Below are 254,695 nucleotides of genomic sequence, written 5' to 3' on the forward strand. Positions count from 1 at the left end.
GAGAATAGTGACATAGCAATGACGGAGAGGCTGGAACCACAAGCCATTCCAGTCCCCGGAAATACTAATGCAGCAACCAACATTTCTTCAATGGCTACTATTTTCCAGGCATTGTGCCGGGGATGTGATAATGACTAAGGCACTGTCCTGTCTTCCAGGAGGTCACACTTTAGAGGAGAGATAGATGGTCAGTGCTATTGCAGCTGTGATGGCACTCAGAAATCAGCATATCTTGTCCCTTTTGAGGCCAAAGGGACGACATCTTTGAGAATTTGCTGTTTGAAGTGGTTGCCTTGGCAGGCAAAGCATTGTCCTTCCCTGGGTGTAGGCAAGTAGGAGCCAAATGGCTTTCCTGCTAGGATACTTTCGATCCCCCAGATGCAGTTTAAACAAAGTGTCCTCTGAAACTCTCCATGTCTCTAAATACCATACTTCTGTAAGCTCAGTAAGGACTGGATAAAAACATGTTTTGCATTAACACATTCATTTTTCTCCTTTCTTTTCAAAACTGCTCTCTTACGCAAGAGCTATTTCATCCAAAAGGAAACAAAAACATCATTAGGAAAAACACATGCCTAAATATATTCATTAATAATGACGAAAGAATAATTTTAAAAGAAAATAGAACCAAAAATTAATCATCCAGTCTACACACACAGTGCCAAGCAATCAGTTTGCTCTCTTCACCAAATTACCTGAACTCACAGGTTATTTAAATATCATATCTCAACCGAAAATTGGCACACAACATTATATTTGAAAAGACTCAAAGTTGGTGGGATTTTAGGGCCTTTGGAATACTTAAAAATAATCTAACGACTGAAATAATTCACAAATGCAAAGCCTAGAAGAGAAATTTTCCTTCAGCACACCACTTGCATATTTTTAAATTTCCCTATGCTTGTTCACATCTCCAAAGAATTCTGGCCCAATTGATACCTTTTAATAGGAGACTGTGGCACTTCTGAAGCGAGGTTATACAAATATATACTCAGCTCTTTGATGAGGACTTGTTATCATCACTTAAGAAAAATACATAATACATAATTCTTTTATGAGAAACCAAAGCATTGCCTTTTAGGTGATCACTTATAGCAAGGTTCCCTTGCTACCCATTGAAAGGGCAACTTGTAAAACTCAATAGTGCCCCACTGTGGAACTTTGGGACAACTGACATCTGATCAGGGTTTTGCTATTTTCCTTTCTGCTTTGTTTTGTTTTGCTTTTTGTAAGGGTTTCTCTTTACAAGAGAAACTTTCTCTAGTTTAGAGACTATAACCAAATTTCTTTAGGAGTTGACAAAAGCAAAGAACCAATCATATTCATGTGCATTAATATATGTATTATAAATGAATTAATATTTCTTAGAAACAAAATACCCTTCATATTTTCTAATTTGTATACTTCAATGTCTAATCCAAAGAATAAAGAGAAAATAAAAGCTACTTATCCAAAGTGTTGTCTTATTCTTCCACACACGAAGCCCCAAAAGTAAGGACGTTTAAATCGTAAAAAGAACCTTAGAAACATCACAGAAAATCCTCTTCCCTTAAAGGAAAGAGACAAAAATGGGCATAAAATATAATGGTACCCTATTTCCATGGTTCATCTCATAATTAAACCCATTAAATTTTAAGACAACTGTGTATACAATTCACACACTTATTTTTTTCTTCCTACTATGGAATGTGTCTTGCTCAGGTCTAAAAGGGAGCAAAGTTTTTGGTCTGGGCTTGAAGCCTGTGCATGATTCCTCAAACCCCACTGATAAAAAGCACCTCACCTGCAATGATATATCTGGTTGTTGCAATGACTCTAATTAACATTTTCTTCTGCATATTAAAGCTAGAACTTCCTTGACTATTCCCCCTCTCATTATCCTGATATTTGGGGACAGTCCTTCTGGCTTTCCTGGGTTCTCGGTTTTTCGGATGGATCATCTCCAGGACCTTAAACACTCTCTCACAAGACATCATTTCCCAGCTTCTCACTCCTCTCATTGCCATCTGGGGGACAACTGTTGTGGAGGACACCACCTCCAAACTTGAACTGCAACTCAAAAGTAAAATCATCTGAAAGAACAAAAACAAGACTATCCAGCCAGATGAGTTTCTAAAGCAATGAACAAGTCTTCCAAAAAATATTGAGTTTCTGTTAAAATATGTTACACTATCTTGAAGTAGTACAAGTTAGCAGAAACCTAGAGCAGAAAATTCCAAAAGTAGTGGTAGTCTTGTCACAATAATAAAAATATATTTTTTACAAATCGGGAATGAAATGCACTAACTCCTTTAAAAAAATAAATAATGATGGTTAAAAGCAGGATGTGCTATGATATCTGAAGAAGGTGCAACATTTTTAAATACTAAAGAGAAAAGGAAAGCATAGATGGAGCCAGTAAAAAGTTGAGTGGAGCTACAAAGAATTGCAGATATATTGGTGGGTGTTCACAAACCCAAACTGCCAGGCAATTAATGAAATAAATGACAATGGTTCAAAGAAGCTGATAAAAATAGGAGGACCTTACAACACAGGGAATATAGCCAGTATTTTATAATAACTATAAATGGAGTATAACCTTTAAAAATTGTGAATCACTATATGGTACACCTGTAACTTACATGATATCAACTATACTTCAATTTAAAAAATAAAAGAGGGACTTCCCTGGTGGCACAGTGGTTAAGAATCCACCTGCCAGTGCAGGGGACACAGGTTCAAACCCTGGTCCAGGAAGATCCCACATGCCGTGGAGCAACTAAGGCCGTGTGCCACAACTACTGAGCCTGCGCTCTAGAGCCCGCGAGCCACAACTACTGAGCCCACGTGCCACAACTACTGAAGCCCACTCACCTAGAGCCCGTGCTCCACAACAAGAGAAGCCACCGCAATGAGAAGCCCGCTCACTGCAACAAAGAGTAGCCCCTGCTCGCCACAACTAGAGAAAGCCTGCACGCAGCAACGAAGACCCAACACAGCCAAAAATAAATAAATAAATTTATTTATTTATTTTAAAAAAGATAACATTCCTTCAAAAAAATAAAATAAAAAAAAAAATAGGAGAACCTACAACTACAAATAATCGGGTAATCATAAAATGCTTCTGAACCTGGTGACTCTGGCTAAGACTTTTTAAAAAAATTCCCTACCTTGGGCTCCTCTTGAACTCAGTACAATTTGGACCCCAAATCTATATGAGTTACAGGTCCATGATTACAAATTTTCAAAATAAACTTATTTTTCCTACCCAGAGACTATCTGAAATGACAGAGTTCCATGCTACTTCTGCTGCTGAGTGGGATTTTGCCCTAATCCACGTCCTTCTTGAGATTTAGTCCTTCAAGGCGTCTGGCTTTACACTGGGCAGTACATTTAGTAGACCCTAGCTCTTATCTCCTGCCCATATGAATGTTAAAACCTAAATCCCTACATCACTAAACCTAACAATCCCTCCCCAACCCTTTCTCCCCAGTCCTGCTGTGGCACCAGCTCACCTGTTTACCATTCTGGTTTTCATTTTCCTTTTTTTTTTTCTGGCCCCTGGAGATTTCTCATACTTTCTGCATGAATTATATACATATATTTCTCATAAGTATACTTGTAAATCATTTAAAATAAATGCATAATTATTACATGGATGTATGGCAATTTATTTACCTACCTATTGAAGTGTTTGATTTTTCACAATTAGAAATAACACTTGGGTAAATACCCATGTACCTAAACTTTTGTGGAAATATGTATTTATTTCCTTGGGATAGATTTCTAGTAGTGGATTGCTGAATCAAACAGTAAGCCCATTTTGAAGGCTTTCTCTTCTTCCATAGATAGCACTTTAGTACTTTACTTATGATATTTACTTAATTCTTCCTCTTTTATACTTATTGATGGACTTAATTTGTATTCTCCATCAGATGTCAAGCCTGATGGTCAGTAAGTCCATAATATTCCACTAGTTTGAACATAAATACCTTGAAAGTACTTACTAAAAGTCTGTTAGCTTGAATTAAACGAAAATTCGTAATTTTAATGGTTCAGAATCAATAGTAACGAACTTGTCCTTGGGTTTCCTTGAGAGACAGCTTCAGCATAGAAAACAGCCTCTCAACACAGGTCCTGCCTACCCAGGTTTTGTGCTACATCTTCAGAGACAGGAGAGGATGGAAGATGGGGGGATAATGAATGAATGTGTGGTGGCAAGAGAGACAGGAAAAATGGCTAAAAAGTACATGAAAAGATGCTCAGCTTCATTAGTCATTACAGAAATGCCAATCAAAATGACAATGAGGCATCACTTCATACCCACTAGGATGGCTACAATCAAAAGACAGACAGTAACAAGTGGTAAGGATGTGGAGAAATTGGAACTCTCATGCCTCACTGGTGGAAATGTAAAATAGTGGAATCACTTTGGAAAATAGTTTGGCAGTTCCTCAAAATTTTAAACAGAGCTACCACATGACCTAGCAATTTGATTCCTGGGTATCTATCCCAAAGAAATGAAAACATCTGTCCACACAAAAACTTGTACATGAATGTTCATAGCAGCATTATTCAAATGCATAATAGCCAAAAAGTGAAAACAGCCCAAACAATATTCCATAATGGAATATTATTTAACCATAAAAGGAATGAAGCACTGATACATGCCACACATGAATGAACCTCGTAAATGTTAGGCCTAGTGAAAGAAGTCAGCCATATGTTATATACAAAAGACCATATGTTATATGATTCCATTTGTATGAAATGCCCAGAAGAGGCAAATCCATAGAGACCAAAAGTAGACAAATGGTTGCCAGGGGCTGGGGGGAGGACAGAATGGGAGTGACTACTAACTGGTACTGGGGTTTCTTTGGGGGATGATAAAAATGTTGTAAACTTAGATTATGGTGATGTTTGCACAACTCTGTAAAAACCACTGAATTGTACACTTTAAATGAACAGATTTTATGGTATGTAAATTATATCTCAATAAAGCTGTGTAAAAAAAAAGGAGCGAAAGGAAAAGAGATCTAAACTCCAACTTACTTGCCTCACCCTTCTTGTAAGACTCCCGCGTTCCAGTAATTACCATTCTTAGGCACAGCTATTTCTCTCATGGGCTCAATGATAGAATGACACCTTCCACCAGATGACCAGAGCTTATAAAGAGTTCAGTGCACCCTAACTTTTCTCCTCACCTCTTTCTTCTTCTTCTTCTCTTTTTGTCACTGCTGTTGACTTCAGCATTGATTTACCCATTCTCCATCTTACTCATTACCCTATTTTCTGGTTGTGCACTATTTGCTCTAAGGAGGAATTTATTACATGTGCCCCTTAGACTTTCATTGTTTAATAACCTCTTTCTTTATGCCACCTGCCTCTTTGCAAAAGTCTTTGAGAGCAAGGAGAGGGAGGTTGTTAATTTTATATAATGTATTAACGTGCCTTTGCACAGAGCTCACAGATCCTGGCTGTAAAATACAAAACCTAAATGATAAACTGACGTGACCAGTTGCTTTGGAGACAACAAAACACATATTGTACGATCTTCAGAAACACCCTCTTCTTCCTTTCTTCACCCCCAAACACCTCTGCAACTGGGAAATAGGCATAATGAAGACATTTTCCAGAATATGGCATAAAAACCAGGGTTTTAAAAAAAGGTACATCAGCCCCTTCTCCCCAAGATTAACTTCCACAATGCTATCCTTCCCTGCTTCTCCTTCCAGAACCTTCTAGCAACCTCACAGTGATTCATAATTACAGTTCTTCTAAACTTTGTAGTTTCTATGTATGGGCACTTCTGCAGGAATTTCCAGAGTATTAGCTAGACATCTGGGCAGATGTGGTGGGGGGCAAGGAGAATCTCTCCTTTGCTCTGGAGGGTAGAATGGCAGTTGTACGTGGTGAATGAAGGGAGACTTCACTAAAGAAATAAGTCCTCTAGACAAGAGGACTGAATTAGGGGTTAGGCCAATTGTGCAAAGACACAAAGAGTAAATAGCAACCTGAATTCTGCAGAGACTGGGAAGCTTGATGCAGAAAGCTCATTTTTTTAATTCTTACCAACCTATTCTTAGAGGTGCTAAAAATTCATCTGGCATGAGAACTAAATAGACCAGTTTACTTTTTTTTTCTCAGTAAGCTCTCACATAGCTCTCTCTTCTATTTTTATGATTTTATGCACGTGCTTTGATATTTTTCTACTTCTTTTCTCCATTTTTTCTCAATAGCCTACTCTGAACCACGAAATGTAATGATGGGAAACATACATTCATTCAAGATAGCATAAGAAGCGGTTTACATTTTTGCTTCATTTTGCCCAAAGGGTAGTTATTTTTCCTTTTAAGGTGTTTCCAACTACAAAATTAGGGAAGGAAGGAGGGCGGGCAGGCCACACACAGAGAATCTGCACTCCGGTTGACTTGAGCTCACTTTTAAATTTAGAGCCAGGAAGCTTGAAACTAAAACAAACTGCAGTGCATTTGGCTATGTGTGGTAGGAAATGAGCTTTCTCATGCTGAAATCATAAAATAATTTACCATAAGAAATGTTTTTTAATGATGTGTGCTAGTCTTTTCAGATCATAAATTTTATATTTTTTTGTCTCAAGTCAGATCTTAATTTGCTAACCAGTCAGGATAGTCACTGTTGTGGTCAAGGGGAAGAGACCACACTGCAAATCTACCACCCTCTTTGACAGTGGCCTCAGGAATCTAGTGCTTGGGGTTAGAGACCCTCATGTGCAGAAGAAAGGTTATTGGAATATGGGTGAAGGGAGAAGCATGGGAATCAATGGATCACCTAGGAAGAGAGTAAAATAGAGAAAAGGGACCGGGACTGAGCCCTGGGGACACCAACAAATAGAGGTGAAGCAAAGGAGGAGATGCCAGCAAAGGAAATGGAGGAGGAGTAGTCAGTGAGATGGGAGAAAACCAGAGAGGGTGCCGTCATGCTGTCTGGGTAGCCACAAGAAAAGAAGGTTTCAAGAAAGAGAACGTGTCAAATGCACTGAGAGGTCAAGTAAGAGGTCAAGAGGAAAGTGGTCCTTGCACTTGACTTTGTGGAGGTAACGGGTGACCTTGGCAGGAGCAGTTTCAGGAGTAGTGAGGACCAAATCCCATTAGAAAAGGTGAGAGAGAGAATAAGAAAGTGGGGACTGCGAATATGAACAACTTTCAAGAAGTTTGCAGGTGAAGGGAAGCAAAAATTTGAGGCAGTAACTAGATGGAAATATAGAGTCATGGGAGAAAGTTTTTTTGGTCTGTTTTTCAAGACGAAAGATTTTAGAGCATGTTAGAATGCTGATAAGAATGTTCCAGAAGAGAAGGAGAAATTGCTATTTGCAAGGCAAAGAAGGGATGGTACAGGGGCACAGAGAATTTCTGAAACAGAAAGGAAAGGTGAGGCTATACACGCAGATTATTTTGTAGACTTGGTTGTGTAAAGATGAGAGTATTCCTGTTGAATTGGTTCTTATCTTCTATGGAAAATGTGAGGCAAAATCAACAGGGGATAGTGGAGGCTGTGGGGGAGGGATTGACATGGACGGTGAGAAGACAGAGGGGCAAATGTGAGCAGTCTTTTGAAGAGTGAGAGAGCAAACACAAGAGGGCAGAATGAAGCAATAGGTGGTGTTGACTGCCTGTGAGATTTATGGCCATGAATTTAATAGGACACAAGTCAGAATGTTATGTGTTCTTCCCAGGCAGTCTTCAGCAGCTCAGGAGCAGGTGAGGATGAGGTGGGTAGTTGAGGTTAGCCATGGTTGGAATTCAGCCAGATGATTATGATGGAGGAAGAGTCAAGGAGTTTAGGATGCATGACCATAGAACCCTAAGGACAGAAATGCAGACATGAGGGCGGTGGGAAATGAAAAAAAGGTAGGGTCATTGAGATTGAAAATCTCAGTGATTCTTTAAAAATTGTTGGAGCAGAGGTACTAAAGCAGGTAAGATGGAAGGATAGGAAAAGTAATGAAATTGAATGAAATTGAAGTTGATGTTTTGGAAATCGCACAGAGAATGGTGAGATTAAGTTCAAGAATGACCTTGGAAATGGATTTCTGAGGGTTTTGTGATTTCACCCTAAATTTTTCCTTTCCCTGTCTTGCCTTAGGGCCATCGTACCTGGTTCCTTCTGGTCATTCAGGTCTCAGCTCAAATGACTAAATTAGCCCCTGCAAACCCTATGACCCCTGCCACTGTCCACCACATCATCTTTCTATTTTCATTCATCCTCTCAAGATACACATTACAGTATTTGTTTATTTGTTTCTTGTCTAAACCTCTGATGAAAATATAAACTCAACAAGGAGAGAAACGGTGCCTTTTTAGTTTGCCACGGTATTCTCAGCATCTAGGACAGTGTCTGGTACATAGCAGATACTCAATAAATACTTGTTGTATGAATGAATAAAAGGTCAAGTGAGAATTCAGCAGAAAATGTGCTGTATCTCCAACACCAAATCCTGAAAATCATGCTTAAAACGTTATCCCTTCAGATTAGAGCTTCTGTCTCTGTTAAAATGCAACTGCCATGTGATACCCCAAAAGTGACCCAACATCATCTACTCATGCAGTACTTCAGCTGAGAATGAATAACCTGAATCTAATCAGGCAGAGGAAAAATCAGGCAGATACAAAATGAGGAATTTTCTATTAAAATAAAAATGAAGGGGCTTCCCTGGTGGCGCAGGGGTTGAGAATCTGCCTGCCAATTCAGGGGACACGGGTTCGAGCCCTGGTCTGGGAAGATCCCACATACCGCAGAGCAACTGGGCCCGTGAGCCACAATTGCTGAGCCTGCGCATCTGGAGCCTGTGCTCCGCAACGAGAGGCTGCGATAATGAGAGGCCCACGTACCGCGATGAAGAGTGGCCCCCACTTGCTGCAACTAGAGAAAGCCCTCGCACAGAAACGAAGACCAACACAGACATAAATAAATAAATAATAAATAAATTTTTAAAAAATTTAGGAAAAAAAAAAAAAAAATGAAGACGGGGGAGTTCCCTGGTGGTCCAGTGGGTGGGACTCCATGCTACCAAGGCGGGGGGCATGGGTTTGATCCCTGGTTGGGGAGCTGGATCCCACATGCATGCCGCAGCTGGGAGGTCCGCATGCCGCAACTAAGAGCCTGCATGCTGCAACTAAGAGCCCACATGCCACATTGGGGATCCTGCATGCCACAACTGAGACCCAGAGCAGCCAAAATAAATAAATAAATTAATTAATTAATTAAAAAATATTTAAAAAAATAAATATATCAAGTCAGATCAAATAAAAATGAAGAGGGACTGTATTCTTCAAAAATGTTAACGTCATAAAAGACAAAGAAAGACTGTGAAAATGTTCCAAATTAATGAAGGCTAAAGAGACATGATGATTAAATGCAGTACCTGACCCTAGACTGAAACCTGCATTGAAGGGGAGTAAAATGCTTTAAAGGACATTATATATGGAGAGTAAATTAGATTAAAATATTGTGTCAATGTAAACTTACCAAGTTGATAACTGTAATGTGGTTATGGAAGAAAATATCCCTACTCCTAGGAAATACACACTAAAGTACTTAGGGATAAAGGACCATGATGTGTATATAACTTACCCTCAAATAGTACAGAAAAAATTCCATGTAAACAGATATGGTTACAGCTATATAGATACAGATGGCACAAATGACAAAGCAAATGGGATAAATGTTAACAATAGGTAAATTTAGATAAAAGGGGGCATATGGATGTTTGTACTACATTTATTTCTGCAACTATTTGTAAGTTTGATATTATTTCAAATAAAAAAGTTAATTAAAAATTAGAACATTGGGCTTCCCTGGTGGCGCAGTGGTTGAGAATCTGCCTGCCAATGCAGGGGACACGGGTTCGAGCCCTGGTCTGGGAGGATCCCACATGCCACGGAGCAACTAGGCCCGTGAGCCACAATTGCTGAGCCTGCGCGTCTGGAGCCTGTGCTCCACAACAAGAGAGGCTGCGATAGTGAGAGGCCCGTGCACCACGATGAAGAGTGGCCCCCGCTTGCTACAACTAGAGAAAGCCCTCGCACAGAAACAAAGACCCAACACAGCCATAAATAAAATAAATAAATAAAAATTAAAAAAAAATAAAAATAAAAAAATAAACAGGAGCTGTTGTTTAAAAAAAAAAAAGTTAGAACATTGGACTTCCCTGGTGGCACAGTGGTTAAGAATCCACCTGCCAATGCTGGCGACACAGGTTCTAGCCCTGGTCTGGGAAGATACCACATGCCACGGAGCAACTAAGCCCATGCACCACAACTACTGAGCCTGCACTCTAGAGCCCACAAGCCATAACTACTGAGCCCGTGTGCCACAACTATTGAAGCCCGCACACCTAAAGCCCATGCTCCACAGCAAGGGAAGCCACTGCAATGAGAAGCCCGTGCACCTCAACGAATAGTAGCCCCCACTTGCCACAACTGGAGAGAGCCCACGTATAGCAACGAAGACCCAAGGCAGCCAAAAATAAATTAATTAATTAATAAAAAAAATTAGAACATCTGGGAATGGCTTAATAGCATAATTATAGTATTTGAAAACAGAAGGGTCTTTAGAGATCAAATAATCTGAATCTTCCCTTATATAGATAAGAACAAGGCCAGAAGAGTGTCATGCATTTTTAGCAGGAACAGAAACAGAGTAGAGATCAACTTAAGTTTGTAACATTAGACATACACCTACCCTACAACCTAGCAATTCCACTCCTGTATATTTACTAGCACAAATTAAAAATCTATGTCCACAAAACACTTGTGTAACAGTGTTCATAGCAGCGTTAAATCCTTGTATATTCATATAACAGAATGATAAAGATTGAAGTATAAATATATATCACAACATAGATGAATCTCCAAAACACTGGGGAGTGATCCCTCTTTCTCTATTTGTAAGAGTTTGTGTAATACTGGTATTATTTCTTTCTAAACAGTTTTACAGAATTCACCAGTGAAAACATCTGTGCCTGGAGTTTACTTTGTGGAAAGTTTTTTTTCTGTTTGTTTTTTGTTTGTTTTCTTTTTTTTTATTGTAGTCCAAACACTGTAGATGATACATTTTAAAAACTCTGGATTCTGTTATCTTCCTCTAAAAGCATTACCTTTTAAAAGAATAGATACAAACTGACTCACTTTGCCATATACCTGAAACTAACACTACACTGTTAATCAACTATACTCCAATATAAAATAAGAGGTTTAAAAAAATAAAAATGAAAGCACTGAGATTGGTTCAAGATGGCAGAGTAGAAGGACATGCTCTCACTCCCTCTTGCAAGAACACCAGAATCACAATTAACTGCTGAACAATCATCGACAAGAAGACACAGGAACTCACCAAAAAAGATACCCCACATCCAAAGACAAAGGAGAAGCCACAATGAGATGGTAGGAGGGGCACAATCACAATAAAATCAAATCCCATACCTGCTGGGTGGGTGACTCACAAACTGGAGAACACTTATACCACAGAAGTCCACCCACTGGAGTGAAGGTTCTGAGCCCCACGTCAGGCTTCCCAATCTGGGGGTCCGGCAACGGGAGGAGGAATTCCTAGAGAATCAGACTTTGAAGGCTAGCAGGATTTAATTGCAGGACTTCGACAGGACTGGGGGAAACAGAGACTCCATTCTTGGAGGGCACACACAAAGTAGTGTGCTCAATGGGACCCAGGGGAAGGAACAGTGACCCCATAGGAGACTGAACCAGACCTACCTGCTAGTGTTGGAGGGTCTCCTTCAGAGGCGGGGGGTGGCTGTGTGTCACCGTGAGGACAAGGACACTGGCAGTAGAAGTTCTGGGAAGTACTCCTTGGCGTGAGCCCTCCCAGAGTCTGCCATTAGCCCCAGCAAACAGCCCGGGTAGGCTCCAGTGTTGGGTCGCCTCAGGCCAAACAACCAACAGGGAGGAAACCCAGCCCCACCCATCAGCAGACAAGTGGATTAAAGTTTTACTGAGCTCTACCCACCAGCAGTCCCTCCCATCAGGAAACATACACAAGCCTCTGAGACAGCCTCATCCACCAGAGGGCAGACAGCAGAAGCAAGAAGAACTACTGTCCTGCAGCCTGTGGAACAAAAACCACATTCACAGAAAGATAGACAAGATGAAAAGACAGAGGGCTATGTACCAGATGAAGGAAGAACATAAAACCCCAGAAAAACAACTAAATGAAGTGGACATAGGCAACCTTCCAGAAAAAGAATTCAGAATAATGATAGTGAAGATGATCCAGGACCTCAGAAAAAGAATGGAGGCACAGATCGAGAAGATGCAAGAAATGTTTAACAAAGATCTAGAAGAATTAAAGAACAAACAAACAGAGATGAACAATACAATAACTGAAATGAAAACTACACTAGAAGGAATCAATAGCAGAATAACTGAGGCAGAAGAACGGATAAGTGACCTGGAAGATAGAATGGTGGAATTCACTGCTGCGGAACAGAATGAAGAAAAAAGAATGAAAAGAAATGAAGACAGCCTAAGAGACCTCTGGAACAACATTAAGTGCAACAACATTCACATTATAGGGGTCCCAGAAGGAGAAGAGAGACAGAAAGGACCAGAGAAAATATTTGAAGAGATTATAGTCGAAAACTTCCCTAACATGGGAAAGGAAATAGCCACCCAAGTCCAGGAAGCACAGCGAGACCCATACAGGATAAACCCAAGGAGAAACACGCCAAGACACATGGTAATCAAACTGGCAAAAATTAAAGACAAAGAAAAATTATTGAAAGCAGCAAGGGAAAAATGACAAATAACATACAAGGGAACTCCCATAAGGTTAACAGCTGATTTCTCAGCAGAAACTCTACAAGCCAGAAGGGAGTGGAATGATATACTTAAAGTGATGAAAGGGAAGAACCTACAACCAAGATTACTCTACCCAGCAAGGATCTCATTCAGATTCAATGGAGAAATCAAAAGCTTTACAGACAAGCAAAAGCTAAGAGAATTCAGCACCACCAAACCACCTCTACAACAAATACTAAAGGAACTTCTCTAAGTGGGAAACAAAAGAGAAGAAAAGGACCTACCAAAACAAACCCAAAACAATTAAGAAAATGGTAATGGGAACATACATATCAATAATTACCTTAAACGTGAATGGATTAAATGCTCCAACCAAAAGACACAGGCTTGCTTAATGAATACAAAAATAAGACCCATCAATATGCTGTCTACAAGAGATCCACTTCAGACCTAGGGACACATTCAGACTGAAAGTGAGGGGATGGAGAAAGATATTCCATGCAAATGGAAATCAAAAGAAAGCTGGAGTAGCAATACTCACATCAGATAAAATAGACTTTAAAATAAAGAATGTTACAAGAGACAAGGAAGGACACTACATAATGATCAACGGATCAATCCAAGAAGAAGATATAATAATTATAAATATATATGCACCCAACATAGGAGTACCTCAATACATAAGGCAACTGCTAACAGCTATAAAAGAGGAAATCGACAGTAACACAATAATAGTGGGGGACTTTAACACCTCACTTAACACAAAAGGACAGATCATCCAAACAGAAAATTAGCAAGGAAACACAAGCTTTAAATGACACAATAGACCAGATAGATTTAATTGATATTTATAGGACATTCCATCCCAAAACAGCAGATTACACTTTCTTCTCAAGTGCACATGGAACATTCTCCAGGATAGAACACATCCTGGGTAACAAATCAAGCCTTGGTAAATTTAATAAAACTGAAATCATATCAAGCATCTTTTCTGACCACAATGCTATGAGATTAGAAATCAATTACAGGGAAAAATACATAAAAAACACAAACACATGGAGGCTAAACAATACGTTACTAAGTAACCAAGAGATCACTGAAGAAATCAATTACAGGGAAAAATACGTAAAAAACACAAACACATGGAGGCTAAACAATACGTTACTAAGTAACCAAGAGATCACTGAAGAAATCAAAGAAGAAATAAAAAAATACCTAGAGACAAATGACAATGAAAACACGACGATCCAAAACCTATGGGATGCAGCAAAAGCAGCTCTAAGAGGGGACTTTATAGCTATACAAGCTTACCTCAAGAAACAAGAAAAATCGCAAATAAACAATCTAACGTTACACCTAAAGGAACTAGAGAAAGAAGAACAAACAAAACCCAAAGTTAGCAGAAGGAAAGAAATCATAAGGATCAGAGTAGAAATAAATGAAATAGAAACAAAGAAAACAATAGCAAAGATCCATAAAACTAAAAGCTGGTTCTTTGAGAAGATAAACAAAATTGATAAACCATTAGCCAGACTCATCAAGAGAAAGAGGGAGAGGACTCAAATCAATAAAATTAGAAATGAAAAAGGAGAAGTTACAACAGACACCACAGAAATACAAAGCATCCTAAGAGACTACTACAAGCAACTCTATGCCAATAAAATGGACAACCTGGAAGAAATGGACAAATTCTTAGAAAGGTATAACCTTCCAAGACTGAAACAGGAAGAAATAGGAAATATGAACAGACCAATCCCAAGTAATGAAATTGAAACTGTGATTAAAAATCTTCCAACAAACAAAAGTTCAGGACCAGATGGCTTCACAGGTGAATTCTATCAGACATTTAGAGAAGAGCTAACACCTATCCTTCTCAAACTCTTCCAAAAATTTGCAGAGGAAGGAACACTCCCAAACTCATTCTATGAGGCCACCATCACCCTGATACCAAAACCAGACAAAGATACTACAAAAAAAGAAAATTACAGACCAATACCACTGATGAATATACATGCAAAAATCCTCAACAAAATACTAGCAAACAGAATCCAACAACACACTAAAAGGATCATACACCATGATCAAGTGGGATTTATCCCAGGGATGCAAGGATTCTTCAATATGTGCAAAGCAATCAATGTGATATACCATATTAACAAATTGAAGAATAAAAACCATATGATCATCTCAATAGATGCAGAAAAAGCTTTTGACAAAATTCAACATCCATTTATGATAAAAACTCTCCAGAAAGTGGGCATAGAGGGAACCTACCTCAACATAATAAAGGCCATATACGACAAACCCACAGCAAACATTATTCTCAATGGTGAAAAACTGAAAGCATTTCCTCTAAGATCAGGAACGAGACAAGGATGTCCACTCTCACCACTATTATTCAACATAGTTTTGGAAGTCCTAGCCACGGCAATCAGAGAAGAAAAAGAAATAAAAGGAATACAAATTGGAAAAGAAGAAGTAAATCTGTCACTGTTTGCAGATGACATGATACTATACATAGAGAATCCTAAAGATGCCACCAGAAAACTACTAGAGCTAATCAATGAATTTGGTAAAGTTGCAGGATACAAAATTAATGCACAGAAATCTCTTGTATTCTTATACACTAATGATGAAAAATCTGAAAGAGAAATTAAGGAAACACTCCCATATACCACTGCAACAAAAAGAATAAAATACCTAGGAATAAACCCACCTAGGGAGACAAAAGACCTGTATGCAGAAAACTATAAGACACTGTTGAAAGAAATTAAAGATGATACCAACAGATGGAGAGATATACCATGTTCTTGGATTGGAAGAATCAATATTGTGAAAATGACTATACTACCCAAAGCAATCTACAGATTCAATGCAATCCCTATCACATTACCAATGGCATTTTTTACAGAACTAGAACAAAAAGTCTTAAAATTTGTATGGAGACACAAAAGACCCCGAATAGCCAAAGCAGTCTTGAGGGAAAAAAACGGAGCTGGAGGAATCAGACTCCCTGACTTCAGACTATACTACAAAGCTACAGTAATGAAGACAATATGGTACTGGCACAAAAACAGAAATGTAGATCAATGGAACAGGACAGAAAGCCCAGAGATAAACCCACGCACCTATGGTCAACTAATCTATGACAAAGGAGGCAAGGATATACAATGGAGAAAAGACAGCCTCTTCAATAAGTGGTGCTGGGCAAACTGGACAGCTACATGTAAAAGAATGAAATTAGAACACTCCCTAACACCATACACAAAAATAAACTCAAAATGGATTCAAGACCTAAATGTAAGACCGGACACTATAAAACTCTTACAGGAAAACATAGGAAGAACACTCTTTGACATAAATCACAGCAAAATCTTTTTGATCCACCTCCTAGAGTAATGGAAATAAAAACAAAAATAAACAAATGGGACCTAATGAAACTTAAAAGCTTTTGCAAAGCAAAGGAAACTACAAACAAGACAAAAAGACAACCCTCAGAATGGGAAAAAATATTTGCAAATGAATCAACGGACAAAGGATTAATCTCCAAAATATATAAACAGCTCATGCAGCTCAATATTAAAAAAACAAACAACCCAATCCAAAAATGGGCAGAAGACCTAAATAGACATTTCTTCAAAGAAGACATACAGATGGCCAAGCAGCACATGAAAAGCTGCTTAACATCACTAATTATTAGAGAAATGCAAATCAAAACTACAATGAGGTATCACGTCATACCAGTTAGAATCAGCATCATCAGAAAATCTACAAACAACAAATGCTGGAGAGGGTGTGGAGAAAAGGGAACCCTCTCGCACTGTTGGTGGGAATGTAAATTGATGCAGCCACTATGGAGAACAGTATGGAGGTTCCTTAAAAAACTAAAAATAGAATTACCATATGACCCAGCAATCCCACTATTGGGCATATACCCAGAGAAAACCATAATTCAAAAAGACACATGCACCCCAATGTTCATTGCTGTGCTATTTACAATAGCCAGGTCATGGAAGCAACCTAAATGCCCATCGACAGACCAATGGATAAAGAAGTTGTGGTACATATATACAATGGAATATTACTCAGCCACGAAAAAGAACAAAATTGGGTCATTTGTAGAAACGTGGATGGACCTAGAGACTGTCATACAGAGTGAAGTAAGTCAGAAAGAGAGAAACAAATATCGTATATTAACGCATATATGTGGAACCTAGAAAAATGGTACAGATGAACTGGTTTGCACGGCAGAAATTGAGACACAGATGTAGTGAACAAATGTATGGACACCAAGGGGGGAAAGCAGCGGGGGGTGGGGGTAGTGGTGGGATGAATTGGGAGATTGGGATTGACATGTATACACTGATATGTATAAAATGAATGACTAATAACCTGCTCTAAAAAAAAATAAATAAAATTCAAAACTAACAAACAAACCAACAAAAATAAAATAAAATAAAAGCATTACTTTTCTTCTAGCAGTTAAATTATGAATGGATCACCTATCTGTTGAAAGCCTGGTTTAGGCTTTGTTTGGGTCATCTATACAGGTTTTTGGGGTTTTTTGGGGTTTTTTAAAATAAATTTATTTATTTTATTTATTTATTTTTGGCTGCATTGGGTGTTCCTTGCTGTGAGCGGGCTTTCTCTAGTTGCAGTGAGCAGGGGCTACTCTTCGTTGTGGTGCACAGGCTTCTCGTTGTGGTGCGCGGGCTTCTCACTGCGGTGGCTTCTCTTGTTGCGAAGCACGGGCCCTAGGCGCGTGGGCTTCAGTAGTTGTGGCTTGCGGGCTCTAGAGCGCAGGCTCAGTAGTTGTGGTGCACGGGCTTAGTTGCTCCGCGGCATGTGGGATCTTCCTGGACCAGGGCTCGAACCCAGGTCCCCTGCATTGGCAGGTGGATTCCCAACCACTGCGCCACCAGGGAAGCCTATCTATACAGGTTTTGCCATTAATCTTAGGGTGGGTTTCTTAATCCTCGGATGTGGCCTTTACTCCTAAGGCTTAGCCCTTCCATGAATTCAATGGACAGCCTGAGGTATTTACCAAGCCCATCTAACTTAGCAGGACATGAACTCCAAATTCCTGTTCCCCTGGCAGTGAGCATCTGCAGAAGTCTCTGGTCAACTTTTTCAGCCTTTCAGATGATGTTTTTCTTTGGGATGTCTTGGAAGTCTCATCATGCATGCACAGTTCCATACCTGCCAATAATTTGAGGGGAGTTTTCATGTACAATAGATTTCGGGTTCCCCACCCTATGACTCTCTTTTATACTACTTCTCTTTTCAATATCCAGCTGCTCCGGCATTCCCAGACTCCACCTTTGACTTCTCAGCTCCATAAGACAGCCACCTCCAGCCTGAGTTCTGTCCCCCAGGGGTTGCACAGACTGGGGAATACTCTTAGGACAAAAGCCAGATAAATGTGGCTCTCATGCAGTGTGGTTTTCTTTCAAAGGACATATCCCTCCACTGTCTCCCATATCTGGGTCACTCGCCAGTGCCTCCAAAGAGTAAATTAAAAAAAAAAAAACCAGACTTTAAAATTTAGAACAGTCTTAGGTTAACAATAAAATGGAGCAGAAAGTACAGAATGTTCCCATATACTTCCTACCCTCTCCACTCACACAGCCTCTCTCACTATCAACATCCTGCACCAGAGTGGTACAATTACTACAACTGATGACTCTACGTGGACACATTGTTATCACCAGTTTACATTAGCAGTCCACTCTTGGTGTTGAATAGTCTATGGGTTTTAACAAATATACAATGACATGTATCCACCACCATAGTATCATACAGAGTAGTTTCACGGCCCTAGAATTCTTCTGTGCTCTGCCTATTAATTCCCCTTCTCCCCCAACTCCTAGCAACCAATGATCTTTTTACTGTCTTCATAGTTTTGCCTTTTCCAGAATGTCATATGGTTGCACTCCTATAGTATGTAGCCTTTGCTGATTAGTTTCTTTCACTTAGTAATACGCATTTAAGTTTCCTCCACATCTTTTCATGGCTTGATAGCTCACTTATTTTTAGTGCTGGGTAATATTCCATTGTCTGGATGTACCACATTTTATTCATCCATTCACCTACTGTAGGACATCCTGGTTGCTTCCAAGTTTTGGAATTATGAATCAAGCTTCCATAAAGATGTGTGTGCATATTTTTGTGTGGATATAAGCTGTCAACTAGCTTGGGTAAATACTAGAGTGTGATTGCTGGATCGTATCGTAAGAGTATGTTTAATTTTGTAAGAAAGCTGCCAAACTGTCTTCTAAGGTGGCTGTACCATTTTTCATTCCCACCAGCAATGTATGCGAGTTCCTGTTGTTCTACATCCTCCCCAGCATTTGTTGTCAGTGTTTCGGATTTTAGACATTCTAACAGGTGTGTAGAAGTAGCTCATTGTTGCTTTATTGTGCAATTCCCTTATGACATATGATGTGGAACATCTTTTCATATGTTTATTTCACATCTGTATATCTTGCTTGGTAAAGTTTCTGTTCAGGTCTTTTCCTCATTTTTTAATTAGGTTGTTCATTTCCTTATTGCTAAGTTTTAAGTATTCTTTGTATATCTTGCACAATGGTGCTTTATCAATTATTTCTTCTGCAAATATTTTCTCCCAGTCTGTACCTTGTCTTCTCATTTTCCTGACAGTGTCTTTTGAGAGCAGGAGTTTCTAATTTTAATGAAGTTCAGTGCATCAATTATTTTTTCATGAGTTGTGCCTTGGTGTTGTAATTTAAAAGTCATTGCAATTCCCAAAATCATCTAGAATTCTCCTATGTTATCTTCCAGGAGTTTATTAGTTTTGCATTTTACATTTAGATAGATGGTCCTTTTCAAGTTAGTTTTTGTGAAGGTTGTAAAGTCTGTCTAGATTCATTTTTTTTGCATGTGGATGTCCAATTTTTCCAGCACCGTTTGTTGAAAAGCCTATCTTTTCTCCACTGTATTTCCTTTGCTCCTTTGTCAAAGATCAGTTGACTGTCTTTATGTGGGTCTGATTATGGTTTCTCTATTCTATTCCATTGATATATTTGTCTATTATTTTGCCAATACCACATTGTCTTTTTTTTTAACTTTTTATTTTATATTGGAGTATAGCCAATTAACAATGTTGTGGTAGTTTCAGGCGCACAGCAAAGTGACTCAGCCATACATAGACACGTATCCATTCTCCCCCAGACTCCCTTCCCATCCAGGCTGCCACATAACATTGAGCAGAGTTCCTTGTGCTACACAGTAGGTCCTTGTTGGTTATCCTTTTTACATATAGTAATAGATACCACACTGTCTTGATTACTGTAGCTTAATAATCTTGAAGTCAGGTAGTGTCAGTCCTCTGACTTTGTTCTTCTCCTTCCATACTGTGTGGGCTATTATGGATCTTTTGCCTCCCCAGATAAACTTTAGTATCAGTTTGTTAATATCTACAAAATAATTTGCTGGGATTTTGACTGGGACAGAGTAATTTTTGAGAGTTTATCATTGTAATCAGTAGGAATGCTAGTCCAAAACAAGTATCAAAGTCTTGCCCAGCACTGACTGATTTTGCTAGAAAAGTCTAAATGTCCGGACCCTGTTTTCAGTACTCTTAAAATCCAGTTGGAAAGAAATGGTTAACACAGGAAACAACCAGAGAACAAAAAGGGCAATGTATGACTTAATATTACTGGGGTAATAAAACCAATCAATGCATTAAGAGTTCAGAGAAGAAAAGGATTCAATCAAATATATTTTCATATATGAACATCCAGGTTCTGTGCATCACCCAAACTTTCCTTGAGAATTCTGTTTGGCATAGCGTATGTGCAAGGCCACGTTTTTGAGTGTGACTGCTATTTCTCAGGTACCAGAGGTCTAGGATTCTGAGATGGCCTAATGGTACCTTGTCAGGCAATAAGGATCTTATAATGTACATGAAGGCTTGCCCTTGGCCAGGACACTGGAAACCAAGTTCTTAATAGAAATTCATTATTCTTCTTTCTGCTTACGAGCATTCAACTTCCACAGATCCACCCTGGATTGCCCTGGGGAGTGAGGTTGACAGATATCTGTAGTGCTTTACTAATCAGAATTTGAATTCTAAGAGTCCAACTAGCTAATTCAAGTAATATTCCAACAAGAGAAGGAGAAAGGCGGAGAGGGAAAGAGAAAAAATATTTGGGTAGCTTAGCCATCTTGACTTTCACTAACCTTTAATGTTTGAGAACACGGCTTCACTTAGATCTCTTATGTGCTGCAGCACATAAAGGCTGTGATCTGCCTTTGAGCATTACATACCTTGTGAACCTGTTTGCCAAGTCAATTAACTTTTACAATTCCATCTCCAATTGAGAATTGCAAAAGGACCTTCTCATACTGTTGCTATGAATTAAAGAGAGCAAGAACTCCTCAAAACTGAAATCTTTTTAAAATCCTCAAAACTATCAAACACAAACCATGGGATGAACTGCAATAATCAGAACAACATATAGACTGCTGATCAATTCAGTGAGAGCCAACCACGCACTTCCTAAAAAGAAGGACTTCTATTTGGCTTCTTGGATTTAGTGTGTGGCAACAGAGCCCTCTGATACCTCCATGTATTGATCATGACTTCAGTTACTACAAGAATTTCACCATCAAAATTCATTGCGTACAGGTGAAAGGCACTTTGCACAATGAAATTCAAAAGCAGATTCTTTCTACAAACCAGCTATTTACTGAGATCCTTGAGCTACTGGGGTCAGAATGAAACAGAGTGGTCAGCAATTGCCTAGTGAATTTTTGATAAATAAATTAAGCTATTCCCAGGAAATAAAATTTCTATTCTTTTTAATAGCATCTTTGCTTCTTTTTTTCCTAGAATAGTCTGATATTTAGTAACCCTGTTATTACCCATGTGCTCAGACAAAAATATTCACATTGTTTATGAATTTATAAGCTACTAATAGGAATATTTAAAATATTATGCTTCTTTCTATCTCCAAGCATTTATTTATTTAACAAACATTTATCAATTTCTGCCTGTCTTCCAGGCTCTGTATCAGGCCCTGAGGATAAAGTGGGAAGCAAAACTTAGCTCCTGGATTTAAGTTCACAGATATTCACAAATAATTATAGCAAGTGATACATACCCTAACAGAGTTGCCTTCAAGGTCCTATGGAAACTCAAGGAGGAGATGACATATAAATAGAGAAGGATGAGCAGGCGTGTGCTGGGCAGAGTCTACAAGGAAGGACATTCCTGGCAGAGAAGCTGTACCTGCAAAGACAGAAAGGGGTCACTCCACACAGAACAAACAGAGTAGGTGGTCTCCTCTGGCTGTGCCCACGGTACAGAAGGAGAGGGCTGGGACAGAAGCTGGGTAGTCAGTGGAAGCACCCTAGAACTGGTACACCATGCTCGGGAGTTTAGACCTCCTCCTGCAAGGAGCGGGGAGCCACCGAAAGACGTGAAGCAGGACATAATCATATTTGTGCTTACATATTCCTCTGGAAACAGCATAGAGAATGGACTGGAGGGGATAAGACTGGAAGCATAGGAACAAGTTAGGAATTTATACAATTGTCCATTCAAGAAAGGATGAGCACAATGTAATATTGTTTAGCCATTGAAAAGAATTAAAGTACTGTACATGCTACAACAGGAATGAACCTCAAAACACTATGCTAAGTGACAGGAGCCAATCACAAAAGGCCACATATTGTATAATTCCACTCATATGAAGTATCCAGAATTGGCAAAACTATAGAGATATAAAGTAGCTTCGTGGTTGCCAAAGGCTAGGAGGAGGGATTGGGAGAATGGTTAAGGGGTACTCTTTGTGGGGTGATGAAAATGTTCTAGAACTGATTGTGGTCATAGATGCACAACTCTGTGACTATACTAAAAGCCACTAAATTGTACACTTTAAAAGGGTGAATTTTATGATATGTGAATTACATCTCAATAAAAATATTTTTTCTAGAAAAACAATGAAGTGGGAATGAGAGTAGTGACAATTCTCTGATTCTTACTGGCTGAGCTGGGTGGATAGGGCCACCACAAATCAGGACAGGGAATTCAGAAGGATGACAAGCTCCTTTGTGGACATTTTGGTTTGTAATGCCTGTGAAGTGTCAAGATGGTAATGAACAATGGCCAGGGGAACTTATAAGAGTCCAGGCGGAAAGATTTGAAATATTCAGCACATACTTTGTACTAGTGTCTACGGAGGGCACGTGTGGTGAAAAGAGGCCAGGGCTAGACCACTAAGGAATGTCATGTTTGAGGAACAGACAGAAGAGGTGCTTTCAAAGGAGAGTGAGAAGAAGCTACCAGAGCGCAAAGAGGTAAATAAATAGCCTAACACCTGCTGAGCCCAGTCATGTCACTAACTCAGTGTTTCAAAATACTTGGGAGCATCTCCAAACATGATTTTGTTTAAACAGGCAATCTGGTGGTCAACTGCGCCCATTCTGGAATCTGTAAGAGTGCCATTGCCCTGTGACTCAGCCCACTAGCTGGACACCGACCACCGGCTTCTGCACTGTCCTGAAAGCTAGCCTACCTGCCTTTGCTCACCTGTCACAGGATTGGGAACATGCCGTTTTCATTTTCCCCGTCCTGCTAATGAAGTGATTATGTTCAGCTTTCATCATAATTAGCATTCATTTAGTTCAAGTGCTTTGTAATTAATCCTTCATGCTAATTAATCTTGTTATACATTAATACATCACAAAACATGCGAAAGCAAAACACTTTTCTTACTTGCAAATTAAATTAAGCTTCTTCACCCTAAAAGCAGAGTGGAAGGAAACGTAACTAGACAAATCGGACCACAGAAAACCTCCATTTGCTGAAAAACTGCTCTGGTCTGCATTAAATTTTGCATTCAGAAAATTGGAAAAATAAGCTCAGCCAAACCATACCTTGTCCCATTTTTCTCAGTTAGCAGAACATCCCTTCTCAACTAGCTTATGATTTAAAAAAATAAAGAGATTTTTCAAGACTCATTTTTATTCTTTATTCAAATTTTAAATGTGGAGTTATCAGCAAATGCTGCCAAGGTAGGTGTTGCAGATTATGTTCTTTATTATTACCTTCCAAGCAATAAACAGGCCTTACTTCTGTAAATCCTGCTTTATGATTTTATACAATCTCTTTCACGTACTTTTTCTGTTTTGATCCTCACAGCAACCTGGGGTGGAGACAGCACGGTCAGAAGAGAGGCTGTTTGGGTTTAAACTCTGATTCTGTTTCCCTAGCTATGTGGCCCTGGGCATGTCACTCTCTTGCTTTCTCATTTCTAAAATGATTGCTACTCATTGGGGTTGCTTGAAGATTAAATGAATTCATATATGCAAAATGCTTAGAACTGTGCCTGGTATAGAGTAAATGCTCAATAAATATTACCGTTGACATTTGAGCAACGTGGGGAAGGGGGATGGGTTAGGGACAATGGCTACCCTCCCACCCCTGTAGTCAAAAATCTGCAAATTACTTTTGACTTCAAAAAACTCTTAACTGCTAATAGTCTTTTGCTGACCAGAAGCCTTCTGAAAACATAAAACAGTTGATTAACACATATTTTGTATGTTATATGTATATCTACATATATTTTATGCATTCATGACATACCTTTTTCTTAGTTTTTCGATATTTCTAGGCTATAAGGTTCGTCTGTAAGTTTTTTCAAATTGCCACAAATCCCAAAAAGGTTTTTTCTATATATTTATTGAAAAAAATCCGCATATAAGTGGACTCACGCAATTCACACCTGTGTTGTTCAAGAGTCTGCTGTATTAATATTGTAGTCACCATTCTTATCAATGTTTCCTGAGACCAGAGGCATAGAAAGATAAAGCTATTCAAATAACACATAGCAGGACTCCTGTCCCTACCTATCAGGATTTCAGATGCTTTTCCCTCGGCCACTGGGCCAGTAACAACTGGGGCTTTGGGGCACAACACAGTACCTTAGTGAATACCCCCAGAGGACTCTGGGTGGTGCTGAACCAAGGGGGCCTCCAGGATCAGAGTGCTGGAAAGGCCCCAACCGCATGCCTACCCCGTGAGAGCCAGGCTCTTGGCTGGCTAACCTCCAGCTCAGGGATGCAGCATAAACCTTGCTAATTATTTGTCCATCCAGATGAGAGTCACCTAACACACATTTCCAAATGGTAATCTGCCATCTTTTTCTACATTAAGACCCAAACATTATGACAAGCATGTTGGTCTGTGTGACCAGGGTTTGTGCAGGCATTCTTGGTGTCCCTTGCATAAGGGACCCAGGCCCTTTGTCTGTATCTCTTAAATGGCACTCTGAGCCCTTTATGCATGTGGCAGGAATCTGGTTTATCCCCAGGTGCATCACCTTGCCTTGCTTCCCATCAAGGCCTGGCTTCCATTTGTTTCCATTCATATGGATTTAGGAGCCAGCACAGTAGGATGCCATAGGAAAGCTCTAAAATCTATTCTGTACTTCTCCACAGCAGTTATAAATATTAAGAAAGGGATCTGATTCCTGAATCCTCTGATCTTAACCAGAACAAGCCATATGATAATTATCATTAATAATAACAATTTGTATAGCAATTTGCAGATTACAGGGTTTGTTTTTTTATAATCTACTTTACCTCATTTGATACTCAAAATGGTCAGGGAAATTACATTCCTCATTTTACAAATAAAGAATCTGAATGTTCAAGTGCCTAGTTTGAGGCTAAAGAGCCAAAAGACATGAATAAGTTTTCCTGATACAAATCTGATGTTATTTCTACAAAAACTTGTTACCTCTTTCTAAGTATGAAAGATATTCTGGGTATGAATTTTCCATTTGTTATGTCATCTTTTTTCCTTTTTAAAGATTTATTTTTTAAAATGAAATAATTTCAGATTTACAAAAATGTTGCAAAAATAGTACAATGAATTATGCATACAGTCAGTCTTCTCTATCCACGGGTTCCTCATCCACAGATTCAACCAACTGCAGATGGAAAATATTTGGGGAAAAAATTGCAGAAAGTTCCAAAAAGCAAAACTTGACATTGCTGAGCACCAGCAACTATTTACATATTAGCCATTAAAAGTAATCTAGAGATGCTTTAGTATACGGAGGATGTGCATAGGTTATATGCAAATACTACACCATTGTATATAAGGGACTTGAGCATTCACAGATTTGGGCATCTGCAGGGATTCCTAGAATCAATCCCCCATGGATACGGAGGGATGACAGTACTCTTCAGCCAGCTTCCCCAAATACTAACATTTCACATAACTACAATACAATCATCAAAATCAGAAAATTAGCATTGATACAACATCATTATCTAATATTTAGACTTCATTTAAATTTCACCAATTTTCCTATTAACATATCTGATCTAAGATCAAATCTAAAATCACATGTTGCATCAATTGTTGTATCTCCTTAGTCTTCTTTAATCAATAACAGTTCTTCAGTCTTTGTCTTTGATGATCTTGGCACTTTGGAAAAGTACTGGGTGGGCCAAAAAGTGCCTTCAGTTTTTAAGTAAAAATAAACGACACATTTTTCATTTTCATCAAGAACTTTACTGAACAATGTATTCACCGTTTTGTTCCACTACCTTCTGCCATTTTTCAGGCAGCTTCGTAATTCCATCTTCCCAAAGCTTTTTATCTTTTTGAGCAAAGAATTGTTCCAGGTGCCTTTTACAGTCTTCCAGGGAATTGAAATTTCTTCCATTAAGAGAATTTTGTAAAGACCGAAATAAATGGAAATCCGAAGGTGCAATGAATATAGCGGATGAATCAGAACTTCCAAGCCAAGCTGTAACAGTTTTTGCCTGGTCATCAAAGAAACATGGGGTCTTGCGTTATCCTGATGGAATATTATGTGTTTTCTGTTGACTAATTCTGGATGCTTTTCGTCAAGTGCCGCTTTCAGTTGGTCTAGTTGGGAGCAGTACTTGTTGGAATTAATCGCTTGGTTTTCCAGAGGAGCTCATGATAGAAGACTCCCTTCCAATCCCACCATATACACAACATCACCTTCTTTGGATGAAGACCAGCCTTCGGTGTGGTTGGTGGTGGTTCATTTTGCTTGCCCCACGATCTCTTCCTTTCCACAGTGTTGTACAGTATCCACTTTTCATCGCCCGTCACAATTTGTTTTAAAAATGGAATGTTTTCATTACATTTTTCAGTAGAGAATCGCGTGCAGAAATATGGTCAAGAAGGTTTTTTTCATTTAACTTACGTGGAACCCAAACACAAAGTGATTCACATAACCAAGCTGGTGCAAATGATTTTCATGGCTTGATGTGGATATTTTGAGTATGTTGGCTATCTCCCACATGGTATAACATTGATTGTTCTCAATTACTGTTTTGATTTGATCTCTATCAACTTCAACTGGTCTACTCGACCGTGGAGCATCGTCTAGCGGAAAATCTCCAGCACGAAACTTCACAAACCACTTTTGACACATTCCATCAGTCACAGCACCTTCTCCATACACTGCACAAATCTTTTTATGCATTTCAGTTGCATTTTTACCTTTCTTGAAATAATAAAGCATAATATGCCGAAAATGTTGCTTTTTTTCTTCCATCTTCAATATTAAATGGCTACACAGAAATTCACCAATTTTGATGAGTCTTGTTTTAAATGCACACTGATATGACAGCTGTCACATAACAGTCTAACAAAACTGTTTCGAATGAAGTTAAAGACAACTAAGTGCTACTAGAGCCATCTTACAGAAAAAAACCAAACGAACTTTTGGCCAACCCAACACTAGCCAGTTCATTTGTAGACTGTTCCTCTATTTGGGTTTGTGTGATGAGTCCTCATAATTAAAGTCAGCTATGCATTTTTGGAAAGAATGCCACAGAAGTGATGTTGTGTTCTTCCCAGTACATCATATTAGGAGGCACAAGATGTCAATTTGTCTAATTACTGATAATGTAAACTGTGATCACAAGGTTAAGTGGTATCTTCCAGGTTTCTCCACTGTAAAGATATTTTCCCCTATTTAATTAATAAATATCTTCTGGGGAGATACTTTGAGACTACATAAGTATTCTGTTTCTCATCTTCTTTTCACCCACTACTTATTTGCTGAACAGTAATTTTCTATTTCCATCATTCTTTCTTCATTCATTAGTTGGAATTCTTTTCTAAAGAAAAATGGTTCCTCTCCCCCATTTATTTATTTATGTACAAACCCAAATATGTTTCCTTTATTATACGTGTTTAATTCATTAATATCATTACTTGATTTGTTGTTCAAATTGCCCAGATTTGGCCATTGAGAGCTTCTTCAAGTTGGCTCCTGTATTCTTTTGACATGTTACCATCGTTTTTCTCACTAGCTCCAAAATGGGCCAGGTACATCTTGTATTTTCCCATCCCCAGCCCTAAAATCAGGTGCTTTCTGAGTGTATCTGATTTTGTTTATTGAAGAATGATATTTAGAAACAAAGCTTTTGTTCTATATGTGCTCATTTGTCATGGGGCTTCATTGCCTCTAGGCATTCTCAGCAAGCAAAGCTAAGACACACACACAGACACCCCTATATAAATTTCTATGTTGGTAAATAGATAGTGTTACTCTTTATTTACTAATTCTTTTACTTTTAATAGATTTCTCTTGTTGAATTGCATTGGCTAACATCTCTAGAACAATACTGAATAGTAGTAGAGATAGTAGGTATCCTTGCTGAGTTTCTGATCTTAGTGGAAATGCCTCTAGAGTTTCCCCTTTAAGTAAGATGATGGATTTTAGGACTAAGGTATATATATCATGTTAAAGTATCCATCAGTTCTTATTTTCTTGAACATTTTTATCAGCAAGAAGAAATCCGAATCCAGGCAGAAGGTATGGAAGAAAGACACAATGGCAAACATGGACGCTGATAAAATATGCCAGTGTATTAACTATAAAAATCTTCACACCTCTCTTCATCTACCCTTGCCATAGCCTTTCTATTGTCAGAGTCTCATTCCCTGCCCCTGGACTTTGGGGTTAGTCACTGTTTTGGCCAATGAAATGGCTAAAAAGAAATGACAGTGTGCCAGTTCTAAGACTAAATCTTAACAGCCCTCACATATTTTCTATTGCCCACTTATGACTTTGCCATTGCCATGAGAAGAAGCTCTTCCCCTGTACAGCTGTTGCCCTGCAGCATGGGCACCCGAATAAATACATATAGAACAGAGGTTCCCTAGTCAAACACAGATCTATAATGAGAAGCAGATCTGTACAGCACAGCACAACACAGCTTAGATCAGCAGAGCCCCAGCTAACGAGTGTTCAGTGAACCAATCCTTTATTTTAGATTCCATTTGCTTACTTGTCATAAAAGGGAGATATAACGCCTATAATCTCTTGCCAACCATTTTGAGCCCTTGTTTTGAATAGGGTACTTTTGTATTTTGCTAATCTGCCAGACCAGCAGCCTTTTTTAATGCTAGGATCTACGTTATAGCCTCCAGTTCCCAATACTATTCTTTAGGTCTTTGAATCTCTTTTATGCTATTGCAATCACAGTGATTTATCTGCATTTATTTTTTGTCAGTTTGGCCTAGAATATTGTGGGTGTTGTCCAATATTTGATACAGTGGTTCCAGCTCATTTCTTTCAGGGAGGCATTTGGGAGTAGTAATCTTCCTAACATCATTTTTTTTAAATAGCCTGAGGAAGAATATGAATTCTATTGGTTCACTATCTCCTGTGCACCATTAAGTTTACCTTTTGAATCATAATCAATAACTCCTATCTAATCTCTAATCAATTTTCCCTCTGATTTATTCTTAAGAACTCTTCTTTCTAGTTTTGGAGGCTTTTACATTCTTTGGCAAAATCTCTTTTGACTTCCTATAGTCTACCATTTGTAGGTTATTCATGCTCCCAGTTTGGCTCCTTCAATTTTTTGAAAAACATGTTTTCCTTGTAATAACCTCTTTGCTTCTGGCAGATAGGGATAACATAAATTTAACAAGAGTTAATTATGTTAGCAAATTTTCCATTCACACCTACACTACGCAAAACATGTGTACTAAGCAGTGATATTCAACGGTGTCCAGGAAACTGAAATAACATCTGGTTGCAATAAGCTTCTACCAAAGTGCAGGGAGATAAAGTCCCCAAACTGCTGTAAATGAGTTCAAGGCAAATCATATTTCTATGAAAAATTGATGTAGCATCAAACATGATATAGCCTTAGACATTTCAGTGAGCTTGTGTTATGAAAAGTGTAACTCTTGTGTTTTATACCTGCATGCAGTAAAAGTATCAGAAGTGTCTGAAAAGGCTATCTCATTACCTGGACTCTTAAATTGCCATCCTGCATTTTTAAAAGTCACATAAAATAATGGATTTGTGATATGAAGAATGCATTGATATCTCTGAGTTTTATCTCTGGAGTGAAAAAAAAAAAATGAGGCAGTATTTTAAAGAGTCATCAAGTTCAGTGTTTATGACAATAATAAAAACTTTCAATAGAGAATATTCTAAAAGAGATTTGAGTTTTTATACTGGATACAGTACAAGACTGAGACACTAAGTTTATGTAGTGACAAATAGTCATTGAGGAAAGAACTGATGCTTTCAAGCAACCATAAGTGATTTACAAGCAAACAGAATCTCAAGTAGTAATGCAGGAAAAACTGAACACCACAATTTCTGTTCTCAACTGGAAATAATCTAGAAGTTCAGTTAATGCCAAGCAGCAAGCTCAAGGACACTTACCAGGAAGCTGTGATCTTGTTTTAGTTAAAGAATCTCAAAGATTTCACTGAAGCTACCAACTTGACTATTTTGTAAGTATTGTTTTGCTGCCAGGCTTGGGAGCGGAGTGTTGAGTCAGTTCTCAGCATCATCATCACTGGTCCACACAAGGCTCCAGGACTTTTGCTTTTATGTTTTTTATTCCATTTTATCCCAATTCTCCACTCCCATTCCCTTTCCCCACAGGCAAGCATTCTAATGTATTTGTAATCATTCATTTAGTTAATACTTATTGTATGTATGCCTATTATGGGTCAGTTCAAAGGGATAGGAATACATCAGTGACCAAAACAGAATTAAAAAAAGAAAAAAATTAACTGCCTTCTGGGAACCTACCTTCCAGTGAGGGATGCACAATGAAAAATTAAGTAGTAAATATTATTAAAGGATAAAAAATACTATGGGGAAAATAAAACAAAGAAGAGGAAGTAGAAATGCTGGGAAGTAGGGCTATTTTAAACAGGTTGGCCAAGCAAGGCCTTACTCAGGAGGTGACATTTGAATAAAGATGTGAAGAAGGTGAGCATGTGAGCCATGCAGATATGCAAGAGAAGCCCTTGGGAACAGCCAGTACAAGTCTCCAAAGTACCAAGGGTCTGGTAAGTATATATTCACTTATATACATACTCACATGCTCCTGCAAAATGTATATTGTTGTTTTAGGTGTATATATGTTAATTTTCATAATTCCATTTGTAATAGTCTGGGTTCTCCAGAGAAATAGAACGAATAGGAGGTATACACAGAGAGAGAAATAAAGATATAGATATAGATATATAGATATAGATATACAATAAGAGATTGGCTAAGGTGATTTTTGAAGGCTGAGAAGTCCAAGATCCGCAGTCAGCAAACTCAAGACCCTGGAGAGCTGACGATATAGTTCAGTCCAAGTCCAAGTCCAAAGGTAGGAGAAGACCAATGTCCCAACTTGAAGACAGAGGCTGAGAGAAAGAATTCTTTCTTACTCAGCCTTTTATTCTAGTCAGGCCTTCAATGAATTGAATGAGGCCCACCCACATTGGAGAGGGCACTCTACTTTACTCAGTCTTCTGATTCAAATGCTAATCTCATCCAGAAGCACCCTCACAGACACACCCAGAAATAATGTTTAACCTAATATCTGGGCACCCAGTCAAGTTGACACATAAAATTAACCATCCCAGTATTGTATTGGTTTTCTCATCCTGTTTCTTACTTTTACTCAGAATAACGTTTTCAAGATCAATAGTTGTGGTAGGCAGAATGCTAATATGGCCCCCACAATCTTTGCCCCTGGTGCATGATGATGTTATGTTACATGGCAAAGCAATATTGTGGATATAATTATAGTTACTAATCAGTTGACATTAAGATAAGAAGATTATCCCAGTGGGCCTAACCTAATCACATGAGCCCTTTAAAAGCAGCTGTCTCTGGCTTCTTGCAAAAGAGGAAGTCAGAGAAAAAACCCAAGCATGAAAACGATTCAACACACCATGACTTGTTTAAGGATGAAAGCAGCCATGTGATGGGGAGTGGGGTGACCTCTAGGGGTTAAGAGCAGCCCCTGGCTGACAGCCAGCAAGAAAACAGCAACCTCAGTCCTACAACTGCAAGAAACTGAGTTCTGCCAACAACCTGATTTGGTGGATTCTCTCCCAGAGCTTCTAGATAAGAACCCAGTCCCACCGACACTTTGATTTCAGCCTTGTGAGACCCTGAGCAGAGAACTCAGTCACACCATGCCTGAATTTCTAACCTACAGAACTACAAGATAATAAATGGGTGCTGTTTTAAGAAACTAAATTTGTGGTAATTTATTACATAGCAATAGAAAATGAATACAGTAGTGTTGCTGTACATTTTATTTATTTAAAAAACACATGCAGTAGTGTTTTTTGTTTCACATGAGGCAAGATTCCAAGAACTTTACAAGTATTAATTCCTTTAATTGTCATAACTCAGTGATACCAGTTTTATTATTTTTTCCCATTTTTACAGAAGAAGAAACTAAGAAACAGAGAAGTTAGGTTACTTGCCAAATGGCAGGTGCCAAAACCAACAGTCAAACCTAGGTGATCTGGTGTGGGATGATTGTTCAAACCCTGCATCTGGTTCTTTTCTTCTAGCTGCTGCATAATATTTCATACTGTGCATCTCCCACACTTAACTCTTAATTTTCTAGGGATGGATTTCTCATGGCCCTGCACAAGAAGCTCACCAAAGGCTATCCCACAAGGAGTTTCATAGGTCCTAGGGTACACATGTAATGTGACTAAGTACTTCTGCATGGTTCTCTAGAATAACCCCATTTGTCCACACCACCAGCAGCCCATCAGGGCCACCATATGTCTGCCATGGGCATTTTCCAGCTTTGCAATTCCAGCCAATCTGATGAAAAGTGATATTTCAAATGGGTGGAAGATCTAAATAGACATTTCTCCAAAGAAGACATACAGATGGCCAAAAAGCACATGAAAAGATGCTCAACATCACTAATTATCAGAGAAATGCAAATCAAAACTACAATGAGGTATCACCTCACACCGGTCATAACGGCCATCATCAAAAAATCTACAAACAATAAATGCTGGAGAGTGTGTGGAGAAAAGGGAACCCTCCTACACTGTTGGTGGAAATGTAAATTGGTACAGCCACTACAGAGAACAATATGGAGATTCCTTAAAAAACTAAAAATAGAACAACCATATGATCCAACAATCCCACTCCTGGGCATATATCCAAAGAAAACCATAATTTGAAAAGATACATGCACCCCAATGTTCATTGCAGCACTATTTACAATAGCCAGGACATGGAAGCAACCTAAATGTCCACTGACAGAGGAATGGATAAAGAAGATATGGTAGATATATACAGTGGAATATTACTCAGCCATAAAAAAGAATGAAATAATGCCATTTGCAGCAACATGGATGGACCTAGAGATTGTCATACTGAGTGAAGGTAAGTCAGACAGAGAAAGACAAATATTATATGATATCGCTTATATATGGAATCTAAGAAAATGGTACAGGGACTTCCCTGGTGGCGCAGTGGCTAGGACTCCATGCTCCCAATGCAGGGGGCCCCGGTTTGATCCCTGGCCAGGGAACTAGATCCCACATGCATACTGCAACTAAGAGTTCGCATGTCACAACTAATGAACCCACACGCAGCAACCAAGACCCGGCATAACCAAGTAAATAAATAAATATTAAAAAAAAATAATAAAAAGAATTTTTTAATTAAAAAATGGTACAGATGAACTTATTCACAAAACAGAAATAGAGTCACAGACGTAAAAAACAAACTTATGGTCACCAGAGGGGAAGGGGAGGGGAGGGATAAATTGGGAGATTGGGATTGACATATACACACTACTATGTACAGATAACTAATAAGGACCTACCGTACAGCACAGGGAACTCTACTCACTACTCTATAATGGCCTATATGGGAAAAGAATCTAAGAAAGAGTGGATATATGTATATATATAACTGATTCACTTTGCTGTACATCTGAACACATTGTAAATCAACTATACTCCAATAAAAATTATTTTTTTAATATAAATAAATAATTAAAAATAAATTAAAAATTGAAATTAAAAAAAGTGAGAGAACTGAATTTCAAGGAAATTAAAAGAATTTCCTGAGCTCTTAGAGATATTTTTAAATTAATTAATTAAAATTGTTTAATCAATGTAAAAAAAGTGATATTTCACTGCTATTTTAAAGGAGAATTTCTCTCTCTCTCTCTCTCAATATTATTTTTTATTGTGGTAAATATGTATGACAAAAATTTTGCCATTTTAACCATTTTTCAGCTAATTAATTCATTAGCATTAGTTACATCCATAGTGGTGTGCAACCATAATTACGTATTTCGAAAACTTTTCATCACCACAAACATCACTGCTTTTCGATTTGCATTTCGCTTTGAGCATCTCTTCATATGCTTTCAGTACGTTTATATTTGATTCTGCCTTATTCACCATAAGAAAACAAATTAAACTAACGAAAGAAAAGAAGCTCTAAACCCTAACACAGCACATTGCCTCAGAGTCAGACAGCCTTGAATTTGAACACCAGTTCTTGCCTTTCCAGCTGGCTGACCCTGGGAAAGTCACTTAATCTCTTTGAGCCTCAGTTCTCTTATCTGTAGTACAGAAGTAATAGTACTGACCCCTCTAGGTTCTTCTAAGTATTAAATGAGTTGATATATGTAGAAGGCTTATCACCATTCCCAGCATAAGTATTTCATAAATGGCAATTAGCATTATTATTATTAACATTAATAGTAATATTATTAATTATGTTTGGGCTGCCATTTCATCCAAACCTTCCCAGACTCAAAGGGTGAGACAGGCCATCCTCCATGTGGCAGTATCATCCTTACCACCAATGGACCTAGGCTCAGGACTTTTTGGAGGAAGAAACAGGATTGAGAAATTATTTAAATGCAGAACCAAGTGGAGGGAAAAAGCTTCAAACCATAATCTTAAATAAGGAGCAATCCCCAGGCTGCTATGCTAGTAAGGAAGATTTTCCTCCTCGGGCTGGGCTGTGTGAGTGCACAGTCCCCAGCAGGCAGTGGACCGACTCTGTGCTCCCTCCCACCCTGCTGAAGAGAAGGAGCTGTCATACTGATAAACATTTGAATCTCAAGGAGTGCCAGATGTACTTTTTTATGGTCTGTTTTTAAGATGCTGTGATATGCTAATGTATGTTTTGGGTCTGAATCCCTTCAATTTAATTGATGACACTAATATGTAAGTAAACAAAATCCGGTAGGTTTCACTTATTATGTGAGCTATCCATCATTTGTGTTTTTGAAACATGAGTCAGGTTTTACTTCCCACTGTCATTATCTTGTGTCCTGTTCCCAGCAGCATAGACTACAGTCATTTCATTAAACTTGCCAAAATGTAGAAAGGACCGAAGCAAATTAAACCAAAAAATAGCCTTAACATGTAGGAAAATTATTTTTACTCCAAAAATGAGAGTCCAGTAGAATCAGGTCAGTAATGTTTGCACAGTTTTCTTTCTTTATGCAGTTTAATCCAGCTGTTCGCTAACATTTGAAAAAGAAAATTTAATTGCCCTGCTTAAGTCAATTTTAAAGTATACTTAAAATTTTCTGTTTTATCTAGGTGCTTCTCTGCTACTTTTTAGAATTTCTAATTGTAGAATTTGCTTGCTGAAAAGGTGTGCTTTGGGCTAGAAAAGAATATTTAGAAATCCTTAACTGCCCCCCCGCCAAAAAAAAAAAAAAAGTGGGCGTGGAAATTTGAAAGAGTACCGCCTAATTCAGCACTAAAACCAGTGTAAGCAGTGTGTGTGTGTGTGTGTATGAGTGTGTGTGTGTGTGTGTGCATGTGTGTGTGTGGTGTAAAATGTGCTTTTCAAAGTGCTGAGAGGTTGATGGGAATGTTTGATTAGCTCCTCTCAGAAGAGAAAAGGTGCTTGGACCTCTTCTTATTTCTTCTTTAGAATAATTTGGATGGGATCTGTGATGCAGAAAAGCTTAAGGAAAAAAGGATATCCATTCTCTGTGGTGGAAAAATTTTGAAAAAAAATTGCTTTCTTCAAACAAGGTATGTCTGATGAATTGCTAAGCTAAGTAGATAGTTTGATTTCCATTCCTTGTTATGAAAACACGAAAAGGTATCTATCATTAAGAAACTAGAATACATCCCTTGACCAAGTAATCAGTCTGTACAAATTTCAGTTTCAGGAGAAGTGAGATGGGAGTGGGTGGTAGCTGACATCCTTGAAAACAACTAATATACATATATCAACTATAAATAAATTGTGCTGAGATAAGATTAGAATAAGACTTTCACTGTATCTTTTAAACCAACTTAATTATGGTTAAAATAAGCTGAAAAGTATAATGCTTGTGCAGAGCTTTAAAGGACGTTTAAGTCTTGCCCTTTTTTATACTTTACTTCCTACGTGGAATACAGTAGCAACAGAATGAATTGCTTATAACAATGTATGAGAAAAGGATATGGGCATGTTAATGCTAAATTAAAAGAGAAATTATTTAATGTAGATCTATACTTCTCTCTATTCAGACAGATCTCGGAGGAATGTGGCTAGATGTGCAATTCTGTATCTTGTTTACCCTGGATGTGTTTTCTTAGGTTGAATGCTTCTTAAACTGATAAGCCCAAGAAAGGGCTGGCATTGTTAAGTCACTACTGTAGCCCAACTTTGCACAGGGAAACAGGATACGAAATCTCTTTTAAGAACGACTTGTGTTAAACCAGTATAAATGTGAAATAAATGCCTCAAGCTCAGGTTAAACAGAGAGGATAAGATTGAATAATTAGACTCGATGGTTTGCTCTGAACAACCTACCGCATCTTTGCCATCCCCAAATCGAGAGGGGAATTCAAGATTTTCTTTGGGTTTATTGTAAATATAAAACCAGGCATTCTTGGCCATGGTGGTTATTCAAAAATGTGAGCACTAAGAAAATAGCATTTTGCCATTACGTTGTGTTACAATAAATTTGGAAATTTTGGTGGTAACGTTCTGAGGTTGTTTTTCCGTTGGTCTCTTGAAAGATGAAAATAGCCTGCAGCAAGGCAAGATCAAATACTATTTGTTTGTGTATTTGCTCTGCTGTGTGTGTGAACTGCAAGCTACGCCGCCCATAGGAGAGCTGGAAGTGCCTCTCCTTTTTTTTTTTTTCCTGTCTTTTATTTATTGAATTAAAATACCCTCTTTTGTAAAAGGCTTTAGACAAAGAATTGCAAGACTACAAGGGCTGCATTTTTAATTGCAATATGCTGGTTTCCCAGACTAAGCTTCATTTAAATATATCTTACACCTCACCACTGAAAGGAAATACGTTAGGAACTTTGGAAATGCTTAATATCTATTCTGACATAGCGTTTACTTTATGAATAGCATTCAGAAGATCTAATTATCTTTTTTGCCAAGTTGCTGATCACACGAAGAATAGTTTCTTTCAGAGAAAATACGCTGGGTTTGAGAATGGTTTATGAATAGCATCAGGAGAACAAAAATGCTTGTGCTGTTCCCATCTGCAATTCCTGTAAGACATACTGTATACAGGAAAGCAGTGCAGTTCAGTGCCATGTCCCAAGCCAGGAACCCTAAATTTCAGTCACAGCTCTGCCACTACCTAGTTGTGTTACCTTGGAAAAGTTGTGTAACAGTTTTTGACTTTTGTTTCCCCATCTGAAAAATAGAAATAGCAATGCCTGCATACACCCCCCTCCCAGGATGGTCATGAGGTACAATATCGATTCTCAGTTTTAAAAGGGTTTTGAAATGTGAAAAGTTCTTAAAAAAAAAAAAAAAAAAAAAAGACCGCATGGGAAGGAATCATTGGTTGTAAAATAAATGTTTCGTGGCCTCCAGGATGTTCCCATGACACATGCCCACGTGTGCGACTTGTCCTCTCCTTGCTAGTTTGGAGGCATGAGCCAGGTATCAAGAGCAGCGGGTGCAGAGCACACGGCCCTGTCACTGGGAGGGCATTCTAGCTGTGTGACCTTGGGGAGGTTACTCAATGTTCTCTGTGTCTCCATTTCCTCACAAATGAAATGAAGAAGCTGGACAAAATAGTCTCTAAGTTTCCCTCCTAATCCTACGGTTCTATGCACTGGAACATCTTCAGTGTTAAGACACGGCCAGGCCAATTTCACTGTTGAGACTCTCCGTATACTACAAAATCAAAACAGGGTTATGGAACCTATGGTATATTTAAAATGTTTATGTCTACCTAACTAAAGACTTAGTAACATAATTTTATGTTAATGAAATATAATTATGTGTGTATACATATATATGTGTGCATGTACATTTACATATATCTATCCATAGTGTACTGAGGACAGTTTGGTTCAAGTTGTATGACAGACTTCTTTTAGTTCTCTGGTATATTTCTAGGACAGTATAACCTCATGTCAAATATCTAAATTTAAGGCAAGGCCAAGTGGCCCTCCTATGCTTATGGATCCTATGGGGGCTTGTCAGGCAGGAGGCTCTGCCACTTCTTAGATGTGTTAACTTTGGCAAATTTTGTAAACCCTCTGGGCCTCAGTTTTCTCATCTGTAAAAAGGGTCTATTATTAGTGGTTACCTTATAGAGTTGTGGCAAAAAGCTTCAACTTGTACCTGGTACAACTGTCAGTACCAAACGTTAGCAAGTAATTTTTTAACGTATGGGACTGGAATGAAGAACTCAGATCAGCTGTGAAACAAATCATTTGCAATCTTCTTCAAACTTTTAAACATTAACTCTTTGGATGTAGTAAACAAATAGATATTTGGAACTATGTGATATTAATATAATTATTAGAAATTTGTTGCCATCTCTTCATCCAGAGGATCTGAACTAATCAATATTTCAGCAAATATTAAAGCCAAGAGAGGCATCTTCTGTAATGTCTGTATTTTGAGAAACCCTAAAGGTCCCCCTCTGGTTGCCTGAACATGCGTCTCCCTGTGGTTTGCAGAAGGTGGTGAAATTCCTTGCACCCTGAACACACATACAGTGAGAGAGAGAAGTGCAAAGGGAGTCTGCTAGTTTTCACAGACATGAAAGTTCCCTGTGCAAGCGGCAGTGAGCAGCTTCTGCTCGTGCAGAGAACGGGGCGAGAAAGAAGCGACAGACCAGGGCCAATCTAGGCTGCCACAGAAATGGCTTTCTGGTAGTGCCAGTTCTTAAATTTTCATTAAGGCCCAGGAGTGCACACAGATAGCCAGGGCCTGACTCCTACACTGGCCTGCACCACTGGGCTCCCCTGCAACTAGCCTCTCCAGCTGCGCACCTGCACCCCAACTCCCCTCGCCAGACTCCACTGCTGTGCACAGCCCAAGATGAGACCCTGCAGTGACAGGAGTGCCCGCTGACAGCCAGGGGCCCCGCAGCTGCTAATGTGCCCTAAGGTGGCCCCAGCCCTTGCTGCTGACCCTGGCCCTCGCCCCTACATGTGTGTCTGCAAGTGGCCCTGCCACTGGACACGCACCTGCAGTTGATCCCGCAGCCCAGTGCATGCACACCCCCAGCTCCGGCCACCAGTACTGCCTGCCCTGGTCCCTAGCCACTGGAGGTGCCACTGAGAACCCCAACAGCCCTTGCAGCCACTATGGATCCCCCGCTGCACTCTCCAGGGAGCACAATGCTGCTGACGCTGTGGCCTGAGCTGTCAAGCTATCACATCCCCTTGGACCTGGAGGCAACACAAGCCCCATACGTGGGGCCCTGGCCCACTCGACCCGGGTCACAATACGCTCCAGTGTGCCCCCTCCCACAGGCAAAGGCCTTTCCTTACAGAAGTCAGTCCATGAAGTCTGAAACAGGTGACTGCTTCTTCAAATGCACTGACATCCACACAAGGCTACGGGCATCATGAAGAATCAGAGAAACACGCTGCCACCAAAGAAACACAGTAAACCTCCAGTAACTGACCCCAAAGAAATGCAGATACATGAACTGCCTGACAAAGAATTCAAAATAATTCTCCTAAAGATGCTCAGAGAGCTATAAGAAAATACAGATAAATAATTTAACCAAATCAGGAAAACAAAAGAAGTTCAATGAAGAGATAGAAAACATTAATAAAGAGCCAAATGGAGGGCTTCCCTGGTGGCGCAGTGGTTGAGAATCCGCCTGCCAGTGCAGGGAACACGGGTTCGATCCCTGGTCCGGGAAGATCCCACATGCTGCGGAGCAACTAAGCCCGTGCGCCACAACTACTGAGCCTGTGCTCTAGAGCCCGTGAGCCACAATTACTGAGCCCACATGCTGCAACTACTGAAGCCCACGCGCCTAGAGTCCGTGCTCTGCAGCAAGAGAAGCCACCGCAATGAGAAGCCCGCGCACTGCAATGAAGAGTAGCCCCCGCTTGCCACAACTAGAGAAAGCCCACGCGCAGCAACGAAGACCCAACACAGCCTAAACAAATAAATAAATTTTAAAATGTGGTCATAATGTAGTTTAAAAAAAAAAAAAACCAAATGGAAATTTTAATTAAAAAAAATACACACACAATTTTTTTTTATATAAATTTATTTATGTATTTATTTATTTTTGGCTGTGTTGGTTCTTCACTGCTGCACGCGGGCTTTCTCTAGTTGCAGCGAGCAGGGGCTACTCTTTGTTGCAGTGAGCGGGCTTCTCATGGCAGTGGCTTGTCTTTGTTGCGGAGCACGGGCTCTAGGCGCCCAGGCTTCAGTAGTTGTAGCACGCGGGCTCAGCAGTTGTGGCTAACGGGCTCTAGAGCACAGGCTCAGTAGTTGTGGTGCATGGGCTTAGTTGCTCCGCGGCATGTGGGATCTTCCCGGACCAGGGCTCAAACCCGTGTCCCCTGCATTGGCAGGCGGATTCTTAACCACTGCGCCACCAGGGAAGCCCACACAAACAAACTTAAGTCAGTCTGAGATCATCTAGGTGAATTCCTGTTTACAGACCAGGAGGTGAAGGGCCAAAATCGCATTCACAATAGAGCAAAGACTATTTCAGTTTTGTTGATTGCATTTTCCTATGGTTACCACGAAACAAACAGTTGTGGATACTGGATTCAGAGTTTGTTTTTAACCAACTAGAAAACTTTTCCACTCCAACAGACTGCAAACCTTAAAGAAATCCCGAGAGACCGCCTATCGGAAATGCTCGGGGCTGCCTGGGAAGTGCAAGGAACAGGCACCAGCCGATGCTCTGAGTTGAGACCCATAAAATCGGCACATCGTGTGGCAACCTGCAAAAGGCAAATCTCTCACAAGGCAGATGTGACTGGAATCCACTGCCGCATTCCTCTAGTGCTTATACCCTGAGGGAGAAAGGTGAACTAAGATGACAGATGCCAGAATCCTTCCTGAGTCAAAATCACAGGCCAGGGTCTTGAAACAAAACAAAACAAAACAAAAATTCATTTGGTTTAGATTCAGCTTAGAGAATATTTTGTCGTTTGTGTTTGATTCTGGACTTATAATTAAAAACAAATATTTAGGCCCATTTCTGCTTCATTATCACTTCACAAGATGCTTTTTTCAATTCTTTTTAAGAATGCTAGACATCATTCCTTAGCCATCCGATTGAGTCAAGTGTCCCACAATCATCTACAAGATTCCATGAGAATGGGCCAAAGATCCCTAAAAATCTCTGAGCAGAGAAGGCAGGAACAAAACTACAGAACTGCTTCCTTTCTGGGGCCCTAGGAGAATTTAGCCCAGTGATAGTCATAAAGCCATGTGGTTCCTTCACCAAGAATCCTAAAATCAAGCCACGGCTAATCCTGGCAGAATCTTACTGAAAGAGATTCAACTGGTGGCTTTACCTCTGCCAAGTCCTAAAGTCTAAATGGGCCATGTTTTGCAAGAGGATGGTTATGAGAACGATGATGATGATAGTAACCATGATTAACCACCACCCCAAAAACAACAATAATAAATACTGCCAACACTTACAGAGTTAGTCTTATGTGCTAGGCACTATTCTAAGCCCTTTTTCACATATTAACTCATTTAATCCTAACAGCTACCATAGGAGATGGGTGGGTATTGGTGATTCCCATTATACAGATGAGAAAACTGAGACACTGAGAAGTAAGTTATCCAAGGTCACACAGCCAGTAAGTGATGGAGCTCAACTTCAAACCCAAGCAGTCTAGCTTCAGAGCGCATATTCTTAACCTGCCAGGCAACAATTACACATGGTCCTGGTTTTTCTATCACTGCATCAAATGAATCTTTGCCATCCCTAAAAATACTGTTTTCAAGCCAAGTCAAATTTCTAAGATATTCATTCCTCCTTGTAAGTATAGACTCCCCGGGAATACTGATGGAAGCGCGTGGAGGCATGGAAGCCACAGAAGGCTGTTAGTAAGAGAGGGTTTTTATTTCTGTCATTCTTGAGTAACTTCCTGACTTCAGAATCACTTTGCAGATGTGTTGGGAAGACCTGACTCTCAGGGGGAAGGCCAAGGAGCAGACTTCATTGTCAAGTTCTTTGAGTAGCCAGTCCCCAAAAGGTATCCTTTATCTTCATTCTAGGGTTAAACTGGCAACAAGTCACAGAAAGAATTGTACTTCCTTATGACTCAGACTACTTCAGAAAATCACTTTCCCTGATAAAGCCCTCTGCATTGACAAGACTCTAGTAAAAATTGCTCAAATTCTTTCCCTCAGTGAGAGAAAGGCTAAAGTTTGTGCGGACATGTGGTAAAGATTCATAAAAATCACCCTTCGGGCTCCAGTGAGAAGGAATTATGTCTGCATTTTTTCTTCTCAGAAACAAAAAGAAAAAGAAAATCTATTCCTTTGGGGAAACCCAATGTATAGTTTCCAAGAGATCAGTACACTGACATCTCAATGAGAAGTGAATTCCCTCCTCTGGGCTCCTTTGTATCCCAGACAGAGAAAACATGCTTTTGATATAAAGGTACACGTCAACTTGCCCGGACTGGATTCACTTTTATAACATAGTGAGTAGATCTGTACTCTGAACAGTAAAAGGGGTCTGGGGAAGCAGAGATAGACAATGATAGCAAAACAAATATTCATTGGGCCACAGCCATGTGCCATCCACAATTCCATGTGCTTCGGAAGAACAGTGAACAAGATAGTCTCCATTCTCCTAGAGCTGCCAATCTGGGACCACACAATAAACAAATACATATAAGAGGTCTAGGTCTGGTGGTGATATGGGCTATGAAAAACTTAAGAAAGTAGGATAAGGAGGCTGGACAGAGGGGTGATGATTTGCATTGTGTGGTTAGATAAATGTCTGATAAAGGGACATTTAAACCTAGAGAAAGGTGAAGGAAGCCAGGGAGCAACCTATGTGGATAACAGGGGAAAAGCAAATGCAAAGGCCCTGAGGTTGGACCATGCTTGGCAGCAGGCTGAGTGAGGAAGACAGGAGGTGAGACCCAGGGTGTCCTTTGGAAAGCAGACACAGAGGGCGCCATCCTAACGCTCCCGGATTTTCCCCAGATGCCCCCAGTGCCCACTCACACACTACCTGTGGGCAGTTCCTGCTTCTGCCCTGGATGAAATCTGAGTAGGTCCCTTAATATTGCAGATCACGCTCGGAGTTTTTTAAAAGAGCATGCTCATATTACAGCCCCAAACAATCTCAGTTCAGTCATTAATGTGGAGGTAATACTTAGGTAATACTTAAAAACTTGAAAATGGCATTCCCAGTTTCATCCCTCACCCCCAGGCTTGTTTTCTGCAATGGAAGGGGCATGAGTTCATTCTCCTTCTCTGCTTTCGCACCTTTATCACCCTTCCCCTTGGCTGCTAATGGTAGTTTCTTCATGTCCAGAGTTGAAGAGTGTGCAGAGAGGAAAGACAAAGGTGACAGAGGTCCTTACTGGTTGGTACTGTTCTGAGCTGGCATCCAGGTTCCCTGGGCTTGGCAGGCATGTACAGCTGTTTCTTGTCCCCATGGAAGCACTTCCATGGGTTCTTCAGAGATGCCCCTGACTTTGCTGGGGACCCCTCAACTGCAGGTCCCAGATGTCATTACATATGAATCTGCTGTGGCTGGGGGCTTACAATTCCATCCTCAACCCCTGAGCAGCTGGCAATCGACCTCCAGTGGCTTTCTGCTGCCATCTCCTGAGCTCTCCTTGCACCCGGCTTGGGCAGGACCTAACGCAACCTCAGGCTGACTCTCACACAGCTAGTCTTGTTTGTCACGAGCTATTCCCTCTCCTGTCCTAATCAGGAGTCAGACACCAGTGCACAATGCCCTCAAGCCCAAGGGATGCAACTACTCAGTCTTTTCAACTGGGGTCACCAGGCATCCAAGTTGGACTTCCAAAGGAAGTAACCAAGAACCAGGATCCCCAGCCATCTGCATTCCTCCAGACAACATAAGTGGTGGTAGAAGCCGAGAGGGTACTTGGAGATCAGAAGGCAGAGTTTCTTTAGGAAAAGTTGTTGGCATTTTCCCTCCTCCTCTCCCTCCCCAGACGCAGAAGGGGGGCCGGTGGTCTCCCCACTCCCACCCACTTCAGGCAATGGTGAGAGGAGCCTCAAGGAGACCACTTCAGAACATGGAAGTAGTTAGCTCTTAGTCTCAGCTGAAACTAAGACAAAGGATCATCCCATTTTAACATCCCATTACAAAGCCAATTACAATACTCTCAAATGTTTATTTAGATGGGAGTGTTATGTCTGGTTAAACTTAAAAATATGGCTGGTGCCTCACTTTACCCTAAATAACATTTGTGAGAGAGAGAAAGCCGTGTGTGAGTTCAGGCCCAAATATGACTCTTAAACAAAAAAATCTCTTAATCTTTATAGCTAAGACAATTTTATCACACAAAGTATGTATTTCACGGTGTACATCTAAACTATCGTCAACAGAGTATTTCAAAAAGCCTAGGATAGATGCATCAAGACAAAAACGAAGGTGAAACCATCTTTAGAGTAGTAAAACGGGGTAGTGAGTGGGGTTAAATGTTTGAGGCCTGGAATGGCATTCTGGTTCTGCTACATGTTCATGCCATAACTTACTTATAGCTTACTGAAGTTGGACAGCTTCCTAAAGTTCTCTGAGCCTCAATTTCGTACCCTGAAAAATGGGCACGACAGTACTTACCTGATAGGATCACCATGATAAATAAGATCACAACATGCGCAGTGTGTAGCATATGGTGAGCATTCAACAAACGGTATTATTATAGGACTCTAAACTTCTAAAACTTCCCATGAAGAGGAACAAAGGACCAATCCCATCTCATGTAACAGGCCACTAGACAGCTCTGCCACAACTGTCAGGAGGGCTCAAAGGCTCCAGAAGAGCCGGAAAGGTCCGAGAGGGCCTCTGGAGCAGGAGGCTACACGGCTCCCTTTGGAAAGCTGGGTCTCCTGCTTCTAAATGCCTCTCTTTCTGCTGGTCCCCTCTAATTTCTGGGACTTAATGCTCCACAGCCCTCAACAGCTCAGCGACGGTCACTGCCCTCCTTGACCCCCTCCGCTCTCCCCAAGCCTCTGGTTGCTGGGATTCAGGAATGCACTCTGACCCGCAGCCCCACGCCTGCCTCACAGCAGCACAAGGAGACCTAAAACCCTGTCATCTGAGACGAACCCACTCTTTACCCAGAGGCAGACAGGAAGACACTATGGATCCTGCAGACACACCCTCATCTTCCTTCCTACCTCAGCTGGAAGGCTGTGCCAGATTCGAAAATGTTTTTCTGGGCCTCAAAATTGAAGACAGACCAAAAAGCACACAGTGTTCGGGACAGTCAAGGCTCTGGGGACCGCAGTTGGACTGAACCAAATAGCCAGCTCCAGATCACAGTGGACGGCCCCTTGGCAACCACAAACCTCAAAGCCCAAGGGAGAAAACTCACTGGGAGGAGGGAGGGCTAATCCACAGTGTCAAACACATTAGGTAAAGAAGCTTCTGATGAGAGAAACGTATCTTCCAAAGCTTCCAGGAGAATCTTTGAAACCGAGAACAGGGTCCAGAGTAATTAAGAGGAGCAGCCATTGTCCTCCTCATCTTTTCCTGAGATCCTCTGCCCTTCCCCCAGATCTACTGCCCTTCGTGCCCCACTTCCATTACAGAGGATAAATAACTCTTGGAAGGAGTTCTTTAGAGCTCATCTGGGGGCATGTCTGCAAACTAGTGTTTTTTCCCACTGTCAATGTAAGATCTAAACTACCACTTCAGAAACGTAATTACTGTTTGCAGTCTCACTAGAAATCACTATTGGTTGAAGCCTTTGTGGATGTGGGGTAAGCATTACCATATGTCAGATTCTTAACGAGGTACAAAATGATGGTCTGAAACACATGCACCAGAAAAGGCTTTCTCTTTTTGGTTTTGTGACATGTAGAAACATGCCACTTGGATCAATGAATCTAATGGCATGGGCATGTATCAGTCATCGAACACATGCATAAGCTCTTTTTAATCCACCCAACTGCCCAGGAGTGAGTATCTTTGCTTTAGGATGTGCCCTGAGTGATGCAGGGATCAAAAATGAGCCTGGAGATAGGGAACCTTAGTAGTACACACTTTAGTCACCAAAAGCAAGTACTTATAATATTTATGGTAAATTCCTAGATTGGAACATCAACAAGCATAAGATTCTGATACATACACCGAAAAATAAACACCCTCCTAAATCAGAGTTTCTCAACCCTGGCACTACTAGCACATTGGGCTGGATAATTCTTCATTGTGGGGGGCTGTCCTGTGTGCTGTGGGATGTTTAGCAGCATCCCTGGCTCTACCCACTAGATGCCAATAGCATCCCCTGCTCCAAGTTGTAACAACCAAAAATGTCTTCAAATATTGACGAATCTTTCCTGAGGGGTTAAAATCAGCCCTGGTTGTGAAGTGTGGTCATAAGTATATCGTGAAGTCCACAGGGACTTTCTGACAGCGTGATTCCAAGGTCTCCCTCTCTCGTTTTTCCTCCCAGAGCATCCCAGGCATGCAGGCTGTGTTCTTCTTTCTCAGTGGCTACCACAGTTCTTGGGATTCTTTGATACGCTTCTACCTAGAGCCTGGCTCCAGAGTTGGATAAGGCCTCTCTGGAGACCCCTGCTTCGAGGCTACCAAAAGACAAGCACACATGGCCTTTTCATTTTACGTGCCTTCATTTCCCTCCCAATCATTTCAGGGAAATAGGACGTAATTAAACAACAAACATGAAAAGCGTTTTGATCAAAGCCTCAAGGAACAGCAACCAATTCAAACTGGCTGGAGTAACAGGGCCCGAAAAACCTCTTACTCTGTTATGCACCAGAGACTGAGTCCAGCTGGGCCTCCTTCAGACTGGAAATGGGACCTGGGATGTGGCCAGGAAATAAGCATCTCCTCTCCCTGATTCTCCCAGGGCCACTTGCTTTCTCTTCTCCATCTCTCCCTACCTTCAGCTTGGCTCCCAGTTTTCAAGGTCCTAACTGCAAAATCCCAAGAAAGATCTTGATTGGCCTAGGATTTTTTGTTTTTTGTTTTTTTTTCCAGATCATAGGCTTTTGACCAGCTGAGTCTCTTAATTTCAGCGATTGTTATTTCTGCATCTGACTATAATATCTGAACCGCTTACTTCAGGGGTCTTGTGAGATTAAAGCATAGATGTAACCAGTCTTTTAAAAGTGAAAGACACTATACAAATGAGTGGAATTTTAATTTTATAATAATATTATATAATAAATTGTGGTATAGCTCAGAATTTACAGTAACAGTCACGTGAGCAACTTGATATAGTAAAAAGAGCACAAGATTAAAATAGAGAAGATCTGAGCCATGAGACCTTAGGCAAGTCACTTCACTGCTCTGAGTTACAGGAATAATAATGTCTATCTACTGCCTCAAGAGGATCTTAGGTGGTCTGGATGAGAGAACTGTTGAGAAAACACTCTGCAGATTCTGATATAAACTTATAACATTACAGTCTTCCCTAGTTGAATTCACTGTATGGACAGGCACGGTGAGTTAGACAGCAGTCAGGAATAATCTTTCAGCGGCAAGCCCAAATGAAAGGGAAATTTTATCTCACAGAATAGGTGGTCCAGAGGTAGGCCCAGCCTCTAGGCACAAGACAATCAGAGATCCAGCTCCATTTCTCTGATTCATCTGGCTGCCTTCCTCCTTTATGTGCTGGCTTTTTCCTCAGCCTAACTTGCCCCATGGTCACAACATGGCTGCCAGCATACCTGGAACAACCTGCTCCCTTGTTCATTTCCAACAAGAGAGGCGACCTCACCCTGAAAAACATACGATTAAAGTTTTTCCTTCCTGTCTGTCTGATACATCTTGGGACACAGCCCACCCTTGAATAGTCATGATCAACTGGAGAGAGCCCTGTGATGATGGGCTCAAGCCTGCGGCCCTGAAGCAATCAGCAGCAAGGGGGACTATATATATATATATGTGTATAAAAAACCATTCTTGGCATAGACTTGGAACTGGGATCCTCCCCAGGAGCTGGGGATGGACCAGCTTCCTTTGAGCCCTCTGGCTACATTTATTCCATTTACCAAGTTGGGTTGTGTTATAAAGAAGGAAGCAGGGAAGCAGGTGCTCTGCTTAGGCAACCAAGAGTGTTCGGTCCAGATGCCTTGACTCAGGGAACATCTTCAAGGAGCCTGGTGCATCCTTAGGAGCCAACATATTGAGAAAAGGCAAAGATTTCCCCTGCCTTTCTTGCCTGTTTGGCTTGCACTTTTCTTTTGGCGTTTCTTTGAGATAAAAGAAGGAAAGAAGTGGAAAAAGAAGGGAAATAAGAAAGAAAAACTACTGTCCTCTCTGGCTCACTCTCTCTCTCTCCTTCACAGAATCCTGGGGATTGTAATAGTGACCACTGATGTCATGGCAACAGGAAATGCAGTGTTATGGGCTGAGCCCAGAGGAATATGATCTGTATAAAGTTTTTTTTTTTTTCAGTGACTATGAACTTCTTTTAAAAATTTTTTTTAACATCTTTATTGGAGTATAATTGCTTTACAATGGTGTGTTAGTTTCTGCTGTATCAAAAAGTGAATCAGCTATATGTATACATATATCCCCATATCCACTCCCTCTTCTATCTCTCTCCCACCCTCCCTATCCCACCCCTCTAGGTGGTCACAAAGCACCGAGCTGATTTCCCTGTGCTATGTGGCTGCTTCCCATTAGCTATCTATTTTACATTTGGTAGTGTATATATGTACATGCCACTCTCTCACTTCATCCCAGCTTACCCTTCCCCCTCCCCGTGTCCTCAAGTCCATTCTCTACATCTGCGTCTTTACTCCTGTCCTGCAATTAGGTTCTTCAGAACCTTTCTTTTTTCTTTGATGCCATATATATGTGTTAGCATACGGCATTTGTTTTTCTCTTTCTGACTTGCTTCACCCTGTATGACAGACTCTAGGTCCATCCAGCTCACTACAAATAATTCAATTTCGTTTCTTTTTATGGCTGAGTAATATTCCATTGTATGTATATGCCACATCTTCTTTATCCATTCATCTGTCGATGGACACTTAGGCTGCTTCCATGTCCTGGCTATTGTAAATACAGCTGCAGTGAACACTGTGGTACACGACTCTTTTCGAACTATGGTTTTCTCCGGGTATATGCCCAGTAGTGGGATTGCTAGGTGATATGGTAGTTCTATTTTTAGTTTTTTAAGGAACCTCCATACTGTTCTCCATAGTAGCTGTATCAATTTACATTCCCACCAACAGTGCAAGAGGGTTTCCTTTTCTCCACACCCTCTCCAGCATTTATTGTTTGTAGACTTCTTGATGATGGCCATTCTGACTGGTGTGAGGTGATACCTCATTGTAGTTTTGATTTGTATTTCTCTAATGATTAGTGATGTTGAGCATCCTTTCATGTGTTTGTTGGAAATCTGTATATCTTCTTTGGAGAAATGTCTATTTACGTCTTCTGCCCATTTTTGGATTGGGTTGTTTGTTTTTTTGATATTGAGCTGCATGAGCTGCGTGTATATTTTGGAGATTAATCCTTTGTCAGTTGCTTCGTTTGCAGATATTTTCTCCCATCTGAGGGTTGTCTTTTTGTCTTGTTTATGGTTTCCTTTGCTGTGCAAAAGCTTTTAAGTTTCATTAGGTCCCATTTGTTTATTTGTGTTTTTATTTCCATTTCTCTAGGAGGTGGGTCAAAAAGGATCTTGCTGTGATTTATGCCATAGAGTGTTCTGCCTATGTTTTCCTCTAAGAGTTTGATAGTGTCTGGCCTTACATTTAGGTCTTTAATCCATTTTGAGTTTATTTTTGTGTATGGTGTTAGGGAGTGTTCTAATTTCATTCTTTTACATGTAGCTGTCCAGTTTGCCCAGCACCACTTACTGAAGGGGCTGTCTTTTCTCCATTGTATATCCTTGCCTCCTTCGTCATAGATTAGTTGACCATAGGTGCGTGGGCTTATCTCTGGGCTTTCTATCCTGTTCCATTGATCTATATTTCTGTTTTTGTGCCAGTACCATACTGTCTTGATTACTATAGCTTTGTAGTAGAGTCTGAAGTCCAGGAGCCTGATTCCTCCAGCTCCATTTTTCTTTCTCAAGATTGCTTTGGCTATTCGGGGTCTTTTGTGTTTCCATACAAATTGTGAAATTTTTTGTTCTAGTTCTGTGAAAAATGCCAGTGGTAGTTTGATAGGGATTGCACTGAATCTGTAGATTGCTTTGGGTAGTATAGTCATTTTCACAATGTTGATTCTTCCACTCCAAGAACATGGTCTATCTCTCCATCTGTTTGTATCATCTTTAATTTCTTTCATCAGTGTCTTATAGTTTTCTGCATACAGGTCTTTTGTCTCCTTAGGTAGGTTTATTCCTAGGTATTTTATTCTTTTTGTTGCAATGGTAAATGGGAGTGTTTCCTTAATTTCTCTTTCAGATTTTTCATCATTAGTGTACAGGAATGCAAGTGATTTCTCTACATTAATTTTGTATCCTGCTACTTTACCAAATTCATTGATTAGCTCTAGTAGTTTTCTGGTAGCATCTTTAGGATTCTCTATGTATAGCATCATGTCATCTGCAAACAGTGACAGTTTTACTTCTTCTTTTCCGATTTGGATTCCTTTTTTTTCTTTTTCTTCTCTGATTGCTGTGGCTAAAACTTCCAAAACTATGTTGAATAATAGTGGTGAGAGTGGGAAACCTTGTCTTGTTCCTGATCGTAGTGGAAATGGTTTCAGTTTTTCACCATTGAGGATGATGTTGGTTGTGGGTTTGTCATATATGGCCTTTATTATGTTGAGGTAAGTTCCCTCTGTGCCTATTTTCTGGAGGGTTTTTATCATAAATGGGTGTTGAATTTTGTCAAAAGCTTTTTCTCACCTATTGAGATGATCATATGGTTTTTCTCCTTCAATTTGTTAATATGGTTTATCACACTGATTGATTTGCGTATATTGAAGAATCCTTGCATTCCTGGGATAAACCCCACTTGATCAGGGTGTATGATTCTTTTAATGTGCTGTTGGATTCTGTTTGCTAGTATTTTGTTGAGGCTTTTGCATCTATGTTCATCAGTGATATTGGCCTGTAGTTTTCTTTCTTTGTGACATCTTTGTCTGGTTTTGGTATCAGGGTGATGGTGGCTTCGTAGAATGAGTTTGGGAGTGTTCCTCCCTCTGCTATATTTTGGAAGAGTTTGAGAAGGATAGGTGTTACCTCTTTTCTAAATGTTTGATAGAACTCACCTGTGAAGCCATCTGTTCCTGGGCTTTTGTTTGTTGGAAGATTTTTAATCACAGTTTCAATTTCAGTGCTTGTGATTGGTTTATATTTTCTATTTCTTCCTGGTTCAGTCTCAGAAGGTTGTACTTTTCTAAGAATTTGTCCATTTCTTCCAGGTTATCCATTTTATTGGCATATAGCTGCTTGTAGTAATCTCTCATGATCCTTTGTATTTCTGCAGTTCCAGTTGTTACTTCTCCTTTTTCATTTCTAATTCTACTGATTTGAGTCTTTTCCATTTTTTCCTTTATGAGTCTGGCTAATGGTTTATCAATTTTGTTTATCTTCTCAAGGAACTAGTTTTTAGTTTTATTGATCTTTGCTATCATTTTCTTCATTTCTTTTTCATTTATTTCTGATCTGATCTTTATGATTTCTTTCCTTCTGCTAACTTTGGGGGGTTTTTTTGTTCTTCTTTCTCTAATTGCTTTAGGTGTAAGGTTAGGTTGTGTATTTGAGATGTTCTTGTTTCTTGAGGTAGGATTGTATTGCTATAAACTTCCCTCTTAGAACTGCTTTTGCTGCATCCCATAGGTTTTGGGTCATCGTGTTTTCATTGCCATTTGTTTCTAGGTATTTTTTGATTTCCTCTTTGATTTCTTCAGTGATCTCTTGGTTATTAAGTAGTGTATTGTTTAGCCTCCATGTGTTTGTATTTTTTACAGTTTTTTTCCTGTAATTGATATCTAGTCTCATAGCATTGTGGTTGGAAAAGATACTTGATACGATTTCAATTTTCTAAAATTTACCAAGGCTTGATTTGTGACCCAAGATACGATCTATCCTGGAGAATGTTCAATGAGCACTTGAGAAGAAAGTGTATTCTGTTGTTTTTGGATGGAATGTCCTATAAATATCAATTAAGTCCATCTTGTTTAATGTGTCATTTAAAGCTTGTGTTTCCTTATTTATTTTTGTTTTGGATGATCTGTCCATTGGTGAAAGTGGGGTGTTAAAGTCCCCTACTATTATTGTGTTACTGTTGATTTCCCCTTGTATGGCTGTTAGCATTTGCCTTATGTATTAAGGTGCTCCTATGCTGGGTACATAAAGATTTGCAATTGTTATATCTTCTTCTTGGATTGATCCCTTGATCATTATGTAGTGTCCTTCTTTGTCTCTTGTAATAGTCTTTATTTTAAAGTCTATTTTGTCTGATATGAGAATTGCCACTACAGCTTCCTTTTGATTTCCATTTGCATGGAATATCTTTTTCCATCCCCTCACTTTCAGTCTGTATGTGTCCCTAGGTCTGAAGTGGGTCTCTTGTAGACAGCATATATACGGGTCTTGTTTTTGTATCCATTCAGCCAGTCTATGTCTGTTGGTTGGAAGATTTAATCCATTTACATTTAAGTTAATTATCAATATGTATGCTCCTATTACCATTTTCTTAACTGTTTGGGTTTGTTTTTGTAGGTCTTTTCCTTCCCTTGTGTTTCCTGCCTAGAGAAGTTCCTTCGGCATTTGTTGTAAAGCTGGTTTGGTGGTGCTGAATTCTCTTAGCTTTTGCTTATCTGTAAAGGTTTTAATTTCTCCATCGAATCTGAAGGAGATTCTTGCTGGGTAGAGTAATCTTGGTTGTAGGTTTTTCCCTTTCATCACTTTAAATATGTCCTGCCACGCCCTTCTGGACTGCAGAGTTTCTGCTGAAAGATCAGCTGTTAACTGTATGGGGATTCCCTTGTATGTTATTTGTTGCTTTTCCCTTGCTGCTTCTAATATTTTCTTTGTATTTAATTTCTGATAGTTTGATTAATATGTGTCTTGGCGTGTTTCTCCTTGGATTTATCCTGTATGGGACTCTGTGCTTCCTGGACTTGACTATTTCCTTTCCCATATTAGGGAAGTTTTCAACTATAATCTCTTCAAATATTTTCTCCATCCCTTTCTTTTTCTCTTCTTCTTCTGAAACCCCTATAATTCGAATGTTGGTGCGTTTAATGTTGTCCCAGAGGTCTCTGAGACTGTCCTCAATTCTTTTCATTCTATTTTCTTTATTCTGCTATGTGGTAGTTATTTCCACTATTTTACCTTCCAGGTCACTTATCCGTTCTTTGCCTCAGTTATTCTGCTATTGATTCCTTCTAGAGAATTTTTAATTTCGTTTATTTTGTTGTTCATCACTGTTTGTTTGCTCTTTAGTTCTTCAAGGTCCTTGTTAAACGTTTCTTGTAATTTCTCGATTCTGTTTCCAAGATTCTGGATCATCTTTACTATCATTACTCTGAATTTTTTTTCAGGTAGACTGCCTATTTCGTCTTCATTTGTTTGGTCTGGTGGGTGTTTACTTTGCTTCTTCATCTGCTGCGTGTTTCTCTGTCTTCGCATTTTGCTTAACTTACTGTGTTTAGGGTCTTATCCTCACAGGCTGCAGGTTCATAGTTCCCGTTGTTTTTGTGTCTGCCCCCAGTGGGTGAGGTTGGTTCAATGGGTTGTGTAGGCTTCCTGGTGGAGGGGACTGGTGCCTGTGTTCTGGTGCATGAGGCTGGATCTTGTCTTTCTGGTGGGCAGGGCTGCGTCTGGTGGTGTGTTTTGGCGTGTCTGTGAACTTACTATGATTTTAGGCAAGGCTGGGCATGTTATAATTTAACGTTCTAGAAACCTTGTTTCCCCATCTTTATCTGTTTCTCCATACCTCCTTTTTTATTCTCTGTGGCTTCCTTAGGCTTCTAAAAATGCGTCAAGCATCCACTGCATAGAAGTCTGATTTTCTCCTGTTGTAATTCACTTTCCAGTCCTTGCAGATTGGCTCTATTAGGTCACTCTTCTGACGTTCAGCAAGGCTGCTCACCACTCCAGTTGGCAGCTCCTGATCTGCATAAAGTTTTATATGCAGACTGAGACCACCACCACATTGTAAAGGCCCCTCTTAGTGCCAGCCTTCCTTTTTCCATCCTCACCAGATCAACCCACATCCACTGACAAGCGGCTGAGGCTTTATATCTGGCAGAGATGGAGAAAGCAAGGCTGCAGATATGGCCTCTCCCCATTCAGAGATGTCTGTCCTGACGGGACTTATGGCATTTTGGAAATATAGCACAAGCCTGTCATAACTATTACATGCTTCCAAATGAACACTGGCTCTTTCTGCCTTGTGGACAAAGGGTACTGTTAGGTGCTCCCCCACGTAGCACCATAGATCAGACAAACACCAGTGTTACATAAATCCTACACATCCACTAGGGCAGATTTTCTCCAAGTGAGTGGCTCATGTAAGCCTCTAGGAGGCTTATTAAAAATGATGAATGCAAAAATAATTTTTAAGTCTTCCATGTCTCCCTATTATCTAAAGGATTAATTCCACATTCTTTAGGCATGGCATTGAAGGCTGACATGGCCCCTTCTTTCCTCTCTAACAGTCTGATTACTCTCCCAGCCTGGCCCAGCAGCTCCCAGTTCCTGAAGCTCCTCCATCTCTTACGTCCTGTCCTTCCCTCACCACTCACTGTTTTCCAATCTCCAGTTAAACTAATTCAAGTCTCTTCCAATCCTCATGCCCCAGGCCTATTTAATCATCTACCCTTTTTGCTATCACCATATCCTCAATAGCAGAGGTTCTCAATTCTGGCTGCACAGTGGAGTCACCTGGGGCACTTTAAAACAATAGTGATTTCAACTCAGACCAATTAAATCAGAATGTAGACAAGGGAAGTACACTTGTTTATTATGAAACATCTATGGCAAGTAGTGAAATGAAATACCAGATCTCTGCACTCATAATGCCTGGTTTGAATTCAAGCTCCTCTTCCTTCCAGGTTTGCAAACCTTGGGCAAAGTATTTAACCTCTGTGTGCTTCCAATTCCTTACTTTTCAAATTAAGGCAAAAAATAGCCCCCACTTCATCAGGTTATTGTGAAGATCGAGTTAATACATTACTGACACTTAGTATGTGCTCCATTAATGCTAGCTATGATAAGTGCACATCAGTTTCTTTCTAGAAGACTTAAAGCAACTTGATGATAGGACCTGCACCTTCTTCCTCTCTGCCAAGCATAGTGTGCACACACAAAATTTTTTTGAATGATTAAAGGCATGCATGAATGAAGATGAATTCTGACTTTAGAAGATCAGGGAGATTTAAATAGAAGTGGCCCCTGAGCAAACCTTGAAAGATGGATATGCTTGTGAGAGGCAGATGAGGGGCGGTAACATATTCCAAATAGAACAGTAATAAGAACATGAGCCAAAACCCTGATGTGCAGGGTGTAGACAAAGGACCAAAATCCCAGGGTGTGCTAAGGTCAAAGCAGAGGATTACAGAAGAGAATTGCAGCAAGATGGTTTGAAAAGTAAGTTGGGACATTTCATGAAAAGTTCACTAAGGAATTTGGGCTTTATTCTACAGAGAATGAATGGACTGTGAAGAAGAATTCTGAGGGGGTGAATGCATAGTCAGACCTGTGCTTTAGGAAGCTGATCCTTTCCAACTGAAGGGAAGGATGACCTGGAGCAAGAAAAGCAACGAGCAAGGAGAGAGTCAGGAGATTACTGTAGCTTCTCATTTGATATCAACACTGTCTGTATATGTTAAGTCTTCCCAAGAGATCATTTTATTAATTTCTGATTTATTAACATAGGTGCAAAGGGTAAAGATTTAAACAGAACAAAACTGTAAAACTCACTCTTTTCCCTGATCACCACTTACCCAGTTCTCTTTCCCTGAAGCAACCACTGTTGTTGAAACAAAAAAGATTATAAGAGAGTACTATGAATAACTGTACACCAACAAATTGGATAATCTAGATGAAATGGACAAATTCCTAAAAACACAAAACCTACCAAGACTAAATTATGAAGGAATAGAAAATCTGAATAGATCTATAACTAGTAAGGAGAATGAATCAATAATCAAAAATCTTACAACAAAGAAAAGCCCTGGACCTGATGACTTCACTGGTGAGTTCTACCAAATGTTTAAAGAAGAACTAACACCAATCCTTCTCAAACAGTTCCTAAAAATTGAAAATGAGGGGACACTTTTTAAGTTATCCTATGAGGCCAGCACTACCTGGATACCAAACCAAAGACACTACAAGAAAAGAAAACTACAGTTTCCCATATCAATACAATATCCCTATAAACACTGATGCAAAATATCCTCAACAAAATATTAGCAAACTAAATTCACCAGATTATTAAAATAATTATCCACCATGACCAAATGGGATTTGTTCCTGTAATACAAGGATGGTTAAACATACAAAAATCAATTAATGTAATACACCATGTTAACAGAATGAAGGGAGAAAATAACACATGATTACCTCAATTGATGCAGAAAAAGCATCTGACAAAATTCAACACCATTTCATGATAAAAATGCTCAACAGACTAGGAATAGAAGAAAACAACCTCTATATAATAAAAGACACTTATGAAAAACCCACAGAAAATGTCATATTCAATGGTGAAAACCTGAAAGCTTTCTCTCTAAGATCAGGAGCAAGGCAAGGATGCCTGCTTTCACTACTTCTATTCAACATAGTACTGGAAGTTCTAGCCAAAGCAATTAGACAAGAAAAAGAAATAAAAGTCATCCAAACTGGAAAGGAAGAAATAAAATTATCTCTGTTTGCAGATAATATAATCTTGTATGTACAAAATCCTAAAGATTCCACAACAAAATTGTTAGAATTAATAAATGAATTCAAAGTAGTTGGATACAAAATCAACACACAAAAGTCAGTTGCACACAAAAATCACTGTTGCACTAACAATGAACAATCTGAAAAATAAGTTAAGAAAAAAATTCCATTTGCAATAGTAACAAAAAGAATAAAATACTTAGGAATTAACTTAACCAAGGAGGTAAAAGACTTGTACAATGAAAACTATAGAACATTACTGAAAGAAACTAAAGAAGGCATAAATAGGTAGAAACATACCCCATGTTCATAGATTGGAAGACTTAGTATTGCTAAGATATCAATACTACCCAAAGCAATCTACAGATTCAATGCAATATCAAAATCCCAATGACATTTTTTGCAGAAATAGAAAAAAACATACAAAAATTTATATGGCATCTCAAAGGACCCCAAACAGCTAAAACAATCTTGCAAAAGAAGAGAAGAGCTGGAGGATTCATAGTTTCTGATCTAAAAATCTTATTACAAAGCTATAATAATCAAAACAGTGTGGTACTAGCATAGACACAGACATATACACCAATGGAACAGAAGAGAGAGCCCCAAAATTAGCCCTCACATATACGGTCAAATGATTTTTTTGCCAAGATCATTCAATGGGGAAAAGTCAGTCTCTTCAACAAACGGTGCCAGGAAAAGGGGATATCTACATGGAGAAAGAAAGAAGTTGGACCCTTACCTAATACCATATACAAAATTAACTCAAGTGGATCAAAGATCTAAATGTAAGACCTAAAACTGTAAAACTCTTAAAAGAAAACATAGGACAAAAGCTTCATAACATTGAATTTGGCAATGATTTCTTGACTATGACACCCAAAGGCATAAACAACAAAAGAAAAAACAAACAAATTGGACTTAATGAAAATTTTATAATTTTGTGTACCAAAGGATACTATCAACAGTGTAAAAAGGCAACCCAGAGAACGGGAAGAAATATTTGTAAATCATATATCTGATAAGGGATTAATATCCAGAATATATAGAAAACTTCTAAAATTCAACAACAATCAAAAAACAATCTGATTAAAAATTGGGCAAAGGACATGAATAGACATTTCTCCAAAGAAGATATAAAGATGGCCAAAAAGTACATGAAAAGATGCTCAACATCACTAATCATTAGGGAAATGCAAATCAAAACTACAATAATATGCCACCTCATACCCATTACTACTATCAAATGAAACAGAAAATAACAAGTGTTGGGGAGGATATAGAAACATTGGAACTTTTGTGCACTGTTAGTGGGAATGTAAAGTTGTACAGCTACTCTGGAAAACAGTATGGAGGTTCCACAAAAAATTAAAAATACAATTACCATATGATCTAGTAATTCCACTTCTTGATACATACACAAAAGAATTGAAAGCAGGGTCTCAAAGAAATATTTTTATAGCCATGTACATTGCAGCATTATTCACAATAACTAAAACACAAAAGCAACCCATGTGCCCATTAGCAGATAAATGGATGAGGAAAATGTGGTATATACATACAATGGAATATTATTCAGCCTGAAAAAGGAAAGAAATTCTGACATACAATAAAATATGGATGAACCTTAAGAACATTATGCTATTTGAAATAGGCCAGTCACAAAAAGAAAATACTGTATGATTCCATTTGTATGACATACTTAGAGAAGTCAAAATCATAGAGACAGAAAGTGGAATGGTGGTTGCCAGGGGCTGGGGAAAGGGGAGAATGGGGAGTTATTGTTTAATGGGCATAGAGTTTCAATTTTACAAGACAAAAAGAGTTCTTAATGCATGGCTAATGGTGATGATGGCACATTATGGATGTATTTAATACTGCTGAATTGTATACTTTAAAATAGTTAAGATAGCAAATTTTATGTTTTTGTATTTTACCATAATTTTAAACATCAGAGAAAAAACACTGTGAAGAACCATAAAAATATAAAGCAGCATTATCATGTATTACCGATAAATAATCAGCTCTTTTCTAATTCCAGGCAACAAGAGATCTAATTAAATTGGCTGGCTACTCTAGTTACATTATGTATATTTTTATTTCACAATCAGCCTTCATTTGCCTCACCAGAACTTCATATTCAGGACTGTTTATATTACATCTCACAGCACAATTCATACATTTATGAATCAGTAACATGTTCTTTTGGAAACCCTTATTGTTCTGTTTTTGTTAGAACCCTGGTGAGCACATGAGATGTTAAGGTTCCAACATTACTGTGCACCCTACAGCTCCTTGACATTGAACTGCCTGCAGAAACTGCTTAACAGTGCTGGTGGTCATTCTTATCCCCAGTTTCTGGAATGGCTGAGAGAGGGTTTGAATTTTTTTCACACATTTCAAAAATCACATTTACATTTTAAACGTATAAGTAAATGAACCAAGCAAGGAGAGAAATTCAAGTGGTAAGAAAGAAGCCTCAAACATTCTGATTCCAAGAGACCAGAGTGATTCTGGTCGAGTTCCATTACTGATGAGTCAGCACTTGGGGGATATCTCCTCTGGGGTTAGCATGCTTCCTGGAATCCTGCTGTTTTTTAATCCATTCATCCCTTTGTGCAAAGGTCGGGTCTGTGGTGTCTTCTAAAGTTGTAAGACAGATCTGAGAGCCCTTCTCTCCGATATTCTATCTTCCCTTTTGGTTTGTATGCTGACTAACAATAATGCTTATTGAAGGGGCTTCCCTGGTGGCGCAGTGGTTGGGAATCTGCCTGCCAATGCAGGGGACACGGGTTCGAGCCCTGGTCTGGGAGGATCCCACGTGCCGCGGAGCGGCTGGGCCCGTGAGCCACAATTACTGAGCCTGCGCATCTGGAGCCTGTGCTCCGCAACAAGAGAGACCGCGATAGTGAAAGGCCCGCGCACCGCAATGAAGAGTGGCCCCCACTTGCCACAACTAGAGAAAGCCCTCGCACAGAAACGAAGACCCAACACAGCCATAAATAAATAAATAAATACTTTAAAAAAATAATAATAATGCTTATTGAAATATAATCCACATACCATAAAATACACCTTTGAAAGTATACAATTCAGTAGAATTAGCGTATTCACAGATTGTCTTCCCTTTGTTTTGTTTCCTTTTTTTATTTCCTAGGGAAAGGAAAGAGCCCTAACTACTCACTAATGGATTAAGTATATTTTTTGAGCACATAAAAAATCAAATAAAAACCCCTGCCTTCATGGAGCTTGCATTCCAGTAGAGAACACAAACAATAAACAAATACAATTAGCAAAGTATAGAGTATGTCAGAGGTGGTAAGTGACGGGAAGAAAAGATAGTGGGGAAAGGATAGGGTGTACAGTTGATGGTGGGTGGGAGAGGGCTTACAATTTTAAATTGGGTGAAAATCTTAAGAGAAGATAACGTTTAGCAAAGACTTGAAAGAAATGAGGGAGTAAATCATGTTTGATCTGGGGGAAGGGCATCCAGGTAGAGTTAACAGTAACTGCAGAGACCCTCAGGGGAGAGGTGTGCCTGGAGCTTAATAAGTGAGAAGGCGAATGGAGGGAAGAGAGGTCAGAGGGGCCAATGGTGGCCAAATCTATTGGGTTCCTGAGCCACTTGCCAAGATTTTGGCTTTTATTCTGAGTAAGTAGAGAACCACAGAAGTTTTGATCTGAGGAATGCCATGAACTGACTTACTTTGAGCAGGATCACGCTGGCTGGCTGTGTGGACTTTGGATTGTAGGAGAAGGAGGAAACAACCTAGTTAGGAGACTAATTGCTTTAATCCAGGTGAAAGAGGGTATGACCTGGACCAGGTGGCAATGGTAAAGATGATGCGAAGTGGTCAGATTCTGGATATATTATGAATGTAGAGCCAACAGGCTTCGCTGATGGAAAAGATGTGGGGTACGAGAGAAAGAGAAATCTATGATGACTCACAGACAAAATGTCCAATGCTATATGGTAACAGCCAACTAGCGGAGCTAGTAAGGTGGGTCGGGTAGGGTAGCTTGATATACTGCATTTATCCCAACAGGAGAATTAAATTTTTAGGCCTGAAAACATGTGAGTTGATCTGCAGCTCCTCTAATTAATATAAGACAAAAAAATGATGTGTCATCACACTATTTCCAAAATATGACCCAGCTAATTAAGTATCAAATTGCCAATCATATATGTGACTATTTGTATTTTGAAGATAAAGACAGTTATTTGCCTTTTACTTAGCTAGTGGTCAACTACCTTAATTGGGAAATTTAACACATTGCAACTGTTGCTGGAAATTAACAAAGTGATCGGTTCTGTCTGGGGTTACTCTTGCTGCCTAATTCAATTGTTTGTAATAAAGCCTTTCATCTACCAGTTTTATTTAAGTTGACTGCATCAAGTGCTTGTATTACTACCTCAACCATAATCTAATCATTGCTTTTTGTTAATAAACTCTGCACAGCACTGTATCTACATATTAAATATAAGCTTGCTCTAGACCTAGCTAGTACCAGATTGTTTATCTCTTTCCAAATCTCCATGCAGTGAGTCACTTTGGTGACTTCAACTTCAGCCACAGTGGGAGGATTTATGCCACAGAAATTGACAAATGGGCTAAATCGGGGCTTTTTTTCAGACAGCAGTTTTCCTAGCACACCCGTGGACAGAGCAGAGGGTAGGGTTATGAATGCCAGCTAAAGACTAAAAGCCACACAGCTGTGGCATGGGTGGAGCAGATGTAGTGGGAGTCATCTGCCCCAGAGAGGCAGAGTGCTTTATCACTGACATTGTTTAGAATTGCTAGTTTATAAGGATAATAAAGAGCAGACCAACTTTAAGTCTCTAAATTCTCTACAGACAATGTTACTCCGTATCGCCTAAGCCCAGGGCAGATCCTTCCCACCTACTCCCACCTCCATTCTAATCCTACTCACTCCCTGGTCACCGTGGGTATGACATTTTACCTTTCTAAGCCGTAGTTTCCTTGTCTTTTCAATGGGGATATGTTCAATTAATGATGGTATGAATAAACCTTCTAGGGTTTCCCCGCAGCCTTAAGAGGGAACCCCTTATGGATCAACAGCATCATATATATATATATATATATATATATATATATATATATATCTTTATTGGGGTATAATTGCTTTACAATGTTGTGTTCGTTTCTGTTGTACAACAAAGTGAATCAGCTATAAGTACACATATATCCCCATATCCCCTCCCTCTTGAGCCTCCCTCCCATCCTCCCTATCCCACCCCTCTAGGTCATCACAAAGCATCAAGTTGATCTCCCTGTGCTATGGAGCAGCTTCCCACTAGCCATCCATTTTACATTTGATAGTGTACATATGTCAATGCTACTCTCTCACTTCGTCCCAGTTTCCTCTTCTCCCCCATGTCCTCAAGTCCGTACTCTACGTCTGCGTCTTTATTCCTGCCCTGCCACTAGGCTCATCAGTACCGTTTTTTTAGATTCCATATGTGTGCGTTTGCATACGGTATTTTTCTCTTTCTGATTTACTTCACTGTGTATGATAGATTCTAGGTCCATCCATCTCATTACAAATAACTCAATTTCATTCCTTTTTATGGCTGAGTAATATTCCATTGTATACATGGGCCACATCTTCTTTATCCATTCATCTGTCGATGGACATTTAGATTGCTTCCATGTCCTGGCAATTGTAAATAGTGCTGCAATGAACATTGTGGTACATGTATCTTTTTGAATTATGGTTTTCTCTGGGTATATGCCCAAGAGTGGGATTGCTGGGTCATATGGCAGTTCTATTTTTAGTTTTTTAAGGAACCTCCATACTGTTCTCCATAGTGGCTGTGTCAATTTACATTCCCACCAACAGTGCAAGAGGGTTTCCTTTTCTCCACACCCTCTCCAGCATTTATTGTTTGTAGATTTTTTGATGATGGCCATTCTGACAGGTGTGAGGTGATACCTCATTGTGGTTTTGATTTGCATTTCTCTAATGATTAGTGATGTGGAGCATCTTTTCATGTACTTCTTGGCCATCTGTATGTCTTCTTTGGAGAAATGTCTATTTACGTCTTCTGCCCACTTTTGGATTGGGTTGTTTGTTTTTTTGATACTGAGATGCATGAGCTGCTTGTATATTTTGGAGATTAATCCTCTGTCAGTTGCTTCATTTGCAAATATTTTCTCCCATTCTGAGGGTTGTCTTTTCGTCTTGTTTATGGTTTCCTTTGCTGTGCAAAAGCTTTTAAGTTTCATTAGGTTCCATTTGTTTATTTTTGGTTTTATTTCCATCTCTCTAGGAGGTGGGTCAAAAAAATCTTGCTTCAATAGCATCCTTGTATCCACTCTGCTTTCCAACCTCTGAGCCTCTGTCGATGCTGTTCCCCCCGACTTGGAGCCACTTCATCTCCTATTTTCATCTTTCAGAGTTAACCCAATTGCTGCCACCTCCAAGAGGCTTCCTCTTATTCCCACAGCTGACATAATCTCTCCCTCCTCTAAATTCCCTAACCTCTTGGGGACTCTCTGACACTATCCCAGACCTATTGGATTAGAATCTACATTTTAACAAGATCCCCAGGTGATTCATATGCACATTAAGATTTGGAAGCCTTGCTTTAAACCACTGGTTCTTAAACTTGGCTGCAGATTGGAATTACCTGTGGAGTTTCGAAAACGCTTGATGCCTAGACCCCACCTACAAGAGATTCTGATTCAATTGGTCTGAGATGCATCCTGGGCATCAGGGCCTTTTAAAACTCCCAGATGATTCTAATATGCAGCAAAGTTTGAGAACCACTGGTCCATAAACTCCCCTTAATCTCCCTTTGGGGGCCTGCACACTCTCTAATGTTATGGTTATTTCTGTCCAGGTATGTTTTCTCACTTCTATTGAACTATAAATCTTTTAAGAGCAAGAACTATCTTTTAATTCAATTTTAATCACCTCATCCCTAGACATACAATAAGAGTTTAATAAATATTTATTGAGTGAACTGTTTTTGTAATCTAAAACAATTTGTAGGACTTCCCTGGTGGCGCAGTGGTTAAGAATCCGCCTGCCAATGCAGGCGACACGGGTTCGAGCCCTGGTCCAGGAAGATCCCACATGCCACGGAGCAACTAAGCCCGTGTGCCACAACTACTGAGCCCACTCACCATAATTACTGAAGCTCACGCGCCTAGAGCCTGTGCTCCGCAGCAAGAGAAGCCACCGCAATGAGAAGCCCGCACACCACAACGAAGAGTAGCCCCCGCTCACCGCAACTAGACAAAGCCCGCGCACAGCAACAAAGACCCAATGCAGCCAAAAATAAAATAAATAAATTTATTAAAAACAAACAAACAAACAAAAAAACCCCCCACAATGTGTAATCTAAAAATGTTCTCTAAATACTGTAAATGTGGCTTTTGTCCTAATTTGAAGACTGGTTGAACATATTCTGGAAATTGTGGAATTATTTCCTCTTTAGTCTAAGACCAAATCTCTGAAGAAGAGGAGGCTGGTGGCTAGAACAGGTTTTCTGAGAAGAGCCTCTCTGGGTACCAGCGCGGCTGGCCACTGCCATCTCCATGAGTTGTTTACAGAAAGCCGCAGCTTGAAATCCTAAGACTCCAGAGGGCAATGCAAAATGAGGCAGCCCCTCCCTACACTCTGTGCATCCAATTCAGAACTTTTGGCTGAAATATAATGATGTTATTGTTTCTTCCTCTCTAGGGTGCCATTTTGATATTTACGGGGATTGTTGTCCTCACCATGAAGGCATCTGTTATTGAAATGTTCCTTGGTAAGTACTTTTATATGTGTATCTGGATACGCTTTTAACATCCTCCTAATGTCCAAAGAATCTTGCCAACAAAAGATTTAAACCAAGACAGAGCATATAAACAGTTCCGTGTATCTTTTTATGATAAACATTTTGGAGAAATATTTAACTGAGAATGTTAAATGTAGATCAAATTCAGAATGTATGTCTATATATATTTTATATAAAGCAAACATATGTATACATATGTATGTCTACATATCATATATTAAGCACACATATATACACACATATTTGTGTGTGTGTATTATTCAGCAACTAGCAAATATTTCAGATAAAGCATATTTACAGATTCTGAATTTAGAGAACTTATTTCTTAATTTCTCAAAAAAAAAAATTCTTATCACTGACATGGCCTTACTTGTACCATTGGCAACTCATACTTTTAGAGATGAAACCCTTTAAACTTATATTATCAACAAAGAACACAATTCGGGGTAGGCCCTTAAGGAGCAGCAGGTCAACCAGACTAAAGAAAAGTGCTGATGGGTTTAGCCCTAAGCCCAAGGGTAATCTTTGGTTAATCTTGACCCCACTGTGCTGTGGCCACTCTGTTTCAGGCAGAGTGATCCTGTGGGTCACTGTGAAACTATTGCCACGGAAGGGTACAAAGGCTTTTGAGATAGTCAATATTAGCTTGCTAGAGCTGCCATAACAAAATACCACAAACTGGGTGGGTTAGAACAACAAAATTTTATTCTGTCACAATTCTAGAGGCTACAAGTCCAAAATCAAGGTGTCAGCAGGGCTGGTTCCTTCAAAGGGCTGAGAGTGAACTCTGTTCCATGCCTCTCTCCTAGCTTCTGGTGGTTTGCTAGCAATCTATTTCAATCCTTGGCATCACCCCAATCTATGCCTTCACCTTAACATGGCGTTCTCCCTCTGTGTTTGTCTGTGTCTATATCCAAACTGCCCCTTTTTTATAACACCAGTCATGGATTAGGGGCCCAACCTACTCCAGTAGGATGACCTCATCCTAACTAATTAAGTTAGTTAAATTTAACTAATTACATCTACAACCACTCTATTTCCAATTAAGGTCACCTTCAGAGGTATTGGGGGCTAGGACTTCAACACGAAGTCCAACAGAAGTCCTATGAATTTAGGGAGGGGGGCACACAATTTAACCCATAATATAGTCAGAATGTGCAAGGTCTGTGCAGAGGGAATCTACAGTGGCAGAACTGAGGACTGGAAGAGAAAGAGGTGACACAGCTGGGAAGGCAAGGGGCTCAGCATGATGGAAGGAGACTGGGCTGGGAGTCAGAGGGAAGATAAGGCTCTGGTCCTGACTCCACCACCAACTTGCTAAGGAATATTCTCGTTGAGAGCACAGGGTCCTTCATTTCCACCTTGCCCTTCTGAGAGGCTATCTCCCCACAACCCCATACTAACCTATAGGTTAGTAGGGGTGAACACAGGGTGGGATGACAGTGGGGCAGGGGTTAGGAATAGGAAGGATTTAGCTACTGTAAAACAAACAAAACAAAACACAAAAACCCTGAGGCTGGTTCACACTCTGCCATGTCCCCCACATCATGGAACCAAGAAGAACCCTGACTGTCCTTGCTTGTCTTGCCCCTCTCAGCCTGCCCTTCTGCAAAACCGTTTTCCCCTCAGGGCTGCTCATTCACAAAGCAAGAAAGCAAAGTAGAAAAGGGAGACTCCTATCGCAGATTCTCTTATGTCCTTATATGCCCCTCCCTGGAATCTCTCTTATTCATCTGCTTGTCTCCATCCCAGGGTCATTTCCCTTAAGTCCCCCGAAACCCTCTTCAGTACGGTGACAGCCTCCCTGCCCCAAATCCTTACCCCTCTAACTCATTCTCTACCACACCCCAATTAATCTCCCTAAAGCCCATATCTGATCCCACTCTCCTGATTTAACACTCAGTGTTTTCCCTTTGTCTTTATGACAGAGCCCACATCTCTCAAAGCGCCTTGCTTGCTGGTGAGGCCTCTCTCATATGGCTCTTGCCGTCCTCTCCTGCTCTCCTCCCTACCACAGAGCCCAGCCTGGCTTCCAGGGACGTGGGAAGTGCTGACCTTCTCATTCCCCTGAAGGTGGGGTCATTTCTCCCTTCCAGGTCTTTGACTATGCTGTTCCCTGTCCTGGAATGTTCTTCCTCTCACCCCCACACCCCCTACTGGCCCTCCAGGAAGCTTCCTCTGCCCTCCATTTGATCAGACCCTCTTCCTATGGGCTTCCCTGGTGCCCTGTATTGATTCTAGTCATGACTGCATGGCATTCACCTCGTCATGAGGCTGCCTCCCCTGCCACTGTACGATACTGACAGCAGGGGCTGTGTCTTGCTCACTGTTGCATTTTCAGCTCTCAGCACATCTCACAGGCACTCAAGAAATATTGGTAAATAAATTATTCTTGTCAGGGATGTTGGATTTTTCAGGTTTCAGAGTCTGATTCTGCACCCAATTCCTATGTGTGAATTTTTTCCCCACACCAAGTGATTCCTCAACACCAGCTGGGTTTCCTACAACTCAGCTCAATTCTGACACCATTCTACCCGGAGATAGCATCAGATCCTGCAGGTAAGGGCTCACACAAGACTGCCCCCCGCCCCCCAACACACACACACTTCAGATGCCGATTGCAAGTCAGGTTGTCACCTGTGCTTCTGACTGACTGGCTATAAAGCAGAGGTTTCCATGACCCCCTCCTTATGTTTGATTAATTTTCTCAAGCAGCTCACAGAACCCAGGAAACCAGTTTACTCACTAGATTACCAGTTTATTACAAAGGATATTAAAGGATACAAATCAACAGCCAGATAAAGAGATACATAGGGCGAGGTCCTGAACAAAGGAGTTTCTGTCCCCGTGGAATTTGGGCCCAGCATGGTGGCACATGGACGAGCTCTCATTCCTCAACCTGGAAGCTCTCTGAACCCTCTCCTTTTGGATTTTTATGGAGGCTTCATTACATAGGCATGATTGATTAACTCACTGGCCATTGGTGATTGATTCAACCTCCAGCCCCTCTCTCCTCTTGGGAAATCAGGCGATGGGACTGAAAATTCCAACTCTCTATTCACGGTTGGTTTCCCTGGCAACCAGCTCCCTCATCTTTAGGGGATTTTCAAAAGCCACCTCATTAACATAAACTCAGTTGTGATTGAAAGGGGCTTATTATGAAAAACAAGACACCCATTTCACCTTTATGGCTCTGATTTCAGGAACTGACGACAAGAAATCAAATATGATAACAGACATGTGGACACAGGGGGCGAAGGGGAAGGTGGGACGAATTGGGAGATTAGGTTTGACATAAATACACTACCATGTGTAAAATAGAGAGCTAGTGGGAACCTGCTGTATAGCACAGAGAGCTCAGCTCGGTGCTCTGTGATGACCTAGATGGGTGGGATGGGGGGTGAGGTCCAAGAGGGAGGGGATATAGTTATACATAGAGCTGATTCACTTCATTGTACAGAAGAAAGTAACGCAACATTGTAAAGCAATTTTACTCCAGTAAAAAATATATATATTATAACAAAAGATGCTCCCATTGCTCTCATCACTCAGGACATTCCAAGGGTTTTGGGAGCTGTTAGGCAGGAACTGTGGCTGGAACACCAAAATATATATTTATCATACATCATAATATCACAGAGAACCATCCAAAGATCCCCCAAAAGCCCTCTAAATTAATGTTAATTAAGTGTTTAATCGGTATATATCAGAGCTAGCATGGTCACTCTAAATATGTTTAAATTTATGCTGTAGCAGAGCTGTATGCCGCCCACTGTCATCGGAGCACCACATGTAATCAATGACTGCGCTATGGGGAGAAAGTAGCATAAAAAGCCTAAGGCTGCACCAGCAAACCTGCATTCTGCTTCCAACTTCTGCCCCCTCCCCCTCCAAAGCCGCTTTAGTTGAGATGTCAACCTTGACCTTGGTTTCTTTTCTACAAAATAAAAAGATGACCTCCAAAGCTCCTCCCAGCTTCAATATTCTATGATCTGAAGCATAATTTGTGATTTATGTGATTATAGAGAATAAGTTATCCTGTCTCTGCAATGAAGCTCTGATATATTTCATGCTAGATGTTTCACTAAGTAAGTAGGTCGAAAGCAAAGCATAGGGGAAATTTGAGCTGATTTTAAATCATCTGCTTTATAAATCAGTTTTCAGGAAGGCATTGTGGACACTGTTAAAGAGAACCAGAGCTGGACAGTATTTAAAGCAGTAAAAACAGATTTTAATCAGGAACCATTGCAATAGGGGAAAGGAGACCTCAGTATTGTACTGGGCTCAATTCCGAATATAACAAGGAAAAGTGGGGATTTATAGCCAAGGAGCGGCTTGCAGGGGTCAGGGGATGGAAATTACTAAGAGGAGATTTCACGGGAATCAGGGGATTCTTGCTAAACTGACCAGACAGGATTCTTGCTAAAGGCAGACCAGGGTGATCAGATATCAAGGGTGGAGGATTCTCTCTAAACAAGATTCTTGCTAAAACTAAGTGATGCGGGCCCAACAAGGACAGACACAGAAGCCCAAGGTCAAAGCCTAGTTGAGAAGAGGGCTTAGAGGAGCCTGACTAAAGTTTGGTGAAGGAAAGTCCCTGTCAACACCACCCGAGTTAGTATCTTGAGTGGCACTAAGGGATCACACAAGAAGTTTATGGGCTAGAATGAAGCATTCCTATAAAAGTTCTAGACACGTAATAAGTATTCAGTAAGTACTTACTGATTTGATAATTGGTTAAACGTTCTGGCACTTCATGTCTTTTCTTGAAAATAAATGGATTCTGATTATGACTTAATACTGACAGGAAAAGTGAAACACAAGTGCCTATTAACCATGCCAATGATTTTAGAAAGCACTTTTCATTATTATAAGTCTATCTGATTTCGATATGACCAAATTAAATAACAGTTGTCTTTTTCTAATTCGAAAAGAAACATTCTACATAAAACATAGAATATTTATGTGTAAGAACTTTACTATGAAACGGGAAAAATACATAAAATATAAAATAGGAATTATAATTCTATCATTTTTAAAATTTTGGTATATTTGTTCCAGGTATTTCTCTCTGAGTATATTCTAATTTTGTCAGAATCATGCTTAAGGTTAGAGCTGAGAACTTCCCAGGTCATTTAATCTTCTGCTAAAATAATTTGTAATAAATGCTTAGTATTCCCCTACTGTTGGGACATTTCCAAGATTTCATTATTTCTGATTGCTATTAGGAATAATGCTGTAATGAACACCTTTTATTATACATAAATCCTTGTCTATGTCTCTGATTATAACTTGGGATATATTACTAGGTATATATTTTCTAGGACAAAGAATATAAATGTTTTTTAAGGCTACTGAAATGTATTACCAAATGGCTTTGCAGAATGACTCCACCTGCTTAGAATTTACCAACAATGTACTGGACTGCCCTAATCCCAAATCCATGCCAGGATTAAGTATAATCTTGTGTTCAATATTCAGTACACACTATGAGAAAATATCCTGTCATTTTGCTTTAGCCTGCATTTTTTATCATTAATGAGACTGAACATTGTTTCAAGCTAACTCATTTGTATTTTCTCTATAAATTATGTGGATGATAATTTACTTAAATTGAATTTTAAAACAATTGCACCTCAGCTATCTTAATCACACTGATGGCCACATTAGAGAGAAAGAGAGCAGAGGAAAATTTTTATTTGAAAAAATAAATTCAATATTTAATTTGTTTTGAAATTTCAAACACGACTAGCGAAAGGTGAGAACTTTTCATGTTACTCAAAGCTGGAACATTGAATTTTTAAAAATTGAGAAGTGTTGCTGCAGAGTTGGTAAATCATGGTTGCCTTGGAACTTCAGACTCTAGCCTTGATTTCCTCAAGGACTCTAGACTCTAATGGCCTCAGCTGTGGCCAGATAACTAACTACTCCCATGGAAGGGCTTTCAGACCTGTGTTCTGCTTTGTACTTTGAAGTGAGCATCTGTCATCCATCTCGGTGCTCTGCCAGGCTTCCTACGAACAGGAACACAAGACTGATTTTTCTCTCACCCAAATTCCACACGCAAGTCACCATTTCCAAGGTAGCAAGAGAGGTCTTGCAGATGAGGAATGACTTGCTTCAGGGCACAAGCACATTTGCAGCCTTACTGACCAGCCCTCCCCTTGAGGAGTGGCTTCTGGGGAGCTTTAATTAACAAGCATCTAAGCTGAGGGGAGGGCCTCTGTGTACCATTGAAAATAATGACTTTATTAACCACTGCTTAAAACTGAACCCAGCTCTGCATGTTTTCAGCCTGGAGGGTCCTGGGCGAGAAAATGCGAGTGATGGGGTGGTCTTAACTGAAATATTTATAGTCCTAATGATACCAAGACTTATAAACCACGTGCCATGGGTACACAGCCCCAGAAAGACAGTATTTGGTTTTCCACCAAGAACTGATACCCTAATTTACTACTATTTCACTTACTCCCTCTGCTTTACGCGCATAATTTTTTCTATATATTTATTTCGTACTTGTTTTTTTAAAAATATTCTAGTTATTTATTTTTGTGTATAAAATGAAGATGCGGTCTTTAGACAGAGTTAAATGACACAGAGCCTACTATAAAAATCAGACCTCCAGGACATTCACACCCTACGCAAACCCCAGAAGTAAATAACACCTAAAAAATGTCTGCCTTCATTCTATTTGGCTAGACGTTTGGTTTTCACTCAGTTCTCTTTCATGGCTCTGTTCTTGCAGGACACGGTATGTCAACTGCCCAGGCCTCAGCTAGTGCTAATAGTCAAAATGGGATAATTCAGGAGCTACATCATTGGCACAGCTCAGCTAGTTAATCATAAGATAAATAAAAAATTTTCTTAACAAACACTTGGTGACATTGCCACTTTTTCCTTCAAAGACAGTTGCCAATTCAAGAATGCCTAAGTCCTGATTTATGCTTTAATCAAGCATCTGTGTTCTGTTAAAAACCAAAACAAAAACACATAAAGTAGGAAGTAAAATACTATTTTAATTATTCTACTGCCTCATGTTCACCTCCAGAATTCCAACTCCATCCAGAAAGTGGGTTTCTCAAAAAAGTAGCTAAAATGGAGGTAAGTTAGAGCAGTATCATCTTTGGGTGGGTAAGGCAGAAGAAGGCCTGGAAAAGAAGGAAGAAGAATAGAGACTGACTAGCCTTTTGAAAGGAAAAACATGCTTTTCTGTTTATAGGTAGAATTAGTCTAGGTACAGAGAAGTGAGCATTTTCAGACATTATTAAAAAATTGCTATGAGAAATGTTCACAATATATATCAAAAATTTAAGTGGGCATATCTTTCAGACAGGAAACCCTATTTGGAATTTTATTTTAAGGCAATAATAAGGAATCCATGCAAAGATAAAGCTATTTATATTAAATCAGGAGTTAGCTAAATTATGGTATGTCCATGAATTGCAATATTTTGTAGGCAGTTAAAATTATTATGAGAGGAACACTAAATGACAAGAAAAAATGTTTCTATATATCCTTAAGTAGAAATAAGTTTATGACACATTGTAAACAGTATAAGCATCATCAAATGTTTGTTTCAAAGTACAATACATACATATATATAGAAAAAGCCTGAAAATATTATACTTTTTGCTTTCATCCGTTATTTTCTGTAGTACTGTTTTTGTGTGTTTTTTTACTGTCCTACAAGTAACATGTATTATTTTGGTAATAAGAAAAATTCGGTCAATGTTATATTTTAAAAACACAAGCCTCGGGCTTCCCTGGTGGCACAGTGGTTGAGAATCTGCCTGCCGATGCGGGGGACATGGGTTCGAGCCCTGGTCTGGGAAGATCCCACATGCCGCGGAGCAACTAGGCCCGTGAGCCACAATTACTGAGCCTGCGCGTCTGGAGCCTGTGCTCCGCAACAAGAGGCCGCGATAGTGAGAGGCCCGCGCACCGCGATGAAGAGTGGCCCCCGGTCACCGCAACTAGAGAAAGCCCTCGCACAGAAACAAAGACCCAACACAGCCAAAAATAAATAAATAAATAAATAATTTTTTAAAAAAAAGAACCAAAAAACACAAGGCTCACACTAGCAACACGACTTTAAACTTAAAGGGATAAAGCGTTCCCCTTTCTTCCCCTATTGTTTTGCTTCCTGAAAAGCCGTATCCAGGTTCTGCTCGTTTCTGAGAAGGAAGCTCACCTACCTGCAGTTGGCCTCTGGGGGGGCGCAGCACCAACTGGGGCTGGAAGGACCACCAAGGACAGTCAGGTCGCACCATACCTTGTGAGGAGTCTCTCTCATCTCCCCAGTGCCCCTCCTCCTTGACTTCCTTTCCAAAGAGTCCTCCTCTGAGGCTTTGTACGGACGCCGCTCATCAGGCCCTCCCCGTCTCTCCCGCACGCACACGCGCGCACTTCAAGTGCACACGCGCGCATGCGTATGCGGTTCTCTGGGCATTTGGAAACTGGGCATTTGGAAACTCAGTGTGGAACGGAGCAGAGAGAACAGGAAGGGCCTGGGTGTTCATCCTACCTCTATAATTTATTCCTGGGACCAAGCAAATCAGTGGGCTTCGCCAGACCCACGTTCCTGCCTTTGGAAAGTGGAGATGGTGGAGCTGGTGTGGTGAAATTTAAAGACGGCAAAACACAGGACAGGGGCTTCCCTGGTGGCGCAGTGGTTAAGAATCCTCCTGCCAATTCAGGGGACACGGGTTCGAGCCCTGGTCCGGGAAGATCCCACATGCCACGGAGCAGCTAAGCCTGTGCGCCACAACTACTGAGCCCACGCTCTAGAGCCGGCGAGCCACAACTACGGAAGCCCACGCGCCTAGAGCCCGTGCTCCGCAACAAGAGAAGCCACCGCAATGAGAAGCCTGTGCACCGCCGCGAAGAGTAGCCCCCGCTCGCCGCAACTAGAGAAGGCCCGCGCAGCAATGAGGATCCAATGCACACAAAAATAAATAAATAATTAAAAAAAAACAAAAACAAAAACACAGGACAGATATCCAAGAGGTATTTTTAAAAGGCCCTTTCAGCAGAGGCTAAGAAAAGCACAAAGTATACATCTTATTTCCCCAACCATAAAATAAGGGAAAATTAGTTCTACTAACGAGAATACTTTAACATATGCTTGAAGCAAACATAAAGGTCAAAAGAGAGAAAGCATTTAAGTGAAATAATATTGATTCGATTTTTTGCATTTTCTTCATGTAGTTTTGCTGGTGACTGGAATACACTCAAATAAAGAAATGACAAAGAAGATTAAAAGGCCCAAATTCAGTAAGTAAAGTTGCAGTTCCTCACTGGTACAAGACTTGTGTCTCCCATGTGGAGGACTGTTCCACTTGTTTCAGATAATTTGGAAAGTTTGGGGTTTTTCTGTTTTGGGTTTTTTTGTGTGTGTCTTATCTCAATAGTTTGCACTCAGACTAATTAGTAATGATTCTTATTTGTCATCTACTTCATTCCAAAAAGCATTTGAAATAAGAGTTCTTATTTTAGGGTAGATACGTGGTTCTTCTATATTAGAAAAATTCAAAATGCACATACAAAGAACAGGCAACACTATGTCTTTATGCCTAAGCTGGAGTAGGTATTTTTCTGCCATTCTGTCTCAATTCCCCATACCAGAAAATTCAGTCTGGCTAATGCAAAAGTCCAGCAAACCTGCCCACCTTCCAGCGTGCCCTGGAATCAATGGGTAATCTCACAGAAAAGTTTCACACCCAATCAGTGGAAAGAGGAATAATTAATTTCATTTTTGGGTGATAGTTAAGGTTAGATGACAGAAAAGCCAAAATAACAGTTGCTTAGATAAGACTGAAGTTTCTTTCTCTCTCCTGTAAACATAGCCTGGGCTTTTATAGGAGCTTCACAATCTTCAGGGACGCAGACTCCTTCTATCTTGTCATTCTGCTTTTCTCAATGTGGCTCTCAACTCATTGTCCAGAATGGCTACCCCAGCTCCATCCATCATGTCCACATTCCAGTCAGTAGGAAGGGATGAAGAAAGGCACATACTTACTCCCTTTAAAGACAAGTCCAGGAGGTCAAATACACCACTTCTACTTAAATACCATTGGCCAGAATTCAGGGAGAATGGGAAATGTCTTGATTTCAAGCATCTGCATGCCTAGCTAAAAGTAAGGAGTACTATTATTAGGAAAGAAGAGAGAATGGATATTGGGAAAGAACTAGCAGGACAGGACATAAATGGAAAATCTCACACTCAAATCTTGTGAGCACACTGAGCTATCTGTATGTAAATTTGTAGACTTGATGGATGCTTGAATTAAGGTATATTTATGAAGGACCATAAGAAAAAGACTTTAGGTATATTCAGTGCTCTGTGCTGTCTACAAAAGAAACTTCTGTACAGGCATTAGATTTAGGTGCCTTAAATCAGCAACATTAAAATTTTGAAATAAAAGAAGAGATTTGTTTCACGCAGCATTTTTTTTCTTCTGTTCCTTTAAGCCCTTTGTGCAGGACTTCCTGTTGAAATGAGACCAAAAGGGCAGCCATCCACAGCCTCCTAGTCTGAAATACTAAAAAGGAATCAGTTGTTTATTTATTCCTGTCAGGAAGGAGAGCCAAGAGAATCAGGCCAGGGGCAGATGTGTGTTCAAAACAGTGATTGGGTTAATATGGAGACAAATGCACACCCAAGTATGAATTCCTTTGGGCTGTTTCCGGTATCTTCATTAACTCCTCTACAAAAATCATAAAAGGTTCCATGATTACCATGACAACAGTATTCAGTGACTATGAAAGTCTGTGCTAAACGACCCAAGGGCAAACCTCTTTGAGAGATCTCAAATGGATTCAACTTCTGATATGCTAAATTCTAACCTTATTCTCAAAATCTCCCTAGTGATACAGCACTTTTGAATCAATGTATGCATGAGGCCTTTTCTCTAATTAGAAACTCTGTCATGGTCATTAAATAAGGGGGGAAAATATAAAATGAAAGTAATAGGATATTCCCAAACTATGGCGATACCTGATTCTTTACCTCAGGAGTATTCCCAAATTGTAATCTATACCTTGAGGCCAAAGTAATTTTCATTTTTTCTGTTCAACCTTGTCAATCTGCCACTGGGGCAGGTGACTGATAGCAAGGGAGGCACATCGTTCATTCACTTGACAAGTATTTATTGGGTGCCGGCCAAGTACCAGGTATGGTTAGACACCCAGATACAACAGCAATTGAGACTCAGACTGTGCCCTCACAGAGCTCAAAATCTAGAGAGGAAGAAAGACAAGTCACCAGGCAATTATGGTATCTTATGTAAGTGCTAGGACTCGGGAGCTAAAGGTACTCCAAGAATATGGAGAAAAAAGCTATGTAACCGGGAGGACTTCCTGGAGGAAGTGACACACCTACACTGATATCTGAAGGCCTAATAGGGATTGACCAGGCAAAGATGAGGGGAAAAGAGTGTTACAAGCAGAAAGAAAAAGCATGCCTAAGCCCTGAAGAAGAAAAAGAGCTAAAAAGTAGTTCCATATGACTGAGGTATAGAGTGGGAGGCGCATGTGTTGAGATAAGAGATGGAGGGGTAAGCAGGCACCAGATTGTGAAGAGCTTTGTTACTGTGTCTAGGAATCTGCAGTTCATCAATGAGGGCAATGGGGAATATCTCAGTGCAGATTATTTAGGTGCAGTTAGCAGGAATCCAAGGCCAATTTGCTTAAGTAGAAAAGGAGATTTTGGCAGTACATGAGGTAGCTCACATGACATGAGGTGTCTCGCAGAACCCAAGGTGGGGAGGGCAGCTCGCACTCACTGGGACTGTACCCCAGGTGGAAAGATCTCAAGAATTGGTGCCTCTGCTTCTCTCTGCATGTCTGCCTCACTATCCACCCCCCAACCCCCTGGTTCATGCAGACCATGTCTCTCAGCCCTGATCCCAAATTCCTGGGAGAGAAACTCTAACTGCATCAGCCTAGGCTGGGAGGGTGGTTTTCAGAGAAGAGTAGGATGGTTAGGGTTGTGTTAGGGAAGTAAAACAATCCTGACAACAAAACCCAACAAAAATCCCACCAACAAAACCCAACAAAAATCCCTTTGTCCCAGCATATGAAGAGAGAAGAGAGAGTACACAATATATTAGTGAGTAAGCATTACAGATAGACATTCATATACAGGTAGGATGAAAGTATCTACCAAGTCTGGACAGAATTTCACACAAACTTATACAGTGAAGTAGAAGACAGAACAATTACAACTTCTCTTAACTCCTGGAAAGATAAATACACGGACCTCCTGAGTGTCTTTTGTATACCTGGAGACCCCTAAACTCCTTCTGGAGGTGAGTATCAATATTTGTGGACCCAAGGATCAGAATTCTGGAGACCTTGCACTCTGCAGGTGATTCCGATGCCTGGTAAAATTTGAGAACCGCTGGACTAGACGTACCCAAGATCAGGGATGCTTACAGATGTGAATGTGAAATCATGGGTTCTCTTCAGTGCCCTCTGCCTCTTTCCTAGCCAGCCCTCAGTTTTCACCAGTGTTTATTCAGGACTAAAAGTCTTCACCACCCAGAGGACTGAAGGTAAAATAACAAGGAGGAGGTAGTTTGAGAGATTTGCCCAGAGGACAGTTTACTGACACCTACTACACACGTAGCACTACTTTCGGCTCTTGAGGATCTAGTGACCAGACACGGTACCATGAGTTGGCAGAGCCAGATTTGAAACTTAGGTCTCTGTGAGGCTCAACACCAGATGCTTTTCCAGTGCCTTGTGGCAAGTTAGCCATTTAGGAATTAAGTATCCATTGCCTAGAGGCAGATGAGGTGTTAAGATAATCAAGGGCTGACTGAATAGGAAGTAAAGTAGAAGAAATGCGGGAAAATAGAAAAAAGAGTAAATGCATGAGCTTCGTCCTTTGGCTTGGCCTGAGACCTTATGCCACACTAGTGCATCTATTCTGTCTACGCATACGGTTACTGTTACTTTAGGTAATTGTCACTTTCTCTCCTCCCTACTTCCTCTGCTTTCTCATTTCTTTTTCTTCTCATCTCCTTTTCCTTCTTTCTATTTCTTTGGTCTACCCATGGCCCCCAGGAGCCCTTATGGACCTTGGTTAGCTCCACTGGAGGCCCTTTGGGCCAAAAAGGTAGTACATGTTGAAAATAATTTCGCACGCGGCTTTTACAAAAGGAAAAGCAAAGATGAAAAAAAAAATAAAAATGGGACTAGTTCTTACGGCTCTACTCCTCCCACCCATACATGACCATTCATTCCAAGCTAGTATTTTGTTCTCACGTACACAGTTGTATTGGGTACAGTTTTATTCTGTCACTTGGCTTACCACAGCATCTTATTTTCTAAATCAAATCAAGTCTGACTCCAGACTTCCAATTGCCTAGGGCTGAGATATTAAAATTCCATCATTACAAGGGCTTCCTCCCTCCCAGCTCCAGGCATTGGAAGCCTTAGGCAATTTACTACATTCAGAGAGAGCCCCTGCATTGCTCAGTGTCAAAGCACATGTTATTCCTAGAAGTTGAGTAGCTCCATTGTTTCATGAATGGTGGGATCTTGGCAAATGTGGGGAAGCCCTATGCCGAAGGTTCTACCCAGAGGGGCACCACACCAGGTACTGTTCCAAAGTGATGTTCATCCAAGGCAGCTGCTAGGGAACAGGGGCATTTCCCTTACTGGGACCTACCTGCCCACTCCCACCTTCCCAGTCTTGGAAGGTCATTTTCTCTCCATCACTCTTTGGGCTGACCAAGCCCAATCCCCTCAAACAAGGAGGCTTCCGAGCAACTAATTCCCAGAACCTTGAGGGAGAGTTGCCAGGCAACCCCTGCCCTCTCTCTTGCAACCTTGAGCTCCAGAGATAGGAGAACACAAAAGTCTGACTACCTTCTTAGAATAGTAAGGGGAAAAATACAAGAAGAATAAGCATAAGTTAATGTCTTAGTAAATTAACCTGCTGTATGGTGCAGGGTAAAGTTTACCATACTGTACAGAATGAGAGTTTTACCAGGTTTCTTTACAGAGGTGACTTTTTCAAGGCTCTCATTTCCCAGCTATGTTTTGGAGCCATAGATCCGACCTTACCCACAGGTACCTCACTAGTATATTTAGTCAGCTTAAACCTACTCAAGCAGTTTCTAACAAATGACCAAAATGTGGTTGCATTTTTCTTGACTGTTGAAGGCTACAAATAATGGTTGAAGGGTTTAGGTGTGTTCATAAAACACTTCTCCTAAGGCAGTCAAGATACCTTATAGATTTTTAAGGATTAACTTCATTTATGTTAGATTCCACATTTGAAAAAGGCCTACTCTTCAACTCATGAACCTTTTAGCCCATACTGTAATAAACACATCATATGTTTCTCCATAAATTATGTCCACCAACAACTCTAGAACGATCCCTGTTTGGCAGAGTGTTTGTGCTAGAGAGAGAAAAGCTTGTGAGTTGTAAAATCTCCTCAGTAGCTTTTCTACATGTAAGCAAGCCCCAGAAGAGCTCCAGAAGCAATGGCCTTAGCCTAAAGTGGGGTCAGATGAGATAGTGTTACACAGGTGAGAGCTGTGATGATTAACTCCAACAATTTATTGCCTGTCCATCCTGCAAAGTCTCTGACTTCAGTGAGCACCCCATCTTGTATAAGGTAAAATAAAATTATGCAAAGGAAAGCCTTCCTGGACCCAACACCAATTGCCAACACACAAAAAACCAGTTTAGATGGCTCCTGTGTATGCTACACTTCCTCTGCTGTCTATTTACTGCACATTATTATAAGAGCTTTTTTATACAGTCTGTCTTCTCAACTAGACCAAATAATTCGTGCTCATTAGGTATTTATTGGACGAAATACAACAATAAAACAAAACACTGTAAAATAAAGCAAAATGTGGTAAATGCTACAAAAGAATAACAAGGGGTCTACAATAGGATTCATACTAGTTTCTTGAAGGAGTATTTAAGGTAGAATATGAAAAATAAGTGGAATTGCAGAGGTAGGTGGAAGGGCTTTCGAGGTGCACTAAGCCCAGATGTCGTGGGGAAGATGGGGTCAGGAAACAGTGAGGGGCGTACTGGGTTTAAGCGTTGGGGAGTCGTGGGAGATGCAGCTGGAAGGTGGGTTAAGACTAGGCAATGCCAGTCTGAGAAGCTTTGTTTTTTGCCATTCTTTAGAGGGTGGGAACCACTGAAAGTGTTCTGAGCAGGAAATCGACTTGATGAAGACAACAGTCAGCGAGATAAACAACAGCAAGATATTCCCCACAGGCAGTGAAGCCATGTTCTGAAATATTTCCATTACATTGGAGTCTGTTGAAATAGTCTTAACTTGGGGTGAAATGTATAACCTTTAATTCACATAGTTCCCTCCAATAAGTTAACCTTAATACCATGTAAGGCATGGAAAGATTTTTGTAATCAACCTGGAAAGGGTGGATAATTCCCAGAGGTACTGCCTCAGCAGGAAGAGGTAATTGTTCTGGGACTTGGTTATTGAGTCCATTGGACACTGTTGAAGACATACAGCTCTGTGATTGTAGGATTTGGGTATAGCAAGCGCACAGCTTCTTCAATGGGCTCGCATGTCGTTAGCTATAGCAACTTGTAAGGAACCCCCAATGTTTGCTTGCTCCTTAGACACTTGGTACCAATACCAGTGTGTTCTCCACACAGACTGATGTGTGTGCCGTTTCTCACACCATGAAGAAGGAAGGGGATTAACTCTCTAGCCCTCCTTCTGGTGTGTGGGTGAGAAGGGAGGTGGACTCTCTCTGTGTTGTAGATTTTCAGTTGAATAAGCTCTGCCATGGCAGTTCTCAGAAATAACAGGCAAAGAATGCAAGGAAAATTGCACTAGAAGAGTTGCCTTGCAGGTGTTTGGGATACATGCACAGATGTATACAGACACACACACAAATGCACACACACACACAAACACCCAGACAACCTATTTACAAGACATACAACCTATTTACCCACCCAGACAGACAACCTATTTACAAGACATATCCTATATTTACCCACTAGTGGTTGTCAGTGATCTTCAAGTTCAGAAAAGCCTCGTAGGATTAGAGTAGGGAAGCAACCATTTAACTCCTTTTCTTCAGTAATGGGAGAAGCAACCAGGTGGAGCTGGCAAAGTTCTGTGTCTGGAGCCAGAGGGTATGAGTTCAGGGCCTGGCTCTGCCACTTTGCTGGTACCTGAGCTTGAACAAATAAACTTATCTCTCTGCAAAATGAGGACAATATGCCTCTCAGGGTTTTGCAAGAGTCAAGTGAAAAAGTGTGTATTACATCCTTTCTAAATTAAAAGTAGGTTACTTTTAGGGACTTCCCTGGCGGTCCAGTGGTTAAGACTCCGAGCTTCTACTGCAGGGGGTGAGGGTTCGATCCCTGGTCGGGGAACCAGGGGACTATTCTAACAGAGTTGATTGTTTCAGGCAACGTCACCTTCCTTTGGAGGATGACAGCAGTCTGTCAGGTGGATTACCTCACTGGTGCTGACCAGGAAATTCCAAATGGACTTGTTAAGATTACATTCCTGGGAAAGAATGAAACTGCATTTAGGTTAGGCATTGTCTCGGTTTGGTGACGTGAGCTTTGCACAAATGACTCTATGTTGGGTCTGTTGTCTCTCTTTTGACATTACTAACTGGGATTCTTTCTGAGGTGATGAAGATGTGGAATTAGATAATGATGGTTGCACAAACTTGTGAATATACTATAAGTCACTGATTGTACGCTTAAAAGGACCAATTTTATGGTATGTGAATGGTATCCCAACTTTTAAAAATGGAATTTTCCAAAAAGAAAAAGAAAGGAAATTTCTTCTGAAAATAATATTGTGCAGTTCTGAAAAGAGTTCTAGCAAAAACAACTGATGACACCTTGGTCACAGTGGGACTATTAATTCACCCAGTGCCCATGTGATGTGACCCCTGCTGACTCCCCAGACCTCATCACGGACCTCCCCCCAGCCCACTCACTGTGCTCCAGGCACACTGGCCTCCTTTATGTTCTTCAAACCACCAAGCCCTTTCCCACATCAAGGTTTTTGCCCTGGTTCTTCTTTCTGCCTGGAAGGTCCTCCTAGACCTTTGCTGGCTGGTAACTTCTCATCATCCAAGTAACCATGGTAGGAGAGTAAATAGAGAGGAATACAGGGACCAGATCCTTTAGGGCCTTGTGGACCATATTAAGGAGCTTGGACATTAGGGCAGCAGGAAACCAATGAGGGGTTTTAAGCAGGAGAATGATGAAATGTGATTACATTTTTTAAGTATCACATTGGCTGTTCAATGGAGAAAGGGCTGAGGCAAAGGGTGAGCAATATGGAAGGAAGAGGACAAGCTAGGAGGCTATTGTGTCAATAGTCCAGACAGGAAATATCAGTGAACTGGACCAAGGCGAAAGCAGAGAGAAATTGCAGATTTGGAAATAAAACTAGCAGGACTTGCTAATGGATGGGTTCCATTTATCCCTTCATTCATCCAGCAGACATTCTGTTGATCAGCAATGAACAAAACACACAAAAATCCCTGCCCCCATGGAGTGTATAGTCTAGTAGATGAAAGAAAATGTAACAAACTGGGACCTTGAAAAAGTAGTAGCATTTGAACAGCTGAAAGGAAAAAGGGTTCCAGGTGTAAGGAATGATACAAGCCAAGTTTGCAAGATAACATGCATTTGAAAAGTACCAGGGGCAGTATTGGCAAGCCCAGAAGTTCCATGGAGGGGACTGTGGAAAGGCCTTAAAGATTCTGGAATTTTTCCTCAAGGCAGCAGAAAGATATTGATAGCTTTTGACCAAAGATTCAACGTGGTCATCTAGCAATCACACTCCTGGGCATATAGCTGGACAAAACTATAATTCAAAAAGATAAATGCACCCCTGTGTTCATAGCAGCACTATTTACAATAGCCAAGACATGGAAACAATCTAAATGTCCATCAACAGATGAATGGTTAAAGAAGATGTGGTGTGTGTGTGTGTGTGTGTGTGTGTGTGTGTGTGTATATATATATATATATATATATATATATATATATAAAATGGAATACTACTCAGCCATTAAATAAAAAGAGTGAAATAATGCCATTTGCAGCAGCATGGGACCTAGAGATTATCATACTAAGTGAAGTAAGTCAGAAAGAGAAAGACAGATACCATATGATATCACTTATATGTGGAATCTAAACTATGACACAAATGAACTTATCAATGAAACAGAAACAGACTCACAGACATAGAGAACAGTTTCGTGGTTGCCAAGGGGGAGGGTGGGTGGGGGAGGGAAGGACTGGGAGTTTGGGATTAGCAGATGCAAACTATTATGTATAGAATGGATAAACAACAAGGTCCTACTGTATAGCACAGGGAACTATATTCAATATCCTGTGATAGACCATAATTGAAAAGAAGATGAAAAAGAATATATATATGTATAACTGAAGCACTGTGCTGTACAGCGGAAATTAACACAACACTGTAAATCAACTATAATATAATAAAATAAATTTTTAAAAAAGACTCAACATAGTCAAAGACTTTTTAAGAAAAATGGAAAAGAGGGACTTCCCTGGTGGTCCAGTGGTTAAGAATCTGCCTTCCAATGCAGGGGACATGGGTTCAATCCCTGGTCGGGGAACTAAGATCCCACATACCGTGGGGCAACTAAGCCCACGCGCTGCAATGAAGAGCCCGCAGGCCGCAACTAAGACCCGACGCAGCCAAATAAATAAATAAATATTTTTTAAAAAAGAAAAAAAATAAAAATGGAAAAGAATGCTTTGCAAAAGAATTTGCTACCAAAGAAGAATTAACATGATCTGGTCACTGGTGTCAGGAGAAGGAAGCATTCATCTTCAAATTTTATTTGATGATCATTTTATTTCATTAAATTAACATTGTTGCATAGTTTTCTTAAAAATAGAATTTTACTCTAGTTGAATATCACAGTAGAGCAAAATTAAGTTTCATATCAAAACTGTTTATGCATAAGTGCTTTTATGTTATAATAATTCTTTCTCATTAACAGCCAAGAGGCAAGCTTACAATGGCCGCCTCTGATTGATGAAGAAATTTGTTTTCCTGAAGCAATGTGGCTTGCCTTGAAAGCCCCATTCACTGAAAAGATGAATGGAAAATAAGAAGCAGATTATACAGTTTGATTTGGCCTCTACATCATTGGCTTATTGTATAGGACATCACCCAATAATCACTCTGTTATTAGGTCAGGCAGAAGAACCAACTTAGAGCAGAAACATTTGCAGCTGTGCCTCTAAGATTCCAATGTTGCATGAAGATAGTGGCTCAAACAGTACCAGTTTTGCCCAGGAACACTCTGAGATCAGTACAGCAGACACATGACCTCAGTGAGCAGCATCTAAAGGTTATCCTTTCACTCTAACCATCCGGGTTGCAAATAGTTCTCTTTTCCCTGTGTCTGGTGCCAAGGGCCTCTGGGAAGGAATCCTTGGCAGATTCTGAGATGCTCTAATGTGAGCTCTGTCGAGAAAATCACAACGGCCATGAGAAGGCAAGGTAACCTTGAGGAATCATATGAGGGGGAAGCAGAGCAGATGGCTGAGGAATAGGTCTCTGTGCAGTTTCCACTCAAGCAGTTCTGGGCTGCCCCAGGATCTCTGTGACTGTCGCCCAGGGTTCTCTCATTTCCACCAACAAAACTCCACTCAGGAAGGAATGGAAGAGGCTTTCTTCTTGCTTTCTCCAAATGTTCCTGGGAGTAAATCTTCTTATGACTTCTAAGTTCTCCCCCAAGGTTAATAGTGGGGATGCACCATTCCCCGTCCCCTGAGTCTTATTTGCCACATCAGTGTCTACCTGCTCCCTTCAAACCTGAGATGGACACTTCTTGAGCTGCCTTAGTTTTGACCTGTCCTCTGAAGGAAGTCTTATTTCTGCACTTTTGAGATGAAACCCAAAGAGAGATGAAAATGAACCTAGAGACCTTCAAGATGGCAGAGGATTAAGACGTGGAGATCACCCTCCTCGCCACAAATACATCAGAAATACATCTACATGTGGAACAACTCCTACAGAACACCTACTGAATGCTGGCAGAAGACCTCAGACTTCCCAAAAGGCAAGAAACTCCCCATGTACCTGGGAAGGGTAAAAGAAAAAAGAAAAAACAGAGACAAAAGAATAAGGATGGGACCTGCACCTCTGGGAGGGAGCTGTGAAGGAGAAAATGTTTCCACACACTAGGAAACACCTTCACCAGCGGAGATGGGGGTTGGGCGGGGGGAAAGCTTTGGAGCCATGGAGGAGAGCACAGCAACAGGGGTGCAGAGGGCAAAGTGGAGAGATTCCCACACAGAGGATCGGTGCCAACCAGCACTCACCAGCCCGAGAGGCTTGTCTGCTCACCTGCCGGGGCAGGTGGGAGCTGGGAGCTGAGGCTCGGGCTTTGGAGGTCAGACCCCAGGGAGAGGACGGGGGTTGGCTGCGTGAACACAGCCTGAAGGGGGCTAGTGCGCCACAGCTAGCTGGGAGGGAGTCCGGGGAAAAGTCTGGAACTGCCTAAGAGGCAATAGACCACTGTTTCGGGGTGCATGAGGAGAGGGGATCCAGAGCACTGCCTAAATGAGCTCCAGAGACGGGCACGAGCTGTGGCTATCAGCACAGACACCAGAGACGGGCATGAAATGCTAAGGCTGCTGCTGCAGCCATCAAGAAGCCTGTGTGCAAGCACAGGTCACTATCCACACCTCCCCTCCTGGGAGCCTGTGCAGCCCGCCACTGCCAGGGTCCCGAGATCCAGGGACAACTTCCCCGGGAGAACACACGGCGCGCCTCAGGCTGTTGCAACGTCATGCCGGCCCCTGCCACCTGCAGGCTCACCACACATTCCATACCCCTCCCTCCCCCGTGGCCTGAGTGAGCCAGAGCCGCCTAATCAGCCGCTCCTTTAACCCCATCCTGTCTCAGAGAAGAACAGATGCCCTCAGGCGACCTACACACAGAGGTGGGGCCAAATCCAAAGCTGAACCCCGGGAGCTGTGCGAATAAAGAAGAGAAAGGGAAATCTCTCCCAGCAGCCTCAGGAGCAGCAGATTAAACCTCACAGTCAACTTGATGTACCTGCATCTGTGGAATACCTGATAGAAAACGGATCATCCCAAAATTGAGGTGGTGGATTTTGGGAGCAACTGTAGACTTGGGGTTTGCTTTCTGCATCTAATTTGTTTCTGGTTTTATGTTTATCTTAGTTTAGTATTTAGAGTTTATTATCATTGGTAGATCTGTCTGTTGATTTGGTTGCTCTCTCCTTTTTTTTTTTTTATATATACATTTCTTTTTCCTTTTTCTCTTTTTGTGAGTGTGTATGTGTATGCTTCTTTGTGTGATTTTGTCTGTATAGCTTTGCTTTTACCATTTGTCGTAGAGTTCTGTCTGTCCATTTTTTGTTTGTTTGTTTTTTATTACTTTTTAATTTTTAATAATTTTTTATTTTAGTAACTTTATTTTATCTTTTCTTCCTTCCTTCCTTCTTTCTTTCTTTCTTTCTTTCTTTCTCCCTTTTCTTCTGAGCCATGTGGCTGACAGGGTCTTGGTGCTCTGGCTGGGTATCAGGCTGGTGCCTCTGAGGTGGGAGAGCTGAGTTCAGGACACTGGTCCACCAGAGACCTCCTGGCTTCACATAATATCAAACAGCGAAAGCTTTCCCAGAGATCTCCATCTCAACGCTAAGACCCAGCTCCACTCAACAACCAGCAAGCTACAGTGCTGGACACCCTATGCCAAACAACTAGCAAGACAGGAACACAACTCCACCCAGTAGCAGAGTGGCTGGCTAAAATCATAATAAGGTCACAGACACCCCAAAACACACCACCAGACGCAGCCCTGCCCACCAGAAAGACAAGATCCAGCCTCATGCACCAGAACACAGGCACCAGTCCTCTCCACCAGGAAGCCTACACAACTCACTGAACCAACCTTACCCACTGGGGGCAGACACCAAAAACAACGGGAACTACGAACCTGCAGCCTGCAAAAAGGAGACCCCAAACACAGTAAGTTAAGCAAAATGAGAAGACACAGAAACACACAGCAGATGAAGGAGCAAGGTAAAAACCCACCAGACCAAACAAATGAAGAGGAAATAGGCAGTCTAACTGAAAAAGAATTCAGAGTAATGATAGTAAACGTGATCCAAAATCTTGGAAATAGAATGGAGAAAATACAAGAAACATTTAACAAGGACCTAGAAGAACTAAAGAGCAAACAAACAATGATGAACAAGACAATAAATGAAATGAAAAATTCTGTAGAAGGAATCAATAGCAGAATAACTGAGGCAAAGAACGGATAAGTGACCTGGAAGATAAAATAGTGGAAATAACTACTGCAGAGCAGAATTTTAAAAAAAGAATGAAAAGAATGGAGGACAGTCTCAGAGACCTCTGGGACAACATTAAATGCACCAACATGCAAATTATAGGGGTCTCAGAAGAAGAAGAGAAAAAGAAAGGGACTGAGAAAATATTTGAAGAGATTAGAGTTGAAAACTTCCCTAATATGAGAAAGGAAATAGTCAATCAAGTTCAGGAAGCACAGAGAGTCCCATGCAGGATAAATCCAAGGAGAAACACGCCAAGACACATATTAATCAAACTATCAAAAATTAAATACAAAGAAAAAATATTAAAAGCAGCAAGGGAAAAGCAACAAATAACATACAAGGGAATCCCCATACAGTTAACAGCTGATCTTTCTGCAAGCCAGAAGGGAGTGGCAGGACATATTTAAAGTGATGAAAGGGAAAAACCTACAACCAAGATTACTCTACCCAGCAAGGATCTCATTCAGATCTGACAGAGAAATTAAAACCTTTACAGATAAGCAAAAGCTAAGAGAATTCAGCACCACCAAACCAGCTTTACAACAAATGCTATAGGAACTTCTCTAGGCAGGAAACACAAGAGAAGGAAAAGACCTACAATAACAAACACGAAACAATTGAGAAAATGGTAATAGGAACATACATATCGATAACTACCTTAAATGTAAATGGATTAAATGATCCAACCAAAAGACATAGACTGGCTGAATGGATACAAAAACAAGACCCATATATATGCTGTCTACAAGAGACCCACTTCAGACCTAGGGACACATACAGACTGAAAGTGAGGGGATGGAAAAAGATATTCCATGCAAATGGAAATCAAAAGGAAGCTGTAGTGGCAATTCTCATATCAGACAAAACAGACTTTAAAGACTATTACAAGAGACAAAGAAGGACGCTACATAATGATCAAGGGATCAATCCAAGAAGAAGATATAACAATTGTAAATCTTTATGCACCCAACATAGGAGCACCTCAATACAAAAGGCAAATGCTAACAGCCATAAAAGGGGAAATCGACAGTAACACAATAATAGTAGGGGACTTTAACACCCCACTTTCACCAATGGACAGATCATCCAAAACAAAAATAAATAAGGAAACACAAGCTTTAAATGATACATTAAACAAGATAGACTTAATTGATATTTATAAGACATTCCATCCAAAACTACAGAATACACTTTCTTCTCAAGTGCTCATGGAACATTCTCCAGGATAGATCATATCTTGGGTCACAAATCAAGCCTTGGAAAATTTAAGAACATTGAAATCGTATCAAGTATCTTTTCCAAACACAATGCTATGAGACTAGATAGCAATTACAGGAAAAAATCTGTAGAAAATACAAACAGATGGAGTCTAAACAATACATTACTAAATAACCAAGAGATCACTGAAGAAATCAAAGAGGAAATTTAAAAATACCTAGAAACAAATGACAATGAATACACAATGACCCAAAACCTATTGGATGCAGCAAAAGCAGTTCTAAGAGGGAAGTTTATAGCAATACAATCCTACCTCAAGAAACAAGAAACACCTCAAATAAACAACCTAACCTTACACCTAAAGCTATTAGAGAAAGAAGAACAAAAAAACCCCAAAGTTAGCAGAAGGAAAGCAATCATAAAGATCAGATCAGAAATAAATGAAAAAGAAATGAAGGAAACAATAGCAAAGATCAATAAAACTAAAAGCTGGTTCTTTGAGAAGATAAACAAAATTGATAAACCATTAGCCAGACTCATCAAGAAAAAAAGGGAGACGACTCAAATCAATAGAATTAGAAATGAAAAAGGAGAAGTAACAACTGTCACTGAAGAAATACAAAGGCTCATGAGAGATTTCTACAAGCATCTTTATGCCAATAAAAAGGACAACCTGGAAGAAATGGACAAATTCTTAGAAAAGCACAACCTTCTGAGACTGAACCAGGAAGAAATAGAAAATATAAACAGACCAATCACAAGCACTGAAATTGAGACTGTGATTAAAAATCTTGCAACAAACAAAAGTCCAGGACCAGATGGCTTCATAGGCGAATACTATCAAACATTTAGAGAGGAGCTAACACCTATCCTTCTCAAACTCTTCCAAAATATAACAAAGGGAGGAATACTCCCAAACTCATTCTACGAGGCCACGATCACCCTGATACCAAAACCAGACAAAGATGTCACAAAAAAAAGAAAACTACAGACCCATATCACTGATGAACATAGATGCAAAAATCCTCAACAAAAGATTATCAAACAGAATCCAATAGCACATTAAAGGGATACACCATGATCAAGTGGGGTTTATCTCAGGAATGCAAGGATTCTTCAATATACACAAATCAATCAATATGATAAACCATATTAACAAACAGAAGGAGAAAAACCATATGATCATCTCAATAGATGCAGAAAAAGCTTTTGACAAAATTCAACACCCATTTATGATAAAAACCCTCCAGAAAGTAGGCATAGAGGGAACCTACCTCAATATAATAAAGGTCATATATGACAAACCCACAGCCAACATCGTTCTCAATGGTGAAAAACTGAAACCATTTCCTCCAAGATCAGGAACAAGACAAGGTTGTCCACTCTCACCACTATTATTCAACATAGTTTTGGAAGTTTTAGCCCCAGCAATCAGAGAAGAAAAAGAGATAAAAGGAATCCAAATCAGAAAAGAAGAAGTAAAGCTGTCACTGTTTGCAGATGACATGATACTATACATAGAAAATCCTAAAGATGCTACCAGAAAACTACTAGAGCTAATCAATGAATTTGGTAAAGTAGCAGGATACAAAATTAATGCACAGAAATCTCTTGCATTCCTATACACTAATGATGAAAAATCTGAAAGAGAAATTAAGGAAACACTCGCATTTACCATTGCAACAAAAAGAATAAGCTACCTAGGAAAAAACCAACCTAAGGAGACAAAAGACCTGTATGCAGAAAACTATAAGACACTGATGAAAGAAACTAAAGATGATACAAACAGATGGAGAGATAGACCATGTTCTTGGATTGGAAGAATCAACATTGTGAAAATGACTATACTACCCAAAGCAATCTACAGATTCAGTGTAATCTCTATCAAACTACCAATGGCATTTTTCACAGAACTAGAACAAAAAGTTTCACAATTTGTATGGAAACACAAAAGACCCCAAATAGCCAAAGCAATCTTGAGAAAGAAACACGGAGCTGGAGGAATCAGGCTCCCAGACTTCAGACTCTACTACAAAGCTACAGTAATCAAGACAGTATGGTACTGGCACAAAAACAGAAATATAGATCAATGGAACAGGATAGAAAGCCCAGAGATAAACCCACGCACATATAGTCAACTTACCTTTGATAAAGGAGGCAAGAATATACAATGGAGAAAAGACAGCCTCTTCAATAAGTGGTGCTGGGCAAACTGGACAGCTACATGTAAAAGAATGAAATTAGAACACTCCTTACCACCATACATAAAAATAAACTCAAAATGGATTAAAGACCTAAATGTAAGGCCAGACACTATCAAACTCTTAGAGGAAAACATAGGCAGAACACTCTATGACATAAATCACAGCAAGATCCTTTTTGACCCACCTCCTAGAGAAATGGAAATAAAAACACAAATAAACAAATGGGACCTAATGAAACTTCAAAGCTTTTGCACAGCAAAGGAAACCATAAACAAGACCAAAAGACAACCCTCAGAATAGGAGAAAATATTTACAAACGAAGCAACTGACAAAGGATTAATCTCCAAAATATACAAGGAGCTCATGCAGCTCAATATCAAAAAACCAAACAACCCAATCCAAAAATGGGCGGAAGACCTAAATAGACATTTCTCCAAAGAAGATATACAGATTTCCAACAAACACATGAAAGGATGCTCAACATCACTAATCATTAGAGAAATGCAAATCAAAACTACAATGAGGTATCACCTTATACTGGTCAGAATGGTCATCATCAAGAAGTCTACAAACAATAAATGCTGGAGAGGGTGTGGAGAAAAGGAAACCCTCTTACACTGTTGGTGGGAATGTAAATTGATACAGCCGCTATGGAGAACAGTATGCAGGTTCCTTAAAAAACTGAAAATAGAACTAGCATACTACCCAGCAATCCCACTACTGGGCATATACCCTGAGAAAACCATAACTCAAAAAGTGTCATGTACCACAATGTTCATTGCAGCTCTATTTACAATAGCCAGGACATGGAATCAACCTAAGTGTCCATCGACAGGTGAATGGATAAAGAAGATGTGGCACATATATACAATGGAATATTACTCAGCCATAAAAAGAAATGAAATTGAGTTATTTGTAGTGAGGTGGATGGACCTAGAGTCTGTCATACAGAGTAAGTGAGAAAGAGAAAAACAAATACTGTATGCTAACACATATATATAGCATCTAAAAAAAAAATGGTTCTGAAGAAACTAAGGGCAGGACAGGAATAAAGACACAGACGTAGAGAGTGGACTTGTGGACACGGGGAGGGGGAAGGGTAAGCTGGGACGAAGTAAGAGAGTGGCAAGGACATATATACACTACCAAATGTAAAATAGATGGCCAGTGGGAAGCAGCCGCATAAGCACAGGGAGATCAGCTCGGTGCTCTGTGACCACCTAGAGGGGTGGGATAGGGAGGGTGGGAGGGAGATGCAAGAGGGAGGAGATACGGGGATACATGTATAGGTATAGCTGATTCATTTGTTATAAAGCAGAAACTAACACACCATTGTGGAGCAATTATACTCCAATAAAGATGTTAAAAAAAAAAAATAGAGAAAGAAAATGAACCTATACGACAGAAGAGAAAGAGAGAGAAAAGGAAGACCTAAGCTGTAAGATGGAATAGTTCAAATGTATTCAGAGTAAATGCAAAGATAAATCATTTCATTTCGGCTTTAAGTGGATGGATGGAAGATTCCTGGAAGGTTATAAGAAAACAGACTACTTCACAAATAACTGAGAAAATACTGTAAAAGAATAAATCGTGGTTTCCATATACTCAAAGAAGAGCAGCCAAAAAAGATGCAGATGCTGCTTCTTGCCAGCTGGATTTAGACATTACACTTTCCAATGATTTTGGCAATTACTCTGAAATTGTAATTAGCTCACTCTCTCCAGCTGAATTTTCTGTACAAATTGAACAAATATTTGACCTTTAGCCAACTTTGTCATTGTACCCTGTTCTTCCAAAGTGCATGAGCATATGTGCTTGATATCATTTTACAGCCCCCCACCCCGTGGGATGAGCTAATTCACCAAGTTTTCTAATCCAGCTGGGTGCAGATAAAGCAGCAGATCTTATTTAAGGGCTTGCCCAGGCCTTTGTAAAAACAAGACAAAGCAAAAAGAAAAACAAAAAACAAATTCCCCCTACAGGAAGGGGCGGGGTGGGGAGGGGTGGGAATTGATTAGCCGGAGGCAAAATATTCCCATGTGACACTTTTCCCCTTGTCTTTTTAAACCAACTATTTCATGGAAAATTCTACCGCATCTGCACCTTTCTTGCAATAGGTTTGATCATTGTATGACACTCATGCAATAAGCTTCTAGATAGAGCTAGTTTACAACTCCAGAAGAGTTGGGTTGGCCTACCAGGAGATCCAAACCCTCAGGGTGACAAAGTCACATCCAAATTGAATCCCAGGTCACAGAGCTCGTCACTTCCTATTTCATGTAACTAAGAGCCGAGAAGGAATGCTTCCATTTTCTTTACATCTAAGGGAGGAGATGCATTCGGGAGTGGGGCAGTGATCTGTGGAAGGGAGGAGAGCTGAAAGCATTTAGTTACACCCAGTGATCCAAAAATTAACTAATTTAAGGAGAGACTACACAGGCATCTTCAGTCCCAAAATTGGCATTTTAGAACAATAATCCAAGACTCAAAATAGTCAATGCAGCCTTGAGTATCAGGGTTTAAAAGAATGAAAGATAAAAAGAAAATAACTTTGGAGAGGAAGCAGCCTGTGGTGGGAAGAACGAAACCACAAAACCATTTTAAGCGCAGTGCTTCCCTCCTTAATGTGGACCACAAATTGTTTTAGCCTGTGATCACACTCAGCCCCCGGGCTCCCAGGAGAAAGACTTCCATGCTGGCCCAGCCCTGCGTGGCCAAGATTGCCTGGGAGGGGTGTTAGGAAAAGAGCAGGAGTTCTAACTTTAGTTCTCTCTCCAGTCTAAATGAAATGCAACTCTGCTCCATTCAGATACATAAGGGTTAAAAAAAAAAAAAAGTGCATTTTGGATACAGCTGGAAGCTATTAACAACTCTGAGACCATCTCAGTAACCCAGTTAGAGGATGGGTGGCCTGGCAGAGATCCTGAATCCATGTTTGTAATCACAGACTCTTACCACTGGGCGGGGCTTTCTTTCTACCTCCCACCCAGTGGAGACATCCCCTCTTCAACTGTTCAGTCCCTGCTTGCATACTTCCAGCCCCTTCCTTCAAGGGCAACTTCATTTACTAGAAAGTTCTTTTTGGCAAAAAATGCCTCCATAGAAAATCTCCCCCTTAGTTCTAGCTCAGTCCTCTGATGTCATAGCACACGACAGTCCTACGTGTGAAGACAGCTATATTTGCCTCCAAATGCTCGCCTTCTTATGGCCAATCACCCCATCTCTGCCAGGCAGCCCTCCCATCTGGTGGTTTCCAGATCCCTCCTGAGCCTGCTTACACTTTGAATAGTGCTTATGTTTCAGAGTCCCTTCTAGAGGATCTATTCCTAGCTCCCGGACATCAATATAGGATCCTCTAGGAGACCTTTTCATTCAGGAGTTTTTGAGGGAAATTTTTTTCAGGGAAGATGCAGCCACACCCCCTTTTAGGTACTGCCACTAGAGCATCTACACTGTCTCATCCCTAAGCAAGCTTCAGGCTCCAGCAGCCTTGCCTAGTGAATACTGCTAGCCTGTCAATGGCATCACCAAGCCGGAGAGGAGGGAGGACAGAATGAATGAGCTTCCCCTGGATGCCTAGCAGGGCAGTCCCCAGCTTTCCACCGAGTGTGGAGGCAGATGAGGAAAGATTACTCCCATCTTGACCCTGGAGCTAGCACCCAGCCTCTAGGACCGAGACAAAAGATCACTTTCATTATCTATCTCCCCTGTCCAAACACCTTCCATCGAGTCCCACCTCCCGCACAGAACACAAGCACTCAAGCCTCCTTCACCTGGCGCAGCCCTGCCCATCCCCATGCTCTCCGCAGGCTCCAGCCCGGGGCCTCTGCTGCAGCAGCCCACCTTGTCCCGGCTGGTCCCGACGCAAGGCCCATGCTCTCTCGCTTGCCCTTTCCGAATACCTTTCTTCCTCCTGCGAGGTTTTCTGAGAGTTTCCTCTTTTCCTGGGCTAGCTCCAGAGCATCTGAAAAACCAGTATTCTCTAATCGCGGACTCAGGCTGACATTTCTGACCACTGGAGGCAGGTCTTTTCCCAGCGTTCTCTTCTTCAATTAATTAATTTTTCGAATAAGCACAGGAATGAGCCTCTTGTTCTTGCTCTCAGCAGGTTAAGTGCAGTGGATGGTGATTGCTCTTTTGGTCTGAGGAGTGTCCTAATTACCTCTTTGCTTTCGTTATACGGAGGGGATCCAGGGTCAGCCCAGGCTCTGGCTTTTAGAGATTAAGTAAATGAATAGTTATGACCTAACAGTCACCCCATATATAAGCTGATACCACAAGGTGTAATCTTGACCTCATTTTGCATTCCCAGCTGTGCCTCAGATCAACTGTGATGTGAGAGCTGGAAAGATAATCAATCCCGAGTTCATTGTGAAATGTCCAGCAGGATGCCAAGACCCCAGGTACCACGTTTATGGCACTGACGTCTATGCATCCTACTCCAGCGTGTGTGGCGCTGCGGTTCACAGGTGGGTAGCGCTGAGCTTCTTAAGCACGAGCAATCAGGGTGTGGGCAGGGAGCCCCCGGTGCAGGGTTGCCTGATTAGCAAGCAAGAACAAACTTAATGGAGCATCCTGTATTTTATCTGGCAGCCCTATCCCACGGGATGACCCAGAATCTGTGCATGGTCCTGGATCTCCTTTCAGATCTCTCTGGAAAGAAGGACTGACTTCTCTTTACACCTTAATGGGTGGGGGTGGGAGGGAGAATCCTACTCTTTTGTGTTCATAATGAGGAAACCAAAGTTCTTGATGATGTAAAGCATTTTTATTTTTACCTGTATGCGCTGAGCAAGGAGATAATAGGGACATGACTAAGGAAGGCCCAGAAGTTTAGAGAAGAAATGTCACAGCTCCAGTTGATGACCTGGAGACAAATAGGAACAGGAAAAGTGAGAAGGAGGGTGACAGGGGGTCCTGCCTGGTCAGCCATTGATGGGGGGATCCGGGAAGGAGGACAGGAGGCATGACATGCTTTGGACCACGTCACTGCCTAAATGAGGAAAGGCAATAGCGACCTTCACAGAAGCCTCACACCTCTTTTGCTTAGGCTTGGAGCCAAAACCCAGGGAAATGCATGTTTGCTTAATATCTTTGATAATGGGTTTGTGTCAAGCACTCCACCTGTGTTATCTAATTTGGCCCTCACCATTCCCCTGTGCAGTATCTACCACCGTTGTTGTCGACCTCTTAAAGGTGAAGAGAGGTTGAATAGCCTTTCTAAAGCCACACCATTAAAAAGTATCCGAGTGGGGATTGGAACCCAAGTCCAGCCCCCCCACTTCTATTCACCAGCCAGCACTATTTTGAGATGTGGCTCAAAGTCAGTGGTTGGCTGCTGGATACTGATGAAGTTTCTCAATTATTCAGGCTTCCGGTATCTTTTTCCTTTTCTTTACTTGCATGCCAGTCACTTGATTGTTCAGTTGTATCTCCGCCAGAGAGAGGGGAGACATAAAATTCATTCCTTTTCAAGGTGTCTAGTCAGTAGCCTCTCTGAAATTTTGGGAAGAAGTAAAAAAAAAAAAATCTATGCCTAAAATAAGATTTAAGACTTACTAATAGACTTTGTCAGCCATACTCTTTTCCCCATCAGCCAAAGAGATGAACAGCTACCTGATTTTTCAATGGGAGTGGGAATACAAAAGCTCTACTAAGGATATATAGAGGAACGTTAAAGAACAAAACACCAAATGCTGTTCCTTAACTCCAAACTGTGGAGTAAAAATATTTTGTTTTCACTCTGAAATCAATTTTGTGCACCAAGTCGATATGCAGATCTACACATGAACATGTGCATGCCTCCACACAATCACTTGTACGCATATGCATGCCTCCCACATGTGCTAGAACACACATGTGCGTGCTCACACACACCCTGACACACACATGTGCATGCCAATACAGCTCCGCCAACACCATTAGCACGCTCCTGTCTGTGTCCGTGTAGACACTGACATATGTTACAGAGGCCGAGCCCGTCTTAAGGCTGCCTGTATTTTTCTAACTGTGGTCCGAGATGGTTGGCACTTGCTTCGTCTGGCATTTGCTGGCTCTCTCTTGCCTTTCCTTGGTCCTGTGAGGTACAGAGCCACACAAGTTAATGTGAGCTCACCAAAATGTCATCATAATGACAGTAACCCCTTACACTGAGATCCTCTCCTTCTAGCATCATCTCAGCCCTATGAGGCTGCTGTTAGCATCCCCAGTTGTTAGAAGAGGAAGGGAGGCATAGGGAAGTTAATTAAGTTGCTAGTTAGTTGCACATCCAGGACTAGAACTTGTGTCCACTGACTTCCAGCCCTGAGCCCAGGGGATACATTTACATAAGAACCGAGAGGACGTGAGGACGTGATGGGGCGGTCAGAGTTGGGAAAGGTTTTTATGATGAACAGACACACCTCTAGAGAGAAAATAAGAAGGGCATTGACAAGGACCAGGACTCAGCAATCCCAGCATTTGGGTTGGACCATAGGAACTATCTGGCAAGAATATAGATGAGGGGAGAGGGACAGAGGAGAAGAGTTTGACTGTTTCAAGAAACAAGATTCACTGCTGGAGCAACGGAATGCCTTGTGGCTTCCTGGACCAGTGACTGATACTGTAGGAAACTGTTTGGAAAGAAGGAGTCACTATCCATAAGGAGGATGTATAGAGGTCTTAAGGGAAAACAGATAGGAATTTTGGATAATACCTGTTCCGTTTTTCATAAACAGAAGGAGTCTGTTTTTAGAAGGCAGGATTTAAGACAGAAAATAGAGTGGAAAATGTGTGAAGGACCTCCCATCACTGTCCTGCCAGAGTCCCCTGCAGTCAGAACTGGGAAACTGGAGAGAGCACACTTTGGTTTCGAAATTCAGATTTAGCTTAAAGGATATAAATTTCATACAAAGTATGACAATCAGATGCCTTATTATGAGTGATCCCCTTGATTCTTTGAAACCAAAGGGATAATGAACATATTTGAGGCATCATATTTTGCCTCAGTCTTATCCTGAACTAATTTCTGTGTTTAAAGTGGGACCAAGGCCTGGAGAGAGGGGAGAGTTCTCTGAGATGGGACAACGAAGAGGCCATCTCCATGCAGAGCATGGATTTCTGACCAGACGCCCACCTTGAGAATGGCAGCCATTCAAAACCTGGCCTCGTTGTGGGCAGTCCCTTTTCTCCAAGCCACGAAGCTGACCCTCAGATTATCCCAGTGCCCTGGTACCAGGGTCAGGGAGGAGGTGAACCTCAAAGCCATGTTCAGCATCATGCAGTGTGTCTGAGGAATGCAAAGGAGTGGAACTGGTTTTGTTCTTTGAGAGACTATATATGAAGTGCCTCCACCTCAATGAGGGTACACATCAGGTCTCATTTATATAAATTCTCCAAACTACCATGGCTCTGAGCCCCCATCTGCTTCATAAGTACAACCACAGCTTTTCAGGCTCTCTCCCTCCTCTGGTATCTCCTGTGGTGAACAAGCGTCCGGGGCATTCCTCCCCTGGGATTTCTGTCGCCTCCTGGAGTTGATAGACCACTGACTGCCCCAGGATCTGCCCTCCTCTAGGACAATGTGTGGGAACATGCACGGGCTCCAGTGAAGTCCATTCACAAGGCATCACTCTCTTCTGCAAAAGGAAAATCTCATGAGAAGACAAGAGTTCTGTTTCCGTGCCTTTCCCAGAGTCTGGGTTTTGGGTCTTATATCACTGTCACAAGGGATCTCAGCCTCCCCGTCCAGCCTGAGAACCCCCCGGGCCCACCCCATTCCCTTTAAACAGCCTGAGCAAAGGGAAGCTCAGCCCCTCTTTCCACTCTGAGTGGCAGCTACAGCGCTTCTGACTTTTAAACAAGAATGAGTGCACGAACATTTCCTCAATACAATGGAGTATAAATCCAGGGGCAGAATAATTTCTCCAGGGGGGAAGTAAAAAGATAAGAGCTATTTCTGTTTCCCTCACTTATCAGTTAGGGACCATGGGATAATCGGGGTAATTTTTTTAAAAATAATCTGAATTTTCAGCCTATGACAGTGGTGTGGTGGTAAAGGTTCACCAACCAGCCCTCCTAAATGGAGGGCTGGGGAGTGCTGATTTACCAACATCTGCGGCATAAATACTCCCACTGTGGCTGATTTCAAACTACCATTGTGAAATGAACCGGCACAATCCTGAAGCCTAATAACTGGCTTTCCCAAGCCAGCATGAGTGGTGTCCGCACACCGACAGGCCTTCTAATGCAGAAGCAAAACCACTGTCTTCCCATAAGAAAATTTCTAATCTAGTTAGGAGACAAAGTTAACTCAAGGAATTTTTAGGAAGTAGCACAAGACCAAATAAAATCAGAGTCTCCATGGAAAGACAAGATTCGAAGGCATTGTTAGGAAGGGGCATAGCAAAGTCATGGAGAAGGAGGTGTTGGAGAGAAGGCACAGGTTCTCCAGAGCAAAGAACAGCATGAACAGAGCCACAGGAGTGGGAATCAAGTGGGCCGTCAGGAGAGAAGAGGCCGGCCTGGCTGCAGCTGGGAGAAGTGAGGGGCCCTGACTGAGAGCTGCCTGGAGAAGGGCAGGCAGGGTTGCAAAGACATGATGGAGGCATGAGGACTTGGTGTTGGGAGATGCCCATGGCTTTTGAACCCTGAGAGGCAACTGTGACCAAGTGGGGCAAACCCAGGATTCCAGGTCATTTAGACCTGGGTTCAAATCCCTACCTTGCAATTTAGAAGCTACAAAATCTGGAGTGAGTCCCTCGAGCTGTCTAAGCCTGTCTCTGTGAAGTGGGAATAACAGCATTCCCTCTGCTCCACAGCCAGTAGGTTTGCTAGGAGAACTCAGTGAGATCCATTAGTGGGGATGATTCTAAAGCAATTAAGGGCTTTACATGTCAAGTATTATTATCACTTTCTTTCCAAGTTGTTGGGAAGTTGAGTGTTGAAAGTTGTTGACTCACCATGAAGGTGGGAGGGCAGGAAATGGCAACGCTCATTCCTGTAGGGAAGGAAGGGTGTTGATGGGAACAAATCTAAGAACTTTTTTAGCTCCCCTGTGCTGTAGATTACAGATACCCAAGGGAGCCATGTTAGGCTCTGGGGCAAGGAAATGACATACTGGAGCCCCTGCTTCAATGGAGGCAAAGAGTTAGATATGTCAGTTACTATCACATCAGGATCTAAAACCTTCAAAATCCTAGAAATTAAAGAAACAATTTCCAGCCTTTGGGGACTCTTTTAAATGAGTTTAATTTAGCTACACACCTTCGTTCCCTAGCCCAAAATAAAAGGAATAATTTGCTTTTAAAAATGTACCAGCTTGGGGCTTCCCTGGTGGCGCAGTGGTTGAGAGTCTGCCTGCCAATGCAGGGGACGCGGGTTCGAGCCCTGGTCTGGGAAGATCCCACATGCCGCGGAGCGACTAGGCCCGTGAGCCACAACTACTGAGCCTGAGCGTCTGGAGCCTGTGCTCCGCAACAAGAGAGGCCACGATAGTGAGAGGCCCGCGCACCGCGATGAAGAGTGGCCCCCGCTTGCCGAAACTGGAGAAAGCCCTCGCACAGACACGAAGACCCAACACAGCCAAAAATAAATAAAAATAAATAATAATTAAAAAAAAAAATCAGGGGGCTTCCCTGTTGGCGCAGTGGTTGAGAATCTGCCTGCCGATGCGGGGGACGCGGGTTCGAGCCCTGGTCTGGGAAGATTCCCACATGCCGCGGAGCAACTGGGCCCGTGAGCCACAACTGCTGAGCCTGCGCGTCTGGAGCCGGTGCTCCACAGCAAGAGAGGCCGCGGCGGTGAGTGGCCTGCGCACCGCGATGAAGAGTGGCCCCCACTCGCCGCGACTAGAGAAAGCCCTCGCACAGAAACGAAGACCCAAGACAGCCAAAAATTAATTAATTAATTAATTAATAAAATGCCGACCAATCTGTTAAAAAAAAAACAAAAATTAAAAAAAAAAAAATCAATGGAAAAAAAAAATGTACCAGCTTTTGAAATAGTTGGAGTCGTTCTGTGATGTCACAAAACCAAATTGGAAATTGTCAGGAAACAGGTTTTACTTCAGGGAGAACTAGTAGGAATTAAGAAACCAAAGAAAAGAAATTTGAGGCATGGTCAGGTCCTGTAATACGAAAGAGAAGGACATCGAACATGGGAAGTCAGATGCCAGGCCACGTGATGGAAGGGGGTTGGGCTGCAGGTCAAGGTGAAGGTTTTCTTACTCTCCCTGCTTTCCTATCTCTAAATAAAGATGGTGGCTGAACATCTCTGATGAACATAGATGCAAAAATACTCAACAAAATACTAGCAAACCAAATCCAACAATACATTAAAAGGATCATCCACGGGGCTTCTCTGGTGGCGCAGTGGTTGAGAATCTGCTTGCCAATGCAGGGGACACGGGTTCGAGCCCTGGTCCGGGAAGATCCCACATGCCACAGAGCAACTAGGCCCGTGAGCCACAACTACTGAGCCTGCGCGTCTGGAGCCTGTGCTCCGCAACAAGAGAGGCCGCGATAGTGAGAGGCCTGTGCACCGCGATGAAGAGTGGCCCCCGCTCGCCGCAACTGGAGAAAGCCCTCACACAGAAACGAAGACCCAGCACAGCCATAAATAAAAATAAATAAATAAATAAAATTAAAAAAAAAAAAAGGATCATCCACCATGATCAAGTGGGATTTATCCCAGGGATGCAAGAATTCTTCAATATCTGTAAATCAATCAGTGTGATACACCATATTAACATACTGAAGAATAAAACCATATGATCATCTCAATAGATGCATAAAAAGCTTTTGACAAAATTCAGCACCCATTTATGATAAAAATTCTCCAGAAAGTGGGCAGAGAGGGAACTTACCTCAACATAATAAAGGCCATATATGACAAACCCACACCTAATATCATTCTCAATGGTGAAAAGCTGAAGGCATTCCCTCTAAGATCAGGAACAAGACAAGGATGTTCACTCTCACCAGTTTTATTCAACATAGTTCTGGGAGTCCTAGCCATGGCAGTCAGAGAAGAAAAAGAAATGAAAGGAATCCAAGTTGGAAAGGAAGAAGTAAAACTGTCACTCTTTGCAGATAACATGATACTATACATAGAAAATCCTAAAGATGCTACTAGAAAACTACTAGAGCTCATCAATGAATTTGGTAAAATTGCAGGATACAAAATTAATACACAGAAATCTCTTGCTTTCCTATACACTAATCAGGAAAGATCAGAAAGAGAAATTAAGGAAACAATCCCATTTACCATGGCATCAAAAAGAATACCTAGGAATAAACCTACCTAAGGAGGCAAAAGGCCTGTACTCTGAAAACTATAAGACACTGATGAAAGAAATCGAAAATGACACGAATAGATGGGAAGATATACCATGTTCTTGGATTGGAAGAATCAATATTGTCAAAATGACTAGACCACCAAGACAATCTACAGATTCAGTGCAATCCCTATCAAATTACCAATGGCATTTTTTACAGAACTAGAACAAAAATTTTTAAAATTTGTATGGAAACACAAAAGACCCCAAATAGCCAAAGCAATCTTAAGAAGGAGAATGTTCATTGCAGCACTATTTACAATAGCCAAGACATGGAAGCAACCTAAATGTCCATCAACAGAGGGGTGGATAAAGAAGATGTGGTACACGTATACAATGGAATATTACTCAGCCATAAAAAAGAATGAAATAATGCCATTTGCAGCAACATGGATGGACCTAGAGATTATCATACTAAGTGAACTAAGTCAGACAAAGACAAATATCATATGATATCACCCATATGTGGAATCTAATTTTTTAAAAATGATATAAATGAACTTATTTATAAAACAGAAACAGACTCACAGATTTTGAAAGCAAACTTATGGTTACCAAAGGGGAGAGGGATAAATTAAGAGCTTGGGATTAACATATACACACTACTATATATAAATTAGATAACCAACAAGGACCCACTGTATAGCACAGGGAACTCTACTCAATATTCTGTAATAACCTATATAGGGAAAGAATCTGAAAAAGAATGAATATATGTATATGTGTAAATGAATCACTATGCTGTACACCTGAAACTAACACAACACTGTAAATAAACTATACTCCAATAAATTTTTTTAAATGTATAACATGTAGAACAAGAAAAAAAATAAAGATGGTGGCTGGTTTCAGAGTCTGTTATATGTCAAACAGTATTTTTCTGTTCTTTCTTCAAAAAAAATTTTTTTTTTCTCTTCACAGTGGTGTGCTCGATAACTCAGGAGGGAAAATACTTGTTCGGAAAGTTGCTGGACAGTCTGGCTATAAAGGGAGTTACTCCAATGGTGTCCAGTCGTTATCCCTTCCACGATGGAGAGAATCCTTTGTCGTCTCAGGTATGCCCACACCCTGGAGAAACGCTGCCCTACAACTGGCACTTCGGTTAAGTGACCTCACGGGATGAAATGTGCTCTTTTCAGTGTGCCATTAGTTTTAGTTTATGGCCCACCTCATTTCATAAAAATCTGAAGCATTAGTTCTTCTGATAGTTAAGATCATGAAACAATGAATTATAATTACAGTGATAAATCACTACAAAGTCTGGAAATATTAAAAGGCTCCAATTACTCATTTTAAACACACAGCAGCTATCAGTAAGTCCAATCAAACTTTTAATTAAGTGAATTACATTTAATAACTGGATTTTTGAACTACTCCTTTAGTTATGTCAAATGTGCCTCATATCTGGAAGCTTATTCCTTGAGAATTCTGGTAAATGGATAGATAGGGACAGGTTTTTAGAACACTGAGCTACAATTTTATTTGAGATTTCTTTTTTTTAATTGATTGTTTCACTGTTTAGTCCATTCTCACTATCTGGCTCCACAGGATTTTATAGACAATCATTTTCACTCTTTTTTTTTTTTTTTCCCTCTTCCAAAGAGGTAATATCAATGAACTCGTGGCTGTGTTATTTCACAGTAAAAAGATAACCAAGGTCTTTGTACTATCATCATGACCTGCCTGCTCCCCTCTTTTTACTTTTGTGAATTTCCCCAACCTAACTTTTTATTTTGAAAACTTTTAAATTTACAGAAAAATTAAAAGAATAGTACAATGAATACCATATTCTCTTCACCCAGATTCACCAATTGTTAATATTTTGCTATACTTGCTTTATCTATCTATTTATATTTCGTTTGAACTGTGTGAAAATAAGCTGTGGGCATGATGACACTTTATCCCTTAATACTTCAGCACACGTATGGTAAGAGCTAAAACATTTTCCTAAATAACCACAATACCACATCTAAAAAATTAACATTGATACAATATTAATAAATATTAATAAATAAGAAATAATAAGAAAAAGTTCTTATTCAGTTGTATCCAACTATCCCCCAAATATTCTTCACAGTAATTTCTTCTTCTTTTTTGGGGGGGGGATCTACAATCCAATCAAAAATCATCCATTGTATTTAGTTGTCATGTCTATTTAGTCTCCTTTAATCTAGAACTGTCTACCACCACACTTCCTTTTTTGGTCATAAGTAGTGATGACATTTTTGAAGTCCCAGCCAGTCATCTAGTACTATGTCCCACAGTCTGGACCACAAACAGGTCCAGCTATTTCCTCATGGTTGGATTCAGGTTAAATATTTTGTCAAGGATAATACATAGGTGGTATCATAGCATATCCATTGTGTAGTATCACAAATGGCCATATCAGGAGACACATAATGTCATTTTGTCCATTTGTCACTGATGCTAAATTTGATTACTTGGATACTTTACCGTATCTCTTCATGGTAAAGATGCTTTGTAATTAATAGCAACCTGTAGGGTGATACTTCAAAACAGCATGAATATCTTGTTCCCTCCAAAATTTCACCCAATGACTTTAACATCTATCGATGATCCTTGCTGTAGCAAGAATTACATCAGAAATTGCAAAATTATATTTGTTCTAATTCTGTCATTTCTTCCACATTTATTAGCTAGTGTTATTACACAAGGAAGACGGCTTTCCCGCCTCTCTCCACAACAATTTTTTCAAGTACCACTATGGACTCACAGATTGTTTTTTTAAAGTACAATGTGTTATAGTCTATTATCATCATTATTCTTCCTGTTGCTCAAAATTTCCAGGTTTGGCCAGTGGGAGCCCTTCCAGCTTTTGACATGCCTCATTAGCGTTTGAGCACAACACAACATTCTATCCTCACCTTATACTTACCCTACACTGGACCTTGAATCTCCCATCTTCTCCAAGGAGGCACTGCAGGATTTTAAACTACATTCTAGCAAACCTTTCTGGCATCCCCACAAAATCAGGAGCCATGTGACTCTCCTGAGAAAGAACTACCTACAGAAGACCAGCTAAAGCAAGGAAAAGAGAAATGTCTCATAATATATCAGGCCTTCCAATCTGGGTGGGTTTTTTGCACCTTTAGACACCCCATGTCCCAACCTCTACTATCCATTGATCAGAGTTTTAATAGGACTGCTATCAGACCTTTTAAGATTCTTCTCTATTTAAGCAATCCCTGTTTCCTCTTACCTGTGGAATTCTGCACACATAGGGTTCAAATTACACTGGTTTCTATGTCAAATAATGGGAGGTTATCAACCATAGTACCGCAAGCTTTGCCCTGTAACAAAACATCTAGAACTGGGGCCATATAAAAATGCTACGGTCTAGAATACAAATTTGCCAATCATAGACGTATAATCTCCACCTTGGTGTTTACCAAGTAGCTCCTGGCGAAATAAGAGGGTTTCAATCTTTGTTGCCTAGCCTGCAGTCCAAGAATCCCAGCAGAGGTTTACAAGGAAAATTAATTCCATGAGAGTAGAGATGTTTTGGATTTTTTAAATGAAAGTCAATCTGCTGTGATTATTCCCTATAAATCTCAACTTCCATGTCCTCTCATTCAACCTAGTGACATTTAACCAGAAACACTTTCTGCCAATGATAATAAACACATGTGCTTCTGCAATGGCTAGGGGTCTCCAATGAATGAGTTAGGAGAGTGCAATGCCGGCTACAGGTCTCAGCTGGCGGTGGCCAGGGCAGGCTCTCCATTGTCCGGAGGCTTCTGGCCAACAAGTTTTGCTGGATCGTGTCAGAGTCCTTCTCTGAAGCCTCTGATGCCTCCATGACTTTTCTCCAGGCTTTTATTTCCACTTTTCACATGTTGCTATGCGTCTTTAATTAATTCACTTTGGCGGGCTGGGAGGGGGCAGGAGAGGGGGACGTGTGTTTTTGTTCAGCACAATCTTTCCACAGTTCAGGGATGGGAAAGGTCCAGCAAGGACCTCCTAATGCTGCCCGTTTGTCCTCTCATCCACATTGCAGAAAACTGAGCTCAGGCTCCTTTTCCTTCTGAATAGAAACAGAGAGAACCATAGGATTTTAGATGCGAGAAGAATAGGAAACTGAGGGTGCCGGTGTCTCTGCGGCGCTCGCTGTGGATAAAGTGAGGCCCACAGCCAAGGCGCCCTCCTTGGGTCTGAAATAACCTCACTCACTGTTCACCTGGAGCAGGGCTGGCCCAGGGCGAGGACGTGCAGGTGCCCAGCCCTGCCCCCAGGTGGCTTTTGTGAGATGAGGTAACTCCCATGAGCCCCAACATTTGCCTCTTCCCCACCTTGAGTGACATGTATAGGTAATACCAGAATAACTTCTTTGCATCTCTGCGGTGACACATAGTTCCAAAACTTCTTCACTGTTTTTTTTTACCTTTAGCTCCCTACAACTTTGTGTGGTAAGTTGGTCCACATCATTATCCATATTTTCTGAATTAAAAAACAAAAAAAACAAAAAAACCCAGAGTCTCAGAGATCGAGGCAGTTAATGAATGGTAAAACAGAAAGGGAAACCTAGATTTTCTTGCTCGCAATCCCAAGCCCCTCCTGAGACCCTGTTATTCTGTCTGCCTCATGACTCTTGCAGCCCCTTGTGCCAGGAGGACCTTTGGCGAAATCGGGCACTAGAGTGTGTTCCACCTCTCACCTCCCATTTGACACTCCTCACCTCTCCTCCCCTAGCCCATCCTATAAAAATATTCCCTCAGGTTGAGAGTTTAAAATGCTTTCATTATCAGGTGTAAATATCGCAAAACAGGTGAGACCCCTCCCAAGGGCATTTAAATTTTAACAGAGACCTAAGCACTAAGATAATTCCTCTGTTATTCTTATTGAGCATCTACTACATCCCAGACACTGCTCCAGGCCCTGGGGATTTACCAGCCACCAAGTGAGACAAATCACCTGCCTCAGGGGGGCGTCTACATTCTAGTGACACTTTCCATTTCGTGTGGAATGAAGCTCCTTGCTGGAATTTCAAGCCACACTCCCTGGCAGAGGAGGACTGCAGACTGCAGGCTTCTCAGGCATGTTCAGTCACACCAGGCTTGTGGCTTGCCTCCCCAGCCCTGATCGTTTGTCTTCTTTATGCCTCCGTGGTTTCCCTGATACACATTAGCATTCCTTCTCCTCGCCTGGTATCTAAACTTTCACTCCCTGCGTGGACAACAAATGGTCATTTTCAAGGCCGATCTCTATTTACCTACTTTCAAGTTTCTCTAGTGCCGTGGAATTCAGATGCGTTCCACGGGGTCTGTGGAAGTGAGAGGTTTGCTGTTCACGTATAGCCAGCCGATGGCCAGAGCTCTCAGCATCCAAGAAAAGAACGTGGGGAAGGTTTTTCCATTCATCTACTGACCTCATTCAACATTCAGAAAGTCCCGTGTATGAAAACTTCACTTCCAGTTCACATCTTCATGGGCAAAATAAGGGTTGCTCATGTTAATTCTGATGGAGGTTTTATTGCCTCCTTTAAAACATTAATAAACATTAATAAAACATAGGTGATACAGGAAAACAGAATGCCACTTGACTTTCTCATTGTAATCAACAATTCAGCAAGAGAGAGGGGTGTGGAGACTGACTGATTTCATTGAACTCAAGAGAAACAAATCAGCAGGAGGGAGTCAACAGAATGCAACCATCTAAAACCTCTAGCTCTAGAAATAAATCGTTGTGGTTTTTTTCCTTTTTTTTTTTTTTTTTTGCAGAAGGTAAACCCCAAAAGGGTGTAACCTACCCATCATTTCTTACATATTCATCATCTAAAAGCCCAGCTGCCAAAGCAGGCAAGTGTCCACATGTGATTTCATTTAAATCTTCTGATTTTGTAAACAGACAATATTGTGTTTTAGGAGATAGGATAAAAATGAGCAACTTAACCGGTCAAGCTCCACTGACTCCGGTAATATTTTAACAGATGCCAGGAACATGGGCACAGAAATCAATGTGCTGAAGAGTGAGGCTTTATTTTTTGCTTTGCAATTCTGAGATTATCTCTGAGTTTGTGTCATTTTCATTCAGAATGACTGTTGCCCTGAATTCGACTGTATAGTTACTTTAGAAGATGACATGACATTCTATGTGGAAATGTTCCCTGGCAGCTGAAAGGGAAAAGACTGTCTCTACTTATGTATGAGATGGAGGGAAGCAAAGAGGATGATGTGGCTTATGTGATAGCAGCAAGCAGCTCATCTCAACAACCCAGGCCAAAAATACAGTCTGTGAGGTTGTGCCGACCCAGCTTCCTGTGAACCACCAAGGGGGTACAGTAAAACTCAGGCCAGGAATATACCTTCTAGGTTTCTGTGTGAAAGCAAGAACTATACTATGCATTATTGTCTTTTCTTGGGGTAGGTATGCTTTGATTTCTCACACAAAGAGAAGCTGTGAGTTTTTTTTATGGTGGGATTTAACACTACTTCCAGAAAGTTGAAGAGCTAGCTGATTTTGTTCATGTACTTAAGGTGAATATGGTTTAAGAATAGGCAATAAAAGCTAGCATTTACTGAGCTTTCACTGTGTGCCAGGCACTGTTCCAAGAGTTTTATCTGATTATTGTATTTATTCACCCCAACAATACCATAGGTATGTACTGTTCTTAGCCCTAATTTACAGTTTGAGGAAAATACAGCACCACAGAAGTTTAGTAACTTGCCCTTTGCCACACAGCAAGTAAGTAGCAGAGCTTAGAATCAGATCCGGACAATCCGGCTTCAGAAACCCCTCTTTACACCATTATCCTATGTTTTCTTATGCTAATTTCAGTGTATATAAAGAATCCTGATTTGAGGTACCTTAGCATTCAAATAGGGAATGTTTTTCATTTTTCCACCCCAGTTCCTCTCCAACTATATCTTTAATGACTTCTTAATTATTCCAGTAATCTAGACCTGTTTTTGTTTGTTTGTTTTATTGCAAGGAACCACCTGTTCCGTAACCCCGCCCACAAGCTGGCAGCGGGTGGTGGTGCCCTGTGGACCATTTCTGAGATGTCACCTGTCCTCTTCTGGTGTGGGCCGGGGGAGAGGACTAGGGGACAGAGGTCTCCTTAAGTGGCTGGCCAGTTGGTGGAGGGAGAGTGTCCCTGGCCTCTCTGTTGTCTCGTCCAAGCTCTCAGTGATTTCTCAGCAGGTTTTGTGTGTGGGTATCTGGAGCCAGGGGCAGTGCTCCACTGTATCCTGGCCCCGTCTCTTTCTCTGAGTTAGGGGCCCCATCCATTGGCAGCAGCTCCTTCACACAGAGTCATGGGAGTGGCTGGGGTTCTCCTCTTCCCTTTTGGGTCCTGAGGAGAACTAGGATGGGATGAGGTTGGTCGCCTTTCTTGTCCCATCTCACCTCACCTTTGGCCTCCTGAGCCCCTCCAGCAGCACCCCTCCCCCACTTCAGGAACAGACCCCATGTTCAAGGAAGCCCTCCAGCTTCAGGGACCACATGCCAAGCACTCCCTGTTTTTCCCGTGAGAGGGGGAATACTTCTCGACTCCCAGAATACACCCCCAGACTTCCTCTTTGAGCTCCGCTCCTGCAGTGCGCCAGGTGGGCCTGTCGGTGCTGCAGCTCAGAAAGGCCAGCGGGAAACGAGGGCCTGTCCCTGCCCCCCCTACCCCGCAGGCCCCGTGGTCTTGATGAGAGGTTCTTTTGAAGCCCCTTCGTCTGGCTTGGGGAGGACAAAGCATGAAGGAAGGAAGGGAATATCCTCCTACCCTGAACACTGCTCTCCCCCAGAGGTGGCCTTGGACACTTCCCCCTCTTCTGGTCCTGTCCCTCTGCTGACGAGCCTGGGTCAGGTGGGGTTGGTGATGGTTGCAGGTTCTGCTGGGACAGCCCCACCCATAGGAAGTTGAGTGGCACCTCTCCTCATGCAGAAAGGGGGACTGGGGCCCTCTGACTTTAGTCGTAGCCAGAATCTGGACAACAGGAAGAGTCCTGCACAACCTCCTGTGACTGTAGCCATCAATCAGCAAGTGCTTTCTCTGTGTCAGACACCTGTCCTACACAGTGACCCTGAGGCAGGGTGCCGGGTCACCCCCGTTTCAGATAAGGTTCAGCCCCTGCCCAAGGGCCCCGCTCCGACAGGCCCCTACAGCACTCAAACTCTGATCGCATCCCCTCGAAGCAGGTCAAGTTGAAGGGAGATGGGGTGGAGGGGAGAGAAAACAACTACAGCCAAATGACGACTTAGATGATAAAATCCATTGGTTTCTACGTCCTCCATAGCAGAGATCGTTTTCAAAACTTCTCTATCTGCCCCAGGCACCGTGGTCCAGCTTAGCACTGCCCACCCCAGCAGGCCTGACTCACTGACGGCCAGGAGGAGTGTGGAGGAGCCGGGGCGCCTTCTCACACGTTGCTGCCACGTACTTTATTTTTATTTTATTTATTTTATTTTATTTTATATTTTTTGGCCACGCCACTCGGCTTGTGGGATCTTAGTTCCCCGACCAGGGATTGAACCCGGGCCCTCAGCAGTGAATGCGCAGAGTCCTAACCACCGGACTGCCAGGGAATTCCCATGCTGCTACGTACATTTAAAATTGGCAAAACATCAGGCATTGCTACTGTCAGGCATTGCTACTGTCATCTGTCCCCTCTACCAAAACATCTCCACCTTCGATGACACCATCACCATGTATCACTATCAGCCTCCTATCACAAGATTATTCATGGTTGTCAGAGCCTGAAAAATTAAGTTCATTCATTCACTCACTCATTCAATAACCATGTAGTGAGCACCTGCTCTGTGGCAGACTCTGAGCTCAGCTATAAGGATTCCAACATAAAAGGGATACTGGGGTCTCATCCAGCTTCAAGATTAGAGGAACCTCTCTTTCAAGTGATAGTCCCACCATGGAGTGAGTTTCACCAATTCAAATAAAAACTTCCAACGAGAACCGTAAAAGGGTGGCTTCCTTTGTTGCCACTCTTCCTTCAGTGATAAAATTCCTTTAGAAATGGAAGGAAGCAGAAGAAATGAAGATGTGAGGGCCAGCAGCTGCTCGGGTCCCAGCATGTCCCTGCAAGACGCTTCCTGATCTCTCCAAGAATGTGAGTGAACAGGTAAATCAGGTTAGGACGACCCCCCAAAGCATAACAACCCTCTTTCATGGGAAATTATCTCACTCACAAAATAGGATGCATCTTGCTTTGCCGTGAGCAGCTCCTGCTGAGAAAACACATTCCTGAGATTTAAACGCTGTTCCCAAGGCAGTTAGCAACCATTAAACAGGCAGCTGGTATTTGGCTGGAGTCTCAAACTACTCTGAGCTCAATAAAAACAGGTAAGTGTCGGTTTGTAGAAGTTCCCCCAAAACTGAGAAGGCACATTGCCGGCACCGCAACAAGAGAAGGGAAAGTAAATCTTTACTCTTGCTGAGCAAGAGTGTCAGGAAAACCCCCTCCTGACTCCCCTTGGTCATCCCTTGCCCTGGAAGAAAATCAAGCCCAAGTTTATTGTAATAAGTTTGACTGTTCAGGGACCTTCTGCCCTCACTGCCAACACCCTCCAAGGCCACCCCTTCACCCTGTCTTGGGAGTAAGATTACTTCCACCAGAACTCTGGAGACCTCAGGCCACCCTCTGAGGGGAACCCCATTCAGGAATCTTGAAGTGACTCATGACTTCTACTTTGTTCCCCTTTTGTGGGAGAAAGTGTGGAACTTGGCATCAAACAAATGTGGGTCCAAATCCTGGCTCCACTACCTGCTGTCCATGTGACCTGAGACTCGTTTCTTGACCTCTTGGAGAATCTGTCCCTTGTCTTAAAAATGGGAATAGTTGGATCACTTTCAGGACTGTGATTAATATCATATCTGAATGCTTCTGTAAAAGAGGTGCATAGTAGATGCTCAGTGAATATTAAGTTTCCTGCCCTCATGTAGAACCCTGAGGCATGTTATAAGTTCTCATGGGAAGAGCCAAATCCTTCCTGTCGCTCTGACCCCAAGGTGTTGCTGCTAAACTGGTTTCAATTTCCTTCAGTCACCTCACATTTGACACCTACTGAAAGCACTGTTTTCCACTGGGAGAGAGGGAGGCATATCATGATGATGTCAGCAGCTGTCATTTATCGAAGGCCTACCATGTGCCAAGCACTGTGTGGCCCCCTTACAGACATGACCTCTACCTGTGACAACAGTCCCCCAAGTAGGTCTGACCGTCCCCATTTTCCAGCAAAGGGAGCCAGGTTCAGAAAGCTGAAGAAAGCCTAGTGGCCAGGCTGGTGAGGGCTGGAGCCAAGACTCCAGCCTGGCACTGGCTATGGTTCTCAAATCAGATTTCCAAGGCCCAGCCCAGATCAGTGAATCAGAATCTCTGTGAATAGGGCCCTGGATCACCTCCACTGTGATCCTAAGGATGACCAGGTGTAGGAAGCTGGGAGGCCCTCCTGGTGCTGTTGAGAAGGTGGTTGTCTGGAGCTGTCCTTGACCTTGTCCAAAGAGTAATACGTTAAGAGTCTAAGGGAAGTTTTGAAATGTTTCCCCATGAAAATCGTTGAAAAAAGACCAAACTTCCATGTATCTGAGGTTGTACGAAGAAACTATTCTGGTGATTTTATTTCAAATTGCTCAAAAAGAACCTGGTCCCGTGAAGAATTCACTTTGGGTCACATCAGGCATTATGCTCAGCAAGGAACTGGAAGCATTGGGGTAGAGTATCTTCTCTATTTCCCTCTTAAAGACAGTTATATTCTGTGAAGGAGAGCAGGCAAAAACAACTAGGTCTTCTGTGGAAGATAGTGGAAGACCAGGGATTTGGCTCTGTTGGTTGAATTTATGATGTGCTTGAAAACATCTGTGTTCTAAGCAAGTAACATAAATGGCTGCCCTCAGGATATTTAATCTGCTCTCTAGCAAATCAATACCAGCAAAGGCAAACTAGGGGGGGTTCAGAAACCTCAGAATTAGCCAATGGTGTGAGAAAAAGATAATCCAGATCCTCCATAGCCAATGAGTTTAAAGTGGCAAAAATATTGACTATTTCCAAGTAGAAGTTTTATTTTTAATTTAATTAATTGAGGTTCAATTAATACCTTGCAAGTAAAATGTACTGTCAGTTTATTTATATATTTCTCTCCAAGTTAGTAATTATACCCTATTTCATAAAATATACAAGTGATTCTATTAAATGGCTTTTCCCTGTATGAACCTGGGCCTGCGTCTCCCTAAAGAGGCATTACTGCCTGGTAGCATTTACCAGAGGGTATAACAGAAGAGTACTTTAGAGAAATTAGAAACTTCCCTAGGACTTGTTATGAAAGCTCAATTCCTTTAGAGTAATGGAAATGTCATAAATCACACTAGTTTTGCCCAAGGATGGCGTGAAGACTGGCTGAACCCCTGAAGCCGCTGCCAGCTCTTTAGCAATCTGTCTGGCACAGTCTCCAGGTGGCTTTAAAGGCAACCAACTGTTAGCAAACATCAGGGTAAATGAGGGATCCACTTCCTGCCTTGCCGGGCTAATGCCTGCAAGAGCAGACAGGATGGCCGAACTCCAACCCAATCCCAGGGCGCTGTGTGCTGACCTGCTCTCCCACAGGAGGTAATAGCGTCAGGGTGGGGAAATGAGCAGGTGCCAGTGCTGAGCAGTGGGTCCAAACACCCGACGCCACCTCACAGCTGTCTGCATGGCTGGACAGGGCTGTGGTCTGACACTGCCCAGCATGCTGTACAATGTCAAAGAGGAGGTTGGGTGGTTCCCATGAAGAGTGCAGCTCCTTCTATCTCAGATGCTATCCCCCCTTGACCTGCTGTTCTGTGACCAAAGACGCTTCATCCCTAAGCAGAGTTAAGGCTAGAGCTGGGATGCTCTCATAGGCTGAAAAACGACCCCTGAAAACATATCCATGTCCTAATCCCTGGAACCTGTGAATGTTTTCTTATACGGCAAAAAAGGGGGAGTGGGGAGGAAGGCAGGGGGGCTTTGCTGGTGTGATTAAGTTAAGGATCTTTAGATGGGGAGGTTATCCAGGATTGTCTGGGGGCAGGGTTGTGGAGGAGACTAAATGCAATCACATGTATCCTTAAAAGAGGGAAGCAGAGGGAGATTTGACACACACAGAGGAGAAGGCCACATGGAGATGGAGCAGAGGGAGAATTGAAGATGCTGGCCTTGAAGACTGCAGGGGTGGGGCCACAAGCCAAGGAATGCCAGCAGCCACCAGGAAATGGAAGAGACAGGGAGCAGATCCTACCTTAGAGCCTCTGGAGGGAGCTCAGTCCAGTGACACTGATTTCCAACTTTTTCAGCCTCCAGAACTGTGAGAGAATAAATTTCTGTTGTTTTAAGCCACTGAGCACGTGGTAATTTGTTAACATCCCCAGGAAACTAATAGAGATGCACAGGTGTAGAAGTTGGCATACCTGCCATGGGTCCAGCAGACACAAGTGGCTGGTGGCTGTTGTTCCGTCCCAGGACTGCGGTGCCGTTCACTTTGGGGACCATGTTTTGTCTCCTTCTGGCGCAGACCCACGGTTCTCAATACAACGCCAAGGCCCAGTGGGCCCCTTGTCCCCATGCCCTCAACCTAACAAATTCAGACTCGTTTAAAATTACCGAAACAATCTAAATCATCACACGTGGATGAAGAGCACAATTCAGAAGAATCATCTAGATGGTCCTTACCATCTAATTAGTTCCGATACCCCATTTTATAGATGAGGAAACTGGGGTCCAGAGGAGTCAGTCGGCTAGTCATGAACCAAATCTAAACTAGCACATCTAAGACACATTGTCTAAAATAGTGAAAGCCCTGAAAGTACGCCCTATCCCCAGGCCAACACTAACTGAAACAGCAAAAAAAAAAACACGTTCATGAACCATTGCTTCTGGTGTATGGAAAATTAATTTGACAGTTAATCATGTTCAGCCTTGTCTATGTTAATGTTGTTTTGAGCTGTCTTTTAAGTATTTTGTTATTTCATCTTTGGTTTGTTTATTGGCTTATTCCTACATCCAGATTGTACATTCCTCCACAGCAGCTAGCACAGGACTTTGCTCATAGCTAGTGTTCAAGAAATGTTTATTTCTGCCCTGAAGAGCCTACCAGCTGTTTCGTAAGACCCAGTGTAATTCCACTTTCTTACAGGTGAGACCACAAAAGCCTATCAGAGCCCATCAGCTCCCGGGACAACCGCACAGCCAGTCCCCCTGATGCAAGTACTGGGGACCACCGCAGCTGAAGGTACCCACACCACCTTGTCAAAACCACCCCCATCTGCAGGCTCTACCACCAGCAGCCTCAGACCACAGCCCGTGGGCCAAAGAAGCCAGGAGCTGGGTCAGTAGGTAGACTGTGTGTTGCCATGTGCTAGAAGAGTGGAAGACTGGGGTTTTTAGAGTTAGTAGCTCTGTCTGAATGCCTGTGTATGAGCCCATCTCCCACCTTTTAAGCTGAGCGAGGGGAGAGCGCTGGAGACCTGGGCCAGGGGTGTGTGTCATGCCCTCCCAGATTCAAGGGGTAAACCTGAGCCCAGTAATAATTCAGGGCCAAGCTAAAAGCTAAGCAAACTATGTAGAAGGGACTTAATATAGATTTGAAAATAGGACTGCTGTTAATCGTACTTGGGAAGGTAGGATATTACGTGAAACTTTCTCATTGCAAAATCCCCATTTCTCCAAAAGCTCAGTTGAAGGGATAATAGATTTCTATGTAAACACTGTTGGGTTTTGTTTTGTTTTAAGGGACAAACTGAATACTCCTGGAAGTCTTCAAATATTAGAAGCAAACAAAACAAAAAGAATCCCTTTAGGAAAAGCCAGATAGCTCAAGTTTTTATTCCTTTTCTGATTGCTTTTTGTCTGCCCACTTGTATCCATTTCTTAAATCATGTTTTAGGTTTTACCAAAGTCCAGTTTATGGAATTAATCTCAGTATTACATCAAATACGACCTTAGGAGCCCATTTGATAATCCAAACACCCGTTTTACACAGGCTTCTACACCAGGCTTCCTGGGCAATGAGCACCTATCCCAGCTCTAAAGGTCTTCTGGCAAGAGGGCGGGAAATTCCACAGCGGGAGCGTCCCTGTTGTCTCAGCTACTTTTTCCAAATATTTCCCACCTGGTGCCACTTTTTCGTCCTAGGAGGAAGTGCCCAGGACTCGTTCTTTCAGCCTCACCTCCAGCTTCCTAACATCAGTGCCTTGCAGCACAACCCCTTCCCCGCCTTCCATGTCAGAGTCCAGCTCTCTAGTCATCTTTCTATTCAACAAATCCAAACACTTTCAATGTGCTAGACATTCTTCTAAGCACCTGACAAATATTAACCTACTAAATCCTCAGAACAACCTTAGAAAGTAGATACATTACTTCTAGTTTGACTAATTCATCGTGCTGAGGAGGAAACCAAGGAGTAGGTCAGTGAGGCAACTGGTCCCCAGCCACACAGCTGGGAAGCTGCAGAGCCACGATTCACGCCCAGCAGCCTGCTCTCCGTGAATCCCCTTGCAGGAGGCATCCCTGCCATAAACGAACACCCGAGGCACTAACGATGCAGCACAGAATCAGGGGCCTGACCTGCCTTGACATCAGTGGGGTGACAAGATTCGAGGGTCTTAGACACAGCCAGTTCCCGCTGTGATCGGTTAGCACCAGTAACAGAACTCACAGTCTGTTCTCTGCCTGCGCCAGGCACCCTGTATGCATGACTCATGGAAGAAGCTATAATATAAAGTCCCCAAATAAAAATACCATACAAATGATTTCTGAAAGATATTAGACACTCCCCCACCATCTTGGTTCTTTCAAAGACTTTTGAGTAGCTGAGTGAGTGGGTGTCTCCTTAGAGGATGTCAGTTTTTACATAACACATATAATTAAGCCCGGGGCATATTTATTTGGCTACACCAGGAGCTTGGAAATCCTGTTGCAAGTTGGGCCTGTGCTTATGGAAAACCTCAGGCAACTTGAAGCAGTGGCCCCCAGCCTGGCAAAGCTTCCTTATTCCTGGCCTGGGGACAGGAGCTTTGGGCAGCAGCCTCGCAGCCCATCAGTGTTCGCTCTTCATCCTGGTCCAGCACCCACGTCCATGCTGCCCCACAGACTGCTAGACAAATATTCAGGGCAAGCGCTCCGTGCAGCCTGTGCCCTAATTGCTAAGAAAGGAGCCAAAGTCGGGGGCGGGGGGGAGGAAGGAAGAGAAGACTTTTTAAAATGTGTATGGCCTACTCAAAGGATTTTCTGTAGGAATGAAGAAGAGTGAAGATCGGTGTTCGAATGCCTATGTTTTTTTTTAAAATAACAGCCTTATTGAGATACTCTTCACCTACCATACAATTCACCCATTTAAAGTGCACAGTTCAATGGTTTTCAGTATACTCACAGGGTTGTGCGACCATCACCACAGTCAGTTCTAGAACATTTTCATCACCCCAAAAAGAATCCCCACACCCACTGATGGTCACCGTGTCCCCCTAAGCCTTCTCTCCCCCAGCCCTGGATAACCACCAGTCTACTTTCATGAATGCCTGTCCTAGTGCTTGGCTACAGATATTCGCTGTGATATTTTAGCCCAACCATATTAAATAATATTTAATATATAAATAACTACTTTATTTCTTCAAATAGCTGAAAATATTCTGTTAATTATGAGAGCAACTCTTCTGCTGATGGACAAGCAAGTTGTTGTTGATGCATTTATGAAGTGGTTTTTTCCTTTCATATACGTGACTATAGTCAAAAGATTCTAGAAGTGATTGTAGATGGGGCGTGCAAGCAAAACCTGATTCATTTATTCATTCAAAACCATTTCTTGAGTGCCCACTGTGTGTCAGGCACCATTTTAGGGTCTTGGGCTACGTCGGTGAACACATCCCACCAAGATCCCTGCAGCAGGACACCTGAGAAGTGTGAGCTGGAACAGGAGCAGCCTGCATTTGGGGGTCTATGAGTCGTCTTTGCTCTACGATGAGGTAAAGATGCCCTTTCAGACAGCACACAGGAACTTGGAGGGAGTCCAGGAAAGAATAGAAACTTTGTAGCAGGAAAAGCAAGGGGCTCCCCCAGCCCTAGCCCACGAAGAGGAGCCGATGTAGGTGGCAGGACTCCAAGGAAGACGGGGCTGGACACCAAGGCCACTTCATGGCCCCCTAACTGCCCCACGGATGTGCAAACCCAACAAGGCAGAGAGGAGCACGGGACAAGTCAAGGCTGGGGCTCGGGGAGCCAAGAGCCACAGTGACAGAGACCACCCACAGGGCAGAAGCGAGGCTGTTCACGGGAGAGCCTGCCAAGGACTACCTCGGCACCCAGCGGAGCCAGGAGGTCGCAGGGCTGCATCCCGGGACCAGAGGGGGCAGCCTGGAGAATGAGGTCCATAGTTACGCTGAGCAAAGAGTTCTGGAAAAGATGGAGAATGCCTCAGGCCCAGCTGCAGGGCCTGCTGAATCTACCACGGGCTTGGAAGGTGGAATGTGGCTTCACCTGGCATTGTTTTCCTGGTCTGGTTCGTCTCAAGAAGTGCCATGGTTGCCTCCGCTGATCTAACATATCATCAGAATGTCCACCTTGAAGGGTAAACCAGGGAGGGGAGCAGAGCGCTACCTAGTGGCAAGGCATGGTGATGCACCTTTCTACTCCATGCCACCCCCTGACCAAGGGCAGCTAAGGAGGAGGAAGTGGTGAAACCTGGGACAGGAAGGAACCAGCATCTACAACTGCCCATCCCTTCCACGTGCAATTTCCCTTCTCACCAACATGTATCTCATCTCTGAATGTTTATCTTCCTTAAGGTGTCAGGAGAAGGTTTTTCTTAAAATCCAGTCTTACAAAATAGTAAGACAAATATTCCAAAAGAAAAATGGGTGAAGGCCATGACCAGGCAGGCCACGGAAGAACTAACAATGGCCAATAAATACAACAGAAAGCATTCAACTTCACCAGGAGTCAAATAAATGCAAAGTAAACAATAAGATGTCATTTTTCACCAATTAACATTGGAAATTGGTAAAACACAGTTTGGGCCCAAGTATGGAGAAATGACTCAGCATTTGCACTTACAGGAATATATCCTAAGGTAATTATCAGCCAAAGTCAAAAGAAGCCTGGACACAGATGTTGTTCATGATAGAAAAATAGACGGAGACGGTTTAATCGTCCATTGTCAGAACAGTTAAAGAAATTACTATACAGCTATTAAAATATGTGCACTTACTGACAGAAGATTGGTCTGTGACAGGTTGTTAAGTCAAAGAAGCAGGCTACAAAGCAGGATGGGTACCAATCTCATGTTTTATAATTATGTTTTTGCACATGAGAACATGTGCATAGAAAAAGGGATAGAACACTATATACCAAAATTGTAAACCAGCCACTGCTGTATAGAGGGATTGCAGATGATTCCTTACTACCCATAGTTTATATTTTGACAGTCAGCATGTGTTCGCTTTATAATTAGAAAACAGAGCTATTTTGAGTTTGTGTCCAAATAATTGGAATGAAGACAAAGGGAATGAAAAGTTATGGCAGATAGATTTGATTCTAAGAAAAACTGATATTTTCCCATGACCTCTTATCTCTTCCCTTCCATGAAACTTGGTTCTTTCCCTCAGCTGCTTTTTATGTGGTCCCCTTTCCCCAAAAATGGACTTTGCATCTCTCTCTACAGAATCTCCCATCTCCCTCCTCCCTTTTAAAGCCTTGCTTCAGAAAAATTGCCCAGTGAATAATGGATGTGGAAGTGTATTTGATTCTCCCACAGAGTAATTAAGGATAACCCATTGTGTGCCCTTAAAAATGACTGAAAGCTAATGCTATTTGCATCAGTACCATGTTAATGCAGTTTAAGCAAATTGCTAAATGTTAAGTGACATTTCTATTGAAGAATTACTTTAACCACCTCAGGAGTGGCACAGCTGAATTATTGTAAGAATAATGAAGTATAAAGAAATATGGCACTTTAGTAAAAAAGATGCTTACTTTGACAGTTGTGAAGTACAAGGGTTACTGTTACCTGGAATTTTCAGTTAGTGTTTTGAGTTAAATCCTTTTTTTTTTTTTTTTTTCCATTTCAATGCCTCCTCCAGGGCAGGTTCAGACCACCCAAGGACAAACTTTACCTTGGTTCTGACCTTGGTAATGTCTTGCTAGGATGGATCAAGAAAAGAATGAGAACAGTTAGATTAAAATTCATGCTCTGACCAGTCAAATGTTATTACAGATTTCTGGTCCACCACCACCTACACTAACAGCCAAAATAGCCCCTGAACTAATCCAGGTAGGAACCTGAACTAATCCAGGTAAGAACCTGAACTCACCTTTCTAGCTACTGACGAAAGTTAAGCTTGTTTACATGGGGTTTGTCTTTCCAAATCCTCGTCATTGGACTCAGATTTGGACAGAAAGCATTAAACCAGATATGCCAACAAAAGATACTGCTCAAGGGCCCAACTTGTAAGGAAAGTAAGGAAGCCGTTAAATAAGCAAAGCTTTCACAATCGCCATTCCCCAGACGCAATTTTGTGGAGGTTGTGATAGAAATTCCTAAGGATTCAGTAACTAGGCTCTTACAAACCTGAAAAGGGATACTCTCTCGGGTTTATACTTGAGGAACAAGGGTCAAAGAAAGAGAGAAATTTTTATCATTTCCCAGGAAAGGGCAGAGCCAATTTTGCCTGAGTAGTTCTGTGTGGGGAATAGAAATACATTCTCTCTCCAGGAGTTCTCCTATGAATTATGACACTCCCTTGGCTTCCCTTTCTTTACTTCTGTGTGCATCTCTTCAAGGTTTGCCCCAAGAACTGGGAATGCAGAGAGAAGAAACAAGTTCTCTTTTCTGAGACGCTGTTGAGGCCTGCAGAGATGAGAAAGAAAAATCTCACCCGGTTAGATGCTTTCCACAAACTCTGCTTGGGGCCTGGGCCATGAGTTGACAGACTTGAGAGACAATTTCCTTTGTAGCCTCGGGGCACTAGGAACAGAAGAGTCCAGGTCTTTCTCTTGCTGGGGGATACCTGTCTGTCCTCCACAAGTTCAAAGAGTCCTAGAGACTGTAGGTTCTGTTTTGCTTTGATTCCAGATGGGAGTAGGGGCTCCACCAGGTCCCCTGGACAAGGCTAAGAGCTTCTGTGGCGTCACAATTGCACCTCTGGCAACGTACATGCTGCTGTTCAGGACAAAGGGCTTAAGGATCAGATCGCTGGGCAGGCCAAGGACTCCAAGGCCATTTTAGACCCTAACAGGCCCGTGGGACAGTTCAGGCAGCCAAGCCCGGGGCACTGCTGCCTCTAGTGCCCTTGGCCAGGATCTGTGCCTCCTCTGCAACCCCCAAAAGTAGAGCCAACCACAGAAAGCTCGGCTGACTTCCAAGGCACTTTCATCAGGGGGCAAAATAAGAGAAAGCAGACTGCTGGTTGCATGTAAATCAACTGACCCTGTGTAATCCCCCCGGGTATCCAAGGGCAGGATTCTCCGGAGCTGCTTTCCAGAAACCTGGTGAGGCTGCCCGCTGCTTGCCGTCCCTGCTCTGCCGCACTTAACAAACACCTTCTCCCCGCACCTGCTGGCCTCTGCCGCTCACCTCCAGGTCATGCCAAGTTGTTTTAACTCTAGTAAGCATCTCTTTGCTCTGTCCGTTCTCAGTGCGTCGAGAGTACGTCTCTGCCAGTTCAGACACCCAAGGGCTGTCAGGGGTTTGGGTCGGCTGGAGAGGCACCCCCCCGTGCCATCCCAGGACCCGCCTCCGGGACATAGAGCAAAGACCCAGACACACGTCGCCAATCAGACTTGGCTTGGGGGATGATGGCAACAAGGCGCTTACTTGACCTCCAGCTCGTGTTTTTTCCTGCCCAGCAACCCAAGGCTGTTTTGAGCATTTGATCCCACTCCCTTTTTATAACCCTTCATAACCTTCCCCCTGGGTCTGTAGCTCTGAGCCTCCCTTTCTCTCCACGCTCCAGTAACTAATGAAAGCTCTATCTCGTTGACCGCACAGATGCTCCCAGCTCCTTTCTCAGCCTCAAATCCTACCCCTTTCTGCGGCTCCTCCCCTCCACTGTCACCCCTGCAGCTTTGCTTTGAGCGCCTCAGACCCTCCCGCGGACCCCCGCGTGCCCCTGCCTTGGGGCCCCTCCTCCCCCAAGGCACACAGGCCTGGACAGTGGCGAAGCCCCACGCTTGCTCCCGCAGGCGGGCAAGCACCCGCAGGCGGGGTCTTAGCTACCCTTCGACCGGCTCTCACTTCCCACATAATCATGCATTTCAGACAAGTCACCCAATTCCTCAGCTAGAAAATCAGCAGATCGTAGAATTGGAAAGAATTGTATAAAGTGCCTCTGATCTAACTTCCCACCAAACCAATGCATTCCTTATGGCATGACAGAGACCTTTGCCCTGTGTAGGATAACTTCCCAGTCCCATTGTTAGGCATACGATCTAGAACTTAAGCCCGCTGCTCCTAATTTTTCTAAACTAGTACTTCTCAAAGTGTGGTCCGGGGACCTGCTTTCAGGCCTTCTGTGAGGCCCTCACTTCTCTGCGTACATAACTGTGTGAGGCCAGATTTTCTTCATACCCTTCAACAAAAACGAGATTTCACCACAGATTGACTGAAGGAACTGACATCAGATTCTAGCTGCCTTCTATTACGTCAGACACTGAAGAAATGTGCCACTCTTCTCATTGAAGGCTTTTGTCTCAGAAAACACTTATTTTTCATAAAAAATGTTAGAATAGATAGGTCTATTGTTATTTTTAAGTGAATAAATAGTGAAGTAGATGGATAGTTAATACTCTGTTTCAGATGAGAGGATGCACAGTTTTAATTTCTAACATGAGAAAAATCAGTAGACGTAGCCAATACAAACAGAGGCTCTTTGGGGGTCTTCAATATTTTTTTTTTTTAATAGCTAATTTTATTTATTTATTTATTTATTTATTTATTTATTTATTTATTTATTTATGGCTGTGTTGGGTCTTTGTTTCTGTGCGAGGGCTTTCTCTAGTTGTGGCAAGTGGGGGCCACTCTTCATCGCGATGCGCGGGCCTCTCACTATCGTGGCCTCTCTTGTTGCGGAGCACAGGCTCCAGACGTGCAGGCTCAGCAACTGTGGCTCACGGGCCTAGTCGCTCCGCGGCATGTGGGATCTTCCCAGACCAGGGCTTGAACCCAAGTCCCCTGCGTTGGCAGGCAGATTCTCAACCACTGCGCCACCAGGGAAGCCCTTCAATATTTTTAAGAGCATAAATTAGCGAGCCTTTCAGATATATGAAAGTAGCCTTCATGTCCTCCGTTATGTCTCATCTTTTCTGGGATAAATTCCTCTCATCCCTCCAGCAGGTCCTTATGTGACTCGGCATCACACCCTCGAGCTAAACCACAGTCCGTCAGTGAGTGAGAGCAGGGCACTCAGAGCAGGACACGATGCCTCAAGGGCTGTGCCCGGGAATTGCCTCTCGCCCTAAACACGCCGGTTCCATGAAAACATCCCAAGTTCCCTGTGGGGGGGAGGTTCTCTCTCATCATCAGTTCATCTCCTACTGAACTGGCAATCACACAAGTTCCCAGGGTTTTTTCTCAGGTATTTCTACAGAAGCAGGTCACCCGAATCCTGTAGTCTTCCTGAATCTTAATTCTGTCATTGAATATATTAACAATCCTTCCAACTTCTCTGTCATCCACCGAATTGATTAACATGCCACCTGTCTCCTTTCCAGTCACTGATAAAATTACATCACATGGGACGGAATCTCATGAGCCCCATTAAATACCCCATCTGTGTTTAGGGCAAACCATTAACAGACCCAGACAGCTATGTATGGACCTAATGATGTTGTCGTCAGCCTCAATATTTCATCCTCTCTTCCACGGGACACCGAACTTATGACCCCGAGTGATTCCTGCTTCCTCCTCCCACTATGCTTTCTGCCCACAGGTGTAACTGGACACGTCCCCAATTTAAGCCACCGCTTCCACTGCAGGGGTACTGTTCTTTAATTTTAAAAAAAATGTACTGAGCGTACTATATGTCAGACACTGTGCTGTTAGAACTACAAAGATGACTCAGATATTTTCAGAATCTAGAATTCTGGGGCCTCCTCCAGCCCCCATAGGCAGACCCCCGCCCCTCCTACCGGGACCCTCTGACACAGGACTGGAGTGACTGAAGCTAAACAACTCGGGGACTTTTCCTTGGAACCATCCTGTTGCTGCCTGGCTTCACAGTACCATGAGCTCTGTTTGATCAGATAAGCTTCACTGGCCTGGAAACCTAACGGTGGAGTTGATGTTGTTTCCATGAGAAGAGGCTGCCAAACAAATATTCCACACGGAGCTTTGGAGGGAACCCACCTGTAAACCCGGGACTGCTGACGCATCGCCGGCGTGACGGCCCCTGCCCAGGACCTCTGACTGTCCTCGGCCTTCTCTGACAGCCCTTGTGCGTCGGGCTGCAGGCACGAGGCTCCTCTGGCACAGCTGCAGCTGCTCTCCGAGTGCCCCCATCTCACTGCAGCCAGAGAAAGTTCTCCAAGAGAAGTGTGCAGCCCTCGGGGCACGAAGCCAGGCCCCGGAAGGGGGGTGTGCAGAGTCCCCTGCCTCCAGAGGCTGCTGCCTCTCAGATGACCACCTCCTCCTAAAAACTGCAACGGGAGTCACCGGCGAGAAGCCGGGGGGCTAAAGGGTCACCTGTGCTTCTGCCCCATAAAATTTGAGAGCCCTAAGGGCCTCCCTTAGGGGGCTCCCGCTTGGGTCCCGGGCTGGTGACTTCCAGATGTGCAGAGAACAGAAGGAGCTGTAACCAGTGCAAAGGTCGTCACGGATCTTAAAACAGGAATGTTCTGGGCCCTCACGCTTCGTGTGCGTTACAGGTGTAGTTCCAGGCGTAGCTTTTCCGTGGCCTCACCCAGTACCCTGAGATGCGGAAGCGACCATGACGCCTCCCGTGTGATACACAGGTGGTGATTACATGCAGGTGGAGCCTGCCTGCCTGGGCTTAACGTTCTGTTCTGCCACTCCCTGTGCGTCGGTTTCCTCACCTGTAAAGTGGGATCATAGCTGTACCTGACCCACAGGGTTATTGTGACTTAATGTTCAGAAGGAGCTTGGTCAGTGCATGTTCAAAATCAATACCTCTCGTAGACGCTGACTGTATCTCTAAGGTGACCGAGCCAGGATTATCACAAAAATAATTAGCTGTTTTTTTACGAGCACATTTTACACTTTTCAGAGTGATTTTATATACATTTACCTTCATGTGAGGCAGGGCAGGAGAAGTCCCTACGAGCTCGGCTTTACGCAGGAGAAAACTGGAGATCAGAGAAGGTAGGCGAGCCCCCCAGATCCCCAGCTAGTGTTTTGGTAGACTCAGGATGGGTCATCTGACTTCTGTTCTCCCCACACCACGCCCTCAGACCTCAACACCAGAGCACAAATGTTCTCACAAATCTACTTCTCATTACTACCAAATCCCAAAATACCAAGTCTGAGCTGTCCAAATATTTTTTCAGCCTTTGGCTTTTGGATGAAAGCGATTTGGTTCAAACTTGTCCCAAACAAATGAAAGTGGCATGGACAGAAGGACAGGCCTCCAGGACAGGAGTAAGAGGCTTGAAAATCCCTCATGTCAGAGAACTGTTTATCTCCTGCCAAAGTAATAGAGCCTCCAGCATTCTAATCCTTCCTCACACCCAAGGGTGCTGAAAGCCTTGGGCAAAAACTGAGACGTCACCAGCACCTTTTTTTAAGGAAAAGGGCAAAGCGCATATTTTTACCAGTAGGTGGCGATAGAGTAATGAGGCTAAAGAAGCTGAATGTTTAAACATATACATCATAAATATTTTGAACTTGGAGATCATCCCACCCAAACTGCTAATGTTACTCAAAAAGGAATTGAGGTTCATCGAGGGCATGTGACTTGCTCAAGGTCCTACACCTGGTTAATGGCTGAGCCAAATTAAACTCAGTTCTCACCATTAACCCAGAACCTGCAAGAACACAAGACTATCTTTCAAAATAGCCTGGCATCTTTTAATCATGCAAAAGAAAATACCACTTCATTTGAGTGTGTTAATAATTGCAGTGTGCTGGAAAGCTGATGGCCTTTAAGAAATGAAACAGTTGGTTATGCTCTTGAGAGCTAAAGGCAAGGGGAGAGGGGAGGGAATGAGAGAGGGGGAGAAACAGCCATCAGGGTGTCCTTACAAGGCTTCCTAATATGTTTGTGCTGCCTCTGAGCCCCTCCCAGCCATAATTCTCCAAAAGAGATCAGGGACTATTGGGTAAGAATCTCCCCTTTCCGACCACCGCTGCCACTTCATCAGCACTGGTTTGTGGTGAAGGGCATTAAACAGATGGGATGCCAGGTGCCACTTTGCTCTATTCTGCTTGAGGCACACCATGAGAAGCAGAGCCTCGGGAAATGAGTGGACTGCCTGCTCCCTGAAGGGACCAGATTTGTTCTGTGTGGTTCTAAGGAAAGAAACACAAACAGATGGGTAAGGCAAATGTACCCAGAATGATGCTGGGCATATTTTGGGTGCTTATTGAGTGTGACGGGTAGATGGGTGGATGGAAGGATGGATGGGTGGATAAAGATTTCATATTGATACAATGAAAAGTTTTCTCAAAGTCTCAATAGTCCAAGAAGAAATGCACTACTTTGGTTGCAAATGTAATGAGTTCCCTGTCTCTGGAGGTATCCAAGCACCAGCCAGCCACTCGCTTAGGCAGAGACGTTATTGAAGCAGGTTAGGAGGTTGGTTCAAATTGAATGAGCTTTTAGGTCCCCTTGAATTCCAGGATTCCTATTATTCCATGACTCTTGGTGCACAGGGAAAGGAAGAAAAGAGTAAAGATGTTTTCGTCTTTGGCTTTAAGAGCTTTAAATGAGAAAATCCCAGATTTCAGGTTGCTTCATCCCAAAGTCTGGTCTCATGCTTTTTTACTGAACTTTCTGCCACAGTTAGAAAACATTATCATCCTGGCAGTTCACTTGAGAGCTTCTGCTGGTTTCATCTAAGTAATGAGTTTGTTTCTTTTTAATTTTGAAAATCAGGGGAACCTGAATTGTGGAAACCTGGATCGGTGCTTCTAGATGCAGGTAATTATACAGCCCATCCTCCTGGCCGTGACTAGATCAAGATTCGTACAGCAGGTGGCACAGAGACTAAGCTCGGCTAGAGAAGGCTTTCCAACAGTGTCACCTCCGACATTAGGATCTGGTGACCATGCGAAGGGCCCACTGAAACTCCTACAGGGAGGCCTGGGTAAGGGGCAAGACTGGATCACTAAGGGGGAAGGAAATGTGAAGACAAAAAAGCAGAAGGGAGTGAGTTCCAGGCCCCCAAAATGGGTTAGACCCTCACTCCGTCTGGGAGCACACTTTGACTTCCTTCTGTTTCTTCTTCCTTCTTTGCAAATGGGATTCAGGTTTTCCCTTCACATGAATGAATGTTGTTCCCTGTTTACTGCGTTAAGTGTTTGAAACTCCAACAGCAAATGCAGCCTTCTGACTCTTGGTTCAAGGGCAGATTTTGCTGGTGGGTGGGTGGGGGGGAGACAGAGGAGAGGACTCGGGCCTCTGGACATGTATTTCTTCCCCTCCCGGAGCTCCTGGCTGAGAAATGTCATTCGTGAATTTTTTTAATGATGTGAGGAAGTGGGATGAGCAAGCTGACCTTTAATGGGAAGATGAAATCATGTGCTTTGCAAACTGGAAAAACTAACAAGCCAGGAGAAAGCTCACCACAGCCAGGAGCGAGCAGAGCCCTTAGCACCTCCCTCCACTGGGGAAGACTCTCAGTGGCGCTACCCAGCATCCCAGAAATGGGGAGACTCACTTCTGGTTGGTGCTGCAAGTTTCACTCTGCCCAAGAAACTCATTGGCCTTACCAAGCCTAAAAAGACTCGTATTTATTGTCTTTATTTCCTTATATGATGTATTTGTGAACTTGGCTCCCAGGTAAACAGCTCTGAAGAAGACCCTTGAGGCTGAAATTCAACTCACATACAACCCTTCTCAAAGCCCTAAACCCTTTTGCATCTGTACTCTGGTCTCAGACTGCTGGAGGGGAAGGGAAGCATTATAGACCCTCTTATTTGTTTGAGTTGCTTGTATCTCATCTCTTCCCCTCCTGTCTACACCCAACCCCCATTAGACTGTCCTCAGTCTCACTCATCTTTGTTCATCAACTCAGTCACTGAATGTTGACTGAGGACCACACGAAAGGTTCACGTGATGAGTGAGACACGTGCCCTGACCTCAAGATTTTCAGAATTTTACAGAGGGATAATTTACACCGGCAAAGTGCTTAATGCTTTCAGATAAGGAGACTATGGCTGTCTCCTAACGGGCAGTAGGGGATAAATCTCAAGTCTCCTGACTTCAAATGCCTGTAAGCACCCAGGGGAGTACTGTGTCTCTAGTAGGCTGTCGGTAAGTATTCATTCATTCTTCTCTCTTAAGATGGGGGTGTTATGGAGAAGAGCACACTTAGTAAGCCAAGCCCCCTGAGCTGAGTGTGAATATCCATTTTGTCCCCATCCCTGGGGTGAGGCCAGATGCTTCCTGTTCTTGTAAGTCACCAAAAGTTTTACTGCTCTTTCCAGGATTTGTTCCAAAAAAAGAATTAAGCACACAGTCTTTGGAGCCAGTATCCCAGGGAGATCCAAGTAAGTTAATTGACAACTAGAAACCCATAGTGGCTTTGACATCTGATCTGCTCTCTCTCCCCTCTCTGCACTCACTCCCACCCTAACCTGCCTCTCTCCTACCCTGGATCTATTTATTTCCTCTCTTCTGTCACTTTGTTCTAAGGGGAAAGGGAAGCTTTGGAAGGATTTACACTATCTATGTGCAAGAGGATCAGATGTTTAAAACATCGCTATGGCAACAGGGTGGGGTGGAGTGGGGCGACAAGGCGGATGAAAGGAGGAGACTCGCTTGCCAGCGAGGACAGTGGTCCAGTGGAGATGATGGTACACAGAGCTCAGAGAGGGAAGCATAAATGGAGAGAAATGGGCAAATTCAAGAGATAGAGAAGGAAGAATCCAGAGGGTTAGAGGTAGAAGTGCAAGAGAAGGAGCCATTAAAGATGATTCGGACAACTAGGGCAAATGGTGCTGCCATGAGGACCACTGGGGACCGAGCACATTGGGGCAGCAGAGTGTTTACATCTATCATCTTCTGTAAGACGTTTGGTCTAGCAGGGAGTTAACTACCCAGATCTGACATTCTGAAAGGACAGCCCAGCCAGAAATTTAGAGTTGGAAGATGATGAGCCATAGTTCAAAGCCAAAGCTGTCAGAACGGAAAATGTGACCTAGCGAGACAGGATAGAGTAAGAAGAAACAGACGACTTAAACCTGAAGACCTTTAAGACTAACTCGGTGGAAGAGAAGCCACCTGAGGATACCAGAAAGAAGGGACCAGAGAAAAAGAGGAAAACCAGGAGGGAGCTGTGTGTTGCAAGCCAAGGAGAGCACCTGCAAATTCTCCCAGAAAGTTACGACAAGTCAGCCACCAATGGGCTGTGAGTCTCAACTCACCTCTGGGTGAGAATCACCTGAAGACTAACTTTTTTGGGGGTTTTTTTTTTGGCATGGACCATTTTTAAAGTCTTGATTGAATTTGTTGCAATACTGCTACTGTTTTATGTTTTGGTCTTTTGGCCGCAAGGCATGTGGGATCTTAGCTCCCCGACCAGGGATCAAACCCACAACCCCTGGCATTGGAAAGCGAAGTCTTAACCACTGGACCACCAGGGAAGTCCCACCTGAAGACATTTTTTAAAATGAAAGATACCAATTCCTGCCTCATACCTACTGAATCAGTCTCTCCCTAGCTCTTGCTACTCAAAGTGTGGTCTGAGGACCAGCAGAATTGGCGTCACCTGGGAGCTTGTTAGAACTGCAGAATCTCAGACTCCCCCCCAGATCTACTGAATCATGCAATTCCTTTGCATGCTAGCCCTTGAAAAGCACCGCCTGGAGTGATTCCCAGGCATCTTTATTTATTGAAGCTGCATAAGCAACTCTGATACTTATCCAGGGTTAAGAAACACTGGCCTAATATACTGGCCAACAAAAAGCATTAATCTATAAAATTGTATCACGTTGAAGAAAACCAAAGCAATTAAGAAAATTGGTAGATTGATTACTGTAGACCCCCTGTCTTACCTTTTCTTCCTCCTGCTGCAACCTCAGTGACCGTAATAAATTGCTCATGCTGGACATTTCATAACCCAGTTCTGTCCTTTTCGTATTGATGTTGTCATCTTCACATCAGCATATTTTCATCTCTGTATGAGGAAGCCACTGGGGTCTCAGTGAGCACATGCCCTGAGCGGGAGCCACTGTCAGTAAAACATTCCTGGGAAGGAGGAGCAAAGGTGATCCCAACATCAGCCATCAGGCTAATGAGTGAAGAGAGCAAAGGAAACAGAGAAACACCTCACCTCCTTAAAACCTATGAAATCAACACATCAATCTTGAACACAGTTCAAGATGTAAGAAATAAGGAGAGGGACTTCCCTGGCACAATGGTTAAGAATCCACCTGCCAATGCAGGGGACACGGGTTCGAGCCCTGGTCTGGGAAGATCCCACAGGACGTGGAGCAACTAAGCCCGTGCGCCACAACTACCGAGCCCGTGAGCCACAACTACTGAAGCCCGTGCGCCTAGAGCCCGTGCTCCACAACAAGAGAAGCCACCGCAATGAGAAGCCACACACCACAACAAGGAGTAGCCCCTGCTCGCCACAACTGGAGAAAGCCCACGAGCAGCAACGAAAACACAACGCAGCCAAAAATTGAACTATAATCTGCTGACATCTGAAGGAAAACCTCTCTTCAGGGGTGCTTCTCAAACTTTAATGTGCATAGGAATCACCTGGGGATCTTGCTAAACTGAGATCTGATTCTATAGGTTGGGGTGGAGCCTGGGAGTCCATCCACATGTCCAGCATAGGTGCCAGTGGGCGGCAAGCCCTAAAGAGCACCACTGCCACCTGCTGGCGGCAATTCACATCGCAAGCCCAGACCTAGGAAAGAGGGTTGGCCCTGTTTGGGGAACATGCCAAGCCACAGAGCAGTTCTGCTTCTCTTTTGCTTTATCCCAGGCTTTAGTGGCATCTCTAAACTCCGCTTCTTGATTTTATTTGCTTCTTCCAATCTTCATCTCGAGGGTCATGCTTGAGCATAGACAGTTTGGGGGCAGCAAAGGACAGGGTAAGCCAGCTGAACAGGAAGAGTCCGCAGGCCCTGACCATCCAGGCACACAGGGTCTAAAAGCTTGCGAGGTCCCTAGTGAGCCGAGGCACTGATTCCAGATGCAGCGGAGTCAGCCAGGCCCAGAGAGGCCCCTGTCATCACCTACTTCTCCTCTGGTTTTGATTGCCATGCACCACAGCAACAGAATAAAGCATGTTCTCAGAACTTTTCCCCTTAACCTGCCAATTCTGTAGTGTCACTCTTTACTAAATATTTCTCATCAATTCTGCTTAAAACTGTATCAACTCATGTTCATATCTTGCTTTCATTAAAAAAAAAAAATATATATATATATATATATATATCCCTCCTTGCCATGGAGCTTCTCCTTTTGGGGAATGGGAGGACCCCAGTCCCATGGAAGCAACACAATGCAGAGAACAGAAGTTGAGAGCAGCCTCATGGGCGATCGTGTGGCAGCTTAGAGATCCAGGCTGGTCTGGACAGCTGCACCCTTCCCACACAGGGCAGAGCTGGCCCCCATGTCCTCCTGGACACTCCAGTCCAGAAATTTCTAATTTTACTGTCTCTCTCCTTTTCGCCCACGGAACTCTGCTTTGAAATATTTTTGTCTCCCAAATTGCAGTTATTAAAGAACTCATTCCTCATTTTTTGTTAATCAAGAGACTATATACCTCCCAATAAGAAACTTCTAATCAGCACTGAATAATCAGTTTTATCATCCTGAGATGATATAATTTCAGTCGAGAGCAAAGAAGACACCAACTTGGACTTCCCTGGTGGCACAGTGGTTAAGAATCCGCCTGCCAATGCAGGGGACACGGGTTCGAGCCCTGGTCCGGGAAGATCCCACATGCCGCGGAGCAACTAAGCCCGTGCGCCACAGCTACTAAGCCTGCGCTCTAGAGCCCGCGAGCCACAACTACTGAGCCCATGTGCCACAACTACTGAAGCCCGCGCACCTAGAGCCCGTGCTCCAGAACAAGAGAAGCCACTGCAATAGGAAGCCCGCGCACGGCAACGAAGAGTAGCCCCCGCTCACCGCAACTAGAGAAAGCCCGCGCGCAGCAACGAAGACTCAACGCGGCCAAAAATACATAAATAAATAAAAAAGACACCGACTTCTACTTGCTTACGTGGCTTTCCATCAATTCCTTTCAGCGTTTGAAAGTTTGAACCAGCTTGCAGCCCCACCATCCCCCCACCTTCATCCTAACCTTCATCTACTTGCAGAGGTCCCGAGATCCTAACCAGAGCTGTCCTAGTCTTTGTTACAACTAAGAGAAGGGGCAAAAATCTAAGGCAGCTACAAATAAGAACAGGTATCTGTCGAGACAGGTGGATAATTTCTAGGGTTGCCCCACCCAGGGAAGTTAAGGATAAGATAAGTATCCATTTCTCAATCTACACTTCCTGCCCTCCCCTCTGCACTGGTCCTGCCGATTCTTCCCACCTTTAAAGAGAGCCAACACACAATTCTAAAAAGTTAGGATGAGAGTAAAAGACCATAAGCTCCAGGGACTCAGTCTGGGTGAATGCCCACATCTGGGGGTCTGCACTTATATGGTCTGAACTAGGAGACCATTCTGAGGGCCTTCTTAGACTTGACTGGGAGGTCCCTGCTTCTGTAGTCTGTAACTGTGGCTGATACAGAGAATTCTACAACAGTCATGGAAATAAGTACCAGCCCAGTGTCCAGGACCTTGGTACCCGGTGAAAATCAGTTACGGATATAAATAAATAAGTATACCTTGCATCTTGCTACTTATTTTTTTTAAACTTTCTTTTCGTTGGCATCCCAGGGGGCTCTGGTGGAGGAAGAGGGGAGTGAGCAGTGAAAGAGAAGCAGAATAACAGAGTCCCTTTCCATTCCTTAGGCTGCAAAGTTGACTTGTCATTTTTAATTGATGGGAGCGCGAGCATTGGCAAACGTCGATTCCGAATCCAGAAGCAGTTCCTGGCCGACGTTGCCCAAGCTCTTGACATTGGCCCTGCAGGTCCACTGATGGGTGTTGTTCAGTACGGGTAAGTGCTGCTCTGAATTCAGAAACCAAGGGATGTCCCACGCTTAATTTTGTGCCAGAAAAAAATACCTGACACATCCTAGAGCATAGCAGACTCATTCTCTTCCCTGATACAAATGTAAATGAAAGAAACGGAAGCAATCCAGATGCCGCTGAAGAAATCTGAGGCTTCCAGAAGGAGGGACAAGTTAATCCACACTTGAAACTAAATGGCATTTGCACTCCTGACTGGTAGAGAGAATATTTGTTTGGGAATTAAGAGAGCTGAGTTCAAGTTTTTGCTCAGCCAATAACAAGCGGCGTGGCCTTGGGCTAGACCTTCACCTCTCTCACGGTCAGTTTCCTCATCAAGGTTGGCCCCCTTTCAACCCTGACTATTAGAGTATTTGTTTGAGGGGCTCCTGTGCTCCACCTATAGGTGGGATGCCCAGAAAACATGGTGCTCTAGGTTGAACTTTCTCCTTTCTCTGGACAAACTTAGGCCTCTACACAGGTACTGGGAAAGCTCACCCGGCAATGGGGAGGACTGGGGTGGGGGGGGGGAGGGATGGCCACCAGCACTCACCCAGGTGACTGTCCCCAGTCCATTTTACTAGTCTACGTAGGGTAGAAATTGAGGGCGCATACTAACATCCAATCTCAACTTTTCTCTCGTTGGGGATAATAAGTCAATCTTATTTCAGATGTAATAGATTTCTCGCTAAAGCAGATATACAGATATCAACTGAAAATAAATAGGCAATCAAAGGCGTAAACAAGCACAAATCTCAAATAACAGGTGGGCTTTTGATCAAGAGCCATTAAGGGCAGGATAACTGTCTCACTTTCCACAAAGGATCTCGGGCACAACCCGCCCCTCCTTCTCCCAGATCTGCAGCTTAGCCTCGGCCTTGGACACTACCCTAGGCCTTGGTACCTCTTGCTCAGAAGCCACAGTCTGAAAAGTAAAAAACACACGCCTGACAACATCTGCGGCCGTCTCCGATCCCTTCAAATGTTTCCCGGGAACATCCCAGAACAGCATTTTAACCGAGGTTGTTGTGTCACAGACATTAGAATATTTAGTTTTGAGATGTCCAAAGAAATAAAATGCTTTATTTTCATAAGAACCTATAATGTTTGTATTTTTAGAATTAAATTCCAATAACATATTTAGCACTATCTTCTATTTCTGTGAAGGAAAATAGCTAAGTGGCACTTGTATATAGTCAGAGTCAAATATATGAAAATAACCAATTGCTACACATGTTAATTCTCAATGTCAGATGTTCTGGGGGATTTTAACTTGAAATAGGAAAATACGTGGTTTTGGTCATTGTTTTCTTGTTTTCAAGACGTCAACCTATTTTCATTCCTGTGTTACTTTTTAAAGTTAGCAGATGAATAGCAGGCTTCTCTGGGGAGGAAATGTAAGCGTTTTAGTGCCAGATGTTCCCGGTCAGTTTTATTGGGGGGTTCAAAGCTTGGTATGTCATCTTGCATTAAAAATAGCTGCTTTAAAAGCTGTGTATACCAAGGTTTATAGGAGAATATGAAAATAAGGTGATAAATATGTCAAGGAAAAGAAAAATGGCAGGAGCATTGTGTTGTGTGCTGATGGGAACATGGATTAAAGAACAAATGTAGCAGGGAAGGAAAAAATCAATAAAGACTCCTTCCCCTCAAAAAGACATTTTCTTTCACGTGTTCCTAATGTCATCACCATTTACAGGGAACAGTTTACCTCCATGCTTTCCAATGTCACTTTCTAAAAATGCCTTCCCTATTCATCTTTTTTTCCGTCCAGGGTTCTTATTAATTTAAAGCCCTTAACGGAAATGTGTCTGTTTTCCTTTACTTTATGCTCATACAAACCAATCAATCATCTTCACCCTCCTTCGGCCACGGGGTGGAGTGGAAAGCACAATGAACTGGTGACAGGACGTCTTGAATTCTAGCCTTAGCTCTGCTGTGTGACCCTAAGCAAGTCACTTAACCTCTCCATGTAAGAGCTGCCATCTCTAAAGTACAGGCCAGTCAGACCAGATGATTTATTAGGGCTCTGCCAGCCCTGATGTTCTGTAATTCAGTGACTGGCTCTGTACTCAGAAGACATCCAATCAGTGAATGTTGAGTGAACATGCTGGGTGAGCATCCTCTCCCTTCCAGCCTCAGGTTCTGATTAGGTGGGTGAATGATCAGCAATGAAATGATGGCTGCACAGAGGTTATACATCCGTCAGTGGAACGTGGGGAACAAAATCAGTTGGAGAGAGGCATTAGGAAGGTGTGATGAGGCTGAAGGGGAAATCCACACACCCAGCTGAAATTGCTTTTATTTCAGCCACCTGGGTGGCTCCCATCCGTCCTTTCTTCAGCAAATGGTCTTAGTGCGAGAGAGGGCAGGGGGTGGGGAAGGAAAGTGTATGGGGGCAGGGGTCGATGCGGACATGGGGCCAGTGTTTCTGGAAAAGGGCTTTCCAGTGCTTGGCTGGCTGGGAGACTGATTCCTCTACTGGTACTTTGGGTTCTCACCGGATTCTAGTGCCCAGTTCACAACCACAGGGAATCAGCCCTGCTCTCTCAGAATCACAGAGCAATGGGGCCTTAGAAAGCTCCTGGTTCCACCTCCTCGTGTTACAATGAGGAAACAAGGCTCTAAAAGAAATGACCACCTTGGCAAGAATGAGCACTCAAGGTGAGACTGGGGTTGGAAGGGAGCTGGCCAAGGTTGGAGGACTCCCGAGCTCAGAATTTCTCCTGCTCTCAGGCCTCTCCCCTCTGTCACTGCTGCCATGGGTCCACATGGGAGACTTCCCCCAGAAGATTCCTTCCCTTGGTTTTCCTTAGAGCTGAGGCAGAACTTAGACTTTTAAATTTGGAATTTAGAAGACTCATACTATTAACAGGAAACAGAAGGCAAATAAGAAATAAAAATACGAGAAGGCTAAAAATGACCTGATGTACAAAATGCTCGTTCTGTATCCTGATCCGTAAGCATCCTACACAAAGATATTTTGGATGCAGGAAACAGAAAACCAACCCAGGCAGGCAGGTGAAGGGAGAATGATGTCACAGGACTGGCAAGTCTTGGTCATCCCCTCCCTCCTCCTTTCCCTGCATCTCTTTGTCTCTCTGCTTGTCCACTCCGTTCTCTCCTCAGTGGCCCAGCATCATCCCCTGCCAGGCTCGTGGTTTGTGCTCCTCTGTAACTTCCCCCTTGCACTGGCTGGGCTCCTAATTCTGGTCCGGACCAGGGGGAGCTCCTCAGCCCCCGTGGTGCCAGCATGCTCCCTCTCCCACATCCCCCCCGCCGCACCCGCAGAGGCTCGGAGCCCAGGCCCGCGTTAACCTTTCAGCAACCACAGCGTTCCTTCCACAGTCATCACGCACCTCCAGTAAGAGACGCAGCGTATGACACAGACGCAGAGAGGTTGAGTGACTTCCCTAAGAACACACAGCTAAATGCATGACCACTGGGGAGAGGAGAGATGTTAAATCTTGGGTTAATCCCTAAAATGTCGAACCAAATTGACTTCAAGATTTTGCTCCTCTGCCAAGAAAGCTCCTGATAATGGAGGCTTTCCACCAAACTGAGGACAGAGACACTGCTGAAGACAAGGCCAAGGCTCAAGACCCCATCTTGCACACATGTTCTAATTTACAGTTAAACAGCCAACATGCTCGTGATTGCGCTTATGACCAACAGGAACATTAAGAGGCCAGATGAAAGAATGGCCAGAGCAAGTCGCTGTTAGGTGAAGTCTAGCAAACAGAATAAGGAAGACAAGCAGCTCACATTTTAGCTGCCACCTGGATCCACAGGGGCTAAATGCCCTCTGGACCTTCCGTAGGATTTTGTTTTTGTCCCTGATTTCAGTATAAATGGAACAGAATTGCACAGGTTCTTTTGAACTTTGTAATCAACCCCAGGATACCAACATTGGAAAACAGCTGTAGAATAAAGCAAAATATCGGTTTCTCTTCATTTCAAAGTGAAATACGTTTTTCTTTGCTCATGGTTCTCTGACAGGCACCCCGTGTTTTGGCTCTGAGGTGGGCTGCATCTCCTTACTATTTTACTTCACAGCCCACCCAACTCAGCCCTGACTGCGCACCCTCAGCTGAGCCTCCCTTCCTGCCCCCAAAAGCAGGAAGGATGCCCAGAGGCTCCCGTGGATCAGCTGAGCCACTGAGTGTGGGGCAACCAGAGGAGGGAGGAGAAACGAGGTGTCGGGTCTGGTGTGATGGGCAGAATAATGGCCGCAAAGCTGCCCACGTCTGGAACCCCTGGATGTGTGACCTCACAGAGCAGGAGGGGCTTTGTGGATGTGGTTAAAGTCAAGGACCCTGAGACGGGGAGATTGTCCTGGATTACCCAGTGTCCCAGTCTAATCAGCTGAGTCCTTAAAAGCAGAGAACCTTTCCCAGCTATTATCAGTTGGAGGGAGATGTGACTACGGACGATTAGTCAGAAAGGTGCGACAGCTTTCTTTGAAGCTGGAGGAAAGGGGCCCTGACCAAGAAATGCAGGCTGAAAAAGCCAAGGCAATGACTCTCTCGAGAGCCTTCAGAAAGGAGCAGAGCCCTGCCAGGGAGACCCAATTCGGGCTTCTGACCTCCAGAGCTGTAAACTGATAAGTGTGTTGTTGAAGTCCCTAAGTTTACAACTGAGATAGGCAACTAATACACCTGGCAAGGAGGACCATTCTGTCACATTTCCTTGAGTCTGCAGCAAAGGAAGGGATGGGAGGGGCTGGGGCATGCGCCCTGGCTGGAGGGGGCCTGGGAGTTGCAAGTCTCAGCACCTCAGGACTTCAGAGCAGGAAGGGAGTGCCCAGCCCCGACTTCACATTGTGATCACCAGGGGAGCTTTTAGAGTTGCTGATGCCTGGGCCCCATCCCAGCCCTATTAAACCAGAATCCTGCAAATACCCAGAAGCTGGTCTTTTATCTATAATTCCAATCTGTAGCCAAGGTGAGAATCACCAACTCCCCGAGAGGGCAAGGGACAGCTCGGCTTCCCAGGTGAGAGGGCAGCACCCGGTCGAGCTCAGGTCTCTCCAACTCCTGCCCCATCCTCTCCTCATGCCCTCAGCCTACACTGCCTTTATAGGAACTAACAGGATCCGGAACAGCCGCCTGACTGCCTGAGAGGGCTCTCCAGGGCCTAATGACACTTGCAAAGATCCCCCTGCCACTTCTCTCTCAAGGCAGGTGAACCCTTGAGCCACAGGCCTCGGGAACACAGTCTCAAGGCTGAGTAAGCTGGGAATACAGCTCACACAAGAATCTTATGCTTTTCCTGTTCCCCACCACGTGGTTCTCCCAGAGGGACAAAGGAAATGAGGACACTGCCCTCGACTTGCACCACTTCTACTCAACGGTTCCCCTCGACCCCCCATCGCACATCGCTGGGGCTTATCCCGGTGCCCCCCACCCATGCTGAGATCATTCTCCCTAGACCCCCTGGACCATTCTGCTAGAGAAGCAGGTGGCCACCCCCATGCACATTAGAACCACTTGGAGAGCATCTGAAAATCCCAATGCCCAGACCCAACCTCAGATCGATTAAATCAGAATTTCTGAGTGTGGGACCCAAGCATCATTCATTTTTAAAACTCCCCAGGTGATTCCGTTGCACAACCAGAATGTGAAGGCACAAATATTCCCACGGGGCTGTGCTCTCATCTGGTGAACGCTGTGTCCCGGGCCCCTCCTGTCTCCCCGCCAGGTTGCCACCCTAGGGCTATAGGAGCTCCATCCTCCTCCCTCCTCTCAGCCTTTCTTATGCCTGCTCCACATTTCTTATTTATTCTTCTCCCTTCCTCTTATCACTGGCAGCCCCGCTGCTGATTTTCTTGATTCTTACAGCATCCTCTAAGACATTGCCACTCAAAATGTGATCCACGGCCTCACCTGGGAGGCTGTTAGAAAGGCAGAACCTCGGATCTCGCACCCAACCTACAGAGTTAGAATCTACATTTTAGGGACTTCACTTGTGGCGCAGTGGTTAAGAATCTACCTGCCAGTGCAGGGGACACAGGTTCGGTCCCTGGTCTGGGAAGATCCCACATGCTGTGGAGCAATTAAGCCCATGCGCCACAACTACTGAGCCTGAGCTCTAGAGCCTGCGAGCCGCAACCACTGAACCCGCCTGCTGCAACTACTGAAGCCCGCGCACCTAGAGCCCGTGCTCCACAACAAGAGAAGCCACCGCAGTGAGAAGCCCGTGCACCGCAATGAAGAGTAGCCCCCGCTCGCCGCAACTAGAGAAAGCCCATGCGCAGCAAGGAAGACCCAACGCAGCCAAAAATAAATTAAAAAAAAAAAAAAAAAGAATCTACATTTTAACAAAATCCCCAGGTGACCGGGCCAAACGGCTAAGTTTGGGAAGCACCAAACACTGTGTCTGTTGCCAAGACATTCCGTGTCGCTGGACTTACCTAGCCCAGCGACGTGGTAACAGACAGCAAGCCGGACAGCCCCCTGGCTCCAGAGTAATTCTTAGATCAGCAGATTACTCATCCACATTTCCTCCAGCAGGAAGACGCTTGCAGATTCATTTTCTATTTTTTGGTGGAGGGGTGGAATTATTGTTGCTAATTACCAAAAAAAACCCCTACTCCTCTAAAAACAAAAATTGATTATAAGACTCTGCTCCATGTCTCTGATCCTAGGAAATGTGAGAAAGGCCAGTGTCCTTTCAAAAGGGGCTAGTTGTGCTAATTCCCTCAGCAGGTCGGCCTGGACCCCATGCTCAGTCCTTTGTAGGGAAGGGCAGAATCATTTTCACTCCGAGCGGGTAATACCCTCAAGGGACAAGTCTGCCACCCGACCTGCAGCCAGCAGCATGTCCTTAGGCAACCAGGGTCACCCTAGAACACTCTCCTGAGTTCACAGGCATGGTTCATCTCAATGACTAAGTCCATAAATCATCACACTTTAGCATTAATTAAAAGGCTAAGGATAGTCATGTTATTTTATTTTAACCTTAAGGTGATGATATCTTGTTGTAGGAAACAGTTTCAAAAGGTTCTTGTTATAGGGAATATGGTTAGTTAATATGTCTCTACTGGCATAAAAATTCATTTGAGAGGCTCACTCCATGTGACTCAAAGCGTTATGGGGTAAACCAATAGACTCTGGGACTTCAACCAAATGGGAACCTTAGGACTGAAAGGGCCGCAGAAGTCCTCTAAAATCCAGGGCTTCCCAAACTGTCCCAAGGATGAGATTCATCTGGATCCCTTATTTTAAAAAATCCCTACCCCCAGCCCAGACCTACTGAATTGAGTTTCTGCTGGGAGGAGACCTGGTAACCTGTGTAGTTTAACAGGGTGCCTCAGGTGAGACTTGTCATCAGGGAGGCCTGGAGACACAGATGCTCTGTCCAGTTCCCTGCCCCCAGGCCCCAGCCTTCCTAGGAATCACCTGTGCCCATCTCTAACAGGCATTCTTTCTTCTCACACACTTGCAGGATAGTCCTTTCCTATTGCATGAATTATCCCTTTCTATGCATAGTCAAATGCTGGCTCCCTATCATTTCTCTTCATTAGTCTTAGCTCTTTTTCCAAACATAGAACAATTTGATATTTTCTCCTTGAGCTGTAAATCTTTATTTTCTTCTCTTATTTTCAAAGGAAATCTTTGATATCACCGAGGGAAAAAATGTGTTTTCCTTTAATGAGATCTAATAAAATTACAAATTAAAAGGTTGCTTACATTAAAATATAGTGGCACTTTGAACTTTTAAAATAATCTTCATCTCTGAAAAAGGCACCAGGCTAGGGTTCTCCTTTTATTTAAAAAAATCCCTACCCCTAGCCTGGTGCCTTTTAAATAAAAGGCCACCAGCCCATATATCCTAAAAAAGGATACATACACCCATGTGCTCTGGTACTGAGAGCTGCCACAGTCTGCAAGTTAAAGACTTACCATTCATTCCTATAATTTAATTACATTACATTTTAACAAAGATTTATTGACTGTTTACCACGGTCTAAGCACTATGCCATTTGCAGGGGATACTAATGTAAAATTCATCTAAGTGGTTTGATTACATTTGCCTGTAAGTCCCTTGGTGGATGAGCTCTGCGGCTTTACTCCTAATCATAATTTTAGCAACTGGAAAGAGTTTCAGAGGTCCTCTGATCCAACCTTTCAATTCATTAAAAATAAATAACTGTGATAGAGATTCTGTTCTTCGGGACTTCACCAGCTAGTAAGGGAGGCGATATCTTTAAAAGAAATAACATTAAATAAAATGAAAAGCATCTATTCATTGGGTATATGAATAGCTCATCTGTCTGCTTCTGAAGATAGATTCATCTACCGCTATGATGTAATAGGGGAAGAGAGTGGAGTGTGGAGCTCAGAGGGGAGTATTCAGCTCTACCCGGGATGATCTAAGAGAGGAGAGGACATCTGAGCTTCCTCCTTCCCTCCCTTCCTTCCTTCCTTCCTTTCCATAATTCTCTATTACCCCCTGTATGCTAAGCACCAGGGATAGGAGATACTGGGACATAGCACCTGTTCACAAGTAGGTTACAGTCAGTCTTCATGATTTACAGACCCCATATCTGCAAATTCACCTACTCCCTCAAATGTACTTGTATCTCCAAAATCAATACTTATGGCACTTTCACAGTTGTGCGGACATGCACAGAGAGGGTATGAAATACACAACATTCCCAGCTGAGGTTCAACAAGGCGATGCTCTGCCTTCTAGTTTCAGCTCGTACTGTAAACAAGTGTCCTTTTCACAGTCTATTTAGCACGTCATTTTTCTGCCACTCATTGGTGATTTCACTATTTTTAATGGCCCCAAGTGTAGTGTTGAAGTGCGATCTAGTGTTCTGAGCACAAGAAGGCTGTGATGTGCTTATGGAGAAACTGCAAGTGTTAGATAAAATTCCTTCAGGCAACTTATTGTGCTGTTGGTCATGAGTTCAATAATAACGAATTGATGACTTGGTATATTCAGCAAAAAAGAGAGGAAATTTGTTGATCTGTGTGTAATCAACAGATTTGATCTGCTCCAGAAAGTGCTAAAGTACCTAATATCTATAATGCATGATGAAGCTATGGAAAAGATGGAAAAGTGGCTGAAGTTAGGAATTCATGAAATGATGACTGATTTTTTTTTTTTAAGCACAGTGGATAGCACTGTGAGACTGAAAGCCAAAAAATTTACAGTAGCACTACCCAGGGTCAAGAAAATGTTAAACCCTTCTCAGCTAGTGTTTCATTATACGGAAAATTTGCATATAATTATTTGTAAGAAACTTATATATTAAATTGGGTACCTTGAAACAGAAACATACGTAAAACAAGTTTATATACTTACTGATCTATTGATGAAAATGTGACCAGAGGCCCACAGGAACATAACCCCATATTTTCCCTAGGAGCAATGGCTCAGAACTTGCTAATTTGATGTTTGCAGCAACTTTATAAAACATAACTATTGCAGATAACAAGATTTGACAGTACATGTAGTATCAAGAGGTGATCCCTCACTCTACAAAGTGATCGACATTCAGACAGCCTCATGAGCAGGGGAACACTATGGATGTGACTAGGTGACTAGCTTCCACATTTAAATACTTTTTCTGTAAACACTTTTGAAAGAAAATTTTATATTTTTGCTTTTGAAATTATTTGTCTATGAGCAACGCTTAATTTACGATCAGCTATGATTTCTTCACAATCGTCAGACACACTCAGGAAATCTTTCAAAGTGAGAAAATCTAGCCTCAAAATCATTTTCAAATGTAAGTAGAGTTAAAAATTTTCCAGTTAATGGGGCATATATAACATTATGTTTGGTAGACAATTACGTAGTTGTTATTGTCAATATCAATTTCACAATTTTCTATTTTATAGCTAATAATACTTTTGTTGTTTTAACTCATTCTTTTTTTTTTTCCAGTCCCTGAAAAGTTCATATTCCTTGGTTACCAAGGGTAGATCCAGACTTTGGGGACTCTGAAGCTTATGTAGCCTGGGGACTCTTTTAAGAAAAAGAACACAAAATTACAAATACAAAATTAGGTCCCTTGGAAGAAGTATCATTAGCATCCAATTATTATTATCATTATAATCCACCTCTGATAGGCACTTAGCACCTTTGGATAAAACATCCCCTGCAGAGGCCACTGTGGTGCAGGAAGACCAGGTAGGAAGCTATAGCCATAGTTCAGGAAAGAGAAGATCATAGTCCAAACTTGAGGATGGAAAGGATGAGAGAGACACAAGAAATATTTAAGAGGTTGGTCTGACAGGAATGCATATTGCTGGGATGACTTGATGAGTCAGAAGAGGGACTAGGGGCTTCCCTGGTGGCGCAGTGGTTGGGAGTCCGCCTGCCAATGCAGGGGACACGGGTTTGAGCCCTAGTCCGGGAAGATCCCACATGCCATGGAGCAACTAAGCCCGTGCACCACAACTACTGAGCCTGCGCTCTGGAGCCTGCGAGCCACAACTACAGAAGCCCTCGTGCCACAACTACTGAAGCCCGCATGCCTAGAGCCCGTGCTCCGCAACAAGAGAAGCCACCGCAATGAGAAGCCCTCGCACCGCAACGAAGAGCAGCCCCCCCGCTCACCGCAACTAGAGAAAGACCGTGCGCAACAACGAAGACCCAACGCAGCCAAAAATAAAGATAAATGAATTTATAAAAAAAAAAAAAAAAAGAAGAGGGACTACAGAAGGGGATGTCGGTGGTTTGATGGAGCAGATATGGAAGATAATTGACTTCAGTTTTGGAAATACCAAAGCCAAGGAGCCTGTGGACCACACCCAGGGACCACAGATGTATGGAAGTATTCCAGATGTATGGAAGCCTTTTTATTTATTCTGAGGTTCAAGAGAGAGGACCGACCAGTGTGCACAAAACAGCTGCTGGCATATGAATGGTCGGTGAACCCCAGGTGGCTGAAGTTGATGAGATCCCCCAGGGCTGTGCATAAATTAAGAAGGGATGCATGAGGGAGATAGAACTGCCGGGAACACCAGCATTTAGAGGTAGAGATGCACAGAAGAGGAAAGAAGAAATGTATGTCTCTTTGATACTGTTAATGGAGTGCCTGCAGGTACCACATACTGTGCGAGGTGTCGTGAGCTAGAGGAAGCAGTCAGGCACAGAGGTTGTCAGCTGGGGTCGGGGCCCAGGGAGACAGGTAGCTGGAGCTTGGAGGGTGGGCACAATTGGGGTTTCCCAGATGAGGGAACCGATGAGCAAAGGCACAGGGCTAGAAAACCAGGAAATAGTGAGTAGCTCATTCTAAGTAGAATATAGGTGAGAGTGACAGAGAGAACAGTATGAGCCTGCTAGGTTGGAATCAAGTTACGGATGGGCTTTGAAAGCCAAAATATGAAGTTTAACAATAGGAGTCTCGGATGATTTTGAGCCAAGTTTTACAGTCAGAGCTGAATATGAGGAAGGGTTCTCTAGCAGACAGGCATATACCCAGCATTACAGAGACTGACATAGAGACTCATAATAGAACCAGCAAGAAGTAAGGGGGCCTGAACTCAGAGGGTTGCACAGAAACACAGAGGAGGGGATAAAAGCAAGTGCTCCAGATAGAGGAACTTAGGAGACGTGCCTGACAGGTCCCATGGGTCCTATGACTGAGCAAGTAAAGATGGGGTCCAGGTTTTGAGCCTAGATGGCCGGGGGGCAAGTACAGCAGTTACTGAAATTGATCTGTGAGAATAGAAACCGGAAAGCCCTGGAGCCCCAAGGGAAAGAAGACTAACCGTGAAAGCACTGGAGTTCCTTCGCTGTGATTCCCCCTCCCTGGGCCCTGAGCAGTGGGGTGTGTTAAAGCAGCCTCGGTTCGGTTCGCAGCCTTCGCATGTGGCTTGATGGTGAGGTCAAGCTCAGCCAGAATGCGCACATTTCTCTGTTCTGCACTTTGCTTTATTGTTGTTGTTCGTTTGTGTTTAATCCTAAACTAGAACTTGGTTTTCACCTGGTGGCTTTTCATCTGGTTGGAGTTTTCCCCAACACCCACCCTAGTTGAGCTTGTCTTAAACTTTCCTTGTCTTCGCTGATGGTAGTTGGTCCTCCCAGTTTCACATCACCTCTCGCTTAGAGAAGCGGACTTCTGGGCAGTTTGCTTTGGTTTTGCCTAAGAACCAGCCTGTGTCCCTCATATTCACGAATGAGATGGAGGACTGAGGGGCATCCTTCCAGCCTCTTTCAGAACTCTTCTCCGACATAGATCACCTTGTGATAGCTAGGAGGGTCGGATAATAGGGTCGGAGCAGGGGAGGGGAGGGAGGCAGAGGATGTCTCCTCTCGGGTCCTGGGGAACTGGCTTCCTGGCGACTGTACTGCCAGGTTCCCCAAAGGAATGGCTGAGAATCCACTGTAGGGCCCGGGAATTTCCACCTGAAACTGCCGAAGCCTGCTTCTTCCTGGATCTACTCCAGGTGTTTATGGAAAGACTGCTTTTAAAGGTCTCCTTCTCCCTCTCCTGGAAGACTTAGTAATCTGCAGCCAGGACCAGCTACGTAATTTGCAGTTCCACATTTTCAAAAAGTATTAAGAATTTCAAGACAGCAGCATCAGAGCATTGAAGCAAGTGCAGGCTCTTTTGGAGTCTGGGGCTCCGTGTGACCTTAGAGGTCACACCTGCACGAAGCGCTGCCAGTGGCTGAGTGTCAGTGCTTCGAGAGATGTGATTTCACTGTGCATCCCCACTTCATCCTGAGTGTGACCACTCACGTCCACCCCACGGAGCCCTCGTCCCTCCAGACACACCTTCCACCTGGTCATGAAAGGTATTCTACATCCCCTGCTCAGCTGCTCCCAAGCCTGTTACCCAAGGAGACTCTGCTCTAGAGAAGGGTTCTCATTCTGTTTCTCCACTTAATTCACTCCAACTCCTCTCCAGCTAACCTTTTTCAGGCATCAGTAAAATAGATGTTGACCTTCCGGGTAAGATTTGAATATTCTCACCCAGTCCCAGGAGCCACAGAGTGAGAAAGATGAAGGGATGTCTTCTCCTTGACATGGCTGTTAAGATGCAGTTCCAGTGCTGGGGTAACCCAGGGATGGCTATCAGCTGAGACCCTCTTCCTGGAAAGGAGGGTCTGGAGCAGCCTGGGGACATCCTGACATTTGCAAAATCCCACTGGACAGCAGTCCTGCTCTTTAACAACATAAACGTCGTGATCTTGATTTTTATCTAGATGAGGAAACTGAGGCCCAGAGAAGTTAGATGACTTCTCAAGGTCACACAGCTAGGAAACAGCATAGTCAAAACTAGAACCCACACCTTCGGAGCCCTGAAACAGCCCGATTTTCTCTACACACACTGCGGAGGACCCAGTCCTCCCATCACTTCTGTCCACAGTGGGGCATTTTATAAACACCAGCTTAAGGCTTTGAAGCAGCTTCCATTCTGTTCATATCTAAAACAATCAGCTCTGATTTCTGCTTTCCTCAAAGTGTAATAACTTTCCAGCTAATTTTTATTTCTTGTTCTGAATCTTCAGAGACAACCCTGTTACCCAGTTTAATCTCAAGACTCACATGAATTCCCAGGATCTGAAGACAGCCATAGAGAAAATTACCCAGAGAGGAGGGCTTTCTAATGTAGGTATGTGATCCAGATGCCGATCTTCTTGCTACCACGTTTCTCTTTCTGTGTGGTCGTCTGCTAACATGCTAGAAAGAAAAAGGAAAAAATCAAAATAATCCATCAAGAAATGACTCACATAATATCTGTATCTTTCCTCAAGTATTATCATGGATTCAGGGGGCAAAAATCATTACCACACACATGCTGGAGAGTTCTAGCACGCCTGGTTCCTCAGTATGGCAGCTTTCTTCAGGACAAGTAGAACTGCAATCATGACTATCCCGACTGTTCTCCGAGTCATCAAATATTTTTCATTATATTTTGTAAAAACTTTTTTTTTTTAAATAAAAATAAGTAAAATTTGTAACCAGTTCCATTCAGGAAGCTCCACAGTGCCCCTTGGGAGTCTTTTTCTAATCAGCTCCTGTTATAGTAATAACTGTGCAAAAAGAGACATGGTCTTTGTTTCAGGCTGAGTCTCTATCTGATCCTTGGTGGTGGTGATGGGTTGGGGTGGCAGTGGGGTACCAGAATTCCAAGGTCAAGATCTAGTCCTCAATGGGGCAGATCCAGAAACTCCATTTTATCAGTTCCCCAGAGGTGACCAGGCATTAGGAAACAGGTTCACACTAACCAAGCTCAAAAGCCACCAATGAGCCCATGCCAGTGTACTAATTTATAAATGGTAGTCTGGTTTTGGGGGCACTGGGAAGGCTGTCCACTTCTTGGGGAACCTGTCTGTACCATCGCAATCCAGGGAAATGGAGAAGTGAGCCACAGTTGCTTGACATAGAGCGCACACAGGGAATAGAACTATCTTTGAAGGATCATCTTCAAAATTACAGTAAACCTGATTAATTATTTCCCTCTCCACCTCAGTGTTTGTCTCTGTAGACCAGCATATAAGTATCTGGCAAATGAAGAGCCTTTGATCTCTGAACAAGTCTAAATACACACTGGCCAAGTCACTGCTATCCAAGACACCAAATCAGTAGTACCTCATCAGGAACATGATAGAATTTATGTCTGATTTGTTTTCAACTTAATACTTAGATCAGTGAAATTCCAGTAATGTATCATGGAGTAAAACTTTAAAACTTTAAAACTTCAGGGGCTTCCCTGGTGGTGCAGTGGTTAAGAATCCGCCTGCCAATGCAGGGGACACGGGTTCGAGCCCTGGTCCCGGAAGATCCCACATGCTGTGAAGCAACTAAGCCTGTGCACCATAACTACTGAGCCTGCGCTCTAGAGCCCTCGAGCCACAACTGCTGAGCCTGTGTGCTACAACTACTGAAGCCCACGCGCCTAGAGCCCGTGCTCCGCAACAAGAGAAGCCACTGCAATGAGAAGCCGGCGCACTGCAATGAGAAACCCCCACTCGCCGCAACTAGAGAAAGCCCACGCACAGCAACGAAGACCCAACACAGCCAAAAATAAATAAAATTTAAAAATTTTAAAAAGAATTGTTTAAAAAATAAAAACTTTAAAACTTCAGAAGACATTCTGTTTCTTTGATGGGATTAATAAAATCAGCATACCTTCTTTCAGTGGGTAACATGTTCTATCTCTGCCCTGTATTGATCTGGGTTTGGGTTTAGAGAACTGAACCCATTCCAGCTGGTTTAAGCAGAAAGGGATTTATTTCAGGGTATTAAATGGTTTTGAGAATTACTGAAGAAATGGACTCTAGGCTGAGCTTTCGGAGATGGCTTCCAAAGGCTTCCTGCAGAACCAGGACTTCCAAGGAGCTGTACCTCTTCCAAGATCAGGAAATTGCTTTCTCAATTCTGCCACCACAGCCTCTTTAGGAATCTGCTTCAGCCAGGAAGCCACCATGATCAGGAAGTTTCTGCTATAGCTGCCAGCTCCAAAACCATGCCTTGCCTGCTCCATTCACAGCCACAAAGCGAATGCTCTGCACCCTACGTTCTCAACACCAGGGAAGCTGGTGACCCAAACATAGGTGCCTCTGCTAACACTTCCCTGGAGAAGTCAAACACTCTACAGACTTGTCAGCAGAAACAGCAGAATCAAATCTCGTGTGTGCATCATTTCATGAAACTAAAACAAATCCAGAACTAGCTGCAAGGAAGTCTCAACAATGTAGTTTTCAGATTTCCAGCCTCTGCTTTCAAGACATGCTGGAAGGTGAATGGAATATGTATTGAGCACAAATTGACCATGACCTCCAAATTTAAGATTGGTGAGGTCGAGGTGATCTTCTGATGGCTCCCTGTGCTCTGTCTACAGGCAGTTAACATTAAACCAGGGTGGGGGACTGCTGGGTGCCTTGGGCCTTGAGGGAAATCAGCCCTGGCTGTGAAAGCAGTTCTCAGCAGCCAATGTTTCCCTTAGCGACTGTGTTCTATGCAGCCAGCTCACATGGGTTCTCCGAAACATTTCTCCAGCAACTGAGTATGTAACCATTTGACAGGTAAGATTATACTAGCCAGTGGAGCCAGGATGCTGGCCAAAACCAAAGAAGCATTGAGTGTAATGTCATTAACCCTAATGTCTTAAGAAGGTAGCTCTTAACTTTTATTTTGATTGAGGACCCCTTTGAAAGCTATGGCCCTTGTACGCAAATAAATACTTATATACACAAAATACTGTGTATAAATTCAGGGGATTTGTGGGTACTCACCCCCAGTGCCCCAGGGGTTCACAGAGCCCGGGTTAAGAGCCCTACCTTACTATATGCAGCTATGCTGACCCTAGGGTGACCAGTCATCCCAGTTTGCCCAGGGGCATATGGGGCTTCCAGTGCTAAAACTGGGAAAGTCCCGGAAAACTGGGACAGTTGATCACCCTCCTTGATTCCAAAAAATTTCATGAGACCCTAGACAGTGTGAAGTATATGCTTGAGAAAGCCATGCTGGGAGACTGTGCTATCCCTCTCAACCTTTGCTCTCAGCTGAGGCAGGTTGTCGTCATGGAAACCAAGGCCCAGAGGCCCCGAGTGACCCACCCAGGCCCACATGGCCGGTAGGCGGCATAGATAGGCTAGAACACCTCTCTTAGTTCTTAGTGGGTGCAGCGTGTCCCGAGCCAGCCAGACCTGTGCCCCTGCTGGAACTGGGCACAAGATTCCACTGAACCCAGAATATAGCCTTCCTCACCCAGCGGCTGCTGGAGCACCGGGCTCACCCCAAGTTGCCGCAGCCCAAGGAGAGGCTCCCGTCACTTCAGCTCCCCCCACCCCACACTCTGGGAAATGGCGCAGGGGCTTAGTGAGGTTGGCTCCAGCACCCAGGCAAAGAACGGACACTTTTGTTCCTATGAAAGTTTCTCTCACCTGCTTGCTGGTCTTTAAAACTTTTATTATTTTTTGAATTTAATTTTTAAAATTGAAGTACAGTTGATTTACAATATTAAGTTAGTTTCAGGTGTACAGCAAAGTGATTCAGTTATATATTTTTTCAAATTACTTTCCATTATAGGTTATTACAAGATATTGAATATTGTTCCCTGTGTTTTACAGTAAATCCTTATCATTTTATGAATAATAGTTAGCATCTGTTAATCCCATACTCTTAATTTATCCCTCCCCCCATTCCCTTTCCTCTTTGGTAACCATAAGTTTGTTTTCTATGTCTGTGAATCTGTTTGTTTTGTATATAGATTCATTTGTATTATTTTTTAGATTACACATGTGATATCATATAATATTTGTCTTTGTCTAACTTCACTTGGTACGATAATCTCTGGGTCCATCCAGGTTGCTGCAAATGGTGTAAAACTTTAAAAAAAAAAATAAGAGAATTAGAAGTTAAAGGCTTAAAATGAAACAGGAGGGAAACGGCTAGTGGTGATGGCTCCACAATATTGTGAGTGCATTTAATACCACTGAACTGTACACCTAAAACTAGTTAATGTGATTCAAAAAGAAAACAAGCCAACAAGGGAGGGAATGAGTATTTTTCTGTATCTCTTTATGCTGCTATGATCAGTTCCATGATCACTCCAAGCACGAGTTTTCTTTTTCTTCCAGGCCGGGCCATCTCCTTTGTGACTCAGAACTTCTTTTCCAAATCTAATGGAAACAGAGGCGGTGCTCCCAACGTGGCCGTGGTGATGGTGGACGGCTGGCCCACGGACAAGGTGGAGGAGGCATCAAGGTTTGCAAGAGAGTCAGGAATCAACATTTTCTTCATCACCATGGAAGGTGCCTCTGAAAATGAGAAGCAGTACGTGCTAGAGCCCAATTTTGCAAACAAGGTATGTAAGTGGGAGACCCACCCAACGTCAGAATTCCCTGTACTTTGCAAAGCTGTAACAGAGACACATCCAGGCTGTGTCTCTTTTTCCTTCAAATGGATGTTAAGCTCATTTCTAGGCAGGAGGGCCTCCAATGAGAGACTAGTAAGTCTGGAACCTGGAGTTATCCTCTCAAAGCAACCCCCTGCCCCATGACCACCACCATGCACCTGATGAACTGAGGCCAAGCATCAGCACCTTGGGAGGAGCAGGGTCCCCAAGGTCTCACAGTAGAGGCTCCCCTGAGCTCCTCCTATAGCCCCAGGGGACCTCAACTGGGCAGCCCAGCAAGCCTTCACACGAGCATGCACACGGGCACACATGCACTGCAAGTTAACTAATCTGATAAACAAGAAAAAGGTATTGAATCAAGTCAGGGAGATCAGGATTTCAAACTCAGCTGCCCCTCAGTTCTGCGGAAATGCCTGGCAGGAGATGGGAGCAGAACAGTTGGGGATCCAGGCCCTCACACCCATCCCCCCAAAGCAGCCCATTTTTTGTATATTTTGTACAGTGGGACCCCACATAAACCTTCCTCCAAAGACAGGACCCCAGGTTTAAAATGGAAAGGAAGAGGATAGGAGGGAGGGGTGGGGGGGATGCCCGCCAGCTTTAGTGTTCTGTGTCTCCAGATCTACTAGGGCTCAGCTCCCTGCACGAATCCTGCACTTCATTGTCCTTGAAATTCTCGTCTCCCTTAACCCCTAGGACACAGTGTGGCTCTTATTTCATTTGCCTCTCCTCTTTTCCGTCTTGTACCCTAAGTGTAGACTTCCTCAGGGCTCAGTTCTTGGCCCTCTCCTCTGCTCTCACTAGGTTTTCTCCCTCCAGAACCTCTCCCAGGGCCACAGCTTCAGCCTTCGCTCACAGGCAATGACACACTCATATGTCTCCCTCCCTGGTCTCTCCGGAGCTCAATAGCCATTTGTTTCCAGCTGATTGACTAGTCTCCACCCGACGTCCCCAGGAACCTTAAACGTTACATGCAAAATGCCAAGTGCATCATCTTTCCCACCCAAATTCTTTCCTCCTCTGGACTGTACATTACGGGCCCCACAGCTGTCCCAGACACCCAGAGTCACCCCAGGACACCCTGTCAGCTCCCATGTCACGTATCTCATATCTGTCCACTGTTTCCCATGCCCAATGCCACCTCCCCAGTTCAAGCTACTACTTTACATCTATTATTTCTCCCTCCTGGGTCTCTCCAGTTTAGATTTCACAATGAAGCTCATGTTTATGAAGAGTTTTTCCAGTCCTGTGGGGTGCTTGCTTCAAATCCTTCATTATCCCCTATTATTCCCAAGGTCTTCTGGAGTGTGGTCCTAACCCAGCTTCCCAGCGCATCTTCCTAGCTCCAGCCACCTGGTGTCCTGCTGTGACTTACTCAGGCTGCCTGGTGGGGAATCCCTCCTCTCCATCCGTTGGCTACAACTCAGCTCAGCCTCAACACCCATCTCATATGCCACCTAAGCCATGGAAAGTTTTATGAACCCCATTAGGTTTTTACAAATCAATTAAAGTATATTTCCTAGGACATTTTAAAGTCATTTCTTGTCTTAAAATAATGTTTTAATTATACACCTTCGATCATAGCCATCAGGTCTGTGATTCTCTGTGACACACGCACACCCACCCCGCCCCCCAGAGAGGCAGCGGCAAGGGGGAAACGGTCACTTCCAGGAGCACACCGACCAGCTTGCTCAATGTTTATTTGCAGTTGCCTTGAGTTTTTTTCTGGAACAAACTTGGGCACAAGTCAATATTAAGTTGCCTGGAGGCAGGGTTGTCCAGAGGACAGAGCTTGGGTTCTACGAGCAGACAGATTTGTGTTCCTGCCTCAAGGATTCAAGGGATGTCACTTCACAGCTGGTCCTCAGTTTGTTCCTCCATGACAAGGGGGTTATAATTCCACCCTGTAGGGTTAAGGTGGGGGGTTAGTGAGATAATCTAAGAACATCTAGCGTGGTGCCTGACACATGTGTGGAACCCCCTTCCTGCTGGATGCAGGGCTGCTCTGGAAACAATTCTTTAGCTATGTCTCATGCGTGCCTTTTGTTTTCCCAATCAGAACAAAAGCTTTCTTTAATCTCTCCCGGGCTGATGCCCACCAATGCCAACTTCATGGCTGGCTGCCAGTACAAACGAACAGAGGGGCCTGAAGAGGCATAAATATGAAGCTGAAACCAGTGATTCCCCTCTCCCTGTGGATTTGCTTGACTGATGGCTCTCCACAAAAGCAGAGACCTGGCTGAGGGCGTGGGAGTGAGTCCAGGGATAACTTGACAGGTGTCTGCCCCGGTGAGCACCTGACTGGGTGAACCGAGATGGAGAGAGAGCATTAGGAGGCCTGGTGCAGAAAACAAGCACCTGCCAGCTCCTTCACCCGCCCTGGGGGTCAGGGGTCGTGGCCAGGCCCCTGACCTGGCGGATGGCCTCCCCCTGTCTTTCAGGCTGTGTGCAGAACGAACGGCTTCTACTCGCTCAATGTGCAGAACTGGTTCAGCCTCCACAAGACCGTGCAGCCCCTGGTGAAGCGGGTCTGTGACACCGACCGACTGGCCTGCAGCAAGACCTGCTTAAACTCGGCCGACATTGGCTTCATCATCGACGGCTCCAGCAGCGTAGGGACGGGCAACTTCCGCACGGTCCTCCAGTTTGTGGCCAACCTCAGCAAAGAGTTTGAGATTTCCGACACGGACACGCGGATCGGGGCCGTGCAGTACACCTACGAGCAGCGGCTGGAGTTTGGGTTCGACGTGCACAGCACCAAGCCTGACGTCCTCAACGCCATCAAGAGAGTGGGGTACTGGAGTGGTGGGACCAGCACGGGGGCTGCCATCAACTACGCCCTGGAGCAGCTCTTCAAGAAGTCCAAGCCCAACAAGAGGAAATTAATGATCCTCATCACTGACGGGAGGTCCTATGACGATGTCCGAATACCGGCCATGGTCGCCCATCACAAGGGTGAGTGAGCTGGTCTTGCTGACCAATCTGGGGCTGAGCATCCCTCTGGGGCTTGGTGGGCCAGTGGGACAAGGAAGGGACTGTCTCTCTATGCACTGGTTTTGCCTATCACCTAATAAACTGTTCAAAACTGTAGGGAGAGTGTTAGGGGTGCAGTTCAACACTGCAGGCCCCACTGGGCAGCAGAGAAGGGTCAGGCAGGGGCCACCACGGTGGTTTCCACAGTGTCACAGCAAACCAAGGCCTGTGGGTGACTGCGGATGTTAACCCTCTCCTTAACGTCCCACACTGAGGCAGGGCACACCAACATGCGACACATTAAAGAGGAAGTTGACTCATGGCTTTCATCTCCATTGAAGACCACAAAATTGTGTTAGAAATTTGAAGAAAATGGATGTTTTAAAAGAAAAGTGCTATTTTTGTAAGCAACTGCTAACCAGATATTGGAGGTTTGGGGGAGACCTCAAAGAAATTTTCATTCAAGATATTTAAAGAGATATTTCCGTATGAAAATTTGGAAGAGGGCAACAGAAAGTTTACAACCATGAAAAGTGAGCAAAATATTTTTGTAAATATTTAGAAAATCGGTCATATTTAATGCTTTTTGACAGAATCTATGTATAATCAGTTTTGAAAGTGCCATAAAATACCAGGAAAATACAAACAACCTGGAGAAAACCCCAAGTGATAGTAATAATAGTAATAAGAAAAGTAAACGAGTGTCTGCCTACATTAAACTTGGGTTCAGATGCAAGATTTTCCATATTCTTTAAAGCTGCTTTTAATCCTTCTTGAAACAAGGAGGGGTGTAAAAATAAACAAGCCTTTAGGAACCAGCAGTTCTGGCTTCTGGAAACCAAAGTAACCAGACACCAGGTTCAGATGGTCTTCCCAGTGATTTGCCCTGTGGGGAGCACTCATAATGGTAGGATGGCAGGTGGCCCACATGCCAGCCTTCACAGGGCTCCTTGGGCTCATGTCAGCAGAGGGAAGATGGTTTACGGCTCAGAAGCAACCTGCCCAAAGTTCCAAAGTGAGTGGGAGGAGGCAAGTGGGGCAGCTCTCGACAAGCCCAGGGCTCTCCTGCTTTTTCCAAACGTCTGGTCCCACTCATGTTCAGCTCCACTCACTCATTTTCCTAGATGCCCCTCCTTTGCACCTCACCCAGAGGGTAGCCTTGGCCTACTTGTCAGGAGAAGTGAAGACCGAGGGAGATGTCCTGGGCACTATCAGGGCTGTTATGTTCTGGGCAGCTTTAAAGAACAAGGACCGGGCTTCCCTGGTGGTGCAGTGGTTGAGAATCCGCCTGCCAATGCAGGGGACACGGGTTCGAGCCCTGGTCTGGGAAGATCCCACATGCCGCGAGCGACTAGGCCCGTGAGCCACAACTACTGAGCCTGCGCGTCTGGAGCCTGTGCTCCACACCAAGAGAGGCCACGATAGTGAGAGGCCCGCGCACCGTGATGAAGAGTGGCCCCCGCTTGCCACAACTAGAGAAAGCCCTAGCACAGAAACGAAGACCCAACATAGCAATCAATCAATCAATAAATCTTAAAAAAAAAAAAAAGTACCAAAATATAAAAGGTTTAAAAAAAAAAACAACAAGGACCAATAGATGCAAGTGACATGGAAGCAATGAGCACTGTGGGAGTGTCCAAGCCAACACTTGGGAGTGTCCAAGCCGAGGCTGGGTTGCCAGTAGAAATCTCTAGTACTGCTTATGCTGTCTTTATTGGGGGGCAGTCCTTCCATCTTTGAGCAGAAACGAGGGCTTAGTCAGTCTAAGCCCCATTCTGCAGCCAAGCTGTTCCTGCAGCCACCTGGCAGGGGTCTAAAGCCCAACGCTGGCTTTTCCCAATGTGGACAGTGTTCAGAGAAAAGACACTGGAGAGGTAAGAGAAGGAACTGGCAGCTTAACTTCAGCTCAACGAGCTACAATAGAAGAACAGCTTAGGGACTTCCCTGACAGTCCAGTGGTTAGGACTCCGAGCTTCCACTGCAGGGGGCACGGGTTGGATACCTGGTCTGGGAACCAAGATCCCTCATGCCGCGTGGCACGGCCAAATAAAAAGGCCAGCTTAGACCAGAACCATGTGAGGTGTGGATGGCTCTCCAGTCAGCAGGACAGGGCACCCGGAAGATGCTGGAGAGCACGATGTGGGCCCTGTGAGTGGCTGGCGGGGGAGAGGAGCCTGGGCGGAAACCCTCACCCAGGCTCTGCCCCCCCGTCTCATGGCCAGCCTGGAAGGGGCGTGGGAATAGGTCACGCTCCTGCTCACCAGGCAAGAACCACACACCAGGCAGTCTGTTTCCCCACTGAGAACAGATACCTGCCCTCCGAACTCCTCTCCTCCCTGCTCCATGCTACAGTCCAAACCCTTTAATCCTACTCTACTCGCTCACATTTGCATCTAGACCAGCTCAAGTCCCTCTCTTCCTAAAAAGGGAAATAGTTCTCTTTGACCCCATGTTCTAGCTCCAGGTACCACCTGCCTCCTCTTTATAGCCACCCTTCTGGAAAGAATCAGCTATATGTGCTGCCCCACATCTTCATTTCTTTTTCACTCTCAACTCACAGCAATTCACTTGGTTCTTTGGCATCTACTCTCCTGCCGCTGCTCCCTTCAAGCTACCAATATCTCGTTTTTGTTTCTTCTGAATCCAAAGAGCGCTTTTCCCTTTCATCTTCCATGACCTCCTGCATCAGTCAACACTGCCCGCCACTTCCTTATCGGTAAGCACTTACTTTTCTGTGGTGATGGAGCAGATGCTGGGTCACAGCTCTCCAGGTCCTTGTGCAAGGAGGGTTCCCGCACCGGGAATGAGGTTGGAGCCTATGGCTTATAAAGTCACCCTCAAGCCTAAAGTAATTCAATGCCACCGTTTTTTTGCCTAGGTTTGCAGCAGTTTATTCGTAAGACAGACAGGAGAACCAGCCTCAAATCTACCACCCCAAGGGCAAGGAGCTCGGGGTATTTATAGGATAACAAGTAAAGGAGCAGGGCGGTCTGAGGCGTGGGGAGTGTGATTAGAAAAAGGTGTGGAAGTGTTGCTCTGTGCAGGCGTAACCAAGCTACAGGCCTCTGCACTTGTTCTAAAGGTCACCAAGCGGGCACTCGCGCATGCCCCGTTGGAGGGTCAGTGGTCCTATCCTGTCTTAACCAGCTCAGCTGAGCTAGACGCAGCTGACTCTAAGGTCAGCTCACAGCTGACTCCAAGTTTCTGGAGTACAACTTGGACAAACATCTTACTGTTTAGGCTACGTGCCACTTGGAGGACAGGCAAGTCTTAAAACGACCTTGATTAGTGAAGGTAGGTGAAATGGATTTGACTACCCATAGTTTCATTTTCATTTAAAAGATCTCGAACCGACTTTCGATGCATATAAGGCTCTCTGAATTTTGTGTGCCTCTACACGCAGAGCAAGTGTGTGCCATGTGGTGCAATCTGCACGGCACCAAAGTTTCACTTGTCCAAATGTCATCCCCATGCTGCTCCTGGACATGAAATTCTTATCATGCATTTACTCCATTTTCCTGTTTTTTCTCTCCAAAAGATTGTAAACTCCTATGAGATAGCAACTATACCAACTTTATTGCTGCTGGCATACAGCAGATGTTCATGCTTTGGGCACATTTCTGATTTTGGACTCGGTTGCCTTCAAGCACAATGGCCAACAGAGCAGCAGGAAGGAAAGGATTCATTTCAGGACTTTCCCTTGGGGACATTTGCTTCATCTATGCTTTGTCCCCACAGGAGTGATCACCTACGCCATAGGCGTGGCATGGGCTGCACAGGACGAGCTGGAAGTCATCGCCACTCACCCTGCCAGGGACCACGCCTTCTTTGTGGACGAGTTCGACAACCTCTACAAAGCGGTTCCCAAGGTCATCCAGAACATTTGTACAGAGTTCAACTCACAGCCTCGGAACTAAATTCAGAGCAGGCAAAGCACCAGCAAATGCCGCTTTCCCGACTGGCTCTGGGACAACCCCCAACGCTTTATGGGACACACGTGGGGCAGCAAGGCACTTAGGGCTCGGAAACCGCATGTTATTTTTCTTTGCCAGTGTGGTTTTTCATACTTCGAAACACAGAGTTAGAAAGGTGATCATAAATTTGTAGAATGAGCCAAAATGATACATTGTTTTGGGAATGCTGAGGATTTTACATTTTGAGAATTGTTTTCAAAATAAAAATTGAGAATAGAACACAGCACTTACGAAGGCTTAACTAGAGCTTTTGTGAGATTTGTAACATTTTTATTCCCCATTAGAATTCTGTAACTCTCCACAAGTTTCATTTTTGTCATGACAATATAGGCGTTGCTTAATTAAATGTTTGAAAGGATTTCATGCAGTCACTCTGACTGTGTCATGGGTAGTGTTCACAGGGTTTGTGGCAGGGCCACCTCTCTGCTCTACTCATACCCCAGAGCACCTGCCGTGCACTCTCTCCTGGCCCAAGGTGACAGCGCACCCACGGGGGTGCAGAGACAAGGTGACAGCAGCACGGCTGCTCCTGATTTACCTCCCTGGTCTCTATTATCAGAATCACTGTGTTCCCGCAGTATATGGAGCAGTTGGGGAATGGCCCTGGAGGACCACACTGACCTGGCTTTAAAAGTGGTGCATCAAGCTGGTTCAGCCGCTCTCAGCCCGAGCTGCACATTAGAATCACTTGAGAGTAAAATGCTTGTTCCCAGGCCCCACCCTAATCCAGTGAAAGCTGAGTCTCTGGGAAGGGAGCCTGAGCATCGGCAGGTGGTACTGATGATCTGCTGCCAGGATTGAGAACTACTGAGCTGCCTCGGAGGGGTCAGTGTTAGAGCTGTTTCCTGGGAGAGCCCCTGTTGATGCCTGTTGTTCTGAGTCCCATTTAGTTTAGCATTTGTCTTGCATATTTCATTTGTTAACTAGATACTGTTATTACTAGTTGCATTAAAATAAACTGGCATGGGTTTGGTTGAACTCCACTTTTTTACTTCTGGCTTCTACCGAGGACTCATTTATTAGGATGTGAAATTACATACGCCATAGGGAAACATTCAGAAGAATCCTAAATAGAGATGACTAACTTGACAAGTTATATCCTGTAAAAATGTGTGCTGGAGAATGCTACTCTGAATGGAGGCCAAAAGACAGTTCCTGTGTCAATACTTGGGACAAAATATTTACATAAGAAATTTTGAATTGAAAATAGCATCCATTTAGCAGAATTTGCATAGAACTTACCAATTCTCAATACCTGAGGAGTTACTGTCAGTTAAAAATGTTGTGGTCTACAGAGAAAGGTGTCAGCAATTTCAAATTTATTAACCATAGGTTTTATTTCGAAAGCAATTGCAAACAGATTTGTTCAAAACCTTCAAAATACGAAAACTAGCTTCAAAAAGGAAATTATTAAAGATACCAGTGACACATTATTAGTGACAGATTTAGCTAGGAAACTAATTAAAGAACATAAGTACCAGGAACAATTATTCTGCCTATGATTTTGAATGTGCAGATAATTGATATAAAGTTTTTTTTCAATGTACACAAGTTAATTTTTTGAAGAAAAATTTTATTTTGGAAAATAATTTTGGAATATAATTATTTTACAGGGGCCTTAATATAAAAACCAATTTGTCATCAATAAGTAAATATTTCCAAAAATAACATAATTTTAATTATTTTGGTATTCTCTTTCATTCATTGTCCCAGTTTGGAAAATAAATTATATGGTCACCCTAGTTATAGGTATCATAATTTTGAAGATAAATGAAACCTCTTCAAACGTGCCCATTGTCGACATGTTGTCAACACGTATTTGAGTACATGCTGTGTGGACCATCAGAGGTGAAGTGCTCCGAGCTTGAGGTCCTCAGAGGCTACGGTGTCGTCAGAATTGTCCGTGTGGATGTTCAAGTCGCCAGAGATGGTGACAGGAGTCAGGATGGAGAGAGAAGCAGTGAGCCAAGCTCATGGATGCTCAGCGGAGGACAGAGGTGACTAGGAGGTTGGGAGAGGATGGCAGTGACAGGGCTGGAGGGCCGAGGCCAGATTCAAGGGAGCTAGGAGCAGACCCATCCCGACTCCAGGCCTGAAACACGTGTGGTGAGAGCGCACAAAGAGCCTCCACGCGGGGTGTTGAGGAAGACAACCAGGCTTCAGGTAAGAGCGGGCAAGAAGGGCTTGGGCCTCTGGGGCCTCAAGCGGGAAGGCTGCAGTGCAGGTGGGGCTGGGTGAGGTCCACGGAGCAGGGTGGAGACAAGGGTCCTGGTGGTGATGGGTGTCGTGGGAGGCTTGCATATAAATGCCAATTTGCTCAACCTAAACTGTGCCCAGCACTGCTGGGCCAACACTGAAATCTTAACACCAGAAACAGAACTTTGGAGACAATCTACATCAACTCTTCAATGGCAAAAAAAAAAAAAAAAAAAGGAAACCCAGGCCTTAAGAAGTTTGTGCTGATGCGAAGGGATAAAACTAGAATTCAGATCTCCTGTCTTCCAATGTCCTGACTCATCTGACTGCCTTCTGGGCATCCCACAAACACACACCTGCTTCTGCACACTCGGGGGCTCTGGTCCAGCCTTTGTGGAGCTCTCTGGGTCCTGCAGACTCGGAGCCAATCTCCTAAGGCAACTCTATCTTTCATTCTGTGGTCTCAGCAGGAAACCTCTTCCGTGCCCTTTCTCCTCCAAGTCAACCAAAACAAGCAGACGAGGAGCATCGGACCAGCTTCTCTGGATGCAAGTGATGTCTAAACTCCGCTCATCTTAATTGGCCCATCTCTTGAGAGTTAAGGCTCTTTGAAAGAGGTTTCTTGGCTATAAGCTTTGCAACAAGGCTCTACTAAAAATTTTCAGCCAAACTGACCATGTTCAGATATTTCTTGTTTCTCTGGGCTCTTTAAACACTTTGAACAAGACAAAACCTCCCTGAAGCAAGTTTTCCAGCAGCAGTCTCAGGGGGACCAACATGGGTTTATAAAGAAGACAATGCTTCTGTGACCAAGGATTTTCCAGCCTGAAAGAGGAATTTCCAAAATATAATGTTATCTTCTAGTCACCATCCTAACAGAAGTGCTCCCCTTGGGTTACCAATATATAAATGTAGTAAGTAGGAAATATGCTTGAATGCATGAATTCAATTACTTCGGAAAGAGATATTTATTCAACTAATGGCTTTGAGGAATTCACAGTCCAGTGAGAAACCATGCACAAATGAACAATTAAAATCATATAATTAGTATCATGGGGTTATGCACAGAGTGCATGACTGGCGATTGCAAACAACCTCATGAGAGAAATAATCATGAAGTGCCTAACAATTAGTGAGTGTTTGCTGCATGCTGGGCACTGTTCTAAGGGCTTCGCATGTATTAACTCACTTAACCCTATGACTTATTGCAAGAAGTACTGTTATTATTCTCATTTTACAGATCATGCACCAGAGGCATGAAGATGTCAAGTAACCTGCCCAAGGTCATAGGACTAGGAGAGGCAGATCTGGGAATTAAACCCAGGCAACCTGACTCCAGGGTCTATATACTTAACGACTTTGCTTCTTATGATGGTGGCACACGAAATAACCAAAGTGGCTGCATAGGGGGTTCTCTAGTAAGCTTGGCAATTTAAAATGTATGTATAATTCTGCTAAGCGTATCTCAGGGTCTATTAAATGTACAAAGTGGGAGTCTGTTAAACATCCAATGTAAACTTTACTTCCCCCCATCATTCCTCCTGCTTCTTTGGACAGCCACCTGCCCTCACTTAAGCTGGGTGATTTTAATCTACAGCCCATAGTCCTTGTAGCTCCCTGAACACATTAGGCTCCCCATCCTCTTGTTAAACTCCTAATCATCCCTCAAGTCTCAGTCCAAATGCCACCTCCTCTTTGGAGCCTTCCCTGACTTGCTCAGATAGACTTAGGCTCCCTGGATGCACAATCCTGACCCACCTATTTTCCAGTGATGTCCTTAGCCCCTTCCCATTAGGGGACACAACACACACACATCACCAAGGACATGGAATGCAGGGAATGAGAACTCTGAATCTAAGTAACCTGACAGTTCCAACCCCTAATACAATGGCACTGGTAGAAAGGGAGGCAGAGATATTTCAGGAAGAGAGAAACAGGATATGACGGCAAGAAAGAGAGAGGATCTAATTCCACGCGGACTGCACCACTCTTTCGAACCCTTCTGAGGTTCATTACTGTCTGCTACAAACACTGCTTTTCTAGGGCCAGAACCCTCTTCAGGTACCTACCCATAGGGAAACTGTTCCTCACCTTACGCTCTCATTTTTCCTGCAGAAATGAAAATCCTACTTCTGTTTACCTTCCTGAGTTTCATTCAACAAACATGTTTTAACTTCCTATTATGTGCCAGGCATTGTGACAGGTGCTGGGGTACAAAGATAAATAAGACCTGGTACCTGCCCAAGATGCTTAGGGAGGCAAGGAGGCTTGTGACACTGTGACACACAATGACAGCATGCAACTTAAGGCTGAGACAGGGGTGTCAGGAAAAGAAGCTGGAGGGAGAGGCAGTGGCCAGGCCATGGAAGGCTGTGTCATTTAAAGTTCTCTCAGTTGCAAGTAACAGAAACTCTCCTCACAGTAACTCAAGCAAAGGGGGAATTTTTGGAAGGAACCTGGGGAAACTCATGAACTCCAAGGTCAGGGAGATGGCAGAGTCTCAGAAAGGAGAGGAAGGACAAGAGCAGGACAGGAGGACCAGGTAACTCTCTCACTCTCCTCTCCTCCAGGATGAGCTTCATCTGGAAATTGTTGCACCACCCTGCAGACAGGGAACAGAGGGGAACTTCCCACCCATTAAGGACTGACCTCTCCGTGCAGCCTCCTTCAGCAGGGCTATCCAGCAAACCAAGCTGATGTGGCTGATTGGGGATGAGCAATCACATCATTCTATCTGATCACCTTGCACTTAAAAACCTTGTGAGGTTCCTTGAAGCATCAAATTGTCTTGAATGCTGACAAACGGATGTCCACAAGTTCCCGAATTTGGAAAACCAAATGCAGGCTGAATAATAGAGTCTTCTGGCACGGCAGTCTCCCTGTTTTGCTTAGAAGCTTTATCCAAGAAAACCAGTAACTGTCAAAGACTCCTTTTCACTTCTCTTGGCCTCAATGGCTACAAGATATTACTTGTTTATAGGCCATTAGCCATTGAAAACTGTTCAGACCATCAGGGAGGAAGAAGTGCTGCCTCTGGGATCCACCTCTGCTTTTAGTATGGAGACCTAATTGAGGAGAAAAGTACTGTTTAAATAACCATCTACATGGAAAACAAATAAGGTTGAAAGATCACCATTTCAATGCAGGCTTTGCTTTCTTCTTTTCTTTCTTTCTTGTTTTTTGTTTTTTTGTTTTTTAAATGTCCTATAATTGAAAAATACTGAGCTCAACTTCATCCCTGCCATCCCTCTTACACAAACTGGGCCCACAGGCAATAAGCTGCCCAAGTAAGCAAACACTATACTGGGCTTGGCAGCTGCGACTTTCTTATAAAAAATACAATTTCAGCTGAATAGCTCCTTTCTGAGACTCCTCTAGTTTCACACTTGGTTGAGGTGAGCAGGGTGTATTCAGATTAATGGCAAACTGGAATCTGAGTTCTCAACAAAGAGCCTTTACATGACTGCCCAGGACACAGAAACTGTGAGGCTCTGGAAGCCATAGAAACTGTGCAAACACCAAAACAAGACCCCAAATCAATTGAATTGTTGTTGGTCTGACATCCCCAAGGCATCTGTAAACCTGTACCCTGATATTATGATATCGATTTTTTTTTCAATTATCCTAATACTCTACAAGTTCTCCTTGAAATTAGAGTAAAAGGGAGTTTCTTTCCAATCTCAGCAGGGGGATTGTGTGGCATTTTAAAGCCAAAGAGGGAACAGGGACAAGTCGAAGGTTACAAACTGCTGTGGTTATGACTAAGACATGCACCAAGCAAAATAAACGAGCAGACGAAGTTTTCTAAATGGCAAAGTGGTGGTGTAATTTAGTTTCCTCCTAAGAGAATACCGTCATTGAACTGGGGGACAACGACAGTGTGGAAACTCCAGGGGATCTTTCCAGCTCCTCTGACCTAAATGCAAGGCCTGGAACACCCACATGCTTCTACCTACAAAGAGGAGGCATTCTCTTGAAGTGGAAAACCAACCCTTTCATCCCAGAGTCACTCTAATCCTGGCCAGTTAGCAAAGATCTCTGAAGACAAATACCAGTCGAACCGGCAGCCTCAGTGGGGAGTCGCCCACATGCGTGGCAGCCAAGAGGGTCCTGGCAAGGCTTGTTCACGAGCGGATCTGGGGCATCCCTCACGGACCCCCACAAAATACTTGGTCCTGCAGTATGTCAGTGAGGACCAGCCAACACCACTGAGTAGTTGTCGTTCACATGACTTTGTTTGCACCCAGGCTGGGGGTGCCTAGGGATATTCTGGTGACGAGGGTAAAATCAATCTGAGACATCAGTTATGCAGTCCCAATGTTCCATGAATGGTGCTAGCATATCACTGAAAACACACAAAACTCTATTTTCTACTCTGCAGCATCAAATCCAAGATCTTGGGAGGCTGGACTGTTACCTGAAGTTCTAAGTTGCCTCTTGCCTTCCGTGTCCCTTTTCCTGTTTTCCTGATCATGACGTAGGAGTTACTCACCAGCTCAGGCAGTATTAGTCCATCTGCGGACAGGCCCTTAAACACAGAATAAGTGGCAGATACTATATATCCATCTGGAGAAGGAAGGGGGAGAAGGAAGGAGGGAGGAGGAGAAGGAAGGAGTCCCAGTGTGGAGCCTCCCTCAACCTTTTTATTTTGAAGAGAAGGTATTTGGTAAATGAACTGTTTTGACTTTCAAGGGACTCTGGACATTTACAAAAACTAAGCATTTTAGAAACAAGTGGCTCTAAGAAATTTCCTCTGACCAAACTCTAATTATATCTGGGGATAATTTCCTTGGGTGAAAGGAAGTTCAGGACTGTCAGGCATACCCTCCAACTGCAGACTCGACGGTAAAAACCTTTTTCATATCCACTCCCTTCCGTGGAACGTGATGGGGTGGCCGCCTTAGGAAAATGGCTCTGCCGTGGCACCCTGGCAACCTTGCACACCTCCACATAGGTCGCGTGGGCCAGGCTCGGCTGCAGGCTACCTCTCGTCTTGTTGCAGTGGCCTGAGATCATCATCCCAGGAACGTGGCAAGGTGGGTAGTTTGTGAGGAGCTATCACAGCCACTTTGTCGGCCTCTCCATCTCGTAGGAGGCGTTCACAGAACATTCCTTTCAGCTGGGGACCTTCTACCTGGCCGCTCCTTAGGGTACAGCTGCAGCCTATAAAGTGAATTCACTGCCTTCTAGAATTGGTGCCCTGTCCCCACTCATGTTGCCTGTCATCTGGCCCCTTTCGCTTTTGTGTTGTCCTCGGCACAAGGGGGCTGACTGTGGAGTAAACTGACCTCATCCACTTGGGTCCTTGTGTCTGACCTGCCAAACCTACTGCAGCGTGGCACCCACCTGGCCATGGCAGTGATCCCTGTGGCACAGGGACTGCCTGGCCACTTGACAGCAGCTGTTTTTTTCCAGATGCCCTAGGAAGCCCTCCCTACCACAACACTGCCCCCCAAAAGGTTTCTGGGTGCCCCTGATCCTGCACATCCACAACAATGCCGAGTCCTACCCCAGTCACCTACCCCGGCTACAAATGATCTGCCAGTGATTGGGAAACTTTTTCTTACTAAGGAGCAAAGTGCAAACAAAGAGTTCCCTCTTCAGATCTATGAATGTTTGCAACTACACTGCCTTCACCACACCTGGAGTGGTGCCCTGGCAGCCTTTGGGCTGGGATGGTGCTTAGGTGTTGCCTGGGTAGATCAGGTAGGAGACACTGCCTGAAGAACCATATGCAGAAAGATTCTGAGGCCACGGTCCTTAAAGAAAGCTATACTAAAATCGATTCTCAATGTGTGTCATGGGAGAGGGATGGGGCAGTGTCGGCTCCCAGTTGGTGTTCACCCCTCTCCATGGTTTAAGGAGCAAGGCTGCATCTCGACAAAGCATACTTGGGGAACTAAAAGGGAGCTTTCTTAGCTTTTCCTCCTGAATAGGGCTTTGCCTATAAATTCTCTTAAATAAATCTATTTTCTGGAAAAAACTGGGAATGGAGAAAATTAGTTTTACTTTAGTTTGACTCCTTTTCTAAGGAGGTTTCTAAATAAATCACCTGGAAACATTCAGATTATGCAGCTTCCTAAAAACAAGAGGTCTTTGTAATGTGTTGCTTTTGGTTACCAGGTCCAGAATTCTCCACAGTGAAGTTTCTCCCTGCGGGCCAGGAGCTGTTAGCAGCTGCCTAAGGTTTGCAGGGGGTGAGGATGAGGAGGAAGGGAGGGGAGAAACTGCTTCCCGAGGGGCTTTCACGAGCCTGGCACTGTCTCTGAGGGATTTAATTGGGATAGTAGATGTGAAGGCACCATTTTTACAAGGAAAAATAGAGACTCAGAGATTTTACTTGTCCCAGAGTCACACATCTGATAAGTGGCAGGTTAAATCCAAGTTTTTCTTGGGAAAAAAAAAAAAAAAGATTTAAGTAAATACAGTATGATTTTAGTAAATGCAATAAAACTATGCAGCAGTAATTTTGGGAAAACAACAATCATTTAAGGTTTGCTCCTCATAGAAGAAAACAGAAAGCCAATAAGCTAAAAAAAGCCATGGAACAAAGTAAAGTGAAGCTATGGGTTAAAAAAGCAATCAAAGTGCAAATGAGAATATAGTGTGTTACCTTTCATATAAGGAAAGAAGGGTAGGGGAAAAAAAAAAGAAAACTCTTTGAAGGGGACGTCCCTGGTGGTCCAGTGTTTAAGACTCCACGCTCCCAATGCCGGGGGCCCAGGTTCAGTCCCTGGTCAGGGAATTAGGTCCCACATGCACGCCACAACTAATAAAAATATACCCCACACCGCAGCGAAGATCCCGTGTGCTGCAACGAAGACCTGGTGCAGCCAAATAAATAAATACTAAAAAAAAAACAACAAAAAACTCTATGGAGCAGAGTCCATGACTTACTCGTCTTTGTATGTCTGGTGTATTCTCCAGTGACAATTTTGATCATCTGCTTGATGATGCTGTTTTTAGAGGTTAAATGATCAAATAATGGTTTCATTGAAAAACATTACTTCATTGGCTTGGGATAGTCATCATGACCTTAGATTCCTGAACTATACTGCCTTTATTGAATATCTGATTTATTTTATATAAAGGTTCCTCATACATTTTCTTCAAATGTCAGGATTAAGAGAATAGACATATTTGCTCTTGAATGTTTATCCTATTCTTCACTGATGATCAATTTAGAATGTGTCTGTTCAAGCAAGAATAAACATAGCAAATGATCTCTTTCTCCCCCCACCAAAAAGAAATTAAAAAATAAATAAAGGGAGGCTCTGAAGAAGGTTCAAATTCATAAATTCTGAATAACAGGGGATGAAGATGAAAGAAGGATGTCTAAAGTATGAAGCTGGAAGTATAGAATTAGTTAAAGAAATACTGTTTTAGAACTTTCAAATACAGTATATATGTAAACTTCTTAAATGACTAGGTCCGAACAACTTTCCTGGAAAAACAAAGAAATCTTGTGCTTTTTCCTCACTGAAGAACACATTGGGTCTTACTTGATTTTGGAAACTGATTAACTCCCAGCATGTAGGAAAACAGGTATTTCTTGTTACCCAGAGACCTCTCTTCTCATTTTTCCTGGGTGTGAGGTGGTGTTGCAAGCCCCCTCCTTGATCTATTTGGGCAGGAGTTTGTCTGGAGAACCTGCCAGAGTAGCTTTCCTTTTGTCTTCTCAAGAAAATCAGCTGTTTCCATTGGTTTTCTCTTATACATTTTATTGATTTCTGTTCTTATTTTTATCATTCCCTTTGTTCTGCTTACTTTGGGTTCACTTTATTCTTCTTTGTCTAGTTTCTTACGGTGAAAGCCGAGATCATCAAATTGAGAGGTTTCTTCTTTTCCCATATAGGAGGTTAGTGCTATATAAATTTCCCTCTAAGCACTCTTTAGTTGCATCCCACACATTTTGGTATGGTTTCATTTTCATTCAGTTCAAAATACTTTCCCCCCAATATTTTAAAATAGACTTTATTTTTTTAGAGGAGTTGTAGGTTCACAACAAAACTGAACAGAAAGTACAGAGATTTCCTATACACTCCCAGTCCCCTGCTCCACCCACACAGATGTCCCCACCAACATCCCCCACCAGAGTGGTACATTTATTACAATAAATTTATTACATTAACACATCATTATCACCCAAAGCTCACAGTTTACATGAGGGTTCACCCTTGGTGGTCTACATTCTGTGGGTTTTGACAAATGTATAATGACAGGTATCTACCATTATAGCATCATACAAATAGTTTCACTGCCCTAAAAATCCTCTGTGCTCTGCCTATTCATCCCTCCCTCCACTTGAATCCCTGGAAACCACTGGTCTTATTACTATCCCTAGAGTTTCTGGAACGTCATACAACTGGAATCATACACTATGTAGCCCTTTCCAGATTGGCTTCTTTCACTTAGTAATATGAATTTAAGTTTCCACCATGTCTTTTCATGACTTGACAGCTCATTTCTTTTTAGCGCTGAATAATATTCCATTGTCTGGATATACCACAGTTTATTTATCCATTTACCTACTGAAAGACATCTTGGTTGCTTCCAAGTTGTGGCAATTATGAATAAAGATTCTATAAACACCCTTGTGCAGGTTTTTGTGTGATTATAAACTTTCATCTCAGTTGGGTAAATACCAAGGAGCATGATTGCCGGATCATATGCTAAGAGCATGTTTAGTTTTGTAAGAAACTGCCAAACTGTCTTCCACAGTGGCTGTACCACTCACATTCGCACCAGCAATAAATGAATGTTCCTGTTGTTCCACACCCTTGCCAGTCTAAATACTTTTTAATTTTCCTTTGACCCTTTGGTTATTTAGAAGTGTGTTCTTCAGTTTCCAAATATTTGGGGATTTTCCAGACATCTTTCTTTTATTGGCTTCTAATTTAACTTCACTGTGGTCCATGAATATACTTTGTATGATTTGAATCCTTTAAAATTTATTGAGACTTGTTTTATGGTCCAGAATATGGTCTATCTTGGTAAATGTTCTTGGCACTTGGAGAAAAAGTATATTCTGCTGTTGTTGGGTAGAATGTTCTATAAATGTCAACTAGGTCAATGTGGTTGGTAGTGTTACCCAAGTCTTCTATATCTTGACTAATTTTCTGTCTCCTTGTTCTATCAATTATTGAGAGAGGAGTGTTGAAATTGCCAACCAAAATTGTAGATTTGTCTATTTCTCCCTTCTTTCTATCAGTTTTTTTCTCCATTTATTGTGAAGCTCTGCTATTAGGTGCATAAACTTTTAGGAGTTGTGTTCTCTTGATGAATTGACCTCTTAATCATTTTGAAATGAACCTCTTTATCCCTGATAGTATTCTTTTCCTTGAAATTCATTTTGTCTGATATAGTCACTGAAGCTTTCTTTTGGTATGGCATATCTTTTTCTATCCTTTTACTTTTAACCTATTTGAGTCTTTTTATTTAAAGTGGATTTCTTGTATACAGCATTCAACGTAGGCAAGGTCTCATTATTTGTACCTAATCTGTCAATCTTGCCTTTTAATTATGGTGTTTAGACCATCTACATTTAATGGTCTACGTTTAATGTGTTTACTTCTACTGTTGGGATTTTTATGGCATTTCTTAAGTTTTTTTAGCATCTTCTGGAAAACAAACCAACCTCTTCTAAGGTTTAAAAGATAATCCTCTTGGGGTAGAAAGAATGCAAGCAGAGTCATACATCAAACTTAAACAACCTTAAACAACAAATTTAAACAACAAACTTGGGACAAACTCAAGGCTATATGTAAGATGATAGATTTCTTCAAGATTTGTGTGAAAGGAAGCCTACTTACCAGGCTTTGATGTTTGACCATTCTTCAGAGAGTGAGTGTATTCAAAGCAGGGAATGGACAAACAAGATTAGAATGATTGTGGTGTCCTATGGAGGAAGCAAATGTCTCATTTGGGAGGTGATTGGAGACACTATTTTCAAGATATTAGAATATCAGGATATTAGGACTCAGTGTCTACAAATTACATATATTACCTTTCACAATCAGGTTGAGAGAGGAAAGATAAGGGAAAATGCAAAATAGAAATGAGTGACTAAGGAGATTCCCTTCTAAGGTTATCTAGAGATAACCTTCTAGACAAAGGTTTGTTGCCTAACCTAACAGCCATTTGAAATTGACTTATCACTTGCCATCGCCTACCACTAGAAGCTGAAAAAGTGAGATACTCACTTTATCAACATGCATTAAATGTAGGGAGGCAGTGTTCTGGCCAATGAGATACGTGGGGAAGTCTGCCAGAGGGAGGGCCTCTGGGAATATTTCCTTCACTGTCAAAAGGAGAAAAGTCCTAATTAGTACTGCCTTTCCCCCTTTTTACCTTCTTCTTACCTTGAACTTGTATAACATGACTGGTATTGTGAGAGCCATCTTGAAGCCAAACAATAGATGAAATTACTCTAAGAATGGCAGAAGAGAAATAAAGAGCCTGGATGTTTCTTCACATTTTGAACATGTACAACCAATGCCAATAACCTCCTCCTTCTTATTATAGGGGAGGAATAACCCCTAATTTTTAGGCCATTATTTGTTTGGTTTTCTTAAGCATGAAGGCTAATTCCATTCCTTGCTGAAACAGAAACAGAAAGCAAATTGGCAGGGCTGCACTTTGTCTGAATATTGAAAACAAATGGTCCAGTAATAATGACCAAACACACTTGGAATAAGATAGATAAGGTAGCTAGTATTCATGACTCATTCCAGATTATTCTTTGCCATTTGTTTCACATGTTTGTCCCTAAGAAGAGTTTTCAAATTCTTGGGAACTTGTCCACTGACTGTATAGTATCAGAAACCAAACTACTTTGCACACTCTTCCGAATGGCATGGAAACAAGAGAAGTTTGGATGCAGCAATGAGATTCGAGGAGAGGGGAAAAAAAGAATTGGTGTCGTTAGTTTTCAAAGGTAAAGGAAATGGAGAAAAAGAGTAACACACCTCCGCAGTTACTGATCCAGGAATCTGCAGATGAGATTCTGAGCAAATTCTTGGTCTACCTTAATTTTCTCTTCCTTGTCCTTCAAGTTGCCATGGGGAATTCAGTATGAAAAATGAGTACTTCTCTTGCTTGAACCGTTCACCATTTATAATCATAGAGCCCAACAATGAGCAGGCTATCATCTTTTTTTTTTTTTTATAAATTTACTTACTTATCTTTGGCTGCATTGGGTCTTTGCTGCTGAGCGCGGGCTTTCTCTAGTTGCGGTGAGCAGGGGCTACTCTTCGTTGTGGTGCGTGGGCTTCTCATTGCGGTGGCTTCTCTTGTTGCGGAGCACGGGCTCTAGGCACGCGGGCTTCAGTAGTTGTGGCTCGCGGGCTCTAGAGCGCAGGCTCAGTAGTTGTGGGGCATGGGCTTAGTTGCTCCGCGGCATGTGGTATCTTCCCAGCCCAGGGCTCGAACCCGTGTCCCCTGCATTGGCAGGCGGATTCTTAACCACTGCGCGACCAGGGAAGTCCAGGCTATCATCTTTGTTGTAACTTTTGTTTCATTCAAAACTGAGCCTTTCATATATACGTAGTGCATCTTCACAATTTGCAATTCACACGGCAAGCGACACTGGCCAACTTGAGCATAACTAATTATCCTAATTCCCAAGGAGGTGAGAAGAAGCTAAGAGATGAACTGAGTCCTCTGTATGTCTCTGAGGCAGGAAGAGTTATCGGGAGGCTTAGACACAGAAAGCCTTCCTTCCATGGCTTTCATAGCACACTGACAACCCATTTGCTTCCAAACAACTAGTACTCAGAGCAGAGATTGCCATGTCTTCCACCACTTCTGGAACACACCATAGTTCCTAGCAGCTGTGCCCTATGAACAGACAGTAACACATACAAGAAGCCAAGTTATCAGAGATGGGGGGAAAACCAACAGATCAGAAAAAGTTTTCAGTGAAATAGGTTTGTGGATGTGATGGTCAACTTCCAAAAATAATTAGGTCCATGTAAGTAGATTAAATTACAACAAACATACACAAAAGAGTCCCTGAAACTTAAAAAACAAAAGAAGAAAGGTCATGCATGAGATAGGAATTTGTGGCCTGAAAGTGGAAAAGTATCTCAAATCATAGGTCAAAATTAATTCCTTAACCAGAAGAATTTTTTAAAATTACTTCCAGACAAAAAAAGCAAGTGACATGCGAAGCAAAAAGATTCTGGTTAGCATCACACGTCTCAACTGCAACACTAAGAATATGATGTTTTTTAGGCCACTGGACAAACAGAGCAGTAATCCCAAATACTATACCCAACCAAGATATCACTTACCTATTAGGATGAAAAAAGAACTGTGGCTTACCAGAGATTCAGAGAGTATATTACCCCACCTGAGGAAAATACTAAGAACCAAACAGGATATTAATTAGAAGTGAGATTTCAATGTAGAGGAAAATAAAGGAAGCAGAGGGAAATAGGGGTGAACAATAAACCTTAATATATGTGTATATGTGTATATAGCCAAGAGCTTGGGAGGCAAAATGCATGAGACAGTCCTACACAATAAAGAAGGCCTCGGGACCAAAAGATTTCTCAGCCAAGTTCCACCTAATCTTTAACAGGTAATTTCAATGATCTCATATTTAAACAATTCTAAACCATAGACAAAGATGAAAATCTCCCCAATTCATTTTATGAAACAGCATTCTTCTAAAAACTTTTTATTGAAAAAAAATGTGTACATGTAAGTTAGATGAATTTTCATTAACTAAACAATGCACCGTAAACAGGCATCCAGATAAAGAAACAAAACATTACCAGCGCTCCAGAAGTCCGCCCTCAGACTTGCTTTCAGACACTGTCTCCTCCCCTGCCTACCTCCCACTGATGATAACCACTTTCCTGACTTCTAACAGCATAGATTAGTTTTGCCTGTTTTTGTACTTTATATGAAGGAAAGCATATAGCATTCTTTTATATCTGGCTTTTTAGGCTGATCATAATGCTTCTGAGATTCATCCATATGTTGCACATAGTTATAAACTGTTCTCAGTGGATCATATTCCATTGTATGAATACACAAAAATGTATTTATCCATTCTACAGGTGGATGGACTTTTAGGTAGTTTCAGGTTTGAGGCTATTACTAATAGTGTTGCTATAAACATTCTAAAACATATCTTTTGGTGAACATATGTATGCATTTTATTGGGTGTATGCCTAGAAGCAGAATTACTAGATTCCATGGTATGAATATTTTCACTTTAGTAGATTCTGCCAAATGGTTTTCCAATAAATTGGAAACTATATTTGAAAAAATTTGCATTCTCACCAGCAGTGGGTGAGCCTTCTGATTACTCCCATATTTTGCCAACCTGCATAATTTTTTACACCTAATAAAATAATCCACTAAAGAAATCTATAGACTAATCTCACTTATGAATATTCATGCTGAAGTTCTAAATAAAAGATTAGCAACTGGAATACTGATTTATAAGAAAAGAATAACACATTATGACCAAGCAGGCTTTATTACAAGGAGACAAGAGTGGTTTCATGTCAGCAACTCCACACATAATCCAGCTAGTCAACAGATTAAAAGAAAGTAACACATGACCACATGAAAAGATGCTGAAAAGGCATTTGATAAAATTAGCAGCTATACCTAACAGAATCTCTTGGTAAAACAGGAAAGAATGTATTTAAATAAGATAAAGATTATTTACCAAGTAGCAACACAAATATTCTAAATAACTAAATACTCAAACTATTTTAGCTAAAATCAATAACAGAGATGCCTGCTATCACTGTTATCACTCAACACTATGATGGAGTTTATAGACAATAAAGATTCTAGAAAAGAATCTGTCAAACATTGCAAAAAATGTTGAATTATTTTTGTGTCATCATTGTATTTCTACAAATCCCAAGAGACTCTAGTGAAAACTGCTGAAATTAATGAGAAAATTTAGCAAGTATATATAGTAAAGTTGTATACAAGATAAGTACACAGAAAAAAACAGGCTTTTCCGTTATTTATAATAAGCCTTTAGAAATGGAAATGGAAAAAAAAAATCCATTCACAGTAATGACCAAAAGGCTAATAAGAATACATTTAATAAAAAAGACGCAAGACTTAAATGAAGAAAACTCTCAAATCTTACTAAAGCTATAGACAAGACCTGAGCAAACTGAAAATGATACAATTTTCTTAGTTCTTAGAAGACAATATCATATGTCAAATTTCCCAAAATTAATCTGAAAATTTAATGCAATTTCAACCCCTAATTGGATAAAGTGATCACAAATTTCAAATGGCCAAGAAAAGTAGCAAAAAGAACAGTAGGCAGGTGTGTGGGGTAGGAAAATGCTCTGCCTGATCATTTTATAAAACCACTGTTCACAAACAGAATAGAAATCCACTGTAATTGAATCCATATGACATTGCCATATGTAAAGAGAACTAGAAGTGAAACAGAATAGCATACTGAGAAATAAATCTCATCATATGTGAAAATTTAATATACGACAAAGTTGGTGTTTCAATTCATTGGGAAAAGATAGTTTATTTAATAAAGGATGCTAGAACAATTGGCAACTCACTCAGAAGAAAGTAAAGTTGCATCCATAGCTTGCATTGTATACAAAAACAAATTCCAAATGGAGTAGACAAATTAAAAATAAATAAATAAAATGCAGAAGCCATTCCAGGAGACTATACATGCCACTCAGGGGTGAAGACCTTAAACAATACAGAATACTGCAAAATGTTTATATATTCACAAATGTCTGTATTTTGAAAAATAAAATAATATATTGGATATATACTAATATAAAGTTTTGAATGGGAAAAGATATTATAAATATGGTCAATAGACAAATCAAAGATCTGGAGAAAATTTGCAAATAATAAGAGAAAGAGTTTATAATACACAAAGAGCACTTATAATTTTTTTAAAAGACTGCAAATATGGGCAAAATGTTAATAAAAATGAAAAATAAAAATGAATAAAAATGAATTAAAATTTTAAATGTGAATTTAAAAATACAAATACACAATTCACCTTAAGAGTGAAATCCAAATGGCTAAGTTTTCTATGGAAAAAGTACTTATTAATGTGGTTAATAGACAGCTTATAAGAGTTAGAAAAAAATGTTTGCAACCAAGAGTAGGAAGGCTTAATATACAAAAAGCTCCTACAAACTAAATAAAAAGACAAACACAATAGAAACATGAGCAAAAATATGAATAAAATGAATATAAAGGTACAAATAAAAATATGAATATTTATGGTAGGCAGAATTCTAAGATGGTCCCCATGATCTCTGCCCCTGGTGTTACTCCTATGATAATGCTACATTTACAGGGCAAAGGGCCTTTGCAGATGTAACTAAGGATACTAACCAGTTGACCTTAACACACAGAAATTATCTGGGTGGACCTAACCTAGTCACATGAGCCCTTTAAAAAGGCTGGTAGCAGAAAACAAAGAGTCAAAGCATGAGAAGGATTCGATGAATGCCTGCTAGCTTTGAAGATGGAGGGGACCACGTGCAAGGGCTGGAGGGTAGCCTCTAGGAGCTGAGAACAACCCTAGTTGACAGTCAGCAAGGGAACAGAGACCTCCATCTTGCAACCATCCTACAATCCCAGGGAAGCGAATTCTGCCAACATGTATGAGCTTGGAAGTGAATTCTTCCCCAGAGCCTTCAGCTAAGAGCCCAGCCTGGCACACACCTTCATTCCAGCCTTATTGGAAACTATATAGAGAGCCCAATCAAAGCCTGCTTGAAGTTCTAACCCACAGAACCATGAGATAATCAGTGGGTGCTGTTTTAAGCTGTTAAATTTGTGGTAATTTGTTATGCAGAGATAGAAAACTAATACAATAAATTATGAATGAAATCCAGATGACCAAAGAACATATGGAAAGTTTTCCAGATTTACAGTAGTAATGAAAATGCAAATAAAAAAACACTACGAAATCACTATACCCACCACCAGGCTTTTTTTCCTTTCCTTTTCTTTTTTTTAAATGCTACAACAGTTTTTGCTAATGGGTATAAAGGGTAACAGTATTTTTGTACATTTACTGATGGAAATATAAATTGTCCCAGCCTTTTTGGGAGACAACCTGTCAACATTTATTTAAAAATTTTAAATCGACATACCCCTTAACCCAGCAATCCTACTCCAGGGAATCTATTCCATAGAAGTAAAACCATCATGGTCATGAATATGTGCACAAGCACAATTACCATAATAGTAAAAACATGGTGACAAAGTAAATGCCCATCAATATGGAAGAGGTTTAATAACCTCTTCATCATCATACAGTATTACCCAGCACTAAAAAGAGTAAGAGCTATAAGACAGACTTGGAGGGATTTTTATCATACATTGTTGGATAAGAAAAGATGCAGAGGATATATATGATCCCATTTAAAGCAAACTGACCCACCCAAAAAATCTCATTTTATATAAAATTGTGTGTGTATATTAAGAAATTTAAAAGCGATTATATATGTATAGACTTGTAAGGGGCTCACAATACACATTACATTTTAGAAGTTGCAGAATAACTGTAGAAAAAGACAAAACCCTGTATGTAATGTTTGTGTATACATATTTGTAGGAATAAGAATAGATATATCAGGCTGCTACAAGGAAGGTGGGAGTGAAATGGTATGGCGGGATATGATTAGTTTTGCCATTATGCATCTTTATTATTTCATTTATTGCTCTTTTGTGATGTTCTTTTAATTAACTGTATTAATTTATAGTACTATTAATTTGTATCACTCTTTTAATCTAACATCATCTCCCTTCCCTTTGTTTTTCCTCAGTACTTATCACTAATATTCAATGTATTTTACTTATTTGTTGTTTGTTTTCCCCAACTATAATGTCAGCTGCAGGTAAAGGATTTTATCTGTTCACTGCTGAACGCCAGCACCTAGAACTCTCTGGCACATAGCAGGCACTCAACTATTGAGGAAACTAATATTTTATGTATAATTTAAGGTACCTCTTGATGTTCATTTTAACCTGATTTCTCCTAAAAAACCTGATATTTCAGAAGCTATCAGGAGTGTGACAGAATTACATGATAAGAAGACTGAATTCAGGGAGTGAATAATAGTTATTTCTTTGATACTTATTACTGCCTGACATTTTATCAGGTGTTATATATCTATTATCTCAAGTCAATCTAAGTAGGCAGATCTATAACACCCATTTTGTAGATGAAAAACCAACTCAGATTAGCTTATCTAAAGTCTCATGGCCAATAAATGTCCTGTGCCCAGGCCAAAATCCTGTTCTTTCCTCTGTGCTATACTGATTGTAAAGGAATCATGTTTCAATAATTAAAAAAGAGATAACAGTTCTTACATAATATATAGGTTTAATATTATTTTGAGATTTATTTAGTTGAATATTTCATAGTCACATAATTCACTGCTCTGTTGATGATTCTATTAATGATTTAAAAGTCATTTGACTGTTAAATATAAATACCCTGTCCCTAACTAGTGTTCCTAAAACAATTAAGCTGTTCAGCTCAAGGTCTCAAGCCTCCTGGGCCCTGCTGGAGTGGTAGCAGCACGCCAAGACAACACAGAACTATTCCTAGGAGAGGTAATAAACATTCAGACAATTATCATCAAATCTTCAAGACAAAATCAGCCCTAAGAACATCCTGAGGGATTTTGTCCCAGACTCTTCAACTCCAAAGCAAGCTCCCCAGAGAAATGTCTTTCTTGACAACCTTCTACTGGGAGAAGCTTCCTACCTCTTTGGAGAAAAATGCCCATCAGGAAGAGCAGGACCATCTGAGGGTCACAAGGGAAAAGAGTGGTGGACCCTGTCTGGGCCCAAGACAGTCAAGGCAGGGTTAGGTTCCAGGCTGGAGAATTCCCCGTCAAGAGGTCAGAGGCCAGTGGGTTGGTGTTCAGGATAGGGAGACAGAAGGGATACCACAGCAGGGCTTAGAGAGATCTCCTACTCCCCCACATGCTTTGCTCACTTCCAAAGCAGCCAAAACTGGAAGTGCGTAGCAGAAGAGGGTGCTGCCTTGGGCATTCTGTTGCCACCTTTCAGGTGAGGTCCAAATTCCTCCTCAAGGAGGGTGCAGACCTCAATCCTAGCGTCAGCTCCACAGACCTAAATACATTTGAGATTGCCAAGGGACTGGCAGGGATGTTTTTTTCTTTTCCTTTGTTTTTCGTGATCTGGATAGATTTAGAGTTTCAAAATGTGTTCTCTGGTCACTCAACCAATAAATATTTATCGAGTACTTTCTATATGGTAAGGCACCAGGAGAAGTGTTGAGGAATATAAGAAAAACAAATATGGTCCCTGCCTCAAGGAGCTTAGAGACAGCAGCAAACAAATAACCATCAACTCTTATTTTTTAGGTGACAAGTGAGCAATACCTAATATGTAAAATCTGAGTTGAGAATGGGGTTAGAATCAAAGCATTCAGAATAAAACTCATCAATACCTGCTCCTCGTGCCTCAAAAAAAAAAAAAAAAAAAAAAAAATCCACAAGATTTTGAAAGATATGTATGTAAATTAGACTTATTGTATATTCCTTGCCAATCTTTGTACTCCCAAAACAATTCTAAAATTCACACAAAATAAAATGTGATTATCTGCAGAGGCAAGCTGTATATAACTCGTATACATCAAGGGTATAAAACTGCCTTGATCTACAACCTTCAAGTTCAAAAGTAAAATTATCTCTGCCTCCAGAAAGCAATGTTTCTAAGAGAAAAAAGTCTGCTTGCAAGTTTTATTTTTTTTTATTGTAATCATCAGATATATATTCCTAGGTATCCTACAACAATGAGAAATAAGGAGCTTATTGTCCTGCTTGTTTAAAAGGCTGATCAAAGGAATAAAAGAAAATCTGAATGTTTTAGAGTTGGGAAAAAACCTCCTTTCTTCTGACCCTGAGATATACAAGGAAACTGAACAGGTACTATTTCATTGAAAAAGTTTCCTCTTAAACGAACTGATTGTTAAATGGTATTTTGGCTAAACAAGCATACTTTCAAAATCTTTGAATGGCAATTGGCAGAATCTAACCTTATCCTTGTTAGCTCTGAAGGGACACTATTAACATTACTTACGTGGTATACATGCTCTATCTTAATGTTCCATTCATTTCAACATTTATCAGATGCACAAGGCTCCATGGTTTACCTGCAAGCTATGTATAAAAATACTGCTTTTCCAGTCCGCAAAATACTAAGATATTTACCACATATGAAAGAATTCCTATATGGCACTTGAGTATTGGTGGGGAGCGGGGGTCAGGCATGTTATCCATAAATTACTGCAAAAAGATACGTGAGACCATTGCGTTCTTTTTCTAAAATACACACTGAGTGAAATAATTCCATCAATAGGGTATTCTGAAATATGTGGGCTCAAAGCTTGTAGAAAAATATGTAAATATTTTTAAAAATGCTTCTAAAAGCACAAAGTCATTCAAAACAACAGAACTCATTCTATAAAAATGATTCTACCTTTTCATGAGATTACCACTTGGCTACATTAGGACATTTCTTACATGTCTGGTCTTCATTCTGACATATGCAGATGACACAGCATACCTGGGCCTATGTTAATATAGTTTCCTACAATATAATAAAAAGCTATGTTGTCTGACACTTTAACCGGGGGACTCCTGGATACTTTTGACGTAGTTCCCCAAAATCTTTAATTTAGATGACAGGGATCAATGACAAAAAAGCCAGAACTGGAACCATTCACTTTTACAGATCAAAAGGCTCTCAGAGGTCATCTTTACAAGTCTTTTAACAAGAAAGGAAGACAATGGGTGATGGGTCCAGATCAGAGGCTAACTGTGTTTTCCTTTTCAGTGTGGTACATCTTTCCCCACACCCTCACCCAAGTTATCCAGCACCGAAAGTAAACTTTCTGATGAGTTTCTTTTGCTTTAAGGTAAGTTAATCGTATTTATTTCTGAAAAATTACTGCCTTGGTCCCACTTCCATAAGGAAGGAGTAGGTGATGTCAGTATACATTAACATTTCAACACATTTTATATAAACCACAAGCTGCTTATTTTCTCAACATATGCTTAACATAAAATTTTGCTTTCCATGCATGCAGTTTTTTTTTTTTTTAATTAAAGAAAGTTTTTCAGTTTGGGAATTCTCATTTGTGAATGATGGGTTTCCCTACCATTACCCTTAATTTGATGATGCTATTATATGAGGTAATTCAAAAATATCTTTGGTTTGAGGTTATAGATTGGGAACCTGATACACACCCTGGATCTTATAAGGACATGAAAAACTTTGGCATGTGAATTAATAATACTAATTCTAGTACTCTAAGTGCTATTTAACATGTTTTGCTGTGGGTTCTCCTTTATATCACTGGATTAATTATCTCTTTAAAGAGGCACACAGGAAAAGTCAAAAGGGAGTTAGCATCTGGACCAGTCTTCCTGTAGGGTGAATGGCTAAATAACCAAGGATGAGAGAATTTTCTATGAAACAGACCCTTCCAGTAGGAAAGATATTGCAGATTTTATTCTCCCCAATAGTCAGATCCTTCTTCAAGTCTGACCAAAAACACCATTACCTTTAGTCTAATAACAACTAAGAATAAGAAAGGGCTTAGGGTTTTGTAAGATCTAAGTGAAACTTGAAGTGAGTAATTTTCCCTTTGGTGGGTTTTGCATTCTGTTTGGTTTTGAAAGTATACAAAATATACTAAATTAGAATTTGTGTTTCAGAAAATATGGAATCTAATTTTCAAAGTTGCATGTCAGCGCTTCTCCACAGAGCTAGAGCGTCCCCACCATTGTAAACGACAGGTATAACTGAGAAGTAACAAGTGGAGGGATGTGTTATGGTTATAGCGTTGGATGCTGCCAGATTTCCAGGTGTTCCTGGGGAATACTCTAAGTGCCAGGACAACCTAGGACCCTTCAAAACCTCAGTGGTGCCCTTGGGAAACCTAAAGCAGGTTAGAATACCATTCTGAACCTGGGCTGACCCCAGAGGGTCCATCAATCCCTGAAAAACTTTTGGAGTCCTCTTGACCTTCTGAGCTAGATTACTCTAAAACAACTCCAGCAAATCACGTCTCAGTTCTCATTACAAGGGACAAAAGGGACATTTCTGACACTACTGAAAAATGTGTACATACCAAAGAATAGAACACTTGTTACTACAGCAGCATATGAAACATCATAGAACAGTGGATAGTTTCAAGGACACCAGAAGCGGTACCTTTTAGAGTCTATATATTATTGTGGCTCCAGATTGGAACAAAGAGATAGTGAGTTCTGAGCAGAAGCCCTTGAAAAATAATGTTGATCTGAAGGAGCAAGGGGTAGAAGGCTTATGCTTGCCTGTTAAGTAGCCAAACAAAGAAAAAATAAAAGCACATTAAATTTATATGTGTATGTGTAATTTTTAAAATTATGTAACTGAACACTTGAGAAAAAATATACATATGTCCCTGAAAGTATCATGATCCAATCGTGTGGGGTATTTTAATTTTACTGGTTTTCCAAAGCCCCAAACTCTCTATAATGATAAATTTCTCCATCTTCCTTACAATCAATAATTAAGATTGGTTCATTACTTTGGATTCACATCTACTTTGTCTAATACACTTTTATTTCTCTGCCCCCCTTTACTACCTAACCCCCAGAACAAAATCAGGTTGTATTAAAGTATTTTAACTGCAAACCCACTAGATTCCAAATCTGACAAATATTTCAATTCATGAGACACCTATAGCACATTATCTATATTTGTACACTTTATTTAAAAACAAATAATACACTTAGAGCCGCCAAAAAAGGATATCTTAATTAGCTTATCCATACCCTGAATTTACAAAAGAAACTTCTTGCACCACAAAAATTAGCATTTGGATTAATTTACATTAATTGATATTACACCTAAATTTTAAAATACCTGAAGATCAAACAATCTGGCCCAGGGATCACCAGTTGGAGGGGTGAAGGGGTGTGGAGAAAAGGAGTTATTGATGAATCTGAACTGATGATGCCCTGAGGTCAGCTCTAGTAAACTGAAGTGGAGAAGACATAAAATAACCAGTAGATTACAGGATTTGTAATCCTTCTGGATTACAAAACCAGAAGTGGTTCCTCCTGAAAACAGGTATTAGATCATATAGTTGGGATAGGTATAGGGGATACCTCTTAATCTGGATTGGAAAAAAGCTGTGTGGAGAAGGGGGTTGTATCTGTTTCTCACAAGAGGCAAACTTCAGCCAAACAATGAAAAGAAAGTACGGAGGGTGGTATGTGGTAGACTGAAGGCTTTCTGATTGCTGATAACACCAAATTTAGCAGCTCTCTACAAGTCAACTAAAATACCATTCTCTAAGACATTTTCAGAGAGGAGCTAACACACAACCAGGGAAAAATCATTCTACGTTAACAAGGCACTCACTGGTTCACAGCCTGTTAAAAACCCAGGCAGACATTAGAGTTAATCTAAATTAAAATGAACTTTCTAATTTGCATCTGAGGGATGACGGGCATGTGGTCCCAGTTAAATCAAATCTAAAGCTTGACTAGCAAAGATCCAGAAAATTCTGACTCTTAAGCACCACTTCAGGAATACTCCTAGAATAAATAAGTGGGATCTAGAGATCTCTGTTTGGCTTTATATTCGCTTTTTTTTTTTGGATTAAAAAAAAAAGATGCAATCTGTTTAATACTCTGTGAACCCGGCATCCCTTACAATGACACTGAGATCCAGTTGGATGATGGATATATAGCCAATTAAAAAACTTTCAGTGGCACAAGTAGAATGATTCAAATCATCTACCAAGGACCTGACCTGTCCTTTGTTTTTTAAACACAGATATGTTAGTTTTCTGGACCTTCTTCTAAAATGAACTGAAGGAATTGATACGTTTCAGAAAAATATACATACAATTTCTGTCAGCTACTACTTTTGTACAACCTGAATCCCAGTGTTAAACAAAATAATGCAATTATATAAATAACTAAACAACACAGTAACAGAGGCAACTTCTGAGTAAATAAAATTAATGATTAGATACTTAATAGCCTTGAAATAGCTTTCAAAGAATAAAGTAAGCTGAAGAAAATTATACTTAAGAGCTCTTTTCCCATGTAAATCAATAACAGTTTGGCTCTTGGCTGAAAGCATCACACAGACATATACTAACCAGAGACTATCTCCAAGTCATTATCAACATTGATGATAAATTTTAAGCAGTTCTTTCAAAAGAAAATCAAAATTAATTCTAAGCCTTTCAATCTGATTTGTGACATCTTTGTTCAATATAACTTAAATGACAAAGCCTGAGAAAAGCACCAACACAGATTTTTAAATTGCATCCAACCATTATTGTAGATGTCATAAAGATTTGCTTGAGTCAAAATGGCAGCAATGACAAAGAGGTAGATATGAAAGATGCCATTTAAATACTATTCTTAGGTGGAATTTTAACTAGTTCAGGTGTTTAGTTTAAAAATGATTTTTACTAGTTGAATCTTCATCACATAAGAATCATGACATGCTCTTGTGTAAAGGGGAAATATATGAAGTGCTAAAAAAGTGAGCCTTTAAAAATTACATTTACTTAGCCAACGTTAATGAGATCCCATAATTTTGGTGAATCAATAATTTCTCCTACTACCTGAACTTGACTTACAATGAAAGAACAGCCATTTTCTTCTCTACTGAAATTTCTAGGAATTCACATTCAAAATTCTTGGAAAGTACTTATGGTGCTCAGAAGAGCACGAAGACAGCGCATGAAATGTCCCCTGAAGTCCTAGAAGTTGAACAGATACATTAAAAAGACATTGATGGTCACAAATCAGGACCTTCACAGATTGGCAAACACTCACACACACACATACACACACACACTCTCTCTCTCCCTCTCTCTCTCTCTTACACCCCTTCCCCCACAAAGAAACTCAATCCTCATCCTCACTGTAAGGCTGCATTTGTATTTTTTTTTTTTTTTAAAGGCACCTCTCTTTCTCTAGCTATTGCCTTCTTGATGATAGCTGTTTTGTCAAAAATCCTGAATGTTCAATGGAAATAGTTCAGTACTGAGAATGGAATACTTTTCAATTCACATTTGAATAGCCAGGTTTTCTTACATTCAGATTTTAATAAACTAGAATGACAGTCTTTAAAACAAGCATGCTAGCCTATAATGAATATAGTATATACAGTAATTTAAACATTTAGAACTATATATTATACTGCAAAAGCAAACAGTACAACACTCATCATACTCATCATTACCTGCTGTGTACACTACCTCCAAAAATGAACATACAAAACAGTAAAATGCACCTATGGTTTTATATATATATATATAGTCTATATATATTATATATATTCCTACAATATATATAATATATATTTATAAAATATACATACATTTTAGACATTTTCAAATAAATCTTCATCATTATCTCCCAAAGAAATTTATAGCAAGAGTACTGAAGGAATGAAAGTCAGATAAACAAAAAATTTCTCACAAAGTTCGTTATCAGTGATACAGCTCAATTTCCCCCCTTTTAGTCATAACTAAAATGATTATAAAAGCTAAATACTTTGCATAACTAATTATCTGTTTAATGGCAAAAATTGCTAAACTTGTTCAATAGAAAAATACTGAAGGTCATTATATCACTTATGTTAAATATCTGTCTATGGTTCAAGTAGCAAATGAGCTCCATATGACAGCTGAGTTTTGAGAAGGGTGCTGCAAGCTCCCAGAGATGTATCCATAGCATGTGAAGATAAGGCAGGGACCCACATCTCCTGCTGATTTTCATACTATTCCAATACATTTCATCCAAAATATTTACAAATGAAGCACTATGACAGCATTTCAGTGACTGTTCAAATCTGGAATTTGTTCATTTTGTCAATTTTCATTGAATTTTTGATAAGCTGAGGGAAAAATCAGACACATATATATGCTTCTATCTGGTTGGAAGACAGCTTTGGCTCATTTCTACACTGAGATCATAACAGTGCTAGTGGAGAAGAATCTCTGTTTCTGGGTACAATCTCCAAGAGCACAGCACTGGCTTTCTAAGGAACTTTCAACAGTTCCATCATTTGCACTACAGTCTACATATCTCATGGTTGTTTTCTACTTACTAACAGAAAAATGCATTTCAACCATGCGGCATAAAACGCAGGTGAAGAGAGTGTCTTGGTTTTGAGAATTCCAGTGACAGAAGGAAAGCAGGCACTGCAGACCTTGGAAAGTAATTAAAGCAATAATTGGTAGAACAATAGCCTGTAGTCATCCATCACAAATATGCCAATTAAGAGCACCTGACTGGAATTTTCCAGTATCCTTCTACAAATGTTAGGTCAGCAACATCATTTATTTACTTTGTGAACAATCAAAAGAGGAATTCGCCAAACACAATGTGGAATTCTACACCTGCATGGGAATATAAACATTTAACTGGTAGCTCATATCCAGGTCAAATCATTTGAATACACAAAGGAGTCCCTTGAGCCCACTGTGAACCAAAGCACAGATGAAATGACAAGGTAGCTGTGTCAAAATATTAAAGCATATCTGTATATCAATTAGGCAAATTTAACACAGGTCTTTAAAGAAAACTTGCCTGTATACTACAGAATTCCAGAGGCAGATAAGCAGAAATTTTAAAGAAAAACTGTCAATTAACATTGACACTATCGTGATAAAACTTCTTCAGGGAGTAGATGTACATATTATCAGAAGTGCCATTGTTATGCTAATGGAATACACGGGCATAGGAATGTAGGAATTATATTAAAAGGTTAAAATATTTATGGATATGGACTTTTTTTAAGTCTGAGAGCCTATTAAAAATACATTTTGCTGAAAATTTGGGTATTAGTAACTTATTTCTAATTTCCAGATTGGTCTCTGACATTTTGGACAAATAAGAAAGAGTGTGAGGAGAGGTGAGACAGTTGTAGGGATGAGGTCTATATACTGGGTCCAGACAGTGGGGTCATGGAAATCCCAAGAGTTGACCATATGTGGGTCATAGGTAAGGTGCGCTCAGGGAACCCTGGTCCTTCAAGAATGGTTTTCCCCAGAAACAGTATTGATTCACTGCCTATTAAAACATGCTGTGTATTCCAATTAGACACTGGAGGTGGGGTAGGGAGAGGGAAAGAAAGAGAGAACCCTTTAGCCAATATTATACACCAAACTATTCCATCCAGATTTCCAAGAGGTTCTTCTTCTTAGGGATATTAATAAGGGAATTCCTGGGGCACAAAACATTTGCTTTATTTAGTACTTCTGCAAAAGCAGCTGCCTGATGTTAACCATATCCTTTGGACTATTAAAACATAATAATTATGAACTATTTTTGGTAGGTGTCAGATAATTTGAATATAAGAGACAAAGAAGAAAGAGTAGAGATCATCTGAAGCATGGTTATGTGGGTTTTGATAAATAAGTACTTGCCAATAACTTCCAGCTTTTCAACCACTGAAAGGTAAGATTTCATTGATAGGAAATAATCACTCTGGTACTATAAACATCCCATGAATAAAATGAATTTTAAAATTAACAGAAATTATTATAAAGATATGACCTGCTTGCCATTAAAAATAAACAGAATCTTAAACCTGAATAAGTTAAATCCTTTAGTAAAAGCAGACTCTATCAACTATTCTTCATAATGGTGAGTGCTTTTGACAGCTAAACTTTAGAATGGTACCAAATCTATTTTTAAAAATGTAATACAATATAGAAATCTGCTTAAAAACTAAATATTTGTTTAGCATTTCTGAATAATAATATATTTAACATGTTATTGCATTTCTTTTTTTCCCTCTAATAGGTAAAATGTTTTGCCAGGTGCTTTATGAGAACAGTTGAAAGGAGAGCTAAATTAAAAACTCATTTTAACACTGCCTGGTCATTATGCACATAGGGGTTAGTACAACAGATATGATAAAGATTACTGTTTTGATTACCTAATATGTTTAACAAGATTTCTCAGGGGAGAACTAGGTCTAAATTTCCATTCTTCCTCTACTCATTCCCAGCCATCAACCTTTTTAATTATCCCTTATAATGTGCCCTATTTACTCAATAGGGGCAAGTTAAACCTATATTCTTCGCTCAGGCCTGCCTAGCGAATTAGAACAACCTCAGAAATAAAAGCTCCTATTTTGGGAAAAATTTTGAAGTTTTCAGGCTCACAGATTCAGCTGAGCTTGCAGCAACCTGAACAAACCTTAGGTTTAGAAAACGAATTGCAAAACTATACTTTAACAAATGTTCTCTGTGCTCCTTCAGCAGAACAAAAGGGCTGGATGGGTTGACTCTTGCCCCGGTCTTCTGTATCTCTTTTGTGCAGTTGATTATTTATAAAGAGCTAGAAGGTGAAGATGATGCATTGTGTCATACAAAGACTTTAGCCAGTGCATCAGCCCCAGCACTGGCTATATAGCATTTGGATGGGTGGAAAGCTACATCATGAATTGATTCTTCAAACTTTTTCCGATGAGCTGTGAACTCTTGGATACACGTCTTACTTTCTAGGTTCCATAAACGTATTGAACAGTCATGACCTATATCAAAAGAAAAGAAATTAAGAGAAAAATTACATTAAATATAAAAATGGTAAGAATAAATAAATAATCTATAGTTGTACTTACTGCCAGACATTAAGTACAGGCCATTTGGATCAACTGCTAAACTTGTAACAGCTTCTAGGTGGGCTACCATCGAGTGGATCAGTTTGCCTTTGGAAAAAGAGATTGTTACCCTTTAGTAATAGTTTACCTTATCCTGAATACAAGCCAGCTACCTCGCTGCACTGGCTTCGCCAGTCACCCCTCTCTGTGTAGTCTCTACATCAATAGCTTTTCCAACTGCTAAAACAACACGTGTCTCCCTCCCTGCTCTGGCCATGATGATAATGAGAAACAAAAGCTCAAATTTCAGATTATATTTTTGTCTTTCACAATATGGAAGTCATTAATTTGTACACAAATATTCCTTTAAGCCATGTTCATTAACTAAAACTCAGATATTATTCATCACTGACTGCATCCTTTAGCTACAGGCAAATTATATGTGTTGTGGAAGCAGAAGAAAATACTGAGACAAAGACAAAGTAACAGAGAGAAAACCTGGCCACAATTTTGGTGGAAACAGTATATAGAAAGAGATTAAAAATGTTAAATTATTCATCACTTGTAGCTAAGCAAAGTTAGCAAAAGTCAACACATTTACAAAGCCAGTAGCAGATACTCAGGTAAATATGGCTGTTAATACAGTGAGTTGTTCTCCCAACCAGCTCTTCATGCATTTCCTTTAGACTAGTGAAATATAAGCTAATAAAAATTGGGAAAGCCTCCATACCTCAGTGCAAATCAGTCAGGACCAAATAATCAGTATTATAATACAGAAAAAAATTAGTCCATGGAAAAACAAATAAAATAAATCAAATGACTCAGGGGTTTGCCATCTGCAACACTAAGGCTCTTCAAAAACCAAACAATTTTAAACAAAATATAATGATCATATGCCTCTACTTCCAGCAAGTTTCTACTTTTCCACAGTATATTCAAAACAAGAGATCATTTTATTGGTATCTGAATGAATTTTTCATTGTGTTCCTAGTAATAACCTTGGCTCTAGGGCCAAAATATAACACCTGTTTACTATTAAATAAACCAAGATGATTCTATATGCTATCGTGAAGACTAGTTCTTAGCAGATTTAGATGAAGTAAAAAGAAACTGATCTGGGAGAGGATTTGTGTTTCAGTGCCTATTTGCTGACTATAAAGCCACTGACAGACACCAAAATTACAGCTGGGATTTTTTTTTTTTTTGCTTTAACAATGATCAATTTAAATAAATTCTTACCTGTATTGTTATCGTAGAATTTGATATGCCTGTCTTCATGAGCAGTGATGCTGATGGGAAGAGTGGGATGACTGATGACTCTATTTATTTGGCAGGAAGAGTTGGCTGCTAAAAAGAAGAAATTAAAGAGCAATACAAATTTGTCAAAGCTACTATTTCTTCATACAAAAGAGAACAGAATATTCACCTAAGAGATTGGAAAAGTAAATGATATGACTTTAACGTGCCTTTAGTTCATTTATTCTGCAACTGTGTTGTTCATAATTGCGATGTTAGGAAATGAGAATCACCTGAGCAACACTCTACTGACAAATCTAGAAGTACCTGGGAATTAGAATTTCCTTTTCCACCACCTGCTATCAATGGATGCCACCTAGAACTTAGCCCAGAGCCACTGACATTTCGCATTCTACAGTGTTCTATGATACTTCTGCTACTTTAATAAAATTCCATCATTACTTCATGTAGATAATTCCCAAATTTAAATCTCAGCTCATTCTAGATACAGAGCTCTTTATCACATGGTTATCATCTAAAGATAAACATGACAAAGAGAATTTTTAACTCTTTAATCTTCTCTTTCTCATAATAGAAATGGTCATTTGACAGTCTACCATGTTTGGAATCTGAAAATAGCATCCTAATAGTATTTTTTGCACACTATTTAATAGTGTTCAAAGAGATCTTAATTATACACACAATGAGACAGGCAGGCCACATGTCATTAGGTTCATAACACAGTGAATGATCCAAGGTCCAGAAAACATCTGTGACTTCCCCAAAATCATGGTAACAAAGCTAGTACCTATTCTAATTTCTATCTCTATCCCAACCAGATGACTCATGCAAATCAGGCAACTGCCAAAATTGCTACTTAAACTATCACAAGTTCCTCCTGACAGCCTTTTATGAAATGGAAATCGATTATTAAGAACTTAAGTTTAGGACTTCCCTGGTGGCGCAGTGGTTAAGAACCTGCCTGCCAATGCAGGGGACACGGGTTCGAGCCCTGGTCTGGGAAGATCCCACATGCCGTGGAGCAACTAAGCCCGTGTGCCACAACTACCGAGTCCTGCACTCTAGAGCCCGTGAGCCACAACTACTGAGCCCATGTGCCACAACTACTGAAGCCTGTGTGCCCTAGAGCCTGTGCTCCACAACAAGAGAAGCCACCGTAATGAGAAGCCTGCGTGCCGCAATGAAGAGTAGCCCCCGCTCCACGCAACTAGAGAAAGCCCACGTACAGCAATGAAGACCCAACGCAGCCAAAAATAATAAATAAAATAATTTATAAAAAAAAAGAACTTAAGTTTAATTAGTGATTTTTGTTACAATACTTTTTACAAGAAAAAAAGGGAAAATCTACATAAAGATAACATTAATTTAAGATATGTCAAAGTTAAAAAATAATTATTATATCATGGTCTTGGGAGAAGGGATGTCCTTATAAAGTACATTATTGGGACAACTGGCAAATTTGAGTGTAAACAATAACAGCATGTGTCAATGTCAAATTTCCTGATTTTGATAATGTAATGTGCTGTCAGAGAATGTCCTTATTCTTAGGAATTACATGCTAAAGGATCTAGGGGTATAGGTATATAACGTCTCTTAAATGGCTCAGAATTTTAAATTATACACATACACAGAGAATGATAAAGTAAATGTGACAAATATGGCAAAATGTTAAAAACTGGTGAATCTGGGTGAAGGTTAACCAAGAATTCTTGTAATGTTTTTGAAACTTTTCTTTAAATTTAAAATTATTTCAAAAATAAAGAGGTCCTAAAATTTTTTAAATCTCAGAATAGGTATCATGAAGTTACACTCATAATAGAAAATATAGTGATGCATAACTAAAAATAGCTCCAATATTAGTCTACTCTATTGGATTTTCATGTGGTACCTAGAAATATGACATCTTAAAAGCTGAGGGTAGTCTTTTTCCAATGCTAATGGCAGGTGGCCACCCAGCCTGTTATCTAAGTGTACAACAAAAAGTCACTTGACCATGTGGAGTAAGCTCTGGGTCAGTTATATTCATTTTAAATGGTCCTAAACAAAGAATTTAGATTAAAAATTCAGCCTATGGATATTTTTTCCTCCAGAGATAACACACCACTGACCAATATCTGCTGTAAGGTCTAGCAGGAGAATAACAACAAAATACAAATACTTTAAGTAAAGTATCCGATATATTTTGGGAGAGAAGTTTCTGAGAATAGCTTCAATTACTTTGAAATCTAGAAAAGAAGCATGATAGAAATCAGGCAAAAGAAAGTTCTTATTTAGTAATACTTTTTAAGGAAATTTCTCCAGGTGATGGTAAATCAGACAAGTAAAAGTAAGCAAAATACAAAGAACACTAGAAATAAACTGAAGGCCTACTAGCCATCATTCTAACAATGAATCTAAAAGAATCCTCCAAATATTTATATTCAGCTTATGACCTAAAAATAGTTTACCTTTTCAATGGGTTCACAAGTACCCAATTACCTGCTTCAACTACCTTTGACTTAATCATAGTCAAATCATCACTGCCATCAATAAGAAGAAAGGTAATTTATTCTGATTCTAACAACAAACATCTTTCATCCTTTTAAACTATACGAAATTCACTTTTACCTTAAAACATGTTTGGTCTGAACTTTAATTTAAAAAAACACCTGCGAAATTCCAGAATACAATAACATAGTCAAATATAAACAGCTAAGGGAGTCACAGTAGAAAGAAATAAATTTGCTTTATATAACTCTAAAGTAATCAAACTGATAACTTAGGAAATGTCAGGACATATTATTATAATTCGAAATAGTTATCACTTATTCCAACAATGCTGCCTTTGCTCAAAACATTCTCGGCAGTCTTCTTCAGAAAATGCTTCTAGTATCAGGCAAAAAGTCATATGACTTTACAGTTATACATCGTGAGGGAGAAACGGAATTGCCTAGTTTAGCTTATCCATCTCATTCACTGACTTGAGACCTTATTAATTTATAGCAGTCATTAAAACCAACATTTATGCTGAGGACGTTCAAAGAATTGACCATAATCTCTGAAGGTAATTTGAAAAATGTTCACATCCTTCTTAATTTCATATTGGCTTTTTATTTTATTACAGTAGCTTTAGGTCATATATCTAAGCATGATTTTAAATTTACTGAGAGGGCGGAGTCAAGACGGCGTACTAGGAGGATGCGGAATTTGCGTCTCCTCACAACTAGGGCACCTACCAGGCACTGGTGGGGGACCATGGACACCTGAGGGGACGGGAGGAACCCCCAGCGACCGGGTAGGATGTGGGGCGTGGGGGGAGTGAAGGGGGAGAAGTGGAGGCGGGACGGAACTGGCACCCCTGAGGGATGGATGGGGGAGGGGAAGGGATCCCATACCGAAGGCAGAAATTGGGGAACCATTGGGAGGGCAGAGGATCTATACAGATTGCCAACAAACACATGAAAAGATGCTCAACATCACTAATCATTAGAGAAATGCAAATCAAAACTACAATGAGGTATCACTTCACACTGGTCAGAATGGCCATCATCAAAAAATCTACAGACAATAAATGCTGGAGAGGGTGTGGAGGAAAGGGAACCCTCCTGCACTGTTGGTGGGAATGTAAATTGATACAGCCACTATGGAGAACAGTATGGAGGTTCCTTAAAAAACTAAAAATAGAACTACCATACGACCCAGCAATCCCACTACTGGGCATATACCCTGAGAAAACCATAATTCAAAAAGTGTCACGTACCATAATGTTCATTGCAGCTCTATTTACAATAGCCAGGACATGGAAGCAACCTAAGTGTCCATGGACAGGTGAATGGAAAAAGAAGATGTGGCACATATATACAATGGAATATTACTCAGCCATAAAAAGAAACGAAATTGAGTTATTTGTAGTGAGGTGGACGGACCTAGAGTCTGTCATACAGAGTGAAGTAAGTCAGAAAGAGAAAAACAAATACTGTATGCTAACACATATATATGGATTCTTAAAAAAAAAAACTGGTCATGAAGAACCTAGGGGCAGGACAGAAATAAAGACGCAGACCTACTAGAGAATGGACTTGAGGACACGGGGAGGGGGAAGGGTAAGCTGGGACAAAGTGAGAGAGTGGCATGGACATATATACACTACCAAATGTAAAACCGATAGCTAGTGGGAAGCAGCCGCATAGCACAGGGAGGGAGATCAGCTCGGTGCTTTGTGACCACCTAGAGGGGTGGGATAGGGAGGGTGGGAGGGAGACGCAAGAGGGAAGAGATATGGGGATATATGTATATGTATAGCTGATTCACTTTGTTATAAAGCAGAAATTAACACACCATTGTAAAGCAATTATACTCCAATAAAGATGTTAAAAAAAAAAAGAAGATTCTGTAGAAATACATTTAATTGCATGGAAAGGTATTCTTACTGTACTAAGTGAATAAAAAAAAATCTACAAACAATAAATGCTGGAGAGGGTGTGGAGAAAAGGGAACCCTCTTGCACTGTTGGTGGGAATGTAAATTGATACAGCCACTATGGAGAACAGTATGGAGGTTCCTCAAAAAACTAAAAATAGAACTACCATATGACCCAGCAATCCTACTACTGGGCATATACCCTGAGAAAACCATAATTCAAAAAGAGTCATGTACCACAACGTTCATTGCAGCTCTATTTACAATAGCCAGGACATGGAAGCACCAATGGTAAAGATGTGGCACATATATACAGTGGAATATTAGCCATAAAAAGAAATGAAATTGAGTTATTTGTAGTGAGGTGGATGGACCTAGAGTCTGTCATACAGAGTGAAGTAAGTCGGAAAGAGAAAAACAAATACTGTATGCTAACACATATATATGGCATCTAAAAAAAAAAAAATGGTTCTGAAGAACCTAGGGGCAGGACAGGAATAAAGACGCAGATGTAGAGAATGGACTTGAGCACACGGGGAGGGGGAAGGGTAAGTTGGGACGAAGTGAGAGAGTAGCAATGACATATGCACACTACCAAATGTAAAATAGATAGCTAGTGGGAAGCAGCCGCATAGCACAGGGAGATCAGCTCGGTGCTTTGTGACCACCTAGAGGGGTGGGATCGGGAGGATGGGAGGGAGACACAAGAGGGAGGAGATATGGGGATGTATGTATACATATAGCTGATTCACTTTTTGATACAGCAGAATCTAACACACCATTGTAAAGCACTTATACTCTAATAAAGATGTTAAAAAAAATTAAAAAATAAAATATACAAAAAAGAATTTCATAGTCACTGAAAAAAAAAAAAACTTTATACAGATAATATTCCTCTGGGCTCAGCCCATAATACTGCATTTCCTGTTGCCATGACATCAGTGGTCACTATTACAATCTCCAGGATTCTGTGAAGTCGAGAGCGAGAGAGAGAGAGAGAGAGAGAGAGAGAGAGAGAGAGAGAGAGAGAGAGAGAGAAGCCAGAGAGGACAGTAGTTTTTCTTTCTTATTTCCCTTCTTTTTCCAATTCTTTCCTTCTTCTATCTCAAAGAAACACCAAAAGAAAAGTGCAAGCCAAACAGGCAAGGGAGGCAGGGGAAATTTTTGCCTTTTCTCAATATGTTGGCTCCTAAGGATGCACCAGGCTCCTTGAAGATGTGCCCTGAGTCAAGCTATCTAAACCCGACACTCTTAGTTGCCTAAGCAGAACACCTGCTTCCCTGCTTCCTCCATAACACAACCCAACTTGGTAAATGGAATAAATGTAGCCAGAGGGCTCAAAGGAAGCTGGTCCATCCCCAGCTCCTGGGGAGGATCCCAATTCCAAGTCTATGCCAAGGATGGTTTTTTATATATGTGTGTGTGTGTGTGTGTGTGTGTGTGTGTGTGTGTGTGTGTGTGTGTGTGTGTGTGTGTGTGTGTGTGTGTGTGTGTATAGTTCCCCTTGCTGGTGATTGCTTCAGGACCTCAGGCTTGAGCCCATCATCACAGGGCTCTCTCCAGTTGATCGTGACTATTCAAGGGTGGGCTGTGTCCCAAGATGTATCAGACAGACAGGAAGGAAAAACTTTAATCGTATGTTTTTCAGGGTGAGGTCACCTCTCTTGTTGGAAATGAACAAGGGAGCAGGTTGTTCCAGGAATGCTGGCAGCCATGTTGTGACCACGGGGCAAGTTAGTCTGAGGAAAAAGCCAGCACATAAAGGAGGAAGGCAGCCAGATGAATCGGAGAAATGGAGCTGGAGCTCTGATTTTCTTGTGTCTAGAGGTCGGTGCTTTGCGATGACCTAGAGGGGTGAGATAGGGAGGATGGGAGGGAGGCTCAAGAGGGAGGGGATATGAGGACACGTGTATGCATATGGCTGATTCACTTTGTTGTGCAAAAGAAACTAACATGGTATCGTGAAGCAATTATACTCCAATAAAGATCTATTTAAAAAAAAGTATTTAGACATTTTAAAAAAATAAAAAATAAAAAAATAAAAATAAAATAAGCTACAAGGATATATTGTACAACATGAGGAATACAGCTGATATTTTATAATAACTATAAATGGAGTATAACCTTTAAAAATTATGAATGACAATACTGTACACCTATAACATATAATATTGTACAGCAACTATTCTTTAAAAAAGTAACTTTATGAGAAATGAAAAACAGATTTATTTTATACAGGCTTATCTCATTTTATTGTGCTTTGCAGATATTGTGTTGTTTTACAAATTGAAGGTCTGTGGCAACCCTGTATTTAGCAAGTCTATTGGTTCCATTTTTTTCAATAGAATTTGTTCACTTCGAGTCTATGTCACAGTTTGGTAATTCTCACAATATTTCAAACTTTTTTGTTATTAATATTTGTTATGGTGATCTGTGGTGCCTGATCTTTGATATTACTAATGTATTTGTTTTGGGGTGCCATGAACTGCACCCATATAAGATGGTGAACTTGATAAATGTTGTGTGTGTTCTGACTGCTCCACCGACCAGCTGTAACCCCATCTCTCTCCTTCTCCTTGGGCCTTCCTAGTCTCTGAGGCACAACAATATTGAAATTAGGCCAATCAGTAACCCTACAATGACCAAGTGCTCAAATGAAAGGAAGAGTTGCACACTTCTCACTTTAAATTAAAAGCCAGAAATGGTTAAGCTTAGCGAGGAAGGCATGTGGAAAGGATAAGCCAAAAGCTAGGCCTCTTGCTCCAGTTAGCCAAAAGTTGTGAATGCAAAGGAAAAGTTCTTGAAGGAAATTGAAAGTGCTATTCCAGTGAACACATGAATGATAAGAAAGCAAAACAGTATGGAGAAAGTCTTAGTGGGCTGGATAGAAGATCAAACCAGCCACAACATTCCCTTAAGTCAAAGCCTAATCCAGAGCAAGGTCTTAACTCTCTTCAATTCTATGAAGGCTGAGAGAGGTTAGGAAGCTGCAGAAGAAAAGTTTGAAGCTAGCAGAGGTTGGTTCATGAGATTTAAGGAAAGAAGCACTGTCTCTGTAACATCAAAGTGCAAAGTGAAGCAGCAAGTGCTGATATAGAAGCTGCAGCAAGTTACTTAGAAGATCTAGCTAAGATAATGAATAAAGGTGGCTACACTGAACAACAGATTTTCAGTGTAGATGAAACAGCCTTCTATTGGAAGAAGATGCCACCTAGGACTTTCATAGCTAGAGGGAAGTCATGCCTGGCTTCAAAGCCTCAAAGAACAGGCTGACTCTCTTGTTAGGTGCTAATGCAGCTGGTGACTCGAAGGTGAAGCCAATGTTCATTTACCATTCTGAAGATCCTATGGCCCTTAAGAATTATGCTAAATCTACTCTGCCTGTGCTTTATAAATGGGAAAACAAAGTCTGGATGACAGCATATCTGTTTACTACATGGTTTACTGAATATTATAAGCCCACTCTTGAGACCTACTGCTCAGAAAAAAAGATTCCTTTCAAAATATTACTGTTCACTGACAATGCACCTGGTCACCCAAGAGCTCTAATGAAGATGTACAATGAGATTCATGTTTTTTTTCATGCCTGCTAACACAACCTCCATTCCACAGCCCATGGATCAAGCAGTAATTTCGACTTTCAAGTCTTATAATTTAAGAAATACATTTCATAAGGCTACAGCTGCCATAGCTAGTGATTTCTCTGATGGATCTGGGCAAAGCCAATTGAAAACCTTCTGGAAAGGATTTACCATTCCAGATGCCATTAAGAACATTTGTGATTCATGGGAAGAGGTCAAAGTGTCAACATGAACAGGAGTTTGGAATAGGTTAGTTCCAACCCTCATGGATGACTTTGAGGGGTGCAAGACTTCAGTGAAGGAAGTAACTTCAGGTGTGGTGGAAATAGCATGAGAACTAGAATTAGAAGTGGAGCCTGAAGATGTGACTGAATTGCTGCAATCTCATGATAAAACTCGAATGGATGAGGAGTTGCTTCTTATGAATGAGCAAAGAAAGTGGTTTCTTGAGATAGAATCTACTCCTGGTGAGGCTGCTGTGAAGACTGTTGAAATGACAACAAAGGATTACATAATTACAAAAATCCTGTTGATCAAACAGCGGCAGGGTTTGAGAGGATTGATTCCCATTTCAAGAGAAGTTCTACTGTGGGTAGAATGCTATCAAACATCAACGCATGCTACAGAGAAGTTGTTTGTGAAAGGAAGAGTCAGTCGATGTGGCAAACTTCACTGTTGTCTTATTTTAAGAAATTACCACAGTCACCCAACCTTCAGCAACCACCCGCTGATCAGTCAGCAGCCATCAACATCATGGCGAGACCCTCCCCCAGCAAAAAGATTATGACTCACTGAAGGCTCAGATGGTGGTTAGCATTTTTCAGCAATAAAGCACTTTTAAATTAAGATATGTACACACTTAACAGTCTGTAGTGCAGTGTAAACATAACTCTTATATGCACTGAGAAAGCAAAAACTTCATGTGACTCACTCTGTTGCAATATTTGCTTTATTTCGAAGGTCTGAAACTGAACCCGCAAAAACTCCAAGATATGCCTAGATTCAGAATAAATATTATTGTCTTCAAATAGAATTGAAAACTAAACATTTGGTATAAAATTAAACTTGACTTCTCTTTAGAATAGCTCAAATGCTACTTCAAACAGTGTAGTTATACATGTGAATAAACTTAACCTAAAGACTTAAAATCAACTGTAAATCATTATATCCTTCTAATAACTGTGTTATATGATTTTGACGCAGAATACTTTATAATGACAAGTGTTTTTCATAGTTGACTCTAGTAGTTATAATTCTGATAACGTTTAAAAAATTGATCCAAACACAGACTACTTAAAATTGATATACATACTTGAATCTAGGTTGGATTCTAAAGTGAGAATGCGTTGTTGTGTTTCCATGTTAAAGATGCTTGTGTATCCTTTGCTGAATGATGCTACCATATGGCTCGGGTCACTGCTCACTAGATCCACAGAGGCAGGGATTCCCAGTTCTAAGAGTCAGAACATATTCGAAGAGAATGGCAGTTAGAGGGTCTACTTCACAATGTGCTTAGAATATAGCAAAACAAACAGTGGTATAAGAAGTAAATAAGGCTCAACATTAGAATAAGAATTAGCTCATAGTCATTCAGTGCAGACTGTTTCTTTCGTTACTTTTAGTCCTAGTCTATTTTATCATCCTTACTTGTTTACCACATCTTCTACCAGTCACTCACAGCTACTGTATTCATTGAATCCAAGCCTTTATTTAGAAATAAATGGAAAACATATGGACTACAAGTTTTTCTGCTTCCACCTCAAATCAACCTGGGGTTTAGAGGGGCATCACAGGAATTCTTCATTTTAAAAGCCCATCTCTTAATAGGAGTTCTAACTCTCTAAAAGTATGGAATTTAAGAAGTAAAAACTCAAATTGTTATTTATTGGTAGAGTTACGCAAACATCAAATGCAGGCAACTCATCAAAACCTAGGCACAAGTTATGGCAGCTCAAGAATAAAGAAGGTATTTTTATTTATCATCTAGAACAGGGTAAAACTTGGAACTTATTTATAAACATAAAAAAAATATAATTCTATGTATATGTGAATATAATCTGATTTTTAAAATCTGGTTCAAAATCTAAGTAAGCTAACAGTTCAAAAATGTGTATCTTCCAGAAGAAGGTACATTAATGGCCAATGAGCACACAAAAAAAGTGCTCAGAATAATTAGCCACCAAGGAAATACAAATTAAAATCACAATGAAATACTGCTACACACCCACCAAAATGGCTAAAATTAAATACACCCTCAACACCAAATGTTTGTAATTAAGGATGTAGAGCAACTGGAATTCTCACACATTGCAGTCAATGGTGTAACATGGAACAACTACTTTCAAAGAAAGTTTGGCAATTTCACATAAAGTTAAACACACAATTCTAATTCTAAAGCCCAGAAATTCTATTTCCAGGTCTTTACCTGCCTGTGATTTAAAAAAAAAAAAAAAAAGTTCACAGCAGCTTTGTTCATAATAGGAAAAAATGGAAACAACCCAAGTGTTCATCAAGAGGTAAATGATAAACACAGTGGTTTAAGGAAATACTTACTACTAAACAATAAAAATAAATTAACACTTATTACCACATGGATGAATCACAAGAACACTACAGTGAGAGTAAAACGTCAGATACAAAAAGAGTACACACTGTATGATTTCATTTATGTGAAGTTTTAGAATAGACAAAACTAATTTATAATGAAAGAAATCACAACAGTGGGTACCGCTGGTTAGGAATGGGGAAGGGGGATGACTGGCAAGAACACAAAGAAACTTCAGGGCAGTGAAGGAAACGTTCTATCTTGATAGGTGCAAGAGTTTTATGTATTTGTCAAACTCATGAAAATGCAGCCTTAATATCTGTTTTTTACTGTATAGAAATTATATCTCAATTTTTAAAAATTCAAAAAAGGCATGCTATTTCACCAAATAGTATGCTTTTTAAACTTACACATACTAAGTTGGAAATTCAAGCAAATATATTTTTACTGCTTAAAAATAACCTTTAAATTAAATTTAAACAGTAAGAGTTTGTAGAATCATTTATTTATTTGTTTCTTTTTAGAATAATTTTATAAAACACTCAGTAAAATAAGGGAAAAAAAGTATGTACCTTGATTATTATTAAATACACTCAGGGCTGGAGCAGCCTCGGTTGTATTCCATAAACGGAGAGTGCCATCTGCTGAACAGGACAACAAACGCTGGTGTGCTGCGCTGTAAGCCAAACCCCAGACTGCATCGGTGTGGCCTAGGAGAGGGCCTCTTAAAACAGAAGGATCTATAAGAACAGCAAGAATGCAGGGAAAAAAGCACAAATCATAAACGTACTTAGATTCCAAAGGAAAGTAAAATATACAAAACAAAAAGTATAAAATACACCTCTTAGTTTCTATTTTTCTTCTGAAATGTGGCAAAAACAGGCTTGGAAACATGCAAATGTAGGGTTTGAAATGTCTAAATTAAAATTTTAAAGTACATATATTTCTCCTTAAAAAAATTACATATTTCCTTCTCCCTCCCTTTTTTCTTTCCATTTGTCTTGATTTTTTTAAAAAGCATGTTAACATAAACCATTTGAATTTAATCTACTTTCAGAGAAACCACAACTCACATTCCCTGAGGAAGTGAACAAAGACCCTTTCCCTCCTCTGATGTCCTTCAGCACTTTGGATACACTCTTTAGGCCATTTGTGCTATGAATGGCAGTCATTCTTGGGAGCAACAGGCCTCTGTCATCCTTAATGGACGTGAACTGAGACCTACAGGAATCCCCAAATGCTCAAACAGCAAGATGTGACACATGAATGATATGCATGTGGGGGAGGGGCAAGGAGAAGGCGGGGGAGGGGGTTTGCTTAGCACTGTTTCCTGATAAAAGCCAAATTGGAAATTTTACTTGTTAACCCTCACAATGAGTCTATGAAGTGGTACTTTCAAGATGGCTCACAGATGTTAGATTTAAAATGTCAATGGTGTTATCTGTCCCATATCCTCTCTTAGTCATACCATAAAATATTTATTGAAGATATACTATGTATTAGGCACTATGCTAGATGCAGGGGCCATGCAGATGATTAAGACACGGTACCATCCTTGTCTTCAAAAGACAATGTGGTAAGTACAATAATAGTGACAGATACCAGTTACCATGGAGAGTGACTGGGAGGAATGAAAGCTTCTTGGAGAGAATGACACCTAGAGCACAGATGCTGGCCAGTCAAAGGACAGAGGGAAGGCATTCCTGGCAAAGGAGGCAGCTCCTACAAAATCACAGAAGGAAAAATAGCATGCTATGTGAGGAAATTTATAAGAAAGTCAGTATTACTGGACTGTGAAATTTGAGGCAAGAAGTGGAAGAGATGAGAGTGGCTAGATTATGGTGGGATTTCTATGACGTATTAAAGAAATTATCCTGAAAGCAATAGGGAACCACTGAAGGGTTTCCCAGGAGAAGCAGGGTGAAGTAAGTATTTAATAAGGTAACTTTGATTATAGTGTAGAAGACAGATTGGAAAGAATCAAGATGAAGGCAAGGGGACTGTTTCAGAAGACTGGGAGAGTGAAGATGAAGACCCAAATGAGGACAGTGATAAAAGGGGCAAAGCAGGAGTAAATTCAAGAAATATTTAGGGGGAGGTAATTAATAAGGTATAGATAGCAAAACGGTACAAGGAATCAAGGATAACTCTTAGGTTTCTAGTTTGGATAATTCTGGTAGTGCCACCAACTGATAAAGAATACATGGAAAGGGAATTCCCTGGCAGTCCAGTGGTTAGGACTCGGCGTTCTCACTTTGATCCCTGGTCGGGGAACTAAGATCCCGCAAGCCACGCGATGCCACCCCTGCCCTCCCAAACTATATATATATGGAAGAAGAAACAGTGCTTGTAGGGATTTATGTACAATGAGACAGCCACTTTGAGATGTTCTGTAGGTAGTCTGAAGCCTAAAGAAGAGATTTATGAGTCAATAGCATATAAAACCACAAAGTGGATTCAATCTACCAAAGAAGATGTGTGCAATGCAAAGAATGAGTTAGGGTCTGGCCTTGATAAATGTTAATATTTAAGGTGAGAAAAATAAAAGGAGTTTATGAGGAACAGGGACTAGAAACTGTCATAGAGTTAAGTGTCAAAAAAGCCTATAGTGAACAGATTTCAAAAAGGACGGAGTGGTCCACAGTTTCAGATAGCCAGTATATCCAGTAAAATAAGGATTGTAAAATACCCCTTGGAACAGCCAAATTAGGTAGATACTGATATCTTGTTATATTTAAGTGGAACAGCCAGAAGATAGAATGCAGAGGGATCATGCACAGGGAAAGGACATGGAATTAGTAACTAGTAATTGTGTTTCCTAGACAGTTATCATCAAAGAGACACAGGAATGAAAGAAATGAAGGAAAGAGAGACTAAACAAAAGCCAGAGAGGGAAATGGAGTCAGAAAAGGCTTCTCCTTGCCCAGGATGGGAGACACCTAAATTTACTTACGTGCTGAGGGGATGGAAAGAGAACAAAGAGGGTAAAGCTTCAGATGAGAGCAAGAGAGTGCAAAAGAGAGTCAGCCAGAAACAGAGAAGAAGAATGATATTCGAGTGAAGTCTCAAAGGAAACAAGAGAATGAGGTCAAGAGCAAAGGGGAAGGGTTGGCTTGGGACAGAATGAGGTCAACCGATATCTGGTACAGGGATAAAGTAAGTAAGGAAAAGCATGAAACAGATAAATCTGTAAGAGAATTGTGGAGGGAGAGGGGGTGTTACCCTTCACAAAATATATGTTAAATGCTTATTAAATAAATGTTAGAAGAAACTTTTGGTTACTGAATTTCTTATCTTTACTTAGGTTTATTAGTAAAATTAATTAAACGATAACAAAAATAAAACATGGTTTTATGACATATTTGACACTTCATACCATTCTAGAATTTAAGGAGAATTTTAAGAGGAAATCAAAATAGTTCCTAAGCAGTTTTTGGAAGGGAATTTATGATGATATCTAGTGATAGATTATAATACAGTTTTTTGTTTCATGGTAGATTATAATACAGTTTTTTGTTTCATGGTGCTGTTCCCAAATCTAAAGGGCACTTCTTAATTTTTTAAAGCCTTTTAAATATTTTGGTGCCATACACTTTAAAAATCATTAGCCTCTATACCCTCCAATAATTGATCAAGAAGATGATGCCATCATTCATTTTCCTTCAAAGTTATTTGTCAAGAATAGTGACAAAATATGATTACAGATTAGTAATAATGTATCAAGTACTGTACAGATGCCTACAATGAAGAAAACAATTGTCAATCAAGCCAGCATTTCCAATCAGTAAGACTTCTGGGGGTGGGAACTGTTTTCTTGGGAAAAATACGTTATTTTCTCTTTTCTTTTAGCATTATGTCTATCAAACTGATTCCCAAATACAGGAGTCCTTTTAACAAAATAAATATATGGTTCCCTTTTACCAATTTATTTTCAAAAATATCTCACTTTATCCTTATATATGCTATGTAAAATGCATAAAAAGAAAATATTTTATTCTTTCATATCTTTGGGGAATCACATACCGTAAGAGTCATAGGGATCGATGTTGGGGTTGGTGGTGTTCCAGCCCTGGATCAGTCCGTCAGTCCCGCCACTATAGCACTGCTCACCATTGCTGCTCATTACCACACAAAGCACTGGACCTCTGGGAAGGAAAATAAATTTCTATTCTCAAAAATCTATCTGATAATAGGACTTGTTAAAAATAAGAATGCTTAATTATTCAAAAGGCTTTCTCTTTTTCTGCTTTGGATAACAAATAAAAAACTATCAAAGCATTATTCATTTTTCTTCCTCGGCTAAACCAGTGGTTGGTAAACTATGGCCTATGGACCAAATCCAACCAGTGGACTGCTTTCGTACAGTCCTCAAGCATTTATGGTTTTTACATTTTTTAAAGGGTTGTAATACAAAACCAAACTAAAAACAAGAATGTACAACATTAAATATGCAGCCAGCAAAGCCTAAAAACATTTACTAATTGGCCCTTTATTTATAAAAAGTATGCCAACCTCTGTGCTAAATCAAGTGAACAGGTACATTCCTTAAACTTAAATGGAAACAGGAAAAGCGTGCAACATGTGATCACAATAAAAAAAGTCTCAGATATTTTTAAGGAAAAAAGATCAGGATTTCTCACAGTTAAACTTAACTGCCTCAACTTCATTTTAAGAGAGATATATACATCATCTACACATCATGCAAATAAAATCTAATTTCAGCAAGGATCCCTATTTGGTAGTGATAAATTTGTCTCTAGCATTATATTATCTGCCAGTTTCTTTTACATTTACAAAAAACACTACTAAATACAAAAAATACATAACACAAATACATACGTGAAAGAAAAGAAAATATGCTAATTAGGCTGATTTACAATGATGTTGATTTAACACAAAGAAAAAGCACATACTTACTTATGAGCTCTGAATGTATAGATAGGCTCCACATCAAGAGAAGTGCTCCTAAATCAGAGAGAGGAGGACTTTTACCACTCTAAGTTTTCAGCAGTAAACAGTATGACAATGTATGTCATAAAATTGCCCCTAGAAATACCAACACTATGATAATATACCATTCTCAACCCCAGGACACAAGAAAGCTTACTTAACAGGGATCACATATATTTGTGACTTCAAGAAACAAAATTCTTGTTTAGTAACAATACCTTGTTACAGCGCTTTTAGCATTGTCCTAATCTATTTGACTAAAGGAAGAGAGAGCCTCACTCAGGGGAAAAAACATGGGCTTTGAAGAGATAAATTTCTGGATTCAATTTCCAATTCTGTCACTAACTGGCTAACTATAGGCAAATTATTTAATCTTTTGGAACTCCAGATTCCTCTATGTTTAAAATAAAACAGAAAAATAGGGATAACACCAAATAGTCACAGGATTAAATGAGATTCTACATGGTAAAAGAGCCTAGGACAGAACCATACACATAGTAGAATTTCAATCAAAAGTACTTTAATTTCCTTGCATTTGCATAAAGGTTAACATGCCTGTCCTTAATACTTGCAGAAACTGTCCAAATCATCAGATTATTCATTACTCAGAACACTGAGTATATGGGTACTCTACAGGGCCTAATACTGGCCATGACTGATAATGGAAACTCGATTTAAAATCGGATTGCATTGTAGTTTTTTTTATAGGCATATGATATCTCTCCTCATTACCAAAGTTCTAAGTTCAAAGGTAAACAGGCTACTGTTACTTGCAATGTGAAGATGTTGTTACTAAGCTATCAGCAGCAAAAAATTTATTTCAATATTTTTCTAAATTTTAGTCAAGAATATATGATGAGACATTCACATTCTCTGGTCCAATATGATGTCCACTGTGACTAAAGAACTTGAAAGACAAAAGGCACAATTTATAACCAAGAAATACTTCTTCTCTGCTGAAGACACCTAATCTACATGAGGTTTCGCTTGGTTTTAAGCAAGATCTGGTTGAGCTAGCTGATGAATCAAGTATTTTATCTAGTTTATGTATGAGTCACAGCAGAAATGTCATTGATCTCTTTTAAATTGGGCAATAGATATTCTCTACCAGTAGTAAAACTTCCATAACTTCCTCCATTTGATGTTCATTTCTACTCTTTAATAAAAGAGGTGTCCAACACTGTAGAAGGGCCCTTGCTGGCAGATGCTGGGTTCTGGACCATGTGACCCAAGGAAGAAAGGAGAGGATTTCCAATAAGGACCCCACCAAGTGGGATCAGGACTAGCGTGGTGACTGATAAGAGGGATTTATACCAACTCATATCTGTCCATGCTTAGAGAGGAACCAAGAGCCCAAGGCAAGTATTAGCAGTTAAGTGAGAGCAACAACAGTGTCTTTCAGTCTAGACATTTTGGTCAAGGTCAAATGAAAAGACCAAAGAGAGGTCTCCCATGTCTCCCTGTCCCCCCATCCCCCACCAGCCTTCCCTCCCTCCCACTCCATAAGTCCAAACCTAGTAAACAACAGGACAAGCTTGGGGTGCGGGTTTGATGATTTTAAACATGCACATACCTGTTTACAACACCAGCAGAAACCTTCAGTGCAGATAAAGAGCTCCCCAAATGTGATAGTTATTTAAAACACTGTATAAAGATTACAATCAGCATTCACAAACCATCAGATAATACCATTTTTCCCTAAGGGTCAGTTTTCCAACCTAAATTAGCTTGTGAGTATGAAGGGAAAAACACCCTAAATTATGTGACATGGTAAAGAAGAAAGAATTAGAAGAGATATTTGGGGAACTTAACAGCAAATAATAAAGTAAGCATTTTTCTTCTGAAAAACTATTAATTAAAATATTTAAATACAGTTAAAGGAGAATATTCTCACTTTTTGGCTGGGGCTGTTTTCTGCAAATTCCACATTTTTAACGTGTGATCCTCTGATGCCGTTATCAAAACAGGCTCAATGGGGTGGAAAGCAAGGGCTCTAATGCCATCAAAGTGACTTCTTAATGTAAACTTAGGGTTCCACGTCTTCCTCAATGCATCTTTATTGTTTGCTATCTATTAAAGAAACAAAAGAAAAATACCAATACATTTAGCTCAGGATAGGAAAAAAACTATATTTCAACATTAATTCTTACTGATTTGTCATCAAACCATCACATTTTGCAACTTTCAAAACAATATAATTTTTAAACATAAATAACCAAATCAATAGGCAAAATTAGCAATATGTTAACAATGGTTTTCTCTGAAGAAATATGAATGCTATAATAAGAAAACAGGCAACATAATTCAATACAGAAAGAGGATCAAATAACTTAATAACATAAAATAGATCTTCACTAAGATGATTTTTTAAAAAGACAAGTAATTTCAACCTAAATTATAGAATAGAGACTAATTTTGGGTAAGAGTTGAAAAACTAAGTTATCTTTAAACCTGTTAACATTACAGAATATGATGATACTTTTGAAATTTTTAATGCTTTCTGAAAAGAGCTAAATTTTCTTCAAATTGGTAACAAAGTTTATAAACCAGAAACATAAAATGTTAAAACTGGAAGAGACAATCAGATGTTACAAAAAAAGATTCCATTGGTAAAATAAATACATTATTATGTTCCTTTTCTCCACAGAATCTCCATCTCAACAACTGAAAAAAATGCACTGTTTTTTCATTCCAAGTAATAGGAAAGCCAAAGAGGTTAGTATTTGACTTTACACAAGCACCATGTATGAACTCTTCACACTCCAAGGCTAACAATCATGCTAGGTTTAAGCAAGAGTGGGACAAGTATTGGTAACACACTGGAGAAATGTTAACCATACTTACAATGACAAAAATCATCAATGGTACTAACAATAGCTGCTATTTTGAGCATTATTCATTATTTTGTACGTTATTCCAAAAGGCTTAACATGCATTAACTCAGTTAATCCTCACAACAACTCTATGAAGTAGGAATTAACATTATCCCCACTTTACAGACTAGGCACGTTAGGGAAAGAGAAGTTAAGTGACTTGCCGTCTAGTAAATGGAGGAGTCAGGATTCAAAATCAATCAGTCTGGCTTCAGAGGCTATGTATTAATATAAACTATACTTCAGAGCCCAGAAGTTTAGAAATCTGCAGAAAAATCTGGACAGGACATGTCACAAGTGGGGCAATAAGTGAAGACAAAACACACTATGCAAGGAACTACTCTCAGTGGGGCTGGTTATCTTTGGGGCAAGCGGGGTTGCGGGGGGAGGTGAAGAAGACAAGGGCAACTGAACTGACTCCTGCCCACTCTTATTAAAGAGCTAAAAGGTTTTCATATGTAAGAGCACTTAGATTCCTTCCGAGCATCTTAATGTGGTAGGCAGCCACTAATGTAGTTCCCAATCAGCCCACTTATTTTTACCTTTGGGTAGTCGCCTTCCACATTATAGGGCTGCTCTGTATGACTAACAGCATAGTGTAGAAGTTGGAACAAATTACTTCCAAAATTAGGTTATAAAACCTTCCATCTTGAGTGTTCCTGCTCTCTATCTTTTCAGGTGCACTCACAATGGAGAAGCCAGCTGCTCTGCTGAGGATCCCACAGAGAGGTTCACGTGGTGAGGAACTAGTCTCCAGCCAACAGCCAGCAAGAAACCAAGGCCTTCTAACAACTACGTGAGTGAGCTTGGAAGTAGATTTTCCCCAAGTCAAGTCTGTGTAAGACTGCAGCCCTTGCCAAGGGCTTGACTACAGCTACATGAACAATCAGAACTACACAGCTAAGCTGCCCCCAGACTGCTGACCCACAGAAACTATGAGATATAAATGTTTATTGTTTTAAGCTGTTAAGCATGGTGCAAGTTGTTACATAGCAATAGACTGCTAATATGCTTAGTAAAACTAGGAACTACTTTTAGAAACAAACACTAGGTTTTTTAACAATTAAGAGCTATGAAAAAAGAATGAGCTTTCTCTAGAGAGAGGACTGAGTTCTATCAAGTACTAGACAAATTCTTTGTGGAGTTAGTGCAGAGGGAACAAAAGCATCTAATGGGAAGTTCTGCTTCTGGCCATGATGGACTAGATCATTAGGACCAACTGTGTACTGAGGACAGGCAGAAAAGCAGAGCTAAAAATAAAAAATGCAGATCCAACAAAATAGTGGGAAAAAACCCAGGATCCAGGGGAACACAGAGGCCTAAGGAAGTGAGCCTGATATCTGGAGCTGTTTTCCCCAGAGGGTGTTTACTGATTCCAGAGGAGGTGACTGAGAGGCTGAGAGGTTGAGCGGTGCTTCTGACAGCTTTGCAATGCAGGGGGATATAAATTGGTGTCCAGGGCCTGCCAAGACAGTAGGGCTTAGCAGACCACCTTGCTTTAGGTTTTAATTTCAAGGGCCTGTATCCTACACATAAGAGTGAACTGGAAGAACACCAGCCCTTACAAAGACCATAGATCAGCTTTAGATCATCTCAAAAATTGAAAATGAAGTCAGGTGATCCAGATTTCTAGTGGCTGCAGACATCTGAGAGAAGAAAATTAAAATATACTCTCTGGGGGAAGAAAAACTTAGGCCTGAAGTTATTTCTACAGACAATTTTTCAAATACAGTTATTTGGGCATAGTAAAAAATAACTGTACCCATATGAGATAACACAGCATAAATGAAAACAAGCAGAAACAACACATAATAGTAACAGAACTACTGAGTCTCTGATTCAAACTTTAAAATAATCATGCTTACTATGTTCAAGAAGATAAAAGACAAGATTGAAAATTTTGGAAGAAATCTGTAAACCATTTTAAAAAAGTAATTCTAGAAGCAAAAAATGTAAGACTTCAATAGATGAGTTCAACTGCAGATTACACATAACTGAAGAAAGAATTAGCTAACCAGAAGATGAGTCATTTAAAAAATCTAGACTGAAGTACAGAAAAACAAAAGATGGAAAATACAGAAGAAAGGGGATCGGAGAGAGAGAATATAAAAAGGGGATCTAACAATATAACTAGAGTTCTAGAAGGAGGGGAGGAGGGGGAGGAGGGGGAGGAGGGGGAGGAGGGGGAGGAGGGGGAGGAGGGAGAGAGGGAGAGAGAGAGGGAGGGAGGGAGGTGTAAAAGCAGTATCTGAAGAGAAATGGCTGAGAACTTTACAAAACTGATGGAAACATATTAAGCCAAGAAGCTCTAAGAATTTGAAGGAGGTTAAATAAAAAGAAAATTAAACCTTAGCTCACAATCAAGGCATAGAGAAATACCAGTCACGGAAAAAAATCAGATTACCACTGAATAACCAAAAATAGAAATGACAGTTGACTTTAGCAGAAAACAACAACAAAATATAATGAAACAATGTATTTAAAGCACTAAAAAAATTTCTGCCAAGTGAAATTCAAAATCAGAGATAATAGTTAACCCACTCAGGCAAAAAAAGACAATTAAAGACAAGTTAAGAAAATCAGAAACTAAGAGAACTTAGTTCTCTTAGTAGATCTTCACTAAAGAGAAATATTGTGTTCTTAGAGTAAAAGAAAAGTGATCCCAGATGGACAGTCAGATATGCAGGGGAGAATGGAAAAAAGCAAAATAGATAATTTAAATGGGTAATTCTAACTGACTACTGAGTGTACAAAACAGAAGCTTGTAGGACATAAATGTATACAGAAATAAAATATATAACAAGAGTGACATATACGCAGGGTGAGAGTTTTTTAAATAAAGTGTTCTAAAGATCTTTGCATGTAAAATTTTGATAAGGATGTGTGTGGTGATCTCTAATTTAAAAAGTAATGAAAGAGTGCATAAACTCCAAATAATGGGGAGGGGTGAATAATAAAAAATAATCAACCCCAACTCAGGCAAAAATAGGAGAAAAACAAACACAGCACAGGTGGCACAAATAGATGGCAGGATTAAATCCAAATTAAGGATTATATCCTTAACTATTTTAAAAAGAAATGGACTAAATGTTTTCTAATTAAAAAAGGTTGTCAAAGGTTAAAAAACAAAAGCCAACTAAATGCAGTTTTTAAAAGACATATAAGGATATAAAAACATTGAAAACAGAAATTTCTTTTTTTTTTTCAAAATCTGTAACGCATATGTGGAGAATGGAGTGCAAGGGGCCGTTTAGATTAGGTTATTGTAGTAGTTCCAGGTGAAGAAAAAATGGACTAGGAGGGGAGGTAAAAAGACGTACTATATGGATTTCAGTTGTTTTTGGAGGTAAAACCCAAAAGACTTACTAAAGGACTTAGCATAGAGGGAGAGAGTTTTTGATTTGCAGGAAGGAGTGAGTGGCGAGGGTTCCTCTTCTGAGTACTTCCAAGGTTCACTTAGGGATCCATCCTACATCCTCCATGTGGCAGGAGCTACATTGTATTCCCCAACAAAGATAATGAATATCAAAGTGAGAGGATTTTAATGAAGAGATAAGATAGGCTGTGACTACTTTATGAAATAAGCAACTATTTTTCTGATAATTGATTGTGATGAACAATTATGAAACAACTGTATTTGAGATTAAGTAAATGCATGCATGCATAAAGGTGTAAGGATTCCAATTTTGGTCCAAATCACTGACAGGTCAGCCTTAACATCTGGAAAGCATCCTGTACACACCCTTGCCTAACAACAGCTAAAACTACTTCTCAGCAGGATACTGATGATGTATTAAAGAAGCAAGACAAATGTTGCCTTTAGGCAGGCATGAATTTCAACTAATCACTGGTGCCCTAAAACATAAGACAAAATCCAAATTTGGTGATAGAAAAGGGAATTCTTTCCCTTATCTAAAACCAATGAATAAGCTATACTAATTTATGAATTTAGGTAAAGCCCATAATTTTAGTCACTGCATGATGTGAAAAGTATTATTGTTTATTTTTATAATATATTCATATTTTCAAAGTTTGTGATTAAAACTGAACCAAATTCTACACTTGTGAAGAAGTCTTACCATCATCACTTTTTCTATAAAATTAACTTTTTATTTTAAAAAAATAAATAAAAACAACAAAACTAAAACTACTACTCACATCATAAGTTAATGAGTCTGCTTCATTGGCCACTGTAAGGCCTGCCAATTCTCCAAGTCCCAGTTCACTTTCAAGGGCTTCATCTGCTCCCATGATGAATGACTTCCCAGAAGAAGGAGGAAACGTCAATGCTTCCACTGAAGGGGGAAGACAAAAGAAACATTAAAAAAACCATGTAAATAGTCAACAATTAGTCTCATAAGGGCATGTCTACATTTGATTATTTTTAAATGCTTTTAAACACAATAAAATTCAGTGAGCAGAAAATCCTGAAGAATTGCTTACTTTTTTTATATCTTAACCATATAAAGTTATCATCTAAGAAAAGTAACAACATGAAACAAATCCATTGTCCTTTCTTTTTCACTATAGAGAAAAATGTATAAATGTATAAAAGAAAGTAGGTTTTCCTCATTTGATATTTCATGCTAATTACCCAATTGATTTTTATCAATTATTAAAACATGTACAACAAGTGATTCTGAATACTGCTGGCTGCATTCAAAGTAAAATTGGTTCATTCTATAACCTGAAGTAATATGGAAAATTTCAAATGAAAATGGTCATAATTGTAAAATGTGCCTATGTAAGGCAAAACTAGTATGTGTTGTTAGAACTCAGGATTACCTCTGGAGAAGAGGGAAGGGGTAGTGTTTGAAGGAAGCACCATCAGGACTTCTAGGTCTGGGTAATGTTCTGCTTCTTTACCTAGGCAGTGGTGACATGGTTGGTTTCGCTTTGAGATAATTCACTGAGCTGCACCCTCAGGACTTCAGCAGTTTACTGTAGGTATGTTATATTTCATTTAAAAAGATTTATTTCAGGGCTTCCCTAGTGGTGCAGTGGTTAAGAATCCGCCTGCCAATGCAGGGGACACGGGTTCGAGCCCTGGTCCGGGAAGATCCCACATGCCACGGAGCAACTAAGCCCGTGAGCCACAACTACTGAGCCTGCGCTCTAGAGCCGCCAAGCCGCAACTACTGAGCCTGCGAGCCACAACTACTGAAGCCCGCGCGCCTAGAGCCCGTGCTCTGCAACAAGAGAAGCCACCGCAGTGAGAAGCCTGAGCACCGCAATGAAGAGAAGCCCCCGCTCGCCGCAACTAGAGAAAGCCCGCGCGCAGCAACGAAGACCCAATGCAGCCAAAGTAAATAAATAAATAAATAAATAAATCTATTTAAAAAAAAAAAAAAGATTTATTTCAAAGAAGTTTTTTAAAAGTGTCCATCTGAACACTTTTTATAAATGCAAATTACTCTGACAAGCCATCAGAGATAGTTCTCTAAATAGTTTTCTAGAGGTGGTTACTTTACTGATGACAAACATTTATGAGTTGATTAGATGAATTTAGTAGTTTAAACTCTGGCTGCTAAAGAAGTAAATTAACTTTTTTTTTTGAAAGAAGCAAGTCAATTTTATTAATCAGTATATGCAGAAAATAGATTTACAAGGTGTTTTTCAGTTTTACATTCAATCATATAATTTTAGATTCAATCATAAATATTTGTTGAAGAAATGAAAGAACAGTTACGTGCTTTTAAAAATAGTAGTGGCAGGAACTCTACTCAAAATCCTTATAAGAACAAGGTAGAGTATAAATTAATAAGACATTTTCAAATCACCATGCGATAAAGCTGCAATAATAAAAATGGGTTTTACCCAAACATACCGTATATCCTATGACGGGTTCAAACAACTCTAAACATTTACTAATAAAGAGTGGGAATTATTTAATTTAGAACAGCAATTTTTATGCCAAAATTTCAACCAAATGATTCATGTGAGACTATGAGGCTAGGTCTTCAGCCAGGTGATTTTTTGTTTGTTTTGCTTTCATGTCTAATATTGCCAGATAACTTGGTTCAGGTGCGAAATAAAAATGGCTCTTCCAAAAAAAAAAAGAAACTAAGATTTGTGGCATTTGGCCATACACATTGTGTGGGTTAATTTAACTAATGTTCCAGGAATGGCCAAGTAAAACCTGAAAACAAAGGAAGGCAACAACTGCTTCTACACACACCAGTGGCTAAGCCAGCAGACCTGAGGCCCAAAGAGAGAGAGCACCAACGGGCATAACTGTCGTTGATTGATCTCTAAGAGACCTTAGAACTTTCAACTATAGGTCACATTTCTATCTGGTAACTAAACATTACTGACTCTTATCAGCTTTTACAAAATAATTTAACTATGCCTCTTAAGTGTGGCACTGCCTTCTGAATCATTATGATAAAAATAAAGTAATAAGCTTATACAGCACACACAAGCTATGGAAACTTTTTCTGAAACTGGACTGGAGACCAAGAAGCATCAGTCACAGGCAATGAAATCTACAACATATTTCTTCAGTGCCTTTTCTATTTCTGAAAATCCTGCACTGAGGGGGAAGACTTAGGACCAATCCTACGGATCATAAGTTAGATATTCAATGCTTCAGTTCTAAGATTCTTAACATTTTTTTTTCCTATCAAGGGTACTTTCTTTGCTTTATATCATCCTTTTTTGTACATGTGTCATTTAGTACATATTCTGCCTCTATTATTAGAATTCTGCAAGATGAAATCTCTGATAAAACTCTTTTGGAGTTATTAGAATAAGAGAAAAACTAACTTGTCTTCTTATCTAGACCTGACCTTAGAATAAATGAAATTGATTAAAATTCTCACATCTAGGGCTTCCCTGGTGGCGCAGTGGTTGAGAATCTGCCTGCCAGTGCAGGGGACACGGGTTCGAGCCCTGGTCTGGGAAGATCCCACATGCCACGGAGCAACTAGGCCCATGAGCCACAATTGCTGAGCCTGCGCGTCTGGAGCCTGTGCTCCGCAACAAGAGAGGCCGCGACAGTGAGAGGCCCGCGCACCGCGATGAAGAGTGGCCCCCGCTCGCCGCAACTAGAGAAAGCCCTCACACAGAAACGAAGACCCAACACAGCCAAAAAAAAAAAAAAAAAAAAAAAAAAAAACTCACATCTATAAGTGTCAACTGAATGAATATCCTAGTGAACAGCAAACATACCTATTGAGGCCTATGACTTCACATCCTAATTCAAAAGACACATGTCTACATCAAATAAATTGTTCACCTAGAATATAAAAGCGTAACATGTGGTTTTTCATCATTTAACGTATGGAAAATGAATTCCCAGTATACTGTAATTAACTCTAACAAATAACTAACCATGTAATGGTCAAACAGTTCACTGAAAAAGTATTCCGAACATGCAACTCTATTCATCAAGGTCCTGTCAGTTTATGTCTCTCTAAAATATAGCTGAATTTAAAGCCAAGAAAGAATAAAACATATGATTTTTCTGTGGCTTTTTCCCAGGTTGTTTTGTTCATTAAATAATAATGTGAAGAGGCATATCCACTGCAAATAATTACAATACTTAAATTCAAGGAAACTTTAAAAAATAAAATTTGAAATATATTCACTTATCATTAAGATTACTTTTATGTCATTCTAGACTTTCAGCTAATGTAAATATATATATTTTAAAATCAATTTACACATATACATTTATAAATAGATATATCAGAACTTAAAAGACAGAAAACTATATTTATATACCATAAGACTGTACTGTAAAAAACTGGGAGCAACCTAAATATCCAAAAGGGGCGGACTTCCCTGGTGGTGCAGTGGTTAAGAATCCACTTGCTAATGCATGGGACATGGGTTCGAGCCCTGGTCCGGGAGGATCTCACATGCCGTGGAGCAACTAATCCCATGTGCCACAACTACCGAGCCTGCGCTCTGGAGCCCGCGAGCCACAACTGCTGAGCCCACGTGCTGCAACTGCTGAGCCCGTGCGCCTAGAGCCCGTGCTCCGCAACAAGAGAAGCCACCACAATGAGAAGCCTGCGCACCACAGTGAAGAGTGGCCCCCGCTCGCCACAACTAGAGAAAGCCTGTGCACAGCAACAAAGACCCAATGCAGCCAAAAATAAATAAATAAATAAATAAATTTATATATATATATATATATATATATATATATATATATATATATATATATATATATATAAAAAGGGGGGAATGGTTAAGAATAAAGTCTAAAATAGAATAATCTTAAAATTACAATTATGAAGATTATTTTTATGATTTCATATAAATAAATAAAATTGAATTATTCTACATGGTGACTCTAACTCTGCAAAAAGTATATGCACATAGACAAGGACTGAAAGAGAACAAGGAAAAACAGAAAGTAGAAAATGTGACTAGACCTTCAGGTGTCTTTTTTCCCTTTTTCATTTGTGAATGATAAATTGCTTAAATATTTAAAAATATTTACGTGAGTCTCAAAGTAAACATTTACTATTTATAGTAATAATAATTTAAAGTAATTTTCTCATTGTTGGAATGGTATAATTAGAACTACCTGTGTACACACCAAATACATGGCTTCTGTGGAGCTAGGGGATGTTCTAAACTATAATTTAGAGTTGATTTTTAAGTTTATGCATCCTTTTTCAAATCTTAGAGATTACAGTTGGAATTAAACCCCCTTGAATATAAGAAAGCCTACATATGGGGAGTACTACGTAGTTCAAACATTTGTAGAATAAAATTCTTCTCTTAGAGAGCCCTTTCTAATAACTTAATTTATATAAGTACATCCAAGTGCTTTTTGTGCTCTAGTGTCTAAAATACTTGCCTTCATCTGCCCTATTTATTTCATGTTCAGGAAGCCTGGAGCTGCTGGGTCTGGAAGGTGAACCCACAGATGGCTGCAATGAGGGAAGTTCATCAACATCTCTCAAATTAGCAAGCATATCTTGCAGTTTTGACCTATTGGGCCCTAGCCCCCAAAAAGGGAGGGAGAGAACAAAAAAGAGGAAATAGAATTATCCAACTGCATCAAAATGGAGTCATAAACCTTACTCACATCTGCCAACATTCACCTTTAAAACTACCGTACTATATTATATTAAAAAGTAATTATTTTCTAAGTTTTCAAATTATTTTAAAAGTTTATTATTTCTTGAAAACAATTGTGTTTTACATATATTTTTTAGATTAAGCTAATGGAATAACATCACTACTTGCATGGAAAAATGCTCATGTGCAATTTGGACCATTAAAAATAATATTATTCTATAATCCTTGTATACTGCTCTAAACGCAGACAGATACCACAGACTGTGAAGCTACTGCGTACACTGAATTAAACAATCACATTCTTTTTTGTTTGTTTATATTAAGTTGCATTCATTGCCTTACATCCTGAAGCTATGGTATCCGAGGTGAAGTCTCATGCCCTGCCAATTACTTACCTGTACTTTGATGCTGCATTCTCCCACATCCCTGTTTTGATTGTTTTATATAGGATAGAGGCTGAAACAGATCTTCAGTAGTTTTTCCTGTTACAAGTTTAATTAAGAATGGGAAAATCTTACCCATAGTCCATTATGTTTTTTTTCCTATACCAGCAAAGAATACAACTATTTTTAAGCAATTTTAACTACTACCTAGAAATATATTCTAAGACAGTATGATTGAAGAACACAATTTGACTGGAAATATTTCTACTAGACCATATTAAAAAGACTCAACTTCTTCCAATGAGTAACAGTTCAATTTTAAAAATACCCATGGTGGTTTATAAATTAATGCTCCATATATCAATTCAAAGCTTTCCTTCAGTTCTATTTTCATTTTAAGTCTTTCAGTTCTGTTTTTATCTTGTCTTCACTCGTTCCCAGACTATCATTTTATCAAGATAACCTGAACTGACGATGATAAACAAAATGTGCTGAACCTCAGTCTACAGTCCCTCTCTCTTCAGTGAAAGACATTAAAATTTCTCCTCCTAAAGAATCATTTTTCTTCACCATACTAAAAAGCTATGTGCCATATGCCTGAATAGTGATCATAATCCCCAGGTCCAGGAAATCCAATAGCTTCTATTAGCAGGAATACTGTTCCAGTCAAATGGTGCACTTTTAGACCTTAAATGCTAAATTCCAACTATAGTGATGCCTTGATATTTGACAAGAACCTAATAATAAATATAATAGTAGATGGATTCTACATAAGTCCTGGATACTTTTCCAACTGAAAGATCTTTTACATTTTAAGACATTCATTATTGTAGCATAATGGCTTAAATATATCAACTTTAAGTCAATCTGACAATTAAAATATTCTCCTTGTTTCTTGTGTATGACAGACAAATTTTCCTTAAAATTTCAGTTTAACTGCTTTTATTATGGCTCTGAAAAGCCATAACAAACCATGTCTCACTATTGTTTAAGATTAAATTTTTATCAGTATCTTTTTTTTGTTCTTCTCAGAATGCTTATTTTGTCCTTTAATTTTTTTTTTAACATTTTTATTGGAGTATAATTGCTTTACAATGGTGTGTTAGTTTCTGCTTTATAACAAAGTGAATCAGTTATACATATACATATGTCCCCATATCTCTTCCCTCTTGTGTCTCCCTCCCTCCCACCCTCCCTTCTAGCTGGTCACAAAGCACCGAGCTGATCTCCCTGTGCTATGTGACTGCTTCCCACTAGCTAGCTATTTTACATTTGGTAGTGTATATATGTCCATATATACACTACCACTCTCTCACTTTGTCCCAGCTTACCCTTCCCCCTCCCCGTGTCCTCAAGTCCATTCTCTAGTAGGTCTGTGTCTTTATTCCCATCTTGCCCCTAGGTTCTTCATGACCTTTTTTTTTTTTTTTTTTAGGTTCCATATATATGTGTTAGCATACGGTATTTGTTTTTCTCTTTCTGACTTACTTCACGCTGTATGACAGACTCTAGGTCTACCCACCTCACTACAAATAACTCAATTTCGTTCATTTTTATGGCTGAGTAATATTCCATTGTATATATGTGCCACATCTTCTTTATCCATTCATCTGTCGATGGACACTTAGGTTGCTTCCATGTCCTGGCTATTGTACATGGAGCTCCAATGAACATTGTGGTACATGACTCTTTTCGAATTATGGTTTTCTCAGGGTATATGCCCACTAGTGGGATTGCTGGGTCGTATGGTAGTTCTATTTTTAGTTTTTTAAGGAACCTCCATACTGTTCTCCATAGTGGCTGTATCAATTTACATTTATTTTTTAATAAAAAGTATACAACGTTCTTATGTTTTAATATTAAACCTTTCTCATTGGGATTTAATTTACATTGAGAAGGCATCAAATGTCATTCTCTCTCAGTTACATAATGGTTGGTACAGTACTAACGTCAATAATGGCCACTGACTTTTTATCCATTAAAGCTAAATACTTGTAAATTCTAAGATATTTTAAATAAAGATTTACATATTTATCAGTAACTACTAGATTGTAAAAGAATGACTGGTCTTTGATAATCCCTAGCATCACTATAAAAAGAGAAAAAGAAAAGGCATATCCTTCCAGCCTTTTGCAATTTTAAACACATGCCTCACTCAAGTTGGATTTTAATCCTACTTTACACTACTTTAATATCCCAAAGGATGAAATTCCTATTGACATAAAAGGGAGACCCATGTCCATACTGTCAATAACAGTGGTAACACAAGGAGATAGTTCAGCCTTGCTCTCCTAAAAAGGTGCTTAAGATGGTTTTCAGGGATGTTTGAAAGCTTTTGTATTTCTATTTTAAATACTTAACTAGATCTATTGTTAAACTTTATTAATAATTTGAATAAGTTATATAGATATGATTCACAGGGCTAGAAATTTCATTTTAGCTTCCATTTTTGATGTGGCACTCATTTTGTTGAAAAAAAAAACCTAATTGGTAATATTACAAATGAAATTGGCCAAAAATTTAAATTAGAAAAATAAATACTTAAAAAAAGTTGTGTATCTGACTCTGTGCCCTGTATAGCATATAGTGATGAGAGCAAATGAACTGTGTGTTATGAACACAGAGAATATTCAGGGGTAGAAATTAACTTTCTTTCTGTCTCCAAGATTTAAAATTATAAGCAATAATTTTGGTGGCTTGCCAGAGGGTCAGTCACATTAGACGAGATTTAAAATTGTCAACAGTGAAAAATCATTACTGTAATTAAGCACATCTAATTTGAAAACTCAAATGATCACTATGTTTGAAAACATAGTTCCACATACTCATGACACTCTGGATTTATTACTGGAATATATTATAATTCCATAATTATATGCACAGCCTTTTTTTTTTTAAAGTTCATAATCAAACAGCTAACCATTTAATTTCAACCCCTGAGAGCAAGTGAAAAGGAAAGAGGTCAGGAGCAGAAAAGAAAAAGAGTAAGTAGTTTCAGGAAAACATTGGAGAAAAAAATTGGGGGATATGAAAGAGGTAAGATTTATGATTTACAGATACAATGTTTTCCACTTACTCTTCACCCCCTTTTTCCCCTTTCTCTCCTTTTTGTATTGTTCCTTGAGTTTGGTAATTACTCCCTGGTCCACATTCCAAGCTTCAGGCATGAGACACTGGTCTTCCTTTTCTAAACAGAGTGAAACAAATAAAACAGCCTTTTTCAATACAGTATTGAACAATATTCAATAAAATATTGAACAGTGAACAGTAAATTCACTGTTATGTCAATGGATGGACATAACCATTTTCTTCATAATAGCACTAATTTTAAGGTCATTACTTATTCATTAGATAGATACATGTCACATAAAATATAATATCCAAGAAACAAGTGATCAATTCAATTTCCTAGGTAATAATATTAAATCTCTCTTGAAATAGACATAGAAAAAAAAAAAACCCTGCAAGATTTGAGCTACTTTTAGTATATTAAGCCCCAAAAGTCTATATTCAAGAACCCCTCATTTTCATCCCATTTTCTGAATTTGATTAGGATTGACTCACAAAAAAAAACATTTCTTATTAAGTTAGGTAATGAAAGAAGATTATTAAGCATTTGTACAAAACAGTCTTCAATGATCTTTTCATTTCAAAAATTGTATATTTTTGGCATGTGTTTATCAGCAAATGATCATTTTTATTTTATAGGCTTTATAAATAGCACTTTGTAAACTTATTAATCAACCTGGCATTCAATATTTAAAACAATTTAAGTGACCTGTTAATTTAAAAATATTTAAATCAGGAAACTGAGGTTCTAGTAAAAAAGAAATTCAATCAGTAATTTTCACTATTTCAGGAGTAGAAAATTTAAAGAGTAAATATGTTATATATTTTATATTTGCTATAAAATAATTTACTATATACATATAATGTTATACAAGTGTTAGCTTAGAACACTCACTTGAATTCAAGACTCATACATATACCCAATTGCTTACTCTATATTTCTATTAGGAAGTCAAAACTCAAACCAAACATACAAAACCAAACTCCCAATCTTCCCCATCCAATCTGTTCCATCTACAGGGTTCCCCATCTTATTTGAAGGCAATTCCACACTTCCATTTGATCAGACCAAAAATCTCCCTTTCTTCCAAACCCCACATCAAATATTTCAGGAAATACCGTTTTCTCTACCTTTAAAACACATCCAGAATCTGACCACTTCTCAGCATATCCACTACTTGCCTAACCTCTGTCTCTTGCTAGAATTACTGCAAATGTTTTCCCACTCTCCCCTCCAAGTCTATTGCCAACACTGATTGCCCTGGGTAGTCTATTCTCAACACAGCAGCCAAAGTGATGCTTTAAAACAAAAGCTGGATCATGTCACCTTTCCAGCTCAAATCCTTCCCATGGTTCCCCATCTCACCAGTGGTCTACATAGCTCCACTTGATTTGGTCATTTCTTACTACATTCCCCTCAGAATCACTCTGCTCCAGCCACTCTAGCTTCTTTGAATTCCTCAAGCATACCAGGGCTACGGCTATCTTAGGGCATTTGCTCTGGTTTTCTTCTTCCTGAACACTCCTTCCCTGGATACCATGTGGCTAACTCACTCATCAATGTTGTCTTTTGTTCAAATGTTACCCTTTCAATGGGCCTTACCATGACCAATCTATTTCATATTGTAACCTGTCCCCCTCCACCCCACCCTGACCCCAGCACTCTCTATCCCACTTACTCTGTTCTACTTTTTTCTATTTCCCATAGCATTTATCATATTCTGACATACTATATCATTTATCATGTTTGTCCCTTACTGCTATATCCTGTTAGTAGAATGTAGGACCACATGGGTAGGGACCTTCACCTAGAAGACTTGGCACATAGAAGGCACGTGATCAATATTTGTTCAGTGATTGGAATAAACCAAAATGAACCAGAATAAACAGAAATCTGTCTATTTTTAACAAGTTTCAATCCACAGTTTAAAAAACAGATAATTGGGTCTCTGAATATAAACTCAACATTTTTATTGAGTTTTTATAGGTTAAACATTTTTATAGATCTAACTACCAATGTATTCTAACAATAGTAGAAATAGTCTACTTTTTTCAGAAAGTCTAACAATCAAAAACATTAATTTTCATCAATCACATCTTAATAATAAATTAAACTGAGTTGGCTCTTGGATCCTAGAATGTCTTCAGTTTTTTAAAGTAAAAATTTAGCTATATCATACTCTTAACTAGGTGTCATACTGATAACGACAGTAACGGAAGATCATAGGAGAACTGTGGTAAAATCTATTTGCTTGTGAGAAACTAAGGAGATTCTTAACATAAGCACAGTAACTCTTTTTTTAGGGGTATGGGGAACGGATAAAGGAAGCCCTTAAAGTGATTTAAATGCCCATTCAACTAAACAGGATTTGCAATCTAGTTTTGTTAATTGATTAAAAGTGAAATGACTTGAATTTGAATTATAAAATCCTTAACACATACAAGGCCAAACTCCTGGCAAAGAAACCTTCAGTCACTCACACTCATAAACAGAAATGTCCAAGACACTACTAAAGAATATCAGCTCAGATGTGGGAACAGTCACTCATTTTCACCAGTAAATTCATAGCAGGTTACAGATCTGTATCACATAATACTCTGGGCCATGACTCACACCTTAAAGGAAAGTTATGAAGGGACAATGCAGCTATCTTTGGAGAAAAATGAATCCCAATTACCCTTGCAATAAGATTGGCAATGAAAAGGCCAACTATTATTTATACAGATGTGTGACTCCTCAGAGAATGACCTCAGTGTAGCACAGTGGATCTAACTATACTGGAAGAACTGTTGCCTAAAATATCTAAATAACTTGATACATAAGCTCAGTAAGGAATAAGACAGAAGAGACATTCGTTTCACTTTAACTTCCCCTGGTTTCCAAACTTTGTTCTGTTGGGGGGAAAAAAAAAAGCCAGTCACTAAATAGCCATCATATTCTTCAATGACTAAGTAATTATCCCAAATAATTCTTCAAATATTTACCACAAAAAAGGAAAAGAAGTGGCATTATCGCTATCAGAGTCCCTGAAGGTAAAGCCTCAAGGAAAAATTAAGATAGTTACTGTTTCCCTAACCTTATCTGTCTTTAAAGTAGATAGACTGTAAGCCAAGGGAATCCTGGAATTCTTCAACCTCAGGAGAAAATTTTCTCATTCTCAGTATCTACATGCCTTCTCTCTCTCTGTCTCTCCCCTTCTCTCACACACACACACATACACACACCTGACAGAACTGATCATTTTTGAAGAATTTATCACAATCCTACCTTACTGATAGGACAATTCATTTCCAAACGCCTAGAATGATCTGTGCTGTAGAAGTTTTCCCTAAAATACTTGTTTGAACTCTTATTAGATGTTTAAAATATTAAATTTGTTTAGAACCATTTGTGCAAAAAAATTCTATGCCTTGTACAAAATGATGAAACTTGACTAAAATGAATGAATAACTACAACTTTTTAACTTATACTTCTTTTTGCACAGAAAATGCCGAAGATGAGTTCTCTAAAATCCTCTACTACATTCTCATACTCAATTTCCACAAAATCTAGATTTGCAAGTTCTACTGTCTAGGCAGAAAACAGAGAACATTCTATATATGAATTCAAATTATTTTCATACTGTATTGCTTATGTTAAAAGATGAGGTAACTAGTTGTACAACCTTCTTTAAACACACACACACATACCCTGGAAAAAAGGTGACAATAGAAAAAAGTCCACAGAATGTTCAACATTTCAACATTACAAGAGATTTAAAGTGTTCTTCAAGATGTTGCCCTCTTAGTAAAATATTAGTTTCATTCATTTATATAACATCTCTAGTTGGATCCAGTATGCTTCCTCACCCCAGTCTGTTCCATCGCCTGCACTTCTGGATTCATTGTCTCCTTCTTCTGATGTAACCAGAAAGTCAAACTCCTTTAGAGCTTCTTTTGTATCTCGATCTTCACTGCTATCAGGCAATACTTTTTTCCTAACAATCTAATGAAAAAAACATGCTCAATTAAAATATTAGGATATATCATGGGATTAATTTAAGTAAAGAAGACAATATCCTTTTACCACTGAATGAGAAAACCCAATTATTTTCTTCAGAAAATGCATCTTTGTTGTGTTAAATAACTGTAATACCTATACAATTCAGTAGAAAACACAGATGTCATTTTAAAAAGATATACACTATCCATTTTAAAGTAGTAATTTAAACTTTGTTAAATGATGGCTTGTTTGTTTTAAATAAACAAATGGAATCATATATTGAAAACACTGGAATATAAGACATGCATTTAAATTACAGATAGATGAAAAATGTCCCTGACATACTGTATTATGAGAACCACAACCAAATCTTACATTTCTTGGATGCAGTCTGTGCAGCGAGCACATATTCTAATCTAACCAAAGAAAGAAACACTTCATAAAACATTGCAAGAGTTCTTCAGAATATAACCATGATAAATTTTAACTCTAGTACATCATTCCCTTACAAAAGCTAAAATCACAAAAGCTACAGACTCAGAAATGCATGCCACAAGATTGAGAAGGTATTCTGTGGGGCAGGGGGAACAATGCCCATTATTATTTCTACTGTCCCAACCTTGCATCAATTTCCTCTAATAATTGTCTATATATTCAAATTTTTCTTTAAATATTGATCTTTTAGAGACATAATCTAGATTTAATAGCAAATCTGACAAGGGCCATTATGTCTCATTTTTATACATTTAGAAATATCTCTGGAATCATAAGGTGAAGAGATCAAACATGAGAAAAGAGAAGGAGATGGGGAGGAGGAAAATGACCCAGAGTGTAATGCAAAGAAAAATCAAACTCCAATACAGGGCAAAGAGCAAGAAAGGACAATGAATATATGTAGCTTTTTGAAGAAAATGCCTGAAGAAAATAGACTTAACACAACCAACAGCTACCAAGAGCCTTATGTTTCTGTATTTTCTTAGTTGAATCTATTGAACTATTTTTGATTAAAGAAATAAAATAACATTTTAAGAACCTGCTTGTTCTACTGAACATTTTAATAGCATAATTTTCAGCAATTCTCTCTCTATACAGCACTGCAATAAATCTTCTAAGTCCTGCTTATACATTGCTACATAGAGTTAGATTTTTAAAGTCTTTTGGCATGTAGCTATTATACTGCAGCTGTGAAAATCAATGTAATATATAATAAAAATTAGCAAAACTATTATAAAGAAACCAATTATTTGTTTAGAAATATTTTTCTAAAGGAAAAACTAGAAAAATTTTTGGGTCCAATACTTAAATGGGGTTAAGTATGCTTATATTAGCTGTGCCTTCATTGCTTGGTCACAGAATTGCTATGATCTGCACTAATTGGAGGTCAAGATATTTATGAATTTGACTATTTAAAAAGAAACCAGTTTACAGTTAGGAATTTCTATTAAGACCACACTTGATAGTTATAATAAACAGCTTATAGATTTTTTAATATTTACACTGATATAATGACTAGCAAGAAAACTTAGAGCATCATAATTAGTTATTATTTAACCACTGAGCTATGAATAACGTATTCTGATGAAAAATAATATCTCAGTGCAATCATCCCATAGAAATCACAAGTCAGCACAGAATTTCCAAATGATTAGGACAGAAAAAAGTTATCATACAAGTTTCGGCATTTTCTTTTACTACAGTATATTTAAACATGTGCTATAACTACTTGTTTGAATAATAAAAAGAGGGAGTAACTATGTGAAGTTCAAATAATATCCATGGCAGGGCTGTATTAGCACAGTACTACCGAATAGTGGCCCAGGGAAACATTAATCTGGAAGTAGTAAGTTGAGAGTCTCTGATGAAAGCAGAGGACATAAAGAGAACAGAGAAATTACACTTAGAAAGCACTTTATAGTTAAACATATCATTTTCATACATAGTGTTTCATTTATTCCTCACAAAATACTCTGGGGATAAGATGGGTACTTATTATAATCCCCATTTTACAAACTGAAAAACTAAGCCTGAAGGATTAAGAAGCACAGATAATTAGTGACAGAACTGGGACTTTAGCCCAAGGCTTTGACTCGTTCCAGTCTGCTTTATTTACACTACCTTACCTTCTCCTCCCTCTTCTTAAATAAACGTGAAGGAGGAAATGTGAACACTCTCCCAAACAAAGAGAAGCACGCCCTCATCTCTTACTTAAAAAAAGGAGAAGGAGAAAGAGAGAGAAGGAAGGAGAAGAGGGAATATGAAGAGAGAAAGAAAAGAGGGGAGAGGTTAAAAAGGGGAGAGGGTAGAAGGGGATAGAATAAAGAAGGGAAGAGAAGGGAGAATTTAGATACCTCTTATTCCAGGACTCTACCATGGAAACAATAAACTTACAAAAATCTAAACAAAACCACAGAATAACCCTAAACAAGTTTGGAGAAATCTAATGGAAGAGTTCTGAAAACGTGTAGAACTTGCCTACCAAAGCAACCCTGACAAGAGAAACAAAAACCACACCGATTAGAGTTGACGCCAGTCACCATCAGGCACCATAATGGGTCTGTCAGTTCTATTGTCTTATAGCACCAATAACAATGCATTGTTATAACACACATTTACCATGTTCACTAACCCTATAAAAATGTTGAAATGTTTAATGAATTAACAAAAAGCTAATGAATGAAGGCCTATAAGAAAAAGCTGCTATACTAAAAAGTCTTGAATTTGAAATCAATACAAAAACTTTTAGATTAAATTTCCCCGAACTTACGGGGAATTTAGATTAAATTTCCCCAAACTTTTTTTTTTTTAATGGAAAAAAAAAGTTAAGGGTTGAAGTTGAAGGGTATGGATTAAAGTATGCATAATGGTTCCTAAAAATATTTATATCTGAGTTATTCAACTCACCGTTGAAGTATCAATGATGCTTTTCTCTCTTCCATCAATGTCATCATCTTCATCTTCATCACTGAAATCTGCAGCTGCACTTTCAAGGAATTTAAAATTATCCAGCACGGAGGCAGAATCTGTTAACTCAGATTTTCTGGTTTAAAACATATACACCTTGCTCAGTTAATTTTTTAAACTCGACATAAGAATTAATCCATGATATACAGTACTAACTTCTGTTTATATTGTATTATGACACCCCCAAATCATATTATGATCTACATTGATTCTTATCTATTACATTTCCATGGATTTTAACTGGAAAAGCAATATAGGAAGGAAGTGGCTACTCTTTTAGAAGTACTTTGCAATCATACCTACTACTTAGATTAATGGCAATCCAATATAAAGAACTCCCCCTCCTGATTCACTATTATGTTGATTTTTAAGCCAACCTTAATGCATTTCTTTTAAAAATATTTTTCTTATTATCTCTACCTCTGTTTTTTTCTATTTCTTTTCCTCTCTGCAACTCTTCCTCTGACACAGAAGTTTCCATAACTAAGAAAATAACTAGTAAATACATAATTTTTCTCTGATGCAATCTTGCATTTCTGAACAGCTAAAGAGTTGAAAAAAGCAAATGTGTACATAAAGTTACTAAAAACAATATTTTAGTCAAATTAATATTACTACAAAACTTGATCCTGTTGGTTAAACCTTTTCAAAATGATTGACTTTTCAAATATGTAAGATTTTATTTTAGTTCCCTCTAAAGAATTTTAACAAAAAATTTCTTAATGGCCAGAACAGAATGATTTCTCTCATTAGGAAATGTTATAGATAAGAAGACATTTTCCTGAAAAAATTTAGCCACAACTATGGGCAAAATTCTCAAAACAGATAAATCTTAAATTTCAAATCTGCTCAGAGCTACATTTTTGTTTTTTTCCAACCTACGCTCCATCCCTATAGAAGTCAGATTCAGAATAATACCTTTATCAGTTTCAAAAGAGAGGTCAAGGCCAAAACACAAGACAACTAGAGTGGTCTTTCCTCAGGGTCTTTATAATAATTTGAGCTAATTCATTAGGTAAAAATATAACCAGGATTAATGCCTACATTGTCTACATATACACAGAGAAACAATCTACATCTTACATTTATTAAAACAAGTTATATAGTCTTAACTATTAACGAATACATTTAAGAAGGCTCCAGTGACATTTGTTTATAAAAGTCATATTTTTAAACCTTTACCTAACCCCATAATTTTAGTTTATGTTCCAAATAATAGAAACTATGTTCTCACTAGAAAATGTACAGAGCTCAATTAAAACCATTCTTCCAGCCTAAACATGAGTTAAAATAAAGTAACATCATACTCAGACTTTCAAAGAATCTTTGGCTTTTTATTTAAGAATCATGTCAATTTGTTTCAATAAAGAAGAATCTCCTTATTTAACTGTCCACGTTCATTTTAAGCAGAATTACATATAATTGTATGATACATGATCCAAAAAGCAAAAAAAATTTCTGCTACTGAATTTTTCACTTATTCTATCAATTAAAATATATATACTTGAAATGGATACTTTTCAAGGGGAAGATGAGTTACAGCATTATTAGATACATGAAAATGGCTAAAAGGTTTACATCAAAAGAATTAAGTATTTATATGATTTCTGGGTCACCAGGAATGAAATTTCACTCTTACAGATTTGAAGTGAATTTCCAAATAAGATCTTTTATGAAGTTCTAATAGTGACTGAGCTTCAAGATATTAAAATCTATATTAAATCCATACATTGCAAGCAATTAAAAAATCTTAAATAAAAATATTCTTAAAGTAATCATAAATGATAACTCTAATCCCTATGGTGCTATCTTCTACCAAATAAAATTTTAATTTTTTTATTAAACTTTATCATTAAATTACTTCTGTAGCAGTATCTAAAAGTACAAGTATCACAAGTGTCACCCATAAGCCAAAAACATTAATAAGAACTAAAACTACAGCCAAACCACTTTCCAGACAAAATACTTACCCAATCATTGCTGTCTCTTTAACTTCAGCCTCTGTGCCATTTATAACTGAGTCCTGATTTTTGACATCTTCCCTGTCAGTGACTTCACTTGAAAAGCCCAACAAAGCTTGCACTCGTTTGGATTTCACATCTAGAATAGTATCTGTGTAACCTACCTCCTGTAGATACCTGTGTGTGAAGAGGATCTTTACAATTCAGTCATATTGGAATCAGTATTCTATTACTGAATATGTAAATAAAAACATTTCTTTAAATTCATATGCCTGCATAAGACTTAACAGTACAGTACTATGCTAGTAAGACTTGCTAATAAATAATCTTCCAGCTGCAGATGGAGCTGTCTCTTGCAGTACCAGCCTCTATGGTCACTGAGAAAAACCAAAGAACTATACAATACACCATTCATTTATCATAAGAAGAAGCTATTCCTTAATATACCTAATAGCACATTCTTTCTTCTAGGCAGGGTTGGAGTAAACTCACTCTCAGATCTACTGAATTACTATTTTATAATAGTAACTATAATAACCAATAGTCTTTTTACACTTCTGATATTAAACTATCATTGGATAAATTGAAATCTAGAGAGAAAGTTTCTAGCATATATCTCCATGACATACATAGTTTCTAGCATATATGGTTTCTTCCATGACATAAAAAAGACAGTATATTCCAAAGAGTCACTTCCACAGAAGGGAAGCTTCTATCCTGACGACAACTCTAAAATAAAAATAGACCACAACTCAATTGTGGGATGTGAGATGAGTGGGTGCACAGGGGTGTGTGTGCTGCAGAGAGGCAGCAGCATAGAAAACAGAGAATAGGCTTTGTATGGAGAGTTACACCTGGGTTCAAAGCCCATTTCTTCCACCTTCTTCCTGTGTAACATTAATTCTCCTGAACCTTAGTTTTCCTTCTCCTAAAAGAGACACACCTAGAACAGTGTCTGGCATATAGAAGGCACTCAGTATCTATTAACAACAAAGATGACCAAAAACGATGAAAAGTGGTAATGGCAAGAACATGAAAAAGGCAAATGCCACTAATAATGTCATTAATAAACATGATAGACAAATGTCTACCATTAACTTATAAGCATTAACTTAGAGGTAAGTATCAAGTCTATGAGATGAAAGAGAAAACAAAGATCAAAAAGATAACCAGTCTGATCTAAGATCACTTTATTTTAAGATCTGGTATTAAGAGTTATTATAGCTCAAAGAGATACCTCACAAAGACATGTGACCAAAATGGAATAAATGTATCCTATCAAGTCAACGTACTCATTTTTCAATCCTACCCAGTACCCATAGAAAATTTTTGATTAAAATTTGGATAGTAAATTTCAAACGTTCCTGATTTTCATCAGTTGGTTCTTGCAAACAAACACAAAGGTATTGTGCTTTTCTATTTTTAACAAATAATACTTGATACATAACTCACCTTGGCAACAAAATCACATTACATATAACCGTTTCCAAAACTGCTCATTCCATAGATAAGTTGGCTTTACTAAATAGTTACTTCCTTATTCATTAATAAAATGTCACCTTTGAGAGGCAGATTACAAGTCTTTTAAAAAATATTTCTTGGATTGCTCACTATGATAACCACTTGTCATTAAAAAAAAAACAAAAAAAACAAAATCAGCACTTTAAGAACTTATTTATTTATAAACGGAAAATGCAGAAATCACATTTAAGACCAAAGTGAAAACCCATTTATTAAATAGTAATGAAGTCTCTGGAGACTGAATTCAGCTGGAGATGGAACTCACTGGAGACTGGAACTCATGAGTGCCTTTGGGATGACTGTGGTTCAAGTTTATAAAATTTTATTATATGGTTCACTGCTGTACTTACTATGAGGAAAGTAGAGTAAAGTTGGAAAAAAATCTAGTAACTTTGAAAAACTGAGACCGGAGGAGCGACTGGTTCAAGACAGTGGAGTAGAAGGACGTGCGCTCACTCCCTCTTGAAAGAGCACCGGAATCCCAACTAACTGCTGAACAGTCATCAAGAGGAAGACACTGGAACTCACCAAAAAAGATACCCCACATACAAAGACAAAGGAGAAGCCGCAGTGAGACGGTAGGAGGGGTGCAATCACAATAAAATCAAATCCCACAACCGCTGGGTGGATGACTCACAAACTGGAGAACAATTATACCACAGAAGTCCACCCACTGGAGTGAACGTTCTGAGCCCCACGTCAGGCTTCCCAACCTGGGGGTCCAGCAACAGGAGGAGGAATTCCCAGAGAATCAGACTTTAAAGGCTAGCGGGATTTGATTGCAGGACTTTGACAGGCCTAGGGGAAACAGAGACTCCACTCTTGGAGGGCACACACAAAGTAGTGTGCGTGTCAGTACCCAGGCGGAAGGAGCAGTGACCCCATAGAAGACTGAACCAGACCTGCCTGCTAGTGTTGGAGGGTCTGCTGCAGAGGCAGGGGGTGGCTGTGGCTCACCGCGGGGACAAGGACACTGGCAGCTAAAGATCTGGGAAGTACTCCTTGGCATTAGCCCTCCAGAGTCCACCTTTAGCCCCACCAAAGAGCCAGGCAGGCTCCAGTGCTGGGTCACCTCAGGCTAAATAACCAACAGGGAGGGAACGCAGCCCCACCCATCAGCAAACAAGGAGGTTAAAGTTTTACTGAGTTGTTCCCACCAGAGCAAACCCAGCTCTACCCACCACCAGTCCCTCCCAATCGGAAGCCTGCACAAGCCTCTTAGACAGCCTTATCCACCAGAGGGCAGACAGCAGAAGCAAGAAGAACCACAATCCTGCAGCCTGTGGAACGAAAACCACATTCACAGAAAGACAGACAAAATGAAAAGGCAGAGGGCTATGTACCCGATGAAGGAACAAGATACAACCCCAGAAAAACAATTAAATGAAGTGGAGATAGGCAACCTTCCAGAAAAAGAATTCAGAATAATGATAGTGAAGATGATCCAGGACCTCAGAAAAAGAATGGAGGCAAAGATCAAGAAGATGCAAGAAATGTTTAACAAACACCTACAAGAATTAAAGGACAAACACCTAGAAGAGTTAAAGAACAAACAAACAGAGATGAACACTACAATAACTGAAATGAAAAACATACTAGAAGGAATCAATAGCAGAATAACTGAGGCAGAAGAACGGACAAGTGACCTGGAAGACAGAATGGTAGAATTCACTGCCGCGGAACAGAGTAAAGAAAAAGAATGAAAAGAAATGAAGACAGCCTAAGAGACCTCTGGGACAGCATTAAATGCACCAACATTTGCATTATAGGGGCCCCAGAAGGAGAAGAGAGAGACAAAGGACTCAAGAAAATATTTGAAGAGATTATAGTCAAAAACTTCCCTAATATGGGAAAGGAAATAGCCACCCAAGTCCAGGCAGTGCAGAGAGCCCCAGGCAGGATAAACCCAAGGAGAAACATGACAAGACACATAGTAATCAAACTGGCAAAAATTAAAGACAAAGAAAAATTGTTAAAAGCAACAAGAGAAAAATGACAAATAACATACAAGGGAACTCCCATAAGGTTAACAGCTGATTTCTCAGCAGAAACTCTACAAGCCAGAAGGGAGTGGCACGATATACTTAAAGTGATGAAAGGGAAGAACCTACAACCAAGATTACTCTACCCAGCAAGGATCTCATTCAGATTCAATGGAGAAATCAAAAGCTTTACAGACAAGCAAAAGCTAAGAGAATTCAGCACCACCAAACCACCTCTACAACAAATGCTAAAGGAACTTCTCTAAGTGGGAAACAAAAGAGAAGAAAAGGACCTACAAAAACAAACCCAAAACAATTAAGAAAATGGTAATAGGAACATACATATCAATAATTACCTTAAACGTGAATGGATTAAATGCTCCAACCAAAAGACACAGGCTTGCTGAATGGATACAAAAACAAGACCCATCTATATGCTGTCTACAAGAGACCCACTTCAGACCTAGGGACACATACAGACTGAAAGTGAAGGGATGGAAAACGATATTCCATGCAAATGGAAATCAAAAGAAAGCTGGAGTAGCAATACTCATATCAGATAAAATAGACTTTAAAATAAAGAATGTTACAAGAGACAAGGAAGGACACTACATAATGGTCAAGGGTTCAATCCAAGAAGAAGATATAACAATTATAAATATATATGCAGCCAACATAGGAGCACCTCAATACATAAGGCAAATCTAACTGCTATAAAAGAGGAAATCGACAGTAACACAATAATAGTGGGGGACTTTAACACCTCACTTACACCAATGGACAGATCATCCAGACAGAAAATTAATAAGCAAACACAAGCTTTAAATGACACAATAGATCAGATAGATTTAATTGATATTTATAGGACATTCCATCCCAAAACAGCAGATTACACTTTCTTCTCAAGTGCACACGGAACATTCTCCAGGATAGATCACATCTTGGGTCACAAATCAAGCCTCGGTAAATTTAAGAAAATTGAAAAAACTGGAAGCATTTCCTCTAAGATCAGGAACGAGACAAGGATGTCCACTCTCACCACTATTATTTCCTCTAAGCATTTTGGTGAAAAACTGGAAGCATTTCCTCTAAGATCAGGAACGAGACAAGGATGTCCACTCTCACCACTATTATTCAACATAGTTTTGGAAGTCCTAGCCATGGCAATCAGAGAAGAAAAAGAAATAAAAGGAATACAAATTGGAAAAAAAGAAGTAAAACTGTCATTGTTTGCAGATGACATGATACTATACATAGAGAATCCTAAAAATGCCACCAGAAAACTATTAGAGCTAATCAATGAATTTGGTAAAGTTGCAGGATACAAAATTAATGCACAGAAATCTCTTGCATTCCTACACACTAATGATGAAAAATCTGAAAGAGAAATTAAGGAAACACTCCCATTTACCATTTCAACGAAAAGAATAAAATACCTAGGAATAAACCTACCTAGGGAAACAAAAGACCAGTATGCAGAAAACTATAAAACACTGATGAAAGAAATTAAAGATGATACCAACAGATGGAGAGATATACCATGTTCTTGGATTGGAAGAATCAATATTGTGAAAATGACTATACTACCCAAAGCAATCTACAGATTCAATGCAATTCCTATCAAATTACCAATGGCATTTTTTATGGAACTAGAACAAATCATCTTAAAATTTGTATGGAGACACAAAAGACCCCGAATAGCCAAAGCAGTCTTGAGGGGAAAAAACGGAGCTGGAGGAATCAGACTCCCTGACTTCAGACTATACTACAAAGCTACAGTAATCAAGACAATATGGTACTGGCAGAAAAACAGAAACATAGATCAATGGAACAAGATAGAAAGCCCAGAGATAAACCCACGCACCTATGGTCAACTAATCTATGACAAAGGAGGCAAAGATATACAATGGAGAAAAGACAGTCTCTTCAATAAGTGGTGCTGGGAAAACTGGACAGCTACATGTAAAAGAATGAAATTAGAACACTCCCTAACACCATACACAAAAATAAACTCAAAATGGATTCGAGACCTAAATGTAAGACCGGACACTATAAAACTCTTACAGGAAAACATAGGAAGAACACTGTTTGACATAAATCACAGCAAGATCTTTTTTGATCCACCTCCCAGAGTAATGGAAATAAAAACAAAAATAAACAAATGGGACCTAATGAAACTTCAAAGCTTTTGCACAGCAAAGGAAACCATAAACAAGACGAAAAGACAACCCTCAGAATGGGAGAAAATATTTGCAAACGAATCAACGGACAAAGGATTAATCTCCAAAATATATAAACAGCTCATTCAGCTCAATATTAAAGAAACAAGCAACCCAATCCAAAAATGGGCAGAAGACCTAAATAGACATTTCTCCAAAGAAGACATACAGATGGCCAAGAAGCACATGAAAAGATGCTCAACATCACTAATTATTAGAGAAATGCAAATCAAAACTACAATGAGGTATCACCTCACACCAGTTAGAATGGGCATCATCAGAAAATCTACAAACAACAAATGCTGGAGAGGGTGTGGAGAAAAGGGAACCCTCTTGCACTGTTGGTGGGAATGTAAATTGATACAGCCACTATGGAGAACAGTATGGAGGTTCCTTAAAAAACTAAAAACAGATTTACCATATGATCCAGCAATCCCACTACTGGGTGTATACCCAGAGAAACCGATAATTCAGAAAGAAACATGCACCCCAATGTTCACTGCAGCACTATTTACAATAGCCAGGTAATGGAAGCGACCTAAATGCCCATCGACAGATGAATGGATAAAGAAGTTGTGGTACATATATACAATGGAATATTACTCAGCCATAAAAAGGAACGAAATTGAGTCATTTGCTGAGATGTGGATGAATCTAGGGACTGTCATACAGAGTGAAGTAAGTCAGAAAGAGAAAAACAAACATCGTATATTAACGCATGTATGTGGAACCTAGAAAAATGGTACAGATGAGCCGGTTTGCAGGGCAGAAGTTGAGACACAGATGTAGAGAACAGACATATGGACACCAAGGGGGGAAAACTGCGGTGGGGTGGGGATGGTGGTGTGCTGAATTGGGCGATTGGGATTGACATGTATACACTGATGTATATAAAATTGATGACTAATAAGAACCTGCAGTATAAACAAACAAACAAACAAAACAACTGAAAAAAAAAAAAGAAAGAAAATTGAAATCATATCAAGCATCTTTTCCGACCACAACGCTATGAGATTAGAAATAAGTTACAGGGAAAAAACGTAAAAAATACAAACACAGGGAGGCCAAACAATACATTACTAAATAACCAAGAGATCACTGGAGAAATCAAAGAGGAAATCAAAAAATACCTAGAAACAAATGACAATGAAAACGCAACGATCCGAAAACCTATGGGATGCAGCAAAAGCAGCTCTAAGAGGGAAGTTTATAGCGATATAATCCTACTTCCAGAAACAAGAAAAATCTCAAATAAACAATCTAACCTTACACCTAAAGGAACTAGAGACAGAAGAACAAACAAAACCCAAAGTTAGTAGAAGGAAAGAGGTTATAAAGATCAGAGCACAAATAAATGAAACAGAAACAAAGAAAACAGTAGCAAAGATCAATAAAACTAAAAGCTGGTTCTTTGAAAAGATAGACAAAATTGATAAACCTTTAGCCAGACTCATCAAGAAAAAGAGGGAGAGGACTCAAATCCATAAAATTAGAAATGAAAAAGGAGAAGTTACAACAGACACCACAGAAATACAAAGCATCCTAAGAGACTACTACAAGCAACTCTATGCCAATAAAATGGACAACCTGGAAGAAATGGACAAATTCTTAGAAAGGTATAACCTTCCAAGACTGAAACAGGAAGAAATAGAAAATATGAACAGACCAATCAGAAGTAATCAAATTGAAACTGTGATTAAAAATCTTCCAACAAACAAGGGCCCAGGAACAGATGGCTTCACAGGTGAATTCTATCAAACCTTTAGAGAAGAGCTAACACCCATCCTTCTCAAACTCTTCCAAAAAACTGCAGAGGAAGGAACACTCCCAAACACATTCTACAAGGCCATCATCACCCTGATACCAAAACCAGACAAAGATACTACAAAAAAAGAAAATTACAAACCAATATCACTGAAGATTATAGATGCAAAAATCCTCAACAAAATACTAGCAAACAGAATCCAACAACACATTAAAAGGATCATACACCATGATCAAGTGGGATTTACCCCAGGGATGCAAGGAGTCTTCAATATACGCAAATCAATCAATGTGATACACCATATTAACAAATTGAAGAATAAAACCAGATGATCATCTCAATAGATGCAGAAAAACCTTTTGACAAAATTCAACACCCGTTTATGATAAAAACTCTCCAGAAAGTGGGCATAGAGGGAACCTACCTCAATATAATAAAGGTCATATATGACAAACCCACAGCAAACATCATTCGCAATGGTGAAAAACTGAAACCATTTCCTCTAAGATCAGGAACAAGACAAGGATGTCCACTCTCGCCACTATTATTCAACATAGTCCTAACCACGGCAATCAGAGAAGAAAAAGAAATAAAAGGAATACAAATTGGAAAAGACGAAGTAAAACTGTCACTGTTTGAAGATGACATGATACTATACATACAGAATCCTAAAGATGCCACCAGAAAACTACTAGAGCTAATCAATGAATTTGGTAAAGCTGCAGGATACAAAATTAATGTACAGAAATCTCTTGCATTCCTATACACTAACAATGAAAGATCAGAAAGAGAAATTAAGGAAACAATCCCATTCACCACTGCAACAAAAAGAATAAAGTAACTAGGAATAAACCTACCTAAGGAGACAAAAGACATGTATGCAGAAAACTGTAAGACACTGATGAAAGAAATCAAAGATGACACAAACAGATGGAGAGATATACCATGTTCTTGGATTGGAAGAATCAATATTGTGAAAATGACTATACTACCCAAAGCAATCTACAGAGTCAATGCAATCCCTATCAAACTACAAATGGCATTTTTTACAGAACTAGAACAACAAATCTAAAATTTGTATGGAGACACAAAAGACCTCAAATAGCCAAAGCAACCTTGAGGGAAAAAAACAGAGCTGGAGGAATCAGACTCCCTGACTTCAGACTATACTACAAAGCTACAGTAATCAAGAAAGTATGGTACTGGCAGAAAAACAGAAATATAGATCAGTGGAACAGGATAGAAAGCCCAGAGATTAACCCACACACCTATGGTCAACTAATCTATGACAAAAGAGGCAAAGATATACAATGGAGAAAAGACAGTCTCTTCAATAAGTGGTATAGGGAAAACTGGACAGCTACATGTAAAAGAATGAAATTAGAACACTCCCTAACACCATACACAAAAATCAACTCAAAATGGATTAAAGACCTAAATTTAAGACACAGCACTATAAAACCCCTAGAGGAAAACACAGGAAGAACGCTCTTTGATATAAATCACAGCAAGATCTTTTTTGACCCACCTATTAGAGTAATGGAAATAAAAACAAAAATAAACAAATGGGACCCTAATGAAACTTCAAAGCTTTTGCACAGCAAAGGAAACTATAAACAAGACGAAAAGACAACCCTCAGAATGGGAGAAAATATTTGCTAACAAATCAACAAAGGATTAATCTCCAAAATATATAAACTGCCCATGCAGCTCAATATTAAAAAAACAAACAACCCAATCCAAAAATAGGCAGAAGACCTAAACAGACATTTCTCCAAAGAAGACATACAGATGGCCAAGAGGCACATGAAAAGCTGCTCAACATCACTAATCATTAGAGAAATGCAAATCAAAACTACAATGAGGTATCACCTCACACTGGTTACAATGGGCATCATCAGAAAATCTACAAACAGCAAATGCTGCTGAGGGTGTGGAAAAAAGGGAACCCTCTTGCACTGTTGGTGGGAATGTAAACTGATACAGCCACTATAGAGGAGAGTATGGAGATTCCTTAAAAAACTAAAAATAGAATCACCATATGACCTAGCAATCCCACTACTGGGCATACACCCAGAGAAAACCATAATTCAAAAAGACACATGCACCCCAGTGTTCACTGCAGCACTATTTACAATAGCCAGGTCGTAGAAGCAACCTAAATGCCCACTGACAGACGAATAGTTAAAGAAGATGTGGTACATATATACAATGGAATATTACTCAGCCATAAAGAGGAATGAAATTGGGTCATTTGTAGAGACGTGGATGGACCTAGAGACTGTCATACAGAGTGAAGTAAGTCAGAAAGAGAAAAACAGATATCATATATTAACACATATATGTGGATTCTCGAAAAATGGTACAGATGAACCAGTTTGCAAGGAAGAAATAGAGACACAGATGTAGAGAACAAACGTACGGACACCAAGGGGGGAAAGTTGGTGGGGGGGCGATGAATTGGGATATTGGGATTGACATATATACACTAATATGTATAAAATAGACAACTAATAAGAACCTGCTGTATAAAAAATAAATAAATAAAATAAAATTTAAAACATAAATAAATAAATAAATAAATAGTAATGAAGTCTCATTTCCTTCTCACTTTGAGGAGATAAAAAATAGATGTAAGGAGACACTGTAATATTCTCTTCCCATCATCAAAAGAAATGGCTGGCATGCAATCTGCTCTGGAAACCACAGGTTTAGACTACTCACAAGCAACCCCAAAAGTTTACACCAGGTAGCAAATTTCATTTTACTAAGGCACAAATCAAAATACCAATTTCAAATGTGATATGCACGGGTCAGGCACTGAGCTGGTGAGTGGGTCTAGCCTACTGCCTGACAGCTGAACCTCAATCTAGCTTTGATCCCTCTTTATACTCTCAAGTTCACATTTTATAGGAGAAACTATATGTTAGCATAAAATTTACAAACTTGGGAAATCCAAGAAGTTCTTCCATCTATTTAAAATAAAGTTTAAAAACATAACACAAAAATTACATGATTAGACTTATATTAAAACATATGTACATTCATGTATAAAAGGTACAAGGAAAAGAGTAACTTTAAGGGTATAGAATTCTTTAAACTATAAATTTAAACATATATAAATTAGAAGCTTTAAGCTGTACACTTCTTGATAAAGTTAAAATTATGGAGAAAGAACTTATTCTTGATAATTCTTACTTATATTTAATGAAAAAATAAATTCCTCCATAGGGGAAAAAGTATTTAATATGAAAAAGGAACAGTAATTCAAAGAAGCTTTTTCACAGCAGATACTTTCAAGAGATACTTACTGTCTGAGTAGTTGTCGACCTTGTTTCCACATTAACTGGCTGTTTTGTTGTGGCTGCACCTCTGTTTCATTACCTTCATCTGGAAAACATTAAATCATAAAAAAACTGACATTACGTACATTAGAGGGTATCTCAATTCATTAAAAATGTCCAATAAAAATTTATAAGATTAAGAACACTACACTGTAAGGTATGTTTTAGGACAATGGAAATTCTGTTTTTAAGTTTAATTTCCATAACAAAACTCTAATATAAATTCATTATTGCTACTAGATTTCCCTGAGAGTTTCAGAACTAAAATAAAGACTTTTCCCCAATTTTTAGGTAACCTGAGAATTTTCCTTCAGGACAAATCAAATCACACAAGAGTCAAAAGTATTACGAAGCACCACATCAGAATTAGAACAAAATGCCCAGGAACGATGGTTCAAAAAAAAAAAAAGCTGATCTGGTAAAGAGTAGATAGACAAGAAATAATCCCTGCTCTGCATCTGGCGATGCTCGCAGCGCACCACACCCGGCCCAGCTTCTTTCAAAATGTCTACCGTTCATGAAATTCTCTACAAGCTCAGCTTGGAGGGTGATCACTCCACACCTCCAAGTGCATAAGGGTCAGTCAAAGCGTACACCAACTTTGATGCTGAGCGGGATGCTCTGAACATTGGAATGGCCATCAAGACTAAGGGTGTGGATGAGGTCACCATCAACATTTTGACCAACCACAGCAATGAAAAGAGACAGGATATTGCCTTCGCCTACCAGAGGAGGACCAAAAAGGAACTTGCATCAGCACGAAGCCAGCCTTGTCCGGCCACCTGGAGACAGTGATTTTGGGCCTACTGAAAACACTTGCTCAGTATGACGCTTCCAAGCTGAAAGCCTCCGTGAAGGGGCTGGGGACCGATGAGGACTCCCTCATTGAGCTCATCTGCTCAAGGACCAACCAGGAGCTGCAGGAAATCAACAGAGTCGACAAGGAAATGTACAAGACCGATCTGGAGAAGGATATCATTTCCGACACATCTGGTGACTTCCGCAAGCTGATGGTTGCCCTATCGAAGGGTCGAAGAGCAGAGGATGGCTCTGTCATTGATTATGAACTGATTGACCAAGATGCCCGGGATCTCTATGATGCTGGCATGAAGAGGAGAGGAACTGATGTTCCCAAGTGGATCAGCATCATGACCGAGCAGAGTGTGTGCCGCCTCCAGAAAGTATTTGAAAGGTACAAGAGCTACAGCCCTATGGCATGCTGGAGAGCATCAAGAAGGAGGTCAAAGGAGACCTGGAAAATGCCTTCCTGAACCGAGTCCAGTGCATTCAGAACAAGCCCCTGTATTTTGCTGACAGACTGTATGACTCCATGAAGGGCAAGGGCACTTGTGATAAGGTCCTGATTAGAATCATGATCTCCCACAGTGAAGTGGACATGTTGAAAATTAGATCTGAATTCAAGAAAAAGTATGGTAAGTCCCTGTACTACTACATTCAGCAAAACACCAAGAGCGACTACCAGAAAGCGCTGCTGTACCTGTGTGGTGGGGATGACTGAAGCCCACAATGGCCCGAGGGTCCAGGACGGCTGCTCCGCACTCCCAGCTAATAGTTCTACACAGTCAGCTTGTGGCTAACAGCCCCCTTGTGCCCAACAGCCCCCTTGTGCCCATCCCTGGGAGGATGACATTAGCACTGCCCACCCCACCTGCTCCATCCTTAGTTTAGTTGCCTAAGCATTACGTGGCTTTCCGGTCTAGTCTCTCTTTACAGTCAAAGAAATGAACATTCCAGGGAGCTGGAAGTGAAATCTATGATGTGAAACACTTTGCCTTCTGAGTAATGTGTCATAAACATGAATAAACTGAATTTTTACTTTAGGAACAAGTAAAAAAAAAAAAAAAGAAGTAATCCCTAGCCAAATCTATTTCCTTCACTAGTTATTAAATGAAAACCTCAAGCATTCTTTTTTTAAGACCTTCTTTAGATGAAAACCTCCTAGGCCCTGTAAAGCTTCAATTCATCATTTGGTAGAAGCCGAATCTTTCAAAAAGATGATAAAGGACTTCCCTGGTGGCGCAGTGGTTAAGAATCCATCTGCCAATGCAGGGGACATGGGTTCGAGCCCTGTTCCGGGAAGATCTCACATGCCGCAGAGCAACTAAGCCTGTGTGCCACAACTACTGACCCTGCGCCCTAGAGCCCGCAAGCCACAGCTACTGAGCCCACGTGCCACAACTACTGAAGCCCGCGCACCTAGAGCCCGTGCTCCACAACAAGAGAAGCCACGACAATGAGAAGCCCACGCACCAAAACGAGTAGTCCCTGCTTGCCACAACTAGAGAAAGCCTGTGTGCAGCAACGAAGACCCAATGCAGCCAAAAATAAAAAATAAAATAAAAAAATAATAATAAATAAATATGCCTAAATCCTTTCTACACCATCCTCAGATACACTCAACTGCCCTTGCCTACTTTGGTAGCTAGTGATGTTACCAAGGAGTGGTACATCCATTCAATGGAATACTACTCAACAAGAACAAGGAATGAACTACTGACACACACCAACATATAAGAATCTCAAATGCATTATGCTAAACGGGAGACCCCAGATTCAAAAGGCTACATTCTGTATGATTCTGGAATTGATATGATTTTCTCAAAAAGGCAAAACTGTAGGAACAGAAAACATATTAGTGGTTGCCAGGGGATTAGAGTAGGGAAGGAAGGGTTAACTACAAACGGTATTAGTAACGAGACTGTATGTGTTTATGAAAACACCAAAAAGGTGAATTTCATTGTATGTAAATTATACCTTAATAAAAAATAAATTAAGCCAAATCAAATAAGAATGCATCCTCACCCTCTTTTTAAAAAGTGTGTTCTTATACTGAGATAAAATCCAACTCCCTGGGTGATCATTTTGTAATATATTAAAATATCAAACCACTATATTGTATACCTGAAACTAATATAATATTGCAAGTCAATTATACTTCAATGAAAGAAAAAGAGAAAAAGAAAAAGAAAGCAAGGACTCAGTCCTGACTCAGTTAACCCAGCTATATGACAAAAACAGCAAGGCTATGACTGCTGCTTATTATATTATTCCACACTGGATCATGACTAGGCTCCAGATGATTGCAAGGAAGCAAACGAAACCTCATGGAAATATAACCAGTCACAACACTTACTAAGAATGAAGAGATTCAAAGACCTATAGAGCTTGAGGAGTCCTTATCTCCTTGGTAATGGATTTGAGGAAAACTGCTTACCCTAATTCTTTTATTAGATTAGTGTATGAATTAATGATCTAAGATTACATCTGCAATCATAGATTTAACCACACAAATATAAAACAGGCTCTTTACTCAACATTGCCAAAATCTATTTTCCACTGATTTAGAGAAATAATCAGTGGTATAGACTTCTGTAAGAGCAACAAGTTTCAATGCCAGCAAAGTAATTATAAAGACCGAAATCCTGATTCTGGATAAATTTCTCCAAAGTAAATTTTCCTTTCTCTATTTAAAAAAAAAAAAATCTGACTCTCTGGGTCACATGTGAACTTGTTTTTCCCCACACTTCCTTATCCAGGCTAAACACTTAGTTCTCTCAATGGTTAGTAAGTATTCATCAACTATCAGATTCATTCTTACCTTATCAAGTTCAAAAAGTGACATTATACAAAAGTGAGGATTTTAAAGTGGGTAAGAACTGAATTTCTTGGTAATGTTAAAAGTATCTGACTGGCACTTCCAGTCAAGTTGGGGTAACAGGGACCCAATTTACCCTCCTGCTTGAAGCAACTATAAATCAAAATGGTTAAGACATTGGACATCAGGCAACAGAGGGCAGCAATCCCTGAGAAAAGGGAACCAAACAGGTGAGCCCTATGATTGTTCCAGCTTACTGCCTTGATAGAGTTTCCTGATCACAGCCTAGGGAGGGAGAACAAAAATAATATCTGAAGAAACAGCTGCTGAAAAGTTCCAAATTTCATGAAAACTATAAACCCATAGATCCAAGAAACCCAACAAATCCCAAGCACGAGAAACACTTGGGGGGGGGGGAGGTGGGGGGGGGTGGAACTACACCAAAGCACATCATAATAAAATTGCTTAAAACCAATGATAGAGAGATAAATCTTAAAAGCAGCCAGAGAAAAAGGTCACTCATATACAGAGGAATAAAGATAAGAATGACAGAAGTATCTCATCAGAAACAATGCAGGCAGCAAAATAAAGACTTTTTCAGACACACAAAAGCTCAAAGAATTCATTATCAGCAACCCGTATTACAAAATATGTTAAAGAAAGTCCTTAAGACAGAAGGAAAATGATACCAGAAAATATGGATGCACACAAAGGAATGATGAGCACTGGAAATATATGCTTTTTATGTTATTTAAATCTCTTTGAAAGAGAACTGACTGTTGAAACAAAAATAATAATGTAGTGTATGGTTTATATATATACAGAGAAGTAAAATATATGAAAACAATTGCACAAAGACAGAAAGGAGAGATGGAAGTACACTGTTAGGAGGTTCTCATACTACACATGAAGCGGTATATTAGCACTTAAAGACAGAACTCCAATAACTTAAAAACATATACTATAAATTCTAAAGCAACCAATAAAGTAAGAGTTGTAGCTAATAAGCCAGCAAAAGAGATAAAAAGAAATCATAAAAAATACTACATTAGGGGCTTCCCTGGTGGCGCAGTGGTTAAGAATCCGCCTGCCAATGCAGGGGACACGGGTTCGAGCCCTGGTCCGGGAAGATCCCACATGCCACGGAGCAACTAAGCCCGTGCACCACAACTACTGAAGCCAGTGCGCCTAGAGACCGTGCTCTGCAACGAGAGAAGCCACTGCAATGAGAAGCCCACACAATGCAACGAAGAGTAGCCCCCGCTCACTGCAACTAGAGAAAGTCTGCACGTAGCAACGAAGACCCAATGCAGCCAAAAATAAATAAATAAAATAAATAAATTTTTGAAAATATACACTAGATTAATCCAAAAGAAATCAAAAAATGAGGAAAAGGGAGCAAAGAACAGATTGAACAAATAGAAACCAAACAGCAAAGGTGACAGCTTTAAAGCTCACTGTATCAATAATCACATTAAATGTGAATGGTCTAAACGACTCAGTTAAAAGGCAGAATTTGTTACTCTGGATAAAGATATTCTATTTTTAATAAGTATCTGGCTTCTAATATTAAGTAGGAGAAACTGAAATATGAAAGATAAATAGATTTTAACATAACTTAGGGTAATATTCTCCTAAAGTAGAAATGTAAAGGTTTGGAAGTGGAACAAAACAGGAAAAATGTCAGAGGGGAAATGAATTTTTTTGAAAAACGTTTCAGAAAACATCTGGATTATCAGTTTCAGGAAAATATAGTAAATGGATAAAACAATGAAGAAGGAAAAATGCCTGCTTCTTTAATTTGGATACACCACCTTCTACCCTCTCCTAGTCACTGTCCTCATCACTGTCATCTACAAATCCCTTGATAACGCTCTAAACCAGGCATCCTTCCTCTGTAACCAAACTTTTACATCATCTTGAGTGAAGTTAATATTCATGTGGGTGATCCACTTCAGCTTCTGCACAACCACCACCCTCTCCAGCTGTCATGCCTTAGATATTGTCATTATGAAGAACTGTCACTGATGCAAACTCACTCTCTGAGCATATCCTTCAGGCTCAATACCCCTAATTCACCAGGCACTTTGATTCAGGTGGGACCTTAGATCAGGGGCTGGCAAATTTTGGCCTGCAGGTCAAATCCAGCCTGCCACACTTATTCATTTATGTGTTGTGGCTGCTTTCATGTTATGATGGCAGAGTTGAGTAGTTTCAACAGAGAACACATGGCCTACAAAGCCCAAATATTACTATCTGGCCCTTTACAAAAGAGTTTGCTCACCTGCTCTAGACTGTTGCCTATCCCCTTACTTTGATCCATTAGCCTCCCTTTGCCTTCACTTTCTTTCCTCTCTAGTTTTAGTTCAGGGTCTATCAATTCAACCATTCTTTTGACAGTGTCTTCATGTCCCCTTGTCTCTCCATGAATTCAACTGTTAACTATTTTCACTGTATTATCTTTTACCTAGGCTGCCAATTGTGCAGACCAGCAGCACTTCTATATAAACCTACGATTACACACCTCAATCGGACCCTTAGCTTTTCTCAATCTTACTATTTCTTAGTAAAATTGTCCTCCTGTTCATTATTATTTTAAACCTTCTCCACTTTTCTTAAACCTCTGATGTATTCTTAGCAGATAATCCAGTCTCATACATAAAGCTATCGTATTAAATACCTACCACCAGACCAAAACCCAAATCTGCACACCCATCACCTAACTTCCTATATTCTCTCTTGGTAACAATAAAAGACATGCTCCTCCTGCCATTCTCCAGCTATGTTCAGAATCCAATCCCCATCACTTCTTCAGATACCTTCATATCGTATCTCTGCTCTCTCCTTTTCATTTGCTCCTCCTCTAAGAAACATGTCACACACACACATACACTCACACACATTCTCTCTCTCTCTTCCTTGACCCCATGGGTCCTTTCAGCTATTTCTCCCTAATCCCTCACCTTCACCTCCACAATCTAGGCTTCCTTAAAGCTTACTACACTTAGTCTTCACTTTATACGCACAGTCTTTGTTTCTGCCCTCAACTCTCTCCTAAGACTGCTCACAATAAAGTTCCCAGTGACCTGTGTGTCACTAAATCCTAGAGATACTCTTCAGACCCCTGGGCATTAATCAGTAGTGCTGAAGGATCCTTCCTTCTGGAAACCCTCTCTTCTTTTTATCTCCATGCTCCTGATTTTCCTCCTACCATTAAAATAATCCTCATCAGTTTCCTTTTCAGGTTTCTATTCTTCTACCAGTTTTTTAAATGTTGCCATTCCTCAGGGCTCCATTTTAGACCCTCTTCTTACTCTGCATAAGGTCCCTGGCTGAGCTCTTCCACCCCAGTGGCAATGAGTGTCATTAGTACTAGATGCTATATGCTCTCAAATCTACATATTAAACCCATGTCTCTGGCTTGAGCTCCACACTCACATGCTCAGCTGTCTACTAGCCATTTCTGCTTGATGGCCTAACAAGTAAATCCAAAAGTGAACCCACCATCTTCCAAACGTACTTCTGGGTCTAGTTTTTTAAACTAGAAGTGTGGGAGTCATCCTTGATTCTCCCCTTTTTAAATCCCCTACATCTAAACAAGAACTAATTTCCTGCAGATTTTACTTCCTAAATATTTCCTGAACACACCCACTTCTCTTCAACTACATTGTTAGTACCCTTGTCAAGGTAACCTTCCTCATTTATCCAGGTGGCTGCAAAGTCCTCTAACCAGTCTCCCCATCTCCAGTTTTACTCCTCTCTACCCATCTTCCACACTGCTGTCAGCGTGATCTAAGAGCAAATCTGATCACAAGAGCCCTGATTGAGACCCTTCAAAAGCCTTCTCGTAACTCTTAGTTAATCTGCCCTCCTGGTTAACTCTCTAGCTGCATCTAGAAACACTCTTTCCCTCTCCCCCTCTACTAACTAATTATTTTGTTTCTCAAATGTGCCAAATTCTTCCCTCAGAAACTTTACCGCTAATGCTCTGCCTTTCTTCTACCTCTCATTCAACAAATATTTAGTCAGTCCTCTTTCCCTGGTTAATTCTTACTTGTCTTTCAAATGTCAACTTCAAATATCACTTCCTGCAAAAAGGCTTCCTTGATCACTTACAACTAGATTTGGTTCTCCTGCTACTGTGCTCCATAACACCTATTACTTCTCCATATAATTTTATTGTAATCACTTTTTTCTTTCATCTTCCCTGTAAAAATCCAACAGGGTACTATATTTTTATTCACAGAATTTGATTCTGGCTCTGACACAAGCATTACATATTTCATATTTAAAAGTTGAACAGTAGTTTGAAAGATGGACAGATGGAATGATACTAGGTATTACATACTAAGAAAATAAACCTAGAAGTTAGGAATTATTTCCAGAATTTTCCCCAGTTTACAGATAAGGAATGGAGCAACCTCAGAGAGACTAAGTAATATCACAGGTATTTAAAGTGTTAGGACAGAGTCAAACTTAGTACATCCAATTTCAAAGCCCAAACTTTTTCTACTGAGCCACATTCTTTACTTACAAGCATTTTGTATATACTGCAACTAGGCCTTTATACTCCTAAATCGATATCTAAAAATTAGGAAACAAACATGTTTATGTAAAAGTAGTGATTAAAATCACTCCTTTGATTCAGACAATGTACTTTTAGGATAGTCTTCAACAAATAGCCTAGATTTAAAAACAAGAAAAAAAAAATTTTTTTTAATCTAAGTGCATCTCCAGTTAAAAGAAAAGACGCCAAAGTAAAAGATAGAACAATGAAAAAAAAAACAAAGAAAAAAAATGTCAGTGATCAATTGGTATTGCTCTAAACGTCAAGGATTCAATATTCAGCCGTGGAAACGTGTTAATTACATTACTACACTGAACTGAACTATAAAATTGGCAGCACATTCAGAATAATTTTCTTCTTTCATACACTGTCAAACACAGAAACAGTGTGGAAAAATGGGGAGAATTTGAATTTTGGAGTCAGTGGACCTGGGTTCAGATCCATATTCCCATTACTTAATAGCTATGTGACCTTGGGCAAGTTTCTCCACTTCTCTGAGTTTAAATTTCATTCAGGTAAAATGAAAATAATATTATTTCTATTGAATAACTATATTAAGAATTAAAGTTAACATACATAAAGCCCACAGTAACCAAGGAAGGTATTTCAGTATGTGACAGTTATATCAGACATTTGATCCAGGAATTTAACCTGACATCATGTCAAAAACACACTCATCTGAAACATGGTGATAACTTTTCAACAATTTTTCTTACTTTTTCCTAACACCTACTAATAAGTCAATTATATTCCTTAATATCTTTACAAGTACTATTTTTGTATTGTTTGATGGGGTGATGAGGAATATAGGAGAAGGAAAAAGAAGAAATAGCACAAAAAAGATAACAAATGTTTCAGCAGTTAAAAGATGTTCTGGTTACAGAACATCCTGTGGGTTAAGTCCAAAACAATTTTGCACCTGAAACTGAGGGATCAGACTTTAAGGATGAGTAATTCTCTTGTACTTAAAGAAGAAATCTCCTACCTCCATAGTTTCTACCTTTTCTCTCAGGATTTCAAGGGCATGATGTACTTTATATTACACATCTCAAAGTTCTCATTAATACCGGAGGGACCCAGCAACACACAGTTATGTTGGTGCATGTTACCCCATGAATTCTGATCCTTCCAGTAAGTGTAGAACATAAGCAGAAAGTGGGGAGCTAAAAGAATGGGGAAGAGGGAAACAGAAGGAAGGTGGTAGAAAATGATCTAAATGACACTTAGTGATTAGTGCCCAAAGATAAGTAGGTCAGAAAAAATAACTAATATGCAAATAATTAGAAATTAACTTGCAGTTATAAATACTGTTGCTACAAAATACTAGATATTAACTTCTTTTTAATCATTTAAACTTCCTTTAAAATTAGCTTACCAGAGTCATAGCTTGGAGGCTTCATATCTCCCTGATTCAATTCTGTTCCATATTTCAACTTGTGGTATTTAGCTCTACCAAAGAAATGAGAAAATACAAACCATCTTAAAACATATTTAAATGAACTTTAAGATATGTAACAGGAGTAGTCATCAGTATGCAGTAGTCCTGACTAACTTTCAACAGTTCAAAGCCTTCCACAGTGTCAAAGTCCTAATACAAAAGCGCTTGCCATTATTATTTTGTTGTTGTTATACCATCAAGTCCTGTTATAATAAATAAAGGAATAACACTGAGAATCATAAATCTTGTTTCTATAGTTACAAATGAACCAGATAACATTCTAGTTTCTGCAGTATTCAAATTTTCTCGATGACTGCCAGAGTACAATTCTATCAAAAGCAGCAGATAAGTTTGGATTGTGAAATAAACTTGAGAAAGACTAATCATTCTCAAAATTGAGCTTCGTTGTTTTGGTTTTTTTTTGTAAAAAGGTCATTCATAATACTCTGCATTGTCAGGCAATTATGCTTTGCCAAGTATGCATTAGAGTGAACAATCCAAAGGAGGGAGGGGGAACCAGCCTAAATCATCAATGTTGAATAAGACATTCTAGTAGGAATAAATATATTTTTTAGTAGCCAACGTATCTTTTGCCTTTTCAGGAAGAACTGTGAACAGGAATACCTTCTTTTAAAAGCTAACTAGATGTTGTTATCTCTGGTTTATCCAATTTAACCATCTCAGATTTAACCATCCGAGACCAAAAAAATAATCCAGACAAGGTAAAAAATTTAAAGGTTAACTAAAAATGGCCATACTTAATGTAGCTATATATTTTGACTTGTTTGCTTCCCCAAAATATTGAGGCTATTACAATAAATATTCAATGTAATAAGACTGGGATAATAACAACAATAATAATTTGAAAAACCAAAGTAATAAAGTAATAAAGAAAGAATAAAAGGGTAACCAAATAGCCAAAATTTGAAAGTTATTTTTTTCTTTATAAAAGACTAACTGAGCACTTACTTTAAAGTTTTTATATTTCAAGAAAAGTATAAAGAAAATGAAAATTATTTGCTCAAATATGTAAAATACTGGAATTCTTCATATTACTTTGCAATAATTATTTTGCAGTTACAACACAAAAAAAATCAACATTTTATACAGAGGGGAATCCTAAAACCTCTGAAAATTACAGGTAGCTGATGTTCTATTTCTTAAAGTAGGTGGTAGGTACATGAGTATTTTTTATATTAGTCTTTATATGTTTTGCATGTATATGAAACGTTTTGTAATAATACGTACCCATTAAAAAGAAAAAAGAATAAAGAATCTTTGTGTGCAAATATGGGATTGATCTTTAAGCTTAAGTAAAAAAACAAGGTACAAAATACTCTGTGTGTGTGTGTGCGCGTGTACACCTCTGTGTGTTTTTTATATGTGTGTTATGGTTTTTAAGTATAATCGTCAATCTTCAGATTTTTTAGAAACACACTTCATCTACCATAAGACAAACTAAAAATACCTCCTATAAGTAACTGGCCTGAGGACAGAATAAAAGCAGCGATAAAGTTTTATGGAGTTAACTTATGTATTTTTGTTTTACATATATATACATATTTATTTATATACACACACACATATATATACACAGATATATGAGGAAAACATTTTCAAACACAAAATACAGCACTATAGTGCATTCTAGTGGTCTTAGGAAAAACTACAACAGAGCTTACAGAAAAGGGAATAGAAAACATTCTATACAACATATGTAATAACACACTATGAACTAACATTTCATAAAAAATTAGATAAAGACAAAATAAGTAAAGAACTGCTGTGTTTGCTACAAGCTGTGCTCCCATGAATCAGGGTCTCCCTAGTGAATTGTTAAGTTCACTGAAAAATAATTTATTCCTTTTGAAGTCAACATGCTAAAATACCTTCCCACTCATATTGCTTCCCATTGTTTTAACACTTCATTTCACTGTTAGCAGTACTCTTGTTCCCTAAGCTTTTTCTGTCTAAATCTGATTGACTGCAAGTTAAATAGCAGATCTCATGCCTAAGAACTCTACATTTGATACATAGCTAGGCCTCCCAACTGGTCTTTACTGGATAAAACAGCATAAAATTACATAATTATAATATATTAAAGAAGTCCCATTATAGCTTTGTTTCAAAGTTAATTATTATATATAATATGCCTGGAATATAACACAGTATTCCAATCACACTTTAAACGTTGATACTTAAAAATAATTTGATTAGAAATTGAGTTATTTGTAGTGAGATGGATGGACCTAGAGTCTGTCATACAGAGTGAAGTCAGAAAGAGAAAAACAAATACCGTATGCTAACACATATATATGGAATCTAAAAAAAAAAAAAGTTACGAAGAACCTAGGACAGGAATAAAGACACAGACGTAGAGAATGGACTTGAAGACACCAGGAGGGGGAAGGGTAAGCTGGGACAAAGTGAGAGAGTGGCATGGACTTATATATACTATCAAATGTAAAACAGATAGCTAGTGGAAAGCAGCTGCATAGCACAGGGAGATCAGCCCAGTGCTTTGTGACCACCTAGAGGTGTGGGATAGGGAGGATGGGAGGGAGACGCAAGAGGGAAGAGGTACGGGGATATATGTATATGTATAGCTGATTCACTTTGTTATAAAGCAGAAACTAACACACCATTGTAAAGCAATTATATTCCAATAAAGATGTAAAAAAAAAAGATAATAATAATTTGATAAAATCCAATGAACTGTTATTGAATTCTTATGACATGCCAGGCACTGTACTGGCTGGTGGGAATAATGTGCAGCTTGTAGTCAGTTAAGGATAAACGCAAGGAGATAAAGAAGAGACAGAAATGTAAATAAATAACTCTAGCACATGGTGGATAAGAGCTATGAGTTATATCAAATGTTATACGAATTTAGATAAGGGATTATCTAATTCTGTCAAAGGTCCTGACAGTAGTCAAGGAGAGCTACCAAAAAGAAGGTAACACATGAGATTTTAGCTAAACCTCAAAACCTATGGTTCTACAATCAGACAAATGGACTGATGAAGAGGGTATTTTGGTCAGAAGGAACATCTTAAAAGTGGAAAAAAATACACAGTGGTGTGTGTGTTTGTATAGGACTAGAAAGGAGCCTGGATGTAGAAGGTTTTAGTAAGAAGAACTCTGAAATTAGCTAGATATTTCAAGCAGGGATATAACATCTGTGTTTAGAAAACGAATCCCATGGACGTGGGAAATTAATCAGAATGAGAAAATGTATTAGAGGCAAGGAGGACAGTTGGGTTTTTACAGTGGTGCAGACACAAGAGATATGTGGAGCAAATGGAAGAAATGTTTCAGAATTATATTTTATATAGTGTTTGAGGTTCTTCAGTATAGAACTTCCTGAATAAACCTTAGGTTATACCCTGCGTGTTCTTGGAAAATTATACGTAAATTTTCTCATTTTGTAAATTTTATCACACTTTAAGGAATGCTTTGTTAATCCACTGCTAGGGGCTTCCCTGGTGGCGCGGTGGTTGGGAATCCGCCTGCCGATGCAGGGGACGCGGGTTCGAGCCCTGGTCCGGGAAGATCCCACATGCCGCAGAGCAACTAAGCCCGTGCGCCACAGCTACAGAGCCTGCGCTCTAGAGCCTGTGAGCCACAGCTACTGAGCCTGCGCTCTGGGGCCCACGAGCCACAACTGCTGAAGCCCATGCACCTAGAGCCCGTGCTCTGCAACAGGAGAGGCCACCGCGGTGAGACGCCTGTGGACCCCAACGAAGGGTAGCCCCTGCTCGCCTCAACTAGAGAAAAGCCTGCACGCAGCAACAAAGACCCAGTGCAGCCAAAAATATAAATAAAATAAATAAATTTTTAAAAAAATCAATAGCATAAAAAAAAAATCCACTGCTAGGTGTGTAATCCTTCTTTAATGTTAAATATTCAGTTTTACTTAACTTTGGATCTTTTTAAGTGGGATGACTTAGAAAATCTGTAATACAGCAATTCAAAACCATGATCCTTACTTAGGTTTTTACAAGTTAAATGACAAGATGTCTGGAATTTGCTCTAAAATAGATTGAGATGAAGCAAGATTGACAAAAATGTTAACTGTTGAGGCTTGGAGGTGTATATAAAAGATATTAGTCTCTGTACACCTATGTTTCTAATTTTCCTCAATTAAAAACTTTTTAAAATTGGCTTAACGTGTCAGAAAAAATAACTTCAGAATCAAAAGAACTGAAATGTTCCAATTTTTTTAAAATCCCTTTGCATTAATTAAAAATAATTTCACAGTGAAAAGAACTCAAATGTTTAAGAGCTCTAATCCACAGAATTTTTTTTTATTCCTTAATTTATTACACTTCAGTGGTGCCATTACATCAGGAATAATCTCACATCATTCCATGGACATCCAAAGATACAAAATCAGGGACACTTTTCCAGGAGAATCCCTTTAAGTTAAAAAGCAAAAAACAAAGAAACAATCTTCCCTAGACCCAGCCATTATCTCTCTTTATCTTTTCTGTTCTCCAAAGTCAAACTACTTGAAAAAATAAACAACTCGAAAAAATAAACAACTCTGTCTCCTCTTTATCTACCCTTCTCACCTCTCAGTCCCCTGTGATCTGGTTTATGTTCCTGCTACCTCACTGAAGCTTTCTGGCAAGGATACCAACAAGCGCCTAACTGGCAAATCCAGGACTATTTTCAGTATACAACTTACTTGCGATTTGTTTGGCATCTGCAATTGTCAAACTCCCACCTGCTTTAGCTTGCTTCCAATATACTGCTCTCTCCTTCCTTCTCTACCATTCTTTTGCTGGCTCTTCTTCCTCTGTCTTTTCCTCAAACATTTCCATTTCCTGTGGCTCCTGCTAGTAATCTCTTCTTGTCCCACAATACTTGTTCTGTTTGTTTCAGAGTTCTTATAATTTTACCCACAATATTGATGATTCCCAACTACACATCTCTAGTCATGAGTCCCCCTCCCATAGTGGCTTTTCAACCCTAATTCTTTATCTTTAATTCACTTGATAATTTTCAAACTTCTCTCTCAAGCCAGAAACCTGGGACTCATTCTTGAATTATCTTTCTTCCTCATCCCCTATACCAAATCATCTCCAAATTTTATGCTTTTTTTTTTTTTTCTATTTAAAATGTTTCATAGGGAATTCCCTGGAGGTCCAGTGGTTAGGATTCCAGGCTTTCAC

General features: G+C 40.5%; 2 protein-coding genes and 1 pseudogene across 4 annotated transcripts in view; 2 read left to right on the plus strand and 1 right to left on the minus strand.

Moving 5' to 3' along the window:
* Nucleotides 1-23,027: 23,027 nt before the first annotated feature.
* VIT (vitrin) lies at nucleotides 23,028-158,162 on the plus strand. Its single transcript, XM_061210879.1, is given in 15 exon segments — nucleotides 23,028-23,096; nucleotides 65,023-65,092; nucleotides 74,330-74,395; nucleotides 95,212-95,368; nucleotides 103,135-103,268; nucleotides 107,952-108,029; nucleotides 115,327-115,518; nucleotides 120,397-120,453; nucleotides 127,229-127,273; nucleotides 128,782-128,844; nucleotides 133,281-133,428; nucleotides 146,918-147,021; nucleotides 150,995-151,221; nucleotides 153,714-154,227; nucleotides 157,984-158,162. Coding segments are annotated over 15 exon segments (2,103 nt in total).
* A 26,428-nt stretch (nucleotides 158,163-184,590) lies between these two features.
* The window catches only part of STRN (striatin), a 113,536-nt gene continuing 43,431 nt past the window's right edge, over nucleotides 184,591-254,695 (minus strand). The window contains exons 3-19 of one of the 3 annotated variants that reach the window (XM_061168809.1): nucleotides 249,456-249,529; nucleotides 239,865-239,943; nucleotides 229,076-229,243; nucleotides 227,046-227,181; nucleotides 224,012-224,147; nucleotides 220,169-220,279; nucleotides 217,105-217,191; nucleotides 216,486-216,629; nucleotides 211,829-211,965; nucleotides 206,692-206,867; nucleotides 204,765-204,812; nucleotides 203,871-203,992; nucleotides 200,420-200,587; nucleotides 198,615-198,755; nucleotides 189,306-189,413; nucleotides 188,088-188,174; nucleotides 184,591-188,000 (exon numbers count right to left, since the gene is read on the minus strand). In XM_061168809.1, the coding sequence (XP_061024792.1) occupies nucleotides 187,831-188,000; nucleotides 188,088-188,174; nucleotides 189,306-189,413; nucleotides 198,615-198,755; nucleotides 200,420-200,587; nucleotides 203,871-203,992; nucleotides 204,765-204,812; nucleotides 206,692-206,867; nucleotides 211,829-211,965; nucleotides 216,486-216,629; nucleotides 217,105-217,191; nucleotides 220,169-220,279; nucleotides 224,012-224,147; nucleotides 227,046-227,181; nucleotides 229,076-229,243; nucleotides 239,865-239,943; nucleotides 249,456-249,529 (2,092 nt within the window). In that variant the 3' untranslated portion in view covers nucleotides 184,591-187,830. The remainder of the gene's footprint in view (nucleotides 188,001-188,087; nucleotides 188,175-189,305; nucleotides 189,414-198,614; nucleotides 198,756-200,419; nucleotides 200,588-203,870; nucleotides 203,993-204,764; nucleotides 204,813-206,691; nucleotides 206,868-211,828; nucleotides 211,966-216,485; nucleotides 216,630-217,104; nucleotides 217,192-220,168; nucleotides 220,280-224,011; nucleotides 224,148-227,045; nucleotides 227,182-229,075; nucleotides 229,244-239,864; nucleotides 239,944-249,455; nucleotides 249,530-254,695) is intronic. The other 2 variants (XM_061168807.1, XM_061168808.1) reach the window with 2 other exon arrangements.
* LOC133074807 (annexin A2-like) lies at nucleotides 240,387-241,491 on the plus strand (annotated as a pseudogene).

This window comes from Eubalaena glacialis, chromosome 14 (assembly GCF_028564815.1).
Source record: "Eubalaena glacialis isolate mEubGla1 chromosome 14, mEubGla1.1.hap2.+ XY, whole genome shotgun sequence".
Classification (NCBI taxonomy): Eukaryota; Metazoa; Chordata; class Mammalia; order Artiodactyla; family Balaenidae; genus Eubalaena; species Eubalaena glacialis.